The sequence below is a fragment of the Falco punctatus genome (assembly GCF_963210335.1).
Source record: "Falco punctatus genome assembly, chromosome: 2".
Classification (NCBI taxonomy): domain Eukaryota; kingdom Metazoa; phylum Chordata; class Aves; order Falconiformes; family Falconidae; genus Falco; species Falco punctatus.
The window spans coordinates 113,878,577-114,152,312 of NC_137581.1; the positions used below are offsets into that span (position 1 = coordinate 113,878,577).

The 273,736-nt window shown below is 48.8% G+C and overlaps 5 protein-coding genes and 2 long non-coding RNA genes across 17 annotated transcripts; 2 read left to right on the forward strand and 5 right to left on the reverse strand.

Annotated features, from left to right (window-relative positions):
• Positions 1 to 29,719: 29,719 nt before the first annotated feature.
• Positions 29,720 to 76,604, reverse strand: LOC308058573 (immunoglobulin superfamily member 2-like). Of its 4 annotated transcripts, XM_080374532.1 has the most exons (9): positions 64,135 to 76,604; positions 62,602 to 62,979; positions 61,252 to 61,668; positions 57,915 to 58,295; positions 56,739 to 57,122; positions 55,395 to 55,799; positions 50,022 to 50,429; positions 48,419 to 48,817; positions 29,720 to 45,815 (listed from the first exon to the last, which is right to left on the reverse strand). In XM_080374532.1, the coding sequence occupies exons 1-9, from the start codon at positions 64,184 to 64,186 to the stop codon at positions 45,619 to 45,621; spliced, it is 3,021 nt and encodes a 1,006-aa protein (XP_080230658.1). In that variant the 5' UTR covers positions 64,187 to 76,604; the 3' UTR covers positions 29,720 to 45,618. The 4 variants fall into 4 exon arrangements, with proteins under 4 accessions (XP_080230658.1, XP_080230656.1, XP_080230657.1 ...); XM_080374530.1 differs by having other exon boundaries at positions 62,602 to 76,604; XM_080374531.1 differs by having other exon boundaries at positions 45,677 to 48,817.
• A 138-nt stretch (positions 76,605 to 76,742) lies between these two features.
• Positions 76,743 to 194,561, reverse strand: PTGFRN (prostaglandin F2 receptor inhibitor). 6 transcript variants are annotated; one of them, XM_080374535.1, is made up of 11 exons: positions 166,269 to 167,634; positions 159,515 to 161,715; positions 148,254 to 158,881; positions 119,711 to 120,076; positions 118,454 to 118,873; positions 114,561 to 114,944; positions 109,760 to 110,185; positions 102,349 to 102,768; positions 88,662 to 88,769; positions 81,646 to 81,951; positions 76,743 to 80,381 (listed from the first exon to the last, which is right to left on the reverse strand). In XM_080374535.1, exons 3-11 carry the CDS (start codon positions 148,324 to 148,326, stop codon positions 80,215 to 80,217), a joined length of 2,670 nt encoding a protein of 889 aa, XP_080230661.1. In that variant the 5' UTR covers positions 148,327 to 158,881; positions 159,515 to 161,715; positions 166,269 to 167,634; the 3' UTR covers positions 76,743 to 80,214. The 6 variants fall into 6 exon arrangements, with proteins under 6 accessions (XP_080230661.1, XP_080230659.1, XP_080230660.1 ...); XM_080374533.1 differs by lacking the exons at positions 148,254 to 158,881; positions 159,515 to 161,715; positions 166,269 to 167,634 and adding exons at positions 183,694 to 183,839; positions 193,755 to 194,559; XM_080374534.1 differs by lacking the exons at positions 148,254 to 158,881; positions 159,515 to 161,715; positions 166,269 to 167,634 and adding exons at positions 183,694 to 183,839; positions 192,577 to 193,850.
• Positions 95,102 to 102,341, reverse strand: LOC308058588. Its single transcript, XR_013925902.1, has 2 exons — positions 95,687 to 102,341; positions 95,102 to 95,603 (listed from the first exon to the last, which is right to left on the reverse strand). It is a non-coding gene; the product is annotated as an uncharacterized lncRNA (long non-coding RNA).
• Positions 194,562 to 197,530: 2,969 nt separating the features above from the next.
• On the reverse strand, positions 197,531 to 214,002 carry CD2 (CD2 molecule). Of its 2 annotated transcripts, none has more exons than XM_080374563.1 (5): positions 213,152 to 214,002; positions 207,626 to 207,925; positions 204,982 to 205,224; positions 201,425 to 201,544; positions 197,531 to 199,487 (listed from the first exon to the last, which is right to left on the reverse strand). In XM_080374563.1, the coding sequence occupies exons 1-5, from the start codon at positions 213,195 to 213,197 to the stop codon at positions 199,279 to 199,281; spliced, it is 918 nt and encodes a 305-aa protein (XP_080230689.1). In that variant the 5' UTR covers positions 213,198 to 214,002; the 3' UTR covers positions 197,531 to 199,278. The 2 variants fall into 2 exon arrangements, with proteins under 2 accessions (XP_080230689.1, XP_080230688.1); XM_080374562.1 differs by lacking the exon at positions 213,152 to 214,002 and adding an exon at positions 210,791 to 210,985.
• A 9,810-nt stretch (positions 214,003 to 223,812) lies between these two features.
• On the reverse strand, positions 223,813 to 235,992 carry LOC308058579 (uncharacterized protein). Its single transcript, XM_080374559.1, has 6 exons — positions 235,840 to 235,992; positions 234,712 to 234,990; positions 232,122 to 232,370; positions 228,634 to 228,771; positions 227,901 to 228,020; positions 223,813 to 226,460 (listed from the first exon to the last, which is right to left on the reverse strand). The coding sequence occupies exons 1-6, from the start codon at positions 235,898 to 235,900 to the stop codon at positions 226,300 to 226,302; spliced, it is 1,008 nt and encodes a 335-aa protein (XP_080230685.1). The 5' UTR covers positions 235,901 to 235,992; the 3' UTR covers positions 223,813 to 226,299.
• Positions 235,993 to 236,216: 224 nt separating this feature from the next.
• LOC308058587 lies at positions 236,217 to 251,079 on the forward strand. Its single transcript, XR_013925901.1, has 2 exons — positions 236,217 to 242,349; positions 243,632 to 251,079. It is a non-coding gene; the product is annotated as an uncharacterized lncRNA (long non-coding RNA).
• A 13,135-nt stretch (positions 251,080 to 264,214) lies between these two features.
• On the forward strand, positions 264,215 to 269,142 carry LOC308058580 (uncharacterized protein). 2 transcript variants are annotated; one of them, XM_080374560.1, is made up of 3 exons: positions 264,215 to 264,355; positions 266,725 to 266,814; positions 267,277 to 269,142. In XM_080374560.1, the coding sequence occupies exons 2-3, from the start codon at positions 266,763 to 266,765 to the stop codon at positions 268,194 to 268,196; spliced, it is 972 nt and encodes a 323-aa protein (XP_080230686.1). In that variant the 5' UTR covers positions 264,215 to 264,355; positions 266,725 to 266,762; the 3' UTR covers positions 268,197 to 269,142. The 2 variants fall into 2 exon arrangements, with proteins under 2 accessions (XP_080230686.1, XP_080230687.1); XM_080374561.1 differs by having other exon boundaries at positions 264,223 to 264,355; positions 266,728 to 266,814.
• Positions 269,143 to 273,736: the final 4,594 nt, after the last annotated feature.

The window sequence follows — 273,736 nt, forward strand, 5'->3', positions numbered from 1 at the left end:
AAGCCCTTCGCCAGGGACACCAGTCCCCGCCGGGGGCATTTGGGAGAAATGGTGCTCCCGTGACCCTCCCCTGAAGCATTGCTCCTAACACGCACACAGATGTTGTCGTTTGGCCCCTAGGCATCACGGGAGGAGATGCTGCCTTACCGCTGCTGCAGCCTGCCTTTGTTCTTCAGGGTGAAACCACGGGGCCAGACTCTGCCCTCATCACACCCCAACGCCACAGCAGAGAAAATCAAGCTCCTGAGGCTACTGGTGAGATAAACCCAGGGCCACTTTCCCTGCTGCTGCCTGCTCTGCCATGTGGGTACCGGTACTGGTACTGCTGGAGAGCAGGTTACCCTGGGTGCCAGGCTGGAGTTAATTTGCAGTGCCGGCAACAGATGGAGGGTCCCTAACCCACAGGTGAAACCTGACGTCTTTTGATTAAAGCACTCTCTGAGCCTGGCAGGTTTTTGTGCTAATGATGACAGCCGCTAACCTGAACAACTGCCACCCCCTTTTCTTGCAACAGTCCCTATTTAGAAAATAAAAAGGAAACCTGAAGAGCTCTAAACCTGCTGATTGTTAGTGCCAGTGCTCCTCACCCACCTTCAGAAACCACCGTGGTGCCTGACCTCCACAGCGACTGGCTGTACCCTGCCCTAACCACACGCGGTCAAGCAGCACTCTTTTGTGCCAGAAGAAAGATTCAGCAGGGGAAACAGCCCTTCTGCTGCACTTGCCAGCACACCTTAGGCAGCAAACTAGACAAACCTGGGTCTGAGAAACAGCAATGGCAATCTGCAGCACGGCTAACAGCAGGGAACGCAGCCAGAGCATCCAGAGTGCAGCTGGGGTTTTATCCCTCCAAGCTGGTGAACCCAGGGGTGTACTGAAACCAATGAAGGTGCTTACATCGGAGAGCAGAAACAAAAACCCTGCTTGCAAGTGTGGCCGGGGAGGGAGATGAGACATGCACTGCCTCGACCTGGCTCTGTTCACCACAAGGGATCTGTGTTCCCAGCCCCCTGCACAGGGCTGAGGTCCTTGCTTATAAACGACGGGATGCTCACATTTCCTGACGCTGCCCAGTGTTTCCAAAGGCAGTGTCCAGTTCAGGGCACCGTCTGCGAGGGATGCACCTATTTTTTGAGAGCTACCAAGCAGCATTCTGTCCTGTCTTGGGAACTAAAAAACCTCAGTGCACAACCTAAAAAACCTTAGTGCATTTCAAAGTGGCCCTAGAAAGGCAGAGCCCACTTTCTGGAAATGTGGGCTGTGATGCCAAAGGCGGCGGAGGCTTGCGGCAGGGGTGCAAGGAGACACACGCTGTCCTAGGCAGGTGGATATTTGGGCTGGATTGGCACTGCCCGATCAGCATTAGAAATAGAAACTGTGTCTTAGTCCCTACAGTCACAACATCTGCTTCACACCTCTTGGCCCTGGGACCTTGAGCCCAGATTCATGTGCAGCTCTCAAAGGCAACATAGACCTAAGTATCTCTAAAATTAGTAGACGAAATTAGGATTTCTGCATGTACAGGGCATACTCCACAACAATTTTTATTTCAAAAGCATGAACCTTTCAAAATACAAGTGAGATATCCAACAGCAGGACATTTGTACGTGTCCATGCTTCTGTGACAGTTGCTTGCTCTCCAGCTTTATCCATCAGGTGATCCTGAGATGTAATACACTGTTGGGCTACAAAGTTCACACACAAGTGTGTGTAAAGAGTTTTACATGAGAAGAGTCATACTGAGGCTCCTTTACCCCTCCACCAGCATAAGTGGTGAAACTAAAGCACTGCTGTTACCTCTTTCAGCTTTTATCCCTTAATAAGGACCTGAATAGACACTAATTCTGGTATTAGAGTGCCTTTTTTTTTTTTTGTTTGGCCTATGCAGCTTGCGAAGGGATTTTTGCTAAACTGACAAAACCCAAACCCTCAGTCGCTGGTGGCCTGGGATGTAAGAGCTCAGGGTGGGACGTGGGTTGCAGCGAGGCAGAACCCCACCTGAGAAGCTACACCTTAGTCTGTGGTAAAACTACTGCATATGGACAAGTTTCAGCATGGGCTTATCCTCCCCCGCTGCGTGGTCTCCCGTGCCACACTTAGCCTGTAGCGTGACGTTTATAAAACTGTCCCCAGACTTGCTGGTTCTAACCCATCTGCCCCCTCTGTTCCCCTGTGCCCCACTCACAGATAGGGTCCTCTGATCTGGCCCTTGTTGCTGTGGCAGACTTCTTGATGTCCGCCGCCGCTCAGAAGAGCCTCTGACCTGTTTCACTGAGTGTCCAGCCCTCCGAGAACTTCAACAACCCCAAAACATTTTTCTCACATGAGTCTCTTCTTTCTTCCCTTCCCAGGGACTCGAACCTACCAGGGACACAGGTGGAGTAAGACACACCATACACACTGGAATACTGGGAAGCCAACAGTGCCCTTGAAGGTTTGGAGACGGAGGAACTGCTGGGCTCCATCCCCTCCCTCACCCCCATCTTTTTGTACCTTTGGGTTGAACGCTTGGATCCCCCGTCAGATGCCAACGCAGTGATTGAAAGCTGCTTGGCGTTAGTGCTGTTACTGTTTCACATTGCCCTCCTTGATGGTGCATTAGTTCTCACGCTGAACAAATGCCTCGGTGCCTGCCGAAGCCCGCTTTCCCTCCCCGCAGCCCCCTGCCAGCACTGGCTTTCAGGGTGCCAGCTGTCACTCGCTCCGCATCCTTCCTGCCGAGACGCAGGCGTACCAGCGCCGCAGCAAAGGCACACGGGCAGAAAGACAGAGAAAGGCATTTGGAGAGCTGGAGCGGCACCAAGGGAGCGAGGAATAGCAAGTGAGGAGAGCTCTTCAAAGAGGAACATCAAAGCATCAGAGACGGGGAGAGAGCTGGGAATGACAGATCGGGTTTAAAGAGCCATCTATCTCCCAGCTCTTACTATGTAAATTACTCCTGCTCACTGGCTGCCGCTGCTGCGGAGGTAATTGCTAATATATTTTGGAAGCACCTCCTCCGTGCCAAGACACCAGGCCTTCTGCCCTGCTCTCGCAGTGGTGGCAGTGGCAGGGATGTCTCCCACTGTGTGGGAGCCGTGCTGTCCTCAGCACGCCAGGGCAGCAAGCTCCTCCTTGGGACGGGGCAGCTGCACTGGTAAGGGTGGGAGGCCAGCAACCTGCTCTTTGGTCAGCCCATTCTCCATCTGCCCTCGTGGCTTCCAAGTCTCTCCACGGGGTTCTCACTGTGCTGTTACTCTGTCTTCCCAATCCATCTGCCCATGTTATTGCATCCTCTCCTTCCTGCCCTCCTCCATCCCGCTCCTCTTTCCACTTCCCCCTCCTCATCCTCCTCTTCTGGGGGTCCCTCACCCCCTGGCCCCTTTCCACCTCCCCAGCTGAGTACAAGTCTGCCGGGAAGGTGCCTTCTTCCACAGCCTGAGCAGCAAACTGGGGGGGAAATGGATGCTGGCCGAGGCTGGAGTCAGCAACACTAAAAGGGAGAGCCTGAGGAAACCCACTGTGCTTCTTCTTGTCAGGTTTACGGCATTTGAATCTCCCAGTTGAAATGCAGGCAGAACATAGCACCCAGCCCAGGACCAGCAAGGTGGGGATTGCTTTTCGGAGTGTCTCAGTCAGCCTGTTCCCCAGAGTCCCTCAGCCAGCCTGTTCTCCCCTTTCTTCTCGCGGAGGAGAGCTGAGCATTTTGCTAATGGCGCTGCTTTGAAGCGAGACAAGCCAAAGCTGTTCACCAGAGACCTCCCCTTCCCCTCTTGAGAAGACTCCAAGGCCAACCACACACGCCCTCAGCAAGTCCCTTCTTTCACTCCACCCACCCATTTCCCCTCTCTCAGCTCTGGTGCCTTCGCTGAAAACAGAGTACCTTCTCCCTTCCTCACAAGGGCATGTCCCTGTGGTCCCTTTGCCCCCTTCCACATCCCAAGCATCCCCAGGCTCAGCATGAACCCTTCTCCTCATCCCTCCTCTTCCAGCTGCCCTTCACCAATTATTTTGCACCCTGGGGAGGGTGAAGCACAACTACAAGTTAGAGGAGAAAAGCAAATTAGTATCTGGGGAGGGTGGGAGGCAGGGGGTTACTGCGGGAGGAGGTGGAGGACCCAAGTCTACTTGTCTCTAGGATTCTTCCCCAGCCTTGATGAAAAAAATCAGGGATATTGGCTCACCCCGATCCCCCCAGAAAGTAGTGAGTTCGGGTGCACCGCCCTCCCAAGAGTTAAGATGTAACGCGTTTTCTTCCCTAGCTTCATCTGGCTCAGCGGAGGGAATGAGGTCCTGAAATTCACCTTACGGGCTGAAAATGAGCGTGAGAAATTGCAGCCCAAAGGGTCAATTTTCCAGAAATATCTAAGTACCCAGGAACAGGGGCTCGAAATGAAAGTGTCTCTCGAGCCATCTCTTTCCTTCACTGCTGTGGTGTGATAATAAGGTGCTTTTTATGTAAGTGACCTATTTTCCAGGGAAGCCAGTTCTCCGAGTGGGGAATTGGAAAATGACTAGTGCAGCAGTTTCGTACTTTAATATGTTTTCGTTCTCCGCGAGCAACAAGCAGCTACTGTACCCAGAGGACGGAGGAACTGTCTGCTCTCATCAGGGATGCTCCCTGGTGTCCAGCCCAGACAGGAGGCGGGAGGCAGGCCCACGCCGTGTGCTGTGCAAGCCCCCGCCAGGCAGAGCTGGCAGGCAGAGCTTTCCCCTCCTACCTGCTGACAGAAAAGACTTTCCTCCGTTCCCAGTCCAGCCCAGCTATTTTTCTATAAAAGCCACTAACTCGAGGCTGGGGGAAGAAACTGAGGAGCCAGAAAGTTGTGTGGAGGGAAACCAGTGAGCCCACTGTGGGATGAGTTGGGAGAGAGGGGTCATGGCTGGTGGTGAGCCCTGGCTGCCCACCGCCAGCGGAGCAAGGCGGCAGCGGGGGTGGCCAGGCACGCCGAATGCAAAACAGGGGGGATGGAGGGGGCTGTAAAAGGGAGGGAGGTACAGGCACCCCTGTAGGAGGCTGAGCATCAAAAAGACACTGTCCACTGCGAGACAGGTAGGTGTGCTTCAAATACAAGCCCAGAGCATGGCTTTAGGGCACGGAAGGGTTTGCTTTCCCAGCTCAAGGACAGCAGTTCCCCAGGAATCATACCCAGCTCGATGCTTTCATCTCCCAGCGGTCTTGTGCGACATGAGGGCCACCGAACACCAGAAATCAGCCCTCTCATGTCCTGACTCCTAACTGCAAGCTGCGGTAGTCAGAATACTGCCTGTGGACCAGCTGGGTGGCACAACCAGGTGATGCTCACAGGGAAGATGAAGTCGAACCTCTGAGACAGGAGAAGCTCCAGTCCAGCCCATAACTGCCAGCAAGCAGGGAAGCGTAAAGGGGAGGGATCGCACGCTGAACACCGGCAGTTCGTTCCCACAGTGATCCCAGCTGTGGCATGGCTGTGGCCACGCTCCCACACTTCCCCGTGTGGTGCCTCTGCTCCTGATGCTTTGGCAAGCTTGGTAGATCACCTCCGCTTTGGAAAAGCCTCGCATGAGGGAAGGGGTGAGCGGCGGTGCCCTGGCATCACCCCCCACCCCAGCATCACTGCCTGTGGCTGTCGGAGAGGTGCGAAGCCCCGCTGAGATGAGGCTTGACCTTCCTTTGCCAGCTGCCTTGTGCCACCCCTGTGGGTCTGTGCCCACTTCTGGCAGGTCAGCACAGGAGCAGCTGGAGACACGGCACCCTGCTCCTCCCTGCCACGTCAGCCAGCAGGAAAGGGCAATTCGATTTTGTCCAGCACTGAAATAGTGCCGGCACTGTAATTCAGTGTACCCCAGGGAGAAGAGGGAGAAGTACCGTCTCTCTCCCAGAGGAGCTCCCTTCATATTCAGGCACGCGGCATCACAGCAGTTACAGCCTGCTCACATGCTAAGGGTTCTCCCTTTGCTAAAAACTCACATTTTTAAAAATTAAAAGCCGTGATTCTGGCATGAGAGATGCATTCACCAGGGACAAGTTTCAGCTTACCAAGCTGCAGTGAATCAGTAGACCCCTTTGCCCCAAGGCATCAAGAGCGATTAAAAACCATTAGTACACTAGAAAGACAACAGCGGTTTAATCAAAACATCTTGGGAGCAGCTTATGAATACTGTTAGCAGGCAGTATTTTCTAGTGTATTTGTCTCTCATTAAGAAAAGCCTAACTTAAGCAGCTTCCTTTTGAGTTTTTGCTTTCTCAGACTTGAATTTAGTTTAATTGCTAGTGCGCAGGCCTGGCTGGCCACTCGCCACCTTCTGTTCCTCCTGTATCCATCACTGCAGTTCGGCATTCCTAATTTTTAGCCAGGATGCTGATCATGGCCTCTTTTGTTTACTAGTTTCCTTCCCCTGGTATTTGCAATTCTAAATAAGTTGAATATTTATTACCAGCTCATCATTTTATACTGCAAACTGAGCTCCCTCCAACATGCACGCCCAGACAGGCATCCTGGGGTGAGGGGCGCCTTCCTCTGCTCTGCCATGGCTCCACGGGCAGTCCCCAGGACCACCAGGGCCACGGATGGCACCTCTGGGTTCACGGGGAGGAAAAGGCATTTGTTCAAAAGAGAGAGCCCAAACTGCACTCAATGTGCGTGCCGCAGCAGGCTCTGTGGGGCTGGCCCCTTCCCACCTGGTCCTGACCAGTGGCCACCCCTGAGGTCTCAGGTGCCACCCCTGATGTAAGGTGAGAGCAGGCACAGAGGACCTGGGGCTGGTCCCTGCAGCTCGCAGAGGGCACAGCACTGCTGCTGGGCTTGGTAGAGCTGGCTGCTGTGGCAGGATGGCCAAAACCAGGGGTTTGCTTCCATCTCACTGGGGAGAAGGGTCCAGAACAGGTTGTGAACTGGGGGAGACTGTCGGTAGAGAGAAAGACCCTTCATTTCCAGTGCTAGGGTAAGGGCTGCTGATGCTTGCTGGCCAAATGCTTGCTGCTGGCCTTTCCTCTGCCTCTCCTCCTGGCTGAGCTCATACCAGCTGGCAGCACCACGCACAGGTTGGGAAAAGTCATGCTGGGACTATCTCAGAAACGGGCAGGTAGGAAGGGCAAGGCTGACCTGATCAGGGACAGCTTCACAGGGGAACAAGGCTGGGAAATCCTAACCATCGTTTTGTTGCTTCCCTTGTGCACTGCGCATTGCTGCAGAAAACACCTCTGCTGTTGTGCTGCAGCTTTCCAGCAGGGCCGTGCATGGAGGAAACTGGGCAGCCCAAAAGGAAGCCACCGCAGAGCAGCGTCCAGCAAAGTGGTACCCACTCCTGTGCCGTGCATCAGCTGATGGGTATCTGGCCCGTGTCCTTCTCCCTCTCCCCTTCCCTGCATCTGACAAGCACAGAGGCATCCTTCTGTACAGCTAGCACAGAGCGTGGCTAAACCCGTGGTGTGGGAGGTTATCCTTACTGGGTGCAAGTGACCTTCCCCCAGTCCTGCTTGTGTCCACAAGAAAGGGCGCCAGCTACAACTTCAGGATTAAATTCTCTCTTTTTTCTATAGGATTAACAACTAAAGAAACCTCCCCTTCCCAAATAAAAAATAACAAAGCAACCTTCCTCCCAACTCTCCAAAGTAAACTGCATTCTGAGTAAAGTTACTGAAAATGGAACAGCATACCCTTCTGTCATCCTTTCTCTGACAAAATTGCCACAATTTCCACACCACTAGGCTAATATACACCATCTAGCACTTGTCCAATCTTTTTTTTTAAATAACGCAATCATCGAGAAGCTTCCATCAGTTCCCCAAGACGCTGTATTACAGCCCTGGTCTCATCGCTAAGAAATTCTCCTGTTCTTCAGCCTACATGTTGTTATGCTTTATTTCATCGCTCTAGTTAGTCCACCTGCCAGACATCCAGCCAACCATCAGAGGGCTGCTCAGTTAGAGTGCCTTGACACGCCACCATGTGACTTCCATGAAATACAGGGCTGAAATTTAATCTACGTGCCTGTAGCCCAAAGCTATTAAGACCAGGTTGTAGATTTATAACAACACACTTTTTCTCCTTGTCACCGGCTCAAGGACTCGGTGGCTGCATCTGCACTGCTGTGACCCCCAGAACCTGGGTTGTTGCTTGTCCGCGCTGCCTGCCTGCCTGCTGAGCTCTGGTTGGGATGGCTTTGGGTTCGCTTGGCTGGGATGCGGGAGGAGCAGGGTGAAGGAACCCTTGTACGTGCCGCCTATGTCCCAGCAGGCTTGTCCCATCTCCCCACACAGAGGTATCAGAGCAACAGGACACCCTGGGGTCTGTCCCTAGCTGGCAGGGGGCACAGAGGAATTTGGGGTCAGGCTGCCCCAAACAGGGACAGCACAGGGGTCATTATGGTCACACCAGGACCAGGTCAGTCAATATAGTGGTGCAGACGGTTGCATGCTTTGGGTGACTAACAGCATGAAGGGTGCACACTGACCTTCCTTCCATGCTGAAAGCCTCACCAAGCTGAATGTTTCTATCTCCAGACAGGTCCCAGCTGCATGCCTCACCCTTCCTAAAGTCACAAGACTGGGGGAGGTTTGAGAGTCGCTGCAACAGCCGTGCACAGCATGCTTTGGAGCACCCCAGCAAATGACAAACGTCAAGGGAAATCACACCTCTGACCCTGCTTGTCCAAGAGGCTCCGGGTATTCGAGGCTCTCAGAGGATGAGCTGGGCAACCTGCTCCCATCACCTGAGCCACAAATGCCCTTTTCCTGCACCTTCCAGCCTGGCATGCTGTGGGAGAGGCTGATCACCACACAGAAAACCTGAGCTATCATATTCACCAAGTTAGAACACACCTTCCAGCTCCTTCATTGCATCTCATTTTATGAAGTCCTCAAAATCCCAGTCAGGGCAAATCCCTGGGTAACAGTGACACTCCTGAAGCCTCTGCACATTCAGCCAACAGAAGATCAGGCAAACTCTTCTTTTAAGGAAGCTGCCTGTGTACCAGGTTGCACTTCCCATCTCCCGAGGAGCCGTGCAGTGGGCAGGAACTGAATCATCCAGAACTTGAGCATCTTGGGGCTGTGAGTCAGGGTGCACGCAAATTACTGTATAGTAGAAAACTGAGGATGTTGCACGCATCCAAAACAATTTTAATTAATGCCAATATGGCAGATCGGGACTCGGGAGTGGTGGATCCCAGATTACAGTGTGGCATGCCTCAGCACTCACAACACCCACTCTGGTTTGTGGAGTGGCTTGCAGGGCACAGCATGCCATTGTCCTGGGCCAACTGTGCAAGGTAGCACCAGCTTTGCAGATGAGCCTGAACTACTTTCAAACCTCCGGTGGCGTCAGACGTTGGGATTAGCCACCCTTGCCTCACAGCACAAAGCATTTTGTGTGAGAATTAGGGGAGGCATGGGGAATTTCCAAACCCAGGCAAGAGCCCAGCTCCTTGGAGGCACCATCTAATCTGCACGCTTGGCTGCAGCTCTGGGCTGGTAGGGCAACTCCACCCTGCCGACCTCTTCTCCTAATGAGCAAAGCCTTCTGCACATTTCACAGATCCGCCACGTATAAACAAGTAGGTCATTCCTGTAATCTCTTCATCTGGGTATTAAAAAGATTGTCCAAATTTAAGCTTGGGGTGTGTCAGCCTCATTACTCCTAAGGGCTTCTGTTGTGTCTGGCAGAGGCAACACCAAGGCTGCTGAGGTTAATGAGAGCATTTCCAACGGCTGATGAGTGCCCTGCATCATGCTTTCCCAGACCCTCCGGCCAACACGCACCTGCAACAACCCAACTGCCCCCATCCCAAGCTGGGGACCAGGGAGCCGGGAAACGGGCACACAGGTTGCTTTTTTGCAAGCACAGAATGCTCCGGGTCCACCACGAGTGACTCTCAAGCTGCTGCCAGGAAGACAGAGAATTTCCTAAAAGAAATACTGCCTGGCATTCAGCTGCAAAGACCCTGATTTTTATCAGAGAATACAGACGTGTGTGAAGGCGCGGTGAGTGATGGCGCGTGAGAGCGAGAGGGCACTTTGTTAGCAGCCCAGCCTCTGGAAACCGGAGCCTGTAAGGAACCTGACTCCAGCTCAATATTGCACAGCAAATTGAGGGTGCTTGTTGCACACAGTTCAATAATTGTATCTAGGTCTAAATGAACTCAGTGATCACTCCAGGATATAGTTATTATTATGGTTAATGGGAAGGTAACACCAGTTACTGCTCTGAAATGTACTCTTTCCTTGTCTCCTGATTGGATACCATCACTCTTTTGCTCCTAACAGTGATTGCTTTCTGCAGCCTCCATCCATTTTCCTTGCAACAAATACAGCTGCCTTGGTTTCTGGCTCCTTCCTCATTGCATTGATCTAGCTCACATTTCTCTCCCTCCGTCCCACAGGCACCCGTAGTCTCCAAAACATGAAGCCCAAGCCAAAAACCAAAGCGGTAAATTTTCACCAGGCAAACGTACATCCAGGTGCTGTCACTCAAACACAGTGGGACATCACACCAGTGTGGGTATATGCCTCTGGTCAAAACCCATTTACAAGCCAGTAAGTGTTCATATGCAAAGAATGAGCTCAGAACAGTTTTTCCAACGTAAACTCCTTGCTCTGGTGTTTGAAATTCTACTGCTGTAAGATTGCTTATTGTGGTCTGCTGACAGTGGCCAGAGATTTGCCGGCTCTACCATTCTTCCCCGGCATCTAGGTCAGTCATGCCTTACCAAAGAGGAGAGCAGATCCCCAGAGCTCAGGGGCTTTCTGGGGATGCAGAATGAGTTGGTGTTGCGAATTCTGGCCCCAATGCAAAGCCTCACTTTCTACTTTTGAACGTTCACTTTCAAATACAGCATCTCTCCTAGAGAAATGACAGTTAAAGATTTCAGAAATCAACACGAAATGCTTTTCATGCTCTGGCTGAGATTCTCCTCTGAGATACACACTGACCCTGGCTTCACCTTATACAATATATACATTTCCATAAATGCTGTTGTTCATCTTGGTGGTGCAGACAGCTGCTTACAGAGCAGTTGGCTGGTTTTGCTCCATTAGGGAGCAACACCAGCATGGCTGACATGAGCCTGGAGGTGAATGGACTTCTTGGCTGGTGACAGCCTCTGTCCTCTCCCTTGAAGGTGCAGGTGGAGCTGGTGTGAAGCTCACCTCCACAGAACGGGAGCTGGCCTGGGTATTCGCTCCCATGGCTCATGGCCAGAGGGCTGTTTAGGACATGGACATCCCCTGTCTCTGAGGCTGGAGGAGAGAAAGGCAAAGAGAAACTTGCTCTAGTGGCATCATCAACCTGTGTACAGGGTCTGCTGTCCCTGCACCCCACACCTGCACTCTCCTCATGAGAGCTAGAGGGCTGGTGGGGAGCATGGGAGGATAACCACCCTTCCTGCCCTTCCACACACGCCAGAGGGGAGCACCCGCATACGTTTGGGGTGAACAGAGAAATAGAGCACGTGTTTCCCCATCATTTCAGGCACCAACAGGTAAGTGCCCAGGTGGATCTCCTCTTAGCCCACGAGTGGGATGTTGCAACAGAGCTGGCTGTGCAGCCATCTCAGCTGTGGAGCACTGCTGAGCCCTCCCCAAAAGCACCAGCTCTTTCTCTGTGTCTACAGAGCAGAAATGACAGGGAAAACCGAGAGCCACAGGCGCTGGCGCAGCTCGCAGCGCAGCGGGCAGCAGCCCCCGGGCTGTTGGGGCCACCGGGCTTGGGCTGCCCGGGGAAGGACCCCCGGCTGGTCCCCAGCCAGCATCGCCACCGACAGTGCCTCAACGCCCTCTCTTGGCAGCTGCATTTGCATTTCCAGAGTTTCAGCTCCTCCGCCCGCAGGAACCACCGGCTGTTAGTGGAAGAGATGGGCAGGGATGCTCGCCGGGACCAGCAGCGAGGACCACAGAGAAGCAAATACAAAACCAGGCGGCCAGAGGGTGGGAAGATGCGGGGGCCTTTCCTGACAGCTGATGGCTAAGTGTTAGTAGCAAAGAGAAGAGGACATGGAGCTGCTTTTTCCCCTGCTCTGTGTGTGGAACAGGACATTTACACTTGTACAGCAACGCGGGGCATTAGATGCCCACCAGTGCCAGGCAGAGGTGAGCTCTCGATAACGAAGGATTAGACCCTCGCAGGTGGCTAGGGAGCCTCCAAGGGAAACGTCGAGAAAGGGGGAGGACTTCTGTTCATTCTCACATCAGGGAAGGGTTTCATAAGCTGCTTTCCCCGTAGAGCAGAGCTAGTGCACCATGGTATGGGCTGACACCCGCTGGAACAGCCTGCATGCCACAATTAACAACCCGGGCTGCCCAAGCAAAGCCCTGTGACTGCTCGGGCTGGGACCTGCTGGCCACTGGGTCAAGAGCTGCACAGCAGCTTGCTGCTGACCAGGTTTCATCTGAGACTTTTCCTGGGCAGTTCTCCACAGGAGCTGCCCCAGACTTGCAAGGGATACAGTAAACTGAAGTAACTTGGGTCATTAGGTCCCTCTGCCCGCTGGTGAGACAGCCTCGTAGTGCCAGCCTCCTAGGTTAATCAAGCAGTGCTCAGAGGACCAAACCATTTACACCAGTGTGATTTGTCTGACTGCACGGGATGGATATGCCATCCGCCAATTTGTCCACAGAAGCAGAAAGGCACCAGGCAGCAATGGCTGGAAAAGCCTGAGCGCAGAGCAAGGCTTGGGGGGGGGAGGAAATGGAGAAAAAACTGTGCATTGATAGATGAGGAGGTTTGGCAGCTGGGAAAGAAGTCGCTGCGTGTGCTACATGTACCTCACAGCACCATTGCAGGGCTTAATTAATCACTAAGGGCCCTGGGAAGTTCAGGTGCTACAGGAGGGCAAGGCAGTGGCACAGATCCTGCGACCACTGCCACCTGCAATGTGAGCTGCCCTGGGGGGAAGGGGGAGAAAGAGATCCGTCTTATTTAGATCAGAGTGATGCCAACAGGCTTGACTGACGTAGGAAGAGGGATTGCACCTCTACTTCAGGAATCTTCCTTATCTGCCCATTTTGGGTACAAATAAGAACAGAGAGATCATTTTGACAGCGGCGATGAGTTTGCTCAGAAAATGGACCTGTGAAAATTGATTTTTGAGCTCACTGTTAGGGGTGGAAAAAAAGAATAATTTCAGGTTGTCCAGAAATGCAGATTTTTCAGTTTTCTTGCTGACACCTACCATGGAAAAAATAAACACCGTGGGTTGGCTAATTCCTTGCTTTTGACACAAAAATTCAGTGCCATTTACTTCATTTTCAGGGCTTCTGTTTTCCTTTATGCTTTTTTTTTTTAAAAAAGTATTTCACAGCAGAACATTATTTCAAAATGAAAAAGTGAAATGTTTTGTTTAGAAACTGTGGGAATAAAACATTTAGATTGAAAAAAAAGCCACCTTCCATTATTTAAGCCCAAACTATTTGTCGAACTTGACATGCATTTGCAAATGGGTTCAGTTGCCCTGAAAACTGAGGTTTTTTTTCCTTGCTGATAGCTGCTTTGGGGGGTGGAGGGAAAACAGCCTATTTCTGCCTTGGAGTTCATTTGTTCTTGAAGCTCTTTACCACAGCTGGAGTCAGAAACGTTCATCTTCCCTGGGGGAATGACCGGGCTGTGAAATCAGCCTGGAGGCGAGGGGTGACAACGCTGCATCGCCCCGACGCGGCTCCTTGCACCGGGAGCACTGCAGCCCCTGATTTTGCTCTGGTGTCCTAACATCCCAGGACATCAACAAAAGTCGGGACTGCACATGGAGACCTGTCAGGAAAACCTCTGGGAGCCGGAGCTCCCTGGAAAAGCTGTTTTGCCACAAGGGATACAAAAGCATATTATTTCCAAGCAAGGTAACTCAGCAGAGCTCCCCTCAGCACAGCCCCCCCGTACCACCCCATCGCACGCGGCTGGGTGGCTTTTAGGAGAAGCAGCAGTGAGGTGTGAAACCGGGCTGCAGGGGACGGCGATGCAAATTCTCCTGCCCTAATACTGCTTCCAACTGGGAGGGCAGCGGGGCAGCATCTCTCTTTATGGAGTCTTCAGCACTTATCCAACATTTCTGCTGTTTATCCTACTTTTGCGCTTCTAATTAAGCTCCTTATTAAAGCAATTAATTCTCCAAACATAAAACTGCAGCGAGTGAGAATTATTACCAACCAAAGGCTGTTTGGTGGAGTGTGGTAAATGAGTCGTGGAGCACTGTAGTTTAATCCTGGTCCCCATGGATAAGGATTGTTGCAAGAAAGCCTTCCCCCAGTGCTGGAGGATTTTTTTTTTTTTTTTGCTGGGGCTCAGCAGAGGACAAGGGCAGAGAGAAGCACAGAGACCTGCCTGCCCTGGGAGCAGTGCTCCAGGAGCCTCCAAACCTCATCCCTGACAACACAACGTGGGCATCCTCTTATTTTGTGAAGTGCTGTGTACATTAGGGTTTAACAACAAGTTCAGGATCTGGGACTCCAAGGCCTGAGGACTGCTCTTCTACACTAGCATAAGAGCCAGGCTAAGATGTAACAGGAGGCCATTCCTCCCTCCAGAAGCCATCTCTTCCTCACCACACCTTTTCCTCCCCGAGCTGTCAGCTCTCCTAGACCTCACCTTGGCAATAGCTGGGAAGAACTAAAGCTTCTTCTTTTGCTATTTAGATGTGATTACCTTTTACAGCATAAGGAATCTTCTTCCTACAAATCTACCATTCCCAAAGGCAGACTGTGACAAGCCCTACCCTTAATTCTGGTCTCCTCCAAAAGAAAAGGTGGTGGTGGGGAGGGAAACAGCAACACAAAAAGGATGATAAGTAGCTGCAGATGATAAGCAACCCATCTAGCACAAGGAGGAAATTCCCCCGTACTCTGACCTGCTTAGAGCATCCTCTGATTTGCTTGAGCAGCAGGGCAGTGAGAAACATTTATAATACGGTGGGTGACAAATGTAAGAAAACTTTTCCTGTCCTTGCCCTGTTGATATCTGTTGTGTTTAGGGCAGACCCACCTGACCAGCTCAAGCTTTCTTTCTCTTCCTTGAGCATCTTCCTCCCCACTCCAGACCTGCTGGAGTGGGCAAGGCACCTTTCCAGGCACCCACAGCAAGTGTTTGGCACCCATAGTGCCTATCAACAAAACTGAGAGAGCCTGAGCTCCAGCACCAGCCAGCCAAACCCTGCTGTCCTTTAACTTCATCCATCCCTTTCCCAAAGCTTTTGTTCTGTGGCTTTTCCACAGCGTAACCTCCAGCTGGCGAATATCCCTTTCCCACCATGTAGCCCCACTTCCCAGGGGGATGCTCCCTGCTGTGGTTTGGCACACAAGGCAGTCCCTGAACTAGGAGCCTAGGAGCTGCCTAAGGGCTGCTTTGTTGCTAGTCTGGGGCCAGGTTGCCTATTCCTGTCTCCAAGTTTCATATTCCTGTCTCCAAGTTTCCTCCCCAGCTCTACTTTCCCCAGCACCTGGACACCAACAGCCTATAGAGCATCGCCCACATGATTTACCTTGTCACAGCCCCACTTCTGCAGCAGCTCCTGCTTAGGCGTTGTCCTGAGAGGGTGGATGCCATGTGAGATAGCCAGCAAACAAGTCCTTGCACCAGCTCAGGGGTGGTGTTTTAATCATCACGCACACAGGGAGCCCTCCCAGACTGCTACAGGAGGAGGTGTACCTTCTGCCAGGAGAAAGCCACTGCTCTCTCTGTGCACGAGCACATTTAGGATAGGATGGGACAGGATGGGATGGGATGGGATAGGATAGGATAGGATAGGATAGGATAGGATAGGATAGGATAGGATAGGATAGGATAGGATAGGATAGGATAGGATAGGATATTTCAGGTGTAAGGGATATACAACAATCACCTAGTCCAACCGCTTGACTAATTCAGGGTGACCAAAAGCTAAAGCACGGTATTAAGGGCGTTGTCCAAATGCCTCTCAAACACTGACAGGCTTGGGGCATCAACCATGTCTCTAGGAAACCCGTTCCAGTGTTTGACCACCCTCTCAGTGCAGAAATGCTTCCTAATGGCCAGTCTAAACCTCCCCCAGCACAGCTTTGAACCATTAGCAGGCACATGTGTTGTCCCCAATCAGGCTACAACCCCAAATACCCTTTAGATTGATTAGAAGCTCCCGGAGAAGTCAGGGCTTTTGAAAAGAGGGCCGGGGTACTGCCACACTCAGCACCCACAAGCGAAGGAGGGATTCATTCACCTAACCCTGAGCAGTCAGCATCTCACAGGAGCAAGGGTTCCCCTCCCCCCCCTCCTGCTTTTACTCCAGAAGCAAACACAAAGCACTGCCTGTACCGCGCAGCACAGCCCTGCACAGCCCCGCAGCACAGCCCGGCCATGCCGCCACTGTGCCACCAGGACACAGCAAAAGGAGACACAACTCCAGAGATTACCAGGCTCCCTGGCCAGTCAGGAATGGGTACAGCCCCTAAACCCTGTGCAAAAAGCTGTGGAAAGACCCTGCCAGCAGGTGAAATTCTCCTCTGGATTTCTACTGCCTGAACACTGTGATTCAGGGGGAAACTGGGCTGACACGTGGCTAGCACGGCACAGGGAGACAGCCACATGTGACAGACCATGCCACATCTGGAAATGGCCCAGTCTTTTGCCCCAAGCACAGAAGCAGCACGTTTATCCATTTTTATGGCCATTTCTGGGTACCAGCTGTAGTGCAAGCGAAAGGCTGCAGCAGGGCCAGGCAGGTGTCCAGCCTCCAGCATCCCTCACCAGGTGCTCATCTCATGCATCATCTGGAGGGTTTGCAAAGGAGCAGGCTGCAGCAGGGCCAAGCAGGTGTCCAGCCTCCAGCATCCCTCACCAGGTGCTCATCTCATGTGTCAGCTGGCGGGTTTGCACTGGGGAGCTAAGCCACAGAGAGGCTACCTGCTACTAATAGTGTTGCTGCTTCTCATTTGCATTTAGGAACAAGAAAACTGGTCTGCTGCTGCTTCTGGTCACACGCTTTGGGTTCCTCAGGTGAATATGAGGTGGGCAAGTTTCTCTGGGTCTGTAGAAAAGAAGCCTGTCTGGCAGCTGTGGCGAGGGCACGGCGAAGGGGAGAATTTGCGAGGCATTAAAAACACGTGTTGGATCCTGTCCAACCTGTGGCTATTTGGATCAGCTTGTCACTCGCTGATATCATCCTCCAGCCCCTGCAAGCAAAAGTGGGAGGGGGACGCCAAGCCCCAGAGCCCTGGCAGCCCCCCGTGTGCCATGACACTGAGGTGACACAAGCCAGCTCCCAGGCAGAGCCATCAGTTATGTTTCCTACTGGCACCCTGCGCAGCAGGGGGGGTCCAGCTGAGACCCCCGCCATGTGCACCACCAACAGCTCGCAGATGCAGTCAGCTCTCCCGTGACTTGTGGGGACCCCTTTCCCCCAGGAGAGGGGTGCAGGCACGCTTCAGTGGCCAGCCCAGAGGAGCACAACCCCTGCCAGTGCTGTATGTGCAGGAACCAGGCTTTGCTCTCCTTCGGTGCCTGCGGATAGTGCAGTCGCTAAGCTTGCAGACAGAATAGGACAAAACCTGCCTAAAATACCCGCAAACCACACAGACATTCTCCCGTCTCATGGGTTTAACTGTAGCAGCTGCAGCTCAGCTTTTGATACATGGCTCTAGCCACAGCCAGACCTCTTAGGCGTCCTCCAGGCTTTTTCCTTGCAGGGCACCAAGCAGAAGAACTTGTCAGAATTGCTTTGTGAGTGCTTAGCTCCCCCACCGTTAACTCTGGCGTCCCAGGGACCCCTTTTCTGCAGAGGTTTAGTGACAACCCAGTGAATTGCTTTCTCATGCGAGGCCGAGCCAGGGCATGGCAGCGGGGGACCTGCCTCTCCTGGGTGCCCCAGAAGCTCTGGGTTCCACCTGCCCCCAGCTGCCAGGGGCTCCCTGCTGCCTGCAGGAGACCTCCTGCCCACCTGGAAGAGGCAGCACACCAAGCCCCCTGCACCACCACGGCAGGACCCTCGACATGCACCGCACACATCCTCGAGCAGAAAGGTGGCAGCTTCCGACTTGGCATCAGTCCAGGGGCTGCTCCGAGTTTGGTGGAATTCAGGAGATTGATGCCAGCCAAGGGACTGCCCTGTTGGATGTATCGGTGCTAGGGAAGGTGGTGCCTTTCTTTCACTGCCAGATGGATGAGCCCTTCCTCAGGCTGTCACAGAGAGGCCGATGCTGGGCAAGACCTCCTCCAGCCAAATAATCCCACTGATCCATCTTTCAGGAGGGGAGGGAAGGCTGCGAAACGCTTTGGGATGTCAGCCAGGCACCATCATACAGCAAACAGCTGGCTGGCTCTTCCCCAGTGACAAACACGCAGCAGCCTCGGCACAGGGAGCAGGAGGGTGCGGTGTAAGCCAAGCACCAAGCGGTGTTTGGTGTTTGGGAGGAGGAGGACCATGCTTTTCCAGGTGCTGCTGCACCCCGGAGCAAGAGGTGATCGGAGCCATGCCCAAATGCATCCCTGAGAATGGAGCCACATCACTGGTAACTCCATCACAAGGTAACTCCATCCCTTCCTCCCCCCTCCCCTGCCATGGCACCCGCAAGCCTTGCAGAGAGACGGGCAGCCCTGGTGAGAATAGCCAGGGGAGACATGGGCAGCACTCCGGGGGACACAAGCCATTTAACGAGAAAATGAGCTGCTGAAATAATCCTGGCATTAACTCCTGTACAAAAAAACAGTGGAAAGACCAGTGATTTCCACAGCAATGCGTCCTGCAAGAACACGGGTCTCCAGTTGCATCCGTAGATGTGAAGAAACCAGAAGGCAAGGGGCAAGCACCCATGGGGCAAGCAAGCCCAGCAAGCAATGGGATCATGCCCTCTAGGACGTGTTGCTGCATTAGGAATGGGGTGGAGGAAAGGTGGACAATCAACCAGCCGCCATCCTTTTGTCTTCCTTCAGGAAGAATCTAACCAGCCGGTTGCCTCCTCACCCTGGAGAGCTCTTCACGTGACTTCGAAGTAAGTGCTTTACTATAACCCAGAAATCAAAGAATCGCTACTTCACAAGGCGAGACAATAGCAAGGCACTCATTTTTCATCAGCCTCTGATCTCCCCCATAGCTCTAATTGCCCTCAGCAAAAACACAGATGTGCTGCACTTCTAGGAAAAAGAAAAAAAATCATGCCTCAGTGTTAGCTCAGATATTCCCGGGATGTATAATAGCCAGAGAAATTTTGGTTGTTCACATCTATCCACAGGAGGCTTGTGTCCACAAAGGCATTTCTGTTGGGTTTCTGGCTGATACCAAATGCATCCTCTTTGATGTGCATTTTTGGGTCAATGCACACCAACATCCTCCCTTTTATCCTGTATGAGCCGAAGAACCATTTCTGATGAAGGAACTCATTTAAAAACGACTGCAGAAAGCTGACCTCTCTCTGTACTCTGCTCCCCCAGGGAAACAGGCCCCAGCAGACATCCCAGAAGGTTTGCTGCTGCGGAGGGACAGGAGCAGTGCCGGGGAGCTGGGCAGTGAGAGCACTCGGTGCCTTTTGTGTGGAGGAGTGTGCCGGGTCACAGGCTGCTCCTCGCACAGATGCTGTAGTGGTACCTCCTGGCTCTTACTGCCCACTTGGTATTTCCTCCCGTTGCCTAAGGATTTCCTTCCCTGTTGTGGAGGAGGTTACAAGCCTTTCAGCTTTGACAATGCCAGCTGAATATTGAAGCTGATTTTGTTTATATAGATGCCGTTTTTCTCTCTCTGTTAGCGGTCTCTGGAAGCTCCCAGGCCAATTGTTTGAGGGGATATTTTATAGCTGTATGTGACAGTAAGGAGAGAAAATATGCTAATACGCTCCCAACACGGGAAGAGAAATGCCAGGTCAGGCTGTGGGAGAGGCAGCAGCTTCTCAGAGGCAGCACCCCGCGAGGAGCAGCAGCTGTAACCAGGCAAGGAGAGCAGGCCACCAGCAGGCTAGGAAGAGACCAGGCTTGCTGAGCTTTACAAGAGAAGCATGGCTTTCCCTCAAGCAAGGAGTGGATTCAGCAGTGGGGAAAACCCAGGGGAACCACAGACCCTCCTGATGAGCTTGCCTGGTCTCTACCCCCTGTCCCCTCAGCTGTAGGCACCCAGGTGAGGCACGGCTGGTGATGGGACAGTGTGATCACCTCACCTTCACAGCTGGGTAGGGTACCTGGCATCATTTCAGACTCAGGGGAGAGAGATGCTTATTCCCTGCACCTCAAAAAGGCAGCACTAGAGTGGAGGTTAGCTGCTGGGGGAGGATGAAATCAGAGGCAACAGGTTTCTGGACAGCTTTGGGGGTCAGATTACTGTTGGGAGAAGGAAGATTGATTGTAAGCTGAACTTTCCCCACACCTACCGGTTGTACATAACTCAGAGAAGCCTAAATTTTGCATGCTTCCCAAACAGATAACCCCCAGGTTACATGCATGGAGGCACGCCAACTACTTCTGTTTTCAAGAAATTCAGAAGGTAAAATTGATTCTGCATGTGTTAGGGAGTACCGAGAGGAGGATGTCATATTTTCAATCGCTGCTTATGTCTTGTTTATGGTTCCAGCCCTGGGAAGCACACAGCCTCCTCATTGAAAAGCTTTTCTTCCCTCACATCTTCATTCATTAAGCAAGCTGTTGACAGAAGCCTGTAAGGCACAAAGCCCAACCACAGCAGCAAGCTTGGGAGACTGCTTTACTTTTAGAAAGAAAACCCTCAAAACTACCATATATTTCTCCAGAGAACGAATTCTAGAACCATTACTAGTAAAAGCTGCCTTGAAATAAAACCATTAATGATAGCGTTTAGCAGCAGTTTCAAGAACCCAGTGCTCTTTCAATTTTATCGGAGGAGGGGAATGCATTTTGGGGAAGGAACCCAGGGCCAGGGAAGGACTGTGGAATAGGCATCACAACTGGCCTTAGCTTGCCCTTCACCGCTTGGAGCAATCTGTGATGTTTTTGCTCACAGGACCCGGCATTTCCCCTCTGCTTTTGTGTAATGCACTGAGATCTCAGATTCCTGAGTGGTTTGCAGCGCACAGTCCTTTTTTCTCAGTAACTCTCTCATTATAGGCCAATTTCAACTTATAAATTCATTTATAAGCCAGTCCATTTGTGCAGACTGTCTTGCTGGAGGCAGACTTCTGCCTTTCTCCATCTCCCTCCTCTGCTGGAGCCCCTAACAAGGACAAGTGCATGTGAATCTGGGATGTCTCTTGCCTATTGCTTGCGTGGGGCAGGGGCTGGCGCCAGGCACAGTTTCATCCGGGAGCTGAGGACAAAATCAGAAATTTTGCATAGCTGCAACAGGGAGCTGGTTTTCCTGCCCAGCTGCCTCATGGTAAAGGCAGTAGAGATGAACGTGGTTTCTGCAAACAGCCGTGCCCTGACCCACGCTGCCAGATTGTGCAGGCAGAGGTGGGTTCCTACTGCTTGCAAGTGGGGAGCAAGGAAGGGGGTGCTCCCAGGAGCCACGCAGCCAGGGGCCTTGCAGTGTGCTCGCCTCACTGCTGCTCCTTCTCTGCCCTCTCCGAGGGAGTGATGCAAGCCCCAGTACACCCTGGCAGGGGCTCATCTGGAAGAAGCGCTTGCCCCAGTGCACATCCATCTATCTAGCCCAGAACCCTCCTCCCAGTGGCCCTGGGGTGCTTTCCCATCACTAGCACAGCCTGGGAGCACAGATCAAGAGCACTTGGGCAGCAAACCAGGTACTGGGGCAGGAGTGACCACCACCTTTGGGCCACCGTGGCTTCACCAGGGCAGACAACCAGCTGAGCTATATTCTGTAAGGGATGCTGTCTCAAACACTTTTTCATCTGATCCCACCTGCTCCAATGCACACGAGGAAACCTTTGGGCCCTGGGACAGTGTGACACACTGCAGCCTGCAGAAACACAGCAAACGATGATGGATTTTAAATGTACTGGTCGGAAAAGAATGGTAAACACAAGCTGAGTTGGTATGAGGGAAACTCAGCAGCGAGAACGTTAACCTTGCCCAGCCCAAGAAATGTCAGACACCCTTCTCCAAAGCAAAGGGGCTGCATGTAGCCGGCCCCCAGCCCCTCGGCTAAACCAGTCTAACCAGTGATGGGCTACCAGGTTGGCCTGAGCTGGAAGCTGGCCCTGGCTCTGTAAGCCGTGCCGTCAGTCACCTTTGTCACGACACATCGACTGCAGAGCAGCGCCCAGGGAGGAGGCGAGGTGGCAGCGGGCGTGGGCACAGCCCCGGGACCCGCTGCTGCCCCGCTGGCCTCAGGCTGCCGTCCCGGGGCACTGCCGCCTCCCCAAAAGCCGCTTTCTTTCCCGGGAAACCCCAGCAGATGGTGCCAGACTGTCAGAAACCCTCCGGGAGCCCGGCCCTGGCTCAGGCTCCGCCGGGGCCGCGGGAGCCGCCGCTGGCAGCGGGGGGGGGGGGGGGGGGGGGGGGCACGGAGGGGTGGGACGGGGCGAGGGGGCCGGCAGGAACCGCCAGCGACACCCCAGCGGCTGGGAGGAGGTCAGCATCCACCCCTCTTCGTCCAGCCAACGCTCCTGGCCAGCATCCCATTGTTTCCATTTCAGTTTCCAGCGCGGTGTTTGGTCCGCCGAGTGACCGGAGCAAAGGAGTTTCCCCCCTCCCTTCCCTTGGCCGACTTTGCTCTGGGCAATTTATCTCAATCCTCAGTGTAAAATTTTCCTTTGCACCATTTCATCCTATTATTCCAGAATAAATCAGGATCATTTCCATGTCGAATGCCAGCAGAGGAGCACCAGGGCAGGGCAGAAGTTTCAGCGCTGATGGTGGTTCAGCCGGCGAGACTTTCCCTGGGCTGGGGCAGGGGGACAAGGGACCCTTCCTGTGGACCACAGGGCTCCCCAGGCTCTCCACAGATGCCTGGGGCCCCCACAGCAGTGCCCCTCTCCCAAACCGCTCTCTGGGGAGGACTGTGCCAGAGGCTGGTGGAGATGCAGGAGGCTGTGTCATCTGAAGGACCAGCTGCCTGGGAAGCTGCCCCAAGGGCTTCCAGCCACAGCCTGAGAGGGTAACTCAATGGCCAGCACTGCTGGGCTGGCCTGGACAAGCAGCATCCCGAGGTGTGGAGGTGGGCAGAGGAGCAGGTGGCTCAACCATCCTTCCTCCTTGCAGGGCTTATGGGCTGGGGTGGGCTCAAAGGGCGGTGGCGACTGCGGGGAAGGCCGTGCAATGGGTAGGAGAGAAGTGTGGCTGACCTGGGAGGGGCCTTCTAAGTGAAAACACTTAGTACAAAGTATTAAAGACTAATTTTACTAAATACTTAGTAGAAAGTAAAAAAATATGTGACCCAGGGCGAGATGGGGTCCATTCTGCACTGAGGGTAGGTCCGTGCCACACAGCAAGCCCTAGGCATTTCCCCACTAAGCCAAAGGTTTTCAACCATTTGCAAAGCCCAGAGTGCTTTCCAGTGGAGGAGACGTGCCTGTGTGTCCCCAGGACTGCCAGCAGAGTCACATACCTCAGACCTCGAAGAGCAGGACAGGTGTCCCCAGGGAGCCGAACAGTGAGGACAGAAAACTGCTGACCTAGAAACAGCCACATGGGCTTTGGTACTCTCAGCTGGTGGTGATGCAGTCACAGCTAAACAAAAGTCAGCTTTTAAATTACAGAGCAGAGAGCCCACCCGTTTCTCATTTACACCCAACAGCTGAGCTCACCCACATGTTATTTAAAACCATGATGCCACCGTTCCAGGCACACCACTGTGACCTGGAGCCTGGGAGAGCTGAGTGAACAGGGCCACCCCGGAAAGCAGGGCTGGGACCAACAAGAGAGGACTTACTGCTTAAGCCTGGGCGTGGGAGCTCTCTGGCAGAGAGCTGCCTGCTCAGCTTTGCTTTCCCCCAGCAAGTGCCCTCACCCTCGCTCCAGCCCAGGTGCTTACACAGGACATTGCAGCACCGAACCCTGCTCTCTACCCTGAGGGTTTTTCCCCAGCCTGTCAGCCGGACCAGGTGGCTTTGCATGCTGGAGACCTTCCCCAGCCTGGCCCCCAAGCTGCTGCTGCTGCCTGAACAGCCATGGAACATACAGCCCCAGCCCCCTCATACACATACGAGCCGTGCCCCTCTCTCGTCCCTATACCCCCTCCCTGAGCAGCCCATCCCAACCTCCTCCTCCTCCAGCAGGTCGCCCGGCCACGTCCTCAGGATGCAGCTACCTTACCTCCTCCCTGCCGCTGCCTTGCAACCTAGAAGTGCAAGCATTTGTAACTCTTTCCTGGTTATTTGAGGGTTGCACATGCTTTAGCCTTGCTTTATAAACATTGTGTCTTTATAAACATTTATAAACAGTGTGTCTCTGCTGAGGTTGAGCTGATGGTGCCTCTAGCTGCTGGGGCTCTCTGCCCCATGATGGGGTTTTCTCCTTCCCCTCCAGCATCTCTCAGCTGACACATGTAATCAAGTGCTCAGCAGCTGAAGCATCCTCTCTGCACTGCTCCTTGCAGCCTGCATGTGTGTTACGTGTGTCAGTGCGATCACTGGCCTATCTGGCAGCAGGCAGGCAGTGCCACCCCAGCAGCACTGCGAGGTGCTAGCAGCCACCCTGCAGCTGCCGACACTAAAAGCACCCCTGGATGATGCCTCACTCCAGCCGAGGTTTATTTCCAGGCTGGTTTCTTCAGTAAAGAGGCCAAAGAGAGTGTTTTGCCCATCCCCATGGCTGAGTATTACTCACTGCCCTCTCTTCAAGTTGCAATGAAATTTGATTGAGAGGGTAGCAGTCTCAGCTATAGTAAGGTCTCGTTGACTTATATCCTGTATTTCCACAAATGTAGGTGAGTGGATAGAGGACTGAGATCCCGTCAGCACACTGGCCTTTGCTCAGCTGCCACCAGGCAGTTATGGCTCTCTGGGGCATAGTTAGATATGTCCTCCCCACAGGGGCATTTTTAATCAGAGGCTTCAACTTGTTTGGTTCTCGCTGGGTCAGTGCCACCAGTGGGGCCCTCAGCCACAAACCGTGACCTCGTGTTGCAGCAAGAAAAGATGAGACATCACCCAGCAGGACACACTCGAGTCTGAACATTGCAACAGCGGAGAAATCAGGAGCAGAAAAATCGAGGACACCAGTGTGATTTCATATATTTAACCTCCTGATAATTCCCTCTGTTGGTATTACCTCTCAGTTTCCAATTCCTCGGGTTTGCTTAGACAGAGGGAGATTTCTCTCAAGGCTTTAATTCTTGGGATTAGACACCTAGGAAACGCCTGTCCGGGGCACACTGATGGGCTGTCTAGCCCAGTCTCCCACTGTGGCCATGGGAGAGAGCACGCAGGGTCCACCACTCCTGGGGTCTGTCCCCACCACCCTCCCACAGCACCCAACACCGCAGGGCATGAGAGGGGACTTCCCATCCCTTGGAGTGGCCTGGTCCCCAGCCTGCTGTCCCCGAACGCCTCTCCCCCTGCCCGAGCCTGCCAGTGCTGCCTGCCTCCCCGGGACCCAGACCTGCATGGAGACATGCTTCCCCTTGCAGCTTTTTCCAAAGAGGGGTAGGAGTTTCTGTGAGTGTCGCACGGTGGTTGTGCTGCAGGGCTGGGTGAACAACAACTCCCTGTTCCCTGCCTCTGTGGTTTAGCAAACCTCGTTTGTGTTCCCTGCCAGCCTCCTCCTCTCCAAAACCTGAAGTCTTTGCGCATCCCTCAGACATCAAAGGATGCAGGTAGGGCTATGGGAGCCTAACCTGCATCCCTGAAAGAGCCAATATAACCACATCTAATTCCATACCTGCCTTGGTATTCAGGTAATTGCCCCAGGCTGAAGCCAAGGACACATCCAAGGAGACTGGTGAGACACATCTGGGGAGCTGTGGGAGGACTCCACTTGAAGACCAATGTATAAAATGATGCAGATCTGGCATGTGCCCATCAGCTTTAACCAGGTGACAGCTATAGGTCTAGCCCCTGAGTCTTTGATTGTGGGGACATGGAAGGTTTTAAGAGAAGTGAAAGAAAACCATTCTGAAAACTGCTGCAGGACTGGAAGCATCACACACAGAGCCTGTGCTGGTGCAGTGTGGTTTCAGTTGCTTGCAGTTTGTGTAGCGGTTTCTATCACACTACAGGACTTTCATCATGTGTAGCCTGACATTTCTAGAGCAGGCAAAGGCAGCAGTGAACATCAATGCATACATAACAAGTGCTGGAGATATTATCTGGATCTGCAGACGGGTTTGCGTGAGGCAGTTGTGAGACTCCAAGCTTGGCTAGACTTCTACAACAATGATGAGCAAGAAGAAAAATTCAGTAGCTCATCGGCTTTTCCACATACCTCAGGCCTTTGAAGGGACAGAGGTCACTTCACAGTGATCCTTTCCTGGATGCTCTTCAAAAGTTTTTTTCCTCCTTGATGAGTTCAGCCCTGCTGCAACGATGTCCGTGATAAGGAGGCCAACCCCATCACCATCAAACCTCTCTTTCCAGGCTGATAGTTAAACAAAGGTGTTTCAGGCATATGCAGGGTATGGAGGAGAGGGGGAAAGGAGACGAGTTTCTGCAGGGCTGATACGAGAGCTTTACCCTGGCAGAGAGAATATGAGAGATTTACCCTGGCAGTGAAATTAAATGAGTGTGACACAGCTGAAGGCAAGCATGTGTGTTTACAGACAAATACCCCCAGGAACACAGAACAAGATGAAAAGGGAGCTCAGGAAAGCAAGCACCGAGGAATTCACACCACTCAAAAGACGTGGTGTGATCCTATTGCAACCACTCACCCAGCTGCTCATCTGTGGCCGTGCCGTGCAGGGCCCTTCTGGGACAAAGCTTGCCGTGGGGACAGCATGCTGGGGGGGGGTGGGGGTGGGGTGTAGGACAAGGGACAGGACATGGACCAAGCAGTACAGATGGACCAAGCAGTACAGCCATGTTGACTTCTTTACAGGTAGCTGGGGTGAGACATGAATACACAGCGTGACAGTATCAGCCTCCCGGCTGCAGGCCATGAGCCCTCCCAGCACCGTCCCCAGCCACCGCACTGCACTTCGCCTGCAAGGCTGAAACGTCGCGTGCCCAGGGGTCGGTACCCGCAGCAGAGCTGGTGGGCAGCCTGAGGCATTGCTCCACAGGCCAGCCAGGAGCGAGAGAAACAAAATGCGGTGGCAGCTGCCAACCCCTATCCAAACCGTGGATGGGCCAGCAAGACATCCAGTGGGTTTACTGTGGTGGCTACCAAAGGGCTTATGATAAATCCAAGATTCCTGACTCAGATTTTTGCTGCTTCCCTTGCCCTGGTCCTGACCACCCCTTTCTTCGCTCTCCAGCTTGAGACACATAGAGAAAGTGGCGGTAGATTGCAGATAACACCACTGCATCAGTTTAGGTTCAATGTATATTCGAGGTACAGGTAAAAATTTTACCTGTGAAGGGAAAGGCAAGCTGAGGGAGCGTCAGACCAACAGCACAAACATACCCTGGAGTAGCTATGTGCTTGTGCTGAGTCTCCTTGCCCACAGCAGGGAAAGACCAGCTGGCATTACCCTGAGCATGAGATGCCCTTGGAAAAGCCACAAGCTCTAGAGCCTTCTCCCGTCATGCTGCCATTCCCAGGGTGGTCTCACTCGGCCACCTTGGCCATCTTGTCACCTGCCCTCACGATGTTTGCTTCCTTCCCCCATGGATATAAGATGACCAGGTCCGGACATGGGCACTGCTAAGAACAGAACACCCTCCCCAAGGCGGGGAGCGAGGCTGGGAACCGGGTTCCCACTTCCCTGATCCCTGGCCACCCTGGCTGGACTCTCAGGGCACTGTCACCCCGTGAGACAGCACATCCCTTCCTCTTCCACCCCCCATGACATGAAGCAACTCTGGTTACTCCTCTGGACAGGTCTGCTCCCCAGCACACATCAGTGAGCCATCATGGGCCTTTCTGAAGGACAGGCAGCTCTGACAACACTAAACACCCAGGTAGAAGACAACAGAAAGATTATTGTTCCCCCCCAAGAAATGTCTGCAAAGGTGCCGTGGTGCCCCCTTGCTTCTTGTAGTGCTCTTATCTGCATGACATGAAGGCATTGTGGCAGCTGGGGCTCAGCACCACGTCCCAGGAGTGGAGACCAGCAGGACCCCCCTACCCCTGCTGGTACCAGCTCGGTGGATTCAGACCTCCCTGGGAACTTGTGAGGGTCTGGCCCCGAGCATCTCAGTTGCTCCAACAGTGAAAGGTTTCTAAAACGTTTACAGCCGAAAAAACTGTGGCCAGGATGCTGCACTTGAGAAAGCTTAGGAAAAAAAACATCCTAGCGTCATGTCAAAACTGTATTAAAAAGAACCTGCCGAAACCCAACAAACCTCTGTAATTCATCAAGCTCTAAATTAGCCATCTCTTAGGGCTCCAGCTCCAGTATGTGAAATCCTCTCCCATCCTTGGAAGGGGAGCACCCTAGGGAGAACCAGATGAAATCCTTGGAAACACTAAGGAAGCCTCAGCAGGCTGCCAGCAGCAGAGACCCAGCTTCAAGGGCTTAAAACTTCACCACCTGGGCTAAAACACCAGGTCTCTTAGCCTGGGGGCAAATGACCAAACCCAGTCATCTCCTCCAGTGCCTAGCTGCTAGAGCAGAAGAGGAACATGTATTTACACGCAAGCTGCCAACCTGAGCTGTGCTTGCAGTGGCCAATAACCCACCCAGGATGAGCCCAGGCTCCTCCAAGGTTTTGGACAAAGGGCACCACCGAGCTAAGGAGCTGCCGAGCATCTCATCACTGTCGGCTTAGCTACCTGCATCTTAAATAGAGAGAGGTTTTCAGTGCAGATGCACAGCATTCCCAATTCATAATCCTAAAGACATGCACCCCTTCCCTCGAAATAGGTTTGAATCCTGAAGCTGAGGAAATTTGCAAAGCCAAATGACCCAGGCACTCCTGCCTGCCTCTGAACCCTGTGGCTGACAGCCAGCAATACATCAGACTGGCAGAGGAGGGAAAACTGTCACTACTTGGTGTTCAAACAGCTCACAATTTAGCCTGCTCGTGCTCACCAGGATTTAGGCTGCTTCAGACTGTAAGCCCACAGCCTCAGCCAAAACCGAGGAACTTGAAGCAACTTGAGAAAAACAGGAGCAGCAGAAAAACAGGGGCAGAAGCCGAAACGTTAAACACAGTTCACCTTGCCCATGTGCAGAATCAACCATAACCCAAGCATCCCTGCTGAAGCCCAGGGGTCCTGAGGAGCAGGTCGAGGGAGGGAGAACCGCTCATTCACGTGAAGATGCAATGCCAAGAGAGACAACAACGCCACAGAGAAGATGGCAGGAATCAGGTGGAAAAAACATTTTTCAGGGCCTTGACAGTGACCCAGAGCACTCCCACCATAAGGAATGTCTGTAAAAGACACTCTCGCTGGGGATTTATGGGTGAGCATGGCTGTATATTTTACAGTACATTCTTATGGCCTCATCAGTCAATAATCTGCATTTAACTCAGTCCCTTCAGAGTGTGATGGGCCATAACGCTGGCGAAGCAGCTGCTACATGCTGAAATAATAATCAAGGAAGCAGAGAGCAGAGCTGATAATTGACTCTGCTAATGTGCAAGTCAGGACTTTGAGTTATCGATCAGATGTGCTTTGGTGGCTCAGCAAGAGCCCAGTCCTCCGTGCCTGGAGGTTATTGACTTGGATGTTACCAAGAAGGGAATCCTCTCTACATACTCTCTTTTTGGATCGTCACCTGTTCTGGATTTCTTTCAACATTTCCCCCAGGACTGGTCTAAGACAGACCCCTGAAATTGCCCAGCAAAGCAGCTTTGTCCCAGCTGCCTGGTGTCCTACACACCTTTCAGTACCAGGCGGAGGCAATGACTGCCACCCCTCAGCACCTCCAGGCACCCCTGCCCACCCGTCCTTTTCCTTCTGCCCTCCAAGTGAATCCATCGCTTCCCCCTTCAGGTCTTCAACCCACCACTCCTCCTCCTTCTGGAGCTTCGCTGCAGTTCCAGCGCATTTCCCCCTGTCCCCAGAGGTTTCCGTGCCGGGGCTGATCGAGTTGCTGCTCTGACACCTCATCCCCCCCCCACCACTAAAGCACCCGCTCGCCCACCTCCTCGCCGGTGCCGGAGCCGTAGCGATAAGCCATTTCCTCCGCTGTTAGCTGGAAATCTGCAGCCACATCTGAAAATGCCCTTGCAAAAAGCTAAATAAATGATATCAGACAGTTCCTCTTTCTCAGCTAATTCACTGGTTTGTTCAAAGACTTGCAAGAGTTCAGGAAACGCAGTTTCCTTTTGCAGAATCTCTGCAGGTTGCATCTCCGAGCAGTCTTACCCGTGTAAGCTTCACGGCCAATTCTCCTAATTTGCTAGGTATTGCACTCATTTGCATGCATGTCGAACAGGCCTGTAATTCTCTAGATCATCCCAAGAGCCGTTAAAAATGTGAGTACAACGTTCTCCATCCTTATCAAACACTGCTTTTTCTTCTGAGGCTTTTTTTTTTTTTTTTTTTTTTTTTTTTTTTTTTTTTTTTTTTGTGGTTGGTTGTGGGTTTTTTCCTTCAACAAGAGAAGAAATATTTCTTTTCAAGATGCGGCTCTTTCGGCTTCATCTTGCCTGAAACCTCTTGGCTGGATGCCATCGTGACCTGGCAGCTTACCGATACTTATGCAGTCTGGTTGTTCCAGCTCCTCCTCTCAGTCTCTGATGCTATCTTGTCTTGGTCCAGAAAAGAGCAAGGTCTGCATAAGCACCTCCAGAGCCACCTTAGTAGTGGAAACCAATGTGAAGGAATTATTCAGCCCTTCAAGAACACCTTTAATTTCCTTAATTGCTCTCTTTTAAGTACAGGTGTCTCAACCCTCAAATATTTAAGCAGGGCTCCCAATATGGGTTACTTGGAAAATCAATGCTTTAACACCTCTAGGCTTCTGCGTGCTTAAGCCCATTTTGATCTTCTGCAACTGGGATGAATGCTGTCCAGTGGAGAGCATGAAGAGCTTAGTCTGGCTTGTCAAAAAAACACTTATGAGATGGTTTAAACAAGTACCTTCACAAGAGTCTTTAATAATTCCGTGGAGAAAGATAAAAGAAGAGTCAGTGGCTGAAAGTTAGAGCCAGACAAGCCCTATCAGGAAAAAAAAAACCAAAACAAACCACGTGCTTTCAGCTAGGAAGATAATTATCCACTGTAGTTCACTCCAAGCAGAGGGTTGGAGTGTCTCCATCTTGATGTCTTTATCACAGCAACATTATTCAAACCTAAGATGAGGTGGAAAGCTCTGTCCCAACCAAAGTTAGCCAAGATGCTCTGGCAGCCTTCCTGACCCCGAGTGCCGGGCATAGCCCCCTACCCTGCTGCACATGGCTGTGCTGGGCCCCCGCTCCCTCCCCGACACCAGCTGGAGCAGCCGCGGTGAGCAGCTGTGCCATGTCTGTGATGGCCACACAGCATCTAACCGGGGCCTCTCGCTCTCCTACACCGCCTGAAAGGAGCTGGAGAGGGGCAGGCAAGGTGTCCCCTGCCACCATGCCAGTGCAAGGGGTCCCTCATGGGTCCCTGTCATCACCAGATGATGTGTGGGCATGGCTAACGAAGACCCACAAGCCGCTAGCCCTCTGTAAAAGCTTTTAAGCCCACCTAGATGTGGCAGGATCCTGCTGGTAATGATGTTGGTTTTGACCGCTGAACCAAAAGCCCATGGTGATTTCTTCCAGGTATGGCAATTCTCAAGATTTTGAAGCAATAAATCATGGTTTTAATTTGACTTTCTTGTAGATCTCCCTGCAGCCTTCTTGTCCACCTCTCAACCAGAAACCCCACAGGGCCATCTCTTCCTTGGATCACTCCTTACTGCTGTGTGGGCCATGGCTCTGGGGCCAGTGAAACAGGTCTCCAAGCCACCCTTCTTCCATTCCTCCTGAACAGGATTCAGAAATAGAGTCTCATCTTAACCCAGAGTCAGATTTCAAAGAAAAAGATGCGATTCAAGAGCCAACAAAGCTGATAACAGCTAAAGGGCTGTAGGTGGAGGTCTGGCACTCCTCTCTGCCCACCAGCGTACCTTTTTGTGGGAGGATGGGGCAGACTGAACTCCCCAGAATCTAGCTGAAGGGTCCAAGCATTGCTTCCACCAGATGCTAGGTGCCCAGCTGGCTCCCCTTCCCCTCTGTCTGTGGAAGAGGAGAAGGACAGCTTCCCACTTAGCTGCAACCTGCCCGGTGCAGCGGGACATGCCCGTGTTCCCACAGCTCTGTACAGCCCTTCTCATTTTCCAGGTTGTCTTTCTGACTGGATTCATCTACTGTCAGATGTTGCTCACCTTGCCGAGTCTGTAGCTCATGCAACTGCCAGATTTTTCACAAGCATTCAGAGTTTTTACTAAGAGTAGCGAAAAGTTGATGAGACGCTTGCAGTTTTGCTGTGGCTGATGGAGTGCTGAGTTGCAGGGAAGGGAACAGCAAGGCTTTTGTGCAGCTCACTCCCGTGATGCATGAGAAACTAAGAAATAGCCAGGCAGGCAGGGGAGAGATGGCTCCATGTGGAGACTCGGCATGCTGGGGGTCAGCTCTGCAGCTCAGAGATGGAAGATGGGGATTTTGAAAAGAAAAATGGCATTTTACAGAAATAGACTTAAGCAGTTTCCATACAAGCGTCAGGAAAATACTTTCCAAATGCCCATGCCAGCTTGGCAGAGCCTCGCCTGGAAGATGTGCATGCACAGAGCCTGTGGTGTTGGGCAGCAGATCTGCAAGGCAGGAGCCACAGCACAGGCACTGGTGGCCTCCCCTGGCCCCAGCACTTCCCCATAAGAAAGAAGAAGCTGCTTCTCTGCAGGGATGGGGAGCCCACACGTCACGGCACCCCGCTGTTCTTGTTGCATCAAAGACTTCCCGACCGACACTGCAATTACTCTGTCCACCCTCAGCACACAAACCGCCCCTGCCACCCATGCCAGGTGGTCGTCTCCCCTCTCCCTGGGGGGACGGCAAGGCACTGTAGCATGGCAGCCAGGCAAGTTGCATGGTACCCGCTGAAGAAACGCAAACCCTGCAGACAACCATCTGCCACACCAGGGCTCTCCTGACTTTAGTTGCATGGAAGGACTCAAGGACCAGGGAGTCCTGACGGACAAGCTGAACACAAGTTGGCAGTGCACTGCTCCAGCAACAAAGGCAAGTTGGATCCTGAGCTGCATCCACAAGGACACCACTAGCAAAGAGAGAGATGTGATCATTCCACTCGGTGCTTGTCAGGTCACATCTAGTCTACTGCATCCAGCTCTGGTCCCCAGGATTCAAAAAAGATGCTGAGACACTGGAGAGGGTCTAAAGGAGAGCCATGAAGATGATCAAAGGGCTGGAAAACCTGCCCTATGAGGAAAGACTGAAGAGTTGGGTCTTTTCTCCCAGAAGGCAGCTCAGGGGAGACCTCACCACAGTTTTCCAGTACCTAAAGGGTGGCTACAAATTAGACAGAATTAGAAGAATTCTCTTCACAAGGAACCACATGGAAGGACAACGGGTGATGAGTACAAGTACCACCAGGAGAGATTTCATCTTGATATACGAAATAAATGTTTTACACTGAGAACAATTGCTGGCACAACCTCCTCAGGGCTCTGGTGAAGTCCTCATCACTGGAGGTTTTGAAGACACAACTGGACAGGGTGTCAGATAATCTCATCTAGGCTCCCTTTCCCGTGAAAGGTTGGACCAGATGATCTTTTGATGCCTCCCTCCGGGTCTTTGCACCTACTGGCCCTTGTGCAGCTCTGCTCCCAGCCAAAATTTCCCCTTCTACTCAGGGACACTGCCCCCAGCCACACACACACGCCGCCCCCCCAGCATCCCCTCCCTCACCTCTTACAAGGGGGAACCATGACTGTGCCACCCCCAGACATCATATGCCTTTGACAGAAGCGTTGTCTCTGCTTGCAGACCCCTCGCTGCTGCTTTTTTTTCTGCAGAAGGCTTTGTTCCATTGCCCATCCTCCCATCTCCTCCTGAAAAAAGCAGAGAATAAAAAGAGACACAAGCCTGCCACTTTGTTGCCCCCAGTCAGAAGGATGTGGGGAATGGGAGAGGCTGTATTTAGGAACGTGCCTGAGGGATTTTGGATGTCCCACCCACGTACCCATTCAGCTGGTGGATCCAGACTCTTCTGTGTCATTGATCCAAATCCGTCCCCTCGTGCTGCACAGCAATCGCCCTTCACCATGAGACCACACGACTCCTACACCCACGGCAGCACACAAATCACCAGTCCCACCCCTGTCCCAAATAAAACATGGGTAGTCTACCTGTTGTAGAGAACGGGTAACAGATCACCCGCAAACAGAGCCAGGGAGGTGCTTTAGGAAGAGTGCTGCAAAGCACTGGAAACGTCGGCTGTGGCTGCAGGGCAGCTCCCAGTGTTGGCGGGGTGGTGCTGGTAGTTACCCAAAGGTTTCACCATACGTGTGTGCACACATCGCTATTGCCCAGGCTGCACTGCTTGAATTCAGAAAGAGCTCCCTTTCAGCTCAGCAGGGAGCTTCTAACCTCTGTCATGTCAACAGGGACCAGATCTGGGGATGCTGTTCTGGACCCTTCATCCCACTCCACGGCATCTGCAAATGAGATGGAGTTGGAAATGCCTGATCCAAGCCTGAACCAACTGCCTTGGGTTCTGAGCTAGTTTTTGGTACTAATCCATTACTAAACACTGGAAAGTTCAGAGTGCCTTACAAGCCTGCTAATGAAGCAAGTGCAATAGGGAGAGAAATACGAATTCCATTTCGGTGCCAAAAGTGAATTCAATTTTGTAGTGAAACTGTATATTCAATACTGGCCATCCTGTGATCGCTCAGTTCCAGTCTGCGCTTTTCCTTCCCTAACAGGATTTTCCCAGCGCTACTTACCTCATCAGCCTTTCATTGCTACTAAGCCAGGATTCCCAGACAATCTGTCCCACTGCCTCAAAACAACTTTCTGTCTATCACCAACAGGTCTGCAGCACCCATATGTCCTGCAGCCTCCGCTGCTAACAACAGTCTTAATCCTCTTCCTTAACACCGGTTATCAAAGTAACACTCCAAGGCAGGAATAGATGCTAAATTTCAGATAATTAGCAGAAAAGAGAAGCAATTATGAAAAAAAAAAAATAGGCAAGAGTAAGAGATCTCACACTGGATTAAAAATAGGTTGGTTTTATTCATTCTCATGACTTCAGTTTGGCATGCAAACAGCAGGCTTTGCAAGTGCAGGAGGGAAATGTGCTGGCTGTGATGCTGGCAGAGATGGCTCACGTGAGGACGTACCCAGCAGGCTCACTCCTGCAGCGTCCAGGAAGGTGTGCACAGCACTGTGGCTTGCTTCGTGGGCACGAGATGCCTCCAGTGGGACCTGGGCAAGACCGACTGGGGAGCAGGCAGGGTTATCTTCTGCCGCTGGGTGGGCATCGCTGCCGGGCAGGGGGGATCAGAGGCCCCGCTCGGACCTGAGGAATCAGCAAAAGGACGATAGAAGTTGCTCTTCCTGTGCAAATCTGTTCAAAGCTTTATGCTTTGACATAGGTCACAGGCACCCTCAGGGATCTAAAAGCATCCTGGGAAAAAGACTGTCCATCAGGCACCTGCACTCCCCTCATTGGTCCTGCTGGAGGGATGTAGTTTCCTTTGAGAGCATCCTTTCCTCGCACTTTGAAAAGCTTGGAGCTGAAAACCACCAACAAAGGAAAGATATAAATGCTGCCGTTGCTTGCATGTGCTTTTGATGGTAACAGCATGGCAGGCACTGACAAAACAAAAATCTCATCCCAAAGCAGGGAGGAGGAGGGGCAAATGCCTGCAAAGCAAGCGTGGCTCTCAGCAAGCACTAAGAAACAACTGGATCTCTGGGACATGAAGACCGTCTTCCATCTCCCTGTCAGAGAACGCGTTGAGAAAGAATAGTTTCCAGCTGTAAGGGCAAACCGAAGCCCAGCAGTGCTGGGGGATCGTTTCAGCTGCTGCCCCTCCGCTACTGACCGGGGCTCCAGCACCAGCATCACCACCAGTGACCATCACCACCCCAGCGCCTGCCCCAGCCTGGTGGGTGACTAGCGGGGGAGATTGTTGACACAGATTCAACAACAAGTCAACAGTTCCCATGTTGAATGTTACATTAAGATGGATTGTTTAAATGCCTTGAGAGTTTAGTTTGTCTGGCACAGGCACAGGGGCTCAGGGGAGGGAATACGAACACTAGATACAATTTCCATGAGGATTATTCACTCTTCAGCGGCTGAAAAGAGTCCCAAAGCATCAGTAGGCTTAAGTACATTATGTGGGGCTCTACAGTACTGATGGGAAATGCTTGGGGGGGTGTCTGGCGTGTGGTGTCTGCAAATAGACACCTCCCCATGTCAATAGTTAAAAGGCAATGTGAAATAAAGAGGGAATGAAAACATGGAAAGTTTGCATGAAGAAGAGTAGCTGCAGCTGGGCTACACAAAAGCTTTTTCTATTCCAAGTATAGCAAATGGGAATAAAACTCTGAGTCAGACCTTATTTGTCCTATTAATTTGGCTGAGCATAAAGTCACAACAGAGGAGAGAAAAAAACCCCACAAAACAGCTTTAAATAGCTTAAACTAAACCAAATCATTTACCAGCACACAGTCACAATAAAAGCAATTAGCATGCAAGATATTAAGAATCTATCCCGACTTCAAAATGTCTATGGGCCACAAATAGAGGTGCACAAAAGATAGATTAGGAACACATCTCAACCTCTTATGCCATCAATTCTCAAGTTAATTATCTGATAATCACCATGGCGTTCATTTACAGAATAAATATCCCATGTAAATTTAAATCTGCACGTAAATAGGAAAAGTTAATTAACAAAACAATAAAGTACCCAGCAATGTAAACACTCTGCTGACTCCACTCCCCACTAGCAGGAAGAGTCTGCTGGAACTTTGTGCTGAACTCCCAGTTTGAAGCACTGGGGTCTGTGCAGTGGCCTCTCTACTTTTAGCAGCAAAGCAACACGTGCTGTCATAGGAAATAACTTGCAAGTTTGTCAGAGGTGAGGAAGCACATGAAAGCCCAGATACTAATTCAACACAGCTTATCCTTATTTCTACTTCCATCAAATAAAGCACATAAGCCTCCATGGAAATCACATGCTTGCATCCTGAGCTGAATAGGGATAAGCAAAGAACACACTTAAATATTTTGCAGAATTAGACCCACAATCTTCATTTGACACTGCAGTAATTCATTTTCAGAAAAAACCTGTTTCTATGGAAACTTATTTTGGGTCCAGCAGAGAGATTTTTCCCTTTGATTCTCACTTTTAGAGTCAAGTCTTTCGTCTCCTTCTCTAGAGATGTTCTAAAAAAGCAGATTTCTGATTTCTTTGCCTGTTTCACAGCAAACTACTGTGTCTAAGTTCCCTCATTTGTTAAGCAGAGAAAATTCTCAACTATGCTATTGTGATGGTGTGAAGTCCTTGAATGGAAGATGCTGTGCAAAAAGAAAGGATAATCTAAAAACTTTATCTTGCCTACTGGCCTACAAATTAACATGATTTACTCTACCAGAAGAGGATTTCTAATGATTTGAAAAGCATTTTTAGAAAGAAAGAAAAAAAAAGCCCTGTTAGAGGATATAAAAGGAAGAGAAAATGTGAAAAAGCGTGGGTATGAGCCTTTTTTTTACATCTTATACAGTTATATATACATCTACAAAGTAAACATGGAATAAGAATGTTAAAAAAGTCTATGTGGTCAGACAATCTACTTCCTCACCTTGTCTGAGCAATGGCCAAAAGCACAGGCTTAAAGCAGAAGATAAAAGCAGAGCGGTCAAGTGTGACATGTCCCCAGACCCCTACCAATGCACAGCTCATGGACCTACCAGGATGCTACTTCATCGTTAGCAATGCTCAGTAGGCTCTTTTCTTGATTGTTTTCTCCTGGAAAACACGAAATTATAGCACAGCATCCCATAGCAAGGAGCTTTCCACCTTCACGTTGTGTGAAAACCCTGCTCCTTTTCATTCCTTTCGTTTTGAGGCTGCTGCCAGCAACCTTCTTCAGCATCCCACTGCTCTCGTGCAGGGATAGCAACCGCTGCCAAGCCTTTCCCGGCCCTATGAGACCCCTCTCACAGCTGGGGGTCACCTCCCCCAGACTGCCAGGCCTAGGTGGTTCAGCCATTCCCCCAGCTGAAAGCCACACCATGGCTTTCACCAGTCACTGCCAGCCCTCCCTGTGCCCTTGCCAGGTCTGCTGTCCTCTCTGGGGGTGGAGGAACGTCCCTGCATGGAAGGGGTGGGTGCACTGCAGGTGTACGCAGCAGCAGAATGATGCTGTTTATTTTGGCCTGTATTTTCTGATGAAACACAACATCTTGTCTGCTGGCTTGGCGGCTCTGAACGTCATGCAGACATTACATACACCTGGCTGCTCTCACATCAAGATCTTGCTTCTGAATGATGATGGGCAGCTCAAAGCCCATTGCTTTATCCGTGAAGCTGAGACTGATATTTTTTTTTGCCACCATGTTTCGTTCTGCAGTCACTCATACAGAATGTCACCTACTGTTTCATTACCCAGTCGCTTTCTCATAACGTATTTCATCAGAGCCAGCCCTCCTAACACCTTGACTAACATAACATTATCTTTCTTTGTTTAGTAGCCATCCTCTTTTCCAGGCCATTTGTGTGCTCATTGAGCAGCACAGGTCTCATCCCCGGTGACCTCCCTTTTTCTGTCAGAACTCTTTACTTTCTTTTCTGCCTTGTATTTTTAACAAATAGTTTATCCATGCCAGTTTTATCCTGTCATTACCTAATTTCCATAAGATCCTGTGACGGTGGCCATTGTGGAGACTTTTGGCTCTGCACAGACCACATCCATGAGACTTTTCTCACCCAGATACTCACTGACACCTTTGAGAACCTAATAGATTTGTGAGCTGCACCTGCCTTTTTCACTGGCCAGATCACCTCTCCCCTGCTTGGTGCAGAGGTCCATCTTCCCAGCTGCCTGCAGGTCCCTCAGCCTTCCCATGTACCACAGCCACCCAAGCCTTTGAACACCCACATGAGATATCAAAAAACCTCTGGCCTGATCCTAGGACCCAAGAGCCTTGTGTTAGCAAAGGATGTAATAATTACCCCTTTACCTTTCATTCGTCAAAAGAGGTCAGATCTTTGCCCAAAGCAGTCTCAAGAAGAGGCAGTCAGCCAGCGTGAGCTCCCAGATCACTGCTTCTGGCTTGATGACCCCATTCCCGGGAGCCTCTGGGTCTGCCCCAGAACAGCCTTGTCAGTCGAGTCACAACAGTTTTTTTTCTCGCTTAAGTCCAATTCAGTGCCCAAATGACAGCCCAAAGCGAGCTACCTGGCCTCCCATACCTTTGCCTCGCCTGGGGAACGCATCAAATTGATGCTCACACCCGGAGACCCAGGAGCGGGATGACCTTGTGTTGTCTGTGCAGGGTGCGTGCCTTAAAACGTAGACGTGTGACAGTGGGACAGTATGCTCATAGCTTTCTCTCTAGGCACGGAGGGGCTAGGGGCTTAGCCACCGGACAGATTCTTGCCCAAGGACAGAAAATGGGGGACTTTGTGCCACACTGATGGCAGTAAGAGTTACCCCGTGACATCCCCATCCTTCCCCCCCATCTCTTTAGACCTTCAGTAATTCCTCTCTGAATTGCCTGCCTCTCCTAATGTTATCAGGCAGAAGCCTACGTCCCACTTCATTAAGCCTGTAAGCCACTGCCTGGATGATATCTGACTTGCATCCGTTTGCAATTTAAAACGGGCATTTGCTTCAGATCAAAGCGGCAGTGGCAGCAGGAACAGAAATTAGCATCTCACGGTCTCTCTCTCCCTGGTTTCATTGCCACAGTGTGTCTCCTTCATTACCAGGGAAATGAAACGTCTTTACAGTTCAGGCTGCCTCTGCCTTTTATCCCGTGGCCACCGCGTGAGGCATTACTGCCACATTTAACAGCGATTGGTCATGGCCCTTCTCTTCCAAACGGGACAGTGGGTCTCTCCTCCCTACCAGCATCCCATGAGGGGGCTGTGAGGAACCACAGCCCCTCGTGGTTTGCCATCCTGCTCCCAGCATTCACCGATTCATTCCCTCCCACTTAAAATAATGATAAAACCAATGCTTCTCCCCCGCGCCGCTGGTTAATTTTCACACTTGGACAACAGTCCCAGAGATGGATGCTCCTCCCACCCCTACAAGGAGCAGGTAACAGCAGGCACAAGGCCAGGGACCAGGTCACTCCCTGCTTTGCAGCCACCCCCGCTGTGCTTTGCGCCTTCGTGATGGTTCCCCAAAGGAGGGGTCCGAGGACAACACCCATCAGGGCAGGCTGCAGTGATGCCAGAGGAGCAGCTCCCTTCCCTCTCCCCTCGCTTGGCCCAGCAGCCCAGGCAATGACCTGTGCCCAGTGCCTGCAGGGGGAACGAGCACCGTGGATTTTTCTTTTTAAATAAAGCTGCTGTGGAGGTGAGTGGTTCGCAATGGCAAGTAGCGAGCTTGTGCCCACGCGTCCCTGGGCTGCTGACTGGCACTGGCTGCAGAGGAGGGCTCAGCTCCCTGCCAGCATCACGTATAAACATACAACTCTCCTCAGAAACATACAGGAAAAAAAAATGTAATGAATGAAAGCAAGAGAGCCCAGACGAGCACATGCACAAATTTCTTGTTTGTGGTATTCTGTTTCCGTTCCTAATTGCAGAAGCAAGTGGTATCTGGACCTTGCTTTCCAGTTTGTGTTTCTAAATAGGAGCTGCTATGGAAACACGCTCGTGTTTGGTTTAAACAAAGGCCCTGAACAGATTATTTTATTTTTTTTAAATGCCCAAGTAGGTACGGGACCACTAATATTGTCAGTCCCACACCACCACAACCAGCCTCTTTGTTGGTAAGTGCGGCTGGCTGAAAGGATGCTGCTGAGCTGGTCCCTCTGCTTGCTGCTGCAAGCAAAGCGAACCAGATACCACATTACCTCTCACTCATCCTTCCTACCTCGAGCCCCACGGTTTGTACTGCTTCTGCCTTGAAAAGCATCTCTCTAGGGCAAGGGCTGCCTTTTCCTGCCCTGTGCAACAGGGCTGTAATCCTGTATTATCTGCTGGAAGAAAAGAGGTAGGAGGCAGAGGACTGGAGGAGAAGGACCCCAAAACCAGAGGTAGGCAGATACAATGCAGCAGTGTCTTAGTGGTTAAGGAAGGTTTAGAGTCCTAGGAGCAGATCTGCTTTGTCTTAGGTGCCAAAGACCAAGGCCAAAGGACATGTGAAACAAGCAGGGGCTGCAGGAACCAGCTGGAATGCAAAATGGCATCAAGTGAGACCAGAGCACATATCAAAAGCGCATCTTTTATATCCAGTTTTTAAATAGTTTCTCACAGGAAGAAAACAAGATGGCAAATTTCAAACCCAACTCAGAGTTAACAGGAAGGAATGAAGAGACGCTGCTTGAGAGGGGACACCCCAGGAAAACTCCAAGTCGTTTGTTTGGAAGCATTTCTGGGAAGTTTGGCAACCTTCCTCAACAACCTTGCCCTGGCAGCACATGACAGCATGCTGCTGCTGTGCCCGGTGCTCCCAGGGAGCAGGGCAGGCCAGGGAACATGGAGCCATCGGCTGCCACGGGGTGCAAAGCATCTCCTTGCTCGCAAGCCACTTCCCACCGCTCCTGCACAGCAATTGCCTCATCACCCGCCCTTCCCCTCCTCACAGGACAGAGGAACCTTGAAGCAAAAGGTCCTCAGTGCACCCAGCTTTAGGTGAGGGAGTCACTGGTTTGATCCTCCGTCCCGCTGCATGTTGGACGAGCTGTCCTGGTGGTCACCCAGTGCTGGCCTTGCTCCTGCCCAAAGGCAGGTGCTATAAAAGCGTCCCAGGAAGGCAATGCAATACAGGGATTATATTCCCACCCATCCCACCCTTACATCATCCATCTTCTGAACAGGGAGAGCCTGCCAAGCTGCAGAGTTGTGCTCGCTTGCCCAGGAGGCAGCGCTGCTCTCCCCTTGCCTTACAGTTTCCATACCTTCCTGCAGCAAACACAAGAGCACAACACAGCTCTTGTGTTTCTATAGCCCCATGCAACTGCTTCCCAGTGGATTAATTCCTCGAGCCCAGCTCTGCATTGCCCTCTAGCCCCTTCAAGCTGTTTTAAAGCCTGCGGAAGGACCCTGGACCTTCCCACCACATGCTGGCCTTGCACAGGACGTTCCCGGGGACAGGGCGCATCGGGGGGACAGGGTGTGACGGGGGCACTGCTGGGCTGCAGGCACCGTGCTCTTGCACTGTTTTCCCCCACGGGGCTGTAACAGCAAAATACATATTTTATCAGCTGTTCTAATTTACATTTGAGGCTGGACCTGGAAAAAAAGATGGGGGTGGGTGAAGGTGGCCAAAAGCCCCAGCAACAAAACACCATCCCCTTGACCCACGACACACACACACATCTCTCTCCCTTTCCTACGTTCACTTCAGCTGAGTGAAATGTTCTCTTTAAAAATAGGACTGTTTTGGACCTTTTGCTGTGGTAAGTTACAACTCTTTCTAAGTTCACTCACGGAAAAAAATACATCTTTAAAAAATATAGCCAAAAGGTTTGGCGGTGATCCAGCAAAGCCAGAAAAAAAAAATATAAAGAGAAAAAACCCTGCCACTGCAAAAACACATATTCCTCTTGCAGACCCCTTCATCAAGGCCCTAGGCACACTTTACAAACTGAAATTAAAACCTCGAAACCCATGCGAATAGAAAGCTGCTACTTACACAGGCCTCCGGTTAACTGAGCAAAAACAGGACAGAAGAAAGTGCCCCATTGATGGGGAAACCTCCTGCTCCCTGCCCCCCTCCTCCCCTAGTGCACCAGACACAAACCCCTTGTGTTGCAGTAAGGTCTGCAGCTTTTCACATGAAGATCAGATGGCAGCAAAGATGCCTCCACAGACCTGCAATGGCGCACCAAGGCGGCCGAGGGGCCAGCATGGGCTTGGGGGATGCACCAAGCCCAGCCAAGTCACTCCTAGGGCTCGCAGGGCGTACGGAGACTGACCCACACATGCGACTGCTGCGGCAGGGTAAGGGCTGTCCCATACCACCACCCCAGCGCTCTGAAGTAGCAACCTGAATAAATCAGATTTTGGAGCAGAAGGCTCCCTGATGAGGTTCATCCTAAGACACATAAAGCGTGGGCTGTCAAGTCATCTCTTAGTGGTTTGCTGCAGTAACACCTGAGGAGGTGTGAGACTTCAAGTGACAAGAAAGGGGCTATATTATTTTTAAAAAGAAGGGGAAACTAAACACCTGCATCTTCTTAACTGCAGTCCTCAGGGATATACGAAGTGCTTACAAACACCTAGAAGAATGCAAGAAAAAAAGAAGAGAAACTTTTGTTTGTTTGTTTGTTTTAAACAAGAACAGAGCGTGTCAGACCTATCTAATCTCCCCTGCAGGAAGGCTGCAAGCCTTGTGGGAGGGGTAAGCAGAGGGCATCGTATATTCTTGACCCTACCAAGGCTTGTGAAGGAGCATACTCCCAAGGTACTCTTACGGGCAAGCTAAGAAAACAATCCCAATGAAAACATGGAGAGACAGCACAAAGTTGGTAGATAAACTACGCGCACAGATTAATTGTTAATAGTGTATGGTCAAAAATGGTTCCTTCTTTCCTTTCCCAGGCCCTAACACACCGACAGCTCCTTTCTGTATCCCTTACGAGCTTGGTGCCAGGCAGCCAGCGTACAGCTCGCTCAGGGCTGGCTGTCAGGCAATGCACACTGCAGCCTTCCCTGGCTGGGACAACTCGCCTGCCTCCTCTCCTGCATCCAGCTACCACTTTTCACAAAGCTTGTAGGAGTTTGACGTCCTGGGAGCATCTGCTGCTCTGTCAAAAAGGACTGAAACTGGTCCATGAGTTACAGCGTTATCAAGACAGGACTAAGACAAACAGCAGGATCTTTTGCAAAAGGGTGCAGAAAGTTGTTCAACAGACCCGTGCAAACGGTGCTTCGATGAGATAGGAAAAGTCAACAACCTGAACACACAGTGGAGAAACAACTTGCTAGACAGCAAATCTGCAGGAGAGGAGCCTGCCGATTTCGAGGCAAGCACAAACAGTGCCGCGCTGTCACACACACACAGAAAATCAAACATCCTACTGGGATGTGTAAACGGGACATAAACCACAAGGCAGGGGGGAAACCTCTGCAGAGAGCCCCACGTGCGGCTCTGAGCACTCACACCGCGGGAGAGACAGCTGGGGTCAGGGCTGCAAAGGGAAAAGCTGCGTGAGGTTCAGAAAAAAACCCGCAGGGAAAGGCTAAGCAAGCTGGAGCCAGCCTTTACAGACAGAAGTGGCTGAACAGGTAAACAAGAGCAGGAGTCTTCAAACCAATGCAAAAAGTGCTGTTTCAAGGAGAAAGGGACTGAAGCGCCTCCCAGTTCCTCAGAATGCAGAGCAGACCTTTTTTTCTAATTTTAAGAAAAGCAAAGGATGTGAATAGATCATCTAAATGGGCTGTGGTGTCCCCAACCCGCCCTCTGGTCAAAGGAAGCAGGTTCATGAACAACATGCCATGATTTCTATATGTCTGCTTTTGTCTGAGGATGGTGCCTTAGGTGTTGCCCCAACACCTGACCTTACAACCCGCTGGGACCACATCCCACTTGGCAGATTAGGGGCCAAGATCCCTTGGCTTACAGGGGCTGCACTGAAGTCTCCTTTCCCCTAATGCATCAGCCAGCAGCCAGCCTTCAGGGAGCAGAGCTGCTCAGCCCTGAAAAGGTGAGCCTGAGCTGGATCCCAGAGCACAGAGGAACTGCCCTGCGAGCACACACAGGTTTTTTTATTACATGGTACAACCTGGAGTTGTCAAATACTACACCCCAGCCTTGCAGGTTCCTGACCCACAGACAGCCCAGGCATGGGGGGCTGGATGCTGCCTTTTCCTACAGCAGTGTCAGGAAAAGAAGGAGTTGGAAAGTCTTTGTACACCCATCTCCAAGATGGCTTGGTGTCCGCTTCTTCCTTCTGGGATCCAAGACTTCATGCGAGTCCCTTACTGGGTCAACAGGGTTTGGTTTTTGTGGATGGCTGTGGTACCACTGCTATGGACTTTCTTCAGCCCCAGCCAGCCTTGCTCAGTTCATGTTCCTGTGACAGGTTTGGTGATGAAGACCCGTTTCCTTTCAGAGAAGATGCTCTTTGGGCACAGGCACTCTCAGAACAAGGAGACAGCAGTGTCTGAGAGCTTTCCCAGCAAAGGGTAGGCGCAAAGGAGAGTGCAATGCCTTAGAAGGGACATCAACGCTCCACTTGCAGCCCTGCCACTGGTTTTTAGCCTGCACACGACATAGATTTTGTCAAGTCACCTAAAATGAGTAGCAATTTGATCGTTTTGTTTTGCAGTGCAAAAAGAGCTGTTTTTCCCCTTATACCTGTAGAGGAATAACACCACTTCCACCCACAGTGGGAGACACATACTGCAAGGAGCTCAAAATATACCACAATGAACAGAGTGTGAAATGGGTGGGCGCCTAACCTATGAGGCAGGAACACCCGTTATCAAAACCCTATTTGCTTAGTAATTCAAAGCCGCTTCATTCCACTGAAAGTAAACACGCAATTTCAAGGATTCATTGCAAGAGCTACTACAAAACAATAAAAGCCCCTCTGAACGTACTCAGTCCTCCTCAGCTGTCCAGCTCCACTCCTGCAAGTTACAGCTGCCATTACAGACCAGCTAAGTCTTCTGGACCCTTCCAGACCCTTGCAGTTCCATCAGCTGGTCACCTGTGAAGTTAGCCTTCTTGCTTTTTCCAAATTTTAAGTACCAGCAGAAGATAGCAAGGACCAGGAGAAGGAACAGAACCAGCGGAAAGTAGAGGATGAAGTTCAGCAGTGATGGGGATGAGCAGATCCTAGACAAAACAGTTGACCCTGGAGGAAAAAAGAAAGGAAAAACGTGAGGCCCCAAGCTGGTTTGATTTTCTCTCTCTTACTGTTTCTATAGGTTATCTTCTGATCTCTTTTCCCCTTAATCTTCAACACTACTAACTAATTTTTAAGAATTCATACAGGCTACCTGAGGAGAAGAGGGAGACAAATCAGGTAATTTGCCTCAATTTCTAGTTTTGGGAGGTCAGATAGAGCCCCAGGTCATTCAGCTGAAACATCCCGACAGAAAGAGGACGGTTTTCCAGCTAACCCAGTCCAGGCTGGGCTCAGTAAGGCAAAGCCAACACCCTTCCACCCGCCGTGTCCCTGCCCGACACCAGTGGTGGTGGGGTGAGGGAGAGGGCTGCCAGAGGCTGTGCCACCGAACACGGAGGAACAAGAGGAAAGTAAAGGAAAACAGATCAAGGAGGTCCCTGTCTCCCCCAGCCACCCGCCCCTCCTTGCTTCTGCCCCTCTGCTCTCCTGTTTCAGCCACGCCGAACTGCAGGCAGCTGTGAGCCCCATCCCTATCCCTGGCAGCTCCTGCAGAACAGCTCCCCAGTTGAGGTGGAGGATGCCTGTACCTCTGGTGGACCTTCTGGGTACTCCAAACCCCCCACGTTTGATCAGTCCTGTTCCAGCTGAAAAGCTCATCTGCAGCATTTCCATTTTTTGTCCAGGGCTCCTTACTGCTACCCATTAAGCCTGGACATCAAAAACTGACACATAGCTTCCACACCACAGACTGACCTCAGGTGCACCTGGCCTACCATGAAGGGTTAAGCCAACTCCTTTGGGTCTGTTGTATCCATCTCTAAGCGTTGTTCATCAATTCTCCTGTTTATCCAAGACCCAGGTGCAGATGCTTTGCAGATGCTTTGCTCTGCAGAGCTGTGCTGAGCATTGCAGGGCTGCTGATTTGAAGCTGTCCACGGGGGACGCGCACAGCCTGGTGGGCTAGGTGTGACCCTAGGGATGAACCAACCTGGAGGCTACCCCTGGCTGTGAAACTGGCTTTTACCTCTGAAGCTCTGTGCCCCATCCATACAGATGGAAGCGGCATTTACTCCCCTATAGGAAAACGGAGAAGTCTCCACTGCATGAATGTTTCTATAGTATCAGGGAGGCATCCTTAAAGGGCAGCATCAGGGATTAGAGCTGAAATTACTCCTGGTTATGGGAATACTTGCACATGGTTGTGTCATTACCCCTTGGAAATCTCCAGAACATTCAAATCCATGAGCCAGAGAGGCATTTTGAGATACCTGCATCAGTAGAGAAACATGTATGCGCATATACATACAAAAAAAAAAAAAAAAAAAAAAAAAAGAGAGAGAGAAAGAAAAAACACCCAGCTAATCTCTTGGATTTTGTGAAAACCATGAAAACCACTTGGCAAAAACACTTATAAAAAAATTGGAGAGAATTTTCCTGCAGTTACTGAACAATTTTAGCAACGGTTACTCCACCAGTAACGGGTAACAAGAGACAGAGGGAGCTGATGAAGGAGAAATCTCCGTGCTACAGGGAGCCGTGATGGACAACAGCAGGAACATAACAGCAAGGGGATAAAGCGCTGTCAGTCCCTCCCCGTGCAATTAAATCCAGATTAGTTCTGCTGTAGGTGCAGAGTCATGCGAGCAGGCTCTGTGCCTGCCTGTGCCAGCAGCAAGCACAAGGGAGGGCTCACAAGGTCCCCCTGAGCTCTTCCATGCTGGTCAGCACTGGGAATTGCTGCAGAAGTTATAACAGCGCGCAGGCACCCAGGCTGGCTTCGGGCATGGCATCTCCAGGGCTGAAGGCACGAGAACAACTGCAGGAGCCCCTCAGCTGGCTGCAACACAATTGATTTCACGGTTCATATTTTTTTCCTCCACATGGGTCATCCAAGCCTATTTCCCCAAAGAGGCAACAAAAAAGTACTTTTTTCCTGCCTATTACCTCCCTAGAAACACTGTGTGCACCTGACTGGAAACCTTTGCTTTTATTTATTTAAAATTCTGTATGCAGAATCCAGCTCTATTTTTGCACCTGGCCTGCACCCCAAGAGGATGGAGGCTGTTTTTAGCGACCTCACTGGAGATGGACTTGCCAGCAAAATCACACCAAGAATTTTTTCCCTAAAATAGTTAGCGTTCAGGCCCCAATGGCGTGACTGAAAGCAGGTGTTTGCACCCATGGTCCCGCAGAGAGCCACAAGCTACAAAGCACCGGAGACACAAGCGCACTCGATACCCTCTGGATGGCTCCACAGTCAGAGCTCTTGGTACCTCACCTGACCACCGCCTCCAATGTTCACAATGCCAAGCACCTGGGTTTCAGCCCTGGCAGATCAACGGGACCAGGTTCTCATCGTCTCCCCCCATCAGGCCCACAGCACAAGTCCGTCAAAGGTCTCCCGTGCCTCCCAACACAACCCTGGTGACGCCCCCAGCACTGAGCCCCTCTGCAATCCCTCAGCAAGTCCTCCCAGCCCCGCTGCATCCTTGCCATTGCAGCCAGCACCACCAGCAGAGAGCTGCCATTATTGCCCCCCCGCCACATCCCAGCACACCTAAGGGGGAACCGGTGTGGGGTGAACAGCCCCTCGAGCCCAGCAGCATTACCTGGTGGGATGGTAGTCAGCTGGATGTACCCTGAGCATGCCAAGGCTCGCAGAGCCCAGTCCTTCCCCTTGCTCTGCTGCTGCCACTCCTGCACCCGGCAGTGATACACCCCAGCATCGCCCTCCTCCACGCTGTGCAGTGTCAGGCTGAAGTCGGTGGCGGTGGGGCGGCGGAGGTGCAGCCTCCCCGCCAGGCTCTCTCGGGGGTACTCGATGGCACCGTTGCAGTGGAGGGTGAGCAGGGACCTGATGGAGCCGTTCTCCTCACTCCGAAACCAGGTGGCTGCGAGGTGGGTGGTGGTGGGCTGGCGGGCACCCTGCAGCAGGCAGGGCAGCGTCACCTCCTCGCCCTCCCTGGCTGAGATGCTGCGGTTGGTTTTCTCCAGCTGCAGTTCACGCTCTGAGGCAGGGTACAAGCAGAAAGAGATGTTACGGTGTTGCACTGCCACAGAAATGCTCCTGCCTATGCCTGCAGGCTGGTAGAAACCTGGAGTGAAGCGGGGGGAATTGGTGTGGCCTTTTGCAAGACACACCACCCCCCCACACCTTGCTCCTGTGACTCATTCTCCCAGGGGTTCTTTTCCCCCCAGTCTGATCATCATGGGGGTTGTTCAGCCTGGAGAAAAGAAGACTCAGGGGGGACCTTATTACTCTCTACAACTGCCTGACAGGGGCTGTAGGCAGGGGGGGTCGGTCTCTTCTCCCAGGTAACAAGTGACAGGACAAGATGAAATGGCCTCAAGTTGCACCAGGGGAGGTTTAGATTGGGTATTGGGAAAAATTTCTTCACGGTGGCCAAGCGTTGGAACAGGCTGCCCAGGGAGGTGGTGGAATCACTATCCTGGAGGTGTTCAAAAACCATGTAGATGCGGTGCTTAGGGACATGGTTTAGTGGTGTAACTTGGCAGTCCTGGGTTAACGGTTGGACGTGATCTTAAAGGTCTTTTCCAACGTAAATGACTCTGCAGTTCTATCTCTGCCCCCTGTCCACAGCCCTCTGCTGCAATACTTCCCACCTCATCCAAGTTAAGAGATAAGGCATCTTTTGGACCAAAAGCTATTTAGGAAGCTGGAATTCTCTGATCCACTTTGTTTAGGGCTGCAATCCATAAACCAAGTGAGGCTGAGAGAGGGAAGAACTGAGCCAGGGATGCCCACCATGCACCCCAGCAGTGCAGTGCCCAAGGTGGGAGCAGCTGAGCCTGCAGCTTTGTTCTCAGCAGCAATGTGCCACAGGGTAAGGAAAACTGAGTGTCTTCTTTAAGGATGCTCAGGAGCACCAGGAAAGGGCTTCTTCCCTGTTCACAGCACTGTACAACCAACCAAGAACACCATGTGTTGGAGGGAAAAGAAAATGCCATGATTCACTCTGTTATGAAGCAAACAGCTTGGTTGGTTTGGGAGGATGTGGTAAATCCTCCTAGTTTCCCTATTTCCCTTTGAGAGGCACTGACACCTCCTTCATCCCTGAGTCTCAGATCCAGCACAGAAGACACTGCTTCTCCTAAGCCCTGCCAGCTTAGGAGAGGCCTGGCAGGGGCCCTGTCATAAACAGATCGAACCTTCTCCAGCAGCATCTGTACAAGAGATAACAACCTGCTCACCTGGGAGCTTGAACTCCAGCGTGGTCCCTCCCGATGCTGCCTCTCCAAGTTTGTACCAGCCGTCCACCAGCCAGAGCCATTCCTCTACCACACAGTAGTACCTACCCTGGTCCCTGGGTTTTGCAGAGAGTATCTGCAGCCAGAAAATGTTCCTGGACACCCTCTGGCTCAGGAACCTGGACTTTTGTGGAGGAGAGCTGTACTCAGCCCCGTATTCCAGCATGCTGCTGTAGTTGGCCCTTACGATTTGCAGGGGGCTTGCATTTGCCAGAGGAGGAGGTAGGAGGTACCAGGTAATGGTGAACTGAGAATTATTCCGGGCAGATACAATCCTGCACTCAATGGCTGTGTCAGCACCGCCGGCGACCTCCAGAGAGCTCTCTTTTGTGGCTACCCGAAGCTTGCTTTCTAAAATGGAGAAATAACAAAATCACGCCGGCTGCAGCTGCCAGTGCAGGGATGCTGGCAAGGACAGGAATAAGGCTGGTCTGAGACACCAGCTGAAAGAGAAGGGAGGAAGAGGGTGCTCAGAGGACAGAGAGCCATTAGGGGATGCTGGAGCAGGGGGTGGGGGAAGGAAGGAAAGAGCAAATCCACACACTTGAACTGTGGCAGGGAGTCACTGGGTGCTGCTGGGCTGGGGAGTAGCAAAGGAGGCACCTGGGGGACCACAGGGCAGGAACGGGGGGGATGGAGGCAGCTGCTGTGTCAGAGTTTGGAGGCAAAGCCTCTGTCTGAAGCAAACGTGTCTGTCTACCACTGCTTCTCTCAGCAGGCTCACACATTAGCAACAACACTTGCCCACAGCTTTGGAGACTGTGAACAAGTGCCTTATCTCAGAGGAACTACGGAGCCTGTGTGGGTTTCAGTAAGACACCCTCTCGAGTGTTTGCTGTGGTTAATCAACCCGACACCACGTAACACTGTCCTGAGCACCTGCTGTGATTATACCCAGCAATTGTTCCATGTAGCGCTGCGCAGCGCGGGAGAGGCAAGCTGCGGTGCTGCCTGCAGCTCTGCCCCTCGGCAGGGTACCTGGTCACTCCTAATCCACCTGTGCTCCTCCTGGTTTGAGGGACCCCCCCCCTTCCTGCCGCACATCACCTGTTGCTGGCACCTCTCCTTCTCCTCTAGCAGCGGAAAGGCTGCAAACCGGTCTCTCTGAAGGGCCTCCAACCGCCTGCACTTTCCCTCAGCCCTCCCCTCCGCGCTGAGACACCACCTCCGTCAGATGGGGCCAGCAGCCAGGGGAAGGAGCACGAACAGATATCTACCCGTGGGTGGGCAGAAATTACTCAGCAGGAGATGCCGTCAGGGTTTTAAAGGACCGCAGGCTGAGTTTCCACTCTCAGCCTTTCCTCGCACGCAAGCTCAGTGGTGGGATGCCCTGTGCTGCTGAGGCTCGGAGCAACCCAGTTCCCCTAAGCTCCTAAGCTCAGCCCTGGTGCTGGCTCGGGAACGGCCTGAGATGCCTCCACAGAAGATCGCAGCTCCCTGCCTGTGGCTGCAGGGTCAGCAGGGTGCTCTCCTCCACTGCACCCCCCCAGGGGATGTGACGGGGGCAGGTTATGGAGAGGACCCGTGGACCGGCAGAGTGCTGCGGTTTGTGCCTCAGGGGCTGCGGGGAAGAGGGATACTGCAGGAGAAAGCCCACACGTTTCCCTTTCCTGCAAGCATTTCTTCTTGAAACTCAAGCAGTCCACTTCAGAGGCCATCACTGTCTCTCTTGAGACCAATTGATGCAAAATATCCCAGCTGATGGCTCTTGACACCCCTGTGCGTTGCCTCTGTCTCCATCCCAAATTTCCCAACAAAATCTCCATGCTCGTGCTCATTTATGCTGCTCTTTTCTCCTTGCACCCTATTGCTTTTCCTCCTGCTTCTCTCCACACTGCAGACAGACACATTTTCACCAAAAGGTCAAGAGTTTCCTCCACAGCAGGGCTTGCACCAGCCCCGGTGTCTCTTCACTGCCTCACCTCAGCGGTGAGGATTTCAGCAGCAGCATTCACCGGGAGGTCTGGGAGGTGGCTGCTCCCAAGGGATCAACAAAGTGCTGTCCTGCATTTCACAGTGCACGTTCGCTCTGCTCTGAAGAAACAGGTATGGGCAAGAAGAAGAAGAGACAGGAAAGCAATCACCCTAATTAAGAAACTGTGCAAATTCATCAGAGCCACACACGCAGAGATCAAGCAGACTTGAGCGCACTTAGGAACCAGATGCAAGTTGATGACTTCCAGCTTCAGCACTTGGAAGCATACCCAGCCCAGAGCCAAGGAAGGACAAATCTTCAGAGGGGGACACTGGAGATACTGAAAAGCCATCTGGAGATGGTCCTGGGCAACCTGCTCTAGGTGGCCCTGCTTGAGCAGGGAGTCGGACCAGCTGACCTCCAGAAGTCCCTGCCAACCTCGGCCACCCTGTACTTCTGTGACAGGGGAACTGATCACACTGGGAAAAATAAGACACTTGGTTCTTCACTTCAATGGCTGAGTGCAGAGGAGTATCACTCAGCCAGCCTGCTCGAGTCCAGGAGCTTTATTCAGGGACCCACAAGTGAACTCTGCCAAAGAGAAAGCAAAAATACACCCAGGTATTTCTACTGGAGACTTCGCTTCTGTTTCAAAGGCTACAGGAGAGCAGCCGGCAGGGCAAGGGGAGGTGGTGGACATCAGGGACGGCCTTCTCATGACAGACACATGGATGTGCCTTCCCCCAGCTGCAGCTGCCAGCAAGAGCATGCCTGCAAGCAGCCCTGCCACCTCCCCCAGGCAAAAAAAAGCTTCAGGAAAGCCAGCTATGGGGCCATGCTGGACCAAAAATGCCGCCTCCTTCCAAGCGAGCTCCTCCTGGCAGTGCTGCTGCAGTCGGGGGCAGGTGGGTAAAGCCCAGGACCTGGCCCCAAACCCAGAGGTGCTGCCAGCACAGGCAACAGCAACCTGCCCAGGGCTGGGGGGTGGGGGTGGTATCCCCAGGCTATGCCCCACCAGGGCAGAAAACACTCCAGAGAAGCAAAAGCTGCTAGAGCTCAGAGAGGAGCCCCGGGAGCCGCTGCTGCGAGCGCTGGATTTTGATGAGAAAAAATGCTGTTAGGCTCTTGGAGATCACCTCAAGAGGAAGAACAGCGCTTGCAGCAAAGCCCCTTTGTTTCAGCTCTAGGTGTCCTCTGCTAAAGATCAATTACTGAAAAGGCCAGAGCACCTGCCTGCCTGTTCCTTTGGCACAGAAGGCCACGGTGCTGTTTTCCTTTTCATTTTCAATTTAATTAACCGAGCTGAGCCTCTCGCTGTGAACCCTGCTGGCTGACACCTTGCTTTCTGCCCGGCCCAGGAGCAGCAGAGCATGCAGGAGGGCATGGTGGCTGCAGCAGCCCATGCGAGAGGGGTGGCCGGTGCAAAGCCCCTGCCAGCTCGCTCCAGAGCAGGGGGAACCCACCGCAGGTGGCTGCACTGACAGGCTGATGCTTCCAATGGTGGTGATGCTGATGCTCAGGAGCATCGCTGATAAAGCTGGGCAACATCAGGGCACTAATTACGGTACCCCACCAAAAGCCAGATGCTGAACTACCTCAGAAGTCAGAAATGGAAAAGACCTGTCCTCTTTCCCCTCCGGTTAAGACCTTTCACGCATGTTGCTCTGGTCTGAAGCTGCAGGCCAGATCCACAGTGGCACTGAAACTCCTAAAGCACCAACTCGCATCAAGTGGTAAACAAGGTGCCAAAGCAAAAGTCAAGAACCCCAGTATCTCTGCATGTACCTCCAGCTACACAATTTTATATTTGAAGAAATAGGCTGGGGATTTTCATGATTTGCAGCTTCATTTTCTGCAGCTTCGCCTCATCCCATTGCTGCTAGAGCCGGCTTCTTTCCTAGACTTACTTCTCTACCTTCCCAAACATCCTTTGCTGGCTCATGCTACCTTTGAAAGAGACGGTGCTAGGGCCAGCAGCCACCTCCCACTGTGCATTGCCCCCTCCCAGTTCCCACCATCTTCACAGCATCACAGTACCCACTAACAGCTGCAATATATTTGGAGCCAAATCATAGCATCTCACTGCCCCACTGCTACCATCTCCTCTACGTAGACGCTCTACAATTACATCTGGTCATCTTTATGCCATTTACACTACCAGCATACACTACCAGACGCTGTCTGTTGTCACCCCTCGTCTCAGTACCACCCTGCAGCAGCCCCCCTGCCCTGCTGACTGCAGCTCAGGGGTAACACTGGGTGGCCCCGCACCCAGCTCCGCAGGGGCAAGGAGAGCAGCAGCGCAGGAGGAGGAAGAGACCATGAAAATGAGCCCCAACAGGGAAGGAATTCTATCAGCTTACACTACAGCAAACCCACGTGTTAAAAACCACAGAAAATGCATAATTTCAGTTCAATGGGTTGTGATCCCAAAAATCCAAGCATTAGAGGAAGGAGCACTTAACGCATGAGAACAAGAACTCTCCTTTGCTGGCAGAACAGACACAAAGAGGGGGGGCGGGGAGGGGGAGGGCATGCTTGTATTCTCACGACTGCCTTGACAGGCTCCGAGGTTTTGGCCAGGACAACCACTTGAGCTCCTCCAGCAGTCTCAGCCAGGAGCAAGCCAACAGCGAGCTGCTGCCAGGGGTGGCAGGGAGCAGGCGCGGGGCGGGCTGGCGGGGGGCTGCAGTGTATTTGCAATTATCTCTCTTCCATAAGAGGATGAGACTCCCTGCACGATGCTGGCAGGCACGGTGGCAGCATGGACCCTGCCTGCAGAGGTGGCCATAAAAGGGAACCCTGCGCCGGGCTGCTGGCTGTCCAGCCCCCCCGTGCCTGGGAGGGGGGGTACCTCCACCCAGCGCCCCAGCACCTTGCAGCTCAGTGCTGGCTCCCAGCCCGGCACAGCTCCCCGGTGCTGCCTCAGCACACCTTGAATACACCGTGGGAAGCTCAGAGGGACACAGACTTATCCCAGCACCAGTTTCAGAGGCTGGCCTCTCTCCACCACCCTCCAACCCCCCAGAAGCCCACACCATAGGGGGCACCTCGCACCCCCAGCATTCAACTGGACTCCTTGCAGAGAAGACTACTTCTTCCAAGAAACAAGGCTTAAAATCCTAGTGGCAAGGCTGATTCCTATATGCTTGGCATAATCTGCAAACAAACAGATGTTGCCACTCCCCAAGACCAAATTTGCCTCCAGGAGTGTTACCTGGAACTGTGGATGCTAAGGAAGAAACAGGACAGGCGGCACCCTCTTGTGCAGCCCTAGGAGGTGACCCCGCTGGGAGACACCCCAACCATCAGTGGTCTTGGTTGCTCCTGGTCACATTTGATGAATTTAAAGTTGCAGAAGGAGAGACCTTTGCTGAAGAAGCACCCATGGAGCTGCTTACCTGGCAGCACCACCTTTATTCCCACAGCATTGGACCTGGTGGTGGCTACTGGCTGCCCCAGCGGTAGGGTGTTCCTTCTCCAGACCTCCACTTCACACTGGTACGTCCCCTCATTGGCAGCCATGGCATCACGCACGCACAGGCTGAAGGATGTGGCAGCCTTCGTCAGCTGGGCTTTTCCCTGGAAGCGCAGCTGTGCTGCTCCCCAGGCCATGGTGCCGTTGGGAAAGACCCGGACCAGCTCGTAGTGGTGGTAACTGGGTAGGCTGGGCTGGAAAAACCACCCCACGGACACCGGCACGTCCTCGAGGGTGTAGCTGGCGCTCACTTGGCAGACGAGTTCCAAATTCTGCCCATATCTGACAATGGCATTTCGGCTTCTCAGCATGGCATGCAGACCGAGACCTGCCCAGGAGGAGAGAGCCCTTGGCACCGGGAGAGAAGTCCTGCCCCATGCCACCTCACTGCCACCCTTCCCGCACAGCATCGTCCCCTCTGCCCCAGCCACTGCAGCTCCACGGCAGCCAGCAGCCCTGCCACTCTCCCCCGAGTCACACTGCACTCTTCCAGCCCCACGAGGTCCCTGGCCCTCTCCTCCCTTGCCACCCCTGCTCTCCCAGCCCCCCAGGCAACCCTGAGTCCCCTCTCTTCCAGGGTCCCCAGTGTGTGTCCCTCCCCCGGCAGGCAGACAGGGATCCTCTGCTGCTGCCCTGTTTGCTGCTTCTTTCCACCCTCCGCAAAAGCCAAAATGCTCCTGTGGTCCAACCAGTGGTCTATGGCACCCAGCCCAGCAACAAGAAAGGCAAAACACCTTAAGTCACAGCCAAAAGCTGCCTCTCCGTAAACGCGCCCCTTCCAGCAATCAAAGGAGGAAAGAGGGGGGCATGCCATGGTGGGGAGGTGGGCTGTTCTCAGGCAGAAGGAGCAATCAGGTGCCAGCACCAGTGGTGCATCTCTGACAAAGGTCACCGCAGGACTCAGCAAGTGCCTTTGTCGAGCTTAATCACTGTAAGTATGCCGTGAGAACAGGTATTTTGTATTTCAAGTTAAGGAGAAGGTCAGAAGGACCTGCTGAGCAAGCCACTGCCTTTCAGGTCTCTGGGCATTTTAGCCGTTGTGTTCCACTTGTCTCCCCCCAAATATCTCACAGAGGACCAAGCACCCTGCTAGAAATGGGGAAACTGAAGCGCTCCAGGGTCAAGCCATCAGCCCCAGGTCACCCTGCAGCAGCAGCAGAGCTCAGGGCACAGCAGGGCTCTGTCCTACCCATGTATCCTCCTGCTTCTCCAGCCTTGCCTCCAGCATGCCCAGCCTCAAAGCCCACAAACAGGTGGCTCAACTCACCCATGGAGCTGACTGTCACTGCTGTCTCCCCCTCCTCTGTCCAGCTCCGGCCTTGGGACCACTCCGTCGCTTTGCACCCATACCGCCCGCCGTCACCCTCGTCCAACGTGTGGGGGATCACCAGGGTGAAAACACCGGAGCTCGCCTTCTCCAGCCGGAGCCTCCCCCGAGTCCTGCCATCCCGGTAGGTGCTGCCCAGGATCAGGGTGCCGTCCTGCTCCATGGTGGCCACCAGCACCTGGGGACCCGGGTGCTTCGGTGGCAGGTGCCACCACTGCACAGACACAGGGCTGGACGCTCCTTGCACCTCACAAAGGAGGATCAAGGCATCTCCTGCCATGACCTGTGGTGTGCTGGTGGACACGGACAGGCGCATCTGGCTCTCTGCAAACAACAGTTACTGCGTGGGAGGGGACATTGTTGTGCTCCTCAGAGAAAGCCAGAGATTTACGGCATTAAAGAGAGAGACTAGATAAAAGCCTTGACATTGGAAAAGGAAAGGAATGGTCTGAAATTTTCAACCAACCTTTTCTTATAACTTTGGAGAGAGCTTTGTGGTTTGGTGGTTTTTTTGGGTTGTTTGTTTTTTTTTTTTTTTTTTTTTTTTTGTCTTCTTTAATGTCTTTCCTGGGACATGGTTACATAAAGAAATACTTAAGAAATAGAGCCCAAACAGACAGCTCCTGCTGCATCAGAATAGGCATTATCAAGCTACCACAAGGAAACCAAGGGTCTCCTACACATCTTTGTTAGAGTGGTTTCTCACAAATCATCCCTCCAAAACATGGAGAGCACCCTGATAGAAATGGCAGTGCTCACCCCCTGTCCAGAAGTCCAGTTCTGCTGGGACATGCTGTGATCCTCAGGAACAGCGACAAGCGTTGCTCACAATTTACTGTACCAAAGACACTGGAGGGCCCCACCTCCCCAGAACTCCACCTATTTGCCCCAAAATCATTGCAAAGAGACTGAGCTAAAGTTTTACACTGTGTTGACAGTTGCTGCATCTGTCACGCTAATATTTGTCAGAGCGAGTACTTTTCTCAAGATTATGTACCAAAATCTACAGCACATTTGTGCTCTGGCTGCAAACAAGGTGAGGCTGGACTTGCAGCGTTCCCCAGCCAGGTTCACCACAGGCTTTACCCAGAAGAACAACCATTAGGATTTACTAACCTATTGGCTTCACATCAACTTGGATGCCTGATGACTGGTTGGTTTGGATGCTGTAAAAGTCTCCAGTCTTCACCTCTGAAACAGAGCAGCGGTAGGTACCGTTGTCCTTCAGCCTGACCTCGTAGATGGTGAGGATGTAAACAGCGTTGCTTTCCTTGAATGCTCGGAGCTGCCCCAGCTTGGCTCTCTCCTCGTATTCTTCCTCCCAAAACAATACCCCATGGGGGTCAACCCTGACCACTTCCATGCCGTTGAGGAGCCAAAGCACTTGGAAGTGCCTGCTGCTGCTCTTCTGGGCTCCCACCATGCAATGTAGCTGCAAGGTGTCACCTTCAGAAAGGGAGCTTTCAGCAGCAGCGATGCCCACGGAGAGGTCTCTGCCTGCGGGTAATGAAAAGCAAAGAGGGTGTTGGGTGGCCCTGCCCACGCTTCCCTCCCGCCCGGCAGCACTGATGGCTGTGCGGAGGGAAACGGGAGGGAATCCGCTGCTGAAACTTTTTCTTTCACTGGAAAAAGTGATCTGGATGAAAAATTTTGCTCATGGGACATGGTTGTCAGCTCCAGGCGGTAACCAGCAGTCGCAGATGGAGGAAGCAGCAGAGCTGTGAGGAGCTGCACTCCGCACTTCGGGGTGGCTACCCCCCCAAGGCAGAGCACTCGCCGGGATGGCCACGGGCCACAGCCCCCCCCCTCGGCTCAGGCATCCGAACCGAGGGCTGCCCTGGCCCAGAGGCATCGGCTTTTGCAGGGGGCTGCTCTGTCTGGCCTCCTGGAGCTGTTCTGCTTCATATAACAAATATCCCTTAAGGCAGAAAGAGGCACAAAGAGGCTTTATCACTCGGTGGTGGTTTTAGCTCTGCTGTCTGCAGTGGGAGAAAGCGCACGGAGGGCTGGCGTGCAAGCGGCTTGCCCGAATCTGATGCTGCTGGTCCCACACGCTGCAGCCCTCACTGCCTGCTGCGGGATGTTGGGCAAGAGATGCTCTCCAAGTTGGGCTAGTTCCTACAGAAAGCAGACACTTCGAGACTTGTCACAGCACGGGGAGGTCAGAGGGGAGCTAGAGGTGGTGGAGATCATCTCCTAGTCCCTATCCTGCCCCTTGTACCAACTAGCAGCAGTTGCTGAGCAAAGAGGGTAGGTGCCTGCCACCAAGCACGAAGCCATCTTCCCCGTGGCAGACCCTCTTGGGCGGTCAGCCACACCTGAGGTAAGGACCCTGTCTCTGGGTGCTATGGTATGATTTACCCTCCTTGCAGGGCATTCAAAGCCTCTGCTGCTAATACCCCTGGGTTTTGGCATCAGCCTGGCTGGAGACTGGCTGCAGGCTGCCCCAAAACGCTGAGCCATGACCCCACACGACAGCAGCATGGCCAAAAAACAGGAGGCAGGGCTGAGCCCCAACTCCCTGGACAGGGACCCTGGCTCACCCCACTCCATCTCCTTGGGTCGCCGCGGTGCCCCCCATGTCCAACAACAGAGGCAAGGCTGTGTGCTGTAGTTTGGAGGTAAAACAGAGCAGCTCCCAGACTGCCACTGGAAGGGCTTGAATAATTCATCAGAAGCAGAGTACCGTGTGACTTTAAGCACAGGTTCATAAACAGTTTGCAAACAGGAATCCCAGCCACTGCAGATACGTTTGGCATTCCCAAATACTTGCTGGAGAGTTTATAGAAACTGATGGAGCAGTTAGCCATGGTCAGAGTGGTCGCTGGCTCCCAGTGTGATGGGGTGCTCAGCCCTGCAGCCCAGGCTCTCCCACAGGGGACTGGAAGGAGACCCCAGCCCTGCAGATGTGATGGAGGGTTTGTACACCCGCTGCTGTTTCCCCCTGGCAGTACCAGCAGCTCTAATACAACCACTGTATTATCCTCTTACCACCATCACCCACTTTCTACCCTTAACAGCTACCACAGGGCAAACACTAAACTCTGACAAAGTTTTCTTATTTCTAAATGATCCTGTGGCACCGGTACCCAAAGTGACAGGTCATGATGAATCCTCTTAAACAAGCAGATGCAGGGAAGCGTGCCTACTGCCGTTGCTCACCAGGCAGCAGTAGACATGGAAAGCCATTGCTGCAAACGGTGCGTAGTAAGAGGAACAAAGCTTTGCCAGTCTGCCAAATTTCAGGAAGCAGGCTGTGACAGTGGGAGACCACACTTCCCACTATCTCCCCCTGATATCTTGCCCCTCTGAGCCACACACGGGGCGCTTGGTCCTTACCCATCTGTTTCTTTGGTTTTCTGCTCTGACTCAGCACCCTCCCCCGTGAGACACCAGTTCCCCTCACCACCCCAGCTCTGCAGCCTCCTCCATCCACGCTCAGGTGTGCGGACAGGATACACCACCTCCCCAGACGGGCTGTCAGTGACAGACTTGCTCCCATTTTACTGCACACTACTGCATATATTAAAAGGCATCAGCTAGAGGCAGCCTTGTCTTGGCTGCTTTGAGGTAAAAGTTACTGGTGGGAAAGAGAGATTTTCCATTCCCTTGGGCATGGCCACCCACACACAGCCGAGGGAAGAGCAGGCCAAGGGACCGCAGCCAGGAAGGGGCTTGTGGCAAGAGAGATGGCAGACAGGATACTCAGAGGAGTGGCAGCAAATACACAGTTCTACAAGATTCCCAGGGTACTGGGGACAGTGGAGTCTTCCCACCGCTCCTGGGTGAGGCGATGCAGAGCTTGCAGATCCAGGAGCCATGGGAAGCTGCTGGGCAGAGAGGAGGGGAGTAGGCAACTCTGGCAAGGGGCTGGTTTTCGAACTTTCCTATTTTAATCCATCTCATACATAGCAGTAGGTCTGTCCCCTCCTTCTAAATACCCAATACGATGCTCTGGAAACCATCAGACTGGTGAGAGCATGGACAGATAAGCCACCTCCAGCAGACACTAGAGCTGCTCAGCACATGCAGCACATCCCCGTGGCACCACGATGGGCAGCTGACTGTTGTGTACTTCAGTTTTTGAGGCCACGAGACCCTCGAGGCAGTCTAACAACACCGTTTTCTGCGCACTGGAGTTTAACGCTGCCAAGGAGCCAGGCTGCTGTGGGCACACACTGCTCTCTACGCTAACACCTCGCGTGGGCACACAAGGTTGCACGATCGCCGCTGGCACTAGAGGTTCAGCTGTGTGAACCTCAAAAGTGAGAAGCACCACAGGTCCTGAACCAGGAGCTGCCACGGCCCTCAGTGCCCAGTTGGAGGTGGCTGGACCCACCAGTGGGTCCCTGGGCTGCAGCAGATGCAGGTGAAGGCCACTGAAGGCTGCTGCTATAAAGCTTTGAATGCACAAAGGAGTTGGAGCCAACATGTGAGTTTGCAAGGACCTTACCCTGGCTTATGACCACCAGCAACGTCCTCCCTGTTTGCTTGCGGGAGATGACCTCCCACGTTCCATCAGGATCCTCAATCCACTCAGCTGCCTCGCAGTACAGCTGTCCCTGGTCGGATGGCTCCACTCCACCGATGAAAAGCTTGTACGTGGTGTTCCCAACCTTGTTCAGCCGCACATCCCCTGCCAGAAACCTGCGCGTGTAAGAGGACCCTGGCCTCAAGACAAAGTCCTTGGAGAGCGTGAGGACCTCCTCGGCATGGTGCTCTCCTGCTCCCTGAAGATGGTACCAGCCAACAGAGAGATGCGTGTGCTGGGCAGTGGACTTGGACACCTCACAGGTGAGTTCCACCACATCCCCTTCAGAGCGGGTGAGGACCTGGGCCACCATGGAAGCTGTGAGGGTGTCTGCAATCACTGAGCATGGGGGAGAAACACAGAGAACAGCTGGTCACAGGAAAAAAAAAGTCTCTTGGCCTCGATGGGCAGCCTGCTGGCCACTACAAAACTGTGGCCAGGCCCTAAGGGATCTGACAGCATAGGAGAAATTGCTTTTGTTGCTGATAGACAAGGCTTCCATCAGCCTACGTCAAGGTGTGAAGCAGTGGTTAAAACCTCAGCAGGGGAGAAAGTGCAGTGAATCCCTCTGCAGTACCCTGTTCAGTCAAACTACGGGCAGTATTAATTAGGCAGCCCCAAGGAAGTGAATGTCCGGCGCCCCGTGCTCCCAAGCGCAGGCTGGTACAACGCTGGGATAAAGGAGGAAATGGGTGAAATCCAAGTGGAAGTACCATACCAGCATGTAGACTCGGTGGGCTCACAGGAGGGCCTTTCCCTCTCCCTCTCCATCCCATTGCCTTCCCTCTCCCAGCGCTCAGCAGGAGCTGCTACCTCCCTCTGTCGGTGGGTATCCCGCTCGCGTCAAGCCCCACACCCTGACCTGAGAGGACACGAAGAGCTAATGCACAGAGCCCCAGAGCTCCTGCCCACCTAAGCGCTTAGCTGTGAAATGCTGTGGCTGCATCAGGAGCTGAAGTTACAGCCGGGCCATGGGACAGCAGGGGCTTCCTCTCCCTTCCCTTGCCCTGGCTGGGAGGCAACCGCCACAGCAACCTGCAAGGGGACATTTGGGCATCCCCCTACCTTGGCCACCCAGGGGGAGGATAGCAACCCCACAGTGGGGAGAGAGGGATAATTTGTGCTCAGTGGTCCCACTGATCACTCCCTTCCTCAGCTGCCCCTCTGCCAGAGACCCAGAGACATGCACTTCTCCCCAGCGCAAAGGCAGGGGCAGTGGAAACCTGCCTGTGTCTTGCCCGGCGGGGAGCGGGGCTTTCCTTCAGAACCCACCTGAGAGGTTGGTTTTGGCGCTGTAACTCCCAAAGTACCTCTCGTCGGTGTTGGGCGTGTGGCACTCGTACTCCCCGGCATCCTGGTCCTGCAGCTCGGTGATGTGCAGCAGGACGGCGTCCCCCTGCACCCGCTCCACGTAGATCCCCCGGCTGTGCACACGCTGGGTGTAAATGGCGTAGGGGAAGGAGGGGTCGATGGTGCTGACGATCTGCACCTCCCACTCAGGGGCCGAGGGCAGGTAGATGGACCACTGGAAGTTCTGCTCTGTCGGGCCCTGGTAGCCGCTCACCTTGCACCACAGCGTGACGTGGGACCCCCTCACGCGGTAGAGGGGTCCCTTCTGAACAGCCACCACCCGCTGGCCAGCGCTCCGACCTGCCGGCAAACAGCACGCGTGGCGTTTGCAGGGGTATATGGTACCCAAGGGCTGCACACCCAACATGGCAGCGGGTCTGGGTGTGCACAGGACTGCAACATAATACTGAAAAGAATTGCTGGGCAGTCTCATTTTTTTGAAGCACAAAGTCCGAGGGACTTCACACCCCTTGCAATCGTAAGAAGAAGTCCTGTAACAACAGATCTGCAAACTTTCTTGTCTCCTAGAACAACTAGGGGTCACACGACAGAGACCAGAACATCATAGCCACAGGGCTGTCAAGCCTGTTCATAGCTGGAAATATCTCTCAGCCAGCTGTTCAGAGGCAGCAGCAAGCAGGCTGAGATCACTGGAGGAAGCTTGTGGTGTGCTAAAATTAAGAGGGCCAAGCACTGAGGTCCTGCACAAGCTGGATGGGGAGAGCAGGTGCCAGAGCTGACCACTACCAGAGAAGGAGGTGCAGTGCAGAAGCAATGGGACAAGGGACCGCGGAGGGAACCAGCAGGCTGGGTGCTGCAGAGGTGCTCCATGGACAGAAACCAGGGAGAGTGTGGGAGAAGGATGCCAGCGAGAGCTCCTCTGAAGGCAGGAGGCACCGGGAGGCATCAAGGACTCCCTCTGTTTCTGCCTGCAGAGGGTTTGGGGAGGTGATGGCCACCTGTGCACCCTCCCCTCACACAGAGCTCGCAGTGGTGACACTCTGTTCTGGTGCCCAGCATGCACACTGAGCAAAACACCCAGAGGACATCAGCACTGGGTCAAGAATCAAGCATGAAGACCAGGCCAGGGAAAAGAGCTGGTGGCAGCACAGCCTAAGAAACCCTCAGAAACCCCCTCTCAAGGGAACGGGGGAGGAGGTAACCCTCTCTGCACCCCCAGCAGCCATGCAGCAGGGGTGTGCACGTCCCCTCACTGAAGCCCTGCCAGGGTCCATCTAGGCAAATGCTTTCAAGTGAAACCACGGTGCTGAAAGGAGAACATGCAGCAGCACTTCTTCCCAGGGCCACCAAGCCAGAGCAGCACTGGCGACAGGGACTACGCCAGGCACCCTGCTGAGCCACCTGCCTGCAAAGGTCCGGTCCGCACCAAGGGGGTGCCTTATTTCCCCCCTCACCTGCCCCAGGAAAGCCCCCACGACCAGGCAGGGCACTCACCCAGGAGGAGGAAGAAGAGGAAGGCACCCGCCAGGCAGCGCACCAGGCCCATGGCGAACAGCTCCGCTTGCGTCCTCTTCCAGAGGAGTGGTGGAAAGCTCTCGCGGGCGATGGTGACGGCTGTTTTTGAAAGTGGCTGGGAGGAAGCTGCCTGGTGCTGGTGGTTTCCGCTGCTTAGAAATGACGGGGAGAGGCTGGAGAGCGGGGTGCGACAGCAAAGCAGGACGTCTCTGGGAGGTGACAGCCGTCACCCTGGCCCCACACCACCTGGGCAACGGTGATGACCAAGGCCCCTGCTGCCACGGTGTGCCTGCCAGGTGCCCGGCACTGCCAGCTGTAGTTGTGCTGTCCGACTGCAGCTCACGGGCTAATCCTCCACCTCGCGACTCCCACTCGGTTGCACGGAATGGCTGTTAGCAGGGGGCAAGGGGCCAGACCCCGGGGAGGGATGGAGGCAGATTTCCAGGGCTGAAGCCCCCTCCAGCTATTTGTTTTCCATAGCTGCAGACAGCAGCGTGATGCCTCGGGTACAGGGTGGGATGGCACAATGCTCCCCAAGGACAGCGGACTAAGCTCTGCCTTGGGGTGCAGTGGGGCACCCCAAGTGAGATGTCTCTCCCACAGTACATCCCCCCAGCCAGCCCATTGGCAACATGGGCAGGAGGCTCTTTTGTGACAACCAGCCCAGCCAGCTTATCAGTTCTCAAAGGATCACCACACAGCCAGAAATGGTCCAGGAACGCTCTCCTGTAAGCGCATCCCATGGGCTGGCACCTGGGTGCAGGGGATCCCAGATCCGCACCGCTCGCAGGGGTGGTGGGACCCCGGGGAGCTGCGCTGGGGGGGCTGAGGCCAGGAGGCTGCTGGCACAGCCCGAGACAAGTGCTGGGGGGGCATCGGCTGCCACGTGGCATCGCGCCCGTCAGCACTGCAGGGCCTGGGGTATGTTGCTGCTCCTGCCCAGCAGGTGCCAGGGACACAGTGGGAGACTGATGGGCACATCCCAGGCAGGAAAAACCCAGCCTCTAGGCATGCAGCCAAACATCAGCAAGGGGCTTAAACCAGGGACACTCTTTAAAAGGTTTTATTTGGGATTTTCTGGGGGGTTGTTTAGATTGTGGGTTGTTTTTTTTTTAGTTGGTTGATTATATTTTTTTTTTCCCAGAAAGGATGGCAGCACAAGACATTTACCCCCGAGTCACGCTGCTCCTGCCATGCTGCTGGGGCAACGACTGAATATCTAAATTAGCTCAGGGATTCACAAGGAAAAACCAACTGTAAAACAAGTCCTTTTGCTTAATCCCATAGGACTCCTAGAGGGAATGAGATTCATGTAACAAACCAAAGCAAACATGAGGTCCCTCCTCTCCCCATTTAATAAACTGATTCACATGAAAGCCTGAGGGGCTGGGAGGTAGAGGCAGAGGCTCCTCATTGCAAAGCTCGTGCCTCCATTACCCAGCTCCTCACCACGCTGTGCGTGCGGCTCCCACGGCACCGCGCAGCTCTCCAGAAAGCCAAATCCAACCCAGGGAGATGGGCTGTTGCAGCAGGCAGGGAGGTCCCTGCAGGATCTCACCTGTCCCCTGCCACCCCCCACCTTGCTGCAATGAAATGGAGCAGCGGAGCAGCACCTGTTTTGAGCGAAGAGGGGGCAACGCAGGGCTGAAACCCATGCGCTGGCTCCTCAAAGGAGGTGAGCAGATACAGCAGAGGCTTGCAAGTGGTGGAGTGCCCCAGCAGAGCCGTTGGTGGGAAAAGCCTGCATCCTATGGCAGCAGGACACAGCCAAGCACACAGCCATAATAACTGTGTGGTCGGCTTCTGTTCCCGGCTGCAAGGAAGGAAAGGGATGAAGAGGATTGCTTTCCAAGAGCAACCCACTGCCAGCAGTGCCCCAGGGATGATCCTGCTGACAGCAAGCTGACCTGCTTACCACTTCGGAGGAGGGAAAAGCATCTCTGCTACAGTGACAGAGCAAATGGAAAGGAGACTTGGAGTTCAAACTCCGTAAGCTTCCGACAGTCAGTGTGCAGATAAACACAGACATGGGTACAGTTTAACTCCAAGCTTGCAACTCTAATGATGCATGAGTCGCTGTTCACATTTGCAACAGAGGAGCCGGGGAGAATAGGATTGCCTGGCCCAGCCCCATCACTAGCAATGACGATGCTCTATGGACAAAACCATCAGCTCCTTCTCCCTGGGACTGCGCAGTCTTAAACTTACTCTTTCCTTCCCTGGGAAATAAGTGCAACAAGACATAAGGCAGGGCTATTAACCACGCAAGGCAGGGTAGAGGAAGAGTATCAGAGAATCCTTTACAAAGACGGCGTTACCATTAGCAATCACACCAGGGAAGCCAAATCCATGGGGAGAAAGATCACCTTAGCCTTCTTTCCTGGAGATGGCACCAGATGGGAAGTGAGGGGGAAATACCCTTCTTGGATAGCACAAAGGGTCCCTGTCCATACCTGTAAGGAGCAGAGGACTTGCCTCCTCTAAGCCAGGCAGTACATGTGCCCGTGCACCTGACTTGGTGAGCTGAAGTGCTGTACCAGGACCACAGGCATTAAATGCTATTGATCTCTAGCCCTTGGCACAGCCTCACTACTGCCAGCACCTGCGCAGCAGGGTCACCTCAGTGCACCCCAGCAGAGTACCACTCCAGAGCACAAGGTTAGAGGTCAGGTCACCCACAGCACTGGCTTTGGCTTTCAGGCAGGTGATGACCATCTTTAATTGCACGCCTCCATACCCATTCTCCTTGCTCCTGCCTCCCTGGATGTCTTTGCAGGCACCCTTTTTGGATGCTGCTAGCCACTTTGGGCCAAAGCTTTCCAGAAAAGGAGCACCAAAAATGCAGCATGAAAAGTTTTACCAAGCCAAATGCAGCCAGGGTGAAGTTAGATTCTACCTAAAAGAGCACAGCAGCGATCTGCAACATCCATGGTGACTTGGAAACCTCCCAGACAGGCAAGTGCTGACCAGACACTCCCCTTGCACACTGCAAGGAGCATGGGGTGGAATGGGAATCAGGCAAGATCACTCCTGCGGCAGGGTAGAAATGCTGTGGAAGAAGCTGTTGAGGATGAAGGAGGTGACCCCATGGTCAGTGTTGGTTTTCAGGGGGAACAGAGTGCTGAGACCCAAAAGCAATTAGGCAAGTATAGAGGACAGGCTGCAGCTCAGATCCCCCGTCTGGCTATATGGTTCCCCAGGAGCTCCCTCACCCCATTTGGGTGCCTGGGCTTAGGGCAGCTGAAACCAGGACAGGGGCTGTGCTTTCCTCTGCCTGCAGCCACGGCAATTGCTGCTGGCTTCTACCCACCGCAGCAGGGGACTCAGCCTACCCCACCTTCTGAAAAGTGGCAACGAACCCCACCTTCCAAAGGAAACCAGACCTCAAACCATGGCTTGGGCAAATCTGGCTTTGCACAGGAAGGGTTTTCAGCCACTGCCAACGTTGCTTGCTCTGGGAGAAAAAAACCCTAGCTATTAAAAGGAAGGGTTCCCCCATGAGCTTTTAGCATTGCTATGCAACATCCCAGGTGAAAACAAACGGCTCTGGAAGACCCGCAAGCTCTGGGGCCTCTGCTCAGCCCCGTGGCTCTACCATCACCCCTCACCCCATCTGAGCCAGCCCCGAGTAATGACCTGCCCTCTGCATCTCCACTCACAGACGAGCACCCTGGGGCTCCCCGAGCACCGAAGCACGGGTGGCAAAGGAGCTAGAGACTAGTTGGAGCAGCAAGGTCCCAGAGGAGAGGCTGAAGGGGGCAAAGCCAACGCAGCCCTCTTCTCCCAGCCCCTCCTCACCCCTCAGTTTGTGCCACCTGTCCTGGAGCAGCGTGGACGGGAGCCTTGCTCCCCAGAGCCTTTTTGGAGGGGAAGGGCACGCGGCGCCTGCTTGGCTGTAAAGACCTCGGTGCCTTGCGAAGGGCAGCCGCCCGCAGCTCCCTGCGTTTTGGGCTGCTCTGGCGACCAAACCGGGCGAGGGAACACTGCCCAGGGGTGCCGGCTATAGGCAAGCTCTCCAAAAATGCTTCCTCTGCCTTTGCTCCACAGATCTCAGGAGCCACAGCCCCCACCCAGAAATGCCATTGCCACATACCAACAGTGATGACCGGGGAGGGGCAAAAGGACAGGGAGGGATGGGGGATGCAGCCTCGAAAGCAAGGGGCTGGCGCCAGGCAGGGCGGGGGGATGCGGAGAAGAGCACAGCATTAGCCGGGATAATCTGGCAGTCTTGGGGGATGTGCCAGAAGCCTACAGATAATCAGGGGAGCTGGTGCAACAGACTTTGAAGTCTGCCGTCAGGTTTTCTCAGCCCGGCTCAGACATCAAAGGCAGCTGGTTACTTCCCCAATTACAGAGTGGGAGCCAGCCGCTGCCTGGCTTCCCCAAGGCCGGCCGGCTCAGCGGCGATCCCCCGGGCACGCTCTCGTGGGCAGAAACCTCCTGACGGAGCACAAATGCCCAAATCCTCCAGCTCCTGCTGGAGCCAGGCTTGCTTTGCTGGGAGCTTGCCTCGCAGCTACATGGGCTTTTACCTTGGGCTCTTGGAGCCGAGCGAGATCATGGTGGATAAAGATCTCCCCACTGCTGTGCTGCTGAACCAAACCACGTGCCAGTCCCAGGGAAACCAGTCAGTCACGAAAACAGGGGGAAGTTTAACAAAGAAGAAGAAAATAGCAACCTTTTCTCACGGTGGCGGGAAGGACTGCTTCTCTTACTCAAATCCTGCGTGTCCTCGGCTCTTGTGGGACATGGCTCCAATGCATGGCAAGGACAGGGTCTTCATAAGCAACATGCACAGCAGCACGGAAAGGCTGTTGCGATTGTTTTGCACTGGAAAACACAATGTAACTGGTACAGAAACTGAAACAATTTTTAAAAGAGCATAATTGAAATCTAAGAACGGAACAGTCTGGGAAGCTGAGAAACACCCGTCCCACCTGTCCTGAGCAGCTGCAGCTTTCTAGGGCTCTGGCTGCTCTTAGTAGTGAGCTGCTAAGGCCAGCCTAGGAGAACACCCATGGCACTTCTTTGGTGAACTGGTGTTTGCACCATCATTTTTACTGCAAAAATATCAAACAAGAACAAAAATGGCTAGGGCACTGCAGAGACACCAAAGTCCTTCAGGAAAGGGGGATGGGTTGTTCCTGCTTGAATGCCATAGCAGTGGGCAGACACAGTGGTTCTGAATCTGTGCTGCCAGTGGAACACAAGCAGAGCCTGAGCTACATGCCACGTATCTTTTCCTAATAAAAAGTGCTCAATAGTTGTGGCCAACCCCCTCTTTTTAAAAAAAAAAAAATCGTCTACTTACACAAAAGGGCTGAAAAGCCTCAATTCTCTACGGCCATAGCTCCATGAGTGTTTGTAGTTTGCGCCAACAGTGCCTTTCTGACATAAATCTACTGGACACCTCACCTTTACTGCAGGCAGCAGAAAGCTCAGAGGGACAACATGCTGCTGGGGACCAGGAGGGATGCTGCACCAAGAGAGCTAATTCATCTCCTCCCAGCACCCCAGGAAGGAGACAACAGCGCAGGACCTCAGCAAAGAGGCATTGCTCAGCAGCTGCCCTTTCCTGCTCCACATCAGGCCACGCTCCGCTGGCTGCAGGGCTTGGCTTCTCCATAAATCCCGGTGATCCCCTTGCAGCAGCACACACAGGGCCCAAACATGTCACCACACCTGCAAGTGCAGCCCCTCTGCCCAGCTCTGCTCCTGCACGGCACCAGGAACGGCTACGTGCCATCCCCAAACCTCTCCGTGCCAGTGTTCAAAGCAGCATCAGCATCTTTTAAGCAAGCAGCATCATCAAAGACTGTTTGAAGCAGAGCGGAGGGTTGCATCTGGTCATTCCAGTTCCCCATGGACATGGTAAGGGCAGAGGGTGGGGAAGAGAGGAGGGACGTTAAGAGAGGGAAAGAGGGAGAGCAATCACAGTGGGCTGTTGTTCGGTAGGAACTGTAGGAACTTCTGTTGGGGAATACAGAACAGTATTATGTATTGGGAGAGAAGCTAGGTTTTAATACTAAGCTGCTTATTTAGGTCTCTAAGTTATGGAGATGCTGCACTTCAAAACTAATTAGATTGACAGAGCTTGGATTTGATTACAGGATTTTTCAGAAGCAAGAGGGTTTAAAAAAAATATATAAATTAAATAGCTGCCCTGGAAATGTTAGCAAGGGAATTAAACAGCCACTGCTGCAGCCAATTGTTAAATACATCTAAGCTAGGAAAAATGACAACTCCAGCTGCCAAACCCACTGCGCCAGTGGATGCAGTAGGGAGGTACTCTCTTAACAGGCCTGAGTGGAAGATGCACAAAATGTGTGTTTCCCCATCCTAGAGGTGGGTGAGGGTCTCCAAAGCCCTTCAGAAAGCACGTGCCCCCCTCCAATGGCAGTGTGTGACTCAAAGCGCACGGATTTTCCCCTGCCCTGACCCCACTGCAGCGAGCAGAGCATCCAGGAGCTGTAGGCAGGCAACTGCGGGGCTGGAGCTGAAGAGGGAGAGGCTGCAGGTCCCACAGGGTGGCACAAGGGCTACCCAGGGAAAGCCACCTGTGTAGACAGAAAGTCCCATGCTTACCAGCCAGGACACTGGTCTGCACCAGGGGAGTGTGGCATGCCCAGCACTACAAACAACAGGGGAGTGATATGCAGCTACGCTCCTGAAGTGATAAAGCAAGGTAGCAGTGGCAGAACTACACTTACAGCTCACCTAGCATGGAAGCCTTCACTCGTCTACCCCAACCAACTCCCTCTTTCCCCCCTCCCTCCAAGATCACAGGAAAAGCAGCGGTTTCACAAGGTCCAACAGCAGAACCAGAGCAGCCCTTTTTAAAATCCCAGAATTGCCAGCTTCTGTTCCTCTTGAAGCTCCTAAAGCATCCTTCACCCGTGAATATGAAGCTTCTCTCCAAGCACACATATGCAGATGTCCAAAGAAATGCAGCCTGGGGACCTTGACTCAAAACAGTTTTAACACGCTGGTTGGTGGTCTGGATGTGTTTAGCTACCAGTCAGCTGTACCTGGCTGTGCTGTAGATGCTCTGGTGCTATACGCTACCCTCTCACCTTCAGGTTTGGGTAGAGCACTCTGGATAACACCACCCCATGTTGCCCTCATTGCCACAGAAGCATCCCAAGAGCAGAATGCTGTGTAGACACTGTTGATGCTCCTGCTGCTGGTACTCCCCATTCGCACTAAAGGAGGACGTCTTGGCTATAGTCACAGAAAGGCTAAGTGATATTTACGCTAAGCCAAAAAATTTTCCTTCAAACAAAAGGCAGGAGCTGCAGTGAAAGCCTGCAGGGTACACAGCTCTGATTAAACAGAGATGTCAGGAAGAATTGCAAATGTACACATTAGATCTCACTTCTTTGTGCTCAGATTGTCAGCCCCAGTGTGAAAGCAGCTCCTCCCTCAGCATTGCCACTGAAGGGCTTGATAAAGTATGTGCCCATTACTGCAACACAGCAGCAGCTACCTTCCACCTAAGAGAGCCTGCAGCACCTCCCCTGCTATTCCCAGGGACATCTCACAGCACTGAAATGTGGGACTCTGTCAAGGTGGGAAGAGGTGACACTCAGGTGACATGCTGCTGCCACCACTGACCCAAGGTCAGGGAGGGTTTTAAACACAGCAATGCTGTGCCCAAGGGTTCTGAGAGCCATCTTATTAACACTGTACACAGTCAGGTCGAGGAAGGGGAATTTAATGAATAGGGACTTACCAGAGACCTTTCTGGATGAATGCAGGTGACCATGGGAGACAAAAGGAAGAGAGAAAGACAAAGATAACACCACCAGGCAAGGACACATTAGCACACACCTGAAAGGCTGCAGGAAACGCCATCAGCTTCAAAAGGACCTTAACATCTTATTTCTAAAGAAAATGTATACTTTTACCAGGCAGGGCACTCAGAGCTGAAGGGGCTCTCCCTGAATCATCAGAGATGGACATTTCTGAGCTAGAGGAAGAGGCTATGCTTGTCACCCCACAGTGACTTAGCAGGGGGGGGGGGGGGGGGGGGGAGAGAGTGGGCAGTGACAGAAAACAGCTGGTAAGGTCTGCCCCTGTGGAAGGCGGCCAAACATCTGATAAAGTAGGAAGCTACATTATCCTTTTAATTGCCAGAAGACTCACCTTATGGCAACGATTTTGCTCTAAATACTTCAAGAAGCCTGGTCTCTCACTGTTGGTACTGCTACTAGGAAAAACACCTTCAGAGGGGCTGGACACTGTGGATAACACACCAGGGACCTCAGTATGAGACTTGATTGACTCCAGAAGTCACATGGCAAGAAAAGGTGCATGGCTGAAGGCTAGGAAGGAGCCTGTGATGGATAAAAAATCACAATTAGAGTGGATTGGATCCATCCTCATAGCTGTCATCCAAGGACTATTCTTATGCAAAGGCAGAGATGTTATACAAGTGGAAAAAATAGACATTAAAATCCATCCTGGAACTGTTTTCACAAAACCGTAAGTTACGTGAGCATGGTTGTTACAGAGATCTGGAGGACCCATCGTCTGTCTCTTGGCTGAATGATGCCTGCAGCTATCTGCTGCGGCTTCCTTCCTCCCTCCCTAGCCCATCACTAGAGGGAGTTGCCAGTACCTTGTTTCTCACGGCCCCCACTGGCCTGGCCAGTGCTTTCATCCATTTGTCTTGCCCAGTTCTCAGGTCTCAGGTGAGCTGCACTTTCCTTTACAGCTAATGGTGAGAAATGGGTGTCTTCTGGTTCTTGTTCTAAAATGCATGTGTCAAGTAGGTCAGATAGATACCTAAAGGATGTAATTTATCTCAAAGCCAGGGTGGCTAGCCTGGGTGTTACAGATGAATCCCATCATTGTTATTGTGAGAAATGACTTTGCTTCGTACGAGGTACAATGCTCAGCACAGTGGTTGCCTGTCTGGAACTCAGACACTGAGCAGCATTTGTGTTATGACAGCAAGCAGCCGCTCAGGAGAAAGAAGTCCAAACACATCTTATTCAGAAAGAAAATCTCTCCCTTCTGCTTTGGCAAAGGAAATGTGAATATCTCTTTGGAGTCACTTCCCCACCAGAAACACTGAAGTGTCCTGGCATATTGTCTGGAGACCTTGTGAGGAATGAGACTACAAAACACTTGTGTGCGCCTGTGTGGTGCCAGCCTTGCAGATGATCTGCAGTGGGCACTGGGCTGGAGCTCTGCAGCTTGAGCTCGCAGCAGATGATTCAAGGATACGCCACAACAGAGCCCCACTCTGTCCCAGGGAGATGAGCACAGAAGAGCACGGTCCCTTAGAGGTGCAGAGAGACAAAGGCGAGGAGAGAGTCCTGAAGGGAAGAACAGGAACCAAAAGAAGGGAGGCAGAGGGAACGAAACAGTAAAGGAATGAACAAACAAGGCTGGGGACAGAAAGGAGGAGGATGTACGTGAACACCAAAGGGGAGGTTATAGCACTCCACTTGCATTCAGAACCTGCGCTTGGCTGTAGCCACATACAGCTTTCATATATCCAGGCAGATGCTGAGCAGCACGGATATTTTCCCCGTTTACTGTAGCCCCAGCATTCCAGCCATTGCACACCATGCCCAGCACCTTTGTCGAGCTAAAGTCAGCACAAAGGCAATAAAAGCCACAAAGCCAACACCAGTCCTGTCCTCTCAGACACCTCTGTGAGCTCTTGGATGCTCAGTAACTGGTACATTCCTATTGCTAGCTCTGCTGGAGCAGCTCTGGAGGCATCCTCCTTTCTCTCCAGTCCCACCCTTTAGGAGAATTTTGGGAATTTAGCATCTTCGAGACTCCTTACCATCTGTTGAATATGCCAAACCATTGGCAGGATCATAGAAACAAGGAACCAGACAGAGGACGTAAGCCAGGTTAAGCTGCCAACAAGAAACAGAACTTCATGTCCATCTATCTGCAGCTTCACTGTTCGCTTCTGAAGCCAGCAGAGCTGTACTCAGACTAAGCCTGTGGGCTAGTCTAAGGTCCGGTACATGCTGGAGTTTGTAAAATCCCACACGAACAAAGCATGATATAACACTAACTGGCTTTCACAAAGTCTGCTTTGGAAAGTCTTGCCTTTCTACCCCCTTGGCAGAGATGGAAGCAGACATGCACTTACACTTCTGGCACTTTGTGGAATGCAACTCGGCTGCCAGGGAGAGGAGAACAGCATGTCTTTGTGGCAGCTCTTCTGAGGGACCTGGAAATCCGCTGAACCTGGCTTCCTCAATAACCCAGGCATTCCCCTGGAGCTCTCAATCATCTGCTGGCTACAGCCTAATGCCGTTTTCCACAGTAACAGAAGGAGATGCCTGGCAAAGGGCTGACTGATAGAAGGCTACGTGCTGTATCTAAGGTGTATTTACCTTGCACAAGAATGAGTGGTGCCTTTTTCTTCAGTTTGCGTGTCCCACAGCTTCAATCAGTTGCTAAAGGCTCTTCCTTGAAACACCATCTGTCCCGATACCTGCCGGGCAGACCTCAGCCCCCTGCAATGAGAAATGTAGAAGATCCCACTGAAAAGGCAAAAGCCATACATTTCCTCGGAAGATTTGCATGACCTGGCTTTACCTTCGCATGATAAAGAGCAGGCAGGTCTTTTCACGCATTCTACTCAACACCAGTCAGCTTCAGCCCTGCGGAGGTTTTAGGACTGGCTCTGATCTGAGAGGGCCGTCAGCCAGAGCCATCGCAGCACAGCTAGGCTCTCGTAGAACACGTGCCGCCGAGCACATTGCCTGAGCCTGATGCTACATAAACCACTGACCTCTCAGGCTCTGGCACAAAAGTGCTTTTCAGGCTGCCTCTATGGCAGTAGGCAGCTAGATACCTCTATGGGCAGGTACCTGAGCTGAACCCATAGCAGATACAAGGTGATGCTGGAGACTCAGTAACTCCCGTCATTCACTGCAACACTCAGGCAGTTACTTGCAAGTATCCCCCTTCATCTCCAGGCTTCCAAGTTTTGGCTTTCTTTTTTTATGATAAAATCCTAGCATGCTTACAAGAACAGTATTAAGATCCAGGTCACCCTGGAGGGTGGGGGAGGCAAGAGGATTTCATAAAACTAATCCAAACTTACCAGTAAGCTATAACCTGCACAGCTAGAGGCCAACAACTGCTGTCCCACAAGCATGCCACACTTTACTCACAGATGCATTAAACGTCTACAGCTTCCAGAGGCTCTGCTGAGGGATCAGAGACCATTTATGATGTTTTTCTACCCCAGAGGATGGTCTCTGTCATGCCTTAAGAACTTACAGCTTGGTGCCACCTCCCAGCTTCCTGTAAGCGTGCTCTACAGGGGACATCTTTCCATGTCAGCTGCAACGTCACCGTCTGGAAAGAAGCCAAAGGTACATGCTTTGCTGTCAACTGGCCTGCACTGCAGCCACCTCGGACCGAGCACGCACCAGTCTGAACACAAACCTGCCTTGCCAAAGCCTGTCTTGGCCTCCCAAAACCACCTCTGCCCGAAGCAACTTCTGGTTGGAAAGCAAGCGTACTGGTTCTGGCTGGGAGAGAGTTAATTTTCTTCATAGCTGGTATGGGGCAGGTTTGGGTTTGTGCTGGGAACAGCGTTGATAACACAGGGCTGGTTTCGTTACTGCTGAGCGGTGCTCGCACAGAGCCAAGGGCTTCTCTGCCCCTCACCCCACCCCAGCAGCCAGCGGGCTGGGGGGCACGAGGGGCTGGGAGGGGGCACAGCCGGGACAGCTGCCCCCAGCTGGCCCAGGGGGGATCCCAGCCCACACAGCATCATGCTCAGCACATACACCTGAGGGAAGGAGGAAGGAGAGGGGGATGTTCAGTGATGGCGTTTGCCTTACCACGTGCTGCAGCGCTGCTCTCCTGGGGATGGGTTGACCCCTGCCTGCCCATGGGAACTGGTGAATGGATTCCTCGTTCGGTTTGCTGGCACGCGGGGATGTTGCTTTACCTATTAAAGTGTATCTCAGCCCAAAAGTTTTCTCACTTTCACCCTTCCGATTCTCTCCCCCATCCCACCAGAGGGGAGTGAGCGAGCGGCTGGGTGGTGGCTTGCTGCTGGCTGGGGTTAAACCACAACAGGTCACCTCCTCGCTGCGCTATCACCCTGTCCTTACACGGGTGCTGGGGGGAAAACATCTTAAATTCAGCCATCAGTAAGGTAAGCAGGAAGTTTACTTCCAACATTACCGATTTTTTCCTGGTACCTTGAAAAACGAGAAACCTCAGGAAGGGTTCAAGGAAGATTCAACACCTAATGCCCAGGTTTTACAGCAGATATTAAACACACACTCCTGTGACTCCTAGCCCTAGGTAATCAGAAACTCCCCCAACAAAAAGGTTGATTTACAGTGGGATAGAAACAGGTCAGACTCAGAAAACAGTTACATTCCCCAATTCATCACACAAAGGTGGGCAAATAGTTCAAACTTACTGTAAAATAGAGTTCGTGCTTATTTTACAGGGTAAACAGTGCTGGAAACAGGACTGTAAGGTTGACATTTCATACCCTTGCCCCAACGATGGGGTCTGCATACATATGCAACGTGCAAGGAAAGAACTGCCCACACACCTCACACATCCAGACAGCACAGACATAATCAAAAAGGCTCGCTCTTTATTTTAAACATAAAAAGAAACATTTTACACAGCATTGTTAGAACTATTCAGTACCTGCATTCCAGGATTGTGCCAAACACTTTATTTTATAACTTTGAAATTAAAACAAAAGAAAGAAAATATCTTGCCCTTCTGCTATATGATGTTCAAGCTTGTCCTGGATCAAAATTCCAAGTGCCTGGAGGAATTTACCAGCATAACCAGGAGATGTGGCAATGCGAACAGAGGAAGATCAACGTGAGCCCTTAGGATACTTTGACAATACCACAGGTTGCAGCAGGGAGGATATGGATGTTTGCACTGCATCTCAGGCAGCTTACTCTTCTGATACTCTGCAAGTTTAATACACAACCAGATGCACACACACCTCCACTCACACAAACCCTGGTCACACAGGAAATAATAATAATAAAAAACATGAAAAGTGACCTAGCTTCTTTTTTTTTTTTTTTTTTTTTTCATTAGAGATAAGATTCCCACTCTATTTTAAAAAAAGGGGGATAATACAAAATTGGCACAAGTAGAAGGAAATCTGGCAGGTAAGTATTGCCCCTCAGCTCCTAGCCTTCCAACTACAGCAAATACAGGGTGGAAGGGGATGCAGCATTGCCTTCCAAGGGGCTGGCAGCAGGATGAGCTAGTGGTGAACTTGCTTCACTTGGAATGACAAAGATGGTTTGTTACGGGCCATGAAAGAAGGTCAGCATTAGCTAAGGACATGGGGATCTTTCACTAGAGGTGCAGGGAGCCCTGACCAAAATAACCCTGAGTTTTTTCCAGCAGGGAGAAAGTGTGCTATGCCGTGTGTTTGCAAAGAGCTGGCGGTTCCCTGCTCATTCATTCCCTAATTATTGCATTACAGTCACCACCCTCTTCCCCTAAAACTTAACCAAGAGCACATAAATGAGGCATCAGCCTGCGAGGACAGAAAGTGACTGATGCTGTGCTTCAAACTTCACCACTACTACCACCCCTCCCAAGATGCCCCAATGCCACAGGCCTTCTGTAAAGAAAGCAGATGTTAATGCAGCAAGGAAGCTGCTAGATCAATGTGGGAAGGACAGCCAGCATCCCAACCATCAGAAGTGCATTCCATAACGTCCAAGGAAAAAGCAAGATTTCACTATAGCAGACAGACAGGAGAAGAAGAAAAATTCTTGCTGTCAAAGTAATATCTGAGTGAATAATTTCCTCAACTCCATTCCTCTGGGAAAAGCATCGCTACGGATTTCTGTGCTTTCAGTGTGGAAGCTGGAGACTGCTTCTGCCCTGTTCCTCAGCAGAGGCAGCTATGTCTGCCTGCAACACAGGCCTTTTCAGAGCTCTTCCAGAAAGAAAAACATCAGGCCAGAAAGAAAAGTTGCTATGAATGTTCAGGCCAAAGTCTTTCAGGGGTTTATAGGTTTCAGGTGTCCCACGTGAAATGTCTTAAGGAGTCAAATAACTTGCAAGCCCCAACTCTGCAAATCAAGTCCATTTTGAAGATGTCTCACATTCAGCTTTCAAAAAATCATTGGACACCTCTGTGAATACCTATATATATATATGTATGTGACTGCACGTGGGAAGCGAAACAGTCTTCTAGAAAAAAACCCTCACACCAGCCTCAAAACAAAGTTCACAATGCAACACAGGGGAAAAAAAAACCCAAAACAATAACACACAACACCCAGACTGAGAAAACTTACCACAAAAAAAACCAATTTTGGAATAGCTACAGTATTGAGTGCAAGGTTCCACAACACCAATGTGAAATGAAGCCTTCATAGCAGATACTAGATCTGCAGCTCCTCTGGAAAATGCAATGGGATGAGCTGTTAGTAAAGCAGGTTGTCTAGTACATAACTAACGTCTAGACTGGCTGCTGCACACCACAGCCACTACCTCCCATGGGTGCTCTCCTTCAGTATCTTTTATCTTAAAAATACCTGGAAAGGATTGAGCCCTACCTACCCTTAAGTCCACATTTCTCACCCTTCCTGATGTGAGCCAAACCCTGGCTGTGACATCAGACTGCGGTACAGCCCTACTGCCTTGTTTGTTTATATACAGTATCTTTATTCTGACTTTTATTGCTTAAAATACCAGCTGTGCTGGGAAGACAGAACTGCCTGAAAAAGGAGCTGCCCCGCTCAGGAGCCAGGTCAGTGTATGTGGAAGACCAGAGCAGGACTTCTATTCTATAGCACCTAGGAATAGGTCTCAAACCCACGGGGAAAGCCCTGCTGCAGGCCCATGTACGAGACCAGGACCAGTGGAACCTGAGGGATTCTTGCTGCCCTCTTGGGCTTGCTCCTATTCCTACCCTGAGCTGCACTTCAGCTGCTGCAGATATCTCAGACTGTGCTCACAGGTTCAAGGGTTACCACTGAGTGACTGGCAGAAGCAGCACTGCGGTCTGGTCTGTGCATTTGGTAACACATAGTTTACAAATCTTCTCTAAACTTGATCAGCTGGCAAACTGCAGACAAAGATCCATCTCATTTTTGTTTTTTTCTACCCATAAGTCACACCATCACCAGGGGGGCAAGGTCTCCCACCTCTCTGCTGAGGCCAGCAGAAGGCTGGGCCTTGTCTGGGGACACCACGTGCTCCTCTGCCACGAGCAGAACAGGGTCTCAGGCACAATGTGAGCTCTAGTGGGAAGAAGAGAAGGTGGAAGTGTGGGAGAGAAGGTGGCCATAAGCAGACATCCAACGAATGCTCATCTGAGGACTGACCCTTCAGGGTTGCCAAGTCAGCCCCTATTCACCCCAGCTAAGAGCTTTGAGCACTGAAAAAAACCAAAAGTGTCTCAAAGACCTTCAGGCAAGTTACATCTTGGGGTTAACTGCAAATCCTTTGAAAGCCAGGGAGGACAAAGCATGCTGACAACCATAAACCAATTATTTGCTGGAACAGCCTCAAGAGACACCAGCAGAGGAACCTTTTCTTCAACCTTCAACCCAACACAGAGAAGTCTGTGAGATACCAAGGTGGACAGAGAAAGGGAACAGGATGGTGTGATGGGGGTAGAGGGGAAAACTAGATCAGTTAGTACAATGGAAGTCTAATGCTTCTGCCACCCCCTTCATTACCCTGCCCATCATGCTTTCACACAGGGACATCTTTTCAACACCAAGAGGGTGGGAGGAAAAACCTCACCAAACAAACAAACAAAACCTTAGTCATTTTTGTCACAGGGTCCTGCTGAAAGAAGGCTCAACAATTTGCACATTAGAAGGACATGATCCCTATGCAGAAAGTGCTGCTGGAAAAGGAGAACTCTGAGTCGCTAAATATGGCCTGAATGCTCTCAGGACGTGAGGTGTAACAAGGAGAAGCTTGAGGTCCAGGCTGAAATCAGAGAGGAAACACACTGTATTGTCTGGGCCTGTGAGTGAGTGTCTCAGCACAGTCCGAGAGCCCTGTGAGTCTCTCCTGAAATGCAAGTGTGTCCAGCTCCCACGCTCAGTCCATCTCCATCGACATTAGCCGGCGACGCTCTCGTCTTGTTTCCTGCACTTCCTTCTTGCAGCACCAACGGGAGCTGCAGTAGCCAATGAGGCAGGATAAGAGTCCAATGACAGTGGCCAGACCGATGCCAATCAACAGGGGATACTTGAAAGCATTCAGAACTGAAAGAGGAAGGCAAAGTCATTAGATAATTACTGAGAAATTCAGAGGTCCCATTCATTTGTTCTTGCCTAAAAAAGGAGAAAATCCCACATTATTCAGTCATGGGCAGATTAATTGTTTCAGAAGGAAATTAAACCAATTTTCCTTCTTGATTTCTGTCTTTTGAAGTTTGGAAAATTGGTCTTTTACTGGACTCCCTTACCTCCTCACCCTAATTATTTCTCTAATGTTTCAAAGCCTCAAGGAGGCTGGAAGCACCAGAGGAGCCTTGGAGTGAGATACCAAAGCAGAGCTAGTTCCAAGATGTATCCCATTACCTACCTGTTCCTCCAAACAAAGGCCTTGCAGAGTTTCCCCATCAGAGGCAGACTATGGCTGCACACTTTGTAATATGTTTCCAAAAGGCAAGGAGTGGACTACTTTAAGTTTTGCCTGATTAGAACTACTCATACAATACATTCACTACCACGCAGCAACCCTGTCTAATCAACCTCCGAAGTTGGTACCTAAACAAGAAATCTGATTTGCACTACTGTTCTGTTACAAGGCAGGGTCAAGAGCTATAAGGAGTTTGAAAAGTACAGTTACAATGGTTATCTGCACAGTAGGGAGAACAAACCCTTCTGTTTCCTTTAAAGTTCATGGGACTTTCTAATATGACCTTTCCTGGAAACGCTGACAAGCAAGCAACTAGTTCAAAACCCCTCCTGCATTAATCTTCGTCCTTAGCTACATGCTGAATGCAGCACCTAGTGTGCAACTTGCTTCTCATGAGGTCTAGCAACACCTGCCACTCAAGTTGTAAAGCAGACAAGGCATTAAGTGTGAAGCAGCATGTCTCGTTAGGAGAGAGAGGAAGGAGTCAGAGCTCTCACTTTCTGTTCTCAGCTTTGATGCTAACCACAACACTACAGCACGCCCTATCTGCAAACCAAGGCTTCCTCCTGCAGGCAGCAGAAGGGTTAATACTTGGAGAGAACACTATGCCTTGATTGAAAGATGCTCCAGCTATGCAAAACATCACGAAGAGATGGTCAGGAAAGAACATACTCCAGTATTATGACTGCAATCTGTTCAGGTCTACCTAGTCTACAGAATCTGGAATCAGAAGCTGTGAACAATAGAAAAGGATAAACACCACCACCTAATGAGATTCTCACAGGCACCTTTAAAAACAGTTATGGGAATATTTGTCACAGAAAGATATAACAAGGTGTTTAAAAAAGATAAATAAATAGTGTAACACATGTTGCAATCTCTTACCATCCATTTTCACAGATAGAAAGATGGGTTTGGCTTTGATGTCAGGTTCCCGCTGCCATACACCGGTGGCAGATCGCACCCACGGGGTCACTACGCAGTAGTGGTTCCCAAAGTCATGGTCCTCACAGCCATGCACACGGAGCCGGAATTCCAGCGGGCTGATTCTTTCCAGGCTGAGATCACTGCTGCCATTTCTCCTGCTCTGTGACACAATCCCTCTTCGGTCCAGTGAGGCCAGCAAGATGGGCTCTCTGTCCAGTGCAAAGGAGCGCACAGCGAACCAGGAGACATCAAAGGACATATCATCTGCATTTGTGGACAAAGAATTTAGACATATTGTTGAGCTCTGAGAAGTATTCACAGTGCTGCTTCTTGGCAGAAGGATTAATCAGCAGCATAGCCAACACTGGCCTGACAGCGGAAGAAAAGAAGGAAAAGAAAAAAGACAGTGCCCTAAACATGTCCTTTCTAGGAAGATTCAAGTAGTGAACTGCAATGAAATGCACTGGCAGCAAGAATGTAGCTGCACGGGAAGGGTGACTTACCACAGGGACAACAAAGAGGAGACTTCTTGCTTTCCCACCTGCTATCCTAAAATTTGCGTTTCATCTCTGGTCTAAGTTTTCACCAAACAGACCTAGTGTCATAGGAAGTTCTACAACCATGCTGAACCCACAGTGAAAAGGAAGTGGAAGGTATTTGCTAGCAGAGGGATTTGCAATTGCTATCTTCGTGCAGGGTCTACGCAACCACAAAGACAGAAGGCTCTTTCCTGAAGGCCCCTTCCTTACATTTAGTCTGCCTAAATGAATACAGTGTTTCTAACACAGAGCACACAACAAAATTTCTACAGAAGCACAAAGCATTCTGGAGCAAAGCCTGACCACGAGGCTTGAATACATTTTTTTTTCCAGAGTTGTGGGTTACTGTCACACATCATCAGGCATTATGCCTTGTACAAGTTTTACCACCCAAGGAGATAGTCTATAAAATGCATTTGCAACACCTTCCACATTTAACATAGCTGATAGGCAGTCAGAGTTCATCAGCACGTCTAGCTTTTTCCATGTTCATGCAAGATCCTATTGATCCCATTAGCAGATCCCAGCCAACTCTATTAGGCTGATGTAGCTGAGTATCTGCTTTTAAAATCACTGCTATTCTTTGCTAACACGAGCCCAGCAACACCTGTCATAGAGTCTGAAACCTGGCGTGACCCAGAGCATAGAAAGGAAAGCCTGCTCACTTGTTTCATCAACAGCTCTTCCCTCCTGGCACGTCAGCAAACTGATGGGCCTAAACTGGAATCAGAATTTACTATTTCTGTCCTGAGCTTCAGGTACTTGGCAGAATGTGTGCGTAGGGCTTAACCTGGTCACACCTAAGGCGGTCGCAGTGATTTTGGTGATGTATCAAACCTCCGTTTGCTAGCATTCAGATGTCTGAAAAATACAGTACTGGCAACCTGACATTTAAAACCAGTCTTTCATCTAATTGTGTTTGCTCTTCTCTAAATTTTCACATTTGAAGCCCTAAACCTGCTGCTGTACTGAAGTAAAGGGACATCCTCAGCTCTGCTACTTGAAGGACAGCATCAGCTGGCCAGGTAGAACATTCCTCCTTACTGCAGACAACAACCCCCCCACTGTTTGGGATCTAATTAACTTCCTCTTAAGGTGCACTGGTTTTACACACGTCTTCAAAAACAGATCAAAAAGAAAGCACATGTTACTACCGGAGATGCTGGCTGACCAAAATGTTTTGGGACACCAGCCAGTGTCCTGCCCTGCCTGCCATGGCCAGGTGCTCCAGGTGACAGCACAGAACCTCAGGAGAGCACCCAGACTGTTTTGCAGCCCTACAGCAGGAGTAGGTCTCCCAGTCCTACACAGGGGTCCAGCGTAGGTCATATGGACCAGCAGCCCTCAAAACAACCACTTCTGCCTATCATACTACAAGTACTACTATTAGTTACTTGGCAGAGCACCCAGACTGTTTCCTTTGAAATTAAAGTTAATAAAAATTACCATAAGCACATGTTCGGTTATCGGGACCAAACAGCCCTCTGCTTTGTGTACTCATCCAGCTGTCTGTGGGAAGCAGGGCCTCTACTGGAGAGCGCTCCCTTTCTATAAACTAATCTTCATCTCTGCTGCCTGTTTATGCCAAATACGGTAACAGCACCGGTCCACAGGCAGGCACGTGGGGAACAACCAATTCCTTCCAAAGATCATCGAGACTGCCATTAGCTCTTGTGTTTCCAGGTACCATAGGGAGCATATGGACACCTTCCAGGCCAAGTCCAACTATGCTGAAAACACCACTTGCACTTGCTAAAAAAGGCTTAAACAATAAATTTAGATATCAAAAAAAAACCCCTCTAGCCTTCAGATTCCCAGGCAACTTGCTACCTTTGAAGAATTCCTTCTTTTCAGTCTCGGTTAATTTGAGGTTCCCTTCCCTCCACATACAAAGATGAGTACAGGCACTTGTTGTCATTTTGAAATAGCTGAATCTATCTTCTGTAATTACAACATGGGACGACAGTATTATGCCAACATATTTTATTAGTCAGTATACACAGTGTGCAATTAGTGACTCACTACAGACAGTCAGAGGGAGGATTTGGCTCCGAGTACTCTTTGTCACTATCCTCCTTGAAACAGCTTAACATAGCAAAGTCATCTGATTCATTCTATACATCTCTAGTTTTCATGCAATAAAAACACAGGAAAATTTAGCAAAAGCAGGACATAAATCAGGTGCTTTCTAAAGGTCAGTGATGAACAAGCCTAGCAGCTCCCAAGTGCTAATATATATATATGCAGTTTCACTGCCACAGAACAGGTCACAAACTGGGCTTCCCAAAAGTATCTGTTCCATTCCCCACACACCTTGCATCAATGTTGACAAGTCACTCTTCCAATTTTTGTCCTCAATCTACAAAGACCAAACCCAACCACAAGAACCCTCACTCACACTTAACACTACTTCTGAAAGGCTTCTTTCACTGGTTCCTTCTGTGCTCCACAATGTTGTAAGTAGTGTGGGACACCCGGAAAAGGTGCCCCATGTTAGAGGAAAGCATAACATCCCAGCGCCAAGCTCAGAAGGCCATCAAGGACCTCAGTGACCCCAGGTCATGCAACTCAGCTTTCATAAAGGAACACAAAGCACTGGGAGCTGGATGCTTCAGAGCTCTGTGAGCAGAGTAATAGTGGTGCTGTGCTTCCTCCCCTCCTTGGCGAGGATCATCAACATGTAAAGCACATCTCTACGCACATTTCAATTTGACACACAGGACTAAGCTGTCTGGCTCTTAGCTGCTTCCCTGGCCAATCACTCCTCAAAACAGGGAATCCTATTTCTAGACCAGCTCTTAGGAACCATACACTTCCACTGCTTAGAATGGAGCTCTCTCAGCATCTTGTTACAGTGCTGAATCACAATTTTGAGACCCTTTTTGTTTACTACATTTAAATGAGGTTGAATAGGGCTTCCTAGAGAGCTGAGCAAACCACTTCAAGCCATACAAGAGGTAAACAAGCTGGTTTTGTTAAATTCTCCAGAGTGCCCACTGGGTCTGTCTGGAGCAGATAAAAACCCATCTCCTTTCAGGCACAGTAAGTAATACTTTTAAATCCCTAAGCACACAGCCCAAGAAGGGGTGATCTGGGAAGTCTGGAGAGATCGTTTGTGAAAATGTGTATTCAACAGAAATATCAGAAGCAGCTTTTATATCTTCAGGGCACAGAAGAACTACTATTCCCCCCTGACACACACATACTCCCCTCACATCAATTCAAAACACCAACCACAGCTGCCAAGCCAAAGGAGCGGTTCTTTAGATGGAACAGCACTGCCATGTACTGAGCTTAGTAATACACACTCAATTTCAGCAGGGTCTCAAAGAAGCAGAGGAAATTAAAGCACGCAGCAGTCACGCCAAAACCTTTTCCACCCTTTTGCAAATTTCCCACAGGGTGGGTACACACAGAGTACTGTGAATTGCCTCTACCAGACAAGGGTCCAACCAGTAAGTAACACTTCTAGAAACAAACGGATCGGTCTAACTATAACAAGGGGCACCGACAAAGATCATCGGTCATTTAACTTTTCCTCAGCTCCTTGAAAGTACTTTATTTTTCTGATTGCGCATACAAAAAGGGAGAAGAGGTGGCGCCTGACATCTCAACTTAATACAGGAATCATACATACTAACCCACACGTGTGCTTGCAAAGATGAGTGCTTATATGTACAGGAGCAGAGCTGGCTGGCACACCGAGTGTGTCCGAAGTGTTTTGGATGAGCATTTAACAAGATATCCTATGAAATTCCCTGATCCTTCTTTGCTCACCATGGCCCAAAACACAGCCATGCAGCAGGTCTGACACCAGAAGATTAGATGGCCTTTGAAAGCCAACATGCCCCTCGGGAGAGAGTCAAATGGAATTGCTCTGCTCTCCTTTTCTCATCGCATTCCCAAATGGAAAGACCATGTCTGTACTGCTGTCATCTGTTTTCTTCTAGGAGATGCTGGCAACTCTTGCACTGTTTATCTGATTCCCTGCTATAGGCTTTCTCTAACAACATGCCTCATTTCTCCACTGGGATGAGACAGCCCCGTCATTTTCACAGTCTGTCTAATGTTCAGCACTAATTTAAAAAGCAAGTTCTTCATTCCAATTGTGAATTAAATTGTGATACTGACCGAGCATAGAGACATGCCAGAGACAGGATGCAGGGGAATACTGTCACTACTGAGGTGTTACATCTGTCTGTTACCATATGAGCCCTTACGGCCCTTCTTCACCTGACCTGCTCCGCTACCCCACTGCTCTAGTCCCCTCCATCTCTCAAGGCCAAGGTGGCAGCCTGACAAGGGAAGGCTGCACATCCTACAGCTGTTGCACAGATTCCAGCTGTTCCTGGCAGCTCTTCTGCCCCTCTCACCCAGAGGACCAGCAAGGACCGGAGGGGCCAGCTTCTCAGGCCCATAGGGAAGGTCCAGCTGGGGTTTCTCCACACAGCATGGCTGGTTAGCCCCCAAATCCTTCTCATTCAACAACTGGAGGCTCAGAGCACAGACTGAAAGTTTCCTTCAAAACCTGCCACAATGTCACACTTTACTCCATTCTAGGTGTTGTCTGTGCCTCATCTGCCCCATTACAGATGCAAAAAAAACCCCAAACTCAAAACAAAAAGAAAACCACACCAAACCAAAGCCCACAGAGGCAGAGATCTGCCATGTTCAAAATGACATTACCCAGCTATGGAACAGGTTACAGTGCTGATGTTTAAAACTCTACACTGGCTGCTCATGACAACTGGAAACAGCATCATTTCCAGCTCCAGGTGCCATCTATCAATTCAACAGACATGCAAGAATCCCTATGAAGTTTCCCAGTTAAAACTTAATTGTGCTGATGAGCAGCTCCTCAAAGACGACACCTTTCTACTTCTCTCCCTTTGACTATCCTTATCTTGTCAGTGCTTATCCTAGTCTCAAGCTACCTAACACACAAAGAGCCATCACAAACTCAACTGCAGCCGAGCACTGACAGGAGAGCCCCACGGTTACTAAGTGGCCTCTTTTCAAGTTTTAAGTGAGTCAGGGATGCTGAGACCTCTTTCACAAGGCAACCCCAAGCTTATTTTAGCTGTCAAACCGCAGCAGAAGCAGCAGCTGCTCCCTGCCAGCAATTACTGCTTTGCAAAGGCAGGCAGCTGCTGCGGGCACTGCCTTGCAACAGTACCTGTAAGAGCCTGTGCACACCTCAACTTAGAAGAGACTTCCAGCTGAGCAGAAACCGCAGGACAGACTAAGGTATATGTACAGGCATAGGTCACTACTTACTGTGTCCAATATCCCAGGCTATAAATCTTTTGACAGTAATAAAGTTTACTCAGCTTTTTCCTCCCTTCCAAGCATTTCAATAATAAAATCTACAGACTTCTATCATTTTTTCACAGGCAGCACACAACTGTAATCTAGCAAGCTGCTTCCCTGCTACACAGACATCTTGGAATTTCAAAGTGATGGGCCTTTACTAAGCTTGATACCTCACCTCATCAGCTATTGCATTATAAGTAATATTTACTGCACAGCACCTCTTTCATAGCGGCTTACACGTAGATTTCAAAGTTTCACATGAATCATGACATCTTTATATTTAGGTATATACATTTATATATTTATATTTCCATACCTGCAGATTAATCTTAAATATGTTTTTATATTATATATATATATATATTTAAAAATTACTTTTTAAAAACCTAAACTCACTACAAACCCAAATTTTGGGTACAATAACCAGAATTATTATCACCATATTTTGATGAAGAGCAGCTCAGGCAATGCTTGGCAAAGCAGCTAGATTTTGAGCAATTCTCTTGAACTCTTCAGCTCTTTATAAAAATTTACCTTTGATGTATCTGCCAGCCTTTTCACAACAATTACTTACTGTGTTTCTTCTTCCACACAAAAAAGGAGGCTTACCTCTGAAGGCAGCAGCAATAAACATTCATTTTTGTCATTTCAGTTATTGTGATTTTTAGATTTACATTAAGCCTTAAATTCACTCTGAACTGTGAAGCTGACCAGCCAGGTGACTTTAAGATTTGTTTACAGATGGCCATTTTCTCCTAACAGGTTTTGCCAGTGGTCCTCCTTTCCAATGAAAGAAAAGAGGAATAGTTTTCATGGCCCATCTAGTCGTTGCAAGCTGAGATTGTCAGCAGTGGGGTCAGTTGGTGCAGCCAGCTCAGGGGGGCTTAGCAGTAAGAACACTTTTTCCCCCTCCCCTCAGAATGTGAAACAAAACCCCCCTTGGTTTAAATTGGGCTGTGTAAAGTAAACATGCTCTCCTGTATTTATCTAGTTCTATAGGATTTTTCAATGCTGATTCGCAATTCTCCAGCCTCACTCAAAGGACATAAGGTCGAAACTGCTGGCATTACTCTGCCCGGTGAAGGCAAATGAGTTACAAATAAAACAATTCTGCCAAAATACCTGGCTCAAGTGTCATTCCTTCCGTTGTGATGATACACAGCAAATCTGCCAGTTCACCCTGGTAAATCGTCGGGTTGTCAGAATGCACTGACACATTAAACACGGGACCTAGAAAAGAGTAACCACAGTTATTCATGACAGGCTTTTCTTCAGTGTCCAAAACCTTTCTTGCATGTTTCTGAAATATTCTCTGCTAGTTTGTGCAGACAGAGCTCTGAAGTAGGGATAAGCATTCATGGAAGCTTTTATAAAATAGTTATCGATTTTTAGCCTTTAATTCCTGCACTAGGATAAAGCACTCAAACTGCCAGATCTGTCACTCAACCCAGATGCTGCTGCCCAAGCCTTCTACTGTCCTGCACGAAAGGAGCTAGTCTTCCACTGGTGACTCCTCCAAAAGCATGAGAGTTCAGGTCTTCTGGCTAATCCCACATGGATCTTTTTGGCTGAGGCCGTCAATAGGAATTCAAGTTAGAGCAAACCAATGTTTTAACAACACAGATGGTTCTGCTACAGAACTAAACCACAGACAACAGGAAAAGTGCATCTGATAACACTTTTCTGTGGGTTTTCCTTCTAGCTCTGCCACAGATAGCTTCTTCTGTCTCAAAAGGTACAGTAACTCCTTCAGTTGCAAAGTGGCGATGATATCAACAAAAACCATTAGGCTGTTATGAAATGCTCAGGCACCGTGACAACACATGGTGTTTGACTTCCAAGGCACCTAAGTTAAAAAATAGAACTTCTCCAAATTTTGACAACTAAATCTCCCACGCAGAAGTAACAAAACCACGTCTCAGATATACCAACATGGCTAGTACTCTCTATTTCACAGGGCAGAAACTGAAGAACGTACCAAAATACCTTTAAGTGATTTCTCTACTAAACAAGGCAAAGTTGATGAGTAGGAGGAAAGCTGAGGCCAATGGTGGCCTCTGGGATGGCTCTGGGGGAAGGGGCCAAAGAACTGAAGGAGGAACTTGGGACTCAGATTGCAAACTAGCCCTTCTTACCCACCCTGGACCCCATTAGCTACTATCATTACCTGGTTCTGCAACCTCTGGGACAGCAGCAGCAACAACAAGAAGCATGGGAAGATGGTTTGGGAGGAATGAAAAACTGTTGGAATATTTGCCCTGCTCCTTTCTTACACGCTACTCTTTTAGTAGAGGAACCATAAATTTTAAATCCACTGAAGATCAGAAGCAAACAATGTTTTTGGTGGAGAACATTTAAGGAAATCATTCAAGACAACCCACTTGTCTCTTACCTTCCCAAGAGGTTTCTGCGGGAAGCTATGCTGATAACTCACCACACCGGGCAAACTTATCACATCACTTCCAAACTGAGGTTCTGGAAAGAAACTTGGATGTGCCATGAAGCTACAGCGGTCATTTTTGGTGAAACTATTCTAGACTACAAGGGCCTGGCTTGTTTTGGTCAGCAGAGATTACACAGCACACTAAGAAATGAATTCCAATTACAATACAATAATTACTTCTGTGGCTTCCAAAATTCCCCTTAGAATTCCCACTGAGCACAAAGTGCTGCTTTTTGTTATACCATAAATTCCTAACAGCCCTCTGCCCCAGAAGCAGTTGTACTTTGTACACAAGAGCAGTACATAGACATATAATCTCAGAGGTTCGTATACATTTTGACAGTAGATATCCTCCCAACAAGCAAAAGTGAAAGGGTGGTGAAGATGCAATGGGGGTTACACATGGAATACGAGCTGAGACTCCTACATGCTTTTGCTAGAACATATTTAAGGAAATAAGAGACCCAGAACGCTTTGAAGGTCAGCTGTTCAGGTAGTGACCTCACGAGCAGGCTGCAGCCCTAACTTAAGCTCAGCATGGTGGGATCCTTTTCTGGGGAAATGGAGAGAGATTAATTTGATTGCATCCTCAGCCTCTATACAAACTCTCTATGTGAATCCAATTTGTTTTCCGGCATTCACACACCCCCCCAACCGTATACCCCTTGCAGCCCATTTGCTTATTCATCTTCAAATAAACCAAGACATTTTCTATCATTTTCTTTGGAGCAGTGCAGGCAGAAGTTCAAGGTCCTAGAGGACTAAAGGCAGCATGGACCAGGGCACCCCAGCCAATTGTAACCAGAAAAATCTCAAGCTGCATGTGAACTGTCACAGCAACAGAAACAAAGAGACTGTCAAAATCTGCTAGGAACATCCCTGCATTCCCAGCACATACCCTCGGCCACACTGATCAAAGGCAAACCGGCACCGTAACAATCCTGGCACTGTCTGTAGCTTGGGGTCTATCCTAAGTCCCAGCAGTGAGCGAGGTGACATCATATCGGGAATACGGGACATGTTCTACTCCAGCAAACAGGCTCTCTGTCCTGCCTAGATGCTGTCAGGGATTTAGCAAGGGAAATGAACTGCATGATCCCCACTTTGTCAGGCTAAGGATGGGCTGCCTTACCCCTGTCCTGGCAGGGCAAACAAGGAGAGACAGAGGGTACACACAGACAGGGCTTTTCAGGCCTTATTTCTAGGTTGAAATCCAGGCATCTACCGCATTCAGCAGGCACTGGCTTCAAACCCTGGCACGCCAGCAAATCACTAATGCAGAGCGGAGCCTGAGCACTCCTGGCCATTGGATGTCACGAGGGTAAAACGCTAGGCTTGTTTGGTCACTCAGCCAGGGAAGGGCCGTGCATCACGGTAACGCAGCCCTCCCTCCGTACCCTTCAGTTCTGGGTCACCAAGCGCATCTCTACCCTGCCTCCCACACGAAGAGTCAAAGCTTCCTGGGCAGAAGGAAGGCTGCTAGGCAGCAGCTGCTCTGGCATTTCATGATCATACTTCCCCCTGGTAAGCCACAAACAGTTATTTCCCTTCGGTTATTTCCCTAGCAGGGTACATCTCCTCCCTGGAGGTACAGATGGTAATCTGCAGGAATCACTATCCTGTGTTAGAGGAACTGGATTTCAAGAGAGAGTCAAGAGATGTGGCAGGGGTTGTGCTCTCCCTTCTCCAGATGAAGAGGGAAAACTATTTATTTATATTTTTTTAAAACCTAAGCAGGCTTCATTACAGTGAAAGCTTCCTAGTTCAGTCTTGAAAACCGCATGGTTACAACTTCCTAGGAGAAGCATCTTTCTTCTTTGGGAATATCTCAGGCCTTCTGCCCATGTGCTCCATGCCCTGGGCTTTGGGCTGCCCTGATGCATGAAAAGGCAGAATAAAGCATCTTCATATGTGTGTGGGGGGGGTTTCCCCCCACTACAAAACACGAAAAGGCAGGGGGCTGGACTACAGAAAGTATTTCATCCCCAACACTCCACCATAAGGTACACTTGAGTCAGTCATAGTCACCACACAGCCTGGGAAAGATGCACAGAAGCTGATGACATGGCTCTAATTACAGCATGGTCAGGGTTGAGGGGACCTCTGGAGATCATCCACTCCCACCTTCTGCCAAAGCAGGGGCACCCGGAGCAGGTTGAACAGAGTCACGTCCAGGTGGGTTTTGAATGTCTCCAGAGAAGGAGACCCCACAGCCTCCCTGGGCAGCCTGTGCCAGGGTCTGTCACCCTCAGGGTAAAGATGTTCTTCCTCATGTTCAGATGGAGCTTCCTGGGTTGCAGTCTGTGCCCGTTGCCCCTCGGCCTGTCGCTGGGCACCACTGAGAAGAGCCTGGCCCCAGCCTCCTGACACTCGCCCTTGAGATGTTTGTGGACATTGGTAAGATCCCCCTCAGCCTTCTCTGCCCCAGGCTGAACAGCCCCAGCTCCCCCAGCCTTTCCTCATAAGGGAGACGGGCCCGTCCCCTCATCACCTCGGTAGCCCCCGCTGGCCCCTCTCCAGCAGCTCCCTGTCTCTCTCGGCCTGGGGAGCCCAGAACCAGACACAGCACTCAACCCCCAGCCCGTGCTGGTGCCTGGGGCTGTTCCTCCCCAGGGGCAGGACCCTGCGCTGGCCTGGGCTGAACTCCATGAGGTTCCTCTCCGCCCGACGCCCCGGCCTGCCCAGGTCTCCCTGAATGGCAGCGCAGCCTCTGGGGTATCAGCCGCTCCTCCCAGTCTGTCCCACCAGCAAAGGTGCTGAGGGTGCCCTCTGCCCCTCCGTCCAGGTCGCCGGTGAGTAAGTGGAACAGGACTGGAGCCAGCACTGGCCCTGGGGAACCCCGCGAGCTACAGGCCTCCAGCTGGGCTCTGCGCCGCCGGCCACAGCCCCCTCAGCTCTGCCGTTCAGCCCGTTCTCAGCCCCCCTCACTGTCCCCTCAGCCCACCCACACTGCCTGGGCTGGCCTCTGGGGATGTCATGGGAGACGCTGTGAAGGGCCTTGCTGAGGCCGAGGCAGACAGCACCCACCGCTCGCCCCTCATCTACCCAGCCAGTCGCTCCATCACACAAGGCTATCGGGTTGCTCAGGCAGCGTTTGCCCTTGGTGAACCCATGCTGACTACTCCCGATCACCTTCTTTTCCTCCACATGCTTCAAGGTGACCTCCAGGATGAGCTGTTCCATCATCTCTCCAGGGATGGAGGCGAGGCTGACTGGTGGCCTGTAGTTTCCTGGGTCCTCTTCTTCTTGCCCCTTTTTGAAGACTGGAGTGACAGTGGAGTGACAGGACACCTCTCCTGTCCTCCACGACCTTATAAACATGATGGAGAGTGGCTTGGCAATAACATCTGCCAGCTCCCTCGGCACTCAGGAGTGCATCCCATCATGGCCCATGGATTTGTGGGCGTCAGGTTTGCTTAAGTGATCTCTAATGTGATCCTTCTCAATTTGGGAAAAGCCTTCCTCTCTCCAGACTTTCTGTCTTGCCTCCAGGGTCTGGGATTCCTGACTGTTGGCCTTGGCAGTGAAGAGTGAAGCAAAGGCGGCATTCAGGAACTCCATCTTTTCTGTGTCCTTCACCACCAGGTACCCACCTCATTCAGCAATGGGCCCACATTTCCTCTGATCATCCTCTTCCTATTGATGTACTTAAAGCCACCCTTCTTGTTGTCCTTTAAATCCCTCACCAGATTTAATTCCAAATGGACCTTAGCCTTCCTCATTGCCTGCCTGTATGTTCTGACAATATCCCCATATTCCTCTCAAGTGGCTTGTCCCTTTTTCCACATCCCATAAACTTCCTTCTTCTGTTTGAGGTTTTCCAGAAGCTCCTTGCTCACCCATGCAGACCTCCTTCCCCCTTTGCTTGATTTCTTACTCATGGGGATGTACCTTTCTTGAGCTTGGAGGAAGTGATGATTGAACATTAGCCAGCTCTCTTGGACCCCTGTACCTTCTAGAGCCCTCACCCATGGGAACCCTCCAAGCAGGTCCTTAAAGGGGCAAAGTTAGCTCTCCTGATTTCCAGGGCTGTAATCCTACTGACTGCCCTGCTTCCTCCACACAGAATGCTGAACTCCACCATCTCACAGTAACTGCAGCCAAGGCTGCCCCCAACCTTCACATCCCCAGCCAGTCGTCCTTTGTGAGTACAAGGTCCAGCAGCACACCTCACCTCGTTGGCTTCTCCACCACCTGCATAAAGAGTTATCTTCAATGCTCTGCAGGAACCTCCTGGACTGTGAGCACCCAGCTGTGTTGTCTTTCCAGCAGGTATCAGGGGGGTTGAGCTCCCCCATGAGAACCAGGGTCTGTGATTGTGAAGCTACCCCCAGCTGTCTGTAGAAGACCTCGTTGACCTCCTCTTCCTGATCAGGTGGCCCGTAGCAAACACCCACAGCAGTGTCATCCATGTGGGCCTGCCCCTTAATCTTTACCCATAAGCTCTTGACTTGTTCTTCATCCACCCCTGGGGAGAGCTCAACACGTTCCAGTTGCTCCCTCACATAAAGAGCAGCTCCCCCACCGCTCCTTGCTGGCCTGTCTTTCCTAAGAAGTCACAGCCAGCCATGACAGCGTTCCAGTCGTGCGAGCTCCCACCGTGTCTCTAACTGCAATGAGATCACGGCCCTGCAACGGCACACAGATCTGTAATTCTTCCTGTTTGCTCCCCATGCTGCCTGTGTGGGCGTACGGGCATTTCAGCCAAGTAATCCAGCGTGCAGGTTTCCCAGGAGGGGTGCGAGAGGATCCACCACAGTCGCAGGCACCCTTGAGGTGGCTGGCCACCTGCTGTTCATCTGGGGAGGCAGCTAAGGAACACGTATCACTGCTCTGGTTGGCCTGGCTTATTCCCCAGTTGGATGTGATGGTGTAAGCATTGCCATTTTGGACCCCTCCTCCCTTCTAATCCCTCAATTAAGAGTCATCTGCACGCCTCCCCTCTCTGTAGAAGGGTTCTGGTCTTGTCCAGTTTTTTTCTAAGAAAATAAACTACTGACCACTGCTTTTAACCTGATTATAACTTGCCTGACTTGTGTCCCCAGCTTAGACAATTTAGCTTCAGCTGAACTTCTCTGGCAACGGGATGGGAGAAGCAGGAATGAGCTGCACGCCAATCTCAAACAAAAGCAGCAGCAAACCAGTGTTTATTAGTGGGTTACAAGCAAAACCATCACCTTATCTAACTGGACATCCACTTTACTGAAGACTCAAGAACAGCACCTGGGCAAAAACCAGCATGACAGCAAACAAAGGATGCTTCCAGACACATTTTCAAGGCTCCAGAGGGCCTCCCCAGAGGTCACAAAGAACTGTTGGGTTTTCCGCCCCCCGCATTATCATTATACCACAGTATTCCAGAGGCCCTGGATCTAGACTCCACCAAGCAGAGCTTGGCACACAAACCCCAAGTGCTCTTAAGTTTTTACCCTCCAAAACAAAAAAACAAAAAAAAAACCCACCAAACCCAAACCTCAACCCCAAACTTACAGATGCAGGAATGTGGTAACAGGGAACTCCCAGTAGACACTGACAACATTGACTACCATCAGGGTCTCGCATCGCCACACTCAAGTGCTTGCAGTGTCACAGGCAGGGTCGGGGAGGTGATGTGAACTCCCCTTCAACGAGATTTGAGTTCATGCTACATTAACACCGAGAAAAACAGAACTCTACAGATAACAGATCATGGGGCTTTGCTCACCTTGCCACCTGTATTTAACAGTTTGAAATACTGTTATTGGCACCTACTGGTCACTCAGGAGAATAAACAAACCAGAATTTAGTTTCAGTTGCAGGGTTGACAGATCAAGCATGATCCTGTAAAGCTCATAGAGAACAAAGCACAGTTAAGTGTAGGGAAGTTGCTTGCGAGTTTGAAAGCTGAAAAATAACTGGATTTTTGTAACTTTAGGTCTGAAGATAGGTGTCATGCCCTCAGCTGAAACTGAAGACCACAGAAGCATTCCCCTTCCCCTAAATTGCCATCTTCTGCTGAGACCTTTGATTTAAAGTAAGCCAAAAAAATCTGTTCCTCAATACAGTAAGGCCATATGTAAGCTTATATACAACCCCTAGAAGAAGTGTTCTTCTTTATTAAAGTAATAAAAATTTTATACTAAAAAGCATCTGCAGTCAAGATAGGAATAAAAAGAGTTTTCATGGCATTTCTTGACCTCTGAATGCTTGCTAAACACTATATAACTTTAAACGGAAAGCAAAGAAACCGAGGTTAGACATTTACTAGCATAAATCTAGAGGTGCTTGAAGAGAAACCAGGCTCCAGGATCAGGACCTATTTGGTGTAATTTCTGCTGGACTTTTTATGGCAGACCCCATTGCTCAAACCACCGATTTCATGCAACCCAGGAAGGAAACTCCAGGATCCAAATCTTATAGCAATACAGTTTTCAGCTAAAAAGTGTATTGCAAATTTTTCCACATATGTAAAACGAAAGGAAAGAATGTTTATAAGCTGCACCAAGTTTGGTTTATTATTTTATGCTCAACCAGATTCACACTGAACAGGTTGCAGGGTGGAAAGGAGGAGTTCAAATTTATTGAGTTAGTTTACTTACAGATTTACATATTGGAGAAAAATAAAAAAATCTAGAGCCCTATTTACCTGATGTCACCCCATTCTCCCTGCTTTCCTTCCCTGCTCAGTAATCCAAACACTTTAAATCTGCAAGAAAAAGAAGGGGAAAAGGAGGGACAAATAACCAAAAGCCAGTTAACATCTAGATTTACAACAGAAGAGATCCTAATTACCTGGGTCCTAGATGACATTTTGGCCTGTTCCATGACGTTTTAGCCAGTACTTCTCTGCAAAAATAAGGTATAGTCTTCCCACAGACATGAGTTACCTTTCTTTTCCAGACAAGTAAAATAGAGCAGAGAAAGGTCAAGTAACCTGACTGACAACAGAGATCCAGAGCAGACCGTTCCACCGAAGAGGCCCGTGCCCAGTCCATTACCCAGCAGGGAGGCCGCAATCACTGCACACAGCTTTCTTCCTTGCAATCAGCCAGCGCCATGGACCACAAAGCAGGAAAAAATCTGATGCAACCCACAAGTTCTCTGTCTTCCAAAATATTACTCATGTCTGCCCTGGCACCAAATCATTCACTCCTGAACAGAGAGTCCCATGACCTGCCTTTCTCCAGCTAATGAGCTCCTTCACTGGCACTATTCCAGCCTCGTGCCCTCTCCCTGCTTCTTCATGGAACTGTTCTCTAACAAGTTTTATCCCAAGCTTCATAATAGCTGTTACTGGAAGAAGCCCCTAGCAGTTTAGTCTGTGGTTTCTACTTCCAGCTACAACTTAATGCACACAGACACAAAGGCACACAATGACAAAGCATGTTCCTGCCCATTAACAGTGGCTGGAAAATACCAGCCTTTCTTGCCAAAGACTTTCTGCTATATTGCTCTTCATTCATTTCCATGATTAAGGTTTCTTTCCTTTAAGAATTTTCTGTTCTTCTTTCCTGAAACTGAGTATCTCTCAGGGTCATTGCAGGGCATCATTTAATTTTAATTGCAAGTTCAACATCAATACTCAGCTCATATTTCAGCAGCTCTTGCTTTATCTCAGCTTCTTCCAAAGTGAATGATAATACATTGCTGTGCAATGAGCTCACATGCAGATGTAATCCAGAGTTGAAGATTTCATTGAGACGCTTCCCTTAAAAGTTCTCTTTATTTTTGCCTCTCCAGAGCTTTCTGCCCTCTGCTGAATGGCACGGGGGAGGGGGTGGGGGGAAGCCATCTCAGAGCACAGCCAAGCTCCAAATGGTGCTCCTCTCATAACATACTTCTCAATGCAAGATTAAAAGCTTCCTTCTCCCCACTTTCCTCAAGGGAAAGGAAAATAAGTCACTTCTGTGAAAATCCCTGTGAATGTGCTGTGGGCAAAGACACTAAACACTAACCTGGGTTGCCAGGTTCAGGGTAAAAGGGATAGAAAATTAAAGGACAAATGCTAAAGAAGAATTTATGATGTGGGGATAAACCAGGTGGGTTTCACAGAGACTGGGTGCCTCAGCATTAAAAAAAACAGCAGCAGGCCAGCTGGAGCCACCTGAACCAGATGCCTGTACACAGACCTTTATCAGACAAGCACTCCGGTCTCAAGCAAGTTCCCAGCTCTCTGACTCCCACCTTTGGTGGCCAGCTCAACTAAGGCTGGGGGCAAAGGGGAGCATGAAAAAAAGCCCCTCTCCTCCACTGCTCACCCCTTGCAGTGCAAAAGCACTGCCACCGGAGCAACACCTCCAGGTGACCACAACACAAGTGAGAGGTTTCAGTGTGGCTGGGTAGGATCACAAGTCTTACAAGAAGCTGTCTTGATACACTGGCTTCAGAAGGACAGCAAGGAACAGAAGACAGGTGTGTTCCAGGCTAAAAGAAAGGCCATGTACACATACATCGTCCCATACCTCAGGAGGAGAGAGGATGCATTTGAGTTTGAGCAGAAATGATGCAATGAAATTAAGAGGAAAATTTAAAGACAAGCACTGACAGCTGCTCTTGCCCCTTGCATTGCTGGGTAACCTTTGAAAAAGAGATGGCAGAACCTCTGTTCTAGACTGGGAAAACCAAAAAGAAGCACTGTCTTCATATGTGACAGCTTCTCTCTGCCCCGCCTCATTAAGCTTAGTTTGCTTACAGCTACTGGACATACAGCAGGCATTCATTTAATGAATTTACATCTCATGATCCATGTTATTCATAAGGCCAGACCAGAGGATTCACAAGATCCTCTCCAGTCGTAAAACATATCCAGCAGAGAACAATCTGCCATAGATTGAATATCTGAAAACTAATGACATACTAGGCTCCTCCTCACCACCACCACCGCCCCCGACTTCCAGTTTATGTAAGTCAGTAGGCAAAATTCACATTTCATTTTTTAGTTCAGGAAGTTTCAAATGCCTTTACATTAACATTTCAGATAGTTAACCAAATGGAATAAATACATCCCTCTGCAACAGCAAGTGGAGAAAGAAGAGAGGAGGTCTCTGTTTGCAGCCAGCAAGTTCTGCCTTGAATGGAAAGAATCTGAGCAAGACATTTTCCACAGATGTTCATGGAAAAATATTTCCGAGCACTGCCACATTTCAAACCTATTGTGGCAGGAAACACTGAAGTTTCATGTGCACGCTCCCCAGCTCATATACAAAAAGCTTACAGGCCTCCTGCCATTCAGATAGATCACATTGCACAACGTATATGCACACTGAAAGCCCCTCCTTGAAACATCACTCAACTCAGAGTGATCTGGAAGGGAGTCAAACTGGAGGGAAGGATTTCCAATGCTAACAAGTATCCCCACCTTCTATCAAAGGGGAATCAATAAAAACAACCAAGAAAGAAATTTCTCCTGCCACTAAAAGCTTCATGTAGAGCTCTTTAAAGGCTTCCTTCTGCTGAAAATGCTGCTTCGTATTGATCACCTCCCCACTTCATCTGCCATGGTGCAAACTGAAAATGCTGTCAAAGCCCAAGCCTTCAAAGTAGGGAGGAGAGTGGAATACCTTCTATTTTTCAAAATTATTCTGCCTTATTGTATCCCTTCCAGCAGTCACAGTTAAGACGTCTTTTTGTTACACTTTGAGAACCCCAGAAGTCAGTGCAATTGACTCGTTAGCAGTTTTCCTATCAGGGACAACCACACTCAAACTCATCACACTCCACCCTCCCATTAATTCAGGATTTAGCGTATCAGTGCTCCCCAGCTTTTACAGTTGCCTGTAGAGTTGCATGCCCCTGCTTTTTTCTGACCCTTTCCTGTTAGTATCTTCCCTCCAATTTTGGGGAGCCTCTCATTCTCCCTAGAAACTACAACCTATCTAAGCAGTTCTGCCTTTCACCATTCCCATTAGGGAAAATCTGGCACCAACTTCTTTTTCTGAAGAACAAGTTTGACAGCTGCCTGTACCACAGGATGCAAGGCAAGGGCGTGATATCTGAGCCATGCTTTTGTAGCTGCTCCACAACTTTGCCATTTACCTCCAGCTCCCTGACTCAGTCTCAGTTTGCATCCAAGTACACCTCAGCCAACAAAACCGAAACAACACACCCACAAAATGTCTCCCGTCTCGTGTACCTGATTCCAAATAATTCTCCAAATAATAATTCCACAGTTAATACATTCTAACTGTGCCCTCACACATCCTCATCATGCCGAGAGATGAATGTCCAGCAAAGATATCCGAGTAGCAACTGAAGGACACAAAATTCATCCATCAATTGAAGAAAGGAAGGTATTTCAAGCCAGATTTTGCCACATGCCAAGATTATTTTGGGAAATAGCTCTCCAGTAAATTGTGCCTGGGATCTCATTTCTCTCTTCATTCTTTTGTAAAGAATGAAAGGCTGACAGGGCTTCAGGACCATCCCTCCCCCTGCTCCAGCCCTGCTACTGGAATTCACACATTCCCAGGGTAGTTCTACAGGCTCTCTCTCCCTTTCTTCGCTCCATGCTCCAGAAATCCTATCTGGGTGAAGAGGCCGGGAGTAGAGTGACAGCAAAAAGAAGTCAAGACTGCAACATGCACACTTCCCTCCCTTGCATAGCTCACAGGTTTCCCTCTGAACCATGGATATTAATAGCATCCCACCAAACATTTTGGTCAGGAGTTCAAAGTGACATAACACAACCAATGTTGGGAGAGTCACCAACCGCCACTTTTATGCAGGAAAGCCTTCATGCAAGAGCTTGTAGGGGAGGGGAAAGGTTTGGGACAGATTTCATTCTTGATGGTTTGTTGCATCACCCCTTCGCAAATGCTTCTCTCCCACTGTGTCTGACCCAGATATCAAGAGTAATAAGGCTAAAACTATAGCTCATTAAACCACCCTGAGAAGACAACAAATCTACAGCAATATTAATCTGTGATAGTGCTGCTCTAAAAGGCATCTGGAGCACAGGCAACTAACATTTTCAGAACAGTACCTTGCCACAAAACTAAACAAAAAGCCAACCAGAAATTACCTAGAACTGAAAGAAGCATTGAGCTGAGTCAACACCCTCTCTCTTGCCAGCCTTGGTCAGGCTGAATCTTCATCAAGGCTTGTATCAGGACGCTACATTTCAAGCTTCTTAAAGTGATGTCCTCATTGCAACACTGTCCGCCTATGCTTAGCCCTTGTCCTTTTCCCAGTCTGCCCAGTATAAGGAAGCTCAGTTTTTAGAAAACACCTCACAGAGAACAATTACCATAGTTATAGATGCAACCAGAAGTCAGGCTGCTCTTGCCTAGTCACAGACACACCTAAAAACCATACAGCCCTGCTATATTAAGCAGAGTAACTCACGTGAAGAACAAGGGATATGAGGAGAGACCCCCATCCAAGCTGTGCCTGTGAATAGGAATGGGGGAGAGCAGAAGGTTTGAGATAAAGCAGTTACCTAGAGAGCTCCAGCATAGGACACACCTTTGGGCTTCACTGACAGTTCTTCAAAAATGCTCAAGAAGTCACCAGCTTGGTTTACCAAGTCATGAGATAAGCCCTTTACTCAGAAGTGCACCACCATTATCAAAACAACTCCCGCAGCACTTCCCACCCACACAGCATGATAGGAAGTCAGTGTTGACATGCATCTTCTGATGATCCAAACCAATGCTGTTGTTGTGTCCCCCCACAACAATGTACCAGCACCAGATTTTTCTAGAGGAGCATTTCTCTAGATAATTCTCAACATATGGGCTACGTTGCAGCTGAAGGTGAGGGTTTCAGCAAAGACACGAGGAAATGATGCACTTCTGTGTACTGAGATTCATGCCAATTTGTGGAGCTACATTGTAGTCCAGCCACAAAGGGCCTCTAAGGTCGTCCCGTGGCAGGATACACTTGCTGCGATAGCTGAAGTTTTACCATTGCCTTGACCTGATCATTTTCTGCAATTACATCAACAGGAAGGTATGCTTAGGCAATTTAATGCTATGCTAATCGCGTCTGGTTTGGAACAGAAATCCAGGTTATATTAACGTTCTTTCAGAGCAGCCACTACCTTAACAGCAACCTAGTGACAAAGCTGGCAAATGTGGCAGCAGTTATCCCATACTGAGAACCATCTCTGAGCCTGCAGGACCATAAGAGCTGCATTAGTAAAGAAAAATCCAGTCGCTATGATTACAGCCAATTCATTAAACACCTTTCTGTAAACAGTCAATAGCACAAAGGACACAAGTACTACCAAGGGAGACAAGCCCAGCTTTCAGCTGTCACGCTGTTTGGAGACCCCTTCCATGTTTCAAAGGCTAGGTATTTCCCAGAGACAGGGAAGCTACTAGAAGAGCATCACAGAACTCTCTCCTTTTCTGGCTTAGACACACAGCTGCCAGATTCTATACCAACCTGACGTCTGGAAGTCTATCTGGATAGGGTTGGATAAGCCATTCACTGCTTCACGCCACATGCCACCACCACCTGGAGACCAGGCAGTCACCACACAGCGATACAGCCCAGCATCAGAAATCTGGGTCTGATACATCCTGTAGCGGAACTCATTCTCCTGGACCTTCTCCAGAACTACACCGTCCACACGAGTCTGGTCTGTCCAGTCTTCCAGCCGCACTACTGAATCCTGGTTCAAGGAGATTATGCGAGTGGTTCCATTAGGATTCGACTGATCTGTCAGTGGCTTCTCAGCTGTAATGAGGACAGAATACCGTGGCGTCTTGATGTTTTTTGAAGACACCTTGCATGTCATCTCAAAGGTGTGGCCTGCTACAAAGAATGGCTTCAATTTCACTGCCTCCACTGTAAGCGTGTAATCTGAAGAGGGAAGGAAATAAGCAGCAAGAGAGGGGTTAATAAAAAGGTGAAGCTGTTTCTGCAGCACCTTTCAATCTAGAAGATTACAATAAGTAAGAAGATTACAAAAAGATTGCAAAGTAATTTTTTGGAGAGAAAAATCCCAGCACATTTATCTAAACACTCATTGACAGCCCAAAATGTTACTCAACAGCACACACACACACACCAGTACACAACAGTTTGGGTCAAAATGCAAGAATTCAAACAAACACCAAATGCTGGACAGATAATACAATACACAGGTCATAGCGTGACAGGATCTTCAGGAGTAAAGATATTAGTCAGACAAGACTCAGAGTCCCAGTTTTACATTGGATGTGGAGGAAGAGCACCCTCAGCAACAGGGTACAAGGTCACTGCTGACATACTCATGACTAGCGAGAAAAGCTGCCACTAACTGAATCGGCAGCACTTAGTGTAGCTTCTTTTATTTCCCTTGAAAACTCACCCTAACAGCAATCCAGACACATTCAGCTGAGCTCCCAAGATCAGTTGAATTTGAAGGACAAAAAAGTTGGGAGGTAATGGGAGAAGTCACCGTGCCCAGCACCCCCACATACACACCTCTGCATTGAAGGAGTTGGCTATACCTCTGCCTCCACATTGTGTTCTTTTCCCTTGCTTCTCATGCATTCGTCCGAGTACAAGCCTACCAGGAGCCTTGACAGCCCATTCGGCATCAAGAATGCTGGCAACACTTACTGCTCGGTGTCCTGCACTTTCTTCAGCATTCCCTAAGTCTGCCAGCTCCTCAATCCCAAGAATCCTTTAATTACAGGGTCTGAGAAAATTATACATCTAGGAGCACAGCCCCAAGACGCGAAAAACACAAGCTCACAATGAGAAATTGAGAAAATGAGGAGTGATTGAAATCAGAACCAGATAAAAGGAAAACGAGTTGCTAGTTCCTGGCACTGTGATGAAGAGACAACCTGCACACCCAGGTTCTTCTTAAGGGAGGGTTACACAGGTTCAGGTTACACAGCTTACAGCCACTTCCCAAAGTAGCAGTATTTCAAAAATACAGCTAGTCCAACTTTCTGGACTTAGTCTGCTGCAGCGTAATCTACCTTCCCCCCTTTACAAAAAAAATAAGCATAGACACATTAAACAAAAATGATGCAGATCACCTTTACACAAGGTGAAACTTCTCAGGAAAAGGGAAATAAACAATGGTGAGATTGTAACACATTCCCCAAAAGCTGAACTAAATGCAGCAATATTTATGCCCTCCCTATAAGAGCAACAAGATACTTGTCAAGATTACATTTTGCAGTGTTTTGCCTTCAAGCAGCAGTTTTCACAATGAGTAGACACAGCCCACAAGATGAGAAACCCGGTATGACAACTTTAAATCAGTACTGTATAAAGCAGATCACAGTACAAAGCTATATAAAGAAACAGCAGGAGTGGCGAAGGCTGAGCTGCTTCTAGTGGTCTAGCTGAGCACAGAATTACTTGATACTCCACACCAAACCCCCTTCACTTACACCCACTAAGCAAGTGGGAATACAAGAGCTGCACATTTAGGCACTCGGGGTACAGTGACAATTGAAGTTGCACACACAGAATCATTCCCCACTCCCTTGTGAGAGAACTCATCATGCACCTGAGTCTAGACCTCAAATTATTTTTTCCTCATTCTGCGTCCACAAGATTCTGCTATCACCCTCTTCATAAGGTTGCAACATTTATGAATCCAGCACAGATCAGCTTGCCACATATTTTAGGAATATAGTGGACAATTATATTTTGCCCCAGAAGGCGAAGCACAAACAGCTAGCTGTACTTTTATACTACGTGTTGCTGCTTTCTAGACCATATGAGGAGGCTCTGGGCAAAAGTCCCTCCCGATGTAAACATTCTTCATGCTGTTATCTCTGTGTCAGAACACTGGGTCCTAGACACTGAAAAAGAAATCTTGCATTTGGTCTCTCACGTGTGTGCTTAAGACAAACATCTTCAGATGATCAGAGCAGTACAGATGTAGCTGAGAAGAGACAACTCTCCCTACTATCTGGACACCAAATTCCAAGCCACAGATCAGGCAGCAGTACACAGGAGAGCGAGTATCTTGTCCCCTGCAAGGACAGAGCAAACTTTGTTCCTAGGCATCCTTTCTTGACTTTCCATTTGAGGGCTATAGAAAATGCTGCTTTTACCAATTATTTTTACTAAAGAAAAAGGAGAAAGAAGTGGCGGTAGCATGGGAGAACAGCAGAAATGCCATCTGTACAGTTTGTGGAAGAGAACATCCGAAGTCCAGAGATGTAGCTGGAGAACAGCAGTAGAATTCAAAAGGGTTAGAAATGAGGATGCTGAACAGAGAACAGGGAGATATATTCTTATGAAAGTCCTTTCAAAGGATTTTTCTACCTTTTAAAAACCCAAACCTCCTTAGGTTGGATGAGGACAGAAGGCAGAGGCACCTCCTCTTATGTAAGACCATAAGCAATGCAGACCAGACTAGAAAAAGGGACACAAAAAACCAGCACATACAGGTGCTGAATGTTTCTTGTTGCAAGAAAGTCAAAATATCAAAGGAACATTTTTAACCTGCAATAATATTAGAGACCTGTGCATGTAGTAAAGTAAAAAAAAAAAAAAAAAGCCCCATATCCTAAACAACTAGAAAGGCCTGGATCACCATTTTTAACAGTACATTTCTGTGCCAAAATCGTTCTCCTTTGGTAGCAGCAGACAAAATGTAATTAGCGCTCCATCACCCCCACCTAGAAAAGCATGTAGTTGTCTGTGTCTAACAGCGCACGTCAGAAAAAGAAAAGAGACCTAAGATTTGGCACTTAGGTTAGAAATAACAGTAATCTGCAAGGAAAGTTATGTGGGAAAGGAAGGCTTCTTCATGTTTCCTGTATTAACAGAAACTGCTCATCAGATCTTATAGCATAAGATAGGCCAGAGAGGTTAAAGAACATTCTCTTTGAAGAACTACAGCCTAAGATCTCATTTCTAATCTGAGAGTTGCAATGTCTGTCTTGGCTGCTACGCCGCACACTTGCCCCTCTGCACACATGCCTGCAATCCCATGCAAGGTCTCACTTCCTTCTTGTAAAGTTCCATGAATGAAAAGCATGGCAAAACACACCCTGGCCGGTCATAGACAGGAGGCTGCAACCTGCAGAGTTTATGCTGGAAAGTGGTAGAGGAAGAGATCCCAAGTAAACCATACCCAAAGCTTATAACTAGTTTGGGCGCTACTCCAGGGCCAGCAGCAGCAGAAATCCTAGCCAAATGATTCAGATAAAATTTGAGTAATAAACTGTACTTTGGAGCCTGGCAGCGCACACCTCTGCCTTCCATCACTGGCCAGTCCAAGTGGTTAAGCCGCACTGTAATTCTCCTGTTGCTCTCTACCACAAAGTGCCTGCTCAGCTTCAAGAGTACTTCCTGGGTAGTGACCAAAAAGAGTTTTTACCTAATTTAAGCCAGTCAAATTGCTAGAGAAGCTTAACAGCTACAAGGGCAAGGAGACCTTAGGAAACAGCACACACCTTCCCCGCACTCCGCTGACTTTGGTCAGAAAAGCAGCTCAATGGCCATGGCTAACAGTAACCTCAGAGCCTAATGTCTTGTCAGCAGCTTCAAGTAACACCATCTCAATATTCATAAAGATTTCTTCATCCCCCAGTGCACCAGCTAGATTGCGTGTACAGGGAATGCAGCAGACATTAAGGTAATGACAGCTTTGCCTTTGTACGGCGAGGCGGCTATACAACACCCGGAGGTACAATTGCAGCCCCTGCAGCTCTGAAAATACAGCAGGTGCGCTATGGCCTGCACCACAGCCTGATACGTGTACGGACAGCACAACAGCCCTCCCCACTGCTGCACACACACACAACCAGACCACCTTTACTGGCCCACCCCCCTGCCAAGCAAAGAGCAGAAGCACTACACCCTCACAGTGCCACGGGCACGAGCAGCCCAGTCACCCCTGGCTAGGGCTCGTACACCTTAACTTAACGCCACCTTCTTGTTTCTATGCCCGAACCGGCACGTTCACCTGGCAGCTCGGTGCCATGGGTAAAGGAATTTCTTTGCTCAGGAGGAGCTGCATGTCTGTACTATGCAGTGCCTATTATACGCCAGCAATGGTAAAGACGAGTGGGTGGCAGAAACATCACCTGTTCTCTACTTGCAAGACTTTCTAAAAGATTAAGATGCCCTCGGTCCCAATTAAATGTGATGGCAGGGCCTGGGCAAGCATTTAGGACAAGTACCATCATGTTAAATACAATTATTTTGTAAATTAAAGACAGAAGAATTAACAAGCCCCCAAACAGCAGCACCTTTGGGATTTGAAATTTCAATTGAAAGCTAATGTTCTCTTTTGCAAAGAATTCCATGCAGATGCGAAACTGGCAACACTGGTTTAGGAAACAAGCACCAGTTCTGCATTCCACTACAAACAGCAACTGTGCAATATAGGCAGCACTCACATTCAAATTAATAAATAAAATTCTCTTTTTTGAACTATCAAACTTCTTCCTGGGTTGAAAAATCTTGTACAGATCAGTCAAAAAACGTTTCTTCCCTTCCTCTACCCCATTGTACCGACTGGAATTTGTACTCTAAATAAGCAAAAAACCCAACATAATTGATATTTTTCATTTTTGAGGCAAGATAAAGATGCTTTCTTTGTCACCTTGGAAAGGGTAGAAGAAAGAGGAAGAAACAAATCAGGCAGACCACGTCAAAAACAACTGTGATCTATGACAGCAATTGGCTGCATTTGCAAAGCTGAGTAAGCAGAAAGACATGTGAGCATTAGTGGTCCCAACAGAACAAAATAGAAAAAGAAGATCAAAACCGTCAACTTAAAATGGGCAAATGTACAACTTATTATACAACATACACAAAAAGGACTTTGACATCTTCACGTGATGTTTACATTTCAAGAAAGTTTCCTTATCCTGAACACCCTCTGTGCTGACTGACCCACAGACACAACATAAAACAGCTTCTCCTTTCTCAAAACTTCAGAACAACCTTTTCCAAAGTGGGATTTCTCCCAAAGTCCTCCCTGCCCCAAGCACTGCTCTGAAGTTAACACAGACGATGCAAGCAATGAAATAGTTGTTAGAAAAGCCTCTATGTAGGCACAAGCTATCCAAGGAAGAGGCAAATTTCTGTTCTCTCCTTAGGCAAACACGTGGGAGCCTGGCTGCTTGCTTTTATAAGCACTGGGAGCAGTCAGGGACTCAAATCACCAGAGATACTTGTCAAAACAACAGTCAGAGAGCAGAGGCAGCAGCAGATTAACTCCTTCATAGTTGCCGGCTACAGCACTGGGCTTGCAGCCGAGTCTGGAGCTCGCAGGAATAGGCTATGGCAGGGGACAGAGCACGCACAGAAAGGCATATCTGGGGCTAGGCTGCTGGGGTGGAAGGCAAGAACGGGCAATCAAACCCATATATCATCACCCCACCCCTCTATTCCCCCTTATACACATGTAACATACTTTTTCAGGAAGAGAAGGTGTTTGTAGGAGAGCTCACTTTCACATCATAAATCTCCGAACTCCAAGTTTTGCCAACAAAACATACTTTTCAGCATGGGGACTATAACATTTACATTTGTGTTGCAAAATTAGTGGAGTTTTTGGAATAAAACCAGAAACAAGGGAATGTTCACACCTGTCACAGTTTGTTTTCCCTCAGAAATGTCAACACAGTCTGAGACTTTTCAACTCCAGCTGGTGTCTCTAGCTGCTCCGAAGGCGATGATCCATTACACATGCATGCACATACACACACACTCCGTGTTGTGGCATAACAACTGAACTAATTGTGACCAGCATTCAGCATTAATGAGACATCTCATTCCTGCTGCAGAAGCCAGCTTCAGCAAAAAAAAAAAAATGACCTTTTCATGGACCACGCTTGGTCTGGGGATGAAGGGAGTACTGAGCAAGCAGCCCACCATTTCTCTCTTCACTGAAGCAGAATCACAGCAGCTCTCCAATTCACTGTTTAGGGATTATCCCTAAACAACTTTAAACTGATTTCAAACCACTTGTCTCTGAAATATAGTTCTCTGCCTGTGGATGCCAGAGCTAGACTGTTAAACAAATCCGTCAGGATAAATGCAGCTTAGCCAAGCACAGATTTTTGCCAGACTTTACACCCCAGGTTATCCTGTTCCTTCCGTCCCTATCTAACAGACCCTTTTGCATGACCTCACACCTAAGCCAAAACAGTATCACTCTACAGGGCGTCCAGGATATGTACACCCATTATAAACTGGTGTTAGGTGATGTAAGTAACTTTAGCTTCTAAGAAATTCTCCCGGTCAGTTTAAATACTGACCAGAGCTAGTTTGCCTCTGCCTAAAAAAGGCCCAGAACCAAGCAAATCACTGAATTACTTTGCTCTGCCACCCACTTATTTTTTGATACTCCAGGACTACTACGCCCATGAACTTCCTCAGAACTGCCTTCTAAACATGGGCTTGTCAGAGAGAAGGAAAAAAACCCTCTCATACTGGCAGACAAAGACGACTGAGTGACATTCCTCTTTTCACCTCAAGACAACCCTGTTGCTAGCAGCAAGATACATCCTAGAGATTGAAATACTCCAAGTCAGGAAAGGGGAAAATGAGCCCAGCACCACTGCTGGATGTCACCCCTGCCACAACAACAGCCCAGCTCCTGGAATTCTCAGCGCAGTTTGCCTAACGTATCTCCGCTTTGCACTTCCACTCCAAACTGTTGCATGAAACTGGTGAGTGCTGTTAAGTAGTTAGTTCCCTCCACAAATAAGAGGCCTTTACACCCTTGTGTAAAGGGTGTAATAGTGTTTTTCCCCCTTCATGATACAGAACCCCATCTCCAAAGCCCATTAACAGGCCTTCTGGTTTGACGGGCCTACTCAGGAGGAAACTATCTCTGCTTTCCAGATCTTTCAGCAAATAGGTGCAAGGTTCCTACCTTGTGTAGCCCAGAAAATGCTGACAGATGCAGAAGTCACATCTTTGCTCTTTACCCAGCTGTTGTTGCGGTGCCTAGTCCATGCAGAGATGACACAGAAATAATCCCCTCTGTCACTTTCTGAAGTCCACTGGATTCGTAAACTGAAGGTGTCAACAGCCTTTTTAGAGAAGATTATTTCCCCGTTTTGAGTCCGCTCTCTGCTCCTGTCCCCAAGCAGCAGAGTCCAGTCTCCATCCATCGTGGCCAGGAGTTCCTTTGTCACCACATCGTCGCTGCGCAGGCGCTGCTGGTAGTACCAGGAAACTGTGAAGCGGAGGTTTGCTTCGGTGTCCTGTGCGTTTGCGATCCTGCAGTTGAGCTCTGTGGGGTCATCTGAAAACTTGGGTGTTTTAGAGGCATTCAGAAACACCTCAAAGTCTGGCTCTGCAGGAGAGGAAACCCAGAAGAAAGAGGTTAAAAGCTACAAGCAGAAAGGAGAAAGTGTCAGAGCTTATTAATAGATACTGCTAACTTGTAACATCCAGTCTGTGAAAGCACCTGAGCTTGAAACCAAATGGCAGAATATGTATTTTTCTTACAAGACCTGGGGAACGGGAATTTGGACTCCAGCTCTCAGACTTGCTCTGACGCAAGAACCCCTAAGCCTGCATTTCCAAACAATAGCTTTCATTTCGTATGTCTAGTCAGACCATTTCAGAAAAATCAGGTCTAAGGGATACTGTTGAGCAAAATAATTCCCTTCTTTAGGCCCAGCCCCAAGAACCCACCATGCGGGTTCACTTTCAGCCCAGCCAGTCACCTTTTGCACCTGTTCAAATGCCTGGGGCAGCCTGCAGCCACAGGAGACTGGTTATTATCTGGCTTTGCACTGACCAGACACAACCCATTCCCCAATTTGTCTTCAGGATAACAGGCAGTTTTCTGTCCTGAAATGTCTTTTCCACACTTCACCATCCCATCATGTCTCTACAATACAGTTTAAGAATGTTAAACAACCCAAAAACCAACCACCTTGCCCACCCAGACACCAAAACCAGGGGGCATGGGTACCAGCACTAGCACTGGCCACAGGCAGCACCAACAGCCACCACGCACAGTAAATTTCAGCAGGCACCATAATAAATACTAAGTAGATTAAGAGTTAAAGATGCTTAAAGATGCACAGATCAGAAGACCTTCACAGTCTGAACAGAGAAGTACATGCTGTACAGCTATGAGGCTGGAATACCTCAAGATCGAAAAGGAGTGCCTGAAATTCACGGGTTAAAAATGGGGCTGTTGTATTTAAATCTGGAATAGCTGGCCATCCACAGCCTAAAAGCGATAAGGCAGCCACATGACTATTTTCTCTTAGACTACAGCAATAGTAAAGGAAAAAGATTACAAGAACCTCGCACCACAAAGGAAATATATTTATTTACTAGTGTTAGAACATTTTTCTGTCTTGCTGTCTACTATAATTCAGAAAAAGACCAGCTTTCCAAGTGTTTGGCCAATACTCATCACATGGCTTTTACATTGTAAGCATTCAGCGCTCTATATTTATTTCTTGCTTTATGTTTTACTTGGCTTTTTGCCCTCCTAGAAACAATTAACTGAAGCTATAATTGGGGCAGAAAATGCAGTCCAAGGCTAAAACATAGGCTTAGCTCACCAACAAGCCAAGATAATAAAGCATCTTAATAGAACTGCTGTGCAAACTACGTGTGCACGTGCACTTTTGGACTTCAGATGCAAAGGATAAAAACAATTGTATCAAGCAAGCTGGCTGCTGCTGTGTCAGCTTGCAGAAAAAGATCTCTCACCATTAGGTGTTATGCATGCAGTGTCCTTGCATCTAGCAAGAACAAGGGCATTGATACACACCGGAGTATCTAGTGATACTAATGGTGAGTTTCTGCAGTGTTAGGTAACACACAAGCATAAAAATACCGTTTACAGAAGTCCGTAGTACCTTCTACCACCAAAGTGTAGATTTCTGCACATTTCAGTGTAAGTAAGGCAAAACAAAAAAAGAAAATGCACAGAGTCCCTCTGCTGCAACCAAGGCAGAGATTATTAATGGTGGCAAAAATCCACTTTTGGTGTAAGTCTCCATAGATCCTACAGCTACACTACTCTTCCTGTCTCATTCACAAAAGCCTGGTCTTCTCCAGGGCCTCACGATATATTGCTCACGCTCTGCAATTTTTTTATCTTTCCTCCTCACCTCCCCTTCCCCCCTAAAAAGAAGGCATTCAAGACCAATTGATATTTTCACAGCAACAAAGACTACAAAAGCAGAAACTGTTCTCTAGACAGGAACACAAGACAGAAAAAGCTGCAAGAAACTTGAGTTCTTAGAAAATCACTTTAGGTTTGGTTTATTTGCGTGCAGGGGAAGGACTGCTAAGAGTTTTGGCTTTGACAGCACCACTCCAGATAGGCGCTTCACCCTGACAGACACTCAAACAGCGGATTTAGGAAGAATAAAAGGCTGGCTGGATAAACCTCATTCCTCCACTCTGTCAGCTGTCGAAGAACAGCCTCACTAACAGTTCAACGACTTAATACTCCACCAGCTCTTAACTTCCATTAAGGAGGAGGAGCTGGTAAATTCTGGATGCAGTTGAAAACCTCAAATGCTGAAAATTTATTCCACTTTCTCTTGCCCTAGCAACCAAGCATCTGCTGAAGAGCAGATTTTACTCTCTCCTGTTCCCAAATAATGCCCAATTGGAATGGAAAGAATAAGGAATAGTCCTACAGTTACAGGCACTATGAGAGAGCACATGAGCATGCAGCGCACCTATGCACACAGGAGCATGGGTGCATGCATGCACACAAGTGGAGAAAGGAGGGAATGCTCACGAGCTGAATGTGCGATTTAAACAGCTTAAGAAGGACAGGAAATGAAGACGTTCGTTTGTGCACTTCTAGCACACAATACAAGTAAACTTGGAAACAGCCACAGCTTAGCTCTCTGTACAATACAAAAATGCAAAATTTCAAGTCATTGGTACTAGGATTTAACCTTGTGGTATAACTAGCTATTTCTGAAAACCAGAGTTCAGAGCAGGTTCTCTGTATGCTGGCCTCGTTCAGTACTTTTATGATGGAGGAGCTCTGCCTTTGTAACTGGACAGTACCCCCAGCTCCTGATGACTAGAGGCTCTGAATGGATACATTGAGAGGGTTTAGGCCTGGATACTTGCGTCCAGTTAAAACTGGGAACAAACACCAAGTACTACAGCTGTGTCAGTTCTCCCCCAGCTCACATCTAGGTTCCTTGATGCTTCCAACACAATCAATACTTTGTGGATTTTATCAGGTACAGATACCTTATCTACAGCATCCTGCAACACCAACCTGAGTTTCATTGCTTCGAAACTGAAGCTATTCTCTCCCCAAGATTAAATCAGCAGACAGGATGGGGAGGCTGACATATCTAGACCTATCCCTAAAACGATAGACTTTTCAGAAGTTTTGCTGGAGTTTCATTTTTAATATTTCTCCCAAGTAACTGTACTTCTACAGATATTTGCATAGAGATCAAAGCTTAAGAGTTCAGCTGGGATAACGCAAAGCAAAAGCTTTACAATCTGCAGCATGCATATGAGACAGTGGATCTCCAAAACAGATTTGTCTTGGGAAAGGGGTCTAGGGAAAGATACTGTCAGCCTGCTCTTGTAGTCTAGGTTGATCAGATAAGCCTGTTGAATCTCTTACCTACAGCTCCTGTTCATCATTCAGTCCACAAGTCTTAAATGAACAACTGTTAAACACAGCTGCTTCTAACCAGCCCCTTGCAAAAAAACCCATGGACATTGATGGTATTAGAGCTGTAAGAAGGGAAAGCCACCAAAAACAACTGGGGGATAAAGGAAGGAGAGAATAAAGAGGTCATCAGGTTTCCCTTTAAGTAGATTCCCCCTCCCCCTTTGGTGAATTAAAAGAACTTGGTGCAGAAATGCTGGAATAACATATGGAAGCCATAACTTCAAGTGCACAAACAATCCTTTGCTTGTCCAAAAGGCTAAATATTCTCTCATCTCCAGGACTGAATTACGAAAAATGCACCCCGCTGCGCAGAATGTTAAATACTGCAGGAAAATCTGTTTTACTGGTCACTATGCTAATCAACACTGCTAGCATGAAGTTAGCCACAAGCCAGGTGTCTCCCACTCACTCACACTACTCAACAGCAATGTGACATGGTCTCGTAAAATGGAATTGTGTGTTGAGGGAGGAGAATAAAGCCATAGAGAGTCAGGTCCTGTTCCAAATCCATCAGCAGGATGTGGTTTCTCTCTAGTGATTAAAACTAATAACTTTCAGACTTGTTGGGTTTTTGCTTTGAGTTCATTATGAAGTTGCCATTATAAATAGTTTTTATGGTATATGACTCAAAACCCAGGGGAAGCATCTGATATCACTGTGTTCAGAGCTCAGAGAGAATGCCTGTTACTGGATCAGAGCTCTGCTAATGGTACAAGAGTGGTGAAAGAGGACAACATGACAACAGGGGCAGCTTCAGACCCTGGAAAACAAGGCAGGCTTTTAAGTTCAATTGCAGACTGCTCAATGACACCAGAAAGTGGAGTGCACAGGTGGGACACGCAGTAATAGATCCTAAAACCCTATAATGTACAAACCCCAAACCCCATAAGATAGATCAGTACTTTTATATGTGAGAGAGATAACCTACATAGAGATGATCGATGCAAACGAGAGAGAAACTTGCACAGAAGTGAGTTTGCAAGGTCCTCTCCCTTTTCTGATGGGACCAAGGACTGAGTCTGAAAGCAGAATCACTCACCTAGTGCTGTCACCACCACACTGACTGGTGCAGATGTCCTCTCCACCACCTTATGCCAGCTCCCATTGTGCAGTGGTACCCAGACAGCTGCTTGGCAGAAGTAGTAGCCAGAGTCTTCCACATCCACATCACGCACTAACAGGCGATAGGCATTCCTATCTACATGGCTCAGGCTGATGAGAGTTGACTCGCTGACAACAGAATCGTGGTCCATGCTCAGCAAAACCTGAGCATCTGACAAGGTATCATCAGGTGATGCAGAAAAATACCACATCACCTCTGCTTGGAAAATACCACTTCTGTCTGTTGTGATGTTGCATATAAGATCCAGGGAGTCTCTTTCAGTCACAGACACATTGCTTGTTGAGATGACCACATCTAGAGCTTAGAAATGAAGAGACAAAATTCAAACAAAAAAACTCATTAATTAATAAAATAAATAGAATAATAATAATACTAAAAAAAAAAAAAAAAAAAGAGTCCAAAGTTATCTAGGAATTCATATTCTGACAAAAGCTTCTGAAGTAGCTCAGTAGCCCTGCCTTCAAATGCCTGTTGGATATTGAGCTGCATCATCTATTACAAGGGAAGTACACATCATCAGTCAAGCAAGGGATGCATGATGAGGCCAGGGGGAGAAAGGGAGGGAGAACAGGGTTTTTATAACTCAACAGCAACTAGTCCATGAAGGCTTTATCCCAACCACAGACTGCATGTCAACTTTGCACAGCAAGAAAACATGTGCACGTTTTCCCATTCTCACAGGAGGGTCAAGGTGTTCTGGGACTATCCCTCAGAAGAACAACTGTCCACTGAAATCACTAGGAACTACATCAGAACTCCACTTGGTTTCTGCTGAAGTGCTTTTGAGCTCCTCCAACAGAACAGATTTGGATGAGAGGCAGCCACAGCCACATGTTGGGAGTCCTGACTGACCTCAGGTGTGTTACAGAAACATGAAATGGAAGCAAGCAGAAGGCAGCAATACTCCCTGTACTGCCGATGCCTCCACTTACCGCTCTGGCCAACAGAAACTGAGAACTTTCAAACAATATCAAGAGCCACCTAAAGCGCATTTTAACAAACTCCACTGGCTAGTGAGTATTTTTTATATACATCGCACATATGGTCATACCAAGTATTCAAATGGGACCTTTTGCATTCTGTAGGTTACCAGGCTGGCCACAGCTTTATTAAAGCAAGCCATGAGATTGAAGTGTCAAGACCAGAAGCAGAAAAGCTGGAGTTAGTTACTGGTGAGAGGTGAACCAGGGTTGCTGTGTATGTTGTTTTCTAAACCTCAGTGCAAATCATTCACCAAGTTACCTGGCCACCACATGTCTTCACTTGCTCACTCCTTCACTCCACATTGCCTGAAGATTAGATTTGGATCTCAGTGCAACACCGTTCCCACAGTGTGTAATGCAGCTGCTCTTAAAAGTCTCAACTGAGGCCAGTAGACAGGACTGCTACAGCAGTGGCTCTTCTCAGCAGACCTACAACCATGATCATGAGCAAAAACACAGATTCCTGCCTTAAACGGGCAGCTACATCCCTGGTGCAGATCTGTGACTTCCGTGTAAAACCCTGTTCTACTACCTAATAGGTACCCATCGGTAAAAGCTTTCTAGAATTACCGTCAGGTATAAAGGCCAGAGCCAAACTGAGCAGCCACAATTACTGCCAAGAAAACCCAGCAATACTCATCTCATCACTCAGCACCTGATAGCACAAAGCAGTCAAACTGAACAGAGAGCAGCAAGCCCCACCCAAGCGGTGGAGAAAAGTCCACTATCTGATGAGTATCTCACCGGGACTTCCCTCACTGTCTCATCATGGGATCGCGGTCAGCAGAAAAGGCTAGTTACTTTGACAGACTAATACCAACACACAAAAAATGACTGATCTGCAAGGTCAAGAGCAGTATTTCATGAAAACAAAAGTGTTCTGTGGAGAAATAGTGACAAGCATGGAGAATCTGGCAGTGTATGCATAGAGAGGGACTCCATGAAAGTTTACCCTCATGTACATTCTCAGCGCTCCTTTTTTGGTTACAGACATGTCCGAAGACCTTACTTAGAGTTATATACCTGTTGTACAAGGCACTGTTAAAAAAAAAAAAAGACATACGAGAACAAAGTCAGGCCCGAAGACATCATGATTTTAGGAGGTGAAAGTGATGGGCAAGTAGACAGAAGAGCAACAACAGGTACACACACACAGAGTTACACAAGTAACCTGTGCATGGCTTCCTTTGTTAGATATATTAATTCATCTTTTAGGGGTTTTGTGGGGTTTTAAGTTTGGGGGTTTTTGTTTGCTTGGGGATTTTTTTAAGTTTGTTCTACAAATTCAACCCCACAGTATACAGCAGATGAGAATGAGGGAAGTGCAGCAACCAAGCGTACCATTTACAACTCAAGTTCATTTTAGCATGCAAGTGCAGAGGTTTTAGATGTCAGCACAAGATGCTCTACAAGTCCTACAGGATGTGTGGGTAAAAGTTTCCACAGCATTTTGGTGGAGAATAACCTATCCCATTTAGCGTAACTTTAAAAAAAACAAACCCTTCACGCCCCTGACAAAGTACCAGTGCTTCCAATGACTGAGCTAAAAATGACAGCCAAAAAAATCCTAAATAAAAAACTCCACAAACAAAACCACATTACCACCCAAACCACACAAAAAACTGCACTATTACTGCTCCTGGCCATCCTCACCCTGTTTTCAGCCATTGATTAAACCCCACCTACTTAAACCAAACTCTCCAAAAGTGTGACAAAACAGAGAATTACAGCTCTTAATTAAGCAAACCCTGCCTCAGCAGAGAGCACCTGCAAGCTTTACTGTGTAACAGACACCCTGAAAGAGAGGGGACAGATTAGTCTGTGAAATTTGACAGGATCAAGTACCACCAGGATACTAAAACTACATCCAAATGAGCCAGCCAAAAACCCAGCAGTTCTGGGTTCTCCCTATGGTGATTAAAGGATTACAAAAATGAAGAGATACCCTTACTGTCTGAACACTTCTAAAATATCATCATAATCTCACATTTCTGAGGGACCATCACTGCCAGTTTTTCCACCTCTTGAGTGACAAGATGCATCACCCCCCGCTTTCCCTCCTCCAACTAGCAGTGGTAATGCTAATGCAATTAAATGCTTAGTGCATCTACTCCTGAAATGCATATGGGCAGGGATATCTGGATATCCTCAGCACAGCACTACATGTATTTTTGTCTTCTTAGTCAAGCGTGCAATGATGTGTTTAACAGAACCATTACTGTCCTAGATCCCTGCCAACACGGTGGAACAATCAGACCCATGGATCCAGTGTCAGTGATAAAAATCACTGGATTATTTGCCCTGTTAAATTATCACCACCTTCCTCCTTCCTCTTAATCTTTTTGTGCTATTTTAATAAACATACAGAAAAGCTTCACATCTGTCACTGAATCACAAGCCACTTTTACAGGGGGAGTGCAGCTGTTTAGTGCTATGGGGCAAGCCTATGTTAATGAGAGAGCAGAGAGAAGGTTTGGGGTGCTCAGGGATTAAATAAAATGTTTATTGAAGAAATATAAAACCCAGAAGCAATCTGAAGTGAACTATGGATGAGAAAATCTAGGTCTAAGCATCTGAGAGGTTCCAGTCAATCCTTCCATGCCATCAACCCCCTTCTCCCTACAATAAAAGCTAGAAAATGCTTGGCATAATTTTTCTATCAACTCAGATGTAAACAGGACAGCTATCCAGACAGCATTCTAGGTTCTCCTGGAATGTGCCCTCATTTAGTTCAGCTTACGCAATTTCTGCTCTCAAAGCATCACAGTCTGGACACAGCACTGCTGTAGCTGCAAGCTGTGACCCCAGCCCATCAGTAACACTCACCAGTCCGTTGGATCGCCACACTTGCTATCTCCACGCTCTTCTCCTGAATCTTCTGCCACGAGCTATCTGCCCCTCTCACCCACTCACTCACAAGACACCTGTAGACGCCACCATCCACTGACGAGGCCTGGGATACAGATAACCGATACGTGTCATTCGCTCCTGTGTCCAAGCGGATATCTCCATTGCGGTAGCGTTCTTCATAGCCGGGACCTGGCTGGAATTTGCCTTCATGAGTCAAAGATAGGATGTCCCGCCAAGTGGATCCACTTTTGATCTGCCAAGTCACGTGCAGGTGAGTATGCTCCGGTGAGGTGGTGACGGCTGAGCAGCGCAACTTGAAGGAGTCACCCTCAGACAGTCTGAGAGACATTGAGGAACGTGCTTTTGAACCACTCACCGATAAGCCATCAGAAATCACTATTTAAAAAACCAAAAGACACAAGCATGATAAAATGGAAGCAAGAAGAGAACACCCACACTGACCTGTTCAGGTATGAGGCAGTAAAACTACCACAGAACACCACTCGGCCAGTCATTCCTTCTTCCACACAAATATATTCCAGGAACAAGAAAATTCAGCTGAAAATCCATTAAAGGAAGCGCTCCACTTTAAAGAAGCCAAGACAAGTGTTCATTTATCCTTCCTCCCACTTTAGTTTCTCATCCACACATCATCATTTGGATTACTTCTACCCAGAACCATCTTGATTTTCAAGGGAAAAAAAAGACACTAAAAAAAAAAATAGTCTCCCAAGTTACTACTAAAGAACCCTAAATGAGAGAACAAAGCTAGAGCATGACTGCAGCATCGACATGCTAAAGAGGAAAAGGAAGATTACCTCCTTCGTATATAAAGATCCCTAAATGACACTAAATAAGACAGAAGACAGGTTGTGTTTTTTTCCTCAAAGGTAGCCTCTCTACCCAGAGGCTTAGGGACATTGAAGTTTTGCAGACATCTTCAGAAAACCCAGAGCTCAGTTTTCCCATTTTTATTTACATATTTACTAGACAGAAAAAAGGAAAGTGTTGTTTATAGTAAACAGCCTCTGTTTGCTTCTTCACCCCACTTGCCTTTGCTATCATACTTTCCATTTTTCAATTTTGGCTTTAGGAGAATTAAGCAGGAACAGAGAGGGGAAAAAAACCAAACCACAATGCGCTCATAAGCAACAGAAACATAATGTTCACAAGGGTACATCTATAATCAATATTGAAAACAAATTTAGAGCACACCTCACTCTTCAGAAATACCTTTCACTTGGACCTCTGCATCATAATTTCCCTGAACGGTGGCATCAGTGCTGGGTGTGGAGCATTTGTATCTCCCTTGGTCAGTTGGCTGGATGTTTCTAATCACAAGTTCCACAGCATCGTTGCTGCTCCGTCTCAGTTTGATATCCCCGTGGCCCACACGTTTTTGGTACTCCTCAGAGGTGAATGTAGAATCCCAGGTACTCACTATCCGCACGAAGTCAGTCTCCCGGGAGAACTCCCAGTCAAAGTTCTGCTCGCTGGGTCCATCGTAGTCACTAACACTGCAAGGTATCACCACCTCCGTGCCCATGACTCGAATAAGAGGACCTTTGGGCACCCTCACAACACGCCCTCTGCAGAAAGCTAGGCGGGAGAATAAAGAGAGGGAGAACACATAGTTAACAAAGGAATTACCAGGATAGACAAAAAAAAAAAAGTAAGGTTGGACATCCCACTCTGCAGAAAGCTAGCACTAGTAAGAGCAATATTTCCCATTAACATTTGGTCTCACTGGAGCAGGAGCCCCTAAACACATAATGTCTAGTTTGGGCAATCTTTGTTTCACTGCTTATTTACTAACATATTAGGTAATGAAATCTGGGAGCAGGGGGGAGAACTAGCCGTAGATCCAATGAGTAACAGTTCCTCTACTACAGACCAAGTGCTACGTAAAACACTTCAAAAATATTAATAAGTGGTTTGCATTACTACAGTGAGGGCATAATCTTATCAGGCACTTTTATAAGACTTCTGTTGACACCAGTAGAGGGTTTGAAGTAGAAAACTAACTCTCCCCTAGCTTGAGGGCCATGAGAACAGTAAGTTGACATTCTCCAAAAAAAAAAAAAGCACGGTCATTTCTGCCCTGAAGGGTCACAGCTTCTCTAACACAGGTAAGCTCCCTTGCCTTCCTAATAAATTTAAAAGGAAGAACTGATTTCAACGCAGTTTGCTTGAACGAACTTCTACAGCCTCACCTGTTTCTATAGCACACATCCCCTCTTTGGTCTAAGCCCCAGAACACGGGAGCATGAGCAGAGCAGGCTTCCTCCAGAGCAGAGGAACACACGATGTTCACACCGTGTTCTCTGGGACTGTCTCATTAGAAGGATAGAACAACAGCAGTTCTCTGCAGAAGGCTGGCAAAACAGTAAATTATGCTCCAGGCAAGAATGTGAACCACTTAAACTAGCCAGAGGACCTGGCAAAGATGCAGCAGGAGACTTTTCTGGTTGATTTGACTCTGTAGCCCAAAGAATAACCCCAGCAGCTGCATGTGGATTTTGGCAGATTCTTACTTCCCAAAAGAGCGAACTGCTTGGATTCATAGTTCCAACCTGAGAAATCTTCTCAGAAAGAGAGGGGTACCACCTAAACTCAGTCTCCAACCATGAGCATCCTACTGCACCCCACCAGCTCCATACCCATAGCACAATATTTTAGCAGCCAGGTAGAACAGAAGCCAGAACAGTAAAGGACAGATCTTGCTAAAACCAAGTAGATGGCCGTAACATCAAAAGCAATTGGACCAGAAGGTTGGTCTGAGATACCATAAAGGCAAAGCCAGATTTAAAAAAATCACCCATCAACACAAAGTCCAGCAATGCACAACTGCTCTAATTCACTGGCTACATTGGGAAAGCTACTGGCTAGTGTCAACACCAACACACTTGCTGAGCCTTCCCCTCCTATCACTCTGTACGTCTTCTTGCTGTAGATTAAGACCCTATTCCCTGGCTTAGAACCATCATGCCAACAGGTACACAGGTGTGGGCAAAGAAGTTAGTCTTGTGGACAGAAACCACCCACTGGGGAACATGTTATAAAGTGCAGCTTGTCCCCTCCAGAGTAGCGTGGAGAAGGATGTATTAAAGAATCAGAAAACTACACAAGCAGCTGTACACACTGAGCAGAACTACAAGAGAAAAAGCTTATTTTTATCCCTAGCTACAGTTCAACAAACAGTTGAACCAAGGACTGACACTATCTTTGCCTCCCCAGTTCATAACTCCCAGCACACTCTTTCCTTTGCAGGCTGTTCACGTGTACAGGCTCAGTCATAATAGTCCAACTGCCTCATTGCCATGACCTTCTGTATTCAACATTAGTACTTCATTAAACTTACTTGTAATGCAGACTGAGGTTAATCTCTTACCCCTTATATCCCTCCCAGAAGACGGTTATTATGTACCTGATCAAGTGATTGACTAGTCCTAATAAGAAAGCCAGACTTCCTCTCCAGTTCACGTGTGAATGGTGCAAAGAAAACCTCCACTGCCTATGTACTGTTCCACAACCAGATGTCTTTAAGGACATCTCTCTAAACACAAACACCATATAGTAAAATCATTGATACAGGAAGAGTAAAACCATTGATACAGAAAATCAACCAACAAAAAATCAAGCTGTAGGGCTCAGATATACTTCCTGACTAGGTCTTCAGTGGCAGCTCCATTCAATCCTTCAAGTTATTCTCTTACAGAAAACAGTAAGAGCAGCAGGTAAGCTTTAAAGCACTGCCTGATAGCCAATGCAGCTTCCAACAGACCACCGTGAGAAGTCAGCTCAGGATCCTGACTGAGGACACTCCTCACATTGATGTCTCTCTGGAAAATACTCTCCTGTGACACTAAGACAAGCAGACAACACTGTTCTGTATGTGTTTCCAGCTATAGACCCACATACCGTGCACTGCACTAATCCAGTCGAGAGGCCAAAGGCACGACTAATGTGGCAAGGGCTGCATGTTTGTGTCTGAGATTAGCACAGACAGCTCAGTTTCTCTTCTTCCAGGGTCACTAAAGACCCTTTAACACTAAAGGAAGGTAAGGGGTGATTAGCACCCTCATAAGAGAAGGCAGGCCAAAGCGAAAGATAAGGTCCCAGGGATTGCTCAGTGGATGTGCTCAGCACCCGTACCCTATTGCTGTAAAGCAATGACTATCCCCTTCCCTCACAGCACAGTCCCCAAAGCAACTCCAGTTTAACACAAAGTTGCAAGGATGGCAATGGAACAGGCTGCAGGAGAGAAGAGGGGACAGCCTGTAACAGTTACAATTTTATACTTTACAAGCAGTAACAAATGGGGTTTTTTGTTAACACTTTTTGTTAATGCTTGTAAAGTTTGTTTTTGTTTGTTATTGCTAAGACAAATTAGGATTCTCGTAAGGCAGGAGCACACAGAGACAGCATCACCAGGTAAGAGAATGAGAACTTACTGCAGAGCATCCATCTGCTGTGCACTGCCCACAGGTGAGCAGGACCATGCACAGAGCAGACACTCCAAGGGTCAGCTGCATTTCTAGGTGACCCAAGAGGCTCAGGAACTAGCAAGCTGTGGATCCAGAGTTCTGCCTTTTGTCCTGCAACAGTCAACAGCAATAGTATCCCTAGCTACTAAGCAAGCTGTTAGGTTCTTTGCTGTGCATTAGGGATTAACATTTCATGTAACTGTAGCAGAAGGCACAGAGCTACAGACACTGATCTTGGCAAAATGTGAGCTCCACATTACCCTGGCAGATAAATGAGGGGCTTTTGCAAATATTTTATTCTTGCAGTGCCCTGTATTACTGGCATACACCCTTCTCCACCTTCCCAGAGCAGTCAAAGTTCAGCTTTCATGATATGAGAGCTACAAACTCTGTAAATTTGTTGGAACGTTTATTTTTCATGACACCTAATATATTTCACTGTTAATATAAAGTGACATGTTCTTAATGAATTCACTTGAATCCCATTTAACTGCAGAAACAGATGGAGCAGTACAGAGTAGTGTATACACTAGTGACAGAAAACAACAGAACTTTGACAATTCAGTATTTTTCAGTATCACTGAGACCACCAAAGATGTGTATTTAGTAGGAACTCAGTAACTGGCTCTGTGTCATCAACTGCAATGCTGGACATCAAACCTGCCTGAGCAGAAGATTAACGGCGTAAATACAAAAATTTTTACAGAGTTACCAGACCACCAGAAGAAATTGCAAGGAACAATTTTCCAGGGGGAAGAAAAAAAAAAAAAAAAAAAGAAAAAAAAAAGATAATGGAGCCCCTGTAAGGAGGCCAGCACACAAACACAAGGGATGGAATTTGTTTCTTGGGCTCGTTAGACAGATGACAGGACTAGCAGGCAACACTGGTGCTTTTGCTGGGCTGGGCCAGAAACATCCATGCAGTAGGGCAACCACAGAGCCTTCATGGCTGTTTGTCGAGCACTTGATTAGAGGATTCTCCCGAAGGAATGCATGAAGTACTCCGCCAGGAAGACGGACTCAAGGCAGAACAATAAACTGGGGCCTGCCACATTAATAATAGAGAGGCAAGGTAGCCCAGACAAGGCCTAGACAGTTTTGAGCTACCATTTGTTCCCTAGCAATGGTCCATGAAGTATTTAATTTGTCCCATCACCAAGATGCACCACCTCACTGCTGCCCTTAAATGAAATCCTTTCGAAGATGAGAACAAGGAAAGCAGATGACTGAATAGATAGGTTGTGAAGTCAATCCGAGTACATTAGATAGCAACCTGTCATTTTGAGGATAACCAAGAAAAAAAGGCAGCAAAATTGCAGCAGGATCTACAGAACAGGTGGCCTGTTTAAACTCTCAACAAACCACACAAGGAAAGGGCTGGTAAGGATTTCCTCTTGCATTAGGGACATTGCCACAGACGAGGAAAAAGTCTCCTAGGAGCCTCATCTCCGTACAAGTTTTGCATCTACGATCTTTTATGAAAGAAAAAGATGAAAAACAATCTGTGGAGTTGCCCACAAGGCTGAGAAGGTAGTACCATTGCAAGAACACACTTGCTGCTCCACCACTCTTACACAAGGTGCTTCCTTCAGCTGGCACTAGACAGCTCTAATAAGAAAACATGTTCTCTTAGCAGCACAGAGAAGGAGGTCGACTCTATGTCTGCCAGCCAAAGGCAAATGCAACGTGACATGCAGTAGGAAGCCAATTAAGGCCAAAAAAGTAAGAGCTGAAGAATGAGTAAATTGGCTCAGACTAAGCACTCAAGCCTCTGCATCAGAAAGACTTAACACACAGAGTCCAGCTCCTCAACCAAGGCAGTCACAGGAGACACAGCAACAACTTTGCCGATGCCTTTCGTCTCGAAAGAGCTTTCCAAACAAAAGGTTGCTTCAGTTGCCAACTAAACATTACCATGTCTGGGAAGGAAATATGGCAGCCCGTTCAAATTCACAACAGTTTATGACAGGAAAAAAATACTGCAGCCAACTTTGCAAATGGTGGCAACAATTTTCCCTCCCTGAACTCCATTTATTTTCAATCTAGGCACCGCTTTGCTGCAGCACTGTGTAAATGACAGGATGGAGCAGAGACAACCCTTCTTGTGCCACACTGGAGAAGAAATGAATTCCCTGCCGTCAAAGCTGTGCAGTCTGCCTCCTATTTCTAGCAAAATCCCAAATCTTCCACTTCTGGACTACACTGCTTAACTACAATATTTGTTATTCATGAAGCCATTTTACAGAATGGAGGAAAAAAAAAAAATAATGTATTTTTTGTGTCTCCTTTTGTCCCACCAGAGACATGTCCCCACAAATCCTCTTCCTCAGTTTTGACAGAGAACTGATCAGGCTCCCACTGGGAGGCATTCAGTGACTTTCCCTAGCAAGCAGGCAGGTGAAGGGACAGACAGCACGCCACACATTCACAGGCGCTTCTCTGGGGAAGGAGAACCAAAGCATATCACCATGGGAGGCTATAATCCTTATCTCCAGTCTTCCCCTTTTCCCCCAACTCCAATTATCATCAGGCAGCTACACATCAAGAATGCCATCTGCGACTATCTGGGAGAGAAAGAACAACTTATAACAAACGCTACTACAATGTTTGAAAACCTTTTAATACTGTTAATGCAAACATTTTTTTTAAAATATATAACATGATTCTCCTAGAAGAGACAGGTACACAAACAGCATGTTGCTTTGGGATTTCCTCCCCTTTTTAAACACAACCAATTAACTTTTCTATCCTACACTGTATGAGAGGAAAAGTCAGAGAGATTAAGCAGAATAAAAGGAATTTCTTTAAGTACCAGAAACGCAGCTAACTATTGAAATTTCTTTACTGGTCTCAAAAAAAAAAAAATTAAAAAAAATCTAAATAAGTGAGATCTCTTAACATTCCTGCTTAACACATGACAACATCATACTCTACTTTCCAGTGCAGACAAACACACAGTAGAGGTTGGGATCTATGCTAAATAAAGTGGTAGGTTCTTGCTACTCTTTCCAAATTACAAAATTCAGATCACTCTAATCTGCAGAAGCAACCCGCACCTTACAACCAGATAGCCTGCACAGGGAGGAAACAAGGAGCTCCTTTAAGTCAGACCAAATCTGATTTCTTATGTTGAAACTGTAATCACCACGGTAGCCTGGAATCATCTGAAGGACACAAAACACTGTCCACGTCTTGCAAGCCAACAGTACTGTTACACCTCCCTGACTGCAATACTCCCTACCTAAAAAAATGATAGATTTTTGTGTCTTCAAAGATCTGCAGCATATAATCTGAAGATATCAGAGAAGAGTGAATGAAAAAGTCCATGAGAGAGACATTTACATTGTTCTTTCCCAGGCGGCTAGGATTCTTTTTTTAGATAATGTAGAGCTCTTATCAAAAGGAATTAGCCTGGGTGTAATTGCTTAAAACCCATTATCTCTATCAGGATGAAGAAACGCATACTGCATCTTAAGTGAGGCCTCAGAAATGCTATCAAACTACAAGGCTGCTGGATTGCTTTAATCTCCATACCATCTGAGTTATCTCAGAAAAGCCACATATCCAGCACCGGGTGAAAAAGGAAGTACCTTCCCAGTTGGACTCCACCTATACCATGTTGATTAAGATTCACGTGAGAGGATTAAAACAACATATGTTACAGCACAGTAACAACCTGCTGTCTTCCCCCTTCACCCCCCCTAACCCACCACCTCCAAGAAAAGGTGTTTCAAATGCACCTAAGCAAACCACAAGGCTTTCACTAGGACACAGTTCTTAATTAGCACAGAACCACAGAATGCTTTGTGCAGGAAGGGACCTTAAAGCTCATCCAGTTCCATCCCCTCGCCAGGGGCAGGGACACCTTCCACCAGCCCAGGTCGCTCCAAGCCCCGTCCAGCCTGACCCTGAGCACTGCCAGGGATGGGGCAGCCACAGCTGCTCTGGAAAACCTCCAGTGCCTCACCACCCTCATAGTAACAAGTTTCTTCCTTATGCCCAATCTAAACGTAGTCTCTTTCAGTTTAAAATTCCTTATCCATCGAACAGTCCACCCATCAAACCCATCTCTCTCCTGTTCAGTGACAAGGATGCTGTGTGGGACTCTGTCAAGGGCCTTACAGAAGTTATGGTAGGCAACAGTTGCTCTTTCCTTAGCTACCAATGCAGTCATTCCATCATCGAAGGCCATCAGATTACTCAAGCAGTTAAGTTACGCTATGGTGCATCTTTCCATTTCCAGGAGTCCTTCCACATAGCTGTTAGATGTTTGCTGCCTTATACAGCTAGTTACCCAAGCTGTATCTGTCATCAATGGAGAGAAGCTCTCTGAAAAACTTCTCTCCCACTGCTGCTTCTAATTAGAGCTGAGGGGGACAGCCACCTGAGCTTAGTAGAAAAACTAAACAGATTTTCCATGCTTCTCCTTCACCCCTTTAAAAAAAAATAATAAAATCAAAAAAAAACTTCACCAATGAAAGAACCCACCACTCCCACTCTAAAAACATGAGCACAATGAGTCACATGAACATCCAGCGCGTCAGACCTGATCTGCTCTGCCCAACACAAGTGCCTGAAGGATGTTACTTAGGATAAATAGATAGTAATTGGCAAGTTCAGATCTGGAAACAGCAGTCAGAAGTTCTTGTTATCTAAAAAGACTGGGACAGAAAGAGAATGATACTTCACCACATAAAGAAAAAAAAACAAACAACCAAGCCACTACACCACTGCAGATAGTCCGCAGATTGCCTGATCACTGCCCAAAACCATCTGTTTTGTAAAAATTTCACTGAACTGTCTCACAGGAAGGAACGCCTCCTTCCTCTGCCATGTTTCTCTGCTAAGGCAACTGCAACAGGCAGAATTGCCTCTCCGGCTGTCTCTTGGGCTACCAGGAATAAAGCACTGTTCACCTGTTCGATTCCATCCTTTTGAAGACCAGCTGAGTAGCATCTCTTTCATCCAAGCACACAAGCCATGCCAAAATGAGCCACAAGAATTTGCTTTAAGTGCTTTTGTGGATTATTCCTGCTACAATACAAGGAAAAGAGACCGGTAAACTACAGTAGAAGCTTGTAAGGCAGAAACCAGGTTGCATATGCAGTACTAATTAGAGTGTAAAACACAATCACTGGCTGCTGACAGCACAGATCCCACTGTGCACCACTGTTTCCCAGTCATGGGGAGAGGTACGCTATTGGAAGGTAGAGCAAGGCATACAGCAGGTAGAGAGGAAAGAAGAAGCCATATAAACCTTTCCCAGCTGTGCAAAGCACAAAGCTAGTTTGTTAGAGTGGCCTCTGGCAGGCAAAGAAATGTGGCACCACTGGTCCAAACAGAACAAGCATCTAACTGGCAGAGATAATACTAAAGATCATGTTTTAGATTCCTAGGGATGTCAAAGAACTCCATCACATATGATCTCCGTTTCCTTTCCCTACCACTGACTGACAGTTGAAGATAAAAGGCTGAATCTAAAGAACTACATTTAATCAGTTTCCAAAATGCAGCTGGGATCAAAAGAGGAAGGAGAGAAAAAAAACAACAATGAAATGCAAGAATCAACATGCAGCTTCTTCCCAGGTCTCACCTGAAATACCTGTCCCCGCTACCTCATTTACTTTCATCCCAATAGTCTCACAGAAATCAATTTTTACCCTACTCTGCCAGAGCAGCCCGTTTAGGTTACCTGGTGACATCTGACCCAAAAAGTCCAGGGACTCTGGAAGTGGTATTTAGTCTGCCACACAAGACAGGTGATTTTCTGTTGTTCTGCTTCAGAAGCAATTTGTATTGCCAGAGGAGAAGTTCAATATGTTATGTTCTAAGAAAACAGTCGAAAAAGCAGTAAAGCCCACAACTCAAAGCTGAAAAGCTAGCCGAGTTGGAGGCAGGGCTGCAAATATTTGTAGGAATGCGGTACATCTAAAGTATCTTCACATGTTCTTCAGTGAAGAGGAAGGATACAGGTTAAAAACTGTAATACTAATTCCAACTCAAGAGGCTGCATAAATTTACCAATAGTTTTTAAAAGTCCTCAAACTGGAATATAAAGAATTAAAATCAGTGCTGTTCTGCAACATCATTAACCTGCTCTTATCTGTAATCTCAAATCTTTCCCAAAGCAGGTGGAACTGAGCAGAGCAGTCCAAAACCATTCACTCTATACCGCAGTCTCCTCCGGGCAGAGGCCAACCCTTTTCTTTGCTCTATGTGCAATGCAGCACACCACTAGGATTAAACTGAACTTGCTTTGGATTTGACTGGAGAAAACAATCAGGCTGTAATAGATCATTTCTAAATCTGCATCTACATTAACTAGAATCACACACTGAGCGTGAAAATCCAAGACAAGACAAAAAAAAACAAATCCCAGGCAAGATCATGTTAAACTATAAAAGCTAATCCATTTTTCAACTGGCACGGTTTTAAATAGAACATATCATCAAGCCAAGGTGAGAAAGCGGGAAAGCTCAGAAAAAGTACTTTTGTCAAGAGACTTTTTAATGCTCATGTAGCAATATCCATGTGTTTCACAAATCTATACTTTCACAAATTATACATTTAAAAAAACAAAATCCTGGAATGCTCCCTCCTCCACTCTCCTAAAAATAATTTCCATTATCATCATCCCCTTTTCCTCCCAGAGCAGAAGATATTGATTTTTATCGGTGTGAAGTAATCACTAGTTTTCCAAGTTATCTTTAAGGTTAAGTAATATCTGAAAAACACTAAAAATGTTTTCAAATGTAAGTAGTGCTGACTCCAATATAAAGTCTTTTACTTTTCATTGACAAAAATACTAAACACAAAAAGAAAAAAAAAAAGAAAACACACCAACATCTATTTGGGGGGTTTTGTGTGGCGTTGGTTTTTTGGGTGGTCATTTTGCTGTTTGGGTTTTCAGGGGGCTGGGGGTGTCAGTGTTCACTTTTGGGGCTTTTTTTTACCTTAAATCTGGTGGCACTTGTCCACCACTATTTAACTCAAGACACATCCGTACCAGACAAAGTCCTGTCTAAAGCAAAGTTAAGTCTAAAGCGAATCAGAAGATGAGATTTAAAAAGCCACATGCTTTCATAATCCAGATATTATTAAACTTAACCTCTACTTCCCCAAAAATTGTTTTTGGGGATCATTTCAAATCTCAGTACACAGAGACTAGTTTCCCAGCAAGCATTCCACTGGACAAGGGAAAGCATCACATAGGCTTCAGCAAAAAACAGCAACAGAGCAAAACCCAATTACAGAAGTCAGCAGCCACACCACCAAACAACCCAGCACACACGTTAGGCTCTCAGACTCTCTGGTTGGGATCCTGAAGAGCAGCTTCACTCTGTTTGCATCTGCTGTTGTGAGAGACTATGGAAGGAGGTATCTGGGCAGCAAAGCTGCTGGAACTGCTGAACAAGGCAGCATATGGCACTGGCCTACCTTGGCTCCATGCTTGACAATTGATTTGCAGCCATGGAGCCAGTGGAGAGATGGATCTCAGTGTTTATAGAGTAATCCTTTTGGTCTGTAATTTAATTATCTAACGGTCCCATCTTCACCATAAATAACCTCCAAGCAAGCAGCCACGTTAAAAATGTCAACACCAGATGCACACAGAATGGGTGTTAGGGCACGGGAATGAGTACCTGTGCCTCATCGGCACATGCAGGTAAGTGCAGTAGCACAGCTATTGCCAGCTTTTCACTGCAGATGTACTCGGACAGATTAACTGACTAGACCAAAGTCAGGCAGCAGAGCAGGAGCAGTTAGGAATACAACACAGGCGTTCCTGGTCTCAGGCTTAGTGCTCATTTCACTGTATTACACTGTTTCTTTACATAAAGATGAAAACAAAGATACGCACAGCTAGGTAAAGACGACATAAGCAAATGCAAAGCAGGCAGCTTGTGCTCTATCAGCTGGTACCCCCATAGCTCAGGACCCCCCCCCAAGGACTTCATTTGGGCACCCATACCACCACCATACCATACTCCTGTCTGCAACCTGGAAAACTAGAGACCAGTGTTTTCCAACCCCTTCTCTCGGAGCCCATAGATCCAATTAGCTCTCAAAAGCCAGTTTCAGGTCATGCAGAGCAATACTGTTTAGTATGCTAATCTCTATGGAGCCTGCATGTTAGGAGCACAGATATTTTTCTCCTAGACGAGAAGGAATTGTACGCATGTGTGCACACGGAGTATGATTTAAGAGACATCAGGGCTCTTCCTCCTTTAATACAAGATTTACATAACTAATTCTGTAATTGAGAACAGGACTGCAGGTATTTGCAGTACTTGTTGCTGCTGAGCTTTTATCATATACTATGACACTGATGATGAGAAACTATCTTGCCCCAGAAAAGGCAGCTAGTCTGGTCTCCAGCATAAAAAAAGTGGACACATGAATTTACCCGTTTCAGGAAGAGACATTTTTCATTCTGGTATTGTTTTCCTCTTGCAAAGGAGAGGGTCAGCAGTTTGGAGCAGGCAAGAGATCCAGATAAGAAAAAGACAAGAGCTCAGGGGCGTAAAACAACATCTAGAAGGCACACAGGGATTCCAGTCAAGGTCTTTAAAAGGGTCTGTGTAACACCCCCACAGACCATTACATAAAATTACCCCCAGATGGGTCTGCAAAACAGCTGGCTTTAAAAAACAGGCATGCCACAGCACTCTTCATTAGCTGAAAGAGACAAATATCAACATGGACAGTTCTGAAAACACAGGAAAAAGCTTCACAAACAACATTCAAATCAAGATAGTTGGTTGCATTAAGACACCTGAAAATTGAGAATAAAGTATTAGATCAGTAGATGGAACTCAAGATGGCCTGCTTATTTACTTCACTAATATTTAAAAAGCAAAAAAGCTTATCTCCCATCACACAGAAATTTAAGGCTAGCACAACTCTCCACTTTAGCAGCTAGCACAGTCCAAAAGGAGAAAAGGCTGTGGAGGACAGTTGGTACTGAGGCCCCAAGAAGCATCCTATGCATGTTTGAGGGTTTGCGTTGGGCCAGGTTCAGTGCCACAGGCCAAAGACCCAAGGGTACCTGAAGCACAGCACATACACTCCTAGAGTAACACTTCTGGTTCAGTTACATCCAAAGGAATCCTAAGTGCACACTCAGATTGCTTCCGGGTGAAGAAAAGCAACGTGCAGAAAGCGGGGCAGTGAGGAGATTCACCTCAGAAATTCAGTCCTTGCCCCAACTAAAATGGTAATGAACATGCTGCATGCGTGCTCCTAAAGGACACTTAAAGGGCTGCTCATAATTTTACCTGAACTTCAGTGTGGAAATGGGAATTCTTCCCTAAACCACAAATGTGAGCTAAGCCATGAACAAATGTATGGCTAGGATATGATATCCACCCACACTTCACAGTGTTGCTTATCCCTGCTACACAAATTTAACAGCCAAAATTTTCAAAAAAGCATGCAAGAGTCAAGAATTTGCTGGCATTCACTGCCTCCAAGAGCTTGAAGGCAAATTACCTGCGTAATTAGCTGTCCGTGCCCCTCAGTTCTACCTCTAGAAAGCTGTTCTCACACAGAATGGTACCGAATGCTGCTGCTGTTTGATTTACTAGAAGATTAATTTTACCAGACAAAAAGAAGAAACCTTCTGGAACAGGTGGGCAGGTATGTGCATGTCGACAACACACAAGAGATTCAAAAACCAGCAGAGAGCTGAACTACCTCATGCAAGACATGTACCTAGTACAACTCTGCTCCCAGTTACCCCGTTCTTGGGGAGAAACAAGCTCCTTTGTACTCGCACCTTCTAAAGAAAGCAGAAAAAAAAAAAAAAAAAACCACAAACAAACAAAAAAAACAAAACAAAAAAAAAAAAAAAAAACCCAAACCAAAACCACTCCACTCGCAGCCAAATTTAGCTAGTTCAAGAAATGAAGAGGTTCAATTTTCAAAGAACCCTGAGCATTAATATTCTGGGGAACTAAGTCTCTTTGTAAAGTTTCAGGGTCAGAGCCTCGAGCCTTCAATCACCTCTGAAAACCTTGCCCTGTATTCACTGTAGGTATTTTGTTATCTCCAGTAGTAGAATAGTAGGGTTTGTCAATTCAGTACCTGGCTGAAGAAGTCCAGCTGTCTTCTCACACTCCCCAGCACAAACTGAAAGTCTTTTCTCCCTTTAGATTATATGCCAGCAAGTTTTCACCGTTACCTGTTTTGACTAACTCAGCATTTGCAGTGGTATCTACTCTTACCTCAAATGAAAGGCAATTATGTCTGGTGCAAAAGCAGCAGCTGTTAACAGCATACAATATAGAGCAACATGAGAACAGAAGCGGAAATTACACCACTAGTTTAGAAAGTCAAGGGTGTCAAAATTCACCTGGAAAGCCATAGATGGACTTGCCCACAGACACTACAAATAGCAGTCCACATTTTAAAACTGCAAGAGAAGATTCTTAGCAGTAACTTTCAAGCACCTTTGAGATTCCTAGCTAACAGGTGTCTGCCTGAACTGCCCCCTTTACCTGAGGACAAACAGCCCTCAGGTAAGAAAGGAGATGTACTCAATGCACAGGGAGAGATAATATTCCCCAGAGGTACTTCTGATGAGGTCCAGAAAGCTGGGGCACAAAACATTGCTGTCCAACGTGCAGAGCAAGCCCTGATCCCTTTTAGAGAACATATCCTGAAAGCCATGTCAAGTCAAGGAGGCCCGGTCACCCAGCCTTAGCACCAGAGGCGACATGAACCGACATATCCTTCAGAATGCAAACACACAACACAGACCCATACGTAATAAAATAACAAAACAACAACAACAAAAAAAAAAAACACACAAACCAAACCAACAAAAACAATTAAAAAAAAAAAAAAAAGGAAGAAAACAGAAATGTGAAATACATTTGTATCACAGCAACCTATACCCAAGAGGTATTTATTTGGCATTTAGGCCTTGAACTCTGGCTGCAAAAAACTGAACTGAAAGCCTGATCGCACAAACATTAACAAAAAAAGGATAAGCAAGAAAGGCACTGAATGCTGTGCAATATCAGGAAATTCCCCTTGCTCCCATACTTCATGATAACAACTGAAAAGATAGCATTGCTTGAAAAAGTCAGTGTTATATCTAAGCCCCAAGGGGCAAAAGAAGAGGAGTTATGCCTTCATTAATACTCAGAAAGACATGCAGTATACACGTAGTCAGACTTCTCAATGGATGGTTTAAAAATAAAGGACCCTCCTCCCAGCTCAGCATCTAGCTATGTCCACTATCAGTGATACATGACAATATAAGAACCATAACAAGACGACTGACAAGCCCTATGTAGATACGACAAAACTGTTTATTTCTCTTAATTTCTTCATTGTTGTAAATTCATACTTTAAGGCTTAAAATTACTGTTTATACTCCCTGCTCATTTTTTATTTTACTACATCACAAAATCAGACGGGTTTAGCTCCCCTGTCGGTATGGCAGTCATAAATCATGTTAACAACACTACCCTGTAATAAAATTTGTTTATTATTAGAGAGCAATCAATATTATTACTTTTATAAGCAAGTAACAAAGTACCTAGAAGGCACTCCTGCTGCTAGTGAAGACCTGAATAGAAGAAGGTACATACAGCACTTAAAGAGCTCTAGTTAGCTACAGCTTCCCTCTCCCCTCAACCCCTGCCTCCCCATTTAATTTTTCAGAAATAAGAACAGGTTTTTAGAGATTAATGATCTGAAGAGAATTTCCCAGGAGCTTAAACCAGTTAAAATCCACATCATCAAATTAAGACATTTCAAAGAATTCAAGCAGAAGAGCACCCGCCGTAATGCAATGCAAGAGCAGCCTACAAGCGCCTCCACTGTTTGTAGTTTTATAGCCTAAGCCTACCAAGAGTCAAAAAAACAGGGTACAAAGCACACAACTAGATCAAGTTTTGCCTTTTCCCAGACAAAACACAGATTATTTCAAGATCTTTGTCCCTTTCACAAGGAATAAATAAGCCTTGGACAAGGGATTGCTAAGAAATCTTCAAGTACAGAAGTCCAGACTGTTTCTAGATTGAAAAGAAGCACTCTTTTATTGTCTTTTATCGTAAAAGGACATCCTCTTTGTCAAAGAGAACTGGTGTTAAAAAAAAAATATATATATCAGTTTAACACTTGAGTAATTATCTCCCTGGGCAGTTCTAAGGTATTTGTACTTTTGCCTGTCCCATTCACAGTACTGTACTTTCATCTATTAGTAGTTCAATTCAAGAAATTCTCTACCTGTCCATCACCTACCGTTGCTCAGTACAATCAGTGAGATCTCCCAGAATTCACTGAGATCCTATTGATAAAAATCTCTCTACTGATGAAGAGAACCATCTTCATTAATCTGCCTGGCAGAAGTAGTCTTCCCTTCTAATCATTACAGGAGTTTACAATTCTAATAAAGCTGTACACACATCCCATTATTCAGATCACAAAATCTTTGGGAAAAGAAAGCTCTCGGGCATGGTGCTGTAAATCACCAAAACCACTTCTTATTCCTGGCTCATCAGAGCTTTAAAAAAGGGTATGTACACAGCTGACTGCTAGGAAAAAGTCACAGGCATGGTCAATCAACTGGTTATCACTGAAACGACCATCTGTTAAGCAGCAGAACTCAACTGAGATTATAATCAGAACCCTATTCTCTACAGGAAGGATGCATATGTATACATTGTTTAGCCTAAATTTTGAGTGAAACCCACCCAAACAGATTTATTGTAAACCAAGGCTGTACGTTATCTGCAGAGCGCCTCAAACAACAGCAGAAGTAAAAGCTGCATCCTTGAATGTCAACACGAGAAGCTAGTAACAAATTTAGCAATCAATCACCATTGTGGACTGTTTCAGCATTTCTGTGTATTTGTGGAAATGCACAACAGTTGAATGGTGAATTACAGACATCAAAGCCAGACTAAGACCATGAGACAGTACTGCAGTTACAAGAAACATCCTGCAGAAAAGTTTAAAATGACGCTCCTTAACTGCTGTCTGTAAAAGGGAAGAAAAAAAGGACAGACTTCCTCAACCTAACTTCACAAGCTCCTGCTAAGCCTGGATGTCACTCAGTTAAATGTTCGTCCCTATTTCCTCCTTAAATGCCTGAAATGTCAAAGGACAGCGAAAGAAAACACTAACTCATTCCAATTAGTTTCTATCTCAACATAAGAAAAAACTCTTACAACGGAGCTAGATGATGGGGCGGGGCGGGGTGTGTGTGTGTGGAATCCAGAAATAGTCATATAGAAATTCCACTGTACATCACCACAAATTCAAAGAATGTTCTGCCAACTATTTCATTTTTAGAGCTCACTTGGTTTTAAACTCTGGTTTTATTATTACTTGGGACTTGTGACAGGAGCTTCCATGCAATGCATAATTCAGCATGCATGTGGCAGAAATCATCATCAGAATTATAACTTCAAGTCACAGAATAACTGTATACTAGCAGCAGTAATGTAGCCACAGTTATCTAAGGCAATATTCTTTAGACATCTTTCTTTAGACCAGCTGATACAGTCATAAATGGCATACAAGTCCTCCTTCTGAAACAGATGCCATGGAGGAACCTCTATAAAGTTTCACATGCACAGTTATACCTTCGCTATCACCCTGCATCAACGAGCAAAAAACTCAGCTCAAGTCCCACAGCCTCTCACAGTTCTGTCCTATCAAATATATATACACGCCAGTGCTCCTACCCATAGTGACTTTCCTGTAGAACAGGACACCCAAGACGACCTGACAAAATCCTTGCTGGCATTCACACTTTTCTGATGCTGCCAAAATGACTGTTTATGCAGAAACGGATTCAAATGGAGGAAAAAAGGCAGGCAAAAGATTACTTCATGCACAGAAACAGATGTTCTGAAAGAGAGATTCCGCTTTCCTAAAAATGCCAGGAATATACACAACAACAGATACGCAGAATTCTGTGGAAATGAGTGCTATTCAAGCTTCCCAGCAGGTATTCACCATCCTTTATCTACTTCAATACAAAGCATGCGTGGCAGCTTTTTTAAGAAAATTAAGAACTATCCCCGTACAGGCAGGCTAGCCAGGAGGCAGTCTAAGGCTGGGGCAGCAGAGCCACAGATCCACACCAGCTCCCACCAGCTGTCCAAGCTGCACCAAACGTGCAAACCTGCCGTCCCCAAAGAATGCCACAGCAGAACAAGAACACAGGTTAGCCATATTTGCTGCACATCTTTAAAAAGTTAAGTGCCCCAGCCCAACAGGACCTACCCATACACAACTGCTGCCTCTGAGGAGGTACTAGAGATCCGTTTTAAACAGGGTAAACTTAACACTCGGGAGCAAATTTTGTATCAAATTACAAGACAGTTGCTACACGCAATTGCCTGTGAGGAGTTTAGGGGTCTTGCTAAACAGACAGGAACAGTCTGACCTGGGTATTTCCTGACAACATCTAGTGGCACACATCTAGGACTACACAGAGGTCTTAAAGGTAGGGCATTACTTACCACAAGTTAAAAATCCCTTTGGCTCTATGTATTGAAAGCAACTGTCAATTCACAAGCCTTTCAAATTTATAATGCCTGTAAAAACAACAATTGATGGGGAGGTGGCAGAGGGAAGCGGGGATTTTAAATAGTACTGAGAAGCACACAAATAACTTTGAAGGCCAAAGTTATTTGCTCACCCATGCAAACAGAACAGTCAAGAACAGGGCAAACAGGGCTGTCCCCTCAACAGCCTCCATACCTCTGGCTGGTTTGTATCAGAAGCTGGGTACCAAGCTCACTCAGCCTTGTTCAGAGAGTGATCTAGTGACTACAACACCACCCAGTACCTGCTGCTATTTAGCTCGGGCCAACAGACATATGTTGACTCAACTGGAGCAAAACCAACAATTCATTTTACACAGGCCCAGCAAAAGTTAAACACAAGGCTGGATTCACACCTGCAATGCTCAAAAGCAGAAAACTTCAGCTTTACGCTACCAAACTCCCTGAGACTAGCCGTCCTCCACCATCAATTCACAACATGGGCCCATATGTCAAGTATCTTCAACCTCTGACAATTAGCACAAGGTTTCAAGCCTAAAGCTGTCCACCGCAGTAACCCTTTTAACATGAGAGTTTGACACCTCAGCAAGGAGGCAGTGAGAAAGAGCACGAACCTACAATCAGTCTTCTCCATATGCCTTCAATATGTTTAACGCACATCGGCCCTAAGGACAGGGTCCTAAGCAGGTCCAGCATGCATCATTGCTAGATCTTCTATGAGCCCACGGTCCCCTCTCCTCACACCAGGTACCCCAGGTGCCATTTTTTCTTCTTACCCTCCGTGCACCCAAGGTCAAAAAAGACCTTATGCCAGCAGGCCAAGACAAAAAGAAAATCATCAGCATTAAGTAAGTGTTCCTCATCACTATGTCATTCACAGAATCTGCAGCTTGGGCCCTTGCCTCCTCCCTGGCAAAACCTTCAAACATCTTCCCACTTCCCTGCACACCCGCTCTTCTTCAAGGCTCACCCTGTAGCTCCGTGACTGGTCCAGCAAACAGCTTCTCCGAACACTTTGTTTCAGCCCAAGTTGCAGTTGCAGGATGTCTCATGTTAGCAGCCTCCTCCAAGGTGAAAACCTCAGTTGCAGGGCTTTAATTCCAAGAAATATCTGCGCACTTATGACAGTCACTTGACCGAAGTCCCACTGTGGACTGGAAGCAAGACACTACAGCAACAAGGCAACCCTGACACTAGAGGGATTACTGCTGACCCCAGACTGTCACTCATGTGAGAGCAGGATTCACTCTGGACTTTGGCCAAACCCACATATGCAAAGCAAGTTCTCATCCCAATGCACTAATATCAGAACTGATTACAAGAATACAGAAGATAAAGAAGCCAGCAAGTTGCTTTGATGGCATATGTGTGTTCCATGAAAGCACTGTAAGGGGACTAGTTTCTTACTCTGTGCAGGGATTTTCAACGCAGGGAAAGGACCCACCTTACAAGTCTGGGTACAGAAGCATCCAGTGCATCAGCCCTGCATCCACCTGTAGGTTACTAGCCTTTGCCCTGATGTGCAAAGAGGTGTGTCTCTACAGCTTCAGACAGGGAGAAAAATCTCTATATATACATACAAACCAAAAGCTGACTGCCCACACCAAGGGGAGGGTCAGTGAGAAATACTTTAAGTCACCTTTAACAGCTCCTTTCTAAGTAGCTTTGGCATATCTCCGTTGTTCCTTATAGGTTTATGAGGCAAAGCCTGGAACACGAACACTCCCTACGCCCTCTGGTCATGTGCAGAAACAAGGATACCATCTGAAGCCTCCTTTGCTCTTCAGCTATTTTGGAAGGACATCCCCACCCAGTAACTCTACTCACAGCACTGCAGCCTTCTCCTGGTCCCTCCCTTTCAGAGTCAAAAGGCAAGACACCAGCATCAATTCAGATGCCACAGCATACCCTGCAGCCACACGCATCACGCTTCAGTCCTTGCTTTAAACTCTGCAGGAGTCTACAATTAGATATTCTATTTACCTGCCAGTGGTGAGCAGAAAACTTTGCTTAGAAAACTAGGGTATTTCAAGACTTGGTTGCAGAGCTTTGAGAAACTTGTGGTTCTTACCGAGGCTGTTCTGTGGTGATAACTGCCCCAACACCACCATCTCATACAGACACACCTTTAACTCATTCTTCCATTTTAAACAAGCCATTCCCCCACTTCCCTTTCTCTCTGGAATGTATGTCCTGCTTCAGTACTCTCTCCTCACCTTCCTTACCCCACCACTAATTTCTACCAACAGCCACGCTTCCATGCCCATTGACCCCTGGCTATATATGCTATTTTCTCAACCTTGTTTGTTTGTTGTTTTTTTTTTTTAATAAACACACAAACATAGGGATGTCAACAGCTTCGCAACTATTGACAGGTGCCTATCAATACAGTTGCCAGCAACCAGGGCTCAGTCAATAGCTTTTTAGTGTCCTTTCAACCCTGCTTTGTGATAGACATGAAAGACCCAGGCTTACCTTGCTAACTTCCCACCTCCAGACAATCACAGAGTGATTTTGTCTCTGATAAGCTGTCAAGCTCTTTATTTTCTCACTGATGAAGCCTGCTCCAAGCACTTAAGCTCTCTAAGCCAAAAGGTACAGCATGCCTTGTCTAGAACCAAACCCTGAGATCAAAGGGAAACAAGGTTGATGCAATAGACTTATTACTCCGCATTAATTTAAATCTCTGTATGAACTGACTATGAACAAGGACACTCTATATACAACATAAAGGCTCTTTACATAGACATAAATTCCATCCACTGACACCACCTGCCAGCACTCAGTATGTCACTGTGCTTCTGGAGAACACAATACTTATTTTGGGAGATGGTGAAGGTTGTAACATCTGGGTAAATATTACAGGTGGTGCTCTGAAAGCACAAAATAGTTTGTCACACGGTAAACGCAAAGGAAGATGCATCACCTCTCCCACCCTCTAGCACTCAGAAGAAAATTAGAGCACAGACGGAAAGACTAACACCTCACTGCTTATTCTAACAGTTTCCATTAACAAATAATTGCCTGTTTTCACCTCAGTATTACTTGCTGTATCCAAGCACAAATGAATACATGTACTGATTAGACATACATTTCTGGGGAAAAAAGGTATGAAACTTAAATGATTATTCACAAATTAAGCGAATTCTGAATTTTTCTCAAAACGATTATGTTTGGTACCCTGAAAATTTAGGAAGCATCCACTATTAGTTCAGCATCTGTTTCGTATTTAGAAGCTATTCTTTGCAAACACAGGGGTCACACTGTTTTTAAAGCAGCTCTTGCCAATTCTCTTTTGCGGGGCAGATTTAATAGCAAATTCCACTGCCACAGGATTCACTGTGTCATAATGAAGGGTAGTGTGTCAATAGATGAAACTGAACACATCAATAAGAAGCTGGCAGAGGTCCCTGTGGATGCCTCTCTTGCAACAATCATTTTAATGCGTGTAGGAGAACAATGCCGTTACAGCCTGCTCAAAGATTCCCCACAGCCACATCGCATCAAAGACCAACTGAAACACAATGCTAAATCTCTGCAGTTGGAGCCAACAGTGGAACATGCAGGGAAACAAAGTCCTTTACATTGCCAGTTACTCTTTTTGACTGGCAAACCTAAGCAGAGTTAGCTTTTGTCGGAGTTAGACTCTTGCCAACGAACATGACCCCCAGTAATGGTTCCACCAAACTCTTTTCAATAGCTACTGATATGGCAAGAAAAGAGTAACTCAAAAAGCATGAAAGCATGCAAATTGCAGTCATGGAGCAAGCACTAACCAGCATAGCTAAACTACTTCTTCAAGAAAGTCAGCAGAAAGACAAGTCCAGACTAATCAAGCCTGCTAAACAGAAAGAGTGGCATAAGTTCTTGACTTTTTTTTCCTGAGAGACAGCACTACTATAGCAGAAGTTGTTTTACAGCCAGCATGGAAGGACAACGGCGGACACCTGAGAAAAAGCCTGAGAAGAACTGAAGCCAGTGAACAAAAGTTAACATAACTTTTACATTAAAAGCCACATATAAGAAAGATTTTATATATTTGTGTGCTACAAGCAGAAGACTTTCACAACAAACATGAGCAGTGATCCACACAGACCAGCAGTTGCTCAGCATTGGCCAATTGGCAAAAGAGAAAGGGGGGGGGGGGGGGGAAGAAGGGAGAGAAGAGAAAACAAAAGACAAAAAGAAGACTTCACAACACATTTACAGAAGGAAAACTGGAATAAAAAGGAGACTTCCACTTCTCCACCCCCAATTCCAGCTGTAATCCTTTGACACCTTAAAAGCAATGACATACTGCTTTCTCTAGGGACCTGAGACTAATTCCCTACCAAGCATTTACAAACTGATGCTTTTCCAAGTCTTACAATGTGGCCAAATTTGGACATTTTTCATAAGAACAGCGAAAGCCACATTCTTGATGCAAAGTTAACTCTCCAGCCAAATTTCCAGCTCTTGCTCTAAAGCATGGAGGTGCTATAACTTCTCAGCTTAGCAGCTAAGATTATTATTTGTTCAAGAGTGAGGAGGGAGAATTGGCCAGAATGTGCAAGAATTACAAAGAAAATAAGCTTCTTCTCCCATCTCCCTCCCTAAATATAACTGTTGAAAATACTGAAGGTTTTTGGGGTTGTCTTGGGGGGTTTTGGCGGGGCTGGGTAGGTAATATATTTCCTAGGAAAAAAAAAAAAGTCAATCTGTGGTAGACATCTAGCCCTGAAAATTTCAGCATGAATGCCTAAAGTCTTGCAGAATAATAAACAATTATAGAGATGACCCTCATAACAAAAAATATCAAGCAGATATACTACAGGCATAGCTGGCAGTACTGCCTATCAGCAGCTGTGACAGCTTGCCTGGGAGCTCCGGTCTTTAATTAGTTCTCATTCCTCAAGTTCACAAGTCAATTAATTCCAAAAACCATCCTCTGATCCTTTATTAAAGGAAATCCTGTCCAGGATTTTTTACCTTACTTACTCTACACTTACCCTACTCTTTCCATAGCTCAACTAACAGTCCAGACCCTTTAGAGCACCCATGCAAATTCCATCTGGCCACAGAGATTATCGCTAGTCAAATACTTCAGCTTGCTTCAGCAATTCTTTGTATTTCTGCGGCAGTATTTTGCCATTGCTGCATACAAAAGATACTGTTCTCCAGCCTGCTTCTGCAGACTCTGTCACGTAAGACTTTCCCTGCAACTTGCCTCATCCAGCGTAATGAAAAGGAGAACCAACTGCAACACTCTACAACAACTTTCAAGCAATCCCCATGGAAATTACATCAACTCAAATCGACCAGCATTACCATACTGCTTTACAAGACTCAAAGGCATTTAGCAACAATGGTTTTACCTTCTATTGAGCTCGTGTTAAACTTCATCAGAATGCCATAGTTAAAGTTGATAATGGTTTCCACTGGAAACCCAGCTTTGCAACCCCTTCCAACTCCAGAGGAAAAAAAGACCATCTTTTTTTCAGTCTCAGACTTCAGTTAGAAGAAAGCAGTTATGCTTTACAATTATGAAAGCTTACATGTAAATGAATAAGCCCGTTTCTGAAACTCAAAAAACTAAGAAACTTTTAAGTTCCGTGACTTCCGTCTTGCTGCTTATTTTAGCTATGGTGATGATCTAGAAAGACATTATTCAAGGCTTTTGGCATCTAAGCAGGTATTTTTCAGATCATCCTATCCCGAAAGCAATTTGGTCTGAAACTTATTTTATACCTTTGCATCTTGCAAAACCTAAGGTATAAGGTCTCTTAAAAGTACCTCATTATTTTTAAAGCCCTTCCCAGCAAGCATTCAAGCCTGGGAAGAAAGCTACAATTTGAGGTTTTCCAAAGAATCAACTCACAGAAAAACTGGATGATCAGAGAAGTTAGCATCTTACTGAAGCTCATCCTTTCTTTAGGGCAGGAGATACTGACAACCCAGACAAAACCTGCTTGTGTTACAGTCTCTCCCTCTCTTGCTCGATCCAGTTTTGAGCTATGTTGTTCAGGTTAGGAACCAGGGTCATGCAGGAAACTAGTTATTCTCGGACAAAAAAATGAAATGCTGGTATCCCTAGAAAATTTCACCTTACAGGTCTCTAGAAAACAGACTTTTATCACTTACTACTGCAGATCTAAGACAGCAGGATATCTAGCAGGAGCCTGAGAAGTAACTGCATCATCTCCAATACATCAAAAGCAAAGTATTAAAAAGATATTTTTCTTTGCATTATGATATTCTTATTTTATACTCCATTTAATACATTTTTTCAAAACTATTGAGACCTTCATAGACACTGACATAACCCCTACTTTGACCCAGCTCATGTTAGCAATGTTTTCCTCATGTTCTTTCCAACTTAAATGTTCAGATTGATTTCTATACATAAATCAGGAAGAATTCACATTTTCAGATGTGTCAATTTCCCTTCCTTTTAAACCAAACACAGAACTCCACACAAAAATATATATATCCATGAAAGGCATCTAAAACAGACAATTGAAATGTTCACTTTCTGAAAGTATGTAACTTAGATATGTAACCATTTCCCCATTTAAAAAAAAAAAAAACCAACAAAAAAACAAACAAACAAAAAAAACCCCAAAACATATACACGCCTGTTTTGCAGGTGTTTGATAAGCATTACGGAGACTGGGGGGGGGGGGGGGGGGAGGGGAACCAACAACAAAAAACAAACACACAAAAACAAATCAACCCATAAATTTATTAGATGTGAAAGCTGAAATCTCAAACGTCCCTAAACATTTGTTTATATAGTTAGATGGATGGATATATATTATTTCTTAAGTACATTTCCCTCTAATCAAGCATGTGGCTGCATTTTTACATGACCCCTACTGCTAACTTCAAATCTTGTTCAGACAGGTTTATACCTCAGTTCAGGGATTAGAGCCAAACACAACAGAGGCTACCTAAAGAGAGCAAGCTGTTGCTATGTTGAAACATAGCAATCGAGAAACCTGGAGAACAAGGTCGAAGAATTTCAGGAAAAAACACCCAGACATCCTAAAAAGGAGCCCTGGACAGGAACGTACAAAGACACAAGAAAGACAGAAAAGGTGACTAAGCTATCACTTGCCAACCCAGAAGAACAGAGGATGTAAAGGAAGAAACACTTGCCACGCGGCACGCCCTTTGATTCCCACACCTTCTCACAGCCTACCTGCTAAGAAAATACATCAGCATGGCAAAACCACACGGAAAGCCCTTCCTCCCCAGCAACACCACCTGCCCTTCAGTGCCAACACCGTGTGCACTTCTACTGCCTTAGCAGTCTGCAGTTGCTAAGACCAGGACAGGCTTGTCAGCATTTCCCCTTTGGAAGCCTTTTTAACCACCTCTAAAGCTACAACAGAGATAAGCACGCCTAGCAACATGACAGCTCCTTCTCTGAGTACCAGAGAGGATCTGAGCCTGCCTTCTTCCAACAGCAGGCAGGCAAAGGCCACCAGCACCAGCCCTGGACTCACCGGCAGGTCAGCAGGCACCAGCAAGGGAAGAGGAAGGAGATTCCACTCTAACACACCTTTAACATTCCTTGGGCAATCATCCTGACATAGTCTCCCTGCCCTAAACCTTGAGGCTCTCCCATTTTCTAATGCTTTCACTTGAGCTGCAAATGCAGGAAAAGATTAAAGCACACATTCCTTGAAGTTCATGATCACAATAACTTATACTAATTACCAAAAGCTTTCTATTGCAGAGCTTGAATTAAACCTTGATTCAAATGACTCATTGTTGTAGCTTCTGAGGAAAAGAAAAAAAAAACCCAAAACACAATAAAGAATTTCAGGTACGAGTTGTAGGAAACAACTTATTCACATATACAGAAGGTTCCTGGGGATCTGACATGCTGGAACTGACTTTCATCATAGCAGACAGCAAGTGACACACAGGTCTAAATGGTAATAAGAAAAAGGCCATTTCTGGGAAACCCATCATCAGTGGTTCTCCCCCAGGATCTACTGAGTGCTTGCTCTCCTCAAGCCCCACAGCACTTAAATAAAAAACAGCTTTTTTTTTTTTCCAGATACACTGAAATTCTTACCTTGAATCTCAAACAAGAATCAGGGGGTAGAAACCAGGAGCTGCAAGGCTTACTTTGTACAGTCTGAGCCCTGATAAACCACCAGACAACTGTTTAGGTTTTTGGGTGTCTTGTCCTAGGAGGGATGTTTTGGTTTCTAGAGCATTTCACAGGTTGATTAGGCACATTGCAGAATGAAATCACACAAAAAACAGGCAATGGCAGTGCAAAATGCCCTCATGCTGCCCTCTCTTCTCAGGATTGAGCCACATCATAGGAAGGAAGCGAGACTGTATCAAGCCTTAATCTCAGGATCCACAGTCTCCCTACCAAACAAATTATAACTGTACGGGATCCAGGAGAAAGGATGAGAAAACATTCATCACAGCCAAATACTTCAGCCATCTGCATCCTTTTGCGGCGTTATTTCATAAAGATCTGAACAAAACAATCAAGTCTTTAGTACATGCAAGGGATGAACTCTTCTATGCTTCAACTCCTTTCCTCCAACTCCCTCACACAAGAATTCCTCAACACTTACAGCACATTAGTTAACAAAAAGCCCCAACCTGTGTCTCTATTAAAGAGCTGCTAGAAAACACACTTTCACAGAAGCATACTTTTCCCGTCCAAAGTGAGAGAAACACCTTCCCAACCTCTTAACATTTGGAATATCTCACAGAAGCTATCAAATAATGGTATCAGAAGATGGTGATGCCACAACACATACTACAAGTAAGATGGAAAAGTTCAGGGTAGGTTGTTTTGGGGTTTTTTTTCCTGCATACAAAAGCACTTTCAATTTTAACACCACCATTTCAATTTAAAAAAAAAAAAATGCCCAAAAGGCAACTCAGAGCATCCAGACAAACCGTATCATGAATGGTGGCCAGATATCTGTGCCTCCATGTTTTAAAGTCTAATTATTTCACCTGGAATTAAGAAGGAAACAACTTTCCTGTTGCACATCTTCCTCACTAATTTTTACTTTTTGCTGCAAGACCTTGAGCATCTGAGAGCCCTGATTTTCCACCTGTCCTACTGAACCATTCCCCTGAAAAAATGTATACCATTTCTGTTTCTAAATAAAAACACTAATGGTGTTCTCTCCTCTCCAGTTCTTCACCATTTCCCCAGCTGGCAGAATGCCTATATTGTAAACGAGATGACTAACCTCAGCTGCAAGTAAGAGAAAGCACACTAGACACCTTTGTGTGGTAGGATCTTGACTTGTAGGTGGACACCCCTGTGGCCTGATTGCTTCACCACCTGCAAGGAGCCTCAGGAAAGGGACTGGGACAAGCTTGGGTTTAGGAAGGTGACTTTTCAGCTCTTAACTATCTGCTCTGCAGACCTGGCTGTGCAAGATTCAACAGCAAAACCATGAAGAAAGCACTCTGGCAGACACGAAAAGAGTTAGTCATGGCAACGTCAAAAGCACAAGCACAAACTAAGTCAGCAAGTAAGAGTTTTGTTTAAAGAAGAACGTTGCAGCGTGGGGCTGGGGTACTGTTTAGTTACTCACTTCTTCCACCCCAAATCTGGGAAAGGCTCCCGCTTATTACCTGGAAAATTAGTCGTGTGTCTGAACGAGGAGTTGCATGCAGCAACGCGTGGGGCACGCCAGCTCCCCAGCACCTGAACTGCTCCTGACCGCGGCGGGCTGACACAGAACCACTTGAATGTTGCACTGCCTTCCCCGAACATCCTTCTTGCTCTCTAAACTCATTGCTACTTCAGTAACACTGTTAGCAACAATGCTACAAGCCCAATGTTGAAGAAAAAAAAAAAAAAAAAAAAAAAGGGGGGGGGGGGACGGGGGGGAAGGCAAAACCCCCAAGCCCACCCCCCATCCTTTTTTGTAGTTCTTACCAGAGCCTTGATGCCTGCACGCTGCCTGCCTGGCACTGCCACCCGTAAGGAACAATGCCACATGTTAAGCTAACGACAGCTCCCCGGTGATGTGAGCACGGCACAGAACGTCACCTACACCACTACTCGCTACCTCTTGGCTGGAGAACTTCACGGCAGAGGCAGCAAGCCCGGGGCGCCGGGGGTAAGCGCTGCCCCCCCGCCACCGGCGTGCCCGGGGACCCGCGCCCAGCCGCCGGGGGCCTCCCCCCCGTGGAACGGGCAGAAGGATCATCCCCTCGGCCCCGAAACGAGTCCCGTCACCCCTCTGCCAGAAGGGACCTTTACCTCAGAGCGGCCGCAGCCCCACGCGTAACAGCAGCTGCGGGACCCCGGCCGCGCGGGACCCCCCCCAGCGGGGAGCCGAGGCTGGCGGCGCCCCCACGCCCCATCCCGCCCCCGAGGGGACCCCCCCAAGTTGCGGGGACACACCGGCGGCCATACGCGCCCCGGCCCGCGGAGGGAGCGGCGGGGGCCGCGGAGCCGTTAGGGCCGTTAACCCCCGCGGGAGGGCGAAGGCGGCGCCGGGCCGGGCAGCCGGGGGCCGGCAAGAGCCCGGCGGGCAGGCGGCGCTGCCCGGCCCCCGCCGCCCCGCGGAGGGCAGCGCCCCGGCTGGGCTCCGCCGCGCCTCGGGCGGACACGGCACGGCGGGCGGTTCCGCCCCGCCGAGGGGCCCGCGCCGGGGGCCCGGCCCTGCCTCGCTACCTGCGGGCAAGGTGGCCGAGCCCAGCCCAGCCCAGCCCAGCGCGGTCCTCCCCGGCCACCCTCCCCTCTGCCCGCGGTCGCGCACCCCCCGAGCTCACCGAGCAGCAGCAGCAGCAGCAGCAGGAGGAGGAGGAGAGGCAGGCGGGACGCCCTCTCCCCGCGATGCCCCATGCTGGCAGGGCTGCGCGGGTGCCTCTCCCTACGCGAGCGGGATTTACCGGCACACACGCTCGCCTCGCCCGGAGACCGGCGGCAGCGCGCTCTTGGGCCGGCCGCTCGCCTCCCGCTGGCCTGAGAGCACACGGAGCCGCCCGCCCGCCCCGACCGGCCGCGCCGCGCGGCGCAGCCAACCACAGAGACAAACTTTCCCCAGTGCCCGCCCCCGCCCGCAGGTAGCGGGGGCGGTGCGGGGGTCCGGCCAGGCCCGGCCCCCACCCCCTTAAAGGGGAGGAGAGCGGCCGCCGCGGGCCCGGGTCCTCAGCCGAGCGGGGCCGTGCCGAGGGCGGTGCGGCTCCCGGTGTCTGGGGCCGCGCCGCACACGTGGCCCGGGAAAGCCCCGCTGCCCGGGCGGGGGGTGCCGGCCCCCGTGGAGCGGCCGTTGTCCCTGGTCGCCGTGGCGTCTTTTCTGTCCCGGCTGAGGGGGGTCCCCGGCCCCCGCCAGTGCGGGGTGGGGGTCTGTTGGGGGCCGCTGCCCTCACACGCGTGGGTACCCCCAGCGTGGGGGCCGGCCGATGCCCCCTCTCCTCTCAGACCCGTCCCCGCTTGCAGACCCGCCGCAGGGATGCGGGGGGACCCCTGTCCCCACACCCACCCGCTGGTGAGGGCTGCCCGCTGGCCCGCACACCCCCTCGGGGCACGGAGGCTCCCGCACACCCGGTCGCACAGCCCTAACTGCTGTTAGCCCACTCGTGACACCACCCGCATGCTCAAAACCTATTGCCAGCTAGGCCCACCCGTGTCCCTGCCGTCCCGCGGCCTGGGTCAGGAGCAGGAGAGCGGGGGAAGCGTGGCTGCCCTCGGGCCTGGGCACTGCACAGCCAAGGCCAGGCCCCGGCCACGCCAGGCAGCAGCCGCCCTGCTCTGGGACCAGCTCTGGGACTGGGTGTCCTTGCCCCTGCCTTCGTTCCGCTTAGCGAGGGGCTGCTGCCGCGCGGCATTCGTGCCACCGCTCCGCTGCCTTTGCTCCTGGCCTGCTCGCAGAGATTTTTGTTTGCTCGGGGATTTAATTTCCTGTTTGTTTGTAAAAACAAAGAACTGAGGCTCTGGCCTGCTCTCTAGTAAACTCGGACAGTTATCTGCTGTTTCAGCCTCCTTGCTGCATTAACTGTGAAATCCGTGCTCTCCTCGTGTGCATTTCGCTGTCTGCTGCCCGGGCTCCCTTCGGGCTACCTGATTTTCTGTTGTTTGGTGGAGCCGGTTCCATATTACGCATTTCTCTGCGTGTGCGGAATCTCCGGAGCCTGTGCACAGCTTTGGGCTGCCGCTCCCACACAAAATGGCTGGTTTAGGCTTTATTGTAGCACCTCCAGCGCACCTTGGTCTTGAGCGCGCCTTGGTCTGGGCGAGGCTGTTTGCTCCCACGAGCAGGAAGTATGCGCCTGTAACTGAGCACCATTATCAGACTGGATTTTAGGTTGGACTTTGTTATTCCTTCTGTAACGCTTTACAGTAGAGAGGGTGTTGCCTGATAGGAATGAAAAAAGACCCTCCTAAAACTGACGAGGAGAACTTTCGCCCTCCCACCACAATTACCTGAGCTCCTGCACACAGTAGTTCTCTTTGTAGAGCTGGAACCGCGAGGAGCCTGGGGGACACTTAGTCCTGTCTACACTGAAGTTCTCCGAGCTCCCAAGCCGCAAATGAGGCTGAATCCACAAGTGTGACCGAGAAAGGGCTGCCCAAACAAAACAAGACTGTCTTCATCTGTATTTACGATACCCTTATATGCCTGTTCTTGCTGCCTGTTTCCATTCATTCTGCTCTACCTTATCCTTTGGCTCGCATTCAATCACATTTTTTCTTGACTGGAAAACATCACTTCTGTAAACCAAGGCATGTCACTTACATCAAATTCAGAACACGGGTTAGAAGATCTCTCACCCTTACTGGTCAGCTTCTGTCACACTGGTAAAACTGCTGATCATTCATCAAACGCTAGTCCTGAAAATATATCCCCTGGTGCCTCCTAAGCCTTGCAGCAGCAATCCTGATACGTACACATGGATGTAGTCATGGATGCAAAGTTTACTGTATGCACAAGGCCACTGATTTTGCAGGACCCCCAGTCCCCATTTACTCTGTGCTTCCTATTTCCTGTGCTCTGTTGCCAGTTGAGGATCATCGATCCAGGACCTGAATTACAGTGCTGAAAAGTTATAGCAGTGACTCGATGATTTTCATTATGTCCTTGGAAAGATTTTCCTTATGACCGTCCAATTTGGAACTCCCTACTGCCCTTACGGTAACTGCCAGATACCAGCATCTACTTGGCCACCGCTAAGCATTGTTAGTTACACTGATGAAAAAAATAGGCAAACCCCTGCTACCCTGAGCTGTGGTGTGTGGTATTCTCAACAAGTGTCATCTCACACTTTTACTTCATATTTAGTAAGAATTGCTCTCCCTCCCATATAGTCGGACTTCCAGACAGAAGGGGCCACTGTAACACATTCATCTGACCCCTATACACCAGCCATAGATTATTTTTTTCTCTAGCAGGTGGATCAAAGTGAGTCTGAAAGACAACACATCTTGTTTGAAAGACTCCCAAGTAATGGCAAGTGCCTTATTCCATCTACTAATTTATTCCAATGCTTAATTACCCTTGCTGCTAGGAAATTGCTTCTTTCAAGGTTGAATTTGTCTAACTTTGACTTCAAGACATCAGAACTTGATATGCCTTTGTCTACAAAACTGCACATCCATCCCATTTTCATGGGTAAGTAACTATACACGGTGCTCCTATCACTTCTCCCTGTTAAAACGAACAGTGTTTTCTTTGAAGCCTCATGTACACGTTCAGCCACTGCAGCATTTTTTGGACTCTCCAATGTCTCTAAGTGCTTTTGAACTCACAGGCCCCTGCTCTGGATACAATGTCATTGTGGTCTGTATACCCATGCTGTGCACAGAGTAAAAATCATTTCTCGGTCATTGTTTGGTTTTCTCCTTCTCATGTATCTAAAAATGGAATTAGACCATTAGACACTGCACAAAAAGCTTGTGGAGTCCATTACAAATCCCCAAGTCACTTTCTGTATCTGTGTTTTTCAAGAGAGCATCTTTATCCTGCCATTCATCACTGATGTTCTTCCTCACTACATGGCCATGCAGCAGGGTGTGTTAAAGTACATTGCGTAATGTTGTGACAATTTAAGAAGCTGTGAGATCCCTCATTCGATTTGAGAACCGTTTCTCTGAGGCTGATAAATCACCAGCATAGATAACAGAAAGACCAGGCCTGGAAGCTGACCACTGTGTTAGTCTACCTTCTTCTTCAAAGCCTGTTTTCTTCTCTTTTTTGTGTGTCCTACTTTCAATGAATTGTTACATGTATGTGATCATGTCATTTTTTCCCCTTGCCAATTCTATTTTGTATAGTTCAGCTATGAGAGCCAGACGGAGCGAAAAGCTTTCTCCCAGTATAAAGTCAAGACAAATATCTTCCTCTGGTTTTATGCTTTCTCCGTGTTTATTTATGAGAACCGGAGTAAATATGTGGTCAGTTGTTTGTTCCTCAGGAAGGCACCCCATCTGACTTTCAGTGTTTAGCATGTTGTTTTGAGTAGATACCACATATAATTCATTTATTGATGGTGCTGCAGAAGTATTTGCCTACATTTCTTCATACCTAGATTTCTGCACAATGCATAGGCTGAAAGGCAACTCTCGTTTGGAGGTAACTAGATTAGCCAACAGAATCTCAGGGAAGGATCGAGATTGAGGTGTTACGTCAAACACGTTATTATGCGTGCACATATATGCATGAACATGAACATGTACACTGATCCTAAAGAAACCCACATGTGACTGCTCCCTACTTGCGCCACTCCCCCAACATATACTTGCTAGCTTTTGCAAAGTTCCTCTCTTGACACACATGGATAAACAACTCTCGTTCTCCCCACATTGTGGCCTGAGCAGCAGAGGACAAAGGCAAGATGACTACGTGGCAGGCGCACATCTACAGCGTGGAGGGTAAGGGTAAACCGCATTCAGAAGTTCCATACATCTCCCACCGGCAGAAGGACCCACCCTGCCGAGGACCCAGCACCCTGTTTAGAGGCAGAGGCTGCAGAAGCGCTGCGAAATCTTTGGGTCCCATTGCCTTGGCTACACGAGGCCCCTTGCTGCTGGTGTGTGGCGGCCGTAAGCTCCACAACAAAAGAGAGGGACAGGCAGACAGGCAGATAAGGCCATGCTCAACTGCTCCGTCAGCAATGCGACAGCCACTGAGGGCAGGAAAGGGCCTGTCAGCAGCTTCCACACTGCCTGTGTGAGAACCCCGGGGAAAGGGAACCATGGCATGAACGTTGTCCTGGAGACATCTACATGGGGATGTGCCGTCTCATGGCTTGGCTACTCATTAAAGATGCTTTTCTCAAGAGCTAGGGACATTATCCCCAGTGTGCTGGCCAAATTCCACGTTGCTTGATTTCATTCTGCCTTTGGGTTGCCTTTGTGTTTCAGAGCGGGCACAATACTCGTCTTCATTTCCTCTCCTCAACTTTTGTTAAATTTTGCCTTGCTCTATTAAACAGCTTGCATGTTCCAGCCAAGGGGCTGCCCTGTCATGATTGTGGCTGACATGAGCCCTGCGCCCTCGGAGCTGTGCGGTCGGTTTTGTGAAATGCTTCTGAGCGTACCTAGATGGAAAATATATGCCCCCTTGTCATTCCTCTCTCAGTAGTTGAACAGAAATACAGGCAATAGCAGAGAGCTCACAAAGAACTGTGAAAAACTCAGCTTACCCATTATGTATTATGCATTAAAACCTGTCTCTATTGAGCTGTCCAAGATAAAGTCCTACTGGCATTTGATCAAAAGAGTAGGAAATTACCTTGATTTGTCCTGGCTAGAGCTGACGGCTTCATGTAAAAAGTATTTGTGAATAAATTATTTGCAGATTGATGGGGGGAAAGTGAGTAATTTATTTGATGAATATTGTTCAGCTGGCTATTAAGGTAACCAAATCATGAGGAAAAAATATTGGTGAATGATTTATGTGAAAATCTAGTTGAAATTTGACAGGAGAAAACGGTCAAACAAACTGTTTGCCACTATTATTCAAATGCTAGTAGACCCGGATAGAGTTCATGCACTAGTCAAGCACATCCTGATGCTTCAAGCCATGGCCCTAAGAAAGGTAATGAAATATGAATTCAAATCTTCAAATCTACAACCACCTTCTCCTTAAAAGATATTCTCCACAGCCCCAGCCCCAAAAGATATCTATTAGTGAGCATAGAACAGATTCTACATTTGCAGTTATTTATTCTTATTTATTATGAAGACACTCTGGAAACAATCTTGCCTGGTAGAATAGCAATGAAAATTGAGTACCTTTTCCTCCTCTTCTGCCTCCCTTCAGTGGATCTCTAAGCACTTTACAAATTTCAGTGGGTTTAATGTTACAGCTGTTCTGTGAGGCAAGAAGGCATAATGAAATCCAGGAAAAGTAGGAAGCACATACCACGTGCTACAAGTTTCTTTACATGATAAACTCTCAGACTCCATGAACAGTTTTAGACTAGACTCCTTTCAATAGAGCACATCGTTTAAAGACTGACTACATTTTTCAAATCTGGCTGCCTGAAGTTTGGTTCTTAACTACTTAAGCACTCGAAAACAGCTGCTTTATATTACGTGCTGAACTCTCGTTGAATTTGATGGAATTTTTGAGCACTAAACACATAAGGAGAAAAACCATGTATCGTGATATTTCCATCCGCACACACAGATTTAGCAGCATCTCTAGATGCTTGCCTGCATATGATGGTCTACAGGTTAGAGCCATAATAACTAGGAAACAGGCAGGTTGCAGAGACCTGTCTGTAGCTGTGGGTTGCACCTCCATGTCACTGGCATCACATGAGCAAACCATACGCAAAAAAGTTATCCAACCTGTTAAATAGTAAATGAGACATCCTCCTATTTCATGCCTCTCTTTTGCACTTCCAGCAACAGGGCTGTGGTCCCTCCGTTGCTTTTGGGTTGGAACTGCGGGTGCTTACTATCCAATATGAGGGACCGCACTTCAAAGCACTAGATAGTTATTAAAGATTTGGCATTAGATGTTAATCTGGCTCCCACTATGGCATGAACAGCAAGGATAAAATCAAACTATTCAAACTACTGGGTGTTTTCTTGTCAACTTCACTGCAAACAGGATTTGATCTCTAGAACCAACAGCAACCAAAGAATTATTGAACAGAAAGTACATGCTAAGGCAGTATATGACAAAATTATCCCCCAACAACTTGCTGTCTGAACTCCTACAGAAGTGAATAATTAAAGAACTAATCTAAAAGATACGTATTTTTATGGAAGGAAGACTGAATATCAAATTAAAAATCTGCTGTCAGCTTAAACCCAAATAAACTATAAAACCCGGAATAAATATTTGTATGATTGCTGTTGATCATCAGAGGCAGTTTAAGACCCAGATTTACCCAATATGATTTTTGTTCTTTTTCCCACTGGCATTTTTCCTCTCTTGAACTAGGAAAAATCAAAAGGAGTCAATTTTGCTTTCAGGTTTTCTCTCTTTCTGCGTTGTGACTGCAAAAATCATAGGGGAGGATATTGCTCTGGTTTAAAGGAACAGTTTTCATTAGAAAGAGAAAAGGAAAACAATGCAAACATTTCTGTTGGCATTTGGTTTTATATGAAACCTCCTAGGCAAAACTGAAGTGACAAGGGAGGGGAGTGTCTCTGCCTATAACATGGGCAGGTACAATTCTCACCCTGCTCTAAATTCACTCTCTTGATACAGTTATACTCCATTTTGGGAGCTTGCTTTTTTTTTCCACTAAGGTCAATCTGAGCTTAGCTCTTCTTTGTGGTTTTTACCTGTGGGACTGCTGTCTTCCCACATCAGAAACAGGCTCAAATCCTTTTCTGACCTTGATTGCAATGAATAGGACATCCATACAATGAGGATAAATCAGGTTAAATCAGCAGCAGTATTAGTGCATTTCTCCGGCAGGTCCCAGAACCTCACATATTGCTACCTTCCACTACACAAGGCACATAACCCAACCTTGACTTTAGGCCATTCTGAGACACGGAAATTACAGAAACAAGAAGCCTGGAGGTCTCTGCCTATGCAGGACTGAAGTGCTACACATAATACACACTGAGCTGTCACCTATTATCCTGAGTTGATTTTAAATAGTCTATAATCCAAGGATGAGAAGTGAGCACCATAGGATGTGGCAAATGCTTCTCATACAGCAAGCCAGTGTTGTCACTATAGCGAACCATGAAAGAAGAAACAAGCTGTCTCTTCAAGAGAGGACTCCTAATTTCATGAACACTGTGGCTAGAAGAATCTTTTCAAGTGCATTTACGTTAACAGGAGTTCATTATGAGATTAGGCTGGGGCTGGTGATCATGACCCTGCCTGACAATCTGGGCACACTCTTTATTAACGAGAGCCTAGAAAGAGGAAAGAGGCACAGTGTAAGCTACTGCACTCACTGCATCCCAAGGAGCAGGGATCTCAGTCCAAAGGACGATCCACAAGTCAGTCTTCTGGGGGTCTTCCCTCCCCCTGATGGGACTGGAGGAGATGTTACAAAGAGAGCTTTGTGTTCTCAGACAAATATCAGGAGAAGTCAGTGAAGTCTCAATACGCATTTTTCAGGTTCATTTCTAACTTACAGTGCCAAGCAAAGAGATTAGAGATGCAAAATACATGCAAAATAAAACCAACATAAAAGTTCAATGACAACAGGCGAAGTGAAACCTCTGCTTTTAACAGAGTTCCAGAAACAAACTCCAAGAGCTTGATGCACAAATAATAATGGACAGCAAAGCAACCTGTGTACTTTTTTATTTCCAGTCCTTTTGTCATCCTAATAGCCCAACGTTTCCTACCTATTGCAATTTGCTGTTTTGTTTTCACATCGGCTGACCAGCTAACTAGCTGTTGAGCCGGCAAAGAAAAGAAGAAGGAAAAAAAAAAGCAGGTCAAAAACTGCAGATGTCTCAGTGTTTGTGCCCAGGGGACATCAGATAACAAGCTGTTACAGTGTGCCTGCAAATCCACTGGTTGGCTTGTTATTTCTGAGTGTCTACGTAAGGCCTCACTGATTCTAGTTTGGCACTTGGCTGTTGACCCTGCAGCATTTTGGGGGTATCTGCAGTACAAAAGGCTCATCAGCTCATCCAGCATTTCTTCTGTGAGTCTTGGATGATGGCCAGGGAAGCAACTCAAACGCTGACTTCTCAGAGGAGCTGTGTCTCGCCCCAGACCTTCAGATGAGCCATCAGCTGGGGGCTCCTGCTGTCTGCTAGGACGCTGCTCCACGCATCTGTGCCTTTGCAAATCTTGCATCCTTGAAGATGGTCAGTTTTAGAAGGTGCTCCTGTATTGGCAACACGGGGAATGTGCCTGTGGATCATGGGGTTCACCAGGACAGCCAAGCAGAAACGTCACAAGGTAAACTACAGCACAAAGTCTCCTTGCCTGCTCTGTGACCGCAGGAACTGCAAGCAGGGAAACACATTCAGATTCAAATCACGATATATAAAAGACTCACTAATTTAGACCCAAGAGACTTCAGAAGAGGGCAGATTTTGGCTGTGAGAAAGCAGTGCCTGCATATAAAGTCACTGGAAAATATCCAATAAGGCTGCATATACTATGTCCCTCAAAATACACTTCTGTGATGGGGGAGTAGTTGCTATTTTTTGTGAATCGCATGTCTTACAGCAGGATAAGAAGGTTTGGTAAAAGCAGCATGAATAAATACTGTTAGTATTGTTTTAAAGAGACCTCTGATCCAGCCTTTGCACAGATGAGCGAGCAAAACTGGGAAGTCTGCACAGGGGCTCTAGCTATTTTCTTGTATCCCCAAGGAAATCCACATTCCTCCGTTGGTGGAAGTGATGACAGCCTGTGCATTCCCTGCCAGTCAGACTTCCCACGGGCTTTCAGGCCAGCTCTTCACCCACCACCATGGCAGCAATGCTGTGGAGCGGTGTCTTATGTGAGCAATATGACCCAAGAGCAAGGAGGATTGGAGAGCGAGGAGGGACTACTGCAAAAGGAAGTATCACGGCATTTCCAGAGCTTGTCACAGAGGATCAGGGCAGCTGGGTAGCCTTGGAGACAGAAATCCAAGGTGTGTTATGGGGATTTACATGCTGGTTTTGGAAACCCCGTTTCAGTTTCAGATGATTAGCAATATCTGTGAAGCCCTTAGGAAAATGACTCCTTTACATCTGTATAAAGGCAACGGACGAGGCATAGCCCCCTTCTTTTAGCAGGAATTCCCTAACTAGTGGCTGGAGAAATGTGTTGCTTTTCTCCTTGCTGAGACTAGGCAGCTGCTGTGCTCGCTAGATTATAACCCAGGCTGGAAGATTTGATTTAAGGCAAGCCTGGCTGATGACTCTCTGCATGTAAAACTTCCAAACAAGGAGGAGGGAGCAGCTGCAATTACAGTTTTCAATTGGGAAGTGAGAAAATAGAGATAATTTCCGTTTCTACAGCAATGTGAATAATTATCAAAAAGAAAATGGTTGACTGGCAGCTGGAAGCCTTGCTTCTACTACCTAGAGCAACGGGCCAGTAACAGCAGCACAGATTAAATCCCTTGGTGGAGGGGTCCACTTCTAAATGTTAAAATCTCATTTCCCCATTCTCTTGTTTGTTTGTTTTTCATTCTCACTTACTTGGAATTTACATTTCTATCCCCAGAAAACACTGTGTTTTACAAGGTTTGCATGTGGGTATCTCTTCTGCGATTTCATGTTGCCTCTGCTTACATCTCACCAGCCGATCAAACAAGACTGCAAGCCATTCAGGCACTAAGCCTCTATAAACCCCTGCATCCGTTTCTAGATTAAAAGCAACAATGCTCATTCACAAGAACATTTGAAAACCAGCCATATTTACCAGGTGATGGGCACTCCCCGTGATGTTGCTTTCATATAGAGCTAGTTTTCTGGTGCTGTCTCAGACAGGGACTCCTAATGAATTTTATATATCTGGAGACTGACAAATCCATGGCAATAGCCTTCTGATATGTTAATAAAATGCCAAGCCAATTCTGGAATCATCTTCTGACGTATGAATCTGGACTTACTTATCTGAACATTGTCAACGTTTCAGCTGCCACCTAGAAGAAGGTGGTGCCCCGTGTGAGTAACACCAGCTCAGCAGAGCTACCTGACCACTGCAGAACGAGAAGTCCAGTGGTGCTCAGCTGGTCTAACTGAAAATCCACTGAAACCCACTTAGCTACCAACACTGAAAATCCACAGGATCTGAATTAGAATGATCAAGCAGTCAACTTGAAAACACCATTACAATCTGCTACTGAACCCACAGGCTCTCAGAAATAACGAGCATCAAAGGAAAAAACAATCTTCAAGAAATTAAGGTCTTTACTGATATCTTACATAGCAGGTAATGCATTTTGCGTTTCTTGTTGAGATTCTGTCGCCGGTCTTCTCCGACTGCTTCCATCAGCACATGTTGGAGCACTTCTCATGCCTATTCAAGCAAACAAAAGAAGATGTCTCGTCTTTCACTTTTTCCTTCCTCCACACTGCATGGAATTACTGCTTTTCTCCATTCTGCTTCTCATGTGGAGAGAGTAATTTTTAATTTTTTATTGCAGTAAAAATAATACAAAGCTTCATGAATGAAGCTGGCAAAATACAGAATAGGGCTTTACTCCTCATGCACAAAGATAAAATGGTAACATAATATTTAATCAGGGAGTGAAAGAAAGAGAAGTGAGTTCATTAACTTTTCCCTTGAGTGAAAACTCCTGTTTTCATTCTTTTATTTTTATTCAAATAATTTGCAAGAGAACACCATCCGTATGCAAATGCGTATGTGTTCTCAGCATACAGCTTTCTTTTATATAGATGATCATGAACTCACTCCAATAAAGGGAAAGAGTCAGGATTTCTCCATAGAAATAATTGGCCAGGCAGCCAGCAGTAAAAGCTCTATTAGCCTCCAATTATCTCTTCCACATTCCTGAGAGCCTGTATACTTCAGTGGACAGTGTTTGCAGCACTGGACGTCACAGATCCACATTGCTTTTTACCCAGATTTATTATTTCCCCCGCCCCCCTACCCACTAGTTACAGCAAAAAAGGAAGAAACAACTTTTACATTTAATTCTCCATGCAGCAAGATTCATGGTCTTGAGAGCTTTGGAAGCTCCATATTGGCTCTGTGAAGACCCATGTCTCCAGTTCTGGATGCCAGCAGGAGCTTTGGATCTTTCCTGGAGCACCCTCAGAGGCAGGGCTGCCTGTGACACAGAAGGACAGGGGAAGGGCAAACAGGCTTTGATTTTGAACGACGAGCAAACATCATTCGAAAGATGATGTTCAATTTGTGCCCTCGTGCACCAGAGAGCTGGAAATGGGGATGTGATTTGTTTTATAACCAGGGGCCAACAGCAGGGGAAAGGCTCAGGGTAACAGCTTCCAGCCACGGTTTGGGGAACTCTGAGCCTTGACATGATTGCTCCCCTCTATCCCCCTCACCTGTTTAACAGCCACTGGTTACCAGCTCCCTGACTGGGGTCAGGCATCAGCTCTGGCTCTCGTTAGGCATCCTCATTCTGCGGAGAAGTGCTCTTGTCAAGCAGGCCCCCTAGTTAAAAGAAGGCATGCAATAAGGAACAGCAAAGTTCAGCAGTAGGAGTGCCTGCTCACAGGCACGGATCTGGATCGTCCCACTGATCTCCACCCCGACAGCTTCTCCGGCTGGGCTCTGATGGCAGCACACTCCAGCCCTAAAGCACAGAACACAATGACAGCACCGAAATAACTCCGGAGTTAATATGTCCTGAAGGTACGCTACTTTTAGAGGAGCCTGCGTTGTGTGTCTTCCAAATGATCCCTCTGTTGGGTGTTGCCTCCAGATACACCCATTTGGAAAGCAGTTGGTTGAGCAGAAGTTTTTGAAGAGATGCAAAACTGATCATTAAAATAACCTAAGCAATTTTTACACCCCCCTCTGTGACATAAAGAATGTACTTGTCTCCCATCACCTGGACCTGTTGTTTCTGGATTTTTCCTGCTGTTTCCTTTCAGATAACCATGTTATCAGAAGCCACTAATTTATGAGCAGCAGACGAAAAACAGGAGAGCCAGTCCTTTCCTTGAAGACGTTACTTCTGTCAGATTAGTATGTGAAAAACAACCAGGAACTTCTCAATGAATCTTTCTGGAATATTTCCTAAGCAGCTGCTGATTCTTTCTGAGTAATAGCAGAAAAGAAATCTGAGAGGAGAAACTGCAGCTGCTGCCACAACAGAGAGCGCTTATTATGAGACATTGCACTTTTTTTTTTTTTTTTTTTCACTTCATTTGTTTGGGTTTTGTTGGGGTTTTTATTTTTGCTGGAGTGATAAATTACTATGGAAAATCCACACCAGGAAATTGATATATACCCCTACCGACAGGCAGGTTCCCATACAACCGCAGATGATGTCAGCTATTTTGGTTAGTAACGATTCTGTCCCCTGTGGCGTTTCCATTCCCTTGCTAAGGGATTCAAATTTTGCGCTGGAGGCACCGAAATGGGATTTGAGCTATTTGCCACCAGTGCCTGTGTCTTTCCAGCCCACGCTGGCTCAAGTTACCTCCATTTACAGTGCCACAGTGCTCCATAATTGTAGACCTCTTCTTATCTACCTCCATGGTTAATGTGTTTCGATACTAAACCTTTCCAAGAAAGGATTACGTGCACACTGGATTTTTAGGCCCTATTATAATACAATAACTGATAACAGGGAACACTGTCTGCAGTAAAATACAATTCCCAAGGCTGCACTTAAGGCAAACTTTCAGTCCTTAATTACCCAACAAAAAATCAGAGAGGAAAGAAAGAAATCCCAGGAAAAATGAAGCCCCGGGCATCTGCTCTCACAGTCCCTGAGGAGGAAACGGGAGCTGCCAGAGTCCACCACTGCACAGCGCTCCTCCTGCTCGGAAAGTCTGGGGGTCTTACGCTTGTCTTACACCTGGGGCCGGTAGGAACCAAGAGATTATGAAATGCAATATTCTTAGGGCAGACTTAGCCCTGCCGCTAACAAGAAAGGAAATTCAGAAAAGCTCAGCTTTTTGAAAATAATTACCAAAGCTTTTCGAGTTCCACAAAATGTTGCTTTACATTTGCATTCCAAAGCCATGCGACACTGAGACCAGGAACAAAACCGAGGGGGAATAGCTCATATTGTGATAGATGGGCTTCAGGTGGCTCTGGGCATGCTACATGAAAGTGAAGAAACTTCTAGTCACCAGCAAGCTTTGCTGAAGCACCTCTGATGTCCTCCAACTTCTTCCTTCACCACCAAGCACCTAAATAAAATAAAATAAGTGCTACCATTGAGCAAGTAGGTTATTTACCCTCTTAGATATTCCAATGCCCTCCTCTGGAGGCCGCACACTCTTTTCTCCACCACAGTTCACTTGCTGTGCAAATTCAGTCAGGCATTTGTCAAGTCCTTTCCAAATCTGGAAACACTGATGTGTCACGGAAATATTTCTTCGTTCAGGGGTTACTGGGCAGATTAATTGCAGGAGCTCCTCAAAGGACAACTTAATCTGCATTAGCAACTCACCTGCTTCTCAGCGCAGCTACCGTGCATGTCTTGGGAAGGATGGATGGGAAATTAGGAGGTTGGAATAATTTCTACTCTTCACGTCTCTTGTCGTGTCTTAAGCAACTTGCCTAAATGGCTGGCAAGTATTTGCCTCAGCATAGTTAAATGCATTATGAAAACGAGTCGACAGAGAACCTCAGGCTGGTTTGGGGATTTTTAAAAACTTTCTCAGGCAGTCAGCTAGACCATATCCTCCTAAGCAGCTGAGTCCCTAAATTATTTGTCGATTTTAAAAAAATGTAGTTTTAACCAGCAACGTGACTTTGCAAACAGTCCATTGTATGTCTTGGAATCAAAGCTGCTCTGTGACACAGACATGTTTCATTATTGATTCAACAAGTCTCAATTCCATATGGCTTCAGTTACAGAAAAACTAACTGGAACCTTTCCTTTCTTGCACAAAAGCATCGTCAGCTAAACTCCAATAACAGAAGCTTTATTTCAGGCATGTGCAAGGGGTGGAAAGAACCTAATTGAATCTGATTTGATAGCTTTGCCAGTTTTAAAAAATGGTGTGGATTGCCATTTCTTCTAGATGAAGGGAAAAGAAAAAAAAGGTCAGATTCTGAGGTGGTGCGTGAGTTTATGACCCGGTCCCATTTTACAACTAGGAAAATAGTAGTCCTAGAAGGATGACTGCCTAGGAATGGGATAGGATGGGGGGGGTGTCTGTGGTGAGAGTGGGGACCAGGATGCAACTCCTCTACAGATCAGGAGTGAATGGGAACACCATAGCATGGAGGTTTTGATAAATCCATGCTCCTGGTTTTGGCAGCCTTGGGCTCTCAGTTCTGTTGGCTCTGACACCAATAGCTCCTCATGGAAGCACAGCCATCCCTTAGAAGCGTTCTGCATGGGATGACAGTGATTCAGACTTCCCCCTGCAGCTTGTGATCCTCAGGCAATGCCCACTCAAGTCAACAGGAATCTTTTTGTTGACTTCAAAGGACACTGACTAGGCCTTAATTTGTCATTAGAGTCTTTGAGTGTAATTAAACCCATATTGTGTAGAAATGGAGGGTGGACACTGTTCCTTGGATGATGCTTTTTTCTGTCATTGCTTGGTCCGTAGGACTGATGATGATAATAATACCGGTAACAGAAATGTCCATTTTGCCTATCTGTGAGCCTGCCAGTGGCTTCCAGGTGTTGGCTGATTTAAGGAATCACGGCCTTGCCTCAGTCCTAGCTTTACAAAGACTCACGAGGAGAGAAGTCTAAACCTTCCCTGCCTTTGGCATCCCTTCACTTAATTGCACTGTCCCCTCCTTTTCACTAGATTGTCTTCACCGTTGCTTGAACCCTGGCTGTGAAGTAGGACGTTTCAAAAATATTGGTGCTAGAAGCCACTCTTTTGCTGAGATGTGACAGCATTTGTCAGGGAGGCAGTGGGGTCCTGAGGAAGAGAACTGGGACACAGATCACTGAGAGCCAAACAAAATCTTTCTGTGGGGGAAAATGAGATCTGAGGAGCTCCCTGCCTACAAGCCCGGTGTCTGCAAGGCTTAACTCCAGCTCTTTCCCTGATGACTCCTACTGCTTTCAACAAGTTACCAGGCAATGGCAGATCAAAATCACAAGCACAGCCCCAACTCCAGCTGGCAGTGCCTTAACTGAGACTGGCAGCAGCTGATGTTCAAACCAGTGAAAAGGTATAAGAACCTCACCAGCGTATTGCTGGGAGGGACAGGGCTGTGCCTGCAGCTGTGGCCAGCCGGGAGGCATCACAGCTGTACAGCGTGCGGAGCCAAGCGTGGAGAGACTCATGGCTAAATCCTGCTTTCAGATCCTCCTCCAGTACAGAGCAAGCACCGTGGCAGATCCTGGCTTCTAACCAAGGGGAAGTGCCATTGTCCTGCTTTTCTCTGTCAGCCTGCCGGATGGGGTTACAGCAAATCTGTGCATCCTACCTCTTGCTGTCTCACGGCGGAGGCTGCAAGGTGCTATTCCCACCCCTGAGGACTGAGCAGGATGCCCATTCCCATGGAGGACTGCTAACGGGTCCTGTGCTACACTATGTTCATTGCAGGGACTAAATGGTTAGTAATCTCACAGTGTGTATACATTCAGAGGTGAGCTAAAAATGAACTAAAACTGGATGTGTTTGCTGCATCTTTTGTAGCTAGAACTGCCTGGGTACAGTAAAACATGATAGGCTGTGCCACTTGCTCAAACGTGTATCTGTGTTTAATCAGCCCAGGTGCCCAGATGTCTGCTAAAGGGAATCCTTCTGGAAGCCACCGAGATGGGTTTTTCTTTATGAGATCTCATTACTGTGATAGGTGGTAGCAGTGTCTATTATGCAGGTTGGCATTATATTCGGTTTCTTCTAACTCTGCCTGACTTTAACTGGCTGGGCTGACATCTTCTGTGAAAGGTCTTGCCTCAGGCTGATGGATTCCTCAGCCTTTTGTACTACATGCTATTCAAATCTACTTACTCTGGCCCTATTAATTTCCTCTTAGGTTCTTCTATAACACCATTATAATGCTGAAGTGCTTACAGCAACTCCTGCATTTATTATCACCAGCTCACCACCTGATGGGAAGAGGCAGTCATTTCTGATACCCTCTTTAAGCTGCCTAGGGTCTGCCCGCCCAGGGACCAGCATCTTAGCACAGGTTCAGAGCAGGACTCACACTGATCTCTGTCACTGCAGAGATCAGATCGCCCAGGATTTCCAGACGGGCCCTGGGCAGCAAGGGCACACGGAGGCAGTGAATACCTGAGAATGCCTGGTTGGTGTGATGTCCGTGACATCCCACAGGCACATAGCAACGCAGGCAGGGAGAAAGTCCAGCTCTCTGGAACAGCACTCCGGTGTCTCGCCAGTGAGACAGTGCCTTCCTTCAGCCTGCACCTCAACTACTACATGCCTTCCAGCTTCTCCAGTGAAAGGAGCATCAGTCATAGAATCATAGCAACTGGCAAGAGCCTCCTCCATCCTCATGTTTCGCTGTTCATCTCCGCAGCTGCAGTCTGTGCACTAAGGGAGGCAGGGCTCCAGGGGCTAAAACAGCAGGCGAGTTAGACATTCATGGAGCTCAAAATAAGATTGCACAAGGCAACCATTATTCTGGCACTCCTCCGTCGCCTTCCTGCATGTGGAGGGCTTGCTTTCGCAATCCTTAGTATTGTTCTTTTAACATCTTTGTGTTGGAGGATGTGTGAGAAAGATGTCTAACAGAAGCTGGCCATCTTTTGTAACAACTTCTCAGTGGTAGCTCTGGGTCAGATGCCAGGGTAAAGCCCAGGAGACAGGTACCAGTGTCCTTGGGAGGCCTGTCCCTCCTTGGGAAACCAGACTGATGGAAGTCTCAGCTCTGCTTGCTGTGAAACTCCGGCTGAGGTCAGGCTGCCAGACCCCAGAAGTGCTCATACTTTAGAGCTGCCTGGAGAGTGCCTTGGATGTGTGGTGTGGCTCTCCTCAGGGTCCCGGCCACGTGAATAAGCACTCGCTCAGAGTAACCACAGCTTTCACCAGGAGCCAGCGTGTCCTCCTGCATGGAAATCGGGTGTACGGAGGTGGGGAACAGTAATCTCTTCTTACTGAGAAGCTGAGACAAAGCCGGGACGGGCATCTAAACTCAGGTGCCACAAGAGACCTTAGGCTGACATAATACAGCTATACCTTCTGGTACCAGAGATCACACACCCAGGCACTACTATCTATCCATTCTGGCATCAGATCACACTGGGTTTAGTATTTAAAACAGTGTTTCAAGCCTAAATTCTTCCTGAGCCATGAAATAATATAAATGGAGGCTCCCAGCTGACTTGCAATCTCTTCCTTTTCCTTCTGCTTGTGTCATGACCAGTCCCACCGTATCAAGCCTAACACCTTTGCCTTCCACTCAAATGTCAGTTGGGATTTTATACTTATAAAAAGGCATCAAAGCAGACCTCACAGCCTATCAGAGAACATGGTGCTCTTTATCCTGTGAGCCCATCTTCACCGCTGCACTGAGCAAAATGGGCAATTCTCCTTCTGCAAGCCAGATATTCAGATCTCAAACAGGTTTGGTTCTTTGTGGGGTTTTTTGGTGTTGTGTTTGGCTTTTTTCTTGAGCTGCAGTTATTACAAGCTCTGTCTTTTACAGGCGTGTTGTTGTGCTGGATCAGAAATAGTGATGCATGACCACTGAAGGTTGAGCCCTGTGTTTTGCTAACACTTTGGAAGACGATGCCATCTGTGACATGATTCAGATCAGTGGTTTAGTGAAATTCTGTTGGCAGGGAGTTACTCACCAGATTAATGTTTCAGAAGTTCTCATGCTTCCAAAATGATGCTTCGTCTTCCCTCTCCCTCTGCTATTTATTTTTTTTTTCCACATCTCCGCAGGAAGGTCCTGTCAGATGTCACAGGTGCCTTATTAGCAAGTCTGGACGAGGCAGGAAATACAGTCTTTGCCGGCCAAAAACCCACAATGTGCAGCTTGAAAGGGTGCACAGAGATCCTGCCCCTCTGATGCTTTGAGCAGGCTGCTGAGGTGTTGCCAAAGCCTGTATCACAGGCACACAGCAAACATCCTCTCCTCAGACACCCTATCGCTACAGCATCCCAACACAAAGGGGATCCTTGCAGCACATGCAGAACAGAGCGTGGAGAGAACATATGGTTCTTTCATGAGAATGGAATTTTGTCCATCTGAAGACCACCATGGCAATTTGTCATGTGCCTCTGGGATGTGCGCCATTTACATAAGTGAGAACAAATTGAAACCACCTCTGATTTTAATACCATGTGAATACTACAGCTCCCTACGTGCATCAGCTTTTCTGGTTTACAAGCAGCCAAAGTGCCCTTGGTACTCATTTTCAGAGATGGACTTTGCAGAGGTCTCCTCGGGGCAGGAAGCCCCATTGCTTTAGGTGCTGCTCAAGCACCTACAAAGCCAGTAAAGAGCTCACAGCCCTATGAAACACCTCACAAAAGTATACCAGACAATTTAGACGTGGGAAATATAATTCTGCAATACTGTTGTGTGCACCTCTCCCCAGCTGTTTTCTGAAATACATTTTTCCATAAAATAGCTCTTACGGTGGCAATTTTCTTTCAGCACACAAAGGTGGCTCCTTACAAAGCACCAGCAGTGACAGACGCTCTTCAGAGCCACTACAGCATCTTAAGGACAGAGGGGTTATTTTGAATTACATCAGGCCTTCTCTGGGTAAGACAATCTGCACATTGCATTATTTGTAATTGAGAAAGAGAGGTTCGAATAAATTAACTCTCATCACCATTGCAGATCTTCATAAGCTGCCCACTGCCACAGTAATTGAGCGCAACAACTAAGCAATAAAGGCAGTTGTTTCTGAAGTATTTTGAACATCATAAAAATAGTTTTAATGGTTAAAACCCAAAGTGCTGGGAGCCATCACTGTGACAGCTCTGTAGATGAGAGCTGCGCCCTGGCAGCTAGACGCTGGAAATTCACTCACAGCAACGGTAGATCACTTTGGAAAAAATAGTTAGGTAAACCTGAACATTTTCATACCTGTATGTTTCTGGTTTGCTGTTGATTGGACAGTGTGTCTGATCATTTCATGCAGCAGAGTGACAAATACCTTAAAAAATTATTTCCTTGAAACAGTTTGGAAATATACCTGTTCTTGCCATATATTTCATCTGGGAGGCAATTTTCCCCTGCCCTTCTCCACATCAGCCTGGAGTTTCTGTTAGAAAGATGTGGTAATATGGAGAGACATCGGCATCATTCACTGAATGAAAATACTGAAACAACAAACAGTTTCTAAAAATAAAAATATAGTGAATATGTCTTTAGGTCTCTAAGGCATTATACGGTGACTAATCAGAGCAGTTTTCCTACGAAAAAGGGACAGAAGCAATAGAGATGGAATCAAATTTAATAGTACAAAATGCAAGGTCGTGCCCTGAGGGAGTAATAACGAGAATTTCTGCTACCAGCTGGGAGCTCATCAGTTGGAAGTGACAGAGGAGGAGAAAGACCTGAGCGCTCTAGCCGATCAAATGACTATATGCTGGCAATAGCATGCAGATGTGAGAAAGACAAATGCGAACCTGAGACATGTCAGATGAGGGATTTCTAATGGAACTAGCAAGATTTTAATGCCATTACAGAAGTACAGAATATTGTATGTCCATATAAAAGATGAATTAATTTAAAATTGCCTTTTCTGCACCTTTCTCTCTTAGGATGGCCAGGGTAGGAGAGAGCTTTCTTCTGTAAGAAGAGACTAAATGAGCTTGGTTTCTTGAGTCTAGCAAAATGCAGCCTGGGAAGAGATATATTTGTTGCTTACAAATGCCCCGGAGGGAAGTACCAGGAAGAGAGAAGAGCTATTTGAGTGAAAGGGCAGTGCTGGCACAAGAACAAGTGCCTATAAATTTGCCAGGAATAATTTGAGCTGAAAATGAGAAGGTCCTGACTGTCCAAGAAGTGCATTTCTGGGATTGACTTCCAGGAGGTTTTATTGGGAAAAAATTGCCAGCTTGTTGTAACGCAGAGGTGAGGCGGTTCTTTACAGACAAATAGCTACCCCAGACAGCATAGGATGAGGCCAGATGGTACAGAAGATCCCTTTCGGTACCATTTTCCATTGTCCTCATATGCCTTTCTCATTCAACAACGTCAGGTTTTGCACCAGTGGTGTTCAATTACCTCTGAGCTGTCAAAGCTATCAGGTTTTCCTTGTTTTGCTGAACCACAGCTGAGGCCTGGTACTGTCCCCTGGCTGCTTTCTGTCCCATTTTGTTGTGGAAATTGGTGAGGACAATCTCAAGCCTGTTTCTGATGGACACATGCCATGTGAGTCAGACTATCCACCACGTCTTCTATAGGGGAGTGGGCCAAAGGCTCTAAGCTGCTTGTTGCACTGAGATCAGCTCTGCTTCTGCCCAGGGCGGAGGGACATCACTTATTATCCTACTATTGCTGTCAATGCACGCAGAGACCTCACTCCTGCAGTGCAAGGGGCTACACAAGCACATCATAGATGACTCTCTGTGTTGAAGAGCTAGACATGAAGCTTGGGACAAAGGCATGGAGAAGGGTGGTAGACTCTGATTTGCAAGTGCCAGGTAGATGATGAGCGGCAGCTCAGGGCAGCTTGCTTGCCAACTGCCCTGCGCTTCATACAGCACTCGTTCTTGTAAAGTCATCTGAAATCCTGAAGAAGACCAGCCCAGGAGCAAAGACTAAGGTGAACAGGTATGGCAGAGGATCAGGTGGTAGGGGCTGGGTGAGGTTAGGCACATGGCATTGGAGTCCTCCCTTGAGACGGTTGCAGTGGTGCTATCGGTATAACTGAAAGCGGGGAGCCTCAGCCTCAGCCTGGCGGAGGTTTGCTAGATGGCTCTTAAGATCAGTATGCTGTGGCCACCCCTGAGGTACAAGGAAGTTTTTCCTTCTTCTGCCTGTAACAGGAGACTCTGGCAACCAACAGACTATCTTGGAAAGTTTCTAGACGCAAACCATTAGATAAGGAAACATTTTAAGTATGTTTCTTCGCTTTCAGACCTTAATATATCAGCACTGACCTTTGTTTTCTGTAACCTTCTTCTCCTTGGCACATCACGGCCATCAAGTTGCAATACTGTTAGGGTGGTTGTTCTTTTCATGTAGCACTGTAAATTTACGCAGCAATTTGTCACTGCAGATAAAACATCTTTGCTGTCCCAGGCGGCATGCAAGCTAAGACAGGCATGGCATGCAAATTCATCTGAAAGTTAAGAGTTCAAGCGCGGAGGAGTGTGGAGGAGAGGAAGGAAGGAGGGAGTGCTTCAGGAGGACGGTTTTGCTGGGGACTGCCAAGGAAGAGGAACAGTGCTTGCACAGGGGAGTGCAAGGAGAGCTGTCCAGGCCCAAGAAACACAGCACAGAAGAGCAAAAGCAGGAGCAAGGGATGCAGGGTATGGAGAAAGCCTAGAGAAATGCAGGGGAAGGAGGTCAGAGGAGGAAGTTGCAGAGAGCTAACAGCACTGCATGTGCACTGCAGGGCTCTGAAAGGAGGAGAAGGAGCCCAAGGGCATTGTCGATAACACGGAAGGGCTGCTACAGCCCACCCCAGAGCCTCCCTTTCATTGTGGGGCAAATGATCATATATGCACCCAGATCTACAAAGCATTTGGAGATGCTTCAAGGTGAAAGGCACCTATAAAAGGGCTTGTTATTGTTGACATTAAGAAGCTCTGGAAGTCTTCACTCAAAAAGGCACCTGGGTTTTTTCTCTTCACAACACACGTGTTATTCAACTGCAAATCTGCATGGGAGATTCTTAAGTGTGTATCTTTGTATTTAATTTGGCCAGTCAGTTTGAGTTTGCAGCAGCAGAGCCCTTCCTGCATGTTTGGACAGTACACACATAAAGCCCTTACTCTTAGCGCAGCAACTGAATGTATATGTTTAGTTCAATTTAATATTCCAAGCGCCAAGCAAACCCTCAACAAATGCTGTCTTCAAAAATTGGCCGCACATCCACACCAGTCAAACTTTCCATGGAGTCAGAACCTCGGAAATCCCTCACCAAGAAGGAAACATTGGCCTGGTCTGAATTCATTTAAGGAGAGGAGGGAAGAAAGAAAACACATTCATCAAGTTTTGTCTAGTCTAACGATACTGGCCTAAAACTCAGCCTTCTACTTTTGCTAGATTTTACACCCTTGCTGACCAGCTACATCTTACTCCAAAGCTGTACATGAAAGCAAACTTGGAAGACTAAAAGAAATTTTACTCCATCTTTTCGGGTACAAATGCATCCTCCTGCAGTGAGCTCCCTGTGCTCACTGCCCCTGAGGAACTGGGGTCTCTGGGGGACCCAGTTTGTGAAACGAACCGGGATGGAGCAGCCCTTCTTCTCAGCAGGGCCTCAGGTAGTGCAAAGCAAATGTCTGTCTCCCTCCCTCCCTCTTCTCCGCTGAGAAGGGAACTCCTCAGAGAAGCTGTCCCGCCCTGCAGCAGGGTGACGATGAGGAGAGGCGGGCAGGCAGCGTGCTGAGCAAGGCATGGCCAGACAGGGGTGTAGGAGCAGGGAGGGAGCCACAGGGCAGCAGTGCAAGCAGGGAGCTGGCCATGCATGGCTGCTGGTGCTCAACAAGCCTCAAAAACTGAGCCCTTAAGGAGTACCCAGAGAGAGCCTGATGGGGAGATTCTGCTGCTCCATCCCTCTACTGCTCTTGTGCCTCCAGGCTGATTGCACGATTGTTAAAGTTACCTTTAGGCTGGAGATGGGAGAAGAAGACCGTACCAATGCCTTGTTGTTGATGCTCTCCACTGGGGAGCCCACTGTGCCCTTGGAGAAGCCTCAGCTCTCCAGGGAAGGCAAGTTTTTCCTGTAAAGGGGTTGTTTCAGGGGACGGAGCAGGGCTTCGTTTTCAGGCTACATTTGAATGATGCAGTGCAGAGCAGATGTCCAAGAGACAGCCAAGAGGTGGGACCAAGGCAAGGCGTGGAGAATGAGTCACCCACAGCTGAAGCCAAGCAAGGACTGAACATTGAAACAAATCGTATAAGGCAAGAGCAGGGTCAGAGCAGAGTGGGAAAGAAGTCGTCCTAGCAGTGAAACAGAGAGACAGAAGAAGGAGGGTGAAAAAAAAACCAGAAAACTGCAGGAGAACAGGACACAAGAATGACGGTGCTTCACCAGACTGGTGGGCATCCAGCTTGGGATGCTGTCTGCAGCGGTGGCCAGGAGCAGATGTTTAAGATAAAAAGTGCAGAAAGGCCAGGACAGGCGTAGTGTGACTTTCCCCAGAGGACCCTCCCAGCCTCCGGCAGTCTGCAGCGTAGCAGCTCCTCAAGCCGGGGCTGTGCCTGCAACTTTAATAGCCTTCAGGGACCTTTTATCCTCTGAACTTAATTGCTTTGCAAACCCCTCTGTGCTTTTGGCCTCCATCCTAACTGGCAGTAGGGAGCTCCACAGCCTGAGGGCACGTAGGGAGGAAAGCACCAGGGAGGGAGGGATGGAGGAAAGCTGCTGAGAGGTGAGGGAAGATGGAGGGGATCCTTCTGGGAAAGGACCCATTGCATCAGCCTGGCCAGCCCTTTGCACAGCACTCCTAAAATGGCAAATTGAGGTCACATCACCGTGATGCACACCCAGGCTCTCATGCCAGCCCCTTGGAGGATCCAAGACATCAGCAGTGCATTCATGTGGACTGCCCCAAGCGTAACACTGTCAAAAGGGAAACTATTTCTGAGGAAAAAAATGCCAAAACCAATGAATTTCAGCACCAAGAAGTTTCTTTCTCCTCCAGAGGCCCAAGGAGCCCGCAGTCCCCACCAGGCCAGTCCCTCTCCGAAAGAAGAGCTCCAGGCACTGGAGCAGCCTGCACTGGAGCTCCTTTCTGGTCACCTCTGTGCTAATCACTGTTGGAGAGGCATAAACTGCCTGCGAGCAGTGAGAGTGGAGGAGAAAGGCTTTTTTTCCTCAAACAGTAGAGCATTTCTTTTTTCCTCCAGGGAAAGGGGCAGCAAACGAAGGTATTCCGCCCATTATAAAAGCCAGGGAGAGAGGAGGGGGCAGGATCTGAGTTACAAAAGAAATCGGCACATTACAGCAAGGGAGGCTGCAAGGTACAAGGCCACAGTGTAAAAGAAAAAAAAAGGGGGGGGGGGCATTCAAAGGCTTTACAGCATCCATCAAAGCGATAACGTTATTGCATGGTACGTTTATAGTTCCCTTGCAGCTGCGGCAGCAGCTTTTCGGTGGGGCTGGGCTTCAAACAAGACCAGAGCCAGTTCTCTCCTGCTCCAGCACCAGCAGACAGACCTTTTTTTCCCCCCATGCTTGGACATTTCCCGGCCCCTACCAGTGACTCCAAAATTCATTTCACCCTTTAATTGGATTTCACGGAGGAGAGTGAGGCACAGGGGGGGTGGCAGCGGCCGTAGGGGTCCCTGGTGCCTGTCAGGGCGGCTGCGGTGCTGCGGCTGGGGGGGTTGGGAGAGGGGTGCTGTGGCAGGGGGCTGCCCCGTCCACCCACCAGCCCACCCGCAGCCACGGCGTGGGCTCGGGGGGTCGGGAGAGCAGCAGCACATACCCTATTGCTGGAGTCCAATTTCAGCAAGCGCAAGTCGCTTCCATTCCATCGTGCTCCAGAACGGCTGGGCTTAACTAGGTCACATTTCCTAACCGTATCGGAGGCAAAGGCTTGTCTTGCTTGAGTGATTTAACCACCCTAGAAGAATGTTATGAAGCAGTGCCGTGATGAGCGATGACTCCCCTTGCTTTGCTCTGGAGGAGTGAAAAAGACCTGTGCAAGGGACCAAATGCTGTTTGCAGTCCCACTGCTTTAAGACCTTAGGTAAGAAGCAGCTCCAATTCAGTGTTCCGAATATATGCATCTCCGAGAAAAGCTATTGCCAACTCACATTTTTTTCTCTATTAGCTGCCAAAGCCCAACCTTTGTACATACACTGCGTGTATCTCGCAGCCATTTGCACCAGGCAGCGCGAGCCCCACGCACAGAGATGCTGCTACCCTGGTGCAAGGAGAAGAGTGAACCTGAGCCCTGGGCGCTGATGGGTAGGCGGAGAGGGAAGGATTAGCAGGCGTTTTGATGTAAACCCCGGTCTTCTCTGCCTCTTCCCCCCAGCTATGTTGGTGGCACAGCCCACCACCTCAATCCTCTTTTCCAACTCACCTGCCCTCCCAGCTCATCAGCATCCTCGCACTGAGGTTGCTAGCGCTCCTTAGGGAACAGCTGCAGGGAGCCTCGAGGGAGCTGCACCCTGGAACCTGCCATGCTGACACAAAATGTGAATGTCTTTGTGATTCACCTACACGTATAGTCCTACCCTGAATCATGCTGGATTCTTGGCGCATACAATGTATCTTGCACCATCTTATCCCCTGGGCTGATGATGCACAGCTTAAATGAGGCCGTCCCTTGGCCCACGTTAGCCATTTTGGTCATCAGTGCCAACTGATGTCTCTTTGATTATGGCTTATTTAGGAGGATAAACTGATTTTTCTTTATTTTTCCAATCACCTCATACAGGTGAGAACAAGACAGTAGCTATTTTCAGTCACTCTGCATCCATCATTTTCTTTGCCTATTTTTGCTCCCCGTTTTTCATCTATGTTACTCGCGCAACAAGAGGATGACTCCAGCCCATAATTCACCTGCTCTGCTTAGATAGCAGAAAGGTGGTATTTTCAGCATGGAGGGTTTTTTTTTATCCTGTTCTTTATATAGCCAGCCATTTTGTTCTCTTTTGAGACGGCTGCTGCAGATTGAGCAGATGTTCCCACTGAACTGTGTGTGGCGACACCCAGCCTCCCCCCTGCTGTCGCCCAGGCTGCTGTGGTCGCTGAGAACCCAGCGAGGCAGCCGTGGCACAGAGGCAGCCTTCTCCGCGGTGTTTGTCAACAGCAAGGTTCACCTGCCCCTTCACCTACCTTGGGTAAGTCCCGACGGGTGCCTGCAGAGTCTTCTTTAACCTGAATAATTTCATACCATCTGCAAAACTTGCTGCTTCGCTGCTTCCCCCACTTTTCCAAGTCATTAATAAATATTAAGCACCGACAGCGGGCTCACGGCTCGCTGCCCAGCCTGCTTTCCCTGGCCCCCGAGGGAGAGCGCATCCCCACCTCCCCTGCTCCCACCACCCAGTTTGCTGCCAGCAAGGCCCCCAGCATCGCCTCCCGTTGCCATCCATGTCCTCACCTCACTGCAGGAGGCTCCAGCCTGCGCTCCATGGCCTTGCTGGGCTGCAGGGGTGTTTTGGTCTCTGGTCAGCCAGTGTTTCTAAAAGCAGAGCGCAGGTTGCCTGACCTCAGCTGGCTCACTTGGCTCCTCCGCGTTGCGAAGGGCTCAATAATTCACAATGCTAAATGGCCCCTTTGGTTCAAACCGAGCTTCCCATCCCATGGGATGCCAAACATGGCACTGCCAGCTCCTGTTACCCATCCTGTCCTCCAGCCAGATCAGGACTGCAGCACATGACAGATGCCCCCAGACCAAGCTCCTGAAGGTCTCAAGGTGCTACCCAGCCCTCTGAGGATGCTGCTTCCCTTCCCACGGGCGCTATGGAGGGAAGCAGTGGTCAAGTGGTCCAAAAGGACTGGCTCTGGTAATGACTTCTGTGCTGACTTGTTGGGAAGGAAACATATGAAGCAGCCTACCCTGGCTTTTGGGGGGCACTGGGGGGGATGCGCTTTCCCTCCCCACATGCCTCCATGTACAGCCCAAGAGCAAAATGGGATTGTGTCTTCTCGTCCCCCCTTGCCTCACACAGAAACCCCCATGCTGGGCTTGAGCCCCTTCCCCCACTTGGCTGGGGGGGCTGGCGACGGCCACGTGCATGAAGCTGCTGTTCATGGGTGGCTGGCAGCCCACGGGGCACCCGGGAGCTGGTGGATTTAATGCCTATGGCAGATGCTGACACACCAGCGCTTGCACAGACGGGGCAGCTCAGGTGCCGTGCCCCTGTGGTGGGAGAGGGAGCAGCGGTGAGGAGATGGGCAGCGTGAGAGTGAGGTACTGGGATGCAGCCTCTGCCCAGCAGCACCCCATGGCTTGGGCAAGTCGCTGCACCCTACGGCTGCCTCCCCACCTGCCCCGGCTAGAAATCCTGCCTCCCATCCCAGAGAAGGTAGCCATTCCCTTTGGTATCCATTTCCAGTTTTCCCTAGTTTGTGAGGAAGGCCAAGCTCGTTTAATTTTTGCCTTTAAGGAAAACCAGAAGGAAAACAGGAGTTTTGGTCTGCAGGTCTCTGAAGCACTGCTACCTACCAGAAGTAACTGTGGACATCACATCTGTTCACCCAAAGAGCAGAACATGCCACATGCTTTACCATCTCCCAGTGCTTTGGGTTTTGTATCTCTTGTCCACCTCATTTTCCCTGAAAGGTCTGGGAGAAGAAGTCCTCCAGGACCACCAGCACCTGCAGGGCTCCTAAAGCCCAAGGGAAGAGCATCTTCCCCAGCTGTCCTCCAGCTGCTTCAGCAGCACATGCTTTGCCTCTAAGCATCACGGAGCTGTGGTACAGGGTGTCCTGCCCCTCTCCAAGCTCTGCAGGGGGGCAGGCTGGGGCCTCGCGTGCATTTTGCGCAACCCTTGATACATTTAACCAGACTTGTCACCGTGCAGGGAAATCAGCCACTCATGCAGACTGCAAAGCCTTGTTCAGCTGCTCACTTTGAGAGCTTAGCCACACAAAAAAGTACCATACACACATGGTACATTACTTTAAAGCAATCAAAATGTGCTCAAAAGAAAGCAAACTTTGCAGGCATAACCTGAGAGAGCTCTTCATAGCAGAGGTTACTTCCCTGTCTCATTTCAGCCTCTCATTCTCTCAGGTTTTGGCCGAGAGGCTGCTAAGAACACCCCTACTTTTTTCCTAATAACTGGTCCAATCACATTTCTTCCCATTTTCCAGAGAAAGCGACCTTTCTGCACAGACCCGGGCTGGAATAGTGACTGTTGCTTGAAAGATGGACATTTTGAGCAACTGGGGAGCAGGGGGTTAGAGAGAAAGAGGGTCCCCCAGGCTGCCCCTCAGCACCCCCCACCCCTGCTGTGCCCTTGAAGCCTGCCTGTCCTGTGGCAGTGAGCTGCTCACAGGGGACGTCTCTCTCTCCTTGGAAGAAGAACTGAGGATGCAAGCAGTGGCAAAGCCTGTTTTCCTAATCACAGAAGGGAAACAAAGGAGAGATTTCCAAATCACTATTTCAGGCTCTTTCCCCTAAAACTCTCTAAAGAGGTGCTACGAGCCCTTCTTTGATGTTTGCTTGCATCCTGCTTTATCTGCTTCGGTGATATTTTTGTGGCTTTTCTGCACAAAATGATACAGCTCCCTCCCTCGCTCTGCACTGGCCTCCTGTGCTTACACTCAGCTACTCTCTTCTCTAGTCACAGCTCTCCTCCCATAGCTCAAATACCTGATCCACCTTTTGTACCACTTGCAATTTGGATAGCAGCTCCTATCATGTCAGCTATCTATTTCATGAAGGGAACATGTCTGGGATTTTTTTATACGTATCTTGAAAGCGAGCAGCTATTAACAACAGCTCTTGCTGACCTCCTTGCTGCATCCAATTAATTCTCAAATAGCACAACTAGCAGGACTAAAATCTATATAAAAATATTGCATTCTACCCATTCCTGAACATTTTTTTTCTAAGGTTTTCTGTTCCTTTGAGGTTTTTTCTAAGGTAAGGTCAGGAGTGGAAGAAGAGCCTCTGAAAGAGGGTTTATAGATATTGTGGTATTTGCATTTTAACTACAAATCAAACAGGAGAGAGAGAGAATGGGTGAAAACTCTTCCCCCCCGCACACCCCAAATCAATTTGTAGTGCAAAGTCATTATTTCAGGGTAATAGCCTTCTTAGTATTACACCTTGCTGACAAACATTTCCTAGATGCATTCCTCCCCCATCAGTTAATGTTCATCAGATTACTACTAATCTTATCACAGACTTCATGCCACTCCTTGGAGAAAGTCATGCCACTGTCCCATGCCCCCCCCTTTTCTACTGGTGACAAGCTGATGCTGCACCTGAATACAACCGGCAATGCTTTTCCAGTGTAGGTTCAGATCTGATGGCACCAAAACCTTCATGGGCTCATCACAGCCTGCATAGCCGCTCATGTAAAAAACACAACCAAGAGTGACCCACCAACGCTTCAGGCAGCCGAAAGGTTTCATTTCAGTATTGTCAAAATGAAGCATTCGGAACAATTTTTCATTCCTTTCTAAGCCAAAAAGTCTCAAATCCTCGTAGATGGAATAAAGAAAATGAAATACACAGCTTTTACTCTTTGCTTTGCCATGGTTTATGTTAGTTCATGTTTTCGTAATTTATTGCCCTGCCAGGAGGTTGCCAGGAGCTGCCAGCTCACAGCAGACTCCACTGAGTTTCCAGAGCAGAAGAACAAGGCGCTCACATCTTCCCTACCCGTGGGTTCTGCTGCAACCCACCCTGCCCCATCCAGGCAGCTGCTCAGCTTTCTACAGGTGCTCCTGCCCCAGAAAGTGCCCTTCTTAATTTTCCACAGATGTTCTCTGCACTACCAGGATCTGGCCCCTGTGCGGGGCAGCCCTCCAGCCCGTGCTGCGCTGCACAGAAAACTGTTTCCCGGGCAGGGGTCTGAGCAACGCAGGCTTCTCCTGCACTTTATCACCGTGTTATTTCCATCAGAACGCCATCCTAGCCTAGCAGCTTTGCTGGCCTTTTCCCCTAGAAATGACTAGCCCTTTGTGAATATGGAGCTGGCCCTGGGGTGCCTGAAGCACACGGCGTCGTAGGTGCTGCCCGGAAACACAGCATCCCTTACCCATTGCAGCAGAGTTCTCCTCTGCCCTCTCCGTAGCCCATAATCACCGAGCGCTGCTGCCAGCATCTGAATTGCAAGTTTACAGCCCGGCTAAATTGCCGTCCGCTCCCCACAGATCTCATTCAGCACTTCCGCGATCACCCTGTCACTGGATATCTGTTTCAGATTAATTGGCCCAAAGATGAGGCTGCCTGCATTTGTCTGGATTATTTCCTGCCCAGGCTGCTAACCTCGATAGATATAATTTTTTTAAAGGGAACATGCTGGCAGACCATCAGAAAGGAAAACTCCCTGACGGTGCAATTATAGTTTAATGTGTAATAGCTGCCTGGGAGACGCTGGGAAAGCCCAGGCATTTTGGGCGTATGAAATGCAACTTGCTGCTACACACGGAAAAAAAATGAAAAGCCCACTGGAGAGGACTTTGCAGCAGCCAGGGGTGAACGGACTCCGTGTGAACCGATAGCTCATTTCCATCTCTGCCTTTTATACCGTGGGCTGGGAAGGCTCCCGAAGACGAATGCCGGCCAGTGCAGCAAAGGCAGGGATACAGGGAGAGCCGTTCCTCTTGGCGATGGGCTAAGTGAGAAAATAACACCGACTCGCCCTGATCTTTGGTTCAGTGACGTTGATGGAGGGATTAATTCAAACTGATTGACCACAACTTTACACTTCGCGTTGCTGTCACATATGATTAAAGCTCATCAAAGAGCTCACTGCAGATGAATTCTTGGACAGGCGCAGCCCCGTTATCTGTCCCCGAATTATCAGCCAGCAGCCTGTCTACTTACAGGCGGGATTGCTTGCCCGATGGCTGTGACAAACGCTTTGCGTGAAGGCATTTTAACATATAGCTTAGTCGAGACCCCTTTGCTGAAAACATCCTGCCCCTCACTCACCGTTTTACTTTACGCCGTTGGTCATGTAAGTCATTCTGTACCGCTTCTAGCTAGGCGCCATGCTCCATATGCGCGAGAAACAGCTTCTCCTCATCGCAAGTTATTTGCAATCATGCCAAATTGTTCCACAAGCCTATTATGCAACTGATAGGGCTCTTCAAAATGGCTTTAAGTATAACGCCAGCCTGAGCATTCAATTATATTTATTCACATTACTCTAAAAGATAGCTTGCTTTCGTGAACATCTTTGTGAGTAGAAAATTCTTTTTCAACAGAGTGTTTGGGAATAAAATGGGTCACAATCACTAAGGAAGACAGGCTGCATGTTTTATTCACAAGCGCATTTTGTGAACGTTTATTGCTACATATGCCCAGCTCTAGTGAAGATGGACATCCCTAGTTTTCCTTCTCATCTGCCCTCCCTTGGTTCTTATTTTTGTCTCCATGCATTAACTGCAACCTATTGACATATTCAGCTATCAACCGGAGGAAAAATAAAAAAAAAGTTTCTGAGAAACTATGCAAAAGAAAAAGTTTGTTCCCTCCTAAACCTTCTCCTTAAATTCAATTATATTGCTCTCATCCACAACAGGCTAATGGCCATTTACAGAGTTCATATCAGATGCAGCCACAGAGTTTCTGCTGAGCAAAAATTTCTCTGGAAATATGCCACTTTGCTTTACTGGCAATTTAGTGTGCTCACTGCATCTCAGCTTCGACAGATTTCCACCAGATACCATGCAGGATTGCTAGGATGAGTCCCTGGCCCAGCAGCAGTGCAGGCCCCATCCCTGCCTCTCGGGGGGGGGCTGCCAGGGACCCCCTTTTGTGCTGTTGGCCCCAGGAGTTCTCCCAGCCATTTGGTTTCCCTGGCCAGGTAGCAGCAGGTGGGGTTTCAGGGACAATTCCTTTGCAGTGCATGCTCACACTTCCAGGTTTTCAGGCCATACCGAAATGCTTGGGAGACTTGGTTGCAAACACCACTGGTCACAGTGCTGCTCAGTACCCTGCTTCACACGTAGCTTTGGGCACCAGGAGGATGGATGACTTACAACCCCTGCCACAGAAGACCGGAGAGGACCTGCTGCGTTCTGGGAGCCCAGACTTTCGCTCTTCAAAGGTATTGAGCCTTAAGCTTGTCACATCAGTGTGTTGGGCTCAGCAGGAGAAAACAGACCAAGTAAATATCAACCAACCCAAGGGGTGGGGGGAGGGGTGGGTGGGGGGGAGGGAGGGGCAGTGTGTATGTGTCAGAGCCTGTCAATCAGGAAAGAGAATGGAGCCGATGTCCTCCTCCCCTGGAAAACAACACCAAGAGTGAAGGATGGATGGAGCGAGGATGCATTGCCCTGGATGAGGAGAAAGAGGAGGGGTGTCTGCCTTCCACAGCTCTCTTGACTAAAGGCTGTTCCTTTCATCTGCCTCAGAAAGGTCAGCATGGAAAAAGAAAATGATTTTTTGGAAACAGCTCTAAGATAAAGATAAGTACTGCTTTCCTTGAAGGCAAAATAAAATGCCTCACTTTTTTAAAAAAAGGAGGTGGTGGAGGAGGAAAAAAATAAATAAACAGTCCCTTGACTTTTACTTTATGTTACTATCTGGGGAAATATTCTTATCTGTGGGGACTTTTTTCAATGCTACTGCTCTTGGAGTCAGCATTTGATGTAGAGCACATGTGTGCAAGGACGGCTGCACAGGAGGTACCAGTTTTCCATGCCAGCAGTGAGAAACAGACCCAGATGGCTACAGGGACAACAGGGCCACAAAACCATCCAACACCCACCCACCCCCGAGCGGGACTGACCTCACCTCGGGTACTGCCACCGCAAGGGCTGGGGGTGGCCATCGTGCAGATGGACACGGGCGGGTCACTCCGCTGCTACATCCCCATCTAGCATGGCAGGACCCCCAGAGGTCCCGGTGTGGTCAGGGGCCACTGAGCCCCCCATGCACCACCACGTGCCATTCAAACAGGCCACCCAGCATCGCCTTTCCATCGGGTGCAAGGGAAGGAGACAGACTGGCAATGCTCCTGCGATTAAAAAACCACAACACCTTCCCACCTGCCCTTCTGGAGTTAGGTCTGCAAGCATTTCACAGATTTTAATTTGCTAAGCAAGCCCCACAACTTTTCTTCGAGGTATTGAATTATTATTTCTATTTTACAGGCAGGGAAACGAGGACAGAGCGAGTGAGGGTGTTTGCATGAGATCCCAGATGTTCTCCATTAGAAACCATTGCGCTTCCTGGCTGCAGCATGACCTGACTGAAGTGCTAAATAACATCCAACATTTGTTCCCTTCGTACATCCACACCAACCAGTAGCAGGAAGCGCAGTTGCAAACTCTTGCAAACCTGGGAGGTCTGGGGAAGGTTTGGGCCCCCGAGAGCATGTGCTCGGAAGTGCAGAGAGCAGAAACATCAGGCGCATTAAACTTTTGTGAGTAAGATACACCTCCTACCTAGGGTACAACAGGGCATGGCTGCTTCTAGCTAGCAAGAACATTTGCTTTTTAAAGAGGCAAGTTTCTAAGCACCTTCCTTTCTTCCCCTGGCTGCAAAAGGGCGGGAGGAGAGATGTGTAGGACACCATCGGGAGAAGGGAGCTGCAACAAGTCAAAACCAGCACCCACGTGAAGCTACAGGACATCAGATGTGTCCTCCTCCCAGCTGCTCTGCTTCTGGGCCCACCTGTGCCTGCCCCCCACACTACATTCCCACTATCCTTTCACTGGGGGGTCAAAGCAGCGTGTGATGCAGCCCTTGTGCTTTCTTCATTGCACTGACATACAGTCACGTTAGAGGGGGGAAGAGACAATTATTTACCCAGCCGAAGCAAAGAGAGCTCAGCCACAATAACAGGCACAGAGCACACTCTCCCAGCCAGATACAAAAGCGAACGGTGAAGGCAGCAGCATTATCCATGATGAAGTGAGGGATCATGCTTGGACCAACACTTCTGGAGGGTGACATGGGCATCCAAGAGTCTGGGCATGACCCACAGCCAAGCCAAACCTCTGACCCCTCTTACATTATCGCAAAAGTCCCGCTGAATCCCAATAACCCAAGATTTATTTCCAAAGTGTCTCTACTCAGCAACACGATGATGCCTCACAGTCTACCTGCTTCATTCGGGGTTCGTTTGGGCTTGGACTAGATGGCCCTCACGGGGGTGTCCTCCAGCCTAAATTAAGCTTTGATCCTACAGTTCTCCAATTTTGAGGGAAGAGGTCTGAGCCAAAGCACCACTCAAGTGACAACACCGCTCCTCACAGCTTAATCACTTTTATCCTCAGTGCATCTTTGAGGGAATTGTTTTTGGTTTCAGCTTGAAAAAACAACATCCCTGTGGAGACACAGCTGCAGCTGTCTTAACATGGCTGGTCACCCAGAAACTTCTGAAGGAAAAAGGGGATGGTTTCATTCACTTCACAAAGAGGATGCTGCCTCACCCTCTGCTGGGAGTCCCGAAGCCATGGCAGTGGTACTAGGGAGGGCTTTCCGTGTGTGAGTCCAGATTCCCTCCAGCACACACATGCAGAACACAAGTGGCTCTCATAAGGAGGCTAAAAATCTGTGGCCTCTGGCCGCTAGCACCAACAAACCACTCCGCTCAACACACGCGTTTCACAGTATCCGCAGTCGCATCCAGCCCAGACCCCAGAACACAGATTATGTTTTAACTGACCTTTTCAACCTGAATCACCTCATCAGGATGCAAGGGGTTGTACAGAAGAGATTTTCTCTCTTTGGGTAGTCTGGATGCCACAATGTCAGTCCAGAAGCAAAGACAGTGCCTGCAACTGCCCGCTTGCTGGGTTTGCCCCTTCCAACGTGAAGATAAAACAGCAGGCGACAGCAAGCTTGTGCAAAGACCCAGCTAACGGATATGAACAGAAATACGCTGCCCTATCAGCCTCCCAGGGCTGCGGGGTTTCCAACATCCTTTTCACCAGAGCTGACATCTATGGCTCTTTCAGCTTGCCTTGGAGGTCACTCCCCAAAACGTGGCCCAGCGCCATTTACCCACATCCAGCCCGAGCCACTCATCTTCTCAGCCACAAGACAAATAACGTGCTCCAGCTCTGGCTCGACTTTCTCCTCTGCATCATCTGGGCTAACCGTTTGCCTTCCCACGCAGAACAGCTGGCTCCATCCGGGCTCACATGTTTCCTAAGGACCTTCTGGGGGCTGCACCAATTTTCCACTAACACTGCGCTTTGTTTATGCCCAGAGGTCTCCAGGTCAGCAAGCTGCTGGGGGTGGGAAGCTGGAGCCATTGCTCTACTGTACACAAGATACATTTGGCTCCTGTCTTTGGTTTGGCTGTGAACCCCGAGCAAGAGGCAAATGGAGCAGCAGAGCAAAACGACCTGGAGATGCTCCCCACCATGGCAGCGCCAGCTGCCGTCCCCTGACCGAGCAGATGAGAGAGCTTGCTGAATAATAAAATAGCTTACACAAACCCTGCCTCTGTTAGACATAAATGTAACTGTTGTGACTTACCACAAGGTTGAGATGGAGGGATGTGAAGAGGGAAGCAAGTGGGAGCAGCACCGGTGTCCCTTCTCTGAGGAGGTAGGCTGTCCTGAGGAGACCACACAGGGCAGGCAGCACGTCCGCTGGACATTGCTGCGTGCCTCATGCCGCTCCTGAACAGAAAGAATACATAAGAAAGGGGAAAAAAAGTGAAGAGCATGTGACCGATTTACAACTAACCTCAGTGAGAGACACCCAGCAGACCGAGGCCAGTAGGGGAAGAAAATGGGTTCAGTATCAAGGGGGCTGCTGGCACAACACTGCAGGGAGAAGCCAGTGGAGGCCAGCTTCTCAGTGGGATGTCTTTAAACGCATTTCACCCAAGGGTCTGCCACTGGTGTCACCCTCATGGCAAAAATCCCACTTAACACGAGGTGCTACCACCCTCAGGGCCTGGCTGTGCCTTCCCCAAGGGAGCCAAAGAGGCTTCCTCAAACACAGGGCTCCCTCCCACACACCGCACCCCTTTCAGGTGAGTTGGCATCTGCTCACCCCACACAACAACACGCCTCCCACCACATGTGGATGCATGTGGGGTCAGCACAGGCAGGGAAGAGGAGCAGAAGCGCTTGGTGCAGCTCCTTTTGCTGTACGTTGCCTTAGCGCTGGGACAGGACACCACCAGCATCCAGGTGTGCAAAGCCAGAAGCTGCACCAGGAGAATCTCCCAGAGCCAACACTTCTCAGTATCATCCTCACACCTCCTTACAGCCCCAGTCCCTCAGCCCGAAGTGACTCACGCAGAGCAGCAGGAAGGTGTGATTTAAGTGCAGAACACAGCTGGGAAAGCACCTGAAATCTGGCTGGAGCTAACACCCTTTCCCAGGGCTCAGGCCCTGTCTCTTTGCAGAGGCTGGCAGCCAGGGCCAGGGCCCCCACCCCTTGCAAAAGCCCCAGTAAGGCTGGTCCCTGGGAGCCCTAGATAAACCAGGCAGCAGCAAGGTGCAAGAAACCTTCCTAGGAATGGCCAGAGAGCAGTGCCCATACTCAGCATGGGGGTGAGGGGAGACCCTCATCACCTTCCCTTCCCTGACACTGCAGCACAGCACAGCCTGGCTGCCTGCTCCCATTCCAGCATCAGGAACCCCCTACCACAAGCTATACCCTCCCAAAGGTCACAAGCCTTTGCTGATGCCAGCAAGCCACCCCAAAACCCCTCCTGGCCACCCAAACATCCACGTCACTCACTGCTGCAACTCGTTGCACCCCAGCTTTCTGCTGCTCCCTCAGCTCCAGCGTGTGAGCAACCCCCCATCAAATGAACAGGGCAGCAGCACATCGCCCAGGGCCAAGGTGTGGGGGTGAGCCTGGGTGGGCTGGATGCAGCCGCCCGGCCTGTCCTGGCAAGAGCAGGCTGTTTGCAAGAGTGGCTATCGGGGGTTTTGCTATTGCAACAGTGACGGAAGAGATACCGCACCGCCCCGAGGAGAAGCCCAGTCCCTCTCCCCTACAGCACAGGGCATCCTGCTGGGGGAAAATTTTCCATCAGAAGTGCTGGGGTTTGTACCTTTAAAATGAGGTAGGGGGGATTCACTGAGCAAGCACAGATGGAGCCCAGAGCCCATTTTAACAAGCCACATGTCGCCCCAGGAAAAGGCCTTGGACGAATGGGATTTCAAGCGGCTCATCTGCAGCACCTTGCAGCTTCGTTGACAGCCTGAGCAAGCAGAAGAGACAGGCATCAGGGAAAACAGAGTCAGAAACAAGGGGGGAAAGAAAGACTAGAGGAGCAGAGACAGCCTAACAACAAAGGCTTGTCTGCTCCAGGGAAACGAAAGTAAGTGTGTGCATGTGTGTCTGTGCAAAGAAAATGAGTATATTTATACTTGAAGTTGTGTGGACTATGTGATAAAGGTGCCTGTGTATACACCGTCTGTAGTATGAGTTTGTTAGAGAGCAGTCAGCGTCTCTGTGCTTAAAAAGTGGAGCTGTACCGGTAGGTGTGAGCTGTCTGTGGGCTATCTGGGCACAGCTAGAGAGCGTGAAATGTTTATCGTGTGCCTGTGTTGACTAAGAGACGGGGGTGCTCACCTGAGGGAGCTGCAGGGAAGTGATGCAATTAGGGCATGAGTGTGTACAGCAAAGCCACACAGCAGAGCATGTAAAAAGCATTTGTTGGTAGAGATTTCATGCTTGAATCTGCAAGCACCCATGAGAAGTGAGGAAGAAACAGCGCGCGTTTGGGGGTGAAAAGAGTACATCTCTGCATACGTGAGAGAGGAAAAGACCATGGGATGCTCGTGCTTCGAGAAGGCAAGCATGGCAGGGATGCTGCGCTGTGACTGCATGTGTCAAAATTCACTCCGAACAAATGCCAGGAGCTTCTTAATCTGGCTGATACTGGTGTTGCACCCATCCACCCCTCAGTGCAGCGGGGCTACGTGCATTTCTCAAGCTTACACCTTCGATTTGGAGTCTGATGGGCAGGATCTCCAGCTCAGTGTTTTGTCAGCCTTGGGGAAAACCAGGCTTTTCAGGGAACGACATTCAACCAGTATTAGCACAAAGAGGGCCAGCACGTAGTGCTGCTTTTCAGCCCGGCACTGCTTTCAGCTTGCAATTCTTGCTCACTGAGATGGAGTGGATTTTCCTTCCTCCAGACCCCACTGCGGTTGGAATACAGGTGCTGTCTTACTGAAATCCGCATGTTTCAGGGAGCTTTGCAGAAAAAAATCAACACAGAGACCTCTGAATCGCTATGTGGTTACGATACACCCGCATGCACCCGTTTTGTAGCTGAGTGTGTTGTGGGGTGCAGGCAGAGGCATGTGTGTGGAGCTGGCGGGAGGGGATGTGGGGCGGAGAACTGGGGGCAGTGGGGGACCGGGGGTGGCTGGATGCTGCTGCTCCCACACCGAGCCGGGCTGCCTGCCCTCCTTTCATGCCACAAAGCAGCAAATTCCCAGGAAGATGAAAACGGCTTTCAGGGTTTGTGCAATGGAAAGCGGGGTGGAGGGCGGGGAAGGCGGAGAGTTTAAAAAAAACAAAACAAAACAAAACAAAACAAAACAAAACAAAAAAATCCCAAAAAAACAGTGAGAAAAAAGGAGAGAGAAAAAGAAAAGCAAGGCGAGGGAAGAGGCGCCCAGCCGTGCACAGGGTTGTTTCCAGGTGCCCTCTCCCGGCCGTGCTGGGGTTTCTCTTCGGAGCCGGCCGGGGCTGGGGCACGGCGCACCGGGGGGCTGCAGCGGGGTCCTGGCCCGGGAGCGGGGTACTGGGCAGGGGTGGGGGGGCTGCTGCCCCCAGGGCCCCGACGTGGGGGTTGTGGCTCCCTGCCGGCTGCCGCCTTTGGTACAGCGCCGTCACGTTGTGACATGGTCGGGGTGGGAAGGGACCTCTGGGCATCACCCAGCCCAAGCCCTGCCAAAGCAGGGGCACCCGGAGCGGGTTGCACAGAGTCACGTCCAGGTGGGTTCTGAATGTCTCCAGAGAAGGAGACCCCACAGCCTCCCTGGGCAGCCTGTGCCAGGGTCTGTCACCCTCAGGGTAAAGACGTTCTTCCTCATGTTCCTATTTTGGCAGCTTTCACCAAAACCAGACTTCTGTGAGCCCTGGTGAGGCCACAGCTGGAGCGCTGGGTCCACTGCTGGGCTCCCCAGGCCGAGAGAGACAGGGAACTGCTGGAGAGGAGCCAGCGGGGGCTACCGAGGTGATGAGGGGACGGGCCCGTCTCCCTTATGAGGAAAGGCTGGGGGAGCTGGGCCTGTTCAGCCTGGGGCAGAGAAGGCTGAGGGGGATCTTACCAATGTCCACAAACATCTCAAGGGCGAGTGTCAGGAGGCTGGGGCCAGGCTCTTCTCAGTGGTGCCCAGCGACGGGCAGAAACTGCAATACAGGGAGCTCCATCCAACCATGAGGGAAAACATCTTTACCCTGAGGGTGACAGACCCTGGCACAGGCTGCCCAGGGAGGCTGTGGGGTCTCCTTCTCTGGAGACATTCAAACCCCACCTGGACGTGACTCTGTGCAACCTGCTCCAGGTGCCCCTGCTTTGGCAGAAGGTGGGAGTGGATGATCTCCAGAGGTCCCTTCAACCCTGACCATGCTGTGATTCTGTGAAGTGTGTTTTGGGCTATTTTTTTTTTCTCCCTGACACACATATCGTCCCCATATGTGGAAAGGGAATCCTGCTAGGCCCTTCCTCCACACACTATCGGCTTGCACCACTGAGTTTCTGCAGTCACCATAGTTGACATCTTGAACTGGAATAGTTAACCAGGGGGCAAGGAGTGCCTCACACAGCAGAAGAGGATAAGAGAAATTAAGTTAGGGGTCCTTTAGAAACCAAACACTTAAACAGATGTAACCTGCAGATGGATGTGCTTACTGACAAAGGCTGGAAGGCTGGTAAGGAAGGGTGAAGTACAGCACGAATGGGGACCAACAGAGACACCTTCATAGCTGTATTTCCTTCATGACACCAGCCAAGATCACCTTTCATCACACACAAAAATAAGTGTTTCAGAGATAGAAAGATGAAGGGTTTCGACCTAAACCACAGGGAACCACAGAGAGAAGACAAGAGTACAAATTGCCCTGGGAGAGGTTTAACCTTAGAATCCCAGAATGGTTTGGGTTGGAAGGGACCTTAAGGATCATCTAGTTCCCACCCCCTGCCACAGGCAGGGTCACCTTCCACTGGACCAGGCTGCTCCAAGCCCCATCCAGCCTGGCCTTGAACCCTTCCAGGGATGGGGCAGCCACAGCCTCTATGGACAACCTGTGCCAGTGCCTCACGAACCTCACAGTAAAAACTTTCTTCCTAATATCTAATCTAAACCTACCCTCCTTCAGCTTAAAATCATTGCCCCTTGTCCTATCACTATGTGCCCTTGTAAAAAGCCCCTTTCCAGCTTTCTTGTAAGCCCCTTCAGGTACTGGAAGGCCGCTCTAAGGTCTCAGTGGAGCCTTCTCTTCTTCAGGCTTGTATCTTGGTATAAGAAACAATTTTTTACAGTGAGAATAATCAGTCACTGGAACAACCTCCTCAGGGATGTGGTGGAATCCCCATTGCTGGAGGTTTTCAAGACACAACTGGACAGGGTGTCAGATAATTTCATTGAGGTTCCCTTTCCCATGAAAGGTTGGACCAGAGGATCTTTGAGGTCCCTTCCAACCTGGGCTGTTGTGCAGTTCTATTTAAGATACAGTTAAGAAATCCCTGCATCTAAAAACAAAACCACACCAATGTTTCTTATCTGGGAGACTGCTTTTGGTTCCCTGTTTTACCCTGCACAGGCTGCAGTTTGTGTTCCTGTTCCTCCACCAGAATTAGCAGCGTCAGATTTTCCAGCACTCTCTCTGCTGTGTGAGGAACGAGGGGGCACCGGCGGGACAAAGCCATCGGAGGCTGGGAAAGACATAAGATGAGCTGCAAGGCCCTACTCCCACCTCTGCCCTTCCGTTGCCACTCAGCCTTGAACACAGCCCAAATGCTGAGTCTTTGGTTTTTGTCTTCTGGAAGACAAGTCATCTCAAATGTACCCTCTGGGAAAATTTGGGGCAGCTGACGGGGAGGTTTGCCGCCTGTTGTGTAAGTGGCAGAACATGTCTGAGCAGCTGCAAGAGGAACCAAAACTTGAACCTGATTGGCATGGAGATCACAAACAGAAAGTAGCGACTAATGTGTTCTGAATTTATGAATAACAGAAATCAAGTGTTTCAGAGAAGTCTCTAGCCCATTCAGATCTCCTTAGGTGCAAAGCACGATCTAAATTAAATTAACCATTATTCTGTTTGTGCACTGGGCTGATCTCTTTTTACAGGCACAAAATACACTCTGCTGGGGGAGGTACGTGAGGGCCAGCTGAGTTCAGGAGTTTGGATGAGCTCCCTTTAAGCCTAGCCTGTGATACACAAGCCCTGTAAAAGCTGTGTACTGAGCCTTTAATGGCAACAGCTTTTCCGCTGCCTATTCTAGGGAAAAGCCTTATGGCCAATAATACTCCCAGGTCTATTAGCTGGGAGGTAAATTAGCGCAAGGGAGGAGTAAAAGGCACGGGATGAAGGGCACAGAGCCATAATGGGGCTGTGCTCGTGTTGTCCCACTAGATGACAGCACCAACGTGGGTCTGGGCACCCTGCACACACCAGCCCCGAGCAGGCTGCAGACAGAGCACCTGCTGCCTCTGCTTCTTGGCCCTGGAGACAGCTGATAGAGCAGCTGAACACAGCACTTGGGCCAAATCCTGCAGAGCAGGGCTTTGTGCAGGAGCTGCTAGGTAGTCCTGTGCTGTAAACTGCCTTCCCTGCCTAGAGGTGTGTGCCAGGAGCTGGCTAATGGGGGCTGCGCTTAATTAAAGCATCCACAAACTGTTGTCATCATTGCCCGGCCAGCCCCAGAATTCCCCTTCTCCTCCAGCGAGACCCAGCAGCCATCAGTTCCCTGACCAAGCTATCCCTTGGGCAGGGGTCCAGCTTTGTGTCCCCTCCTCCAGCCACGATGTTCACCACCTAAGGCAGAGACTTGAGCTGAGGACCACCGGAAAGGGCCAGCTCTGGGTGTAAAACAGGCATAGCACAAAATCCCTTCATGCAGCTAGGTCTCCTCAGGGAACACCTTCAGTGGCACGTTTTAGGTAGGGCATCCATCCTGGCCCCCTCTGGGTTGTACCTGACTGAAGGCTGGCCCCGAAGTGGCACTAGCTAGATGTCCAGCTTCCAAAGCTGCCAGGAGACCCATGGCAGACCCATGGCCTGGGCTCCTGGCTGGGAGCCACGCCACTTGGAGACAACCTTCTGCTTCCAAGGCGCGACTACCCCGTGAGACCATCCAACTTGCTCTTCACACACCGGCGTGACACTTTGAGCTGGGAGAAGGTGTGGAGCAGCCAGGTCCTGTGGGAGAGATGAGCCAAGCGTGTCAGGTCCCGGCAGCTGTGCCCATCGCCAGGCTCAGCCCTGCTCGGTGCCTGCGGTGCAGTCTGCAGCGCTGGGCTAAGCCTCAGCTGTCAGAGGGGTGTCATCTGTACCATTTCTTTCATCCCAGCTTCCTACAGCAGTGTTTTTTTAGAGGGTGGAGCATCTTCTTTTTATACCTTGGAAAAAAAGAGCTTTTGCTTCCCTTCTGATCAATCTAAACCAGTCTGCTGTACTATATCTTATTAGGGCTTCAGAAGCACATGTCCTTCAAAACTTGAGGAGAGGGAGAGGACCAACAGTTCTCACTGTTTAACACGTGTCCATGTGTTGAGACAGCTGCTCTGGTGCCTCACCAGTAGTGGGGCAGTTTTTCATCTCTAGATAAGACATCACGCCTGCATTTGCCTCAGGTGCTCTGTCACAGATGTTCTCTAGCATGGATGCTTTGAGAGAAAGGAGATTCACAGCTACTTCTTCTACAGTTGCCATCTTGAAATGCTTCTCCTCAGATGGCCTCTAAGCTTGGCACCATCTGTGGCCCTTCAGAGCAGCAATTTGGTGGTTTTCCTAAAGCTGACCCCGTTTTTCTGATGTGACCTTCTCAACATCAACAGAGGGGTCTGCTGCAGGTAGTGTTTGATATTAGGGACGTACATATCCATCCTCTTTTCCCTAGAACCTATGCCAGGTAAGCCATCCCTGTGGTACAGGGATGCCAAGGAAGAGAGGTGGGATGGGCAAGGATGAGCCTGATAAGACAGCGTGCTTTGGCAGCAATAGCCAGGGACATATTTGCTGTTCTCAGCAGCATGGGACTAGGCAGCCCATGTGCAGCCTGAATTTCTAGGCAAGGCTTTATTTCTGATAAAGATAAAAGGTGGGGACACCATTTGTTTCCACCATTTTCCTTATTAAACAGACCTTCCTTTGGAAAGCTTTGGATTCCCAGCAACATCTCCAACACTCAGTATTTAATTTCCACCACAGAGCCTAAAGGGTCCTCCAAATCACTTGCTGTGCAGACATGCTTCCTTCCCATCAGTGCTTTTTAAAACACTTATGTTACTCGCTTCCTCTTTTGCAGTGGCTAGCTTTTGGCTAAGCTTGTCTGTTTTTAAATGGCTAAAAGAAAAATAGAAACTATAGAAATTGTAAGCTCAGCGAAAGGGTGTTGGAGGTTTTGCTGGTTGGGTTTTGGGTTTGAGATACAGGCACTTCCCCTGCAATAGGAACAACATCCTCATTCTGCCCTTCACTCACAGTGGCCCTGGCTATTGAAATCACACTGAAGCCAACTAAAATTGAAGTTTTGGCCCCCACAGTGACCGGAGTGCCTGCAGCATGCAGGCCTTGCAGTCGCCCCAGCATCGTGTACAGCTGCTCATACTGCCCAGTGCTGTACAGCCATTCTCGGAGACACAGCTCCCTCAGGTGGTGCCTTCAACACCTGTAAAACCTCCAGGAAAGTAGAAATGGAATAAAACAGTGATGCCAGCGTAAACCGATAGACAAGTACTCCCTTCTCAGACAAGAGGAGAAATCAGGACCCCGTCTCCTCGGCAGGGATATGAACAGGAGCATCCCAAGCCTACAGCCCACCCTTGGTCCCCCAGCTCTGCCATCTGCCAAATGCTCAGGGCAGGGAGACCCACCGAGGGGCAGGACATGCCATCGGCATGAGATGAGAGGTCAGGAGCAAGAGCAGAGCAGGGCAGGCCCCCAGACCCCTAGCACAGAGCTCCTTCCCAGGGCTGAGCTTCTGCCCAGCAGGACCCCCCAATGAACCTGCCAGCAAACACAGGGGGCTCCGGGGCACCCAGCCACACGGGGAAGGGACTGGAGCCCGCTTTGGGAAGAGCCCATCGTGGAAGCCAGGTGCTCGCATGTTTTGTGGAAGAAAAGCTGGAGACCAGGGCTAGCCTTGCGTAAGAACTGGTTGGCAAACAAGCACCCCTTTATTTCACTCCCATTCTTCATGGGAAAGCTCACCTTGCCTTTGACAGAGGAAGAGGGGGTTGTCTGACTTCGACTGCTAACAGCAGCGGTCCCAGACCGTCCCAGCAGGCGTTACATTTCAGTGTGAGGCTCCTCAAGGGCTCGTTGTCCTAACGCACCGACCTTACCACCTGCCCCCACTTCACTGGTGTTCAGCCAGAGAGCGGTAAGCGCGTGTAAATGCGGTTTGGGGGTGCCTGCCGGCAGGTTTGTTTCAGAGCTGTTCCTCTCCAGCCATGCACATCCCTACTGGCACCCCCTCGCTCACCTGCCCCACAGCACCCAGCAGGGCTGGACATGAAAGCAAGTACTTGTGGGGGAGAGCAGGCAGCAGCCCCACACGCTTGCCTGCTGTTATGTAGGCAGAGAAAGCGCAGGGGAAATGCAAGCAACGAGCACTACTATGCAGATAACGTCTCTGTTGTGGGATCACCTCTTCCTGTTATCTCAAAAACTGCATTTCAGAGGCATCAAAGGCAGAAACTGTCTAACGATATCACCCAAAACAAAGGCATGCAAGGCACCGGCACTGTATTGAGGTTGGTGCTGCTGGCAGCCAGGTGGGCAGGGTTGAACATCACCTTAGTCATTCGCCTGCCTTAGCCTTTGCCCTCTCCTTCCCTCTGCGCGTACTTCGACCAAAGCAGAAACTTACACGGAGTTGTAAGGGTTACACAGGGAGGGAGAGCAGTGCCTGCTGGCACAACAGGCTCTGGGGGCTCACTGCCCGCCCAGTGAGACTCAGAAAACTGGGAGTCAGCGTCAGCTCTGCATCTCCCATGGCAGGAGGCAGCAAAGAGGTGTACCCTTCTTCAGTCCTTTTCGAGCCAGGGATCGTTCCCGATGACAGGGGGCAAAGGCTGACAACAGCAAAGCAACCTGGAGCAGGCATGATGAAGAGAAGCCATGCTCCACTGGGGTGCCTTGGAAGTCCCCTCTCGTCCCTCTCGGCGGGCTGACACGTGCATAGGTGGAGTGCCGAGGTGGTGTTCAAAGGGGAAGAATAAACCACCCAGAGTGGGCATTCTGTAGGAAAGGCAAGCTAGAAGAGAAAGTAGCGCTGCAGCAGTGCTCCCCAGGGAGGTGTCACAGGAGGTGACAACAAGGCAGTTGGTCCTGGGATTGAAAAAGGAGGGGGAAGCAGGAGGCCCAGCAAGGCATGCAACACTTACCCCCTGCCCAAAGGTAAATCACAGCTCAGATGAGAGCTCTGCACTGAAGGAGAAGCCCCACGCCAGGACTGTGAGCACGAGGGACTCGAATCCTGCTTCCTGGTTGTCCACCTCATCTTCTCAAGCCGCCATTTCTGTGCCGGCTCATCCCTCTCCACCTGCCCTGTTGTCCAGTGTGCTACATGCATGGACCCTGGCTTATTCCCTGGGCTAGCTCAGCTTATCCCTGCCCTCCTCCTCTTCCCCAAATCCCAGCTGGGAAGCCCTGGGCTGTGCCTGGCAGATGTCCATACTGATCCTGACGGGAGGTAGCCCCTCACGTGCGTGCTATTCTCTCCCCACAGCTGCCCTTTGCACCTTCCCAGTTCCAGCAGGTCAGGGGGAACAGCAGCTGTGTCATGGTGCTCTGCCATGGGCTTTGGGCCCCTGCTGTTCTGGGGGGGGAGGGGCACTCCCCCTTGCCAAGGAGGAGAAATTCTGGTGAGGGGGCTGCAGGTTTGCACCCTCACCAGCTTGGGGTTGTTTGCCTTGGCCCTGCCAGGAGAACCCACAAAGGGTGAGAAATTTTGCTCAGTTCCTCACTTTCACTGCCACCCTCCCCTCCCAAGGGGACCGGGGAGGCCATCAGGGTCTAAACTCTTTCCTGGTCTTTCAGGACAGACATGTCAGGGGTGGTTCCCTTCTCGCCAGAAGGTGCTTAGAGCCCAGCTATGGAAAATCAGCCCCAGCTGCACTGGGACAGCAACCTCACCCTCTGCCTGCAGAGCTGCAGCTCTGCCCCGCTCCCAGCAGCAGAGCAGAGGGGACACCCAGTCTGGGGCGAGCAGAGCAGAGGGGACACCCAGTCTGGGGCGAGCACCAGAGGCTGCTCTGCAAGGGCCAAGGCTGAAGCTGCACCGCTGTGGGAGGGAAGCGCTCCCAGAGCCTCTGCCAGCCCATGGCTCAAGGCAGCAGCAGGGCTGCAAGGACGGGAACAGTACCTGTGTAAACTCCCACCTACCGGGAGGGAAGGAGGACTTCGTTGGGGTAGAGGGTGAGAGGGAGGTTGGATTTGGCATCCCTCCCCTGAGATGAGGGTGGGAGAGGAGGCCAGGAGGCCACGCTGTTGGCACAGGGCCTCTTGCTGTGCTCCCATTCAATTAACTTTTATCTTTCTTCCCACAGCATGAGATAGGATTGCCCAGCAGGGCTATTTCACAAGCCTGATACCTACTAGAATCTGATCTTATCCAAAAGTTTGAGGCCAGACCTCTTACCTTATCAGTCACAGCACATGAACAAGCCCCTCGGTCCCTCTGGACCCCAGGTGACCCTCAGTCAGTTTGGGAAGCAGAAGGTGACAGCCACACCAGCCTGCTGGCTGCACAGCTGGCACCTGCAAGCAGCGCTGGTGGAGCGCCTTGCCCACCCAGCTGGCTCTGCTCCTGCCTGATGCCCGTAGCACATCCCACAGAGGGCTGCAGTTTGAAAGACAAGCCCAGCACTTCCATCGTAAGGCTTCAGCGTGGCTGGGGAGACGATGCCCTGCCTCACAGCGTGGGGAAGGGAGCTGGCAGGCAGCACAGCCACAGCTAGGGTTTATCTCCACATCAGAGCCTGAAGATTTGTTGCAGAATAAGGACAAAATTGGTGTCTTTTCCCCATAGTATCATTTTTGCACACGTCCTGAGAAAGACATTTGAACTAGTCATGGTTTCCTACTTGACCTTTTACAGGCTCAGAGTTTTATTTTAGAAATGGAATTATCTAGCTGGTTCCAGCACCGCCTGTGCCAGAAGGAAGAAAACCTCCCTCTGGACTGGCTAATACCCAGCTGAGATACAAGAGGGTCTTGTCTGCTTTACTAGAAAGGCCAAGTTTAGGCAGCAAGTGCTGCTGATGTCACGTGGATTTAGACTGGGGCGGAAGATTTATGTCTATACAACCAACCATTGCTCTCTTGGGTCCTACTCAGCCTGCACAACTGGCCAGCGCTGCAGGACCACAGCACGACCACAGACCTACTCGGATCACCGGGCTGCACTTTCCTCCCATCCCTTCAGCGCTGGCTCCGCAGCACATCACCGAGCAGAACTGATCCCTGCTAACACCCGGGCAGCATAAACTGCATCTCTCCAACCAGGGGAGGACAAGGCAGCATCCTTACAAAGCACAGCTCAGCGCATCAGCCCTCTCGTCTCATTTCCTTTAAGAAGAATGAGGAAAAACACTTCATCTTGTATGACTCATTCGTAGATGTGTCGAAGAAAGAAGAACCACGAAAGGTTGCAGCCAGTATCACCAGGGCCAAGCACTTCCTGTTATTTCTTAGGTCTTGCTGTCAGCTCATTTTCCAGAGCTGAAACATCCCCTACAGGATAAAAACCCGACATTTGATTGCTCCATGACACACATTCTGAAAAATCACTGACTTTTCAAGTAGGGACCAAATAGAACTCGGGACTGTAGAAGTATCGTACATTGCAACACATCAGGAACAAACACGAGACCGCAAAAACAATGGTGATTAATAAATGGAAGGCACCAATTAAAAATAAGTATAGCCCTGAAGAGACTCCCATTGCACAGGGTACTCTGTGCTTGTAATATTTTTTTGTCTGCCTGACAGAGCTCTATGTTGTGGTGCAATTTCCCCCAGCAGGCTAAGTTCAGTTCTTTTTACTTAGTTTTGAGCCTCTTAGCATGTAAGAGAGAAACATTTGGGTGAAAAGAGTCTTAGTAACCCAGAGAAGACCTCGGTGAGTTTGCTGAGGCTGGGAGTGCTTCTCTCAGCCCACAGTTACAGCAGCCAGCTGGAGGGCAGTACTCGAACAGGCGCCTCCACACTTGACTTGTGCCTACTGTTGTGGCCTCTGGCCTGCCTGGTAGTCAGGGTACCCGCTGGCATCCCAGGTGTCCTGCTCCCCAGGAAAGGGATGCCAGGGCAGCTTTTGGATGTGCTCAGCGCTCACATGCCTTAAGCTGGGACAACAGAGGTTTCCATGGTACACAGGGTGGTCTCGAGCCCAGTCTGGAGGGCAGGCTTGGACCCAGTTTGTGACCAAGAGGAGAATAGCTTCTTGCCTCCTGTTCCTGTCCTGGGCACGCCTTAGCTTAGTGCTGCAGTTCCTTGCCAGAAGAGCGAGCACACCTCTGTGCTGGGCCAGAGTTACCCTGGCACCACATCACGCACGCACTCACGCTCCCCTGCAAGGAGCTGTGGCAAGTGCCACCCCACCAGCACCAGCACCAGGCAGAGGAGGGCCCGGGGCAGCAGCTGGTGGGAAGCCCAGGTGGGTCTCTCAGAGACACAACAGCAGCTCACCAAGCCTCAGCCATGGGGAAGAAGCATCTCCAAAGCATCTCTACAGCTCTGTTGAGCCCAGGGCACAGAGAGCACTAAACAGTGGCGGGGGGGTCCCAGGAGGAGCCCGCTCTCCTCCTCAGGTCCCAGTAACTCTCCCTCTCCCCCAGGAAGGACTGGTGCTCCCGTAACCACAGAAAAGTCTCAACTCATCTGCTTGCTCTAGAGAGGGCATGGATAAAGCTCTGGCCACGCAGGACAGGCAGAGCATCCTGCCACAGCAGGCAGGCGGGCACAGCGGCTGTGTACACCCACGCCGACCTGAGCCCACCAGCTGCCGGCACTCAGGTGGCAGCTGGTACCTCCCGGGGATTGGTGTGAAACCTCCTGCGTCCATATTTCCATGGCTCAGGGACCAAAACTTTTTTCTTGCCTCCTTTGTACCAAAGTGAGATCCAGATCCTGAAGTACCAGCACATGGTGTGAACTAAGATCCTCTCCACCCACTCATCTTTATTCGTTCACTACAGGGATATAGCAGACGTTACAAAATAAACCATGAAATGTTTACCAAATGCAACTTTAAATAGCGAAAGCCCTAAAACAAGCTGCAGAAAGCTGCGGCAAGAGCAAGTGACACTCCCAGGGCTTTGCCTCCAAATTCAAGCAAAGTGACTGAGCTCCGGAGGAGGCAGACACCTCCTCCTCCCCGACAGTTACTTCCCTGCCCTTGCACCAGAAGATACAAAGAGTCACATTTCTGAGGAGGAACGAAGGATGGCTGTTCTATCTCCCCTGGCATGTCTGGGATAGCCAAGCCTGAAAGAGGTACTACACACTCTCCTGCCTAGCCACACACTAGCTGGAAGTCTCGTGCTCTGTGGCTCTCGCAGCTCTCTCCTCCTCCAGCTGTGCTGCTTCTTACACCAGATGTGCAAGTGTACCCATTCAGACATTGCTCTAAAAAGGCCTGTCCTCTCTCGGCTCCTCAGCCGTCCCATAGAGGCAGTTAGGAACATCTCCAAGGACCAGAGGAGTGAGCAGCGTTTGTCCAGCACACGGAGGGTGATGCAGGTATTGCAGTCCAGCCTCTCCCTCCGGGAGGGAGATCTCTCAGCAGCTGTCATCATCACCTGGTTATACACGAGGCACTTACCAGCAAAATCAAGGGACACGGTCCCTCACCATCAGCAGGAGGGCCGATGATGGAAAGCCATGACAATTCAGACAATGTCATGAGTAATCAGACTGCTCGACAGTCTGTAGCACTTGTTTTGTGAGCCAGTGGATACCGGACCTCTTCTACAATAAAAAAATTGTCCTAACAGCCGAACAGATCTATGCTGAAAATAAAATTCCATTTTATTTGCCAGCAAGGAGTCACAGAAAACTGAACTGAAACAGTCCTTGGAGAGGCTGCGTAGCACATTCCCCTGGCCCTCAGCAGGTCAGGCTGACTCACAGATCGTTGCCTCATCTGCCCTTTGAAATCCCAGTGCTGGAAATACTCTCCCAGAAATCTATTTTGGTAATTTGTTTGCAAAAAAACCTAATAAATAGATCCTGACCTTGCTCTCCCTTGCTGCAATTTAAGCCCCTGGTTCCTAGCTTTAAACATGGTAGAGAAAGTGAAAAGTTTACTCTTTTCCCACTTGTGTTTTCCCACACAGATGCTTCAAGGCTGCCACATCTCCTTTCATTATTTCCTTCTCTGCGTTAGATGATACCAATGCTTTCAACTTCAGACAAACATTTGATTATATGCAACTGTTTTTTGACCCTGGAGATCATGCATCTGATGCTGAAGCCAGAGGGGCTGTCCTAATGCGTGGCAGAAGAAAGGAAAGATACATGACAAAACCTTGTAAGATCCTTAGGCTCGCAAGAGCTTTAGCTTCTTCTTGATATAATCCATCCAAAAAGCATGAGGACACAACAAGGTGCAGTAAAAACAAGTGAACCACGGAAAGACACAGGTTTCAAGGCTCAATGCTCCATACCCTAACATGGAGACACTTGAAGAAAAATGGCCACAGGGATGAATGCCCATCACCTTGAATCTCCTCCACTGGGTCTCTTCATCTCCATTTGATGCTCTCTCTAATTTTCTGCAACGAAAGCTGCCGTTTCATAGCTGAGCGTTACGCAAGGCTGGGCAGGAGGGGTTCCTGACTATTGGAAACTTTCTTTTCCCAGTGAATGGTGGAGCAGGGAGACCACTGTCCCTCCCAGGGCAAATGTTCATGGTCTTTCTCTGGGGTGGTTTGGAGTCCGCTGCTGAGTGCGGGGCCTGGGCCGTGGGGGCAGTGCTTGCTGCTGCACATAGGGCTGCGGCAGCGGCCGCTGCTGCACACACAGCTGCTTCGGGGTGGGATTGCACGGTGGCTGGGGGAGCTCCCGCACCACCATCTCGCTGTCCACCTGGCGAGCCTGCATCATTCGCTCCTCATCTGCAACGACAGAAGGATCCTGCAGTCAGGCACATACTAAGCAGAAAGCAAACAGTGCTTGACCCGAGCAAGAAAAAGCCAAATACTGGTCTCACTTGGAAGGTCACTCTTAGGTGTTCCTCCTACTCCAGGGAACAACCAAAATCACCTCTGCTTACGTATCCCAGGCAAACCCAAAAGCTTTTTGGCTGCCTGGCTGAGGTCAAGGTAGCTGGGGGCATTTGGGGCACCTCTGCCCTCTCGGGGCGGAAGGGGGGCGGTCAGGGACTGACTTTGCCAGGGATGTCCCACTGGTGGACACCCCCAGCCTGAGCTGCTCTGTCCTCTTTTGGAAACATGCCACTGAAGGGAAAGGGAGATGTAACCCCAGGAGGCACCACCAAAGCACTCTGCCCTGCCACTATCTGTGCTGGGATGTCCAGGTACCTGGAAGCCAGAAGTCCCTTTTGTCGGCATTACTTTCTCCACACACAGAAGCAGTAAATTCATGCCAGCTGACTTTTGATCACTCGCTCATCATTTCTGAAATGTCAGTCCGCTTAGCTTAGGCATTGAGGGATTTACCTCTCGAGACACTGAAATGACCTTAAGCACACACTTTAGAGAGCCTGGTCACCCCTCTTATGTTAGTTCTCATTTTCCCAGACTTCTCTTTTTCTCAATTCTTGCTGAATCCAGACCCAAGAACTAAGGATATGCTACCACTGCACAGCTGAGGGAGTAACATATCCCGCTCAAACAAGAACACCCATCACGTCAAACAACACTGCGATGGCTACGCTCACACCAGTGTCGCGCTCACGAGCTGTGGCAAGCCTCTTGAGATGACAACCCATGGCTGCACCGTGGCGAGCTCTCGCAGCAAATGGGGAAAAAGCTTGCTTATTCTTCATGGTTGTAGCTTCAGGGGAAGCCAGAGGGCCATGGCAAGTTACCCACGCTCAGGGGCAGTGGGGCTGCACTCCCCCCAGCCATGGGAGCAGTGATGCTCACCCTTGTTGTCAGCCTGACAGCTGGCACCTTTGAGGTATTGGCTGAGGTTCCATTCAGGCATTGCTCTTTTTATCTTGACAGAGACCTTTGTGGTGTAAAAACGGAGCTTTTACACCCGTTTGGTATCTCAAGAACTGACTCACACAGAGAGCAGCTGTCCTTTGGAGCCACACAGGAAGCCTGATGCATTGTGTGGGGGCAGGACTCAAGCCTTCAACAAGCCCTGCAGGTCCACCTCCCTCCTGCTTCAGCCCCCCCTTCCAGTGGGCCAAATAACGCTTCTTTCGTGGCAGCTCAGCATCCTCTGTCTACCCAAACCAGCAGCAATGCCCAGGCAGAGTAATTCCTGTGGTCTTAAAGAGGCATGAATTTCAGACAACAGACGAAATCTCTACCCACTCGGAAAACCTCGACTCTGTTTGTGCCCCACGTTGGACCTTCAGTGTTGACAGGCCTCCAAGGACACTGTTTTGTAGAGAGGACAAGTTCTGTGAGATGCCTGAGGAGACTCCCAGAAAAGCTGAGCCCTTCTTGCCCCTTCTCACTCACTACCTACAAAACTTCCAAATGTGACTAATGATTTCAAGGATCCTAATTTTACACCGTATGAATTTAATGAAAAAGTCTGCTGACGGGATATCTAATTGTGTATTTTAGCCCCACGGGTGCTCGTGACTGGTGGCTTTGGCTCAGCTTTAGAGGAGCAATTCTTCCCCTACAGATAAACAAAAGGGCTTGAGGACATGAAGTCTTTTGTTCAAAGCATGTACCAGAAACTGAGGCTGGCAATGCCAACCAATCTGCCGAGGTTCACCATACGCCAAAACCAGGTTATTGCTCATGCCAAGGCAGAGAACATGCTCCTGCCCACAGGGCTGCTGTCAGTGGGAAGCTTCAGAATTTTAGGTGGCTCGTTAGCAACATAAAGCCCCTTAAGCACTTACCATCATCTTCAAGCCGTTCTGCTTTCTTCTTCCTGATACAATAAATAAGCAAAGTCAGGAAGGTGACAAAGACGACTGTACCTCCTGCTATGCCTAAGATGAGATAAAGGTCCAGCTGGCCTAGTTAAAGGAATGAAAGAGGGTGTTAGAAAAGAAACAACTTGCACAACATCTGTCTAGAATTCTTTATTTTCTTCCACTGGCTGTAAAGGCAGCCCCAGTGAGAGCCCACCCTTTGCCTTTTCTCTGAACACAGCAGAAAGTTGCTGGCTCTTATCGTGGAGAATTTTGATTGCTCCCTGATGGATTCACGTTCTGCAGAAAATTGAAACCAGAGCATTCATGTGTGCCAGCTCATCTTACTTAAATTACCACAAATGCCCTGTTCCTGATAGCAACGGACCCTTTTAAGGACGAGCATCCAGGCAGTGCTCAGCATCTAACCAGAATAAACTTTTTAAGTAATTCCTACTGAGCTGGAAACACTGACACTAGCTTGCTTCATAGTATTTTGGTACTTCCTCTTCAATTTTTGGCTGTAGGCAAATTAAAAAATAGTGAAAAGAAAAAAACCATAACCAAATATCCCACAGTCTCAAAATGAGAGTTCAGTTTGCCCAGCGACGAAAAAATTTATACAAATGTTGCTTATTTTCACCAGATAAGGTTTGCTGGTCTTCCTTCACCACCTCCTGCTGGGGCTGTCCTGGCATTCAGCGCTCATGCTCGAGCACAGGCACCATGGGGCTGAACCCAGCAAAAGTCTACCTTCCTGGGGGGGGACAAAGCTCCAAAGAGTGTCCTCAGCATCCACTGGCCATGCATGTGGGGGGCTAGGAATGATGACACAAAGCCACGAAGTCTACAGTATAAAGGCCACCATCAGCCTGGGCTGCCCCGGTGGAAAAAAAGATGAGTGCCCTCATTGATGTGGGTCTTCTCACCAGTGTTACACCAAGGTGTATTTTGCCCTTTTCATCCCTGTTCCTCCCAGCTGACTGTAAGGTGAGCCCAGGCAGATTCACGTATAGTTCTGCTTATATAAAAAGTTAGCGGAGCTGAAGGCCATTTGAAGCATGTCTTGTCTGCTAAAGGTCAGAATCCAAGGTGATAGGCTTCCAACGCAGGACCAGATGGAGAACTCATGGAGGCCAGCAGAGCTGGAAGAAGGTTTGGCTGCAAGCTGAGGGACTTTTCATCTACTGTGGAGCTGGCAGAGCCCTGCCACCACACAGAAAGGTTTGAGGTGGTTTTAGTTTGCATAGGACAGGTAGGGCTACAGGGGTTTGGTGGTTTTTTTGGTGCCTGAGAAGTGCTCTATTTGTACCTTAAAGATCCGTGTAGCAAAACTTTTACTATGTAATGATTTGAAAAAAAAAACAAAAAAACCCAGACTCCCTGTGAAAGGAGAGCATTTCTCAAGGGTGAGAAGTGAAATCCAAGTATCTCGCTGACGGCTAGCGGCTGCCTATACCATCGATGGAGGTAGGCCCACGCTTGCCCAGCTTGTGCCCTGGGGTGGCCAGTGTCAGCCATCATTTCCTCATTAAGACAATGTGTTTGGGCTAGTTTGCTCTGCCATGAGGAGACCTAATCCAGCAGCATGTTTTTTCACACCTGGCTTCAATGCCCATGCCACATCCCGCTCCCCCACACCCCAGCCCCTTCCCAGCGCCAGCACCAACAGAACTGGGCAGCCCATCAGGTCAGGCAGCTCATGCAGCAGAAAAACCCTTTTTTGGGGGGGTTATTTTAGGCATCGGGGGTGTGCTTCAGGAGGCCAGGGATGCACAGGAGAGCAGAGGCCACCCCGTCCCTCAGCTCTTTGCCCTTCAGCCAGCCTCAGCAGACCTTGGGTCACTTCAGTAAGGCCTCTGCACCTTAAGGCTTGCTCCCTCCCTTCTCACACTGCGGGCTGGCCTTTGGACTTGCACTTTCCCTAAATTCACTTTGGAAGTAACAGCTGGAGACTGGAAATGCTGAGCCCGCTATTGCGATCCTCACCAACAACAACCACTTCTCCACCAGCTGTAGCGGGAACCTAGAGCAAGAGAGTGCAGCACTTTGAATGAAGTGCTTGGGGTTAGCGGGGATGAAGCCAAGCCCTGTGAATTCAAGGACATTTTCCCCATACTGCACTGGAAATCTGAACTTTGATCTGAACACCACATCCAGTGCCATACCAGTATGGTCTGTCCCTTGGTTTTGCCATAACTTTCACAATTTTTACAAGGCGGAGAGATGACTTCTTTTGCCTATCTGATAATTTTCAGCATGGCTCTGTCCATTTAAAATTCAATTCCTTCATTTCTTTTGCTTTGGCATTTAGGAAGACGACGCTTCAAGTGAGTAAGAAAATCCAGGGTACATTTGAGCCATGCTCATCTGAGCCACGCACCCCAAAGCTCAGCTAAATTTTCCATAACCTCCCTCATGATTTCTAGTCCAAACAGCTTATTTCTCCCCTTCTGAGAGCACCCATCCACATCCAGAGGCAGCGAGCAGCTACCACCTTCATAGGTATGATCATGGAAAGGAGAAAAATAACGTGCAGCTGATTTCGGTCAAGAGCAAATCCCCTGAACTCAATGCCGTGGTTTCACATACACAGGAGAAGATCCCAAGCCATATTTTCCAAAAATAAGCCATTAATTTATGTTGTGGTAGCCTGGGTAGTTTTATACTATCTTATTGAGATCAGCTCTTTGGCTTTGGACTGGTTGACTGGAGTCAGCCCTTGGGAAGTACCGTTAGTTTTAAAGGAATGAAGGAGTATAGAAATGGAGGGGAAAGTGCCTTCTGCCTTTTGCAGGCTGCTGTGTGTGATTGAAACACTTCTAGAACCACCTCCCCAGCTTCTCCTTTACTTCATTGGTCTACCACTAATGATGGTCGGCACCACCGGAGTCCATCAGGATGCTGACACCAAGAAGTCTGTCAGGATACCTCTGGCAACTTTTGGAGGAAGAGTCAGCAGCGATGGAAGGGAGGGAGAAAATTACAGGATGCGCAAGAATCTCTCACTCTTGCCTGATCTCACTGGCAGGCTGCAGCTTCCCCCAGGAGACTTCACCTCCAGTGGAAGCAGCATTGCAGCGCGTCCGGGGGGGCCTCTCTGCCACCCACAAGGTTTTTGACTCTGGAAAAGCCTCTCCCCCTCTTCCAGTGACCCCCAGGCCTCAATGAGCATGGGGAAAACACCGCTGGCCACAGGAGAAGAGGAAGAGCGTGGCCCACCTTGCATCCCACTGCCCCTGGCTTGGCTTCCCTGCTGCTAGAGCACAGCTGCCATATGGGTAGCAGTGGGGCAGGCAGCAGCAGGGTGGGGAGGGTGGAGATGCGAAAGGCTGGGGAATGCCAAGCAGAAAGCACAGCTCATATCCTGGCTACCACACCAACATCGGCTCCCAAGAACTGTGGTGGTGTTGGACCTGCCATACCGCGTACTGGGAACCATCAATGCTCCTGGCACCTGGACCAGTCCTACAGATACATGCAACTGCGTCAGGCTTTGTGGGTCTGCCCTAGCAGATTCCAATAAAAACAGAATTTTTTACCTGAGCACTTAAGTACTTTTTCAGCAATTTTTTCGCTGACTTGGTTCTTAACAACACATCTGAACGTCCCAGAATACCGTGTGTGCAATTCCAACCGTGTGACATTATTTTGGACTTTTTTGCCTTTATCGTGAGCCAGTTCTATTATAAATGTTTCATCTTTAGTCTTCGGCTTCACTTCACACTTGACAGATGCAGTTTTATTCATGCATTCAGCACTGAGGATTGGCTGAGGAACAGGGTCTGGAAAAGAAGAGAAGAGACAGGCACGTCTGAGATGGTTTCTCCTTTTGAAAACCTCCATTAATAAGCAGAACAAGAGCTTAGCCCCCAATAAGCTGTAAAGGAGTAACATCAGCTAACGAGACCAGAGAAGAACAAAGAGCCAATTAGACTTCTGCTACAGAAGGAACATGACAATAATAAAGAAAAAGCAGTGTGTTAGCCTACATATTTGGCCTAGCAAGACAGAGTTCCACCACCATGGGTGGACTACTTGCAGGCTCAGCTCACAGCCCACAGTCAGCCAGGCGAGGGGGAAGGTGTGTTTTCAGGGGGGACGGTGGATGGGAGGGTCTCGGAGCCACAGCTGCCTTCAACTTCAATGCTTTGGTGCAAATAAAGTCAGCTCTGGTCTGCCTTTGCCCATCAGAAGAGATTTTCTCTAAGGCAGGACAAACAGCTGCTGACGATGCTTTTTATGCTACCAACAGCACTCAGCTAGCGCAACAGCCGCAGCATGAAACCCCATCAAAACACAACTGAAAACACAAAATGGACACCTCTCAGCTCTCAAAGAGGTTGTGACAGAGAGAATTGATGTCTGTCTCTTCTTACATCCTGCAAACAGCTAGTTACAGTTTGGTTCCAGATTCTCTATCGCTGGTGGCACTGCAAGAGCCAGAAGAGCCTGCGGGGTTTTCCGCAACTAGGGGCAACTGGCAGGGACATCAGATGGAAAAACAATTAATTTCTACCTTTAGACCAGGTAAACAAAAACATGCCAGGGCCACCTCTAGTTACAGGCACTGTAAGTCGTAGACATCATAAATTTTAAAGCCAACGAGGGCTGCTTGTAGCAGTCTGGGTTCACACTGCAACACCTGCAGCCACTCCTCTCCTACGAGCTGTAACCTATATATCAGGAGAACAACTCAGTGTTCCCAGACTACAGTCCAGGTCCCGGTGATGGAGTTGTGTGATGGTATCATCTAAGCTATTCCTTTTTTTTGGAGCAAACTGTTTGTCCAACCCTAGTAGCATAGTACAATCTGGCTGACAAATGGCTCTAGCACCTGACAGTTACTAAAGGGCTTTGTTTCCAGACTTGCGTGTCGGAGGTAGGGCAACCTTTCTGCTGCGCAGTAGGTGAAATGATGCACATGTAGCTAGGTTGGAACCATAACCTGAAAATTGAACCCAGGACTCCCCAGTGACAGCTCGGTGGCTTAAAGCATGAGTAAACAGCATCAGGTCCTGATGGCTTCCTGAATCTGGAGAGTTTACAATAATAATTCCCAAAGTAGTGAGACACTCACTGCTCAGCAGCCCCTTCGCCACGGGGCCTCCCACCATCTAGAAACCCTGCTAAACCCAGTCCAGCTGTCATCAATGCCTCATCGAGGTATCATTTCTGTAGTGCCAGCTGATGCCCACAAACTCATGAGGCTGGCAGAGGTGTGCATGCTGGCTGAGGAAGGACAAAGCAAAATCACCCTCTTGCTGGGAAAAAAAACCCTCACGCTGCCCTACAGCTTAGAGATCTGGAGAGGTGGCAGCAGCTACAAAGGAGCAAAATAGCCATCCCCATCTTCCCTACTCATCCCAAAAGCTCTGGGCTGCCATGGCTCTGGTCTCTCAGGACAAGACACAGCTTTGAAGCCACACAGCTGAAATCCCCAGGCGTGTGCCCAAGTGTGCTTTGAACAGCACAACCGTCGTATTTCTTGTGTTATGCTATGCAAGGATAGGGTGCGGGAGTCTTCTTCCCCTGCAAATTCAAACTTCTGTTGTGGTGTATCTCGGGGGAGGTGACTTCTGGCTATTTTTTACGTTAAAAGCAAAAATGGAGTGGGATTGCATTGCCTAAATACAGGCATTTAGTGCCACCGGGGCTCCTGAGCTCTCCTCAGGAGGCTGGCAGGTGCAACCCAAGGTGCTCACCTTGCTGGAACAGTAGCTAGAGACCAAAAATCGTAACTCAGTGCCTGTAAAATAGCACCAGAAGTGCCAGAAGTGCCCAGTGCATCAGCTACTGGTGTACCTCACGCAGGTCACTGCAATCCCATAAGAAGTTTCTGGAAGCAGCTCAGGGTCTGAGGGGTCCCAGCACCGGCTGTCCATGCTCACCCCGCTGCCAACACAGCCACGCTCAGGGGCTGCTGGCTTGGGCACACGTAGAAACCTGGCAGCTGACAAAGAGTGGAGCTGGAAAGAAGCATGGGACCACAGGGCATTAATAGGAGCAAGAGAATGGAGAACATGGAGAGACTGCTGTCAGCGGCATGAGGAAAGAGATATGTCTCACAGAAGTCCCCCCAAAACAGAAAGAGGGGCAACGAGTGGGAAGGGCTGTAGGAGAGAGCAGGAATACCAAGCCTTAATCAGCTGTGCTGAGAATGGTATGGGCAGAGCAAAAACTCACCCTGAACGACGAATATTGTATCTTCTTCTGCCTTGAACTTCCCATCCTGCTGATAAACAGTCACCCTGTACTTTCCACTGTCCTCTTTCACCACCTGCTCTATTTGTAGAGTCCCATTTAGGAGCACCTTACACCTGCACTGGTCCCTGTTCACATAGTACTTCACTTTCTTATCTTTTATCTGGAGCAACCTTCTGCTGTCTTTCAGCCACGTTGCATCATATACGCTCCCAGCAGCATCGGTGATGCTGAGAAGAGCCGACTCATTCACTGCCGCGTAAATCCAACTGGTGACAGAGCCTGTAAAGGGAAGCACAACCAGCCCATCAATGTGTGTCCAGCAGCCCCGGCTGCCGTGCTCAGCAGCCACAACGGTGACCAAAAAGGTTGTCACTTGCTACCCTTCCTGCCCCAAAGTTGCCTAAGCCTCCCTGCATTACTGACGCCGTCTTCTTCCCCTGCTCCAAAGCACCTCTTGATCATTCATTAGATAAATGTCAGCACCCTATTTAATTCTGAGAGGCAAGGAATCTAAGAGTCTGTCTTTCAAAACCTGGCTTTATACCGTGCCTGACTTATTTGGGGTGATTTTGGATGCCAAGATTCGTGGCTGCTTGTGAACTTAACCCTTCCTGAAAATAAGGTCACTTTGGTGTGTTTTGAGCGTGGCACAGGCTGGTACCCGGCGTGCCCATCACTGCAAACGTTACTGCGGACAGCAAGAACACAAAGTGGTTGTGGCCCTGGACAGCAGGATCAGTCCAGCAATAACAGTGATGGCAGGAATAATAATAATAGTAGCCCATGTCAAGCAGCGAGTAAGTGTAAGGCACTGAACTGGAGGCAGACCCAGTGCTGCCAGCCTGCAGTGCCCCCTCCTCACCCATCCTGGGCCCCCTGCCCCGCTGGAATAGATCCACTTGATTTGTCTAGCACAGGATCACAACAGGGCAAGTAAGGCAGAAACACAGAGCTAACCACATCCTGGGAACCGATCGGGTGCTGGTGACATTAGGAGACAAGCAAAAGCCAAAAAACCCATCTTTTCTCTTTGCAGGACTCCTTTGGTGACAGGTCCCCTCTCCAGAACAGCCAAGAGGAGGTTCCTCCCAAAGGTGCTACCAGGACTGGGCAGCACGTAGCGTGTGGCTGCTGAAGGGGATACCGAGGGAAGCCAGGGCTGATGGCCATCAATCACGCCACTGCCAGCGGGACTGACGGATCCCCGGGCTGTGCCGGCGTGGCCTGCCCTCTCCCCAAGGGGTTCTCGCTTGACGAGTCCCATCTTCGGGGAAACGGGGCTTTGGAGTGCAAAGTTTGGCAGGAGTTCACTTGAAGGAAGGTGGTGTCTCCACCCCTGTGGCAGGTGGAAAATTTGCAGGAGGAGGTAGAAAAGTGGTCACAAGCGTCAGGTGGGATAAGCTCACTGAAAACGGAATGTGCAGGCAGAGCCATGGCTTATTGCATTTGTCATTTTCTTATGGTTCTCTTCAATTTACAAGATAAAGCCAATTGGCAGGAGGGGATTTCTCTTCTCATCACCAGATAGGGCTGATTCTGCTCTGATTTTCTACATTTTAAGCACTTTCGCCCCACAGAATGAAAAACTACATTCATGCATATTTTTATTAAAGTCCTTCATTCCTGATATCTAGGACAATGATAAACTATATCAAGGGGGAAAACAAACCCATTCACTATTTTATGACACTAACAATATTAGAGATAATCAAAGAACTGAAATAGTGTGCCTCTGCAACAAGAAAATTAATACTTCTGGCACTTCACCCCCGGTCTAGGGAGAGGCTGTTATTTCACTATTACATTTCTTACAAGGTATTTGACATATCTAATGAAATAATTTGGAAAGCAAACTGTCAACCAGTCTTGGAAGCAGCTATCCTCCCCCACACAGATGACACTACAGATTATACCCAAATATTTGAACTCTGATACTTGTTTCTGCTCAGTCACACACAGGTACTTAGAGCTAGCAACAGGATTTCTTTGCATAACAGATACTATCACTTACTTTTTCTCTCTGGAAGTAAAGAAAAAAATAATCTCAGTTTTCAAGGATAATTTAGTAGCTTCTTTATGAACAGACCCCATCTCTGGAATATTTATCTGTTCTCCATAGTCTTGCTAATGGAAAGCTGAGTATCCCATACATAAGATATTAAAAATCTGTTTAGCTAATGCAACAGCATTTCTGCTCATGCCAACTGAAGTGTGCTCCAAGGGGCAGAAAGACCCAAACTGGCGGCATAGAGCTCGCTTGCAGTCACAAGAAACAGTTAAAAGGAGAAGGTCTCATCGTAACTTTAGAGAAGTAATAAAGTCTTTGAAATGAATCTTCCATTCAAGGAAACAATCTTCATTACCGCAGGGGAAGATGTTTTATATATAACTTACGAAAAAAAATAAAATCCTTATTTATCTATTCATTTTGTTCTGGAGGAAAAGCAAAACATTAGAGAGACAGACATACAATCTGCAGTGGAATGAAGTGGGGGGAGAGGGGGGAGGAGGAAATATACGCATGATTGCATTGTCTCCATTTCTTACAACCTTCTCTAATCTATGAGTTAACACCTTAATTAAGTTTTCAGATTCATATTTTAAAAAATAATGAGTGCAATAATATGCAAAATATAAAAGATGTATGCACTTGCTTGCTGTTTTCACATCTTAGACTTCCTCAACTCCACTTAAGGCACTGAGATATATCACTCTTTCTGTTAATATTTATGGAATATAATTTGCACTTTCAAAAGATTTGCTCATCTTTGATAAGAAAAGGAAATTACATGCAATAATGCACCATGAACTGGATCTCTAATGTAGTACAAGCTACCTTGAGGGCAGAGAGAAAACTGCATGCTGACATTTCTCATTATACATGTGTCAAATTAGGGCTCATTAACTTAAACCCAAAACTGTTTACAGCTTATTATAACTGGAATAGGAAACTCAGGTCCTGCCCTCCCTCCGGCTGAAAACTAAATCAAATAATAATAGCAATAACCCAAGGATCTTCACTCATTGGAAAAGTGGAACTAGTTTCTTATCAGTTACATCCCACCAAATTGTAAATGGTTTAAAATGCAATTTTAACAACGCTACGCTAGCCTGAAAGAGCAGAAAACAGTAAGAAAAACTCACATTTTACACTGGGAAATAAAAGCAGCAAGCACTTGGCTAGGAAAATCCTCCTAAAGTTCATTTTCAGAATCAAAAAAATCCAGTGTCGCCTTGTCTAAGGATAGCTCCTGGCAGGTGGAAGGATTTTCTGCTGTGAGCGCGCAGTCACGGGACGCATTGGTACAGCCCTCGTACCCTCCTCCCCTCCTCCAGCTCTCACCCCAGCACTTCTCGTTTCTCACACAGGCACAAAAACCACGGGAAAAATTACCTCTCAGTGGGGCGTTTTATCAGGATGGGGACAATGGAAAACACACACTCAAATGTGGGAATTCCCCCAGGGTCTCTCTACCCAGCTGGAGGGCCAGCCAGAGCCCTCATCCTCTTTAATGTTCACCCAAAGGGTTTGACTCCATCATCCGCATGCCACCATCCCTGTGGGAAAGAGGCGGTGTGAGAGCAGGGGGGTGACAGGAATCCTTCTGCTTCCCCCCAGCCTCAGCAGCAGTGGGAGGACAGCAAGCCCAGGACCCCCGGTGGGGAGCAGGCAGCCAACAGCTGTTGAGACAACATGTAGAAAGGAGACACGCTCCCCTTGGAAATGGCCAGGATCAGCTTTGCATTCACGTCTGATCTACGAGGGGCTGGCCGGTGCCACGCAAAGGTGTCCTACAGGCACAGCCAGCTAAGCAAGCTGCAAAACAGGGAGGAGGGTGGAAGGGGATGAAAACACGACCCTGGGTCTAGCCTGCAACCAGAAACCTGAAGCTGGCTGGTGTGGGAAAGATGGTGAAGAAAGAAGCTGGGAGGAGGTATGAGAGTTAGGTCCAAAACCACGAGAGGCTAATAAAATCTTTATTCCCAATGCCAGCTTTGTATTGCAGGTGTAGACCAAGAAAGAAGACAGAAGAAAAGCTGTGGCACAGAAGGTATATTAGATAAATTTTCCCCATTAGATATATTTTATATATATATAATTAGATAATATATTATTATATATATTAGATGCATCTTTCTCATTCATTCATGTCATTCTTCTTCCCCGAAGTTATAGTAAGGTCTTGTAAGACACCTCCTTTTCTCCGGCTTCGTCATTTGTAACTGGTACTAATGCTGGTAAATACCCCCTTTTTGCACAAAAGGAGAAAAAGTTACCTGAGGTAAAATGCATTAAGGTCACACAGTATTGCTGCCTCTGCACGTCGCGGGAAAACCTAGCTTTTCTTCCTTCTTACTGTTACTGTTTCCTTACAAAGAACGCACAAGGGAGGCACATGCAAAAGGAGAGAGGAAGCAACAGCAGCAAAATGATATTTCTGTGCCTGACTTCTACCCTTGGAGAAAAACAAGCTGAGGGCAGGGGCTGCCATGCCTGGGCATCTTCCCTCGCAGAGCAAACTGTGCCAGCAGTGCTGGCCCTGGGGGGCTGCGGGGACCTCTCTCCCCTCTGTGGGGACCCCTCTCTCTGGCACGGACATGCAAGGTCTGCATGCTCAGACCCATCTGCTTCCAGCCCGAGCGCTCACAGGGCTCTGGGCGAAGGCAGCAAGCCGACCTCTCTGGCGCTGTGGTTCTTCTTGCTGTGGTCCATAAAGCAGAGTGGAAGGAGGCCACTGGCACGCTGAAACCGCTGCCCACACTCCGCTCCACCTTGTTTCGCTTCTTCCTCCAGGCGACATCCCTCAAAGCCACCACCTGCTTCCAGCGTGCCCCTGCGCTTGGTCTGTTTGTCGGCACCCTCAGATTGCGAGCGCACTGGGGCAGGGACTGTCCTGCTCTGTGCACACAGACCCTGCTCCGTGCCATCCTGCTCGTGACTACAGGCAGCGACTGGGATTGGGACAGATGGAATACAAATGGAAAGATGCGTGTGTGTGTGTGTGTGTGTGTGTGTGTGTGTGTGTGTGAAGGCGAGGGAAAGAAGAGAGGTAAAGCTCCTAGCAGCAGAACAGGGCTTAAAAGGATGCCCTGGATTCATAATGAAGTTGGCTACTTTCAGTTAATCAAGTTTGTCATGCCCAGATGCCTGCGCTCTTGTAAAATCACAGCTGAAATTACTCAGACTGGAAGCCCCTATGCTCCGGCAGACCAGTTATAGCACATCAAACGTGGCATGATTTCGCCTGTTAGGGGGACAAAGAGACAGGAGCAAGAAACTGCTCCTAAAGGATATAAAAAGGTCTGTTCAAAAATGAGTGAAGAGACACTCGGGAGAGGTGGTGAGGGCTCAGTAGCTGATGTCCCCTGTCCACTGTGCATCACAGAAGTGGCACCAGGATTTGACATTTCTGAGCACTTAGAGGGGTGTGACCAAAATCAACTTGCTTAGAGATTTTGTCTAACAAAAGCACAGCCAAGCCAGCAAAGGAGCACACCACCCACCTGCAGCGAGAGCTCCCCATGAGATCCTGGCGTGTGCATGATCCATCCCACTGAGGATCCCCTTTTCTAACCAGCATCAGAAACCTGCTGCACCGTCAGACCCCGCTGGACAAGGAGAAGGCAGGTCTCTAACCTCAGCCTGCCTGACAGATAAGAAGTGCGGAAATGGCAACATCTTTGCAGCTTTATCTTTTCTCTCTCTTGAGGAGCAAGACAATGTCATGCTGCAGTCCTGACTGGTCTTCAATCCCCTTTTTAAAAGAAGGGAAGGATTTTCTGGATGTTATCGGGAGGGAAGCACCGGGAGTCCCTGCGCTGATGTCTCTGGTTCCTTCCAAGGAAAGCCCCAAGGGAAGGCGCTAAGGGAGAGGGTGTCTGAAAGTATCTCTGGCAAGCACAGCAGCTTTGGGCTGCTGCCCCAGAGGACTTCTGGAGACCAGCGCCTACCTTCAGTGATGTGGGACGGGACACACGTCCTGCAAACAGCTATGGCAGGGGGCACTGGCAGAGCAGCCCCCCGCTCCAGCTGGCGATGCCCCCAGGGAGCAGCAGGACAGGCAGGCGAGAGCTATGGCTGCCAGCTGCGTGCTGCTGCAGCCCAAACGCCCACCCAAGTTGTGGTGGGCAGGACGAGGCGAGGTCTGCCAAGCCTGCAGATAACCGTGCCCTCCCGCGCCTCTGCTCGCTGCAGACACCCTCTCTCTAGCCCGCTACAGAGGAAGCAACACTGCTGGGCTAGACACGCGCCAGCTGGAAAACCAAGGCACCGATGGAAAAGCAGATGTCTCCCAGTACGGTGCTGCTGGACCTCTCTTCAGTCAGGTCCGTCAGCCCATGGCTAAGGATGCTTGGTCCCTGTTCAGCCCACCGCATTGCTACGCTTCCCCATCCTCCGCTGCACGGCAGGGCGGAGGACCGAGTACAGTGTGACAACACAGTGTTTCTTTCCAGCCAGTTATCTCTGTGGTACTGTTTCCATTGCAAAAACCACAAAGTGCTGTTAGTCATACACATTTGCCTTTGTTGCCTGCCCTTTCTTTTACTCTTCTATTCTTCGTAATAGACTAAGCCGTTTCCTCACAGGGAATGTAAGTATCGTACTTACATTTCCATGTAAAGGTGACAGACTCCCACACACTTGAAGGCAACATCTTAAGAGACAATACGTAGCTGCTCCCAGCTCTAAGTCTTCAACTTAGTGATGAGCCAATAAACATTCACGCCTGAGGCTTACAAAAAAAAAAAAAAAAAAAGAGAGAGAGAGAAAGAACGTTACTTGATCTACTAGAAAAGGAGGAGTACAAATACACTTAGTGTGTTCTGCTCGGTAAGGTCAGCGTGCAATGAGCCAGTGTGGATTTGTGGCTCATCTGCTAATTTGTAGCGTCTTCTCTGGTATGAAGCTTAGGCCACATTAAATGGCATTTGCATGGACTGCTCTGCCCTGAGAGAAGAGTCAGACACCCTGGGCTCACCATCACCCAAGACCCTCATCATGAAAGATGACAAGAGTACCACAAACTCACACCTCTCGATTTCCCCTAAAGACAGGCCTTTGGTGAGGCACAGTTGGTGAGGAGAAGAGAGAAGAATGTGGTCTTGATTGGAATGCCAGGTGGGTAATACCACGTGGAGGGGACCCCTTGGATACAGCTAACCTTAGTCTTGGGAGCTCTGCTGGGATTGCACCCTAGCCTGCAAGATCAACAGCCGAGCTCCTTCTGGGTCACCCTGGACGGTAGCTGAGGGTTTCGTGATGGCACATTGCCCTTCACTGTAGCTTTTTGCAGGAATTATGGGCAGTGGCTGGAGTAGGAAAGAAGTCAGCAACTGCCCCTGCACTGTGACATTCCGAGGAACTGCTGGCTTCCACATACAGTTTCAGCCATTTGGCTGATGAAGGCCACACGCCACCTCCTCTTCACTCCTGCCTTACACAGAGCCAAGAAAGGAAATTCAGCTTCACTGAAGCAGTGCAAATATGAAGATCGTGAACTCAGAATAAAACTTGGGCCGAGGGTTTGGCAAGGATGCTGACTCAGTGGCTTGGAGCCTGTTACATGCAAACCGAGAGCACTGCTTTGCCTGGGCACAGTGGAAATATTCAAAATATAGTGGCACACCCTGATAGCACTGAAACAGCTGACCGCAGAAACTTTTTTATCCTTCTCTCAAAAAAGCTAAATGGAAGCTTTCAAATCTTGACTCATGCAGAATAGCCTTCAGCTGATCATCTGAAGATAAATGGTTCCTTTGTGATGTGCATAATGCCACAGCATCATCCCCAGATGTTCTCGCTCTCAGGCTTGTTTTCTTCTTTTCCACCTGTAAGCATGTGTCAACAGCCACACCTCACCAAAGACACCCGGTTTAAGTCTGGTCTGAAGGATCATCACCTCCTTACAGCAGTCTGACAATCTGTGGTTTACAACCACTGAGGTTAGAGCAGATGTCAGCATCCCATCAGACAATGTCAGCATCCCATCAGACAATCTCAGACGGTGCATTTCAGTCTTGCTTGTGTGACACTGATTTCCATCATCTATAACGATCCTAGATTTAGGATCTAACTTTCAGTGTCCTATTCAAGTACCTTTCAGTAGCATTACTAATACTGCAAAACATGTTGCAGTCCCAGCAAAAGTTTGCTGGTGTGATGCTATCAGCCTGCCTTACACAAGAAGCCAGGTAACTGAACAGAACAGCCTCTCCCAGTCTTAGCAGTGATCAATACGGGAAAACATGTATTAACTACAATATTGAAGTTATAGATAGAATAATAGAAGAACAGCTGCTCTTAGAAATATATCCAGGAAAGACAACTTGTTACTACCATCTAAGTAATCTTTCCGTCAAGATCTGATACTCTCCAGAAATTGTCAGCTTAACAAACGCGTGAGTAACTGATGTCTTGTACAATGTTTTACTCTATTATACTATTTTAACTCCAGAGAGGAGTGAGGGACAGTCCAAAACAGGTAGATGGGAGGATGGGAAGTGATCCAGGAGACTGAGCAGGAACAACTGGGTAATACATTTCAGTACTAAAGGCATTTATTCCTAGAAGGAGCCCCAAATGGCCCTTATACAGTTTCCCCACACAAAGAAAGGCCTTAACTTCAAATGCAAGGCATCAGCACAACTCTCTTGATAAGCTGCAGAGTCATTGTAGGGTTTTGTCCTACCAGTGCACACATGCAGGCATAAAACATCCCTTCTCCTAGAAGACCTTGGATAAACCTCTCTGAAGTATCACTGTGGACCCCAAAATTTCTATCACCTGTGACTGTAATTTATTTGTGAGATGGTGGACCTGTAACAGTAAACGAAAGCCCACTATGTGGCCCTGTACGTACACATAAGGAGGTCTGGAGCTTATCATCCAGGAAATCAGGAGATAAACTCAGAAATGGGTGAGTGACCTGCCAGCTCAGACCTGCTGCTGCACACGCTGAAGCAAGAAGAAGAACATCCTGGTCCCTTTCACATCCCTTACACAGCTGCTCCTTGGACCATGTACATCTGGGGCCATAAGGTCCAGTGCACCATACATCCCTTCTGCTGCTCGCTGCGTGCGGATCCCTACTCAGCATCTTGGTCTCCCCTTCTCCTGCTCTGGTCCCACAAGTTTTCTGTGCCCCATGAACCTGGTTTTGGCCTCTGTGATGCCTGTCTGTCCCTCCATAGAGCCATTTCAAGGCATCAGCTCATCTAGTCCTGCCAGCTAGCAAGCTGTGAGGGCAGCAAGTGGGGCAAAAAACAGGAGCCGGGAGCCTTGCCGGGAGCAGGCAGCGTGGTTTTGGCTAGCTGGTGTGGCAGGACACCTTGCTCTTCCCAGCAGCCTCAAGCCAGCACAGGTGGCCCCACCAGGACCAGGCAGTATCGTCCCTCTCACTGTGTCACCCAGCCCCACATCGGGCTAAAAAGCCACAGCAGACCCAGTGGGCAGCCCCTCAGTGCGTGGGGACAGCAGGGCAGCAGGGCAGGCTCGGCCCCATCCCAACGGCGCTCAGCGCTGCTGCCATCGCGCCACGCTCGCACAGGAAACCTCGGGCGGCTGCAGCAGGGAGCTGCGCGGTAGCAAAGAGCAGGTCTTTTCCACAGCAGGGGAAAGTACAGGCACAAAGCTGCCTGGCTTTCTGAACATCTACAGCCCACGGCTCCTGTTGTCAGCCAGGAAGGGGAATGGGTAAGGTGCTGTGTCATTGCATTTCTGAGAATTTCTGTTTTGTAAGCTCCCAATGAGGCATGCACATCCTGCACAACGCATCTGAGCACCAGCAAAGTGGAGGCAGGCTGTGGCTTTTCGCAGCATTTCTACCAAGGCAATGCGTGAGGCCCAGCTCCCGCTGTCACACCCCTGAGTGTCAGAAGGAAACCAGCATCTTGCGAGTTAGCGAGGTTAACGAGAGAGGTGCTGCCTGCCATAACAGCTTTGGTAAACCTCCTTCCTTGCATCCTGGGCAGTCAGACAGCCTGTGGCAGCCTGACCACAGCGCTCACTGCAGCCTGAGCAGCCTCCGCATGCAGCACCCGGGGGTCTCCAGCCCTCAGCCGCACCAGCACACAGGCATGAGATGCTGCTCTGTAGCAGCCTGGCTTAAACCCATCCTACAGAGGCCTGGTCATCACCCCAGTAGTACAGATAGGGAAATGAGGCAGAGGAAGACGGAATGGCTTGCTAAGGTCAGTCAGCCAGTCCAAAGAAAGAACAAATGGAACCAGATGCTCCCCTGACCCAAACTCCTGGCTCCCAACTCCCTGTCTACAAAACACCATTTAAAAGCACCTTCCATTCAGAGCATTTATTGCTGCAAATGAGGTCTCAGAGGTCAAGTTCAGGACGGTGCCACCATTCTTCCCACCCACCCCTTTCTGTTTCCATCACAGAAGAGCGGGCTTTTTGTGGACTATGTTTCTCTCATGTCCCCTACGCACACCACCTGCAGCAATTCGGAAAAAATTTGCTGAAAAGTAGTGGCTGCTTTGCAGAGCTGCAAGTTTACAGTGCAGGCTTAATGGAAAGCTACTGTGCATGCCTGCTGCCCACACAGGTAGGATGCACTGGGTTGGAACTGCAGCTGCAGCGGTTATTTGCGTTATGCTGGAAGTTCCTTTAAGCTCTGCAGCACCAGTCACTCAGTAGGAACACAGGCATCTACTTTCCTCTCTCCCCGAGGCTGTTGAACCATTGAGGTGTTTTCAGGCAGACGATATCAAATTCATGGCAGTGTCGACTCCTGCTGATCTTCTCTCTGGCAAAGAAGGACCTCTCCATCTACAGCTGGTTCTCCAGAGAAAGCATTTGTATTTGCCAAATAATGAAGCTTTGAAGTCTCAACAAAGGATAAGGAAACAAAGCTCACTAGCAGAAACCAAATCACCTGAAGTAAAAGAACCCCAAACCCTCAACAGCTGGGCAGGAATATATACAAGCAGAAGATGAAGTTGCACAGCTTTCACCGTGGCCTCCTATGGCAGCAAGAGAACTCCGGATCCAGCTTGTGCGCAGGAAGGAAAGGGAACAGGCGTGTTCTCACCAGTGCTCAGGGGACCTAAAAAGCTGCCCAGGGTCCTGCCCTTCCACCACCCTTCTCCCGTCTTATTTGGCAAAACCCATACCAGAAAGCGAGGTCAGGAGAAAAATTCTGAAAGGGCTGGCTAGGAGGAGAGAAGAGGCAAGGGACAGAAAAAAAGAAAAGGTATTTCTGCTGTGGGAAGATTGTGTTTGATCCCCTTCTGGGGCTTATCAAAACTGCACGTTCCCTGCAAATGGCTCCTGTGAAAGGCAGAAGGAGTAAGGAGGCCCCTGTGCTCCAGGCGTCACCGGCAGGGCTCAGGGGAGCTGTGGTCTACCACTGGGAGAGAAGCGCATCCATGTGGGGAGTACGATTCATGCCAAATGTCAGGGAAAGTAGGAGCAAGGAGGAAACAGCAGCGACTACTGCTTTTAGAGGACAACATTTTGCAGGGTGATGGAGGTCAGACCTGGCCTGAAACCCCTGCAGCCTCCCCACCCATTTGAGGGAAAACCCAGCATCTCTGACTGCCGTTACTCACCATCACTTCCATAGCCTCGGTGATTGAGCCTGCGCCCTTTCTTCCTCTGGGATGCTCCGCAGCGGTCGCTCTGCATCTCTGCATCCTCCTCTCCTGGTCCTGCCACGGTTCATCCCGTGACGGCAGAGACACCCGCAGCAGAGACTGTCCCACCCAGCAGGTAGCTCCTGCTCCAGGCTACGTGTGCCGCCTGGGAGAAGCCTTCTCCCACCCCAGCCTCTGCAGTCAGCTCGAGATGAATCCCTTAACTGAGGTTTGTCTGTTATTTCAGAGAAACCTGAGGCCTATTGCTCCGTGACGGAAAGCTTTTGTGGCAGTGCAACATAAAAACTTCAGGCTCTTTGCTGCAAGTCACCCAAAGTCACTATCGCAATTCTTTCCGCATAGACAAAAACACCATCACATCACCTTTTTCTTTCATTTTTTGTTTGAAGATATCTTATTACATGGGGTTTAGGATCAAAAAAAACCTTTTTAAAGTGCTTCGCTCCTTAGTTTTGGGAAAATATGTTTTGCCCTTAAAGAGGAACTTGTATAAACCAAAGCTGAGACAGCAACGCTGGCAAGAGGATAGCCACTAAACTGTATTTCTTTATTCCATTTGCATATGATAAGGGAACAGATAATAATTCTCTTTAATGTACTGTGTTTGCAATTCCGAAAGATTTGCTGAAAATTGCCTTCAAGTAATTCTTGGTCTATAATACATCTAGTTTCTGTAGCGTTAATACTAAAAGCTATCAGGAGCTGTCATCGGTTTAGGTGAGTTTTAAATATTCTGCATAGAATTCAGGTTCCAAGTTTTGCTTGTTCCCTCGTTTCCAATATTAACCATAACATACACACTTTATACTATAGCTCTATGCAATGTTTTATCGTGGACATTGGCCGTGACATGGAATATGCTCACGAGAAAAATAAAACAATTAAAAATAAGCTGACATTAACCACTCACGTTTGCTACCTCTAGACGTGAAAGCCTGTCCTTGCTGTCAGTGTTTGGCGCAATGGCACGGTGAGCAGACTACAGACATCTCCCCGTGCACCAGAACCAGCCCCTGCCCCAAAAAGCCCATAAACCAAGCGGCATAAGCCAAGTATTCCCATCTCCAGGAGGCAGAGACTCACCCCATCCTACAACACCCACCCCTCCAGCTCCCAGGGACCACGAGGAGAGTGAAGGGAAAACCCACAAATCACTCGCTGCCTGCAGTGACATCCCGGCCCCGGCTGGGACATCAGGCATCCCTGGCCACAGCCCGGCAGGTCCAAAGCCAGCTCCTGGAGGGAAGGGGAGGCACGGCGCTGGCACACGGCCCCTTCTCCGAGGAAAGCTTGAAGGTGATGGCAGGTATGGACTGAGGAAGACAGCAACGTTAGCTCCTGGGACTGAGGACCAAGCTGCCAAGCACGCATCTGTACGTGCATTGAGAGGTGAGGGGTATAGCAGGTACCAAAACCTGCAAGTGTAACGAACTGTTTGATGAAACCAGGCCCCTCATATCCTCATGGCTGATGGAAGGGTGGGAGAACCCCAGGGACAAGGAGCTGCTTGGGGCTGAAATCCCATCTCCTGGCCGAGGTGGGAAATACCTTCATGAAGACACCAACGATGCCACCAGCACGCACAGGCAGAACTGCTCTGGGCTCTTCCCGTGCTAGGTGAACGTAATTGCTCTCCAGCTCCTGCGGGGGTTAGCCATATTTGAACACTTTAGGAGGGTGTCTCTGCTCCCTCCCCATATCACTCTCATCTTCCATATCATTAAACATCCTTTGCCCACCAGGCGGTCTCTTCGGTACAGGCAGGGAACAGATTCTGTAGTCCCTGTCAATAGGGGATGGCTGTGTTACTCAGCCACATTTCTTGCTGGTGACCAAGAGAGCTGGAGGAGGTGAGAGTCCCTCAGCCTCAGGGCTGGCCAAGAGCTGCACTGCAGCCCCACAGCCAGCCTGGAGCCACGCAAGCGGCGTCCAAGGGAGGCCAGCCACAAAGAAAGATGCCGTGCTTCCCCGTGGTGCTGCATAGCCCAAAGAGATCTCTTAGCTGATCATACCGAAGTTAAATTAATTTTGATATAGTCAACACGATACTTGCCACCATTTGCTTGCTGGAGAAGTACAAATATTTAGAAGAGCTTCATCTAAGGGTCTTCTAGGTTCTCGGTAAAGACTCCCCTGCTGTAGCCAGCCGCATGGTCTGCCCAAAAGGTGGGATCTTGCAGAAAGGCAACGCAGTGCTCACGGTGAGCCACACCAGCGCAGGATGCAGTCACTGGTTGCCAAAGGTCACAGGGCTGCCGCTGGGTGATGAGGTGGTTTCCCAGCCTCTTATACACCAGACGACAAGAGGGGAGCATTGCATCCGCTCAGGAGGGACTTCACCACCACTAGCCTTGTACGGGCAGGGTTTGATTGCACCCAGACACTGAAGAGGCTGGCCGAAGGCACAAGCAAAACCCAAACGCTGATCCAAGCATCTGCAATGACCGCAGAATTCTGCTTCCATCTCGGACAGAAATGGGCGATGCTGCTCTTCTTGCCCCCATCTGTTACTGGTTCTGTGTGTTTATCTATGGAAGTCCATGGGGCATCTCGCTCCTCCCTGTCTGGTGGCGGCAATACCTACGCTTCTGGATCTTATAGAGCCATCAGAATTTGTTGGCTAGTGTTATGGAAATGATTTTGAACATATCTGTCAGTAACGCTGTATCCTATTACACATGAACTCTTCTTTTTACTTATTTTGAAATTAATTGCAATAATTCATAAAAAGTGACACAAACTTTCTATGCACCTGCCTAAAATCTAGAGGGTTTTTTCAGCTACACCATGATTTTCATCAGAAGTTAACAAAACCACTGCTCACACGCCTCTCCAGTATTTACAACGAACATTTCATCTTCTATTGTAAGCTGGCCCGTTATCAGTTTTGTCTGTCTGCTCTCAGGCTCACCAAGTTCTACTCTGCAGTTCCTGTAGAGCTGATGGTGGCAGGGAGGGCTGGTCCTCCAGCTCCCCACAAACTGCTGGCTCTTGCCTCGGTGCTTCTGTCCCAGCAGCGGGCTCCGAGGGAGGACGTACACAGCCACTGGGACACCAGGCACGGCAGCCTGGGATAGAGGTTGCAAAGCAGAGCACAAATTGTTTCATTATTGGGGTGGGGAGCTTTACTGACGTGAGAATTTTATGAGGATGAGTTCATTCTGAGAGCTAAAAAAAAAAAATAATCTAAAGGGATCATTCCCCTTTCTCTGATCACTGTTAGACAACATGTTTCTTTTCTGCTTTTGCTTTCACATTGATCTTCAGTCAAATAAGATCATTTTCTGTTCTTTTGTATTAATGAACTGCACAAATTGCATGATGAAAAGACTACATATTACATTTCATGTCATTTGTTGTTCAGTATATGCCACAAGCAGAAGGGAATTTTTCTCTTCCCACCATGAAACATTGACATGGATGGAAATCTAAACATCCATTCTGTACAGTGCTATAAACCACCGGTGGTTTGTCTCAGCTGGGAAGAAACCAGATCCCAAAGCACCTGCTTTTCCCACAGAGCAGAGCTCCCCTTGTCCCACCAGCACTCGATGAGCAGAGGGATGGACCCTTTCCTACTCCCAGCCTTTCCCAGCCAGGACCAGCAGCTGGAGTGGATGGTGTGACCATCAGCTCTGTGAGGCTCCTCTCAAGCACCAGGTCCCCACAGGAGGCCAGAGGCACCCAGAGGCACCCCAGCACCAAGGGCTCCCTCAGCAGCCCACAGATGATAGGGCTGGCATGGCACAGCCTCACCAAGGCCACCAGAAGCCTCAAAGAGACAGCACAGACATCTCTCTTCCTGGCCAAATTGCTGATGGCACCACGTACATCCATACCGTTACATGCCAGGCAGCCCCATGCCTGAAAGCATCTTCGCTGTTGGGTGATGCAGAGCCACAGTCAGGCTGGAAAACAATTGCAGACTCAGGTCGGTGGCTCCTTGGGGTGCTGGGTTCACAGGCTGCAGGCCAGGCTCACCCACGTCCAGTCACACCACTGTTCCAGGGCTAACCCTGTAATGGTAAAGTCAAGGGATTTTATATGACCACAAGCCACCAGGACATTGGTTTTACACAGTGCCTGGGCACACTTGCCTAGGGGTGAGCACGAGTCACCTCCTCCCTGCAAAAAGGACAGTGTGGTCAAGCATCCTCCTCTCTAACAGCTAAGGTGGCTCAGGTGTCACAAGAAAATACAGATGGATAAAGATGGGTAAAACAAGACCATCTCCCTGTGTCCCTTCCCCGCACCTCACAGTTCAGGCAAGGCACCAGGGCAGGGTTTGGTGAGCTGCTGGGGCACACGCATGTGCGGGCACATGAACACACACGCTCTGACGGGGACCAGTTACATACCACTGTCCTGCAGCCTCTCCTGGACCGGCTTACAAACAAATGTCCTTGTGATCTCTGTTCCCTTGACCGCCCAAGTCGGGTCCAGTCAGCAGTAACTTGTTATCGCTTTCCAGGTGAAAATTTGGAAACCAGCCTGTACTTCCAGTGAAAACCATAAAGGAGCAATTATTAAATAACAGAACTTAAACAGTTCCAAAACAAGTTAGAAAACAGATCTTTTTATTAGGAACAAAATTATCACGAGGAAAAGAAAAAGAACACCAAAAAAGAACAACAGCTGGGCATGAACACACACGGTTAAAAGAAGAGCGCAGGTTGCACAGCTTCTCTCCTGACCCCCCAGTAACAGAAATCTTTGCCCCATTGCTGAACGGCATCTTCAGCAGGGAAGGACAGAAAACCAGCTGGGTCCTATCTGCCTCATAAAGACATCTCGAGTCTCCAATTCCCATCTCAATGGGAAAAACCCTTCCCAGACTGGGGTTACACCAGTGGCGGTGCTAACCAGGCACCCCCAGTGTCCCCCCACCCGGGGTTGACAGCGGCAAGGCAGCACCAGGGCAAGCTGGAGCCGGGATGCACTGGGACAAGGCTGGCCCAGCTGTGTCACCCTCAGCACCTGAAACGCATCTTCTCGAGTGCAGCTCAGAGCACCGTTCAGCCTTCAAAATATGTACTGGAGTCGAGTGTCCCCTGCCTGCCCCTGCCAGAAAGTGCAGAAGAGAAGCAAAGCTGACTTTGTCCCCTCATTTTGGTGACACCGGCTCCTGTTCACCCAGCATCGCTGCCTCCAGGCAGCTGCCACCCCAAGCACTGGCCACCACATTCCTGACATTCAACTCACAGCCTTCGAGGAATGTTTGTACGGAAAGGAGATAGCACAGCACCGTGAAGAAAAGAATTATTATCTCCCTTTGACTGTGGACGATCTGATTCCTACAGCAGCCTTACAAAAGCAGAGGCAGGCTGAATCACCACCAACGCAGCACACAAGACCCAAAAATCTTCTAAACAGAGTCGCGGGACGAGGAAATAAGAACAACCACCTATGGCTGGGCGTCACCGATGCAGAGCTTTGCCACGGAGGCAGACACGAAGGGGAAGCGTGCAGCCATCCGCCAGCTCCCCAGACTGGGAGGGGAGCGCCCAGCTTGGGTTTCGTTCTGCTGGGGGACCTGCAGACCTCGCTGGGTGGCACGAACCAGGCATACCCTAAATCCGTTCCCAACGGCACAATGTCAGCGCAATCTAAGACAGGGACAAAATGACAAGGGACGCGAGGAACGCAACACGCACCTCCCCGTCCCTCTCAGCCCCGTTCTGCACCATCTCTGAGAGCTTTAACTCCGCCAAGCCTTTCCAGCCTACTGGGCTAGTTGAACAGCAACACACCTCCCTTCCGACTACCAAAATGCACTTCTACAGCAAATACCCTGCTCAGGCAGCGCATCCTGCAGCACTCCCCGTGCCCTGCAGCCCCTGGCAGCTTTGCCAGGGACTGGGCTACCTGCTGCCTGCGAGTCCTCGCCCTCCCTCACCTTGTCCTTCTCCCCTGCAGGTCTACCCCAGCTGCTCCGCTCACAAACCTCCCCTGAGCAGAACAGGACACGTGTAAGCGGTGAGACTTGCCTAAAAAGGTTCTATAAATTGCTGCTGTCTGTGCAAATAACACAGCACCTAAAAAGCCTACATGCACAGGCAGATGACCAGCTTAACCAGCTTGCCGTAGCTAAACCATTACACCAAAGGCACTAATGCTTGCACTGATGAACGGTCTCAGCATTCTAATCAACGTTTCTGCCAAAATCACACCCCCAGACCCCAGGCACCCTTCTGCTGCAAGCAAGCAAGCTAATGACAGAGTTGTTGGAACTCGCTGGCAACCTGAGGAGTTAGGTGCTGGTAAAAGGTAACCAACCCATAGCCCCCCGCCATTGCAGGGCGTTGAAAGGCGAGCAAGACAGCGTCACCCCCCGGGGCGACCACCCGGGTGATCACCAGCACTCCCAACCCCACGCAGCAAGCAGCAAGGCCCAAATCTCAAAGGGTCTGGAGTTCAGAGGAGCAATTCAGATAGACACCTGGCACAGCAGATACCTAGCTGAAACCTCCACTGAGCTTTTTTTTTTTGCAGGGCCAGCGAAAAATGCCTTGAAATCTCCTGAGAAAGAGGCTTTCTCGGGTAATCTCTGGCAGGTCCTTGTTTCTGTCTGGGACTGGCAGGCCACCTCAGTCCCCCTGTCATGCCTGCCCCTTGCAGGAACCACCGGCTGGTGAAGGCATGGCAAGGCGTGGGGTGGGCAGGGAGCAGGAGGAACTGCCCATCTCATTCCAGGCGGTCCTCCAGGGCTCCACAGCTCAGCTGCAGGTCTATTAATAGGCAAAGCATCAAAGAGCTGCCAAGTTTTGTTTGTTAGTGAATCTGTCAGCCCACAGCAGTGCAGCCTTGAAGCCACCCGTGTACTTTTCCTTGTATTTTCTTTTCTTTTTTTTTTTTCTTTTTTTTTTTTCTTTTTTTTTTTTTTCTTTTTTTTTTTTTTTATAATGAGGTTAGTAAGCCTGGCACCTCACATTATTTCCCCTGCTGAAATTTTCCGGATCAACTCTTAAACACAATGAGACTATGGGATGCAAAGGATGGATGTCGTAGGCCCTCAGACAGGGTGGGACAGTGAGCATGCCACATCAGTCATCAGCTGGATCTGGGAAACAGTCCGAGGCATTTTCCTGGCTTTCCACATCAACTATGACCTCTGGGTCTGGCATTTCCTCAGGCTCTGTCCCCACTGGTAAGTTTTCTTCCACCGGTGGCTGGGGCTCAACGGCTTGCCCGGTCCGGGCAGCATCTGGAAAAGAAGGGACAAATGGTTTATAAGTGCCCGTGCTGTGCTCACCCCCATGGAAACCTCCTGGCCAGTCCCTGATGCTGCAGGGTGCTTAACCCGCTCAGTCCCCTCTCCCCAGGCATCTGCAAGCCAGATTTCAATTTTCTTTGTAACTATTCATTTATTGAGCCGTCCATCATGGCTTTAGACACTGTAGTGCTGAAGCTCTGTGGGCTCACCTGCCCAAAATATACCAAAATACCGAAGTCAAATCTATTCAGTTATATCTGAGTAGTTAAAGCTGGCCAACAGCACACATTTAATAGGTTCTCACCTAAACATTTCCCACACACACGTCTGCTTTTTACTTATTTGTAGAAAATCTAAATATGGGATACTTTGTTAGTCAAAATGGCAATGTGTAACCTTCATATTAAGAGTTCTACACTGTAGGTGTATCAATATTAAGCAATTACCTGAATGACTTTTTTTTTTTTTTTTTGCATTACATTCATGAGTAGCATTTAATATTTTGAAAGCAGAGCAAAGCGGCGTCCAAGGTTAGACATAAAGCATAGCTGAGCTGCTGAGAGGCTGTGCATGGTACAGTGAAGGACACCACAAGTGGAGACAGCAGTGCTGAGATCAGGCTATACGACCTACGTAATGTTGCTCCAGTTCACGATGTCTCTGCTAGACCTACTGCAGCTGATAATGGTGCATCACTAGGGAAGGTGCTGCCCATGCTCGTGTTTGTGAAACAAAATTGAGGGAAACATAATGCAAAAAGTGGAGTGTTAATATCAAGCACTCGTCTAACAGGAGATTTCTGAAAGATTTTTATCGCTGCACTCTCACGACCATGCTGTGCTAAAGCTATGGGGTTTTATTCTCAGTTTCTTTGAAGGATTTAAAATGTGACCATATTCCCACTTTAGCTCCAATTTAAGAAAATACACAAGCCTCTGACTCTGATGAGATTTAGCTGTGTTTACAGCTCAGCATATTGGTGGAGGCTGTCCTGGAGGTGACTGCTTACAAAAACAATGCCGATTCTTATAAAACGTTAGTGATGAGAAAGGGGGGAGGGTGATAAAATTGCAGGAAAACTGCTGAGTTTAGGGGGGTTGCTGTCTCAGAGATGTGTATTTTAGCACAGGAGATGCTGGAACAGACAGTCTGCGGTACCCTCTGTGGGATGCTTATGAGGCGGCTGCCGCTACATCTCAAGGGTGAATGAGGGCGAGAGTTACTGCTGTGCAGAAGCCAAGCACGAGTAAGGTACCGATAAATGACCTGCTGCGACTTCTGTCGCCTGGACAAGACGCAGCACCTGCCCTGCGCTCTGAGTCCCAGGCCCCTCTGCAGTCAGTCCTCCCCCACCAGCCGCACACATCCCTTTTGCCCTTCACCCTCCACACCAAGCTGTCTGCCCGACTTAACACAAGCCACCGGACCCACCAGGCTTTGGAGGGCAGTCAATCTGGGCAGCTTGAGCCTCAACATGGTCTCCATTGGGGGGGCTCTTCACACCTTCGCTGGAGACCACGGACATGGTTACTCCATCATCCTTCTCCTCATCTGTAAAACCAAAAATGGAGAGTGGAAGGAGAGAGATCCCCACATGCCAGCTGCCTCGGCACGTTCATTGCGAGGCCAGACCACCACCAGCACATGCTGGCGTCTCCTCCTCACGGCGAGCTGGCTCCCTTCCCAGAGCAGACAGATGCCAGGTACAGAGGGCCACTGCCAACCCGCCAGAGACCAGCCTGGCCATGCTGGCAGGATCACAGCGTGAGGTGGCCTCACTGGGCACGGGCAGATTGCACTCAGGGACCGGTGCTGACAAAGGACAGCCATCAGAAGCCTTCAGGTCATTTCAGGATCTGACCTGGATGAGGCTCAGTTCTGCCCATAGAAGAGCTTTTGCTGTGTTTCTTTCTGGCCAGGAGTGCACGGTGGCAAGCGTGAGATGAAAAAAGAAAAAGCAAGGTCTCATTCAAGACCCCGCTGGTCTTCACGGTTTCCTATCAGCAAGCAGCTCTCTGCTCCACCAGGCCAAGGGAGGGCTGGCTGGAGGACAAGCAGCCCCCCAGCCAAAACCAGTTTATGCTGAGGCGATTTCAACCCCAGCCTGGACAAACACAGTCCTCTGTAAGGCTCATCCCAGGGGCCAACGGCACTCTCCACTCACCTGAAGGCACTGGGATGAACTTGTGTTTCCTCTTCATGCAGCAACATACGATGGAGGACACAGCCACCACCAGGATAACCGCCCCCCCTGCGCACCCTGCCAGGATGTAAATGAACCACGGGTACTGCAGCAGGTCTCCTGCAAGAAGGACGGAGCGTTGTTAGTCACCAGGGTGGACAAGCTTCTTTCTCCAAACGGGAGAAACCCTGCAGCCAGGTTACGAGTATGTGGACATCACTGCTGTGGTCGTTTGGATCAGGGGAGCTGACACCGTGAACCGTGGCACGTCATGATTTATGTCACATCATTTGATTATGGTATGGAATATTTTGTGAAGAGAAGAGGCTTGCGTGACTAAGCTGTGTGCATGTGTTTCTGCCTACTCTGACCCGTAACATCTAAGTTCATTCGTAAGTTTTAATCAAATTTAACAGGGCAGGTGGTAGTTTGAAAGATGCTAAAGTCAACGAGATTTATGAAAACAGGCAGAGAAGGGGAGGGAGAGCTAAGCTAGCATCTCCTGCTGACAGAGAAGCTGCAGGGTCTCCCCTTGGAGCTGGTATTAAGCCCCAGAGAACAGCCAGGTAACAACTACACCAACACTACACCAACCTCAAAGCAGGTTTGATCAGAGCCTGCACTTGCTCCGGCACCAGCAACTCCAGCCACCTGAGCCAGAGCTGCAGGAAAGCGGCCTCACTGCTGCTGGGGGAAGGGTTTCTTTTCATTCCCCTTCCCCACCGAGATCATTCGAAACACCTGGCAGGAGGCGAAGGCTGCAGATGGCTGAGCAGACGGCCACACGCAAGTCAGCGGTAATTACTACCCAGCGCAGAGTCCCTTGCTCAGGGTCGGAGTTGCGGGTGTGTTGCTGCTGAGCAAGGAGGCTGGTAGAGGGCAGAGCAGGCTTGCACAACACGGACACCCGTCCAGACCCGCTCCTTCACCGGCACAATTTGCTCCAGCCTGGGGCAGCCAGCAGGAAAACTTCTTCCCGTATGAAAAAACCCGTACAGCTCAAGTACCGCTACAATGCAAATTCCTTATAACGCCTCAGGTGAACCTACGCCACCCCTTTTGGAATCCTTTGGCTCCTCCTCAGCTGCGCACATGCCTGCGCAGCACCGCACTGCGGAAACCAACAGGCTTATCTGGAGCTCGGTTTTGAGACCCCAAACGCACAAATTGCTGCGTAGCCCCAGAGGCTGGGAAGTGTTCAAAAGCTCCAGGATACACCACACGCTGCCATAGTCCACCCACTACACAGAACAGTAAAAACAACTGTACACAGGCGCTCCTGTCCGTGAAATCACACATACTCCAAGTGTTTTCGGAGTGCTTGTTCAGGTCTCTTTAGGAACAGTTACCAAGTTCAAAAAAAATCTATACTCAAAATTAAACTTTCATCGAATGAGAAATCATTTCCCTGATAATTTTATTCCTTTTTTGTTGACAGCTTGGAGAAGAGTACTAAAAAGCATAAATATACGATGGAAATATTTTTTCCTAAGCATTTGCCATTTGTTAAGGAGGCCTTTTTGAGTTAAAATACTGCGTTAAAAATTGGTAATAAACAAATAATAAAACAAGTAATGAAACAATAAAAGCCTTTTACGTATGTTGACTTGTTAACTTCCGAATCCTCTGCTTTAGATCCTGTGTGATCAGAGCCCTTTGGTGCCTGGAGAGTTTACAGTATTTCTGCCAAATCGTTTTGTGCTAACCATTTTTCAAAATTAATTTCATCAGTCGACAGGTTGCCCAAAGAGGTGCTTTTACACAGATCTTGTACCTACAGTGGAAATACTACATTCAGCCCTTTGCGAGGAGCAAATTATAACCCACAAAAATAATGAATTGGTCTTTAATTAATTAACTAATTGAGCTCATATGTCTCCTCAAGTATTCAGAATTGCTTTAGTTCACTTTTACAAATGCAGTTGCGTTTATTGACTCAGAATTAGAGTCGCTGCTACTTTCTTGCTCTCAGACCCTTCCAAATGCGTGCTGATGCACGCATCCATCCCAACAGCGCTATCGCTAAATTCTGCTGCAGGATCTTCAGGAGGAAATAGGGAACCGATATCGCACCCAGGGGACTGGGCAGCTGCCCAGAATAAACCACGGCCACTGTCAGCACTCCTGTGATTTATCACGGGGCTCGATTGAACAGCTGGTGGGTGTTTGCGTCCTCATCGCTGCGTGCCTCGGCCAGCTTGGGTCTGGCTACACCCAACACCCTCTGACCAGTTTAGCTGGGCAAGATTCAGATCACGGCTCCGCGATCACACGTGCCAAACTGGCACAGGCTGGCCGGCGGCACCAATGCCATCAGGCACCAACCACCCACGGCATTTCTGTTGGATGCCAGCGCATGATACAGGGGTTATGTCAGTAATTTTGCTTTCACACCCACTGTATACCAGCTATAAAAGAAAATACAGTATATGGTCTGGAGCTGGAGTGTCTCAGACAATGTCTAAAATGCTAGGTGCTATTGCATATTACAATTTCTTGAGTAACAAAGGTGATTCAATTGCTAAATTAATCAAAAACTTTATGGTTAAATCATGCCTCTCTGATGTAGTTTTGATGACCACATCTGCTGCCAGAGAAGAGAAAAACCTTCACTACTGAAGATGCAAGTGAAATAACACCCAAGGTTATCTAATTTGGGGAGGGGGTGGGGGGGTGTTGTTTGTTGTTTTTTTTTTTAAGTATGAACTTACAACACAGACCAGTGCTTTTCATCATGAGGTTCTGGCAGTTTTGCTTAGTCCTGGGATCCGTATTTTGTCTCATTAAACTATGACCTCATTGAAGCCGCGTACTCAGCATTTATGGATCGCTTCCAAATGGATAAAGTCACAGCCTTCTCACAGAACTACCTATCTGAGCAGAGACGTGGATAAGTTAAATGACCTGAGTTTTTACCCCACCTCTGATGGTGTGAGGCTTATGAAGAGACGTGTATAGACTGGTAAATCTTTGTGCAGCTGGCCTAAGGAGGAGAGAGGCAAGGCAAAACACCTCAGCCGAGCCCAGCAGCAGCAGGGTTGAACTAGCGGAGGTGTTTTTACAGGGATGCTGCAGAAACTGGAAGGCTGTCTGGGACATGGATGAAGGTCAGAGTAGGAAGCAGCTCGTGTTTCTAAACCGGCATAGAGCATCATTGTGCAGGAGGGTGCAAGGTCCCCGTCACTGGGAGGTAGGAAATCAGGCAGATAGAGATCCCTCCTCGCTGCAGAGCTGGGTAAAAGGACCCCCTGAACAAACCTCTGTCCCTTCTGCAGCTGTAGGCTGTGCCAGCCCAAGCACAGGGGGGAGAAGGAAGTCAAGGGGACGCTTTCTAAAGGGAGGATGGGGGAAGTCTGGCAAGCAGCTGCCAGAGGACACAAGAGTTCGGTATTACACAGACGGCAACAACTCCTTAGTTTTCTGCTGCAAGAGACCAAATCCAAAAATTTTCTGGAGATGCCATTACTCACCATAGCTGCAAGACAGCGCAACGGGCTTGGTCCTCGTGACTCTGTCACCGTGGTAAACCTCACATACAAATTCCCCAGGCATGGTTTTGTCCAGGCGAACCTTCTTCCCGTCATCCTTAATGCAAGCCCCCGGGGCGTTCAGCGCCGTGCCGTTCAGCAGCCACCGAATGGGGATGGTCCTGTTGCTGGACACGTCGCAGGACAACTCTCCAGTCCCATTAGGGAAGCACTGGATACCAATGGCCAGCTCTGGTCACACACAGCACAGGGCAACAGGAGCAGGGAGGAAAGAGAGAGGTGAGGAGCAGGCTCAGCAGTGAACGTGAGCTGGACAGGAGCTTCCCATACTGGCAGTCTTGCTACCACTGCATGCACTGGTAGCCCAGGAGCACAGAAATAAGTAACCAGACTTTTAGTGCCTGCCCCCAGCCCTGAAATGCTTAGCAGTGTCCACCCAACCCTGCTAGTGACTCTTGGTCCCTCTTTTGGGGATGCCATAAAAATCTGGCATCTCTTCATTTTCCTGATGGAAATTGAAAAAGCAAACAATAAAAGCCCCTGATCTGAGAGGACAGTAGAAACACGCAAAGCATCTGCCAGCCGGAGGCCTCCCCTGCAATCAGCAGGTAAATGCAGCTTCAGAGGAGGCTCGGCGCTCTCCCCCACCAAAGGTTGGTGCTTTTGCTGTCACTCTGCCTCTTCCTCCGTTTCAGAGAGGAACTAGTCCGAATCATGCCCAACATAGGTACCAACACCAGGCACCTGCAGTTAGATAGGATAACCCAGAGCAGGACGATTTAGAACGAAGTAATGAATCACTGATCCTACTACATTTTCTTGAATTTCTCTCTTTTTATCTACTACAAGGAGCTAACCTATTTCCTACATCTGCCTCTCCACAAATACAGGCTAGACAGAGAAGTGGTACAGTTTTATAACGGCAACATGGAGAACGTCTATGCAAACATCCATGTAAATAAGCTCAGAAATCACTTTCTTCAACTAGGACACCATCTTCAGCTAAAACTCACTGCCTCCAGGAATACCTTTGCTGTGAAATCGTTTCCCTGACTTAGGCGTGGCAACAGGACACAAGGAGGAGGCAAAAGTTCCCAAAGCAAACCCCCTGAACTGGAGGTTAAACCGAGGACACTCCTGCGGCCTTTACCCACTTCCAGTCTAAGCCCCTGATCTCCGTGCCAAGGACTCACAACTTTGACCTACTCTCCCCAGCAGTTCCGCCTGTTTGCACCCAAAAGGTGTTAAGGATTCATTTATCTTCACCGAGGCCAGTCTGCTCAGACATTTTCATTACAATTTCGTACGCTTCAATTTCTCTTAGAAGCTCGTGCTGCCTAACAGTGGTTCCTGCTGCACAGCAGCCAAGCAGTTCATCTCAGAATCACAGGACAATTCAGGGTGGAAGGAACCTCCGGGATCTGTAGCTGAAATACAGGGTCAAGCAGGGACCCTGCAAGGTCAGACCAGGCTGCTCAGAGCTTGATCCTGTTGGGTATCAAAGCCTTCCAGAGATGGAGCCTGTGCAACTTCGCAGGGCAGCATGAATTTCTCATTTCCATTTTTGCCTGCCGTTGCTCATCTACAAAAAGCCTGGCATCCCCAGGACACGAGCTGCTTGCCCACGTACAGTGACACACTTTTCCCTACCTCTCAGGAGAAAGAGGTAGCCCAGAAAGAAGAGCCCTCAAAAGACTTCTATCAAAACTGGTAGATCCTTGTCTGCAATACTGCCATCTCTCTTCACCCAGCGGCGTGGGGCCCAGAGCCACGGCCGCTGGCTGGCTGGAGCACTGCTCAGCAGGGGGGCAAACCCATTTAAGCCTTCTCCATATTAACCCAAGCGATGAGCTGGATCCTGCACAGAAGAGACTTTGTTTGTGTCTTCTCACCCAGATGAGCAGGCACAGAAAGGAGAGCAGCAGTTCCGAGGGCAGCAGGGACACTGGCAGGGTAAGGTACCTGTCACCGGTCTCTGAACTGACCCAGAAGATGCTGACCTCCAAGCTGCTCGGGGGTGGCTGAGAATCAGAAAGTCACAGCCGGGTTCCTTCGGTACCTTTCCTCAGCTGCACAAGGCAGGGGGAAGCCCAGCGTGCCTCAACCCAGAGCTGCACAGAAGTCCAGTTCAGTTCTCGCAGCCAAGTCAGGTAGGGTTAACTCCTTAAGGACAGGCGTCCACAGGCAGCAAAATGCTGTTGGTCAGTGAGAGCTTTCGTGAGAACCACCAGAAAGACTACTCTGGAAATGGACTGACATCTCCAGCTACGTGTCTACATACTGTAGACTCAACTTTACAAACACTTCATGCTGCTGTCTCTTACATCAGGGCAAACAGCATGTAGCTCAGCTGACTGGCTGCCTTAAGGAAGGCTCGACAGACAGGAGAGACTGACAACGCAGATGCAAAAAGCATCTCCTAGTTTACACTCACCATTACTGCTCCCTTAGGTGCCAGAGGCACCTACAGCTCCTGCAAGCTCAGGCGGTCCCTCAGGAAGAATTTCAAGGCATCAGCTTCCAGCCAGGCTCACCAATCCAAAAACTATTTGTTGCTAAGAAGGCCACTTACCAAGTACTTCCAGTGTAAAAACTCTGCTGATGTTGTGAAAAAAAAACTCGTATCTTCCTTCATCCTCCTTCTCCACACTCCTCAGCACTAGGGAACCATTCTGCAATTTCAAGCACCTGCTGGCAGAACTGCCGCACACAGACAACAAAGTGTCATTTAAGACACTTGTCGAGCACATCACGTCCCTCTTGCTCATTCTGGAGAGGTGCTGCAGACTTTGAATTCCCATAGCAAAGACTGCTGAGCTGCCGCTGAGCGCACTGGTCCAGGTGGCAGAGCCTGAAAGGAGAGGCACAGAGTGTGGGCAGCCAGCTTGCCACGTCCATCCAGCCCCTCTCGGCTGCCTCCCAGAAAGGCAAATGCCCAGGTGAGATGTAAGAGGGACAGACCCACCCCTAGTGACAGGCTGGGGTCACCTGTAATTGAAAATCAGAGGAGTGGGAAGCCTTCAATAAAGGCCAAGTTTCCCCCCAATGACATGGGAGTGGTGCACACAGGGCAGAGAAAGGCTGAGCAGCTGGTCTTTCCTCTTCCCAGATTTGGCACGACCATCTACTACCACCACCGTCCCCCTCTGAGCTCAGGGACTGCGCTAAGAAAGATCCTCAGGGCATCGATGCCATGGACCTCGGGCAGAGGGTAGCACAAACAAGTGCTGCCTGCACAGCAGCTTTTACCCAAAGACTAAGGTCACAGTTTTCACTGGAACAAGTCCTACAGTATCCTCGCACGTTATCAAGTCGCCGTACACAAATCAGGGATGGGTAAATGGCAGGGTGACAGCAGCTCAGGGACTAGCCCAAGGTCACACCAAGCATGAGGAGTGGGACCACACTGCTCCCCAGCCCCTCCAGCCAGCATTCTGCATACAAGGACCTTACATTCTCTGCTGAAATGCTTTTACAAATGCATTAAACCACGAAAGTACGATATTGCTAGTTATCATTCGTTTACTAAAAAAATAATCCGTCTTACTTTGGTCTGACTGCCCCTTTCATGCATTAGCAGTTACGCTGTTTGATGCCTCCCCAAACCTGGTAGCGTCCTTAAAAGATCTTGGAGCAAAATTAAGGTGGCCGCTCATCTAGCCAGATCTGTGCCATCTTCATAAAGAAAAATCCCACTTACCATGAGTAACAGTTATTATCGCCAGCAAGCACTGCAGAGTAAAAGTAGCGCTGAAATCCATTTTAAAGAGCTCCTTGCATCATATGCCCAGAAGACGATCTGGCTACAGAGCTCAGTGAATATAGCATTCAGGAAATGATGTCAGAAGCAAGAGTGAAAAAAAAAAAAAAGAAAAAAAAAAAAGAAAAGAAACTCCATAGTGGACAGATTGAATAATGTTTCAAAATAGATCTGCAAGGTTTTGGGTGACTGAGCTCGGGCTGAACCAACACGCACTGTGATGTGCTCTGCAAAGTCCTGCACCTTGGGGCGAGCTGCAAGTGTGAGAACAGGGCTGAGAGGCGAGGAGGGACAAAATATCTCCCAGTCGTCCTCACCTTGTTTAGGAAGATGCTAACGCTGAGGCCGGGCAAAAACAAAACACCTATTTCCTTCATCCTTCCCCAGTTTATCCAAGTACAGCATCCCCACGCAGGGAAGAGAAATCAGTCCCATCAGAAAGCACTGCTCACGCAAACCAGGCGATTTTCTGAAATGCCAACGATCACTGACGGGGAGTCTCGCCAGCAGGAGGTGTGGGAGAAGGTTCTCCCTCTGGATGCAAACACTAAGTTGCCAGCCTGAACTTTGCTGGGCTCTTCTCATGAGCCAATTGTACCTGCCATGCAGGAAAGCCCCAGGCAAAGCACAAAGGTTACGGGAAGCTGCGCTGCAAGACCAGACTGAACGCAGCCCACGAGCCACCCCGGCTCTGTTTGGGGCGCAGATCCCAGAGACGAGACTGGAAAGCCAGTCTTGAAGAACGACTGTGAACCAGTTACACACAGGGCCACACAGCGCCAGACACTTTGCTGGCTCTCATGGAGATGGCTTAAAGCACGCTTGCATTTTGCGCTGAGTACTAAGGTGGATTACAAGAGCCACGCAGCAGAAACCGTCTTGCTCACTGGAGGAAGTAAACAGCTGTAGCATCACAGCCAACATCTGGATCTTTTTATACGCGCTTGGCAGATGTGCTGTGGAATAACTGTGGCAACAGTTCAGGATGCGGCTAGGAGTCTTATGATTCTGTGCTGTGTCTCTGGACACAAGCACAGCCCACTAAGGAAGCTCCACGCAGTGGAATTACATGTAAACACGCGTTTCTGAGAAATGGTTAAACCCCTCGCGTTGTGGCCTGCACTGTTTTCCAGACAGTTTGGGTCTGCTTGGTAATTCCACATTTCAGCCACTGGTTTGGCCCTCTGGCTTCTCAACAGTGACAATTACATCTCACCTCCTGCTCCCAGTGTCCAAAATTGACAGGTTTGCTCCCAGCCACCATAGCACCGCTCTGTCTGTATCATACATGCATAAGACTGGCCTAAATTGATCTAAGACGCGACAGAAATAGCTTTCTCTGAGAAAAGCAGTGAAGCGAGTCTTCAGACGCTCACAGCAGTGCAGAGGAAGGGGGAGAGAGAAAAGTATTTACAGTAAGAAACGCTTTCATTTCCTTCTGTGCTGCCAAGATGACATGAAGAAAATCTCTCTCAAATACGACGGCAAGGCTGGGGCTAACCATCTGCCTCGGATGTGCACGTTCAACCTCATCTCACCTTCATGCTTGAAGGGCAAGCTGGTAGGGCTTAGGGCTGCGGTGCCGTGGTGGAGACAAGATAGAACAGACAGCACGTGCAGGGTCATTTCAAAACAGTACCCCAATACGTCCAGAATCTCTCAAAACCAACCAAATGCAGAAGGCGTGTGCGTACAGCCAAATCCAGCAAAAGTTCACCTTCTCCTCCAGCCGAGGACAGCTGCCTTGCAGAGCTCATTTACAGATTTGCAGTAAAAACGAAGAAAAATACAGCCTTTATGCTGGAGCTTTACCGTTACAGAAGTGACTCTGCATGACTGTGACATTGCGGTGTCCTGTGTTTAGCCTCCCTCTCGGTGACTCCAGGGCAAACGAGTACATTTATGAGTTCAATATTTCTGACTGCAAGTGCCCCATACATCACACGGTATATGAAGTCCCATTAGCTCCTTCTGTCCCTCACATCCTCGCTAGCTGAAAAAAATTAAATAAATAAAAAAGAAATCACAGCCAGGATAAAGATCACAGCAGCACATGCACAATCTGTGTTGTCATCAATCAGAAGTCTCCTCTTAAGAGCAAGCCTCTCAAATTTCATATATAATGAAATTTTTAGATGAGATTAGGCACTAATTTCTATCAGCTAATGAATGCTCACAACACCCTCGGCTCGCCAGAGAGTTCACTTCCCCTTTTTATATAAAGGCGCATAAGGTTTTGTTTGAATCTTGCAACAAAAAACACCTTGTGAGGCTTAACAGAAACCACAAGAAGAAGGGAGGAAAAAAAACCCAAACGAGCAGACAAAAGACAAGAACTTGTAGTTGGAAGATGAACTAGTATTTTTTTTTTTTTTTTACTTAGTGAGCTGCAAGCTCCCAGGGCCACTTTGTCCTTTCAGCCATTGACGGCATTGTGACAGGAGAACAGAGATCCATTCCTTACATGACACGAGGTATTGATGGAGCACGGGAGACTGGAAAACCCCAGCTAGCAAGTAAAGCAGCACATAAACTGTGAAGTAGCATGAAGAAATTTGTACGCACTAACCCTGCACATCTTCCTTTCAAAAGGCTGGTAAGCGTAAGCAGCGCGTCTATTTTTACCGTCGTTAATGCGTGTCAGTGTTAATTGGGGAAATACGCAGGCCTGGCTTCACACAGGGGGAGGCAGAAGAGCCAAGTGCCAGAAACTCAGTGCACGGAAACACAGAATAATCCTGCAGCTCCAGCCGTGCCAGGGCAGGCTCTGCAGGGTACTGAGCACCCCTGCTGCCGTGGGGCTGCTCCCAGGGCAGGTACAGCCCGTGCTGCAGCGCTGGGAAGGGGCAGAGGCGTGCAGACATGTTAGCTTGCTGGCCCAATCCACACCTACAGCTATTCATGCACGAGGCTTATTTTTAAACACATTTTCAGTAGCTCTTAGAAGACCTTAACTGTGCAGCTGCAAGGCAGGAAAGGGGCGCAAGCCTAAGAGACGCTTCTGTGTGGGGGCAGCAGGACCAAAGATCCTGATGAAGATGCAGAGACTGGTGAAGATTCATATTTGTAAGAATATGAATTCTTTCTTTGTTAAATGAATATAGCCAGAGAGCTATGCCTGAACTCTTGAACTGCTGATCAAAGGAATCGCAATAGCGAGCAAAAGCCAGCACAGATGAGCACAGAAAGGTGCGTGCTTACACGGCGATGAAGACACTGTCGTGCACTTTGTTTCTCTAACAGCCAAGCTGTGAAATTACACCAACTCACAACTTATTTAGGAATTGGACACACGTAATCAAGATACTCCTGTAGATCACGTTCAAAGCAAGTGACTTTTGGATAAAATAGGCTGTAGTGGCATATCGAGAAGAGTGACCACGACCTCTGGTCATAGATGAACACCCTCTTGTGTCAGCGACTCTACAGACCCATGTGGGGCTGTAAAATGTAAATAAACCTGCAGAATCCCAGCCACAGGCACTGAGGAACATGGACATACCTAGGTTTTCCCAGGCAGCTCCAAAGCACAGACCTGCCAAACAGCATATGGTCTCCATGAGACCTGCTCCACCAGCCCTTGTGCCAAACGCTGCCCTGCAGCACCGGTGCTCCACACGCTTGTGATACAGCTCAGCAGCGCGGCTGCTTGGGACCCGCCACCCCGAGCAGACCACGACCTCTGGCCAGCTGCAGCCAGGTTACGTGGTCCTGGAGGGGCAGAGACACCAAAAGGCTGTGTTGCAGCTGTGGAGAGATTCCATTTTACCAACAGCAGCCCATTCTCCAAGCTGAGCCGTGCCCCAGGCACGTGCCGCTCACTGCAATGGACGCGCACCGTGGTGGCTGCCGGCGGGTCCGACAGACCAGAGACTCTTGCCCACCGCACGGACCACAGCAGAGAGGTCTTAGGAAAGCAGACAGGACAGACACAAGCCACTGATATTCCCCCACCACCACCTCCTGAAACTGCCCATTTGCCACACTTTCCACAGAAAGTTGCACCTGGGGAATTTCTTCTGACCAGCTCTCATTTGGATGCTGAATAAAGCAAATCAGGAGGAGAGAAGGAAAATGGACTTCCATGCTCATTCCTCCCGTCTCTGCCCCAGAGACAACTTGGAGGTGATCCCCCTTTCAGCTCAATCCATGCAACTTCCACGGAGCTGGTCCTCTGCCGAGACATCACCCAGCCCTGCATGGCACCCCACAGCCAGCGACCAGCTACGCAGCGTGAGGTTTAATCAGAGGGCACTGTGGGGAAAGGAGAGCGAAGGAGGCACATTGCCACACTGGTTTTCCAGCTTCCACTACAAAAAGACCATTAGAAAGACTGTTCTGAGTCAGATTAAAAGTTCACTTCGGCCATCAGCCTGTCTGCAAACACAGCTGAAGCCAGATCCTCAACTAGAGATGCTGTCTCTATTAAAAGTAGCCCACGAATTACAAAGAGCGTGTTGCAGAAACATGCTGAGATCAGGAATTGCTGCAGAAAGGCTCTGTGCCTAATTACGGACCAGGTACACGTGATTTCTCCAGGGAAGGAACAGTCCGACACACTGAGCTGGGGGCTGCCTGCAAGAGTCAGGGCCAGAACTTCTGGATCTCTGGGGATGCTCCCGTGGGGACTGTCAGACCTCCGGTGACAGGGGCCCAGGGAATGCTCTCTCTTCCTCAGAGTGTCCGTGGATATTTTGAGCTTTCTCTTGCCAAGAGATGGAAGGAACATCCAAGATCCTGCAGCCACAGATGAGGACTTTGTTGCATTGGGGGCTTAGCAGCAGCGCTCATAAAAGGCAAAGCTGTATGGCTACATGCTCCAATGCGCAAAGAGGAACTGGGAGACCTCTTAGCAGCAGGTCTGCTGTGCTTCACACACCCCTCTGGCGAGACACATACCACTGGCCCTTGCCTCAGGCTCCCTGCCGCAGCCTTTGCTTTTGCAATGGGATGCTGAGGTTATCTGGGACCCGCCAAAGCAGATGCCACTGCTCTGCCTAAAATGTATGGTCCAAGTAAGAGCGCGCGGCAGGGACGACCCTGAAGGGGCAGAGATGATAAGACTCTGCATAGCACCCAAGAGCAAACAGAGGATCTGAACTGCAGAAACCCTCTGCTCAAAATAACCCAAGTTGAAAAACTCACAGTAGCAGCCTGATTTCATGCCCACAGTGCTCTTGGGAGAGCCCACCTCTGCTGCCCTGTAACACACAGAAGAGCGGTCCCATGCCTTCAGAATACGTAAAGGAGAAATTGGGGAGAGATCTTCCTCAGCTCCCAATTCTGACAAGTTAAAAATCCATGTGTTTGTCACAGATCCCATAACACATACACAAGCTCCCCCCTCCCAGCTCCCTCTCAGACACCAAACAAGATCAGCCAGGATTACAGAAGCTTATTTGGATTTCTACACAATAACAAGTTGCTGTCACCCTCAGGCCTTCTCTTCTTCCTCTTGCCATATGTGTTGGTGCTTCTCTCTCTACTCCTGCCACAAGACAGCTCAGGCTGAATGTGATGAATTCACCCCCAACTCCACTGCCACTGAGCAGCTATGAGGGGAGAGACCCAGGCAGGTCCACCAAAAACCAGAGACATGGAAGAGGAACCGTGTCAACACTGCCACCTCATCTCAGTGCTCACCTACCGCCTCACCTCCCAGTGAGACGAAGAACACAAGCATCCCAGCTGTCCAGGTCAAGCACACCAGTCACACACCCCTGACATAGCTCTTCTAGGCTGGCCCACAACGGCAAGAGAACAAGATGACTCCATATCTGGAATAACTGCTAGAAACTACAGAATTTAAATTGTGTAAATTTAAATTTTAGCACCACTGCATGCGGGGTGAAATGCTTTGCATTTGCTTTGGAAAAAAAAACCAAACCAACAACCCATCTTACTATTACAGAGCTATTCAGATGTATGGGTTCAGTCATGCTGCTACATGAGCTTAACTGAAGGACCACATCAAGGACAGCAAGAACAGTGCCTACAGTCCATAGGCTCTGGCCAGTTTCACTGGAGTCAGAGGAAAATCTGTTTCTGTGAGTGAACAACGCTAGAAGAAGTCAAGTTCGGGTCCAGCCCACCACACGCTGGTGCAGATCAGCCATGGGTTTGTGCTTTCATCTCTAATGAATGACCCTGATGAATTCCAGCCCCTAATCTGTTTCACCTGGGTCTTGCTCAGAGGCTGCTACGGAGCAACTCTGCCCCCAGCACCCCCAGCTCCCTGCCCTTGGCCTCACCCCCAAAACCTCTGGCAGAGGTTCTCAGCTCCTGCCAACCAGGATTTTTCTGCAGCCACCCACCACTCCTCAGGTACCAGACCATCTTGTTCCTCTTGATCCATTTCTCCTTGCTTTCCCTTGCCTCACTTTGGGCAGGGAAAGTCGACCTGGGAAAATTCCAACTTGGAAGATGAACTTGGGAAATTTCAGTAACGTTGTCATCTTCAAACTAACCATATAAACATTATTTACAAAGGAAAAGAGATTTCATAGGTTAAAATTTCCTGCAGGAGTCACTTAACAATGTCTTAGCCTTACATCTGCTGGGATTACAAGAAGGTTCATGCCAGGCACATTTAAGAAAATCTTTCAACGCAGTCCAGAATGGGAGCAAAAGCCACCAAAGCAGCATGACAGCCCCAAGCTCGCAGGTGGTTATGGCAGGTATTCCCCCACCCCACCCCCCCCATTATGTTGTAGCACCATAGGGATCCTCAAGTGACAGCCAAAAGACTTGAGAAAGCAGCGAGAAACACTTTGTGCCTTTTGCTGAAGCTTTGCTACCAGACACCAGAAAACACAACTGCTGGTACCTGCAGCAAATTAGTGGTCAAGAGCTTTAAGAAGCTTCTTTTAAGGAGCACAGGCATATCCTTTGATTAAAAAAAAAAAAAAAAATCCAGCTCATCTAACTTTGTATTGCTTACCAGAAGTGCTTAGCAAACAGAGAGTAAGGTATTTAGGAAAATTTCTATCTTGTCAGCAGACTGAAATTCATGGGACATGGACCAGAATTCCACTAAAAAAAAGAATTTAGGGGGCCACAAATGGATCAAGGCTGAAAGGCACTGTTTTGTAGGGCTGAAGCTGGAAACATGGCTTCAGCACGCCAACTAGAAAGGGCAAGTTGAAAAGTCCTGGGTTGTGACACTTTTAATGAGGTAGCCCTGGCTGAAGCCACGACAGCAGATAAATACGGGCTTCCCAGACTAGACTAAATTCCTGCCTACCCCGAACATCTGAAACAAGTATGATTTTTGGGAAGTGTGTTTCTTCTGTGTGTTTGGCAATGCCGGGAGGTGCTGCTCCACACTCGGTGGGAGCAGAGGTGGCCTCCCAGGGTGATGGCCCCGCTCCTGGTGGGAAGGACTGGGAGACCCGCGCGGGCGGGCAGGGTGGAACAGCTCAGTGCCCGGCTGGCTGCTGTCCCCATCCCCGTCCAAACCACGCTGCAACACAGCAATTCAGCTCCATGGAAGGAAAACCAAGGTACTGCCAGACCTAAGCCTTCTCAAACCGAGGAAGACCAGCATGAGACTGACTTTTCCATCCTGAAAGTTCAAGAACACGTAGGGATTTATACATTACGTGTTCCAACCCTCAACCAACCTTCCAACAATAACCAAGTGTGGATGGTTATTGCAGTGGAGGCACATACACCATAAAGCAAATTTCTGACAATGAACTTACAGCGTTCCCTTGGACACAGAGCTGTGCAGACCAAGCTGGTACTCACCCCTAGTTCTTTCCTCTAGAGCCCTCCATAAACATTTATCTCCTTGGAGGCTGAAATCTGGGTGTATTCACCAGAGGTTTGGAGCTGGGGGGTCTCTCCTGGAACAGAAGTCATGAAAAAAAGGCAATAGACTGGAATGACTAGGTTTTGCAGCCTGTATGTGTTCAGGATTTGAATATTTCTGCCAAATCAAGCTTCTGCTGAGTCCGTCTCAAGTTCCTCGGCCCTCACCTCATGCTGTGCATGACAGCAATCATCTCATGATGACTGAGGGTGGTACGGAGTACACAACCCTATTCCTGTGTCTCAATTCTAGGCCTAGGCATATCTTGGATAGTTGTTCAGTCATCTGGTATCTTCCTGCCCTCTCCTGACAAAAAACACCCTAAACACCATGACTTTTTCTTTACAGAATTGTAGTTTGCTTGGGGACACTTGATGGCCTTTATCAGCCAAAGCAACCGGCATTACTTGCGTCTTCAGTACAATTTTCCCTATTTGTGCTTGCTATCAGTACATCATCCCCATACTGTATTAACGCAGAGTTTCTGAGTAACTATTCTGTAAACCTGTCACTGAGATTTTCAAAAATAAAGTCAGACAATCCTGCAAACCCTTGAGGAAACGTAGTTCATGTTTACTGTTTCCCTTGCCAGGTAAAAGCAAAAATATGAGGTTCTGGATGCACGGTTATACTGAAGCAAGCTGGGCACAAATCAATCATTGTAAAACGTTTTGTGTTAGCTGGTATCACGGCTATAATTGTTGAAGTATCAGAAACTAGTGAGTGCTGTACAGTTACACATTTATTTATTGCTCATAAGCCTTGGATAAATCTATAAACTTGTCTTCCATCTGAGCCTAGTTTAGGGGTTTTAACCACAAAGACATATTACAGGAAGACTCGCAAGGAGTTAAAATCCCTCTCAGCAGAAAACGTTCAATTATTTGTCTTATACCTTCCCTTGCTTCCTGACATGATAATAGGTATGGTTTTAAGGAGGGAGGTTTGTCTGCCTTCACTTCTATCCGTACTGGGTTAGACAACCTCAATAACCCTACGTCTGGGTGCAAAAAACCCTCAGTACATCTGAGTTCCTGGGGCATTCCTATCCCTTCTTCACTTGCTACAGCAGTCATGATGTTTTGGCACATTATCCATCAGGAGTCACTATGTAATTCCTTGTGGTGTACACTGCAACTCTGCCCATCGTTTGTGCAACGAGTTATCTCCCCACAAAATTTGCTGGTGCCGATCCCAACAGCAGAAAAGAATGATGAACACACCGTGGACCTCTCTGTACCACCATTTCCCCTGTCCCAGCTACAAACGTAGGCTTACCTTCTACTCCTGCATTTTCTTTACCCTTCATTCTTGATCCTTCATGGGGGGTCGTTAATGTTGAATGAGTTGTGCTGCTATCTATCAGACATGAGTCAGTCTTATCTCTAATTTTCAAATCTATAATTGGTTCCTTAAGAGTCCCTTGGGAGGATTACTTCTGTTTTCTCCGTCCACTGCTAGGGCTTGGGGATCTGGTAACCATCACTGTTCATCGCTTTCGTTCAGCTCTGGACTGATCTGATTTTCCCTTCGTTGCTGCCGTAGCCTCCCTCTCAGGACCACAGAGTATTCTCCTTTCCAGTATCTCCCTTTTATTGCAGTAATCCTTTGGTCTTGTCTGATTCAGATTTGTTTCCCTTATTTCCATAATTATTACCTCTTTGCCCCCTAAAATTCCTACCTCACAAAGCAGCTGCTAACAAGCTAGCCTTCTCTTCCTGCTGTTTTCCCCTCTGCCTAGCCTTAGCCTCATCCCTTCCATTATACGTGACCGCTGCAGCACCTCCTGTCTCCCCCATCAGCTGCCCTCACCAACCCAGGGAACGCTGATTAAAACACCTCTTAATATCTGGGGCTGCTTCATCTACAAAGCAAAGACCCATTTTGCAGGGCTTCAGGGCCCATTCCCCCAAACACCCAGAACCGCTTCCCCTGGCCAGTTAGTGCCTTGTCAGCATTTTTTTTTCCTTTGTCCAATTAGCCATTCTTCTAACGCTTTTCAAAATAAACTTAATGCATCTAATCCTGCCTTGGTCTGATAATTCCTGTCTGGCTCTGCATCCAACCACGCAGTCCTACCATCCAGAGCAGCAGCCCGTTCTCAATTTTTCTCCAAAATCAACACTTACTCTTAAGGGGTAAATACAGTTTCCAGTAACCAACAAACATCAGGGCCATACGCTCTAAAAATTCCCCTAATCATCTGCTGAAACTTTTCCAGGTTCAACCCTGGAGTCAGGGCATTTGTTGCTGCCACACCACCAAATCTGCTGGCCCAAATGGCACACATAACTCTTGTTACAGTTGCCCCTACTGCTGGAGGAGGAATAAGCACCTCCTTCAGCAAAGCTTGCACAGCTGTTGGAGGGAAAGCTGGAGGTGCAAAAGGAGGAACTGAAGGAGTGGTAAAAGTCGGTAGCAGGCAAAGGAGACAAAGACACATCTATAGCAGCTGCTGGAGCTCGCATGAATAGCGGTCACTAAGGAGGTGCCTTGGGTTTGTTGTTATTATTTATCTTATTTTTGTAAGACTGGTTTGTATAATCGCCACTAGATCTATCATGTCACTAATTATCCCAAACAAACCAGTCACTGATGTGAGGTGGGAAATGGTCTCCCAACAGTAGCTTTAAAAACTTTAGGTGGCCAAAGTTAAAACTACCCACTGATGGCCACTTTCGATCTCCAGTCGCAAGTCATATCCAGCCAGGTACCTTGACACAATTCCACAGCCCTTTTTCTTGACAACCCACGGGTACCTAGCAATTTTGCTCCAACTATTCCAGATTTCCGATAACAAAGTACCTTTCGCTACACCTTGTCCCGTTTCCAAATTAAAGGAATTATGTAGGAATTCAACTCACCACCACCTCACCTCTTTCTGGTGGGTTCCAGCACACTCCCTGCGACAGACAGAAATAAACTCACCCAGTCCGTGGATCTGACACTCCCCAAGAGGTTCTGGAGTTGACCAGTGGACAAGGGGGTCCCACCTGGGCTACAAATTCAGTTGCAGAAGTGATTTGTGATGTTTGTCAACCAAGGAAGAGAGAGACACAAGGGTAGACCAAGAAAATGTTTATTTCATGATCATGAGACCCCTCCTCCATTAGAGAAGATATCCAAAGGGATTTTCGAGGAGTTTATACACAACTTGAAACGAAAGGCTAAGCATAAGCATCCCATAGCACACAGACACACTTTTGCCCTGTCCCATCACATTCAGAATTTTTGAAGTGCTCTCAGACACCCAGTATCGTGCTGCCTCTGCCTTCTGGTGGTTAACAGAGGAACTTCAGAATCCCAGATGTTCCCCTTCAACTGTCAAACACAAATGATTACTTACTATTCTTCTCCTTAGGGCAACCTGCTAACGTTCCTTCTAACGACTGTTATCTGGCATGCTAACCTCAGCAGCTATCTCCTTAATGACAAAAGCCAGGAAAAGATATTAAAAAAAAAAATAACACACACACACAAAAACAAAAAGCAAAAGAAAAAAAAAAAAACCAAACAAAAAAAACCCTGCCAGACAGCCAAAGCATATCTACTCAGGACAGCAAGCTAGACCACCTACACCTGGACACCAAGCAAGCCAGAGCAATGCTCACCATGACCAGTCTGCAAAACAGTCTCTACCTGGCCAGCCAACAAGCCAAAACCATGCTCCCAAAACCGGCCAGAACCAGATTCTCCCCTGCTGGGCACCAACAGCATCTCCCTTCACCAGGCTGCCAGGTACACGCTCACCAGCCCCCAGCCGGAGGTGCTCTCTCAGGCTCACGGCCCACAGACTCCATCTCCAGCCGTTACACTAAGGCTCCTGCACAGGCAGGCCACCAAGAGCCACACGCACCCATGCGCCAGCAGGGTGGGACACTACCCCATACCCCAGGCAAGCTGCCAGAACCCTACCAGCTAGCCACAAACCTGTAGCATTTGCCCTGGTTGGCCAGCCAGAGCCCTAAACCACTTGCCCCGGCAAGCCAGCCAGAACCCTACGTCCCCTGACTGGCTAGCCACAGCCAGAAACCACCTGCCCCATTCCCCAGCCAGAGTCCCGCAACACCGGACCCAGCCAGCAAGGGCCCTAAAATCACCCGTCCGGGCCAGCCAGAACCCTAGACCACTTCCCCAGCTGAGTGACCAGAGCCCTAGACCACTTGCCTTGTCCTCAGCCACGTGGAGACAGAGGCCACCGGCTGAGCTCAGCCAGCTCCAATGGCACCATCAACAGCCAAAAGGGAAGTTAAGTGGGTACTTACCAAGAGGGTACCCCATGCATACGGCACTTCCACATCATCCTGCCTGGTGTCCTGCAGCTTCACGAGGTCTGAGCCCTGCAGCAGGTGGCCACGGCCTTGTGGTGTCTCAGGAGTCCTCCCCACCGGGAAGCAGAGCTTGAGGTCCCCTCCCATCCCCTGCCACCAGCCCTCCCCTCCCCTATCAGCCACTTTGTGGGGGTTAACAGGTACACGAAGGCTAACAGAACGGCCAGAAAAAGTCATGGGGTGAAATAAAGTAAAAACAAAACGCACGCAGAGAAGCTACTGGCCAGAGGAACGAAGCAGCCACGGCAGCACGCACCAGGTCCACGGCAGCCCCCCGCAGCCAGCCCTGGGCTGGTGAGCCCCGGCAGTGCTTCGCCCTGGCCAGCGGCACAGCACAAGGTTCACCGGGCAGCTCCGGCCGCGTTCGAGTGTAACCTCCGACCGAAGCAGACACAGCTCTGCTGTCCCTCTCGGCAGAGCCTTGCATCCAGCTCCAGTCACAGGGCTGGCGTCTGGGTGTGAGAGGATGGAGAGGCCTGAAACCCTGATGAAGCTGGCACATCTCCTGCTGATTTAATTGCCAACCGCTTTTAGTAGCGTCAAGAAGTGCACTGCAAACCCGGTGCATAGAAGATCTTATCAATAAACATCTAAGACTCACAGTAATGGCACATGCAGAAAGTTAAGGAATTTCAACCATTAAAATCCACAGTCATTGACTCAGAGATGTGGTATACTTACACCTGTTGTACCCTCTGAACTGCATGACAGACAAATGTAAGCTTTCCTTGCCAATGTGAAGTCACCCAGTTAGTGCAGCAGACATGCCAAGGTCCCACAGCTAACCACTTGGCAAACTGAAACTCATCTGAAGTAGCAGTCAAGGAACTTGCTGCATTTACTTAGCTTTCCCCTTGTAAGCAGGAAGACACTTTAAGCTGAAAACCCATTTTAGAAACTCCCTTTCCATTACATGCTCCAATTTGCAATTTTTAGTAGCCATTCTCAGATCCATCAAAGCTTTCATACTCAGTTTTCAGATACTTTGTACTCATCAGCGCTTAATTTTTCATCACACAGTACGAGATTGGGTATCTCCAGAAATTGTTCATTGTAATCAGATCATAATGTTTCTCAATCAGTCTAAATCTACGCTTCCTGAATTCTTGCAGATCAACAGCAGAATCAGCTTTTTAATAATTTTCCTATAAATACACAATAGGGATTTAAAGAGCTCTTGCACCATGAAGACTCATAAGCTGACACCACAGACTGGAAGGCAAACCTGAATTTTGCCTTCAGACAGGGTATTTTCTGTGATAAGCCTGAATGTGAGCTAGCAGGTGATTCTCTTCAAAAATATACACATTTCCTTTCCAGACACAGTAGGAGGAGCAAGAGCCATGAAGATAGTGAGTTACTATCCTGATTAAAGTTCAACAAGAATATTGGGGGCAGTTTTAAGAATCAGAAGTTAACGAGGGTGTGGACAGATTGTAGGCTCCACAGCAAAGCAGTAACGACCCTGTGAGAACAAGGAGAGAAATGGGTTGGGTTCCCCCCCCCCTCCCTGTGAAGAAAGGCACTCAGGAAGCAGGACTGTAATCACAGTCATCTGTTTTGCTCTGGGGCTAGAATACAAAGCCATCGACTTTATCTACAAAAAGAATGTGTATTGAGATATACTTAACAATTAAACAGTTCATAATGACATTCAGGAACATTTTTTTTAGCAGTAACAAAAAAAACCCCCTTCCATTCAACATTCTGTTAGGAAAGATATTCCATGAAGCACACAAGCAGCACCTGATAACTAAGATAAAGACACCTTCAACTTCCTACACACCACTTAAGATAAATTTTAACACAGGTATTGCAGAAAATACAACACCTAATTACCAAGGCTGTTCATTAATGCCAGTTACATACATGGCTACAGCCATTTGCTAGCCACATTCTGTTGTCTTTCCTTTTCTTTTTTCTTTCTAAAACAACAGTTCCTAAATAAAAGCTGCTGTGTGTTCTTCAGTGCAGTTCCTGTCTCCTGATATAGCTTGATGTGACTTCTATCTCAGCAGCACATTCTTCTAAGTGAAAAACAGAAGTAAAATCATGCTTAAATCTACCAAGATAAACTGCAGTCTCATTGACGTTTTATGTGTTAAGATAAAGGCTTAAGCAAAGCACCCACATCCACTAGAGCTGTTAAGGTGTTGGCCCTGTTCCCCCGTCCGTTCAATCAGGTGCACAGACCACCCAAGAGGAGATAGGGACTGAGGTCAGAGCCCTGATCTGGCCTCCAGAAATCGCTGAGGTCCTTCTCATTCCACCTGACAGAGCTCCAGCTACCTTGGAAGCATTTCCACACAGGCTTACAAGTTACCTGCTGGGAACTTGCATGCAGGCAGAGCTTGTTTTTAACAAGGCAGCAGATAACAAATTAAGTCCCTGAACAGTTCCCTGAGAACCACAAGAAGGTACATTTCCTCGTCATGCTGAGGAAGCATTTTACTTGGATTTGATTTAGGAAGAAAGAATCCTACTGCGAGGTCACAAGACATAGCAAGAGTATATTATGAATCAGCATCCGTCATATACACTAATGCCTAAGGACACATCTAGAATATTGTCTTTGACACTGTCCAAAACCCAAACAGCAAGTTTTAACAGTTTCCCTACAAAAGTGGATCCTAACATTTCCAACAGCTGCTATGTCAGAAGTGGAAACAAATCCTATGCCTTTTGTCGTAAGTTGAATTTGGCATGTCCGAGTTATAAAATTACTGTGGTCTGGATGAAAATAACTCCCATACAAATTATAATTGCTTGCTTCTAAAAAGCTAACTGCTTTTGGGCAAAGACTGTTTTGCCCTGACAGGCAAAGAGTCTGCCTACATTTAAACCACCTGCCATAACACATTTGCCTAGCTAATTCAAAGTAACATAGGATGCACCTCAAACAGCCAAAAATGCTTCCTGCTTGTCTCTTCTGTCTACCCATCCAATGGACACACAGGAAAAAAATTTCTCAATTTCTCTCGTTCCCACTCCCAGGAAACAGAGGAAGGGCACTAATTAAATGGCACAAAAAACAAGTCACCTCAAACAGCAGTGTCGTCAGAACCCAATTTATATTCCGAGTTCTCATACTGCTCTGGCTCGAGTCAGAGATGGCAAGTTCAAGCCACTGAAGCACTAAAGATGAAAATGCCTTCAACATCCAGGGCTCTCGGGAGGGCAAGGCAGCCAGAGTGCTTTGCTGGGTACTGACAACATCAAGGGAGCAGCACAAGGAAGAAACTCATTCTCATCCTCCTGGCTATGAAATACAGGAACTAGAGTGAAAGGTGACATGGATGACAGAGGTTATTGGGAAGAGAGCAGGTATTTATTTTTGTGGGTCCTCTGGCAGCCCTGAAATGACAAGCAGAGGGTGGCGTTGAGAGCGAGGAAAGAACTCAAAGTGTGGAACCCTCGAAGAACTGCAACATCTCAAGGGTCAGGATGCTCAGAATAGGGAGGAGAATCCTAATCAGCACCTTGCAGGTCCCTAAATCTCCACGTTATTCCACTGTGGGTCAGACCGCATGAGGGCTTAGGCAGCTTTCAGTAAACCTTGCTGGACTGGGTTGACCTCAATAGCTATGTTAACACATATTTCAAATAAAGATCAAATTTTCCTAGCTGGTAAATTCAAGCACTGGATAAGGTGACAGAACAAGATTTGAAATGAGGTCTAAATTTAGCACCTAATAACTAAACAAGGAAGTTCAGTGAGAGCTCAGCACATTTCACAGCGTAAGTGGTTGGGTTTGGAAGTCTTAACTGTTAACATCCCGATTCCAGACTTGCAGCACAAGTGTAGGTGCTAATTGCAAGGGTAACAAAACTTAAATCAAAAATACCACAAGTCAGTGTTCTCACCTAGACTATGGTATGAACTCAAAAACAAAAGCAGAATCTGCCAACCGTGAACGGATAATCTATACATTGTAACATAAACAAGCATCTGATCCAGGCAGCCCAACACAGAAAGACAAGGACTTGAAAGTGAGAATTTACACCCACCACGCACATACAACTCAAATTTTCTTCAGCAGACAGTGCTGGGAGCTGTTGCACACCCTGGCCACGTACTGCCCTGCATCCTCTTTCCCGATCACGCAGAGCCCCAACGTCCCATTAGGAAAGACACGAACGCACTGGCCATCTCCAGCATTGCCATGCACCCAGTGCTGCGAGGAGGTACCTCCCCTGTGCAAGCTGATCTGAAAAGGCTGCTACAACTGGGGGTAGTCAAGGTCAAAAACGACATAGTCACACACTCACCCATCTAATGTGACAGGGTGAGCTGAAAACACAGCCCACAGAAAAAAAAGTCATTAGCAAACAGTTTAACATAATTACACCCACTGGGCTGAAAATCCGGCAAGGACACGGGTTTGAGAACATCACCTGGGAGTTGGGATTTAAGAGTGAAAATTGGGATTCAATTCCAAATCCAGCTACTAAAATATGTGATCTCAAACTAATCACTCAATCCGGGCTTGTCCAAGCGCCATAGATTATGCACAGATGGTTTTGCAGTAGCCTTCCTCCTTAGCAGCTTCGTAAAGCTTAAGTGAGAAATTTCTTTAAACTCCTGTAAGAGATTTTTGGTGAAATAAAGCCACAAATGCCATAATCTGATACTTGTTGAAAAGTACTCCAGACAGCTAATGAATCGGCCATTTTTCTTCTTTGTAAATACAAAGGCACAACTCATACTCAATTAATAATATCTAATAAGCCAACTCTGTCAAATTATATTTGTTTTATTACTATTATCTCACTAGAGTTTATTAGGCACTCCTTCAAACATTAAATCTTTAAGAGGAAGTTGTAAGCTTAATTAATTAATATTCTATTTTTAATTGCTTGGCTTTTTCATATTCCAGATATACTGACGTAATTCCATTAGCTGAGGTCTTTTATTTCCCAGTGGAATTAATTTCAAGCAGAAGCTACTTAACAACAGCAAGTGCAGCAAGCTAAAACACTTTAGGAAAATAATTTTGTTTCAACCCAACACTCAAATGTTGTCCTGGTCCTGCAGCTAATAAAACCAGCAGTAAAACCTCTAGGAACACATCCACACCAAACCACATTTTTCCATCCCAGTTTAGCATCAAAGCATGCTGCTACTAGGGAATTACTAAGAATTAAATAAACTTTCTTTACCTTCAGGAATAACAACAGCCCACAACGCAGCCTGGAAGGTTAAAATAGGTAATATTTCAGAAGTAACCTTTTCTTTGCTATTATGTATAGACTTCTTTATGGCCTTGTTCACCAGAAAAGCTTTAAATCCCGCTAGCTTAGACCCCCAGTGAATATTACTTGAAGTAAGAAGGTGAGGAGAAATATTTAAAGTATTCTTGCTTGCTAGTCTTTTCCTTACTAAACCTGAAGACAGAACTGTCAGAATAACTATTGTGCTCTAAAAAAAAAAAAAAAATATCCTGTGGTTTCAACCACTGTCAGAGCCGTATCAGCTACGAACTTGTGGTTAAGGTTTTTTTTTGCATGCCCCAAGTGCAACAGTGAAGGTTAGCACTATCAGACAATTTTTCACAGCAAAAAGAAATCCAAGGAAAAGGTGTACCTGCAGGTCAGCAAAGGAAGATTTATTGCTGGTGATGGACTTGCATGTCTGTACAACTGCTCCTCTGGCGCTCTGCAAAAATATTCCAATGCTGCAAAAGCTCCTATTTGTGTTCGGTAAGGTGCACGGCTTTATCATCAAAAATGTGATGATGTCTACAACAAAGAACATTACAGTTACCTGCAGTACCAGAACTTTCCTCAAGGAAACAAAATGTATGTAAAATAGCACAACACCATACAACAACCCAAAGCAGTGCCACGCAACCAGCTCAGCTTCCAGTTTTACCTGAGCGTGTTCGTGGTTAACCAAACGAAGCCACAGGAGCACAGCACTTCTGGATATGCCAAAGGAGCGTATGCGAAGAAACCAAACACCCGCGAGTCTCCAGAGAAGTCCATGGTTCCAACACCTCTCTGCCAGCTAAGCAGTCACTTCAGAAAGTAAATTTATATCTGGGGTTCACAGAATCTGACTTCCCAGCCTGACAGACAGCCCACAAATTAGGGTGAAGTTTCCCTTCGCAGTACACGCGCTGCACCAAGGCTGCAGCTTGAGCAGTGAACTACTGATTGAACCTGCCTCCCGTTCACCCCCAAACCACTGCCTCTGCTTCACCAAGGAACAAAGAAAACTGCCCATAGGGCTGAGCGGACACCCAGGATGAGCAACAAAATGGACAGAACTTCTGGGAAGGCGAAAAGGCTGTCTCTTTGCTTGTCAAGCAACACCTTGGACCCAAACTCAGCAAACACAGGGTCATAGAAGACCACGCATCCACGAGCCTTAGAATGAAACAAATGCCAGCTGACTCATGCTATCCAAAATAACTGCTTGCTGTGGTTTGCACTCATACAGAAATGAGAGACATCTCAAAGCCAACTGCCTGAAAGACCTCAGCCTGACAAAAAATATATACTGCTATACAACCAACAAGTCAAGCACTTCTCATGTGCAAACTTTACCAGAGAGCCTCCATAACCCTCACTGCTGCCTCCACTGGGTATGCATTTGATCACAAAATTCAGCTTTGTGGGTCATCTTTACTGACTTGTTTCAGAAAATACGGAGACTGTGAAAACCACAGCACTCTGAAAATGACCTATGATTACACATTCAAAAGAAAAGGGAGGAAAACCTGCAAACTAGCTTCATTCAAGACAAAAGCAATCAAATTAACAGCAAGAAACAAGCACAAAAAGCCAGCAAATAGAAACAGTCTAAACCATGCACAATCCTGCAGCTACTCAGAGACCTAAATGAATAGGGTGATTTAATGAAGCCAGATAAATAGCCGGATGCTTGTCAGTGCCATCGGCAGCAAACATAATTCAGCTTCAAAAGATCTCTGAAGGAGAGCAGCTACACCAATAATTACCATTTTTTGCTGTAACAAAGATAGACAGCGCACCGCCTCAGATGCACCCTCCCCAGTATCAAACCTTCCACGGCAGTCTACATCTGGACTAATTAAATGAGCTCCACAAGCAGTGCAGGTCCCCAAAGGCATCCATTTGACCTACTGCAGATCTACCAGTGATGGTACAGGTCCTCTTCCTTCCTGCCAGCCAGCTAAACTGGTCATGTTCCTTGTTATGCGGAAAAAGGCAACATATTTAGGTAGTCAGTAAGTGGCTAAGTCTTTACACAGCCCAAAAAAGCAGCAAGACTTGCTGAAGAGGGGCAGTCGGTATTTTAGCTATAGCTTTATCCTGGGTTCAAAATTACTTGCACCATTAGTCATACTGGTCTTGTTAACATCGTGTCCTTCATAATTCTCATGCTATGACAGAGACACACTTGCGGGCAGGTATACACGTGTCTGCACACATACTGCTGGGCACCTCTATTTGAGCTTTTTGTTTTAAGCTTTGTCTTTCTTGTCCCACCCTCAGGCAGTCATTGTAATTACAGAAGGCTCACAAGAAAACCAGCCTCTCCAGCCTCTCTTTGATAGGCTTGCCCTGCAAAACTTTCATAGACTACTAGACTCCAGTACTCTCATAATTACCTGAACTGTTTAAAAAGTCTCCTTTGTTACTCATTTCTTCTCAGCACCCGCAGAGTGCTGAAGCCCAAATAATTTGCATATACCATTACGTTTGGGGAGATAAGGCATGTGCATGCAATTTCAGGTACACAGTTTCACTGACAATTTGCCAGCCAGTCAGTTCCAATTGAAATGAAGCTGCAACGGGATCCGAGGCTGCTATCTTTTACTTTGCATAACACAATTACTCTGACGAAGCCCACAAAATACATATTTAAACAAACAACCACGTTAATGTAACTCAATCCCTGAACCAATCATCACCTACAATGAAGTAATTCAACACCAGACTGCCTGATGGAAGAAATGGGTAAAGACTGACCCCTTCAGTACACAAACATCTTATTCCCCAGATACCACAGAGCAAAATCCAGCTTTCTTAGCACAACCTGGGACATTTTATCTAATTGAAAAAAATTAAGAAAGTAGAGTTAAAGCTGTACAAACAAGTTGCAAGTTCTCTCTGGTGAAAAACAAGCTTTCAAATAAAGATGGTAATAACCACCTCATTCGTGGTTCTCCTTCAAATTCTCCCAACAATTGTACAAGGCATGTTGCCCATTCTGGTTGGCTTCCCAGTGCTGTTAACTACCTGATGTCCCTCCACACACAAGTCTGTATTAGCACTATCTTGCTACTTCCTAGAAAACTGCTAGAAAAATGAATGCATACCTGTCACTTCCTCTTGCCTAACTTCTGCTGCTCAGTATGCTGGTTTTGCACGTGATTTCTAAGTACCTAATCAGTGCCCTGACGCAGACTCTACAGCCCCAAAGAAAGTGATCTCCTAGTTCACTCTGAGACAGATGTAGAACAAGGGCACTGACTCACAAGTCACCAAGTACAATGTTCAAACATCTCTGTCTGTTAAAAATACACTAGTACAGTACAGCATGGCAAGCTTCAGCAATGCCAGACTCAACACACTATTGCAGGGCGTGACCTAGGACAATTGCCTTTTTCTTGAGTGTTTCATCCATAATGCTTAAGCAAGCCTTTTTTCCTCGCAGACAGAAGTGTCAATTGTAAGGGAGTTATATGAGGTGACTGCATTATACACTGAAACACCTCAGTGTAAAACAAGAACAAACTCCAGTGCTTTACCGCAAAACTTCTCCACTTCAAAGACACTTTCCCCTAGATATGTTGAGTTCTTCCTCTAGGCCACCAAGATTACATATGCAGCTTAATTAAAATAGAGAAATTAGTAGGCAGTATTGTTTGCAGATACAAAAAAATCAAGAGAGTGACAATAAGATGCTTACTAGAATATCACGTTCAGATATTCTGGAAGTAAAACACTATTCAAACAATCTGCATAACTGCAATGCAAATAATAATGTAAGTTACGCTCCTGGGATATGTGGGTCAGGGAACACCGCAGCTGCAACCATGCAAATGCAATTTGCAGACAGGACCTTTGGGCAAAGTAGTCAGGTCACAGAGAAGCAAGACTTTAGGGGTTTCACAGAGGAAGCCTCACTTCATGTTTGCCTTTCTTAAATGTAGGCCTTTAGCTAGATCTGCAGTGTGACGCCGTACGGCAGTCTGTCATGGTTACTTGGGAAGACAAAGGCCGTAATGCCAAATGCCGCCTCCCACCCCCTTCTTTCTTCTTCCGTTAGTTTATATAGCCAGCATGACGTCCCATGGTATGGAATACCCCTTTGACCAGTTGGGGTCAGCTGTCCTGGCTGTGTCCCCTCCCAATTCCCTGTGCCCCTCCAGCCCTCTCACTGGCTGGGCCTGAAAAACTTGAAAGTCCTTGACTAGTATAAACATTACCCAGCAGCAACTAAATACATCAGTGTGTTAGCAGCACTGTTCTCACACCACATCCAAAACACAGCACTGCACCTGCTACTGAGAAGAAAATTAACGCCATCCCAGCCGACACCAGCACACAGCCCTTCTCCAGCCACCGCGGACACAACCACCACTGGTTAATGGAAACGGGCGGCATAGGCCAAAAGGCAGCCCGGGCTGGCAGTTCCGAGCACCTCACAACCGCAAGGAACACCGCCCCCTCCCCTGCAGCCGCCTGGCCCTCACACGCAGGCCGCAACAGGCAGCCTCCCGCCCCGGGCCTAGCAGGCTGCGGGCCCAGCAGGCCGCAGGCCCTGACCCCGGCCAGCAGGCCCTACCCCGGGCCCAGCAAGCCCCTCTCCGGGCCAGCAGGCCCTGCCCCCGGCCAGCAGGTCTCCCCCCGGGCCCTGTCCACACCACACCGCCCCGCCGCTGGCCCCCCGCACTGCCCCGTCCCCACGCCGCGCAGCGACCACGCGAGGCGCCACCCCCACGGCGCATGCGCGCCCTGCCCGACGGCGGCCGCCTGGCGCCCTGGTGCATTCTGGGTAATGTAGTCCGGCGGGGGCGGCAGGCGCGCGCTTCCCATGGTGCGCAGCGGCCGCCAGGCGGCGCGGCTGGGCTCCGCTTCGGGCCCCGGCCCTGAGGGAGCGGGTCGGGCACCCCGCGTTGGAAAAGGACAACCGGTGACCCCGCCCGGCGGCAGGGGCTGGCGGTGGCGGTGCCGCCGGGGTGGGCTGGGCCCCCGAGATCGGCTCTGCGGGGCAGTGGATAGTTAGTGCTCTGGTCTGTGAGAAGGGCTCGTTCAACCGCACTAACTGCTTCTGGGGGGGCCTCTGTAGCGGCTCCCTCCCTGGAAGTCCTCGGCTACTCCCAGATACGGGGGTCATCAGGCGCTCCTAATCACTCAATTACAGACGCATTAAGGGAAGATTGAGCAAAAGAGCGTGCAACCTGCCACGGCCATGAAATGGGGGCTTAAAGGGTCCAGTGAGGCCTTGGGCACCTGCCAGCACAAAGAGGCATCGGGCTGCCGCCATCTCAGGAGAGGTGGCCTCCCATTCCCCTGGGATGAGGGAACAGGCTGCATGGGGACGTAAAAACATTTGGAGTATGTCACTGGCCAGCTAAATTGTATTTGTCTTTTAAAGATGTGATAAAATTTACCATCTGTTGAAAGACTCCTCAACGCAGCCTCCCAGTTGCCTTTCAGCCTTTGCGGTTTCTCCAGCTTTTAGCCCTTACTTGGATCTGTAGAAGTGTAGACAAAGCAATAAATCTGCATAACGAGTAATTAAGCAATCAGCAACTGAGATAAAAACAGTCCCTCCTTTAACTGACAAGTTTTATTGGGTATGTAGGGACGTACATAAAACAGTGTCTTAACAAGCTTGCCTTGGCCAGCTGTCCCAGGAGCTTGAGGGTTGTCTCTGGTGAACTACACAGATGTTTGCTTGAGCTTTGTTCTAGTCTCCCCTAATTTTTTTTTCCAGTTACTCAATGCTGGGAATGCCTCTGCTTACTCAATGGGTTGATTTTCCTCCCCCCGCTGTTACACTCCTTTACAAGGGCTTTTTTTCCTTATCCCTTTCTGGTTTATTTAAAAGGGAGTCTTAAAATATCACACAATGACAGCGACTCTGTCTTTTGGGGAAGAGAAGGGTCCGTCACCCGTTCCTTTACACTAACCTTCATGCGTGATAGCTACAGACTGCTGGTCTACAAGTGTACTTAGGCAAGACCCCAGTGATTACTGTGTTTTACAGGGGAGTTAAACATCAAATAGAGTAAATCTCAGCTACATGTTACTTGCCAAAGTAAGTGGTGCATCAGGTGCACAAATGTAACTTTGATTTCTTCAAAAAGGGAGTGCATATCATCATCTGTAAACAAAATAACATTAAAAATAGCAGATCCATGGATGTGCACCCATAGTTGTGTGGTTTTTTTTTTAATTTCTATTCACAAAATCTTTAATTTATCTAGTCTGGGTAAGTTTGAATCAAACCTAGCAAGAAGTTTGTGACAACAAAGGGTTGCTGTTCCTGGGCTGCCCTGATTGTGTGTTGGCAGTAGCTCTGATGGCCGTTTTAGTCCCAGTCAGTCATAGGTGTCCTTGAGCCTCCTGGCAGAAAGCTCTTCTTTCTGCGTCCATTTTTAAGGCTGCCTAGCAGATTTGATTCAACGCAAGAAGCTCAAAGCAGCAGTTACTACCAAGACACAATATGAATACCTTAAGCTGGAATCCTCCCAGAGTACTGGCACATATTGTAGTCTGAAGAATGTGTATCCTTGAAACACAAGGATGTTGCCCTGAACTACTAAAAAATGGAACATGACACAGTGATGCTGCTGCATTGTTTGGCAGTTTGCTTATTTGCTTGTTTTTTTCCAAAAGTACATGCCTAGATCAGGGCAGCTGCATTTCAGCATTGACAGAGCCACTGCTTACTTTCCAATTTTTCAATCCGTCTGGTGTTAGTTTGCGTCCTGTCATTTTTTTCCCCTGAAATGTAACGGAGGCGTGGAGATACTCAGACCTGACTGAATGTGGTCCCGGGCAGCCTGCTCCAGCTGAGCCTGCTTGAGCAAGGAGTTGGACTAGATGATCTCCAGGGACGCCTTCCAACCTCAACCATGCTGCGATTCTGTAATTCCCGTGTTAGACACTGTTTCAGGGGGAAGGGCGGAAAGCTTTAATACTTCACATCCAAACCAAGGGCTGTCATTATCTTCTTGGAAAGCACTGCACTTAACTTTTTGCAGTGTTAACAAGCAATCTTATCTAGGCTACGGAAAACTGCATGATTGATCAAGATGAAATACTTGGAATAGAGTTTCCTGTCAAATGGGCTTGAAGAAGAGTAAGACAGCAAACTGCTCTTGTTTATTTCTCTTTCAGCAGCTGCGCAGAGTGTCAGTGCTCTACATATGAGTGATTAATGTATCACTCTGCACCAAACGCTCTTTCAGTGCAGGTGAAAATGGTCAATCAATATCTAAGTTTAAGAAACAATCTTCAGTGGGCAGCCAAAATCCTTCAAATGTCTTTAGTAAACTTGGTTCCTTCTATTGAGGAGGCAGTTTTGCTGAGTGTAAAGGAATTACTGTAGAGGCTGTTGGGGAGGTGTGGCATTCCTTTCAGCACTACCATACCAAAAGAACTGCAAAGCTAAAGGTTAGCTAAAGCTTACTGCAAAATGGAAGAAGTTATTCCCATAGGTAGTGCTTCTCCTTATCTACTGTCATTCTCACAAGAGCTTTTGCATATCTCCAACAAGCTCCTCATTAGACATGGGGGTTTGGTCATTTCAACTATTTAAGCATTGTGCGCTTTTTAAAGACAAAATACTTCTAACACTAAAAGCACAGAACCTTTTAAAACTGGTATTTCAGCTTTGTCAAAACAAAAGAAGGAAAGGGGACTTCCAAATCACTATGCAGCTGAAGTTCAAAGTCATCAAACACTGAAATTGCTCTGAAGTAGTGAAAAATGGAGCCAAGGCTTGACAGGGTGGTGCTCCTGGACTAATACAGCTATTTTGAGATGCAGGAACTTTTTGATAGCATCCCTCTACATTCAGGCAGTTGCATTTTAATAGTTACCTAGTAAATGCTGGCTTACCATTTATATCAACCTGGAGACGCTTTGCTGCTTTCCCTTTTCCTTGAAATACGGTCACATTATCCATTTTGTACACGTTATTGCTTTATGCATTTTTAAGACAGTCAAACCCTTTTCTGAAGATTTCTCCCAAATTAGTAACTTTTAATTACTGAATTATCTGCAGGATGCTGCATGCATGGTAACCCATAAATGCCCACACCTTGGTCACAGAATCACAGGAATGTTAATTGGAAGAGACCTCTGGAGTCCAACCTCCTGCTCAGAGCAGCACTGTCACCAGCACCAGCTCAGGTCAGGCATGGCTTTGTCTAGCCATGTTTCAAAAACCTCCAAGGATGGAGACCCAGCAACCAGGATTACCTTCCTCTTTCATTCTTTTGCATACATCTGTACTTTAGTTGTGAAAGATCAGTAGATCTTCAGCCCTCCACACTTCTAAGCAAACGTGCTACGTGCTACAAGCAAGACAAGGCTACAGCAATGTGCCTGTCAATTGTACTGTTTTGTACATTGATGGGGCTATGTTTTCCCTTCCGTTCTATTTCAGTATTCCCATCTTATTTTGTTGACGACCATTTCTCCATCTGTCCACAGCCAGTGAAATTACAGACTGCGAGTTTAATGAGCCCATATCAATCATCGCTTCTCCAACAGAAAAAGTCCTTAATGCAAATTGATGCTGAAACCTTAACAAAGCCTCAGCATGACAACACTGAACCCCATTCATTTCTCTTACTGCAATTCCCATACAGTTTAGGGCACACAGCCACTGAGGTTTCTGACTCAATTCAAATCGCTTGTGCCTTGACAGCAATAGCTTGAAGTGGAAAGGGAATCAGGCGGCTTTGAGAGTAATCTTCACCGCATTAGTAGGGAACATTTCCAGATTACTGGAAAACTACTCCTTCCTGTGCCTTCATCTGGGTCCTCATCTCATGGCCAGCCTGTTTAGTACCACTGCAAAGCACACACCACGTATTCGGGTGGTTTAGCTCCTAGAAGGGCTGGGTAATTTTCCTGTATTATCACCCTCGAGCAAGCGGTGGCTTGAAAAAAAAAAACCCACCAGCCAAAATAGCAAGAGTATTTATGGGCTGGGGTACAGGGGCCAAGGTGTAAAGCTGCTTGTTTTTACAGTCTCACGGAGTGAAGTGTATCTGCTGTCCCCTGCCTGTGCCCGTGGCCACAGGGTGGCTTGCTTCCTCAGTGTTCAAACCCACTCCTGGTCCCCTCCTAAGGTGGCAGGGAAACCCAAATGTCACCACAGCAAGCAAATGGCAAACATCCAGGTCACCACAGCAAGCAAAGCTGTGCTCTCACAGGTGGCTGGTCCCTGTCGGGCTTGAGGCGCAGCCCCTGAGAATCGGACTTCTGACCAGGGAATGAACGCACCCTCCCCACGCCGGCAAGCAGCAAGCTGGGATGGTGCTGGAGGCCTGTGCCAGCTGGTGTCCCAAGGTGGCCTGGCTGGTTTATACTGGTAAGCAGTAACGTTGTGGGGACCGCTCCAAGTGCGGAGCCATGCCAGGCATTGCCTGGGGAGAGGGCTGGCTGCTGCACCCTGATGTCACAGCTCTCCAGCACCAGCAGTTGCACCCCAGTGCCCTGAAGGGGGTCTCCAGGCTCCAGGCTCAAGTACAGGACTGCAGAGACTGGATTTAACCCTTTCCTACATCACCTACTGCGTAGGGGTAACTTCTCTAACATCAGTGAGGGAAGAACTCCTTGGCAGACCCGAACTCTCAGGCTTTCTACATTTCATGAAAGCACGTGTAGTCATCTACCATCTTCCAGCCACACATGAGTTAGGCGGAGAAATTAAGGCCAGCAGGCAGTGTGCTGTAAAACCAGGTGTACGTTTCTTCCTCCAAATGAGGCTGTTAATTGCACACCACAGCAGCCCCCTGCGCCCCCCCCCCCCCACCTTGCCCAGCACCGTGTCGCTCACAAGGTGCTGCCGCGTGTCCTGTTTTCTCTCACAGACAAGAACAACACCCCCCACCTGCTTCCCTTCTGCCCCAAAGCTGCCCGACCGCCCCACGGCAAAGCGCTTTCGCAACTCCTGCACCTGCGGCCGGGCCCCGCAACAGCAGCGCCGCCTCCACACCCGGCTGGGCAGCCCACCGGGAGGTGCGGAGCAGCTACGCGGCCAACACGTCAACCCTCCCGCTCGGGGCCCGGGTGTGGGCGGCGCTGCGCGGTGCCCCGGGGTGCGAAGCCTCCCGCCGGCTGCCTCCAGCCCCGAACCCGGCGCCTGCCGCCCCGCCCAGGAAGCGCCCTTTGCCCGCGGAGCAGGAAGCGGCTGCCGGCGGGCGGCGGGCGGAGCGGCGCCCCGCAGGTAGGCACGGCACGGCCCGGCACGGCCGGGGGACAGGGCAGCAGCCGGGGGGGGACCGGTGCGGGGCCGTGCCGGCTGCCGGCTCTCGGGGAAGGCCGGCCGCTCCCGGAGCCGGGCTGTAAACCCCAGCCGCAGCCTTTGTCTGTCGGTCCTGCGGAGAAAGGAGCTGCCCGGAGGAGAAGCACAAATGCAGCTGGGCGCGGGGGGGTCCGGCCTGCCCCTTTTGCGGACCCCGCTAAGCTGCCACCCCTGTCTGCCTGCAGCCCCTGCTTACCACGCAGTTTCCCCCCTTCCATCCCTTTTCACCAGCCGCAGGGCAAATGCGTCTCTTTTCCCCGGTTGCACCCGGTGCCTCTGATGGCAGTTGCAGACAGGCAGCTGTGCACCCCTGCTTGTTCCCAAAATCCTCGTTCCCAAACGCTACACCATGCTTGCCCCCTCCTGCGCACCCCTTGCCTTTGGGTGCTGTGCACCCCGCGGTGGCCCTCCCGTGCCTGCCACAGCACCCCAAGCTGGGCAGGGCCCAGTGCTGCGGTTCATCATCAAATCTGATGGTCCAGGGAAGAGGAGGCTCTCCTTGCACCTAAGAGAAACGTGCAGCTGTGTAATTAAGTATTTTCTGTGATAAAACTGCCTTCACCTTTTGATTTTACCGCAAGCATTATCTATCCCAGACAATAGCTGGGGAGAGGAAGATTTGAACGCTTTCTTCTGAATTGCAGGTTTGTGCTGTCGTGCCTGGCGTGACGGTGCAGAGAGCACTTAGCCGCTGACAGCACTTCAGGAGCACAAGAAGCTGCAAGCATGGAGCTCTGCACTAGGATGAGTCCCATAACTTCCACTGCTTGGTACGGCCACGGGAGGAATACAGAGCTGAGTGGTCGGAAGAGAAAATAAATAGCCAAGGTAAAAAACATCAATTGTAGGACCCAGCTGCAAAATCTGTATGTGCTCTCATAGTACTAAAGGCAAGGCCCCAGGAACAGCACAGTATGTTTGCAAAGCCCCTGCTGGAGGTCCAAATTGGATACCCTTCGTATCTTGTTTTAGTGAAGCTGTGGAGATTGCCTGCAGTAACCCCCACACCCACCCACACAGACGTTCTCGCTGTTTCGGTTTCCACATTCAAGTAATCAACCAATACGCCCAAGGATATGCTTCTGCTAGTAGCAGATGAAATCCCTGAAGGAACGTCCCCTCTGTTGATGAGGTTTGTCCCCTCCTTCCGCAGAGACATGACTGTGATTGTGGGAAAGAACGAAACTCTTTCTTGCTCCATACTAGCCTATTAATTGTATAAAGGTCATCCGCCTTCTGCTGAGCTGCCATAGCAAATCTGAGCATAGCAGCATGTGTCAGCAACAACCCAAGCTAGGAAATTTTTGTAGGGTCATAAGCAAACTCTTCCTTCTACCTTGTCTGCTTGCTTAGATGTTTCCCTGGGTAGTGAATGTGGGATGTTTGTCAGATGCTGGTGCCACCTCTTGAAATGCTGAGGGATTTACTCCTCCAAAGTTCCTGTTTGTTGACAGCTTTCGGAGAGAAACCCTGCTGTTTGTGGTTAGCTGCCTGGGGGAAAGGTCTGTGTGTGGACACGGGTTTGACTCCTGCTCTAGAGTGGGGGTGGGCCATCTGGTACGTATTGCAGCATGTAAATAGCTTGGTTGGCTTGTACTGCCAAACTTGCAGCAGAAATTATCGGTAGTGGCCAAGTCCTAAGAGCTGTAGGGCTGCAAAAAGCAACCTCCCTTTGTATACCGGCTTGGAACTGCTGGAAATGATCCATCTGCAGGGATGGTCCACTTCAGCATTCAGCTAAAGCAGGGGCTCAGATTATTAATATTTAAGGTGTGTAAGGCCTCTTTTTATTTATTTATTTATTTATTCTTTTGCACTGAGGCTTCTTTTTTGCTTGTCTGATTCTTTCTTTCTTCGTGGTTCTACGGTTCAAGATTGCAGGCTTTCTCTTACGCTTGCTCCCTTTCTTTCTGTCCGACTTTGCCACATAGAACAAAAGACCTCAAGACTGGTGGTTTTGTAATCACTGGCATCCAAGGTCCAAAACTGTTCCCTTCATCTGAGTTGTCTCCTTGATTCTGACACTATCTAATCCCTCATTACCCATTACCTGTTGTTAAATAGCTGTTGGTGACGGACGGAGTCCAGGACCAGGCACCCATGGGTTTACAGTGTTTGTCTGAACCAGCACCCATCTGTCCAATTAGTAGATTCTGTCTGGAGCTTCAGTGGTTGTCCAGAGGTATTGCTTGTCCAGAGAGATTGGGAGCTTGAAGCAGAGTTCAGGGAGTACATTCCTGAAGTGATGCAAACTAGTATTAAGTAACTGTAAGATTAAAAGGCAGGAAAAAAGTAATACCTTAAATGCTTTAAAAATATTCCCATAAGTGATCTCAACTTTAGCTGTGATGCATGTCAGTCTCTGGTCCTAGATTCATCCCCATGTCATCCTTTCCCTGCATCTTTGAATCTTTTTAAAATAAAGTGGGATTTCTCTTACCATTGTATCTTCTCTGTCCTTCTGCATTTTTTCTGCAGCAACTGCTAATGCCTATCCACTTGATACTAACAGTTGTTGCTTACTGTTTGGCTGGTTTTGGCCTTAAAAGAGTAAATACTGAAGGAAAAAATCTTGTCTTTGGTGCTGATGGCATTCATAAGAGCACCATGCCCAACAGTTGCATTCATGGCGGTTGCTGGAGCTCAGTAGGGATGCCAGGCTGGGAACTAACACAGGCCAGTTAGAGCAGACAAGATATCAAATTGCCCGTTTTGTTGTTTTTTGCTGCCTCAGCCTGAGAGTCTTGGAGGAGAGGAGAGATGAGGCAGCAAGTAAGAAAAGCAAGTTCTGGTGACTAAAGAGACGTTTTTCCATTTGAAATAATCTTAGGAGAGTAATTAATCTTTTGAATGTCATTATTAAAGGAATGTAAGTATGGCTGGGTTTTGCTCTTTGCTCACACCTGTATCTGCTGTTGCTGTCAACCAGTTCTGAGTCCAGCACGTCTGGTGTATGTCCTAATGTATATCGCTTATCAGAAGAGGGGCAACTTTGAATCTCCTTTAGGGAAAGTATCTGACACCAGATACCTCAGTAGTGCACAGGCTGTCCATAAATGTTTGTTCCTCAGTTGACTTCATTCTTTTATGCAGCCACTCTCTTTGTTCCCCATATCAGGAGGGGCAGTAGATTTTAAGATACATGACAAGCTCTTGCTGAATATTCAACTACAATTACTTTTGCTTGCTTTTCTAAGAAGGATTCCAGGTTGCTGAACCTGACGTAACTGCCCAGATGGACCAAGGAGAAGAACAAGATCATGAGGCTTTGGAGGAGACGTACATGGGTGAGGAATAAATTAGATAAGTTTATAAACACAGAGTAGGCAAAATGCTCTTTGAGCTACCTCAGTGTTATTTAAGCCACTTTATTTTGTGCACCTCGTATTAAGACCTCTCTTTCCCCCTCAGGGCAGGCAGGCAGCCTGCCTTTGTCAGCCTGCTGTTAAGAGTATGTGTAAGAAGACAGAATATTGAAAAGACAAAAGGTGCAGATTTCTTGGGGACAGGGAGACACCTGTGGCATTGGCCTTGGCTCTGCTGTTCATGGCATGTCTGCTCTGGGTTGCAAGAAGAGGCCGTACAGCCTCTCCTGCAGCTAGGTTTCCGTTTGCTCCTGGTCTTCCCTTTACTGCTTCTCCTACACAGTGCAGACCAGGCTCCCTAGAATAACAGCTCACCTGTTCTCTGCTTTGCCACTTCCCGGTGAGAATCACAGTTAAGAGTAATACTTGGGGTTTTTTTTCCAGGTGGTGAACTAGGTCCCCTTCCAGATCACCTTGCAAGCGCAGAACTGCAGGACATATTGGCAGCAGGATCCACAGGAGGAGAGGAACAGTTGGGGGATAGCCATGGATGTCAGCGCAGTTCCTCAGAGGCTCAGCAAGGTGGATGTCAGGAGGAAGAGGAGGCTAAGCTGCCTTGCTCCGATATCAGCCTGCTGAAAAGACAGGAGAGAAGAGTAGCAGCAGCCTCACAGCGAGCCCCTCGTGCAGAGCGGCCCACCATCTGCTCCGAGTGTGGCAAGGGCTTCAGCCGGAGCATCCACCTCATCCAGCACCAGCGAATGCACACTGGGGAGCGCCCGTTCCTGTGTGGGGAGTGTGGCAAGGGCTTCAGCCAGAGCTCCCATCTCATCCAGCACCAGCGGGTTCACACAGGCCAGAAACCCTACACCTGTGCTGAGTGTGGGAAGAGCTTCAGCCAGAGCTCCAACCTCCTCAAGCACCAGCGCATCCACACCGGGCTCAAACCCTATGTGTGCAGCGAGTGTGGGAAGATCTTCAGCGACAGCTCCACCTGCATCAAACACCAGCGTATGCACACAGGTGAGCGGCCCTACAAGTGCCCAGCCTGCGGGAAAAGCTTCAGCCAACACTCCCACCTCCTTCAGCACCAGCGAGCCCACGATGGCATCCGGCCTTACGCTTGTGGGCAGTGTGGCAAACGTTTTGGGCAGAGCTCTGATCTCATCAACCATGCTCGTACGCACACTGGCGAGAAGCCTTACAAATGCAGCCAGTGCGGCCGGGGCTTCAGTGGCAACTCCAACCTCATCAAGCATACCCGCATCCACACCGGGGAGCAGCCCTACCGCTGCACCCAGTGTGGAGAAAGCTTTCGGTTCCAGCCCCAGCTGGTCCGCCACCAGAAGCACCATACAGAGTAGCTGGTGGAGAGGAGAAGACCGTGTGGACCGTAGGCAGCTACCTGGCGTTGGGAAGACACACAGTTGCTCCCCGGACACCTCATACGGGGCGTGAATTTTTGGGGGAGGGAGCCCTCAGAGCCTGCCCCCTTTTCTTCCAGGTAGATCTGTTTGTGAGCCCTGCCCCGACCCGCGAGCAAAGCAGGAGGCTGCTGCCAAACGGACTGGTGTGTGCACTGTGGTGCCGTGGTTGTTCTGAGCCCCTCCTGGGGATGGGGAAAGGAAAGGTGCTTATACACTATGGTACATTCAAGGCCAGAGAGGAGAACGTAGAGATGTTCTGAGTATCAGTGCCTTTTTCTGTTATTTCTAGTGGGGAGTGATTTTTATCCCAGTAAAATCCAGCCTAAATCTGTACCTGTTTTCTGTACAAGATGCCTGGGTTTTCCCTCGTGGTAAGGCCACTGCTTGGGGTAATCGCTCCCCTTAGTATCCACATCTCCCACTTGTCGGTAGTCTTAGTTTTAGTTGGTGGTAGCATCTATTTATTTTAAAACCCCGCAACACTGTGCTGGGTGCCACTGTGTACCGTGTTGTGGGCCCAGCTGATGCTCTGTTGGGGCCAAATCTATGGAATGGTGGTTTTGCTGCATTGTATGGTTGTTAAATTTACAGTTCCAAAAATTACGCTGTTGTCTGACAGCTTAGTCCTCAACAGCAATTAAGTAAATTAACATCCTAATAGGTATTTCTCTCAGATTCTTGTTTAGGTGCTTGTGTGGGTGGCACTTTATGAATGTTTTTATAAGGCTTTTAAAAGTATTTAGGATGACTTTTTTAATTGTGATCTTCTAATTGTCAGTTGATAAACAGAAAAAGGATGACATTTGAAAAATAAGCTATGTCAAACTTTGATTTTATATTAAATGTTAAACATTTTTTCTTGCATAAAACTTTTTAACTGAAACACTGTTCTTCTGAGTTGTTAATGATTATGAAGAGGTAATTCTGACACTGATTTCTAGAATTTCTGTGGTATTTTTGCAAGTGGTATTGACATCTTTAATAATGACTTTCTAAGGAATATGGGGGAGGCAGGATTCTGAGAAAGCAGAAGGAACTGACCTCTGAAGAGATGTTCTTCACTTTCAGGAGGAGAATACTACTACTGGGAGTTTGTCCTTAAAAGGAATTCTAGCTCAGGCGACACTTGGTACGGGGGAGTTGAGAACTGGCAGTAATAACAAAGATGTTAATATCTCTAGCATGGAAGAACTCCCTGTAATGAACGTGGCAGTGTATACTGAAATGCCTGTTCCACCCACGGAGCCAAACAGGGAAGAAATCACAGTGTGCTCTAGGCAAGAAAATGAAGTGATCAAATCTGCTGTGCTGTAGAATTTTTATTTTCAGTACTGCATGGAAGCTTAATGCTAACAACGAGCTTTCACATGGAGGTGAGCTCCCAAATGGGAGATAATCAGTAAGGGCAAAGAGGACGCCCAGCTTGAAGGGTTATAGGATCCTGAGGAAACAAGCAAGCTGTGAACAGAAGGAATGTGACTGGAATTACTTGCTGAGTAATGCAAATACATCCAAAACTCCCTTAGCCACCAACTGCTATCGCAGAGAGCACAGCTTCATGCTCCATTGGCAGGAGAGCTGGTTTCCAGTCATTTGGTCTCACTCCCACCTTCTCCCCCAGAGCCTGAATTAATACAGCTATGCCGAGTAACTGTTCACAGGGCTGTGCCCTAAGTCAGATCCGTAAGATGATCCATGGTTTTTAAATGACAGACTTTGGAGAGTTCATTTTAAACTGCATTAGTCCAATCTACAGCACAGCCTCACAAGCAGCAGGGTACCTACCACCGAGAGGCTTGGTGTCAGAGGAGAACAGACAGGTCAAAAAAGGAAATAAATAATGTGGCTGGTATTGCTGTTAGTTCCCATGAAACACATAAGCTAAGATGTTTGTTACTTTTCTTCCTTTTTATTTTTGTTTTTTAATGTTTCTAGGGAGACTAGACCTGGAAAAGCCTGACACGTTGCCTTTACCGTTTCTGCATTTCCCCAACCCCACTGGGAAGGCCCCTGTTGCCACAATACGACGGAAACTACAATTCATTTCTGTGGTGCCCTTGCTGTATGTAGTTACCAAATATGTATTTATTCTGAATGGCAGTTCTACCCCCTAAACTGGCTGAAAACATCTCTTGCCTCAGAGCTGGAATATCAGGTTATCATGCATGTTTGTGGAAGGAGCAGAGCCAGGCAACAAACAGGATGGTTACATCTACACAGTGAGGTGCCAGGGGCACAGAAGCCAGGTATTAGCCCAGTTGAACTCCTTGGCACCCTCTTGCTCTAATGCTGCTTCAGTTTATTTTTCAAACTGGGCACATGGAGAACCTGCTGATGAGCATTATCTGCACCCAGTGGGTCCTCACACAGACACTGCTGCTAGCCGGCACATGCCCCTGTGCCTTCCCTCTGTTCACTCTTGCCATGACAAGCCAGGGCACTTTGTGCCCTCTCAGTTCCGTTGTTACAAACACCCTAGTGCAAAGCCTGCGGCACACAATTCAGTTTAATATGTGGTTCCCTTACCTGGGGGTGAGGGGAGAGCTAAGAAACAACATCTGAGGACATTTTCCATCCTACACCTTTCATATTTTTTCTTAGTCATACATAGAGATACAGGAAGAACTGGCAATGGGCCATTTTGGGATCAGCCTTTCTAGGAAAGGCAACCAAAAATGCTGTGAGGACTTGCCTGTAACTCTGCTGTGTGATTTCTCAGAGATCTGGCTTCCATGTTGCAAAAATCCCAGGTTGCCACCTAACTAGACATGGCTCAGACCACACACTGGTCTCAGTGCACCTGTGCCCTGTTCTTCTAGACACGTAGGTCTTGCAAAGGGTACCCTGGCGGACAGCCTTGTTAACTGGTGGCCTTTCAGGAGCAATTACAGTTACTGAATATGGACTATTGCAAACAATTTTACTCCAGAATATTGTATAAAGTACAGTAGACTAATACATGATGCAAAGCAGATGATCAGGGACTGAGCACCCAAGGTTTGCTCCCTGGGGCTATGTCACTGGTACTAGTCAGATGAGTAAGATGGTCGATATTCATGCAGCATTTCTGTGTTGCCACTTGATGTGTTGAAGCACACCAACGTGTTCCCCTTCACTTTGCTCCTGTGTTTGAATTTAGTGCTTATCTGCAGGCAGCTGTTTTCCTTTTCTCCTTTTCCAGGCTGTCACTACCAGCTGTTTCACAAACACCAGTGTCCTCCCTCATTAGCTTAAACAGCTTGTCCAATATTTTGACCATGGATTCTTTCTGCTTTTCCCATTAATTGGAACCAGCTTAATCATGAAATCAGTGTAATTGAGGTGCTCAAACAGGAAATCAGTTAAGTTCAGCTGCAAGGGCTGCTTAATTGTTTTGCTTGCAAGTAAAGTTGAGCTTTTCACAGAAGTGCGTGGATCTCAGATCTCCTAAGCAATACTTGGGATGCTACCCACACTCCTCCTTTGCAGTAGTACAAAACTGTGCTACTGCTCTTCAAACACGTTTTGAAATGTGTTTTTCTGCATGCTGCACATGCTTGCGTGTTGAACTTTTAGTCTTATAATTCATTTCAAATCCTCTAAAACCCCATGTTGTTGGGAGCTCTCTAACTCCAGGCTCATTGATGTGAAGAGGGAAGTTGGGCCACTTAGGAATTGTTTCAGCTACAACGTGGCATCTTTGCTTAATTAAGAAGTGTCTCTCATCAGGATGGCAGGCTGTCCATGGAGACCTCTTGATTACAGAGCTCTGCTGCAGTAACCTTCCTTTTACAGCTATTCACAAGCACCAGCCTAAGTTGCATCTTACAGAAACTGAGGAGTGAAATTTTCCACTCAGACACCACACTGGCCTGAGCAGAAGGCAGCTTCAGATCTCTCTTTTCAGAAGTGAAGAAGAAAATTACCAAATATAAATATATATTTCTACTTAAAAAAAACAAATAAACCACATTTCACTCCCCAAGTAGTACTTAAATATACCTTGGGCTCTGAGTCTGCTACACACACAAGTTCTGCCACCGGTCGTTAGGCGAAGGCCTATTTGTGCATGGCACCAAGTGCTCCCCTCTTGGTCTTGGCAGCTCAGGCCAGCAAAGCTGCAGGTTTTGAGCTGCATCAGTCGGTTCTGGCTGCCAGGGGTGTAAATCTGCTACACTGGGGTGCATGCAGACTGCGGTTTTGCTAATTTTGAGTAGTTTTACTTTCTCAGAAGTTCTGAGCACTTAATGGCGCTGATAGTTTCAGCTCAAGGTGCTGGGACTCCCAGTTCTAGAGAAAAGCATTCCAGGTACCAGGCCCACACACCCTTTCTGCACACGCTTAGTAATTAGCAGCCAAGTTTACACATAAAGATTTGAGGGACCTGCATTTTAGGCAGGTATTCCTCAAATTTAACCGTGCAGGCCTACCCTTCAAAGCCCAAGATTGCCAAACACTTGAAAGAGAAATCCAGGAAGAGCTTCTACAGCTAAGGTACTCTTTAGTAACCTCACCTTTCCTGCAGAATCTTACTGATCTGAAGATGAAAGAGGGGTTCCAGTCCCCCTTGTCAGAGATGCTGATGGGGGTGCTATCTGCAGCAGGGCTGCTCCCTAAGGGGAGCCTACAGCCAGCAGCAGCAAGCCATGCTGGGCTATGCACAACAGGGCACAATCCCATAGTGCCAACGGCTTCTGGGCAGTTCTCCTTTGATCCATACTTACTCCTACATCCTCCAGTTGGAGGTCCACTTGCATGGACGCCGAGAGTCTTTTCTGTGATCGTACATAAATTTAGTAATGGCAAAGAAATGCAGCGGTCCTTAGGTAGGACACAGCAGTGTATCTGTTAAGAGGTAAAGCTTTTAGCTTTTTATGCTACGGTTTTACCTGACTGCCACCTTACTGAATGTTGGAAGTCCTTGCCAAAACTTGCAATTCCAAGGTGAGCAGGACTGAGGCCTGTAGAAGTACACATTCCAGCTTTGCCAGGAAGCAGGGAACTTTAAAGAGGCTAAACAACCATTTAGCAGGCTCTCGAGTGTAAAATGCATCCAGTCTGAGCTCAAACTCACTACCCTGGAGTACCTATTCAGAGACAAGTGTGCTGACTAATCTGTTGCTCAGAGAAGATGTGGTAACTGGGACATGAAAATCACCAGCACTTGCTCTAGAGGGACTGATGGAAACAAACCTGAGATATAATCAGACAGGATACCTATCACACCGTGAGGACTAACTGAAAGCGCTACACCTCCTGTAGTAAGTGGTCCTGTTATCTCTAAAATGCGACTCCATTCCCGGTGTGCAACAAGCCAATCTTACACACTGAGTTATTGTTTTATGACAGAGTTGCGCAAGTCTGGATGCTAGCAGACAAAGCTAACCTACTGCAGTACAAAGTTAGAAACATTATATACAAAATCTTATCGTGCTTTCCCTGCCCAGAGGGCAGGTCTGTATAGATGATTTGCTATACATTTGCATATTCGTTACCTA

Excerpts from the sequence above, each read along its gene's own strand:
- LOC308058573 (XM_080374529.1), bottom strand. The coding sequence starts at position 63,112 with ATGAGACTGCCCAGCAATTCTTTTCAGTATTATGTTGCAGTCCTGTGC. Across the intron at positions 61,669-62,601 it reads CGCCAAAACCAACCTCTCAG|TGATTGCAGACACCCTCACA; the intron begins GTGGGTTCTGAA and ends CCCCATGCTCAG. Across the intron at positions 48,818-50,021 it reads GCTGGAGTTCAAGCTCCCAG|AGCGTGAACTGCAGCTGGAG; the intron begins GTGAGCAGGTTG and ends ACCCTGCCTCAG.
- PTGFRN (XM_080374533.1), bottom strand. The coding sequence starts at position 193,942 with ATGCATGTAGCACACTGGACAACAGGGCAGGTGGAGAGGGATGAGCCG. Across the intron at positions 110,186-114,560 it reads TGTGGTGGTGACAGCACTAG|AGCCAGACTTTGAGGTGTTT; the intron begins GTGAGTGATTCT and ends CCTCTCCTGCAG. Across the intron at positions 88,770-102,348 it reads GATAGACTTCCAGACGTCAG|GTCCCGTGTTTAATGTGTCA; the intron begins GTTGGTATAGAA and ends ACTCTTTTCTAG.
- CD2 (XM_080374562.1), bottom strand. The coding sequence starts at position 210,851 with ATGAACTTTAGGAGGATTTTCCTAGCCAAGTGCTTGCTGCTTTTATTT. Across the intron at positions 207,926-210,790 it reads TTTATTTCCCAGTGTAAAAT|GCTCTGTCACCAGTTGGATT; the intron begins GTGAGTTTTTCT and ends TTCCCTTTACAG. Across the intron at positions 201,545-204,981 it reads AAAAGTACTTAAGTGCTCAG|GCCAGCTGGACCTTTATCTC; the intron begins GTAAAAAATTCT and ends TCCTTTAACTAG.
- LOC308058579 (XM_080374559.1), bottom strand. The coding sequence starts at position 235,900 with ATGGATTTCAGCGCTACTTTTACTCTGCAGTGCTTGCTGGCGATAATA. Across the intron at positions 234,991-235,839 it reads GATAATAACTGTTACTCATG|GCTCTGCCACCTGGACCAGT; the intron begins GTAAGTGGGATT and ends CTCTCCTTTCAG. Across the intron at positions 226,461-227,900 it reads TGACTGCCCTCCAAAGCCTG|ATGCTGCCCGGACCGGGCAA; the intron begins GTGGGTCCGGTG and ends CTTCTTTTCCAG.
- LOC308058580 (XM_080374560.1), top strand. The coding sequence starts at position 266,763 with ATGGACCAAGGAGAAGAACAAGATCATGAGGCTTTGGAGGAGACGTAC. Across the intron at positions 266,815-267,276 it reads TTTGGAGGAGACGTACATGG|GTGGTGAACTAGGTCCCCTT; the intron begins GTGAGGAATAAA and ends TTTTTTTTCCAG.